The sequence below is a fragment of the Sturnus vulgaris genome, chromosome 4 (assembly GCF_052056855.1).
Source record: "Sturnus vulgaris isolate bStuVul1 chromosome 4, bStuVul1.hap1, whole genome shotgun sequence".
NCBI lineage: Eukaryota > Metazoa > Chordata > Aves > Passeriformes > Sturnidae > Sturnus > Sturnus vulgaris.
Window position 1 is genome coordinate 31,910,636 of NC_142246.1, and position 270,102 is coordinate 32,180,737.

General features: G+C 40.9%; 4 protein-coding genes across 14 annotated transcripts; 2 read left to right on the top strand and 2 right to left on the bottom strand.

Annotated features, from left to right (window-relative positions):
• Positions 1 to 13,022: 13,022 nt before the first annotated feature.
• On the top strand, positions 13,023 to 45,279 carry ENPP6 (ectonucleotide pyrophosphatase/phosphodiesterase 6). Its single transcript, XM_014880488.2, has 8 exons — positions 13,023 to 13,536; positions 23,582 to 23,761; positions 29,771 to 29,882; positions 33,973 to 34,114; positions 34,997 to 35,176; positions 37,459 to 37,596; positions 41,607 to 41,730; positions 42,528 to 45,279. The coding sequence occupies exons 1-8, from the start codon at positions 13,281 to 13,283 to the stop codon at positions 42,749 to 42,751; spliced, it is 1,356 nt and encodes a 451-aa protein (XP_014735974.2). The 5' UTR covers positions 13,023 to 13,280; the 3' UTR covers positions 42,752 to 45,279.
• An 11,652-nt stretch (positions 45,280 to 56,931) lies between these two features.
• On the bottom strand, positions 56,932 to 199,657 carry STOX2 (storkhead box 2). 9 transcript variants are annotated; one of them, XM_088163525.1, is made up of 5 exons: positions 127,962 to 128,160; positions 102,083 to 102,172; positions 76,279 to 76,431; positions 67,122 to 69,387; positions 56,932 to 62,628 (listed from the first exon to the last, which is right to left on the bottom strand). In XM_088163525.1, exons 1-5 carry the CDS (start codon positions 128,125 to 128,127, stop codon positions 62,433 to 62,435), a joined length of 2,871 nt encoding a protein of 956 aa, XP_088019651.1. In that variant the 5' UTR covers positions 128,128 to 128,160; the 3' UTR covers positions 56,932 to 62,432. The 9 variants fall into 9 exon arrangements, with proteins under 9 accessions (XP_088019651.1, XP_014735955.1, XP_014735956.1 ...); XM_014880469.2 differs by lacking the exons at positions 102,083 to 102,172; positions 127,962 to 128,160 and adding an exon at positions 199,285 to 199,657; XM_014880470.2 differs by lacking the exon at positions 102,083 to 102,172 and having other exon boundaries at positions 127,962 to 128,159.
• A 16,405-nt stretch (positions 199,658 to 216,062) lies between these two features.
• Positions 216,063 to 240,080, bottom strand: TRAPPC11 (trafficking protein particle complex subunit 11). 2 transcript variants are annotated; one of them, XM_014880486.2, is made up of 29 exons: positions 239,662 to 240,080; positions 238,531 to 238,700; positions 238,040 to 238,110; positions 237,157 to 237,271; positions 234,004 to 234,103; positions 233,200 to 233,273; positions 232,879 to 232,975; positions 231,951 to 232,084; positions 231,484 to 231,631; positions 230,940 to 231,033; positions 230,510 to 230,589; positions 230,334 to 230,412; positions 230,199 to 230,253; positions 228,975 to 229,120; positions 227,867 to 227,928; positions 227,632 to 227,764; positions 226,922 to 227,052; positions 226,255 to 226,410; positions 225,568 to 225,755; positions 225,214 to 225,362; positions 223,529 to 223,650; positions 222,733 to 222,852; positions 222,315 to 222,380; positions 222,059 to 222,215; positions 220,384 to 220,492; positions 220,045 to 220,136; positions 219,033 to 219,166; positions 218,489 to 218,656; positions 216,063 to 217,024 (listed from the first exon to the last, which is right to left on the bottom strand). In XM_014880486.2, exons 1-29 carry the CDS (start codon positions 239,866 to 239,868, stop codon positions 216,980 to 216,982), a joined length of 3,402 nt encoding a protein of 1,133 aa, XP_014735972.1. In that variant the 5' UTR covers positions 239,869 to 240,080; the 3' UTR covers positions 216,063 to 216,979. The 2 variants fall into 2 exon arrangements, 1 of the variants encoding a protein (XP_014735972.1); XR_015803113.1 differs by lacking the exons at positions 216,063 to 217,024; positions 218,489 to 218,656; positions 219,033 to 219,166 and having other exon boundaries at positions 220,120 to 220,136; positions 220,384 to 220,481.
• Positions 240,081 to 240,242: 162 nt separating this feature from the next.
• On the top strand, positions 240,243 to 247,392 carry RWDD4 (RWD domain containing 4). 2 transcript variants are annotated; one of them, XM_014880487.2, is made up of 8 exons: positions 240,243 to 240,398; positions 240,644 to 240,724; positions 243,079 to 243,188; positions 243,303 to 243,447; positions 244,214 to 244,328; positions 245,583 to 245,632; positions 245,799 to 245,801; positions 246,933 to 247,392. In XM_014880487.2, exons 1-8 carry the CDS (start codon positions 240,375 to 240,377, stop codon positions 246,963 to 246,965), a joined length of 561 nt encoding a protein of 186 aa, XP_014735973.1. In that variant the 5' UTR covers positions 240,243 to 240,374; the 3' UTR covers positions 246,966 to 247,392. The 2 variants fall into 2 exon arrangements, with proteins under 2 accessions (XP_014735973.1, XP_088019659.1); XM_088163533.1 differs by lacking the exon at positions 246,933 to 247,392 and having other exon boundaries at positions 245,799 to 246,905.
• Positions 247,393 to 270,102: the final 22,710 nt, after the last annotated feature.

Below are 270,102 nucleotides of genomic sequence, written 5' to 3' on the forward strand. Positions count from 1 at the left end.
CCCTGGCAGCATCCTCCGGGGCAGCCTGAGCCTGCGGGAGGCGGGGAGCAGGGAAGGTGCAGCCAATGGTCCCCAGGAGATGCCAGCCCCTTCCTCACACCTGGGACAAGGGCAGGAACCTCGGGTGAAAGTTTTCACCCCTTAAAATGTATAAACGCATGTTTATTTTAAAAGGGACTCTGAGCAAAGACACGAGAGCCCACCCTTCTTCTCCCTTTGCCATTGCAATGCCCCAGCTCCCCCCCTGCAGGGCTGGAGGTCTCTGGAGCAGCCCAAGGCTCTCCCAGGATCTCCTCCATGGATCTGCAGGACGCGGCTCGGAGCAGCAGCACTCGCGTGTTTGGGCTGACATCTAGTGTCGGCATAGACAGCGCCTTTCCTCCCTGATCTGAAAAGAAGAATGAAGAGGACATTTCTTTGATTAGCACTTTTAATCTGGTCAGAAACCTGACCCATAATCCCGCGAGTATCTTCGCTCCATTAAAGACCGAAGAAAATAATCACAGAACACTCAAAAGTGGAAATAAGTTTTGTTAAGGAAACTTCTCTGCCCTAGATTTCCTGCAGCAGAGTGTCGGGTTTCTGACTCCAGCAGGGGGGATATATTCGATAATGGAGTGGTACAGAAATAGGAACAGCTCAGCCTGGGGGGCTACAGGGAGGGACCACAAACAAAGGAATCCCTGGGCTTTTATACCCTTATAGTCCATGTACCTGCTCCAATGGTTATTTTTGGGTCTGGGGTCTTCCAGTTGCTCACTGGCTGGACAGTTATCACCCTGTGTCACCTTTCTCCCGTGTTTTTCTATTTTTCACTTAAATCTGTTCTGACCTTTCCATATGGTACAGTCAGAAAAAAAATTGTAACAGGCAATTTATCTGAAGCTGCAGAAACAGGTTTATAAATATGTGAAGGAAGAGGAAAATGTGTTTGTGCTCTACTTTCCCCACAAAACTAGGAGGGATTCTTGTGCAAGAGGGGTCCCTAGGTTGGTCAAAGTCCGTAGTGTTTATGCAGGAATTGGCTTTGCTAAAAGGATCAGATGGAGTCAGGGAGCAGATCTTATCATCCTGACAGAGCAGGCATCCTGCCATTGAAGTTTCCCCAGGAAGTTTCCTGTTGCTGTTTAACCTTTAAATATGTGGTCTTTCTTGTCAGATTTCCCATCAGATATCCCATTTCAGACAGCTAGGGAATTCATACTTAAATTCAGATTGTGAAGGGAATCTTGTGGAACCATAAACTGTTTGCTCTGTACATACACTTGAACTTCAGAATGTACATGGAGATTCTTTATATTAGACTCTGGCCCATTTAAGGACAAAATAGTCCTTCATATTGTTTTAGTTATAGTATATTTTACTTCATGAAGCATTCAAATATATGCATATATGTGTTTATTCAAATATATACATATTTGTGTTTATGGCCACTGTTTATGTTTGATAGACATGGTCTCTTTATCCTCATGGCCACATTGCTGCCATCACGCTGCATGCACTGCCTCCCCAACATAAAACCAAAAGAGCAGAGAGTTGGTCTTGGCATGCAGAAACAGCCACTGAAAACAAATCTCTGTAGAGGAACAAGCCTATTACCAACCCCTGCAGTTACTGAAAGCATCCTTTAGTGACAGGTTTCCTCCTGGCATAGCCACGATGCTCAGGGGTTTGGATGGTGGATCCTCTAGGGAGAACATGGTCTGACATAGCACAAGCAATATATATCAAGCATAGCAGCAAGGGTTTGGGCTTTCATAACCCTCTTCTATGATACCAAGGCCATCATAGAACTTGAAGAATTAGTTTTCTTCCAGAGGCCTTATTCCTGAGCCAGCTGCTGCTGGAGGTACCCACTTGGGCAAGCACTGCCTCTGCCATGGCAAACCGCAGCAGAAGGGGCTGCTTTTTGACCACACCTCAATTATTAAATCTGATATGTTGACTCAAAAGAAGAAGACAAAATCTACTTCTCGTTTACAATGTATTCTTTTAGAATGAGTCCTGTAGAGCATTAGTGGTTTCATATTTCATAAAACCATGTAATGCTTTTGTTTTGAAGAAAAGCTACTAGCAGCTGCACAAAGGCCACATAAAAAACAACTTTGGATGAGTAATCATGAGTTTCTGCCTATGGGCTATCCAGAATGAAACTTGGTTCAGAGACTGATGCTTCTCTTCCTCAGAAGAGTTTTTCCAAGCTCCTCTGATCAGTATCCCACAGATGAAGTTGCTCAGTTCAGTGTTTTGTCTGCTTGGAAGTGCTGACTTACCTCCAGGGCACTTTTGAGTCTCGCCTTTTGGCTGATGGCAGCAATGCTGTGCCACCCACAGACAGTTTTCTAAGGCAAATGCCTCACACTGGGGTATAAGCAGCATTTACCTTTCAGGTCTTTGACTTCAGATGTGGTCCAAGTGTCATCAGTAGAAAAACATTTAATGGCTCATTCAATGTATCTTTAATTACTATTCATCCAGGGTCTTGCTGGCAGATGCTCATGTCACACATTTTAAAATAACATGCTTGTAATTCATATTTAGAAAGTATTGGTCCAATCTACTGCTTGTAGGTGATTCCTGTGGCTTATTCCACCGTGGTGGCAGTGCTATGCTGATGAGGACTGAATGAGCAGGGAGTGGTACCCCACAGCACTCCCAGGGGATGTGCCTGACCCCTGTGCAATACAAGTTCACAAAGGAGAACAGAAACTGGAAATTACTTTCCCAGCCTACCAGAGCTATGAAGGATGCTGGAGATGCTGGGCACAAAAAAGTGCCTGGCGATGGCACAGTGACTGGCAAGGGGCACCGTGAGCTGCCAGCATTCACAGAGAGGGAATCACATCAGAGAGACTCAAGCTGGTGTCAGCCACAGTGACACTGACTCTTTCTCCCAGGGAAGGGAGTGGATAACTCCAGTACTGTGCACAGAGCCTGGAGAGCATGTTGGCACAGGCTGTGCTTCCACAGCAAAAGACCATCTCCTGGATTTGTGCCTCACATCCAGGTGTGGGGACCTCAATACTTCTCCAGTCCAGCCAGGGTGGACACAGTTTGAGATGCTTCCTTGAACCATGTTGTAAATCCCTGCCTGCAGTACTGGAAATATTCCTGTTTTTCCTGAGACTCTGCTGCCTCTGAGCTGGTGCAACTGTTTTCAGCTTGTGGAAGAAACTGCAGCTGTGGGAGAGTATAACAAAATAAGCCAAACTCCAAACAAGGAGAGCAAACTAGCTCTTAACCTTGTTTCTTGGAAAAAAAAAATATCCATTTCAAATGTTTCTTGCACCTGCTAAATGAATTAGCATTTAGTGTTGTATCCTGAGCAAGCAGTCCTGGAGAAAGAAAAATACCTTCTTTGTTGTGATCTGGTGTGCTTGTGACAGCCATTCAGGAGATGATTTACAACTCAGTGCTGGAAGCTGGACAGCCACACTCAGTGCTCACATGGTTGCTCTCCATCGTTTCCAAACTTCCTTGAAAGAGCTTAGCACTTTGCCTCCTATTTTCTTTGTATAAAAACCATCAGAATGAGGTTTTGCACGTGTTGGCCATGCCAAGGAAAATAAGTCCTTATTGGGAGTTGGAGGCAGAGGGCCATTTGCCCTGGAGGTTATTACAGGGTGTCCAGTTCCAGCAGCTGACAGCACTGCAGGAAATCTCAGACGTTTTTTGCTGCCATGCTGTGGATTAACACATCAGCATAATGTCAGGAGGAAAAACACAGAAAATATGAGCCACGTGCTATTAAAACAGACTGAGCAAAGAGCTTGGTTGGCGTCAGGCTTCCCCAGGGGACTGGTGCTGGAGGAGCCGCCCCTGCTTTCCACTCCGGGCCACCAGCTGCCTCTGCCCTGCCTCTGTGGCCTTAGCCATGCTTTTCCACTCCTCTGCATGGGAGTGGCCAGGGACATACCTAACAGGATGCAGTCCAGAACCCAGTGCCACAGTCCTGGTCAGTCCTGACCTGTTGCAAACAAGAAGCCATTTTTTCAAATAGGTTTTCATGCAAAAAAAAAAACATGGGGAGGGGGAGGCCAGGCTACTTCTGACACAGTATATCAAAGGAAATAGTTGTGGTGGCCTCCAGCACTTACAGGAACAGCACAGGGTTTCTTGGAAACAAGGTGAAAATAAACTTTGGGAACATGAACTACTTTGCCATGCCTTTCTGGGGTGCCTACTTGAAATGGCAGTGAGAGCACGTCATTTTGTCAAGATGCAAGTGCTATTTTTGTGTACTATTTGTTTTGGTGATAAAAGAGGAAGGATGACAAAGAAAAGTTTTCACTGGTTATCCTGAGCAGGGAAAAGGGCACATTTTCACCTTCTTCTCTGTTGGTGGTCAGCGTGGTGCCTTCCAGCCCAACCCACTCCTCCCTGCCCTGTGTCAGCCTCAGGTATAGCTACATGGAACAGTATGGGGAAATAAGAGCCTGAAGTGATTTGGCTTCATGACAGCTTTCCTTGCCCCCTGAACAGGTGATAGATCAGGCAGCTGATCTTGGAGGCCTACCAGAAGAAAAGCTCCTCTCAGAAAGAATACAAAGCACTGTGACTTCTGGGATCCCCCGGGATGATATTTGCCCAAGAAGGAGTAAGACTTCCTACTGTTTATTTCTCTTCATTTCAAGTGATCAGAGCTTTGTTTAGCTTCTTCTCCAAGAAAATCATAAAACTACCCACAGCCTTAACTTCTCTGAGTCCTTTCAGCTGAAGGGAGCACTCAAGAGCAGCCCAGTGCAGTGTCAGCCCCTCAGGCAAAAGGGACGACAGCGTGCACGTACAGATGCACTTCACACATGCTCCCCCTTTGCTTGTTTGCCAGTGTCCAGATGGGCTTATCTGGGCTAGAGGAAAAGAGGATGTGTGAAACAGCAGCACATGCAGGATCCTCTTGGCTGGAGGCAGGGAGGTCTCTTTGCAGGCAGGAGATGGCTCTTGGAGTCCAGAGTCATTTACAAAAAAAAGGAGAAAAGGAGAGTGGGGGCTCTTCTTCTCCAGGCAGCATGAACTGTTGCTTTCTAGAAAAGGTGAGATTGATTGAAAATATATTGACTTCAGGATATCCATATGAAGAGAAAAGCATTTTTACATAGCACTAAATAGGACCCTCCACACTGGGGACATATTTCAGGGGAAAGAAAGATATGATTTCACTCAAGTCTATGATAAAGGTCTTGACAGAAAGAAGAAGAATGTCAAATGACAGATTGTCTTCACTACTGGAATTGGAAGATGTGATTATAAATCTCAGAATGTGGAGAAGAGCAGTCATACAAAGTCACAAAGTCAAGGTAACAGAAATAGGATGAAGATGTGGCATAGTGAATTCAGAACAGACAAAACATCTTATCTGCAGCATCCAGATCCCACTGAAATCCTGTTGAAGTCTGCTTTGACTTCCAGTAAGAGATAATGAGGACAGAAATCAAGGGAATTTGTCTCAGACAGAGACTGCTGAGTACTCAGATGGAAAAATCTGATCGGGTACCCCAGGACTGAGGGCTGTTCTAGCTCCTGTCCTCAGATGAAAGATTCCTGCCATCACTGAGACCAGCTCCAGCCATAAGTAATATGTTAGGATTTCCCAACCTGAACACACAGCTAGTGAGAGAAAGTAATGCTGATCCTGATGTCAAGATATGACCGTGCCTTCCTGCAGGGAAGGACGTCATCCATGCTTAGACAGGGATGGGACTTTCCCTGTAAGAAAATCTGATGCAGATAAGGCTTTGCTTGAGAAGTTGTAGCTTGTTGATGGAGAAACACCCAAACCGTGGAAAGAGATATCATGTGAATATTTCTTTACCCAGAAGAGTGGTTGGGTTGTAAAACAGCTGTCTCTTCTCTGTGGGAGCGAATTCCCCAGAGGTGACTCAGCATCAGAGAGATGAGAACCAGACACTCGTTGTTTCTGAACAATGGGCAAAATTGAGACTTTAATCTGTGTCCTCCAGGTGAGGATTTCAACAGCATAGCCTTACTAATGAATAAGATACAGTACTGAAAAGCCAGGACTGATGAGATCAAAAATATGAAAGCCAACATGAACAATTTGCAGTGGCACACCAAAAAAATAAGGGCAACTGTAGGCAGCAAACTCTGCAGCACAGGGCATGCTTGCTGCAGGAGGCCTGTCAGAAGCTAGTCTTTGGCACCTAATTATAAATATTCTCAGGTTAGCTTAAATATAATAAATATAGACTGCCAGAATAAAGGCCTGTTTCTTTGTAAGATCATGGTGCAAGGCCAACTCCCTCAGTTCTCAAGCACTAATGTCAAAAGTTAAAGCTGAACTCCCTATAACCTCTGAGCTATAAAGGATGCCAAATGCCAAATATTTTTGAGTCTTAAAATGAAGTTTTATGCTAGATCTGGATAGTTTACTTTGTAGGTATACTAAGTTCAAGCCAATGTTTTGAGTCTCTTTGTGCTCCATGCAGAAATCTAGCAGAAAGATCAAACATAGAATATTTTTTTATTCTTGGAAAGTAGGCACTGGAGCACTGATTTGCCAGATATTTTAACCTCTCAAATTACCCCTCATTTAATGGGAAAATCTGAAACCCAAATACTTCGCTTAAATAGGTCTACATTTGACTAGCACTAGATGGCTGTAAGGTTGTGCAAGATTGTTAGACTTTAATCTCATACTTTCATCTTTTAAGGCTGATGCTTAAGCAAAATCATAAACTGGCAGGAGCTGCTGTGCAAGGCTCTGGTGGACGTGCAAAATACCCTGTTGTTTTCTTGGAGGAGCTACTGGCATATGAATGGATGTGTTAAGTTCAAGTCCTGAGGAACATGCTAGTGTCACAGCACAGCAAGAGTAGTAACACCTACTTTATTTGGCTGATTATAGCTTTGTATTTTTATACTAAATAAACTAAGTAATCTTGATCAACCGACTTAGCTTGCCAAGTTTTCATCCCCACTCACACTACTACATGTTGACCCCAGTTTCTAGAAAAGCAGTAAAATCCTTCACCCTGGTCCCCCACCATACAAGAAATGATCACACAGCATAGATGAAGTAGAATATACAGTAGAATATACAGTGTCCAGGTGCTTAGGACTGGCTATCTGGTTTTGCTATCTAGCAAATTTAATTTCCCTGATTTCAACAGAGAAATGCATTGCACAAGGTTTCCTCAATGAGATAAAAACTTCTGTGTTACAGAACACTGATGTTCAGACAAGCAGTTTTGGGCTAATTAAGTTGTAATGTTGCAGAGATTTCAGTTTAAAATATTGAAATAGTGGTGGTAGAGATGGGTTGATATCCAAGCAAAACTCAAATTCTTTGGAAGGGTTGAAGATAAGTTTCAGTCCAAGACATTGACACCCTCCTCTTGATCTGGACAGTCCTGTGCTCAGGCTGACTCATCATGGGATGAGGGAGGAGGTGGCCTTGTATCACAAGCAGCCATCAGCTGGTGCAGGCTTCCCAATGTTTCTTGACCTGATCTCCTCGGTGACAGAGGTTCCCTGTGTAGTGAGTTTAAGCCCACTGGTGAACTGTTTATTTTTCTTAATTGCCTTCCCGACCACTAGGAAGTAATTCATAACCCTCCGTGGCTCTGCAAGGTTCAGGTTAAAACTGTTATTCCAACCCACACCAGCTATATGAAACATGCTTTTCCTTAGGGGTCTCTTTCAGAAGCTTACTTGAAGTGATATTTGCATCCTCTCCTTCCCACCCCAGGCGTGCAGATGTGCAGCCTCTCCTGCTGGGCAGCAGCTGGCTGATATAGGGGGCTGACATCAGGCAGTGCTGACTGTGCCGAGTCCCGTTGGAGACACATCCCCTCTGCTGCTGGCCCCCAATCCTTCTCTTCTCTTCTCTTCTCTTCTCTTCTCTTCTCTTCTCTTCTCTTCTCTTCTCTTCTCTTCTCTTCTCTTCTCTTCTCTTCTCTTCTCTTCTCTTCTCTTCTCTTCTCTTCTCTTCTCTTCTCTTCTCTTCTCTTCTCTTCTCTCCATTGCAGCAGTTCAGATATCTGTGTAAAGTGGGTGAGAGTGAGCTGTAATTACTGTCCAAGAGGAACCATTAAGAGAAGGTGCTCTTGGAGGTCTGGGTAGTGATCATATTACACTGGGTTAAGAGAGATACTAAGCAAAATACTTGAAAGGTTCTCCCACTGATTAAATACTCTTGTTCACCTTCTGTAAGAGCATGAAATTCTAGGATGGCTGGATTGTGCTCTGTTTGTGTTTACCAGCTCTGGGTGCACTTTCTTCCTGTGCATTTGTCCCACCTATGCTTTTAACAGTCAGGGTCTCCAGTGAAAAAGCCTTGCACACCCGAATAATGCTATGGTGTGAAGAGCCACCCTCTTTGTTTGCTCTAGTTACATTTAATGAAATCACAGCCTGTTCCCCAAGGAGACCATTGTCAGGGAGCATTCATAGAGCTGTGCTGACAATGATGCACCAAGCCCATGCATCTCCTTGCAAGAAAACTGGGAGCCATTGAGGGTTCTCCACTAGTTCATTAAGTTTCTTCATCTCCAAGAGGTATTCTTCAACTAGAAAAGTAATTGATATGACTTGTGACTGTTGCAGTGAAGGATAGAGTAAGAGATTTGGAGAGGTGCTCTCTAAATGTCACAATTGCCTGAATTGAGACACTTCAAAGAACATGAAACAGCCCCTGGCTGTCAATCAGGGTGGTCACTCTCCCACTTTGATGTACTTATTAATCAGCATGTGAATGTTTTCAGTAAGGCACTCATAGCAGAGAGGTAGGTGAGGGGAAAAGCTTTGCCTCAAGAAGCAGTGAAAGATCACTGCTTTTCTCCAGGAAAGCTGGAGTTTCTAGTTTTGAAATGCTCTGTAGCTAAGTGTGTGACTTTATCATATCCATCTGTACATGGCTGACAGCAGGAGCAACCCCCTTCTTCTGCCTTGAATTCCTCTTGACTGAACTACTGCACACCACAAGATCGCAGAAATAACTGACTTGACATAAAGTATCATTCAGGAAGATCTGAAGGAGCAGCAGATGCCCTGCCTAGTGCACACCTCCATGCAGAAGCATTTGTGAGAATGCACACAGCAGGAGCAAAGAAACTGATGCTAAACTCCTGCAGCCAATGACTTCTACCAAGGTAAGACTGGTCAGCTCAGAGGGCTGATACACATATTGCCAGAGGTCTTCTGTGGAAGTCAGCAGAGGGGCTAGCACCACCTGTGACTTTCTAATCTTGATTTTGGTGGGGAGAAGAGGCAGAAGAACCTTAGACCCACAGAATTAAAACTTCAGACTTGCACAAACTCTCTTCCTCTTCTTCAAAGAAATGCAAGCAGCTCAAGGCTTTTATATCTGGATGTCACCTGCCTTCTTCTCTAATGACAGAACAGAAACAGCCAAACTAGTCAGGCTGTATTGGCCAAAGTGTCCTACTACTACTGTGTGTGAAGAAGAATAGGAACTAAAAAGGAATTAAAAGCTGTCAATGAGTCATGTTATGATTTCTTATCTTTCTTTCAGAAGACAAAGAAGGACAAGTTTTCCTCTTAGATTTTCTAGTTCACTGGGAAAAGAGAAAGCATGTTTTATTTTAGCAGCTGTTGTTCTTGCATGTGCTCCTGTACCTGAGAACAGAGATAGAGTTGCACTGCCAGGAAGGCTGGTACATCTGACAAGGCAGGTTGAACTATTTGTGTGAGCCCAGTGAATTTTCTTTCATTTCTATTGTCATGTTTGTGATTTCTGTAGGACTGGGGAAAAAAGAAGGCTGTATTAAAGAACACTGGAGGCAGTTTTTGCAAAAAGAATTTCTTGAACAATCTAAGTGGTTGAGGATCTTTTCTCAAACAATTTTGGATCCATGGAATGTCTCCTCATGTTCAATTTGAGTTGAGGGATTTTCTTTCCTTTATGCATGCTTCTTCCTAAACCCTATCTAACAGCTAACTAGTGAGGACTGTTGTCCCTAGACACCAACTCAGGCTCTGTTAGCTTTTGTAAGAGCATTTGTATCAAAATATTGTTGTGCTGGAGTCTCCACGGCCATCTGGGGCTTTGTGCAGACAGGGTGCTTACAAATGAATGTGAACCAAAGCAAATCAACATTGCTTGGCATGAATGAAATGTATTGCTAGGATCTGTCTCTGCCAAGCTAGACTGTTTGGCTCCAGTCCCACTCTTCAGGGGGATTGTCTGTCAAAACACAAGTTGGTATTATACAGCATTGTTGTTACATGGCGTGCTAGTCCTTTAACCTCTCTCAGACCTTACTTTTATTGGTTGAGTGGAAACCTGTAAATCTCCCATTCTTAAGGCAGACTTTGAGTTCTGGTACCTTGTACCAATTGTCACACATGCCACTCTGGCAGCTCAGATAGAGCTTTCTCTTAAGGGGCTGTGAAATAAAAGATTGCAACCCTTTTGAAAGGAATTATTATTTCTTAATGCCTTAAAATGTTAAGAAGACATATATTTGTATCATCTCATAATGGAAGCTTGGCTTCTTGGTCTAACTACCTCAAAAACCTGGTCATCCTTTCAAGATGAGAGTCCATCTCAGACATTTTACTGTCTCTCCATTATTATCCCATTCCTTCATAGGCAGCAGCTGCTGCTCCTGCTGAGGCCTGCTGGTAGGCCCAGAGGCCACACATTAGAGGACAAGCCAAGACATCAATGTGAATGACCTCATGGGTCTGCCAAGAAATGCATAATAACATTTCCCTCCCCATTTCTGGACATGTTTCTGAGTTCATTCAGCCTAAGTATGGACATAAAAAATTACCACAGTGGCTTAGCCAAGACATGACACTACAGGAGGCTCCAAGCCCATAACATAGTATTTGCTATAGTGAAAATCCACAGTAAGCATTAGTAGAAGTGTTGTCTCTGAATACAAGTTCTGCAGGGCTACCTCCCATCCTGCAAGTCCAGCCAGGGGCAGCAGGAGGATGTACACATTCCTTTCGGGTGTGGCAGATCCACGGCTGAGACCCTGTGGGGTCTGGAGATGGCTGAGAAGAGTGGTGACACTCCATAGGTGTGACACGCAGCACGTGCCATCCCTCAGGCCGGCAGCTGTCCCCAGCACTGCCCAGGCTGTCACGTCGCCCAGCAGCCTGGTGTGCAGCTGCAGCCTCGTCCCTGCGGGCAAGGCAGTGGCAGCCTTGCACAGGCTGGGACGCTGTCACAGCACCGACCAAGTGCCTGGGTCACGCAGGCTTTCCTTCGCGTGGCAGGATTTGTGTGTTTTTCCTTCAAAGTTCAGGCTAGAGCTTGACAGCACTGCCTGGCTCTGTCTGCTCAGGGGACCAGGACCTTTAATCATCCCGGGGGACCACAGTCCAGATTTCCCTCTCATGGGCAGGAAGTTTTATGGATGGCCTCAGGGCTCAGCTGTCTCTGACACGAGGTGAGGCACAGCTGTGTGACCCTGGGTTGGTTTTTGCTGAGAAAACTGCTGCTGCACTGTGAGAAAATAAATTAACTACATCCAAGCAAGATAAGAAAAATCAAAACATAGAATTAAAGTCAAGATGATGATAGCTAGCAATGCAAGGCTTTGAAAGTAAATGTTATGTGAAGAGGGATAAAGCCCTGAATGACTAGTTCCTATGTTGCTTTAAAGATCCCTGAGCTGGAGCATAGAAATTCTCTAAGTCTTTAGCTAAGATTTAACTGATATGAGGGTATGTCCCAAGTGCTGGACTCCAAGACGGGAATGGAAAAAGGGGTACATGGGAAAAAAAGGTGGGAAAAAAGTGGTTGGGCACATGACAGAGAGGGAGGTGTCCATGAAGAGTGCATTTAGTCCACTGCTAGGGAGGAAGCGTGAGGAATTTTGCTGAGAAGGTGAAGCACAGGCAGCTGAAGGGCTTGAGCAGTTGAGCTTGTCTGCAGGTTCCTACTCCATCCTCTTCCACCTTCTTGGAATGACCACCTCCTACAGAAAGTCCCAGCACCCCTTCCCTGCCAGGCATCTTTTTTATTGAGCTGGAAGCCCTGTGGGAGGAGGGCATGGACAGCACGTCTCCAGCCCTGTCCTGGGAGCAGTGACCTGCAGGCAGCAGCTCTGGCTCGTGGGCACCAGCACCCAGTACAACATTGTGCAAAAGGCAAGCCAGGACACGAGGGGGGTTTGCAAGGATGTAAATAAGTGTTTGGGGAAAGGGGGGCTGAAAACTGTCTCACCGAGCTTGCATCAGCCCAGTATTTGGTAAGAGGTAATTGGATGTGCTGGATGTGCAATGGGGAGCTTTGTAAGGAGCAAGGAGAAGTTGACGCCCACAGTGGGGTTGTGGCCAGCTATTGCAACCTTCCCCAGGTGGAAACATCTGCAAAGGGCATTTCCCACAGTTAGACAATGTTATGAATGCTATGAAATTCTTTTATGGTGTACAGCAGGTGCTAGCATTGTATTAGAGGTATAGTTCCGTGAAGGAGAAGAACCTGGTGATGACTCATGACTAAAATGTGAACATTTTTTCTTTTTCAATACGAAATTAGGCACCATCCAGTACCGAATATCTAAATATTATCAACAGCCAGAAAATAAATGTATCAATTATTATCTAACTGAAGGTAGATTTTTCTGCTGGTGCATGAGGAGTTGGACTAGTTTTAGGGCAGCACTGAGGGAACAGAGAGGACAGGGACCTTTGCAGGGACTCGCATCCATGTAGAGAGCGGTGAGTTTGCTTAGCTGGAGCTCTGCGGTACCGCCACGCCATCGAAATGCTGGACCTCAGCTCACACATACTGCACTTCCCAACTGGGGAGATGCTTCGTCCTAATCTAACTCCGAGTCCTATCAGAAGCCACTGCCGGAAAGATGCGAAGAAAGCCCGCGTTCGCGCTGCTGGAGATGCGAGGCTGTGTTTCAAAGGCTGCAGCCCCTCTCTGCGAGACCCCTGCGAGCCGCAGCCCCGGCTCGGAGCTGGGCTGAGCTGGGCTGGGCTGGCCGGGAGCGGGCTCAGCTCTGCCCGGAGCGCGCTGGGGCTGCGGCTCCTCCTCGCCGTGGCCAGCGGGCACCGTGCCCGCACCGCCTCGGGAGTGGTTGCGGAGTGTCCTGAGACGCTCCAGCTACTTTTATGCTGCGTGCTCCCCATCGCAATTTTTCCTGCAGCTGGGAAGTACCAAGCTCTTCCCTCAGCCCGAGGTTAATCATCTGCTTGCAATTAACCTGTGACCTCCCACGCCCGCGGCGGGGGGCAGCGCTGTAGCTTTAACGCGGGCGCTGGAAGCGGGAGGGGGACAGCAGTGCCAGCTCCGGCCCCGGAGCGCCGCAGATCCCTCGCTGCCGCCTGCCATGGGGAGCCGCAGCCTCCTCGCTGCCCTCTTGGCCACTACCCTCGCCGCCCTCCTGCCGCTTCCCGCCGCCTCCTCGGCCCACCGCAAGCTCCTGGTGTTCCTGCTCGACGGCTTTCGCTTCGACTACATCGATGACAGCGAGCTGGAGGGTCTGCCGGGCTTTCGGCACATTGTGAACATGGGGGTGAAGGTGGATTACATGACCCCAGACTTCCCCAGCCTCTCCTACCCGAATTACTACACACTGATGACGGGTGAGTACTTGTATTTCTGCGCTGTGATGCTCCTCAGAGCTGCCAGCTCCCCGTGCCGAGGTGGAAGGCAGCTCCCTGTGACTTTTTCTTCCAAAGAAGATATAAAAATAACCCAAGTCGTGCTTTTAGCTGGGAGTTTAAAAGCATTGTGGTATCACAGCCCAGAATTGCTTCTCTGAAATGTGTTCCAAACTTGAAAATGCCACCTGGAAATAATTTTTGAAGTTCCCTTTTGCTCATCCAAGGTGTAGCTGGGTCTCTACCTGCTGCCACCTCAGCATCACGGCCAGCTGGGGCTCCCTTGTGAGCACCAATGGGGGCTACTGCATGTATATAGAACAACTGGAAATGCATGGAAGATGAATACAGAGACTGCTCAGGGGCTTTAATAAAAATGCATATGAACTGCGTGTGGCTACATTAAGAACTCATTTTCAGTCAGCAGGTCTGTTTTGGCAAGTTCAGCATTACATTTCTTTTTGAACTGTTTGTATGTTTTCTTAACTTTGCTCTAAGTCCTCATATCTGTAATAATTCAAAATAGCCAAATCAAAAAACAGTCAGAATTTTTGCTTTTACTCCCCTGCAGCTTTTCAGAATGTCCAGAGGAGGCTTTCAGAAAATTGGGGGGACAGTCATAGTTTTCATGATGCTGATTTGCTTTAATCTTCTGTGGAGAAACATGATTACAGTGATATTAGGAAGGTGCAGAGAGTAGAGATGGGCCAATTCCTTCAGAAACAGACACCAAGGAAGCGAAAATTAAGTAAAAAACCCCCAATAAAATAGATTTTTTTTCCTGGAGTTTCTACTTGGATTTTTCTCTGGAGTTATTGAATAAACAAGAGTTTCTACCTAATGAGGAGGAACAAAAAAAATCTATCCTAAGATATGTGGCACCTTCCGCTATTCTTGGAACAATGCAGTGCCCAGTGATTCATATACTGCTTGCTGGGAAAGCAAATAGATGCCATTGTAAGACAAAAATCTGACCTCAGTTGTGCCCAGCTTGTTTTGAAACTGCTTAACCCTTTCTTCCCTCTCTCTCAAGAAAAGCACTTTCCTCTTGCTCATCGCCGATCAGAGAACAGTATAAAATCATCACAGTTTTGGTTTTGATTCTTTTTCATTATTTGGTGCAAATATATGAATGCAGAATAAATGTCATGACTGAAAATAGAGGTGTTCCACTCCAGGCCATGTTCTTTAGGTGTACATAGGCAAACTGACCTAACACTTCATAGGTGTAAAAATTCTTTGGATGGAGCTGTTAAAGAGAAGAAGAAGAAAAGTGAGTGACATTTCACTCCTAAATACATTTAGTCATCACTCCTATTAAGTGTATACGTAAAGTGAAGTCTATGATCAGCCTTTTGAATTTTGAAAACCTCCTACTTTTTACTCACAAAAAAGGAGTTTTAAGAGATTAAATACCACTACTGGACTTCATGTTTTCAGTAGAGCCCTGCACCTCAGCCTGAAGCAATAAGGTAATCTGTGAGACCAAACTCAACTCTTCTTGCAAGTCTCCCAGACGTTATGATAAGGATATCAATGCAAATACAACTTAATTGCAAATAGCAATTCACCTTCCTAACACATGAGTCACACTAGAATTAAGTGGGTCAGGAACCAATTGAGGACTAAGTTTAGGTGATGAACATTGCCCAGCAGAAGAGCCAAGACTGCCCTTGAGCCCTTGGGGTGTTAGTGAACCCCATGACTGTATCTTGGCATGACAGCAAGGTAAATCCCTTAGCTGCACTGTTCATACTCTTTGGGGCCATGGTGCCATTTCCACTGAAAGCAGGTTTTATGGGGTGGTGGGGTTAGGAGTGCAGACCATGTGGCAGATGTAGTGCTAAGCTGTGTTCAGTCTGCATCGATTAAATTTGCAAAGCTAGGACAGGTTTTTGCAGAAAATTCAGCATGGCAGGGTGACATAAGCATCCTGCCATAGTGACCTGCTTAGGGAATGGCAAGCTGCTGTCTCCCTGGTGCTGCTGTATGGGCATGGGGAAACTTTCATCACATCTCACCATCCCCTCTGCTGTAGGCAGACACAACTGTAACTGGTTTTATTCCTATTGGTGACTGGGATATCTGGGAGTTAAATGCTGCCAGTTTCTTCTGGGAAATCAGGAAAAAGTCATTCTTCATGCTTTGTCCTATGTTGCTGTTTCATGAGCTGCTAAGAAAGTTGCATTTTAACTTCCAAAATATTATCTTCATTGTATGTTGGCATCTTTCAGCTAAATCAGTTGAAGAAATTGCACATTCTCACCCCTGGCTTGTTCTTTATATCCTACTTTGGTTTTTGTTTGTTCTTTCGTTTTGATAAATATTCCTGTCTATTCTTTCTCTGCTCATTCACAAGGCCTTACGGTTCCATATCCACTCAGGAGCATTCACAGCTGCCAAGTCTTGGACAACATGTGCATGAAAGTGTTGTGGTTATATTACTTGCCTCTATTCATTCTTGTGATCAAAGCCTTGCCCTTCTGCTATTTATCTCATATCCATGCAACCATCATGACTCCAGAGCAGCAGAGTTATTACTAAATGGGAGAAGTTCTCCATTGTTTCTGTGGCTTTGGAGGAGGCCAGTGGACTCTGACCCTCAGATACTATCACCATTGGGACAGGTCAGTCTCCTCAAACATGAACTCACTTCCTCCTCCTGCCCAGACCTGCAGGCAGAGGCTATGGAGATCAGCAGCATCAGCCCCAGTGCTTATCAGTGTAGATGCCAAAGTGCAGCCTTCAGCCCTGCCAGAGCACAGATCTCTGCACGGGCAGCTCACGAGCAATGGCAGACAGCACAGCTGCCCACCTATCTGTAGGATCTTCTAGTCATAATATTTTACTTTACCAATACTTTCAAGAGGGCAGCCCAACTGAATTTAATATTCATGGGAAATGGCAAATGTATGGAGACTTTCAAAGCTATAACCAAATAGATGCAACCATAACTGTTGACCAAGAGCAACATATCTAATTAACATATGCTAATGAGAAGCACACCCCTTTTCTGCAGAGACAGGGTGCTGGGTGAAGCGCCAACACAGCAGGACAAATAGGGTCCAGCCTGGTGAACAAAAAGGATACATTTTGGAAGAGAAGCGTGGGAGGGAGGTGACTTGCCTGTGGTCATGCAGTCCTGCAGGGCTATGGCAGAGCTCTTTATGTGTCCCCCTCCTGCTTATATCTGCTGCTGCTGTTAACCTGTGAGAAGATCATCCCCAAGTCACACAGCCTCAGTCTTCCTGCAAGGCACTGCATGGCATCAGGACCTGCTACTTGCCTGAAGAAGCATCAAACAAAAGCCAAATCTGGGCTGGTGCAAAGGGGTCTCACTGACAAGGAGCTGGAGAAGCTGTTCTGTTACAAAAACCTGGTGCTGTGCATGGTAGCTCAAGGATGTGCTAGCTTAAAATCCAACTCTTTGAAAACAAATCTCTAGCAACTTCCTTTTTTCTATGTTTCTTAGTATTGGCTTCTACTGTGGGAGAAAGATTCGGTTTTAGGCGGTTGGGTTGTTTTCTGAGACTGAATGCTACCTGGTGTCCTGGCTCTCCATGGTGCAGTTACAATATTGCAATTGTTGCCCTGAAAAACATGAAACGGAGAATTAGGTAAAAGGAGATGTTGCAGCTGCGACAAAGCTTTTGCAGGACTCTTTGTGGGTTTGACAAGGGAGGGAAGAAGGAATGCAAATATGTCTATTCAAATAGGCTGCCTTAATTATACCCTGTGCTGTTTGTTTTGGAAAGGAAGGAATTAAGACCACAAGCCACCTCAGGTTGTTATCCTGTGGGGAGTTTTAAATTTTTTCCCTTTCCCTGCTGTGGCCTGGCTCTGCAGGGAGCTCTCATGCCAAGTTCAGTGGAAAGTCTGAGGTCTCCCTTGTAACCAGTGCGAGCAGGAGTTACTGCTGCAGAGAACTCTATGCCAGAGCTGTCGAGAAAAGCTGCTCATGCTCTGGTTGGGTCTCCTTTACCCAACAGCCTGCAGGTGTTGGAGGGGTGATGAAGGACTCCCTGCAGCCCAGCTCTCCTGAAGTCTCCCCCAGCTGTGAGCATTCAGGGGCACCTCACATTTCCAGCTAGCATAAACATAAAGTATCTCATCTGAGATAGAAATCCCGAAAGCATTTCTTTTCCAAGATCATAACTAGAAATAAAGTCTTTCTGGCAGGTCTTCCATGTGGATGTGCCAGCTGCCTGGTCAGCTGTGGATTCCCACATCCAAGAGTCATATTTCACTTGGCCTCCATGGGAAGCAAAGGGAGCCCTTGACTGCAGAGATGGGTGGGGAACTGCTTGGAGAGGAGCCAGCAAGGAGCTTCCATGTGCCTCTTTGGGTAGGACCTGATCTTAAGTAAGTAACAGAGGGGCTGTGAGGTCCCCTGAAGCTTGAGGGGTGGAGGAGAAGGTAGACCAGAGGACATTTCAATCTCTTGCACCCAGAGTGAGGGCTGTGGCCTTTACAGGGGTGTCCCAGGCTCGCTGTAATAAAGTGATGATGCACTTGGGGCTTGTCTAAAATACAGGTGATGTGTGGTGTTTTCTCAGCCACTGCAGCTCATCTCTACATATGCCATCACCTCCTCCTCTGCATAGCAGTAGGGAACATGGCAGACATGCCATAGGGAACAGGGGTGACATGACAGAGCTCCCACGCATGGGTGACATCAAGGTCCACTCTGCCAGACTGAAGATTTCACCCATCTTCCGTGTTTCAACAATCTTCCCTTCACTCCTCACCCTTGATGTTAATACTTAACTGCTGAGGGACTTTGGTGGATGATGCTCAAGTCTAACAAAGTCTACATCTGTTCTCTCCTGTGCACAGCAAATCAACATACACTACATACCACTTATTTCATGTTTTCTGGGAGAAAATACCCTTTGGGCTCCCAACCCTAGAATCCTCTGGAGTCTGGCTGATGTGCACACATACTAGAGTATTTACTATATATTATGAGAGGTTTCCTGATTAAAAGCACAGCAGCTCCAGGCTTCTTCTACTCAGTACCTGAAGGAAGCCCAGCCTGGTAATGGTTCTAGTGGATGCCTCTTTTCTGCTGCACAGTTAATGGCATCCTGACTCCAGCCTGGTCCAGAAAAAGATGCTGACAATATCTGTTCAGCAGTTAAGCAAGTTCTTAACTATGTAAGTCATACCTACATGTTTTCTGAGGCATAAAAATTGGAAGGATAGGAGTACAACAGGGAAGTTTATTACATAGACATGAACTAAAACTATCTCTACTTCACTGTCCAAGCATAGAAAAAACCTGTAAGGATACAAAGTGCACAAAGAGTTACAAGAGAAAATTATTTTTTCTTTTTGGTCCTCTCAAACAGTTACAGATGCCAGCAGCAGCAGAGATTTAAAAGGTTCTGTTTTTGACATACAGCTCTGAAATCAAGTCTCTTCCTATTCTTGGATTCATTAGCTTTCCATTTCTAAAACTCTGTGTTGGGAAGCAAAAGAACATGAATAAGTCTGTGGTAATACTGTTAACTGGCAAGGAAAGAATACTATCCCAGCAAGAACAGGCTGGGAAACATAGTGGGAACCAGGAAGATTTTCATTTTCACATTCTTCCTCTTGCTTTGTTTACTTACCACCTGTAGAAAGGCTGTATCAAGATTTTTCTCTTTCACACACAAAATATTGCAAAAATCTGTGTTTGCTTTCTACTATTTAAAATATTGGAAACACTTCTAAAATGTAGAACAGAAAGTTTTTTCTAACACAAGTTCACAATGCTACAAATTGAAATACAGAGTTTTTTCCTTCTTACTAGCTACAATCTCACAGCTCACAACTAGTGTACCTACAAAGAGCTGTTAGCTAAGTAGACACTCACATATTAAGGTATTTCTTAGCCCAGAACTGAAGTCACTGCCAGAAGCACATACTCTGTCTAATAGTGCAGGCAGCAGCTTTGCCCATTGTTCTGTCCAGTGCTTGGAGCTTTAGTGCCCTTGAGCCACACCCAGCTCTGGAGGTTCAGGGGTCCCAGAGTGGACCCTGAGCTCACCACAATTCAGGAGAACAATCAACAGCTCAGAGTCCTGGCTCTCCAGGGACACAAGACCTGACTTCCCACACAAGAAAGCATCTGCAAAACCTCAGCTGGATGATTTATTGGCAATTTTTGTGCACCCCAGCCCTGGCCCCATGATGAAAGCATTGAATTAAGATTTTCGAGCTCTTACTAAATTAATCCCCTTTAGGGAAAAAAATTATGCTGTGTATAGCAGAGATTTTTTTCTGCGCTTTTTGATGTGATCCTACTTGAATTGCAAAGTCTTGCCTGATGCAGGTTAAGGTGTTCATGCTTTGGGTTTGTCTGATATTAGAGGTCATAAAAATTTGGAAAGACTTTGCCGGCAGACCCCTTTGGAACATGAATTGTCCATGCATATCATGCAAGTACAGTTTTTACTTGGGAGTCTGCAGATGGCAGGGCCACTTTGCCCAGGCCAGCATTTCCCCCAGACTTCTCATGAGCTCTGGCCTTCTCCAGGCTACTTAGGGTTTAGCACGTGGATTTTGTTTTTACCCTGTGGTCTTTCTCATCAAAGCAGAGCAGGTGAGACCCATCAGGGGAACAGTAGAGCAGAGCATATATCAAAGCTCTGTTCTGGGGACAGCAACCACTATATAATACTCCAGAACAGGAATAGAGTGCTGGTGACTTTTAATTCCTGCTTTCTTCATCCCTATGGGAGGCAGCATGAGCAGAGCATTTCCCAAGGCAAGTCATCCAGCTGTTTGCATGGAGGAACTTAACCCTTTCCCAGACTGGATAGCCCTGTGGCAACCTGTGCTTGCATCTGTCCCCCTGGCTCTTGTCAGTTTCCAGAGAGTGGGTACATCATGGTGGGACTTGAGAGGAAAGGTCTCACCACAGTGGCAAGGCATATATATATATATAACATTGCATAGTACATTTAGCTAAATGTGTGTACTGATGTTCACCATCAGATTCCAGTCCCTTTGCTGCATTGGCTAACACACACACACTGTGGGTTCTCTGGATAAACCTGATTTGCTCAGTGCAGAGATGGCAAATGCCCCAGGAGTGCTCTGGTTTCCAGATCTCACAGCAGCCAGTGCAGGGTGCACAGCACGAGCATTGCTGTGCTGCTGCTGCTGCTGCTGTGGGTGGCCAAGTGGCTGTGTGTTTTGCTGGTTTTTTAAATTTCGTCTTTGTTTCATAGAGATTCATTTGAATGCTGACGAAAGTGCCTGGAGACATGGAAATGTGCTTTAGACAAATGCTGTATGAAGTGTAGTGTCCAAGTAAGCTGTAGCATGCAGACTTGCAAATGCTCTTGCTGGCTCTCCTCCAGAAGGATACAGCAATTATCATATTCTTGGGAACTATACCCTCTTTGTTTTCCTCCGTTGCTTGAGGAAGGAGTAATTTTTACTACAATTACAGTGAGTTTAAACAGTGACATCTGTATGCTGAAACTGCTCTCTGCCCTGTTTGTATTTTTGAAATTCTTAAGATAACGTTTGATTAGAGAGAAAAGCTGCAGTAATGGAAGAAATAATAAATGAGGAATGTTATGGTAGCTCTCTAACACCATGTTGCTATTTTGATAATGATCAAAAGAAGCACAACAAAAGTAATTTTTTTAGGCTGGAGAAAACAAGTGAAAATGGGATATAAAAAAAAAGGGTTGGACAGGTGACCCAAAAGAACCTTGAGAAATGCCCTTAATTTTGTTTACAAGTATCCTGGGAGGGAAGGGGCAGGGGCAGAAATGCCAGTTAGTCCAGGGCTTTTCAATCTAGTGAGCAAGGCTAAGAATAGCCATGGTTGAAGATTAACAAAGGTCAAAAATAAAATTAGAGATCAGCCATATTTTTGAGCAGTGTTTACTGATGACAAATCAATAGGAGCAACTCAAATTGGGAGGATCAACCCAAGGAAGAGATTAATTGGTTGAGTATTGATGTCTTTCAAGGAGGTCTAGGGTCTTTCTGAGGCACAGGCCTCAAGTAAGCAGACATGAATGGCATTAAATGGTCATGTCTTTTGATTTGTTGCTCACCTGATTTTCTTTTCTGATCCTGTGAACCAGGGATGTCTGCAAAGAAAACTGATGCCTTGTAGTCTTCTACGCCTCTTTTTCAATAGCTAAAAAAGGATTTGGAGTCCACAGAAAATTGAACTAATCTAATGTGGAGAACAGAACACAGTACTCTGTGTTAGCTCAAACAGTTAATTAAATTTCCCAACAATACTATAAAGAACAATCTCTTCCTTAAAATGTGGACAGATAGCAGACTTTAAGTCCTATAGAATCAGTACCAGCGAGAGCTCATTGATTCTGTATGAAGACTGTACAGTACATCATACAGATACCTAATACGTAGGTTTCACAGTGATAGAGCTTCAGCACTGACCTGGAGGTTTCCCAGGCTGGCACAAATTGCCTGCTGCAGTTTATCAGGTTGATAGATGTTTAGGAATACATGGACTTTAAGAAGCTGAGGTTGTCCTGTAAATTGTAGGGCTGAGGTTTTTGATGCTCTGTAGAGACATCCTTTTATCTCTTTTGAGACTTACAGAAAAGAGAGCACTTGGCATCCTGAAGAGAACAGATTACTGCCCATCCAATCCACCAATTCTTCTATATTAACTCTATTTGGATTAGTATAATAAGTGGTGACTGCCACAAACTGAGGCCACTTTTTTCCTCTGGGAAGGAGGAAATGTTCTGCATAAATGAAATACTTTTTAGTAGGGAAGGAGAGTTCAAAATCCACTTCAAGATCACATGCACCCAAAGTATACAGTCCTCTGATTTAAATTATGTTTTTCAGAACAATACCAAGGTTATTTCAGCTTTGATCACCATGATCAGGCTCAAAATAATCAAAGCCTGTTATCTGGATCCCTGTAATAACATGACTCACCAGCTAATGAGGACTGTGTCTATCACATGCTTCAGTCGTTGCTTTTTAAGATATGTAAATAATGAACTTCCTGTACAATTTATTTTCAACATTTCTTTTCCTATTTCTGTTAATTCATCTTCAGAATAATTATTAAAATATCGCATCTTCTCTTCTGACAATTACAAGAAGATATCTCCCAGTTATTATTTACAAGTTTCTTGTAATATGAAGTTGCCCGAGTTGCTCTCAGATATATTAAGAGGCCTGAACATGTCTGATGAAATTATTGCTGTGCCCACAACCAAGAACAAAGCATGATCATTACAAGAAAAAAAAAAAAAGAAAAGCAAACAGTAATGGAAAATAAAAGTAACATATAAATATGTTTGCCTAGTTTTTGCCTGTTTGCAGAAAAACAACGTGTCCTATGGATAAAGATGAAGAAATGCAAGTTTCTCAGTCTTTGTTCTATGTTTCCAATTGTGCTCTTATCACCTGTTCACAGCTTTCTTCCCACAGCCCTCTGGTTGTGAGTGCTGATACCTTAGAATGGCCTCAGACTTGGCAGGTATTGGCTGTGTGGAAAGAGCCAGGTGTCAGCCAAATATGTGGCGCTTGTGGTCTGCTGCTGACACAGTTTGTGTGTGGGGCTGGGTTTGAAATGTAGAGCAGGACACGGTTTGTTTCTTCTGGCCTCAGCTGTCTACAGTTTGGCTGCCTGAAGCTGAGAAAAGGCTGTGATCTACCAATAATTGGGAGCACATGCACCTCCAGATACCTGAGATGCCCGTCCTAAGGTGGGATGAATTGCATTCTAGATGTGATGCATCTTATCCATCGATTGTGAAGGGACCACAGAGGGTTGACAAGCTTCAGCAACTAACTTTTGGGTGTCTGAACTGGGGGATTTAGTAAGCAAACAGGAGCACCTCAATGAAAGGTAAGAGTCAGGGAGATTTTATGAATGGTTGCAAGGTAAGAGATCCTGGAATTTAAGACAGGGCTTTTCAGCTGATTTTCTGGATGATCCAGTAGTAGCAGTGGTGGTGCTGCCAGCATCCTTCTACTGAAGAACACCTATCTGATTGTGCTGCTTTTTTCTTCACTCTCAAAGGTCGCCACTGTGAGGTCCATCAGATGACTGGAAACTACATGTGGGACCAGAAGGCAAATGTATCTTTTGATATTGGTGTGAATAAAGAAAGCCTGCTGCCTCTCTGGTGGAATGGATCAGAGCCTTTGTGGGTCACAATGATGAAAGCTAAAAAGAACGTTTCCATGTACTACTGGCCAGGTTAGTATATGAAAAATTGCTACAATGCACCTTGACATCAGAGCACTCCACATACTGTGGAATGGCTCCCTAATACAGTTCTGAAATACAGACAGAAATTTTATGTGCTTTACTAACCAGACATAGAAATGAATTAGCTTTTCTTCGGTCATGATAACTTGCATATGCTTAGAAAGGAAAAGACTGAAGTGTCACTAGAGGCAGCTTTCCACTAAATGCTAGCTTCTGGAGGGTGCTGGCTTGAAGAGCATCCCCTCCTCCATCAACTGCTTGTTCCTCTTGCCCACATGTAACTTTGCTATGCTGAGTGGTTGCTCCATGGTCCAATAAAACTTCACAGTCCAGTAAAAATTAAACAGTAACCACCCTACCCCAATGCTTCTTTGGTTTTAATCTGGAAATCAGTAGCAGAGAGCTGAAGTTGATCTGCTCTGTGAGGACATTAAAATCCAGCTGAAAGCAAAGCATCCTTGTCCTCTGGTCCTCCTTCATTGTTAATTCATCTGTGGTCCCAGTTGCTCTGAGTCTGAGCCATTCATTTGGAGGGACTTGGCCTTTCTGTTCCTCATTTGTTAGATATTGGACCACTGGAATGACTAGGGATGTGTAATAATGAGTCTTTTTTAACAAACAGAAGTATTGTATCCCCTTAGGCTATATGTTTAGGGACTCACATTGAAATAGATGTTCCAGCTGAGCAACCAGACCAAATTCTTTATGAAGCACTGATTCTCAACTTTTTTACCTTCTAACTGCTACTTACCCTAAGCAGTCAGCAGATATCCTCAGTGTGCAAGCACAAGAGGACCAGAGAGCTGTTAGAAGAGCTGCACTGAATACAGCCAGTGCCAGCAGGGCAGTGGCAGCTGACTCACACCATGGGCTCCTGGCCAGCTTGTCTCTGCATCCCCATAGACATGTGCCTGGCCACAGTCTTTCCATGCCATGTGGCTAATGGTGTCCTGGCAAAAAGCCCACAATTCTAAGGAATGGGAAGAAAGAGCGAACCAAGATGGAAAACATTGAAAAGCCATCCAGAGTGTTTCTACAGCACTGAAGAGCGAAAAGATCTGAGGGTGACAATATTGTCATATGGACTCAGAGGCAATCAAGGAGTTTACATCAGCCCTGAAAAAAATGCTGCTTCCTACTGAAGATGTCTCAAGTGATCTAATAGCAAGGCAAATAGTAGGAAATAGAAATTATACAAGAATGTAGGAATTCTTCTAAAAATTTACAAAAATATCTCTTTCTGTAGATTATTCATTTTTAACTCCTATTGTAATTGCTCTCAATAGGTATAATTATGTACTGAATAGATGTAACAGCCTACAGAGAGCTGCTGAAAAAAAAAAAACAGTATCACTTTCTATTAAATGCCTTTGGACTTCACCTAGCTCCTTCACGTTCCCCTTCGAGCAGTGCTTCCCAGGGAGAAAATATATGAGGTGTATATATATGTATCCCTGTATATAAATGTGTATCCTTCACTCTGCCTGCTATTTCTAGCTGAGAATTGCAAGGAACAAAAGAGACCCCCTTTTCCCAGTGCTTACACTCCCAAGTGTATGCACTGAACTCTCTTATGACACAGAGGAGGAATTTTTGCATGGATCTGGCATTTTAGCTGTGGACTGTGACATGTACTACTATCTGTCCTTAATTATTTATCTGTGATGGCTGACCTTTGGCAAAGCCAAAGCTTCAGCAAAAGCTGAAGTACACGTTTATTTTAAGGGTACTCATGATCTCAAAGGACACATTGGCCATACAGGGTCAGACACAGGAAGCAGAGTGAAATGTGGAACTACTGAACAAAAATACAAGGCTATTGGACTGCAGTAGGATTCCAAGTATAACTGGAGTGAACAGAAGTCACTTCAAATGCAACAGCCTTTGTTACATTTTCCCTATAAGATTTTTTAAACTATTTTCTTGTTCCATAGTAACGACAAAATCCTTTCTAAAAATTCTAGATCTATCATTTTAAAGCTTAAATTCTTAACAAGCCATTTGAATGGGGAGCGATAGCAAACAAAATGAAAATAAAACCCCAAGAATTAATAACCAAGGTGAGTAGAGGTCCCACAGACATTTGCATTGAATATTATCTGCTATTAGTGATTAGCTTTCCAGCATAAAGATACATAGCTGCTTAGTAATGAATCTTGCAATTATGGTAAATGTTCAAACAGGAAAAGTTTGGGAAACTCTTAAAAGGAACTGCAATATATAGCCAAATTCATAAACTTTGTTCTGGAAGATGCTGTTTTCTCTTTAGCCAGCAGTAAGGACAAACAAGATCAATGAACCATAGCAGGAATGCATTGGAAATGCCACAGTGCTGATACTCAGGATTAACTTCTACCAGTGCCATTTCCTCCTCAGAGCCAGTTCTAAGCTTTGCAAAGTCTGAACCCAAAATCTGCTGCTTCATTTCTTCCCTATGTTCCTCTCTCATGTAGTTGCTTCCTAAAGAAATAAAATCCAGATCCCAGCACACAGAAATACAGAACACGATGCAAACAACAACCATGCAGCTTTCTCTGTGAGCCTAATATAAACACAGCAAAGACAACTCATGGGCAGAATGTATCTGGGATCTCTTGATTCTAGAAGCAGAGGAGCCAAACTATGGCCATGCTGAGGGTCCCAAACACCACTTCTGCCAAAACATAAGGCTTTGGCTTGTAGGGGCACTTTTCTCTTTTCTCCATGCTGTGTGTGGGGTGAAAGGTGCAGCCTCACACTGGGGTTGCCTGTGCAAAGCACTGCTGCTCCAGCAGGTGAAGAATGCCCAGAGGAGTGCAAGAGCATCCTGGCACTGTCAAAGCTTTGGAGTGGTCCTCACCCTCAGCCCAGTAAGTGGCATCATCCCAGATGCTCAAGCTCCTCCATTTTCCACCAGCCGATGCAACTACTTCAGCTGAAGTGCAATGCAACTTCTCCAAACACTGAAATGAGAGACAGAGGGGAGAAGAAAAAAGACTCTAAACTCAACTTTTGACATTTAAACACAATATTTACCAGACCATACAGCTAGTCTGGAAAGTTTTCAAAATTTTTTGTTATGACATGAAGTGTCCAACTGTTATATAAATGTTTAGAAATATAATATAAAGCTGGCAAAGATTCAGGTCTCCATGTCACATAGATAAAGAGGGGCCTATATATCACTCTGAAAGAAGTCCTTATTCCTGCTCCAGTAGTTCAGGTTTTTAAACAAAGGTTTAGCATCATACAAAACTATGCAAAAGTATCTAGCATTACATCCTAGTAAATACAGCTTAACTATTTGTAGTTTAACCAAGAAAAGCTTAGCTTTCCCTTTGGCTGGCTCCAAATCTGTTTAATTTTTCTTTCCCATAATATCTAAAAGAGAAAATTTACCATCTGTCCTGTCTTCTACCAAAATGAGATTTAAAGGGTCTTCACGGCCAATATTTTGGACTTGTAACAAGCCTTAACATTAAAAACCCTAATTTAAGTTCTATTAATCATAGGGGCTAAAAAAAAAAAAAGGAAGTTCTTGGTGTCTAAGTCTAAGCATGAATTTCCAATGGTACTGTCAATGAACTGCACACTTGAAGACCACTATTTCATGGCCAAAATTATTTCTAATTGTTGCTACCCTGTAGTCTTTTACGTCATGCTCATCACTTGACAACCTAGAAATAGCAAAGATATCTCAGCAGCTAAAATATCCCAGATCCCCAAGAGGTTAATGCTCCCAGTTAAAATTATCTAATGAGTAATTCCGAGGAATGTTATTTGAGAAAATTACAATCTGATGTCAGTATCTGAAGCAAAAGAGGCAAAATGATCGTATTAGTCACTGGCTATGAGCAGTCATCCACCTGAAGTAAAACACAAGGCAATTCTAACGACTTTCCAAATGCATTCTTAACTTCTTGCCTGATTTTGGAGACAATCTCGAGTCAGACTCAAGTATGAAAGGAGAAATTGGCTCCAAAGTTCCAATTCAGTCCTGAAATACTAGCAAAGCCCACAGAAGACTACTGCATCACCTCCAGCATCTAAGGTAGCTGAAAGGCCTTGTTTTGCTGCTGGTAGCACCCAGGATATCCTACAAAATACTGGAGCTCTGTGCCCTCAGGGAAGGGGACTTCCTGGATATGATTTTGGGCCATTCATGGAATACATTTTTCTGATGACTTTGTTAAGTATCAGCTTGGATCCCTCTCTGTTGCACAGTGTAATTTCTTGGGGATGCTGTGAGCAAATGTATAGGAGTTTTATTGTGGGATGATCTAGACAGTCAGTTCTTGTCAAGTAATCTGCTGGCTGTTTATCCAAGCTGCAGACAACTGTCATGGTGGATCATGGAGGATCACGGTGGAGAGATGAACACTAAAGTATCTTCATGCAGAAAGTGGAAGATTAAATCCTATGTTTGGGACAATAGGGGAAGAATGAAAAGTAGGCACCATCCCACAATTTTAATAGAAATAAATTTAGATATAGGTTCAAGAGTCAGCAAATGTGGTTTTTTTACAGGAAAGTAAATAATTTGACTACATTTGATGTTTATTATTGCAAATAATTAATTAATCATAATAGATGGGGTCCCTTGAAACATACAAAGCATGTGGAGACCTGGGAGCTGCTACCACAGGCAAAGAAACTGAATCTGTCTTGTGTGCTATGGCCCTTTAACTTTTGGAAAGGATAATTTCCATCTGACTTGTCTGGCTTTCTGCAAATAAGTGAAGATTTAAAAAAATTCCTAAGCTTAAACATTTAAGTTTTACTAATTTTTCATGGTACTCCTGAACCATCACATCAGAAGACTCCTAGCCAGCTTGGCCTGCAAGTGGTGTACTTTTCCCTGTATCCCAGTATTGTACCTCAGTGATGTGAGCTCATGGGAGCTAAGATGCAAGACTGAGAAATTCTCTTTATTGAGTGTCCCAGTAAAGAAACCACTGTCAATCACCTCTGATAGTAGCTCTGCTTGCTCTAGGGCCCTCTCTGTACTTACACTTCCTTCTCACTCCCCAAGCAACAAGGCAATTTATGACAGTCCTTAATGCCTATCACTTACCTCTCAAAGGAGAACCAGAGGGACCCAGATATAGAGAGATTCAGGCTTTGGCTTAGAGTTGCCTTTTTGACCAGATTGTGTTGCTATATACAGAGGCCATTTTGCAAAAGGTGGGAGTTTTTTGGTTTTGATTCCTCCTTGTGCCCCAGGAATACATCAGAAAATGCCTAACTATGATGGGAGGACTCTGGGGTTCTGGAATGATAATTTGCCTTAATCCAGTGTTTCTGGAAGCATGCTTCTTTTAAATATTAATATTATTCAGCAGCATAGTAACTGGAGAGCAAAAGGGCAAAGAAACCTCACAAAAACATGTTTTTCTATGTTCAGGGCCATGTTCTCCTGTAGGATTTGTTGCCATAAATTTTTAGGCCACAAAACAGACTTTATTTTGCAAGGAAGGCTGCAAGTTACCAAGAGTTAATTGGTTTACAGTGTTTTAATAAGACCTCCTGGGAAACAGATATAATAGTGGAGAGTCAGTATCACATAATAAAATACGGTTTATAGAGGATATTGCAACGTAAGATACAGTGTGTCTAACTGGAAAGTATTTGCTGAACTTTCAGAGAACAATATCTAAATCCATTATGTTGGAAGCCTGGAAATGAGGCTATATGGCCACAGAAGTTAAAATATAAACAAGCTGATGATTTAGGTGGAAATGATCTGCCACGAGGGAATCAAGCATTTTGTGTGGGAAGGTCACACAGAGACCTTCCTTTTAGAGAGGGAAATAAAAGGATCCAATGTACAGTTTGCTACAAGCACTTGTCAAACCAACCTCTCTTCCCCTTTTCCCTTGCCAACCACATGGTTTCCTGCAGGGAAGGCATAAGGTAAGTAATGTCACAGGATATTTACAGACCTGAACTTGGACACCAGGGTATGGGGTCTGTGGTCAAGGTGAAATAACAGAGCTTACCACATTTTTTTGCTCATAGGTTGTGAGGTCGAAATCCTTGGAGTCAGACCGAGTTACTGCCGCGAGTATTTCAGCGTCCCAACAGACAAAAACTTCGCAGACGCCATCAGTGATGCCCTTGAGTCTCTGTGGTAGGTCACTAGATTTTTGCAGTGTGGGGTTTCCTCTGTCTAGGACAAGTGTTTGGATTTACTATAAGAGATTTTCAGGATGGACTTCCAAGTAGGAAGATGGGGGCCACCACTGCTTTACAGCACCATCATAGAAACAACACCGTAACAGAAATAGGCCCTTACATTAAGAGTGGAGGGAAAGATGTGCTCCTCTGTTTCTGTGTAGGTTGCAACAAGGAGAAGACATCCTGACTTAGTACTTCTAATTTGCTGTTTCAGACAGCTTCAGGATGAGCATGTGCATGTCTGTCCACTGATCTGCAAGAAAAGGCTTTGAAATACTTGTACTTAGAAAGGCAAGTTGGAAATTCTGAAATTCAGCTCCAGTCACTTGTTTATGAGACTGATGCGTTGGTTTTTTCTTCATTTTAGAACATCTCAAGCAATATATTTTTGGAAAGCGCATTCATTTTGTGCAAATATGAGTATAGATTAGAGTAGAATAGAAGAGTTCAGTTGTAAGGGACCTACAACAACCATATAGTCCAACTGATGGGAATATATCTCTCAGACAACTCCTAGGAAAAATGTATCCTCCAGACCCAGCTTTCAAGTTTCACCATCTCTCATCCAAACATTTACAAGAGGAAATTCCACAAAGGTGTAAAATCAGGGAAGATTGCACCACCACATGCAGAACCAATGCCTAACTTTGGCTATAACTAAGCTCCTCCTTTTAAAACCTTGTTGGTTCCATAATTTATCCTAGGAAGCCCTTCTACTTTAGTGCTTGAAACTGCCATAGCAATTTGAATCTGAAAAGTTTTGTATTCAGAGTGTTGATTGTTCTTGAAGTAAAGGCTCCAAAATGATGAGAGAGCTGTTGGAGATGTTGCTCTCAGTTGCACACTGGGTGCTGTTTGCAGCACGGGCTTAGACAGAAGGTGTCTGAGACCATGTGAGAGGTTTTATCCTGAAATTATTTAGCTTAGAAAGTTACCTGCACGTGACATGAGGAAGCCATATGTGCCATAGGAGATTTTCTGGAGCTTTTGCAGAGCTTTTAATTCAGTGAATAAAAAAGGGAATGGAAGACGTAATGCAGACATCAGCTCTGACTTCTCGTGGAATCCCAGAATATACTGTAGAAAGCTTTTCTTCTGGTATCATTTTGGGATGGGTCAAGATATACTTGAAGCTTCTTGCCTAGTTTATATGAAGCACAGTGTATAAGGCTTCTCTGTGCTGCTTTTCAGCTCTGTAATTGTGAACATGGTTAAAAATGAGGCACAAAATATTAAAAGTACCAGCCCTTCAAGCTGTTAATTTGGGTAGCTGGAGAGCTTCACTAGCTAATTCAGTCCAAAACTGCCTGTTACTGTCTGCAGTGGAAAAAGAAAGAGACACAACACTGTTGGTGGAACAACTTGCAAAAGGTGAAAGCTAATGATTTCAAGAAAAGTGCAAATTCCTGACACCAAGATGTTTGCCATAAATAACAGCTACAGTCTTCTGAAGTGCCCAAATCCTACAGATCACTCCAGCACTGCAGGAGGTCCTATTGCTGATGTCTTTTTACACACCATCCCTGGTGAATTCCTTCCTGAGTTTTTTTCTTAAGCTAAGTGCCCTGTCTCCAACAAGGCAGGAAAGAGGAAAAAGGAATGATCTTAGATAAAATTAATAATCAGGTTTGGGTGTAAATACTGCAGGGACTTAAAGTAAGAAGGGAGGTATAGAATGAACAGATTAAAAATCTGGTAGGTTTTCCTTATTCTTTCTTTCAACCATCCTCTTTGTTTATTTCTTTAAGATTTAGAAGAGGAAGTTCCATGCTGCTGAGCCAGCCCATAAGAAGTAAAGCCTCTGAAATGCTCTTATTGTAAGCATATTCATTTAGCAGGAGTCTTGGGCTTGTCATCTATATCTTTAGCAAGTGCTTTTGACTTTTGAAGCTGTTTAAAGACTGGCAAATGCAGTGTGTTTCCTTTCCACACCCCAGGTAATTGGAAAAGCCAATTAGGCTGAGACTGTCCTTAGCTATATGTGTGAAAACAGCCTGTGGCAAGGGCAGTCTGTTGTCTGCTGCAGTGCTTTGCTCAGTAGCCCTAATGGCAGGTATTAGTAGTTAAAGAACTCCACTTGGGCTCCCACCATTAGCAAACCTTGCAGGGACTCCAGGGTAGGGAAGTACCTAATTCATCAGGGAGCCACTGAGCTTTTCTGGCAACCAAAGGAAATCATCCTTCAGCAATATTCTCCAGTCTCTTCAAACAGGTGCTTCAAGACCACCATTTGGACCAAGAATATTCAAAACAAAGTCAAGCATCTGTTTTTGGCAAGTGAAACTAAAACCTCCCTTGCATCTTTTCAACAACTATAACTTAAGGGCTGTTGTAATCTACCTACCTTCCTAGAGAGGTGTCATGAAGTCTGCATCATACTTGTAAAGTGTGCTGGTAGAATATAAAATATTTTTTGGTATTGCCATCAATGCAGTCCAACTTTCTTCAGCAATCTTTTCTAAGTCATTTCTTTGGAAAGTTACTGGTGATGGAAGAAGACAGGACTAACAGTTAGAAGGACAAAATACTCCCATGCAAGCCATGATAAGGGTTTTCTTAGAAAACCCCTTTTTTTTCCATAGAAAAACAGGAAAAAATGGAAACAAAGTCAAACTCCAGACATGCTGTATCAAATCCTGCAAACTCCTAAGCATGCTGCATTACTGGAGCTTGTCCCATTGAAGTAATTAAATATTCTTCTTTGCAGCACTAAGCCCTCACTGAGAAATCTCACCACAGCCTAAATAAGATCACTTGTTTTATGCAATAAATCTTTCTTATCTTCTATCTTGACCAAAATGATAATTTACTTACAGGTGAGAAGACAAAAATTAGTTTAAGTAGCTCATAATACAGGCACTGAAGCAGAACTACTTCAGTAGGTTCAATGACTGTGTATGCAATAGAGAAATTACAGGGTTAAATTTTAGAGAATAATTTATGCCTAATACAGATGGAAAGTAATGCTTAAAATGAAACTGGGGAGAGGGGAGGCCACTTCATTTAAATTATTTTAAAATCTTGAAGAGTGAGGAACAACACTCTTCTGCAGGACCAGCAGTGAAAAAATTCCCACCACAGCAGACATCTTCAGCTTCTCACAGGACTGGTCCTCTGAGGCCTTCTACAATCTGAGAAATGCAAATGACAGACCCTAATTCATTCATTCAGTCACTCTCCTCTGATTTTCCCTCTTCTGTTCCACTCATTACACCAGACTATGCAGGTGTCTTGGACTAACAAGTGTTTTTGTAGGGATCTTCATATAGATGAGAGCATGTAATATGGATGGCATGCTCTGCCATATATTATGTACAGCACAAAAAGACTCGAACCTCATGAGTGTAGGTCTGTGATTTTATCCACACAACTTCTCTCAGGGAGATTTACAGTGAACAGTAAAGTGGTCATGAAAATTAAATGAAGCACTAATGTGTGCACTATCTCCACTAATTAGGCTGAGAGCAATCAATACAGGAAAGTGTGATCAGCTGAACTTGTACAATCCGGAGATTACCTTAGTTTCCTTTGCTCATGTTCCTGAATAAAAAACCCTTCTAAAATCTCATCCCAGTTCATACTGGTATTTGGTAAGGCAGAGCACATCCTAAATTAACCTCTGTTGTTTGGAAGACCTCACACAGAAGAAAGCCAGAAATGCCAAACATTAATTAAAGCACATTTGACTGTTAATTCCCATAATCCTTTTAATAGGGGCATTCAGCACAGAAAGCAGAATTTCTTTGTTATTAAAGGGAAAGCTGTCTTCCTAATTCAAAGAGGTTAGTAGAGGACTGCCAGGCCAGCCTGTGCTTGCACATGGCAGTTTCCACCTGCTGTCTCTGATGGGAGTCTCAGGCAAACTCCGGAGACCCTGGATGTGAATAACGAGCCCACTAGTGCAATAGATGGTAGGACAGCACAGGCTGGAAGCAGAAAATGGAGTTTTGTGGCTCTACATGCTGGTGAAGACAATGTGCCAGCAGCCAGGAGGTCTCCATGTGTGTCAGCTTTTCAGTCCTTGCCCTCTCTCCCACGCCCAGCAACAACAGTGCCGAGATGGCCGCGGTGTACTACGAGCGCATTGATGTGGAAGGCCACCACTACGGCCCTTCGTCCCAGCAGCGCAAGAACGCTTTGAAGGAAGTGGACAAAGCCTTGACCAACATGATCTCACTCATCAAGGTGAGTGGCATCCACAAACCCAGCTCCCAGGTACCTTTGTTAAAGGCTTTAAAACTGGTCTTCGTGGCACTGCTGAGAGCCTATTTAACACCTGTAACTGAATGCAGTGGCTGTAAATTTTTATTTCCTGAGAAACAGGCTACTGAGTTCGTGGGGAAGTCAATGCACCATTACCCTGATTATTATTTTTATTGATGGCATTATAACCCTCCTGGTGGATTTATACCAGTAGCCCCAGGAAGCCACAAACCAAAATACATGTTGCTCTGTTTATGACTTGTGTTGCCAGCTAAACTTTATTGTAGGTGAAGGAATCAAAACTGTGTGTTTCCTAAGGTTTGTGGAATCGGACTATTAACTTTTATACCAGATTTTATGATGTATTTAGAACTCTGGACTTTAAACTTGCTTTTAAAAAAGCATTATCAAAATGATTTTTCAGTGAGAAAATCTTTTGGGTAAATGGCAATTCTATGAATATTTCTGACAGTGATAAATGCATGTTGGAGTTTTTATGTGTTTCAGTGAAGAGAAGAATATGTATCTTCAATGTCACTAAATATTAAAAGCTCTAATGCTAAGTGCTCATGTTTGGAAGGGAAAAAGAGATACAAGTGGTATCATGGCAAAATCCCTGTGTGGACTTGTTTTGGAAAAACTCTGGTGCTAACCTCTCAGACTCTTCCAGAGCAGCAAGTAAAAGTGGATGTCCACCATTATGGATGGTGGCAAAGCACATTGCAGGACATTCATGGATGTGATCCTTCTGGTTAATTTCCACAGAATCAGTAGAGGTCAAAAGGTGATTTAAATTTTCCAACAGGTACAGACAGTGCAAAGCTCTTACATGGCCCTAAAAGTTGTCATGCACTTTCTTCACAGAGGAAAGGCCTTCAGAATGATATCAATGTCATTCTCTTTTCTGATCATGGGATGACAGACATCTCTTGGGCAGATAAACTGATTGAGCTGAAAAACTATATCAATATGAGTGATACCATACAAATGAAGGACCGAGGTCCTGTTGTGAGCCTCTGGCCAGCTCCAGAGAAGCATGCAGAGGTGAGTACAGCCTAGTTGTACCTCTCAGTATTGTGTTTTCTCAGTTTTTATGCCAATTGTGTGTTCTGCTTTCTCTTAACATCCAAATACTGCTCTCAGAGATGTGTGCAAACATCAGCTCTTATCAGGAGTCAGACTTGGATTCTGTGACACCCTTGTAATGCTGGTTTCCGAAGGAAAGTCACATCAGGCAAATTAAAAAGCATGAACTTTCACTGTTATATGGCAAGGGCATGTGCTTTGAAACTCTACCCCTATTGGCTTCTGATAAATAGCTAAAAAATTTTATCTCAAAATGCACTTTAAGGATTTTACATGTATTAGTCAATTTATTGACACTCTAGCAAGGATTTTCAAATTATCTGGATCAGGTTCAGGCATTCATATTCCAATAAACTCCCACTGAGGAACCAACTCCATTAGACCAGAATTGCAAAAAATATTTTGTTTACAATATTTTCCTTGGAGGAATTTTTGATGAAACATGTTGAATGGAGTCAACCATAAAAGCTCAATGCTAGAACTTCAGGGTTTTGAGGGATAAATCAAAACAACAGAGAAAATATTTGAAAATCACTTCAAAAGAATCAAAATAGTTTCTCTAAGATACTAGTACATTATAGTCTAACCAAAAACCAATGCATGAGACGTCATTACTGCTGTCCTCAGAATACAGATGAGTGGAGGTACAAAATGGGCAAGCCATTCCCCAGGCAAATAGATTTGGTTTCTACATTATATTTTATTCAGTTACAGTACATTGTAGCCTGTGCAATTTTTTTAAAGAGAATATTTGTTGATCTTTGCACCCAAAAACGGTCTCTTCAGGAATTGTGTGTCCGTGATATTGTGAACATTTCAAATTAGTGCCAGAACTGAAAGTTGTCTTAGAGGCATGCATGAGCAATTCACTTGCAAGTGCATCACAGGGGATCACAGCATTGATATGCTTAACCCAGAGCTCCCTGGTTTTGTAGGCCAGACCTTCAAACAAGGGCAAGTTGCAACTTTACATAATCATGGGGTTTCATGCAACAAAGCTCTTCAGCACAGGCTTCTCTCTCATTAAATAGCCTAATATTCCTAAGGAGAATAAAGTACAATGCTTTATACTATGGTTTTGTTTCCTTCCTTCATTTTTTTTTTTAGAATTTCTTACTGGAAGGCTGCTTTTTACGCAAAATAAAGTTGACTTTCAGTTTCCCAATAGCTAGATTCTCTGTTTGTAATGAATTTTAAAGATCTGTGTTTGTGAGTTGGAGTGTATTTTAACAGAGTGGTTATCATCTTTAAGAATTACCCCATTTCAAAGCACCAGAAGTATTGCTGACCGCTCTCTAGGCCCAGTCATGGTGGGAGGAATTGTGCCATCACACCCTGTCCTTATGGTCACTGCACATATCTGGCACACATATACACACAAGAGTGACTTAGCTGAAAGGCTAGTGAAGAGCCTTTCATTCTTTGAAGAACTGAGCTATTTATTTATTATTTAAGATTATTTAAATTTAACTTGTTAAAGGACAATATAGAGTCTGGGGACCCTAATAGCTGCCTTCTCTTTGGCATATGAACATCTTTTTCAGGCATTTAAAATCTATTTTTTGAATAATTTGGGGTGTAATGACGTTTGTGTGACTATATTCCAGACAGTATAATTAATATTAATAAACCACTTGCATGGCATTGTGCAGATTCAAAGCTGCATGCTTTGGCTAATTAATCTCACATCAGATAACTAACAAAGCAGATAACTGAGCACTATCAATCCCTTGATAGTGATTGACTGGGTAAGTGCAAGAAACACCGGTAAGGTGGCATTCATTCTCCACCCAAGAGCACAAGGAGGGAATGAGTGGCAGACACTAAAGATTATATCGCTTTTCCACATCTGTACACAGTCCACATGGTACCTTTGAATATCTCACCACTTCACTCACTGCCTCTTGTGAAGGTGAAGGAACATTTCTCCTGGTCTGCTTCTGTAGGCTGGTACACACACATGTATAAATTTGTGAATGTGTGTATTATAAATACACATAATACATTAATTCATGCATTCCTATGTGTTTATGATCCGAGTTTTCGGAATCTCCTAAACCACACAAGGAGGTTTTATCCAGCAATGATCTTTGGACAGGCAAAGTCCTGGTATGAATGTGCTGATGATTAGCCATTACAGGGGATTAACCATTTTGCAAATTCAGGTGTTCCCATGTACCCATGAGTGTATTTATGATCTTTACAGCCATATGGTGTCCTAAAATTCATTTGTTTTGCAGATATATGAAAAATTGAAAGCTGTGGAACACATGGATGTTTATAACATACAGGATATTCCAAACAGGTTTTTCTACAAAAAAGGAAAATTTGTGTCTCCACTGACTCTCGTGGCTGAAGAAGGATGGTTCATTGTAGAGGTAAAGTATAGATAAAATACTTTATTAAATATAAATACTTAGACAGGAATGTGAAAAGGTGCAGTATATTGCTGATCATTGAGCTAGTGTCAATGGGCTGACTAAAAACTAATGTAAAATTCTGCTGTGTGCTTAAAATGACTTAAAGGTATTGCAGCTATCCTAAAGGAAGACAGTTAAAGAGTCAAGATGCCTCTTTCTTCTCTGTTGTCATAAAGCAATAGTTGTATTTCACCTTCCAATTTTGTTGCCTTCCTCTTCTTTCCCCTGCCATCTACCTTCATTTCAGGCACAAAAAGAGTGTTTCCATTTCAAGTCTTTATTATCCCTCCATTCAGCAGTATTTTGTGGCAACTTTTCCTTCTGCCTGGCTTTCATCCCACCAGATTGTCCTGAAAATGCCCCATTTCTCCCAAGCTCACCAGTCTCAAAAAAAGTTAGACTGGAGATTTGCTCCTCAGAGATGCCCAGTGCACACACTGAAAACTAGGGACTTGTTAAGCAGAGAACCCAGACATGAAGAGATCTTTCATACTAACTTATTTTCTTACTATAAATTGTTGTTACTTTATGCTTGTGTCATTACCAGGCACCTCCACATTACAGATACTAATTGTAGCTCAGCTCAGCACAGCTCAGAGGGCGAGACAACTGTGTATCTTCTGAAGTGAACTGAGCAGTGGCATTAAGAGATTTGCCCAAGGCCATACATGAAGTCAGTAAATTGGCAACAGATCCAAGGAGTCCTGGGTTTCTTTCATGTCCCAGCATAGTCAGTGCACGTTGTTGCCTTGCAGGTTATTGTAACTCAGCTGAGCATCTTCTTTCATTAGCCTTCAGAGCTAATGCTCACCAAGCTTTGCTCAGGACTGTCCACACTACCACATTTCTCACTAGCCAACCTGTATTTAGCATAATAGTTTCTACCAGTGAATAAAAATGCACCTCTAAAAAAACCTGATGGCTTTGGAATACAGCTGGGTGACTACCACATTTCTGATTAAAAAAAAAAAGTATAAAAAGCCAGAGTTAAGATTTTGACAGGTAAAGTAGGAATCTGAAACATTTTTTCCAAAATTATTTTTTAAAATTACAACTAAACTCTTTCATACAAAAGTTCAAAACAGAACATTTTTACATTTTCTGTAGAAAATAAAAAAAGACTTTTTAATCATTGAAACTCTGACAGACCTTAATAACAGTGCAGCAAACACTGCTACTATGATAATTATTTCTGTCTCTCTGCCCATTCCTTCCCATTGTTTCTGATTTTCAAGAATGTCCTCTCATTAATGCTGTCAGATTTTCTTTCTCTTCAGTACACTTTCATTATCTGTGAATAGGATATGAAAATGAAAGTTTCCTGTCATATTTTTAAAGAAATTATTGAGCCTTCTATTATACTTCTTGCCCAAACCACTGATGAGAGAATGTGCAGCTCTTCCCTGTCATGCTCCCAGGGTTTTTAACTCTCTGTTGGCTAGTGGATAGCTAAGAGCTGTTTGAAAAAGGGGATTTTGTTGGTGGTGGTGGTTTTTGAAAGAGACAAAGGGAGTGTATCTGGAAAGTTATTTTCCTCATCACAGAGCATAGGAACAAAAGCCCATCTGCATTTTGGTTACAACAGGGTGAGGAGGGATTTCATGCTGTATCAAAGCTGATCTGCTTATATCACCTTGTTCCCTTCACACGAATGAGTGGTCCCCATACTTTGGGCCTAAGATCCCCCACCTGCTCTCCTGTGTGCAACAGTGGTGTTAGCCCTCAGGGCTGCATGCTCACTTTGTACCCATCCCAGTGTACTTTCCTAACATTTAGAGATCAATTGCAGCACATTTTCTAAACACGCACACACAGAGAAAAGTCCACTGTCCACAGTCTCAGATACGCCTGTTTCATCTTTGACAAGGATTGCTAGCCCAGGCTTAGTCTGAATCTGACAAAATTATGTCTCGGACAAGTTGTCCATCCCATTTGGATTGTCAGGCAGGCACATTAGTGTGCTGCCAGTGTCCTGGCCCCAAAGAAGCCCCAGGAGTTTGTGGGGTTTGCTGTAAGGCAGAGCCTGATGCTCCAGAAAGGCAGTGGAGATGGTTGCACAGACCTGTCCCTCAAGCTACCTGCTGTTAGTGACTCCATTTCATGAGCTCTCACTTCATCTGCAGTTATGAAAGTTAGCAGTGTGTTTTCTGATTCAACTTGCACCAAAAATTAGGGAAATGACTGTGCCTTTGATGGCACATTCTGTTGCGAGTAGGTGTCTCCTCATGTCTGGGTGGGTTATGAAAAGCACACTACCTCCTCCTGCATCTGATATTTCTGGGGAAGCAACTTGTCCAGAACATCGGCTAGGTCATGATGCTGCCAAAGAACCACTGCAAATTTAATGTGACTTCACTTGTCTGAAGCTGATGCTGGCAAATGCTGTGCAGGTTGCCTGATGGCAAGCAGCACACTTAATCCCCAGGAATCACAGGAAGCTAGAGCATAAAGAGGTGCTATGGTAGGAAGAGGAGAAGGAGTCTGTTTTCTCCTTGGCTTGCTCTGAGCAGGAAAATAGATGGGGATAGGAAAAGTAATTTGATAGCTAAAATAGTTTCATTTAATCTGGAACAGATTACCCAGAGAAGCTGTGGAGTCACTCTCACTGGAGATGTTCAAGAGCTGTCTGGATGCAATCCTGTGCAATGTGATCTAGGACAACCCTGCTTGAGCAGGAAGGTTGGACCAGATGATCTACTGTGATCTCTTCCAACCTGATCCATTCTGTAGTATTCTGGAATTATCTAACACATCTGCTGAGTATTACGTATGAAGAAATAGGGTGTTCCCCTGGAAAATAGTTGGAAGAGCTACACCCCCCAGTCATCACTACTGCTGTCCTCAGTGCACAGTCAATTTTCTTTCTTAAGGAAGAAGACAAAAATTAGACAAAATAAATGTTTATAAAAGGAAAGGGTTCCTCAGTTAATCTGCTTCACCATCTGCAGGAGTTGCAGTACCAGTCACTCAAAGTGGGAATGTGGGAAACCCTTTTGGGGCATCTTCTGTCCTTCTGTGTCTGAGTGTGAAGGCCAGACCTGGATGCTCTAGAAGACTGTGCAGCTCCTTCTCTGTAATTATCAGAGGAATTAATGTCATGGGTCTGATGTCAGTTGATGTTCTTTGTTTAAGTGAAATTCCTGCTTTGAGGTAATGTGGAGTGCCACATCTGTCTGCTGCTATCTCTAAGGAGCGTGGGACAGGAGAAACTCATGGACAGGTTGGTCCAGCATTTTGATCAGCCCCTAGAGTCTGCTGCTCTAACAGATATGGCACTGTTGTAGGTAAGAGCTGTTAATACAAAGCAGGAGCAAGCAAGGAAGGAACTTAAAAGTACATCTTAAGTGCAATATGGGCTAGGAAAAACAAGATTTATAATGGCATATTAATAAAGCATAGATCCACTGAGCAAGGAAATAAAACAGTCTAGGCCACCAAGAGTGGGACTGTCTCAGGTCAGAGCCAGTGTTCCCTGGAACAAACCTCATTGCTTTAATACAAACACAAGTAGGGAGAAGAAATAATAATTAGAAAATATCTAGTAGGGGTGATATTTTTGTTGTTAGGCTTAGTAGTAAAATGGAGCAAAAAATTACTTATTTTTCTAAGGTGTCAATGGCATGTGGGGCAGAAAAACACCCCAGCAAATCCACGGAAGTGCATGGCACTGGGTGGGAGAGCAGTGCTTACAGCACCTTGCTTACACGTGTCACATAGGACTGTGGTACTTTGTGCTTGTGGCAGAAATCTACAATGGTTGTCCTCCCCTCCCAGCTGGGAGGTGGCTACTCCCTGAAACAGCAAAGCCAGGGGTCACCCCTGCTGGGGATGAGCTCTGGTGCAGGTCACAGCACAGTGTGGGGGCCCGATGGGGTGGTACAGCACATGGAGACACAACATGGCACCCCACAGTCCCCTAGCACAGCCCAGCAGGCACGCACTAACCACACTCTGCTGTTTTCATTCAGAGCAGGGACAAGCTGCCCTACTGGGAAAATGGGACGGGGAGGAAAGAGGCCTGGCAGAATGGCTGGCATGGCTATGACAATGAGCTCATGGACATGAGAGGCTTCTTCCTCGCATATGGACCAGGTACAGTGCCACCATCCCCGGTGTTCCATTTTCCCTGCAGCCCCATGGTCCTCACTCCTGCATCCCTGCAGCCCCCGCCACATCAGGACCCCGATGCAGCACTCTGCGACACCCAAAAATTACAAATAGATGGCAGGATTTCCTCACTATGGAGGATTTGTTGCACTACATCTATTTTATAGCTGAAGAAGCAGGGCAGAGAGATGTGAAGGAACTTGGTTAGCCTCTCTCTGTTGTCCCAGTGCACTTACTATCTCTTCACCCTGTTTTCCTAAATTTTGGCCTAAACTTTCAATTCTATTTGAAACACATGAATCCTGCTTTTGTTTTCAGGGGATTCAGATTCGCTACAGCAGGGCACTTTCTTTGAGAAGGTTGCAGCATACCTACCCACCTGTCTGATGCAGACACAAAACTCCTGGTTTCCACTTCATCAGGCCCTTTAAAAGAGCACCAGGCTGCAACTGCAGAGAGGAGTGAAAGCAGATCAATTGTACTGTGCAATACAATTATGTCAGGCTATTATGTCTATCAAGCACATACAGTAAAGTAGCTCCTGTACTTAAAAATTCAGGGCTTTTTAAAGTTTTTAGAATAAAATTGGTCTAGAAATAAAAATAATTAGTAAAATTGTTTAAAATGTTTCTGCTGAGCTATGTTGTAAATTGTATAGCATGCCACATCCCAGCTTGGGGGGTAAGTCCCAAGAAAGGCAAAGGAGCCCTTGCCCCAGCACCCCACATTCCAGGGACTGAGCCCCAAGATGCATGATGCCAACTCCTCTCTTTTGCCTGCAGATTTCCGATCCAACTACCGAGCACCTCCCATCAGATCCGTGGATGTTTACAACATCATGTGCAGCCTGGCAGGAGTACAGCCACTGCCCAACAATGGCTCCTGGTCCAGGGTGGAGTGCATGCTCCGAAACACAGCCCCCTTGGCACTGCTCCCCCCGTGCAGCAGCTGTGTCCTGGCACTAGCTCTGCTCTCCCTGTTCACCAGGCAGATCTCCGTACTGTGATCCCTGAACAATGTCAGGCAGTGTCACCAGCAACTCCATCCTTCTCTGTTCATTTTTTTTAAAGTTCTTCATTTGAATAATAGCTTCATTAATAGAGTGCTGTCCCCCACTCCTCCATTGTGCTCCACCAGGCATGAATCTGACCCATCCTGCATTTACAATGGTTTTAATATGAAGCCAGGTTTTGTGCTGCTCCAAACCCATCCAGGGACAATGGTGTCACTCACCTAGATTTACAGCACTGGCATTAAGAGCAGAATCCTGGCTGGCTAGCCACAAAAGTTTTCTGGTGGGTGCACACGGGGATCTCTGAGCAACAAACCCATCTCACCCCAGCATCTTTCACTGAGAAGCTCGCCCTCATGGTTCTCCATACTGAGAAGTTCAGGAGTGGAGACCAACCTCTTTGCATTTAGCTGGGTTCTTCCTGGTTTGCTCCTTCAGCTCCAGCTCCACCAGCAGCAGAGCCCCATCTTCTTCTTACAGGGTCAACCAAGCCCTGTCAATACAGACACAGTTTTCAAAGAACCAAGAGCTTTGCTGAAGGACCATAACACCGAGAGAGGTGGGTCAGCAGGAGAGCAGTGAGAGTATCCTACTTCTCTCAGTCTTTCCTTCTTTATTTTCACCAACATGTGTACTGGCTGCCCTGCCCATTTTGGGCCAGGCTTTCCTCACGGACCTCAGTAGAGGGGAGGGCTGGGAAAGAGTAAAGTGACAGAAAGCCTCCACTTCAAAGCCAGTGGGAAAACAGACATCTGGAATAGACACCTGGACACACAAGGGTCAGGAGGATATAGGATGAGGAAGTCTGGCATTTAATAGCCTCTCTGCTTTTCCTGGTGAAGATAATATCATCTGATCACGTTATGATGTTTTGTATCCAACTGCATTTCTGAAGGTTTTTCAACACTTACTGCTCTTCTACCAGCTTCTGCTACCTCTGCGTCGTGATCAGCACATTTCCCTTTATTCTGAAGCAGGGAGAGAGGTCTACACTGATAGATCTCCCACCCTCCCAGCCAGTCCTGGTGATTATTTCCACCATGGGCTACCAAGCACAAGCAAAGTTGTAACAGCAAAGTTAAATTAAACAGCAGGAGAGGATAGGGCTGTTGCCAGAGGTGCCTTCGGGAGTGCACAGCTCTTTATCTGATATACCTCTGAACAAGGAGCTTTCAGCAACAAACTGCCTTTGGAAGGATTGAGGTTCCTCCCCACATAAAACAAATCTCCAGGACTTACTACTCTCCTGGATCCAGAGACAAGCACGATCTGGATATGTGTGGTACAGTGCATTTAAGGGTGAGTGATTACACTGTGGGGGGAAAAAAACAAACACCAAATTAAACTTGACAAAAGACTTCTGTAATAGCTGTAAAGATTTATGTAATGTGTTTTTAAAGCTCAAGTGAACCATCAAATCAATTGGGAGAAAAATGGAAAAAATCAGGCTTTGTTATTAGACTGTTGAGTATAAAAGGCAATTTAGTGCTTTCGAAGCATTTGCAGTAGCTGTAAAACAAGCACCTATTGTTCAGAGTTCCCTGTTGCTCTTTAATGGACCAGGCTCAATGAAATCAGTGGAGCACATTTTTAAATAAAAAAAAAGAAAAAGAAAAAAGAAAAAAATCAGCATACAAGATAACCAAATTACCAAATTTTGTCTGCAAATTATCACGATAGACACCATCAGTGCCTGCTAACCCCTCCACAACATGCCATTTTAAGTCTTACCAGCAAGCAGAAGCCAAGGTCTTTTTACAGAAGACATGTTTCTAAAGGTAGAAGGGTATATCCGGCTCCTCAGTCATACAAACAGAAATTGAAATTAACAAATTGGGTCCCTTGAGTTGTTTCACGGATAGGCCATGACACATGAAATCAACACTGATCCTTGTGAGTACTTTGTGTAACTAATTTTTGTCAGTGTTCATGTGCAAATACTGAAGGGTAAATCCAATTGCAGTATGATTTGTTTGACCTTAATGCAAGCATTGTGTGTATGGTAAAAGATACTTGGTCTGTAAAAGGAAAATTTGATGGCAGACCCTCAAGAAGCGCACTAGCTTCAGGAGAACTACAGCTCATTATTTTTTGAAAAGTGCATCTTTCTTCCTCAGAAATGTCATACCTCTGAATCAGTTCACGTTCTCATTCAAAAATCAAGTGTCTTAACTCTCGTCTATTTTTCTGTATACTATGCAATGGAGGTGGGTGTATTTTAAAACCTGTTTCTGAATGATGTTTTTATACAATGACTGCTTGTGAATGACTGAATAATTCTAAAAATGGTGTTAGAAAAAGCACTTCTTTGTAAATATTGTAAGATTTTTGAAGAAAAAAACAGCCCAAAACATTCCCTTCAACACTTTGCCTTTCTTGTCTAATTGCTGCATCAAAGTGTGATAAACAGTGTTTGAAGCTTGTGCTGATTAATTATCAGAAAAACGAATGATAACATTGTTTAGAAATGGCAAAGTTGTCAGCATGTAAATGAAGGACATTAAATGAATCACACGAGATGATGTAGCTTGTATGTGCAGTCCTTTTTTCCAGATGTATTTTATTGTTTAACCTTTTGAACATCCATTCAGGAACATGTCATTCCCACTAGGCAATGGACATGACAAAACATTTTGCACTTCTAAGAAGAAAAGTGAGCCCTGGATGCTCTCTCCAGACCTACTTCTCTAAGCCCACTGTGTCACCATCACATCAGCTGCTTGCACAGAAATTAACAGCATTGTCACTGGTATGAGGGTGCACTAGGCTCAGGCTCTCCAGAGTCCCCCTTTCCCAGTGGGAGATGGTGTAAATGTCAACAAGACCTCGAAAACCAATGCTACAGGCCTCGAGGACAAGGGGGCCCTACTCCACTCTAAGCTCCACAAACCAACAATGTCCATGGAAGAGACTAATTTAATATAAATAAGTCTACAAACCTACTGAGTAGAATTAATCTCCTTTTTCTTATATTAACTGAGCACAGAGCAGGAGGTGGATGATGGAGGAGGACCAGTGCAGGTATGCCAGGGAATCCTTTAATTCACAGCAAGATTCCCTCTGAACCATTAGCACTGCCAAGGTCTGCCAGAGATGCTCCCCTCATATTCCATGAACATGGATCCTCTGAAAAGGAAGGTGCTGAGGCACTGCCTGCACAAGAATAAGTCTCAGTCAGCTCCCCATACCAGTGCCAAAAATGGCAATTTTGCAGCAAAATAAGCTGATCCCTTTTTACCAACGACCTTAGTTGGCTATAAAAATGGCATGGCTGGCTAAGGCTCAGCAGATGAGCCTTCCAGCATCCCTCCAGATGCAACCTGCATTGCCTGCACAGACTGCAGCCTCGTGGAGACATTTTCTCATTGGCCCAGACACCGGCCTGCATCCTTCACGAGTACAGAGCCTTCACAAATAAGGAGTGAATGAGAAGGTTTTGCGGTGCCGGTCATCTTCCTTGTCTCCTAACTAATACATCACAGTATATCACAAAACCAGAGAGTATTCTGAGTTGGAAGGAACCCACAAGGACCATCAAGTCCAACTCCTGGCCCTGGACAGGACCATCCCCAAGAGTCACACCGTGTGCCCATGAGTATGGTCCAAAGACTCCTCGAACTCTTGTCAGGCTTGGTGCTGTGGTGTCTGTCAGATGTTAACCCATACACCTCAGGGGGAGGTGCAGACCACACGAACTCTGGCCACTGGGAAGTGAAAGGCATTGGAAAAGCTCCATGTAACATTTCCTCACCTTCTTTTCCCTGTAGGACTGTAGTAAAGGGCAGGTCACAGCAAATCCAACAGGAATTTTTTAAGAAAACAGGGCCTAATGAAGAGGAAGGTTTGAAACCCTGCATTTTAGCATAAGAAGTCTTTAACAGCTGTTTTAAAACACAACTTCCACATACACAGAAAAACATTTTTTTGTGTTAAGTTTCGAAACACAGCTAAGTTAACGTAAGGTTAAAAAATAAGAACATTTCAGAATTACAGCTGGCTGGACACAGTAATTCTCAAGCTTCATAGAGATGGATTGCATGGATTATAAGGACTGTATGGATTATTCTGATATTTCAAATACATGGAAATTGCTATGGACTTAAAAACTAGTGTGACGTTATGCCAAATCTGTATCAATTACACCAGTCCTGCTCTGCCAGGCCAGTTTCATCAGGAAATCACCCTGAGCTGCCAGGCAGCCTGTCCCTAATGCCGCGTGCAGCCACATCACCGCACCGAGGCTGCTGCATGTCTGCTGCCCTCCGCTGGGCCCGCTCCAGGAGCTCCACGTCTCTCTGCTGCTGAGCAGCCCAGAAGGTGACCCAGCTTCCCCCTCACGCTGCCGGTCTCCCCGTTCTCCGCTCTCCGCGCCCGGGCCCGCCCGGCGGAGGCGCCCAGGCCGCGGCCCCTCAGGAGCGCGGAGCCCGGCCCGGCTGCGCCCCCTGCCGGCCTGCCCGCACACTGCGCGTTTGGGACAACACAAGCGATCCTGGCCCTCAGCGAGGGGAAGGATTGGGACTGCTCCTTCCTTCCGTGTCACTCACCGCGATTTGGCCTCTTTCTCCCTTTTAACTCTCTCGGTACCCTCTGCGCTTGGGCCGAGTCCTCCTCGCCTCAAACCTGCTGCCTCCATGTAGCACCCTGAGCAAACTTCCCACCTGCTCCTGTTTCCACAGGAGGATGAGTGGGCAGAGCAAGACCTTCGTGTGTACGCGGCCCTAAATGATCCATGAGAGGAACCAGCTGGATGTACTCCCCACTCTCAGGCTGCATCTCAAGCTGCCTCTGTTGTCATTATCGCCTGATCCCACTGATGGGAAACAAAATAGATAAAAGCAGGAAGGGGAGGAGAGCGGGGGGAGTGACACACCTGCTGCCCTGCTACTCGTGTCCCCTTGCAGCTTGGCTCGAGATTGAACGCAGAACCTTTGGGTCAGAGCTCCCAGCAGCGTCACACGGGAACTCTGAGCTTTTGTCAGCGCAGGGAAACTCCGACCACAACAGTCACAAGTAAGAAATGGTGAGGAGGGATACGGAGAGTGGGCTGAGGTGGGGGAAATTCAGTGCCCGCTTCCCACACCAGCACAGATCAGGGCTTAGCTGAGCTCCAGGGAGCTGATTTTGATCCTCCCTTGGTCGCAGCAAATGAAGGATTTTAGTATCAGGATTGTATCAGTCTTCAGGAGCAAGGGGCACCAGTGCATGCATAGAAGATGTTCCTCTGTCCCTCACCAAGGGGTTGCAGGCAGCCAGCCCCAAAATATCAGCATTCTCTGCTGGGAACACATGACCAACCAATTTTCTGTGGCTGCCAGAGTGGGCATTGACAGCTCTTGAGCAGCCTTCTGTTTTTCCCAAGACATTAATAATACACTAAAACATTACTCATCACTTAGATACATTGTTTGGTGAATATTAATTAAGCCTCAAAATTGGCTGGAGACACTGTCATTGCTTCCTTGCCAGATAGAAAAAGAGAGGCTGAGGTGGCATCAGCTGTTGCAAAGGCTTTGGAACACAGGTCAGGCTTGGAGGAATCATCCACAACCCCTACTGAAGGCTCACTCAGCCTGCTGCTCTCACTGGGCTGCATCCATGCAAAGGCTCCTGGCCACATAAATTTATATAACTGGGCTATGTGTCCATTAGAGGCAGTTTTAACCTTTCTTCAGTGATTCCACATGCTGTTCATCCTACATCACTAAAACAGCCAGTGCACCAGCATTCCCTGTACCCCTATTCAGGTTAGTGTTACCCCTGCAAGGACATGGCCATACCAAGTGACTCAGCAGGAGTGTGCTTCTGGTTTCTGAGAGGTGCCTCACACCCTCTACATGATCCCTGGGCAGAAGGAGGCTCTGACAAATTAAAAATTAATTTTTTGGAAGGGTTTATTTGCCTCCCAATGTATCCATCCATCCATCCATCCATCCATCTGTAAATTGCCCTCTCCCTTGATAGCTTTTCCATGTACTCGATACTGGTGGTGCTTTAGGGTGCAAGACTTTGCTCCCTTGTGTGCCAGAGTAGGCAGCAGTGTGGTTTTCATCTTACAGCTCATCCATTGTCCATGAGAATGCGAGGGCTGAGAGAGGGGTAACCTTGCTGACCACATCCCAGCTGAGTACATTCTGTAAGAGAGAGGGAAAGCAGCCCTTGCCAATCCATGAAGGAATCTTCCAAGCACAGCTATAACAAGGAAATAATTGTGGGTATACAGACTAAGATTAAAAAAAAAGTTGAATATTTTTTAAGGGGGAATTAAAGCAGTTTATGAGCTGGATTATACAAACTGCTTGCTTACACTGCTGCAGGGGCTGTGTGAAGCATCCTGAAACATCCCCTCCTGCCTTAATCTCAAGTGGTTCCTTGCAAGAACACTTCTGACAAAGCAAAGTAACTGGTCTTCCCCCTCTAAGCAGAATAGACTTGTGAGGGCGCCGAGTTTTCTTTGTGTTTCATACAACTTCTTCTGTCAAGAACAAATGGGATGAACAAACCCAGGTCCTACAGACAAGAAGATATTTAATATCCATAATGTGGAGAGCTTTCCAGCAGAAGACAGACTCTGTTTTATGCAGAAATAGTTGAGTGCAGCCTGTAAAGGCCTAGCAATTAATCACACACTTGAAGAAATACAACAAGCTCATAGAGACTGAATTTTAAATGTTTGCTGCTCCAGTTTGGACAGTGACAAATTAAGGCCCCCACAAAAGCAGGTGTGGCTCTTGAAGAAGCCCTCTGAGGGCAATTAAAAATGGGAAACCAGCTGGTAACAGTGCAGATGCGACAGCTAGGGCAGCTCAGGAAATTAATACAAAGGAGGAGGATGGAGGAATAAATGGTGCAGGAGCTGAGGCAATAGAAATAGGACCTGCTCTCCATAGGGGGTTGCTCCATGGCAGGTGAAGTCTCATCATGTGGGGCAAAATGGTGACAGCCACATATGCCCATTGCCCTGGAGACCTGCCACAGACAGGCTTCAAATGAATCCCTCACTGAAGGACCCCAAAAAACAGAGGAGCTGTTGGTTTTTGTGTCACACAGTTTCCCCTGGTGCCCAGGGGATGGCTGCATTCAAGGATATCTGAAGCAGATGGCCTGGGCATGTCTGAAATTGTCTGTGGTACCCTGTGATGGAAAAGGAAAAGGATGAGATCAAGGGTGGATCTTCCCAAATCAGCTTCAATGAGCTCCAATCCAAAAGGTAATATCCAGCCATATTTCACATACAGTGCTTCATTGTTCCTGGTCAGTTCATTGTCTCCAGTGTTCACTGTTCTGAATCAGTCAAGAAAATGGTAGTTTGTCCCATTGAAAATAAAGAAAATAGTTCAGATACATGACAGATTATAAGGAATTTGTAATTTTCCATTTAGGAAGTGTGAGCAAAATTATAAATAGTGTCATGCAAACAAACTATGTATCAGTACAAGCCAGATGTCCTCATCCCATTTGGAAAAGGATGTCCCCAAGACTGTCATCACAGTTTCTCAGTGCTGTTCCTCACATCTACTCCTACCCTGTCTTTCTCCATACATCCAGTGTGTGTGAGGCATCACTGGGACAGAATTTACCTTCTACCAAAGTACAGGCTGGGGGGCTCTTCCCATCAGTCTGTTCTTCTATAGTAATTTGTTGATAAAAATCTCTTTCCTGTTGTGAATTATATGGACAATTTCTCAGAACAAGCTGTCAGCACAGACCTCTATAGATTACTTTTTTTGTTGTTTTTTTCCCTCTTGTCCATAGGAAAGGTGTACTCCTGTTAACATTAAGCTTTGGCATCCTTCCAGGAAGTTGAGTGAAACAGCGTTTCATTTGAGACTGCTGATAAAAGGGCAGAGTGGACAGGGTCTTTACCAGTTTCAGCCTCTAAAGAAAAAAATCTCTCTAGTGAAGAGCTGCTCATCCACTTGCTTGACTCGGTGAAGCTGAGTATTCTCTTCTCTCTTGAAAAAAAAAAATCTTATTTTGCTAGCCCTATTTCCAGCATAGTGTTGAAGCACAGGAAATTTTCTGCGTAAAAGGAGCTCTCTTTCTGTGTTCCCCTTTAACACTTGCTGCTTGTCACCAGTGTGGGTCATGACAGTCCCAACAGTGCCATCCAAGCCAGAATCCTAAATAATAAGGCAGATGGGCAGCTTCACTGTGAGAAAGTACCTTCCACAGTACCTCTGTACCTGGGCACAGGTATTCATTGCAGCACACAGACCCCCTCTGGCCTAACAGCTTTCATATGATAAACGCATCCTAAGACTGAATAAATTATTTTATAACAAGCTCAGCATCCAGGGTCTCAGTCAGGGACAAGGGCCCCAACTGGCCAGGAACAAACCTGGCCTCAAAAAGCAGACATTTTTGCCAAAAATCCTGCAAGGGTGTGAGAAATTTTGGATGCAACCAGAGAGAGCCACGAATACAGCTTGAGGCTGTACTTGAGCACACAAACAGCAGCCACAGGGTGGAGATGATCTCTGCCAGCACTTTTCCTCTGTTTGAAGGGATGGTAATGGACTAATTTAGAACTGGCAATAGGTAAACAGAAGATACAAGATGAATCTTATAGAATGATCTGAATCCGTTCTGCATCACCCTTCCAGTTCCCCTGACAATCACAGCTAGAAATAGACAAGCCTTCAAGTGATGTTTCAAAGTTTTCACGTACCAGCATGGCAAACACAGCCAACAGCAAAACTTCCCTGCCTCCAAGAAGGGGCAAGAGGAGAAGAAATTACTTGGTGCTCATCCATCTTCCTCCTATAATATGTTGTGTCTGGCAGCTGCAGCCACATGCAAACATCTGGGATGCATCACAGACCTTCTGCTGGAGAGAGGAGATGGTTTTTTGGACACAAAATAAATTTGGAGGTGCTTTGCAGGCTTTGCAAGGGAATGAGCAGCAAGCTATTGCATGTATGATGAAAATGGGGGTAAAAAAAGGAGAAGATTTTATTCTAAGACAAATGTGGGTGCCTTGAGGGTGACCAAAACTTCCAGAAGCAGAAACTTCCTGCACACAACAGGAGGGGGAGGCTGAGACAAGCAATTATGACTTGTGTTTTAGGGGACTGCTTGAGCAGATGAGAATACCTCACAAGGTTTGCAAGATGTGCCTAGTTCCTACCAAGTGGTGAAGGGTGGCAAGTTGTTCTTCAGACCAGGAGTTGACCAGGAGTAAGGAGGACCGTTGCACTTGGGCAGCAGAGAGGAGGAGTCTGCATGGCAGGACTGCCAGATGGCCCCTACCAGGACCTCTCTCCATCCCTTCCCACAGGGCTTTTTCCAGAACCCCACTCTGCCTACAAACAGGGCACCCCCAGGAGAGCCAACCCCTGGCTTCACTGTCTCCTGGCCCCTGCTGGGCATGGCTCAGGGTCACCACATGCCTATAGTACAACCACAGACATGTCAGAACATTCCAGTATGAATTGCCATTTACTTTAATTCTGTATAAACCATGAAGGCAGGCACACGTAATTCCCCACCTCAGCTGACTTTTGGGAGTTCAGGATCCTCCAGCCTTCCAATAACGCAAAGATTTTTTCTTCTGTCTTGAACTGATATTCCTTCTCCAGCTGCTTGTCCTAACTATGACTCCCCTGCTACTAAAGTACATTCTCACATTCCTCTGTCCTTGAGTTTTCTTCTTTATTTTCGTGAACTCTCTCAGGATTTTAGGCCTTGATATTCCAATTCCCTCATTTCCCTTATGGAGAATGGTATCCATTCTCCTTCTCTTCCCCTTGAGTTGCAGAGATCCCAATTTAGATGAAATATCCATGGCACAAGGCAGCAGTCATGCACATAGTAATGTCCATATTGTCTCGAGATTATATTAATCTTTTTCTTTAAAAAAAACCCAACAAAAAACAACTCACTTGCTCTTCTTTGTCTTGAGACTGAACCTGGTGGTCTCAGCTGATTGGACCTGACAACCTGCATCTAATCCAGCATCAAAAAGCAGCTTCCTCTTCTGTAACATCCCAAGCAACTAATTTTTAGAAAGACAAGCAGTTCTGAAATCTGCAACAGTCTAAATATTTTAAGGCAATAGTCTTTCATTAGTTTCTGGATCAAGAAAGGTCCACCCATCTCCAGGCCAATGTTTTAAATGCAATGAAAGAGCTTTTCAAAACTGTTTTTCATTCTGTAAAGCTTCAGTTTTCTGGAATTTCTTTTTTACTTCTGTCTGCAAAAATAAGTGGGTTTCTCCTGTACAAACTGTGATTTGGTGAAATTTGTCTGCTACCTAACAGCAAAGTACGAGAGATAATTGTCTCTCCATATTGGGTTATAGATAGCAATGAAGCCATAAAGGCAAAGGGGACTACCTTAAAGGAGGAACAATAAATATACTGCCTGCCTTAGGTCTGAGGACTCCTGAGTTTCTTCATCATGAATTAATAAATCTCCAGGGTCTCTGGCAACTACTTACGAATAAAGCACTGTGGTTAGAAGATAGAATGACTTCCTTTGTAAGTAAGAAGAAAGTGGGGAGGAGAAGATGGGACACTAGTGTCATCTAGACTAGATGGGACACAGCCCATGATGCCAGGGAGCTTCCAGCCTGCCAGGCACAGGAGCCATGGGACAGCAGGACAATAGAGCTGAGGAGCTTTTTAGGTTTCCTTTTCTACTTTGTGGGCTAAATATGCCCTCCTCCTCCGTGGGGTGAGGCAAGTGGAGAGGGCTTCAGCTGGGGTCTCTGTGGACTTGGCACCTTTGTTCCTCAAGCTGGTCACCAGGGTGGCCTTGTGCACCTGCATGGTTCCTGCCCCTCTCCTCCTCATGGTGCCTGCCCTGATGCTTCTGCCACAGATTTCATCTGACCTCTGCCTCAACCCAGAGTTCCCTGGGAATTTTCAGCACTCCTTTAGAAGAAAAGGAAAAGCCATATTGCTTTGTCTAGGTTAAAAAGGAAGAGGGAAAAAAATAGGTGGTTACCGTTTTACTGAGCTGTGCCAGGGTCATGCTTTAGGTGAGTTTTACAGCTGGACTGCAGTCATCACCAGCTTGTGTCACAAAGAAGCACATTAAACTGCAGCAGCTGGATGCCCAACAGGACTTCTCTGAAAGGTTCACTTTGGGCCCGAGCCAGAGGCTTGCACTAAACTGGACAGAGAAGAGCCTCTCCCTCAGCACAGCCTCCCCAAGATGGGGCTGAATGGCAGCAAGGGGGTGGAGCTGCACAGCTCTTCAGGGAGGAATGGGGATTTGGTTCAAGGCAAGGAACAGCAGTGCAGAGGAAGGAGGGAGACCTCATTGTGAAGCCAGGGACATCCACCATCTGCCATAACCAGAAAGTCAAATGTCCCTCTCTGTTGTCCTTGTCCCTGCCATTGCCCATAATCCTAAGGCACACCTAGCCCAAAGGTTTGCACTTCTGAGTCCTTAAGTTTGCAGTCTTGATGGCTGCTCCTGGCAGTCACTGTCTAATGGTACATGTGCAGCGTGTGCATGGTGGAGACATAAAAACAGCAGGCTCAAGGTACATGGGTCATGAGTGGGGCTTGCATTCAAACCCCTCCAGTGCACAAGCTGCCCTGTAAAGTTCATTACTTAGGTCCTCATTTTCCAAGAACCCAGGTAATAGGACCCAAAAAGGCTGCAGTGCCATGGCTCTGCTCCTCATGTGCATCCTCTGGTACAGAAGTTTAATCAGCAAGTGGTGCAGCCCATCTGTGCTGAGATTGCAACAGGAACCACAGCACAGTGTGTGTGGGTACCCAGGACAGCCCTTGCTGGAGCACAGCCCTGCTGGCAGCTGAAGTGCCAGTGCTGGTGTACCTTTTGACTTCTGCATGAGGAAAGCCTTTATCCACAGGAGAGGCCCCTGGCTCTTGCTTGTCCTCTCCCTACTTGTACCCTACTGAGCACACTGGAAGCTGCTACTTTGCAGCTTCCTGTCAGAGTGACCCTCTTTGGCACTTAAAAGGCACATGGCCTGATTTTACCAGCAACAAGCAAAAGGACAAGAGGAAAGAGATTGAGAGAATCAAAATGAAAGGCTTCACGTTTCCCTAAGCAAGGAAGCAAGGCAAGTATATAACTGTTCCAGAGTATGCACAATCATGTTAGTACATTTATTTACTGTCTTTGCTTACTTTCACATAGCTGGCAGAACAGGGTTAGGTTTTATGTGCTTATTAGGATGAGAGAGAAGAAAAAAGATGTTAAATAAAAGTACTTGGGATTTCCCATTCCTTGTCCCCATTCATCACTTCTGTGACAGCTAGGCTAAAAATACTTTGCTAAATATGAGGACCTACGGGCATAGAAGGAAGTTGCTTATAAATGCAAGCTCAGCCATCTCCACACAAAACCACAGGCAGTTATCAAAGCCCCAGCATCACTGACTGCTCAAAACCCTTCTCTCTTCAAGTACCAGCTACAGTGAACAGGAATGTCAGAGCCATGGGCTCCTTCCCTGTAGTCCAGGAAAGGCCAGTAAGTAGAGGCCATTTTCTTCATATCCATTCTGCAAAGCACAGCTGAATAAACTGCTTTTTTAAACATTTACCTGAGGCCTTGCTTGATGCCCTGAGGAAGACAGATGTGACCTAGTGTTGCAGTACAGTTTAGGGTTTTGTGTCTTCTCTTTGAGCCCTCAAATCACAGAGATGCTGGACAGAATGGCACAGAGTCTTTAAAAGAAGCAGGAGCAGCAGCCAAAAGGAGGAAGAGAACAGAAAGGGAATGGGCCAGAAGAACTCGTGTCAAGTAACATGTAGGGAAAAAAAACCCTACCTGAAAGAGAATAAATGTCAAAAAGAAGCAGAAGATGAGGGGATTCACTAGAAGAAGGATATTATAGAAAGTAAGTTGTGAGGAAAACAACAGACTAAAGAAACAGTTGAGAGGCTGATGGAGTAAAAATCTGGAGAGATCCTTCAAAAAAGTTATATTACAGATGTAAGATATCCATAGATTCAGAGGGATGTAAATCTACTCAGTGCTCTCAGCAGAAAGGCATGGCCTATCAGCAAGAGAGAACTTCTTTAGCCAAGCAGTGGCTGAATATTTCAGCCACATTTTCAGTATGTTACAGGCCATGTTTGACCAAAAGGAAATCACTTCATCAAGATCTTCAGTTTATCTGTCAGCAGAGTAAGTATAAAGAGAATTCAAGCCAGGCTTGCTAACAAGTTTTAAAGTGCAAGGTGTGGTAACTTTGGACAACAGTGATTTCTTTCTAGGTAATTAATGATTAGCCTAATTTAGCACCTAAAATACAAGCACACCATAAGGAGAGAAACAAAGTGCTCTGTGAGGGGAAAATAGTTTTTGAAAACTTCTCCAGTAATACTGAAAAGGCCTTGAAAGTCTGAGTCTACCAAAAGCCAAAATTGATTTTGCCTGTGCAAAGCAGTAGGTCAGTACTGGCATAAAGCCCTAATCAAATCTCGTCTGGTTTTGGGATTTTTCACCTCTGTGATTCAAAATGCGTTATTTCATGAAGATGGATTACAGTGGAAGCAGATGGATGAAGGGGAATGAGCTAAGACTAGGAACAGCATGGTAGCAGTATGTGCCACTAGCAGGTGAGAAGCCAAGGTGCTTAAGGCAGGACCTACTTCCAAGAGTTGCTGCTTTGTTTTTTATCTTATAAATGTTATAAATTCTCATAGCTGACCTTGGCAAACAGTAGCTCTCATCACACAGCTCTGGCAAATCTCCTGGACCCTAAATTTCCGCCAAACCTTCTTCCAGGTAGTGGCAGTTTTCTTGAAGAATGTGAAAAATATTCCTTGGGTGTGCACCAGGTCCTCCTTTAGCTCATGAGGATGGAGAGGAGAGGAGAAGAGGGACCTGACACCCGTTGCCCTTGGCATCAGGAGATCCTAATGGACTTCTCATTTCCTGGAGCTTGGGTGCATCTCAGCTGGGCTCTCACATTCAGTGGAGATCACACTGCCCCTGCAGTTGTCAACTTCATATCCAGTCTAAGCCAGGAAAAAAAGCTGTATTTTTCTCCCTTGCATTCTTAATGGCCCAAAGAGCTTTTATAAAACATAGAGGAACACAGCAAGTTGTTACAGTATTTGTTTATCTGAGATTTCTGGTTTGATGTGCAAGGTTTCCTAAGTGAGGGAGAGAAACAGCATGTTAAATGGAAATATAAGTATACTCTCTAAAAACCACCGATGAGTGCAAAGAATCCACTTAGAACATATAACCAAATGTTATTTAATATCTTAAAAAGTAACACAATCCAAAATGGATATTTCACACAACACTACATAAACAACATGAACACAATATTACCATATGGAGGGACTTTCAAATATAGACTTACAAAAATCCCTGTCCTTTTTTTTCCTTTAAATTATTATACTAAGCATGACAAGTAATCATCATTTACAATATGGTACACTGACACAATAAAAACCATGTTACAAATGTGCTGTTATAAATCAGTAACGTTAGGGAAGACATTTCATGAACTGCAATTATTTCATATGAAATACTATACAATATAAACAGAACATCCATCTTGGATGACCTTTACAGCAACCAGAGACCAAGTAATTTTTAAATTTTTTTTCAGTGCAAACACATTTATACAAGGCAGTCTTGGCTGCAAAACTCCCTTCTAACATACAGTAAGTCCCACTTGCATTTATTAACTCATTTAAACCTAATGCAACAGCCACATTCAGTCACTCACAGAAAATTACCTGCAGAATTATGATCCCTTTAAACTTAAAATCTCCTCCACACATAAAAGTAACATCTGTGCCAATTACTCCAAGGGCCCTTTCATACATCTGGGTGGGTATCCTTTGGGTGGCTCTAACCGATACACAACGCGAGGGCAGTGCACCACGTGGGACATCACCGTTCCGAGGCGGGGCACGCCGGCGGCTGGCGCGGATGCCGCTGGGTGGCCGCGCATTTCAGCAGGGATGCAGCCCAGGCTGCGCTCCCAGAGCCAGCTGCGTGGCCTTCTGCTCCTTCTCTGCGTTCAGTGTCTCGGGGCGGGGGGAGGAACACGGAAACCCTCAGCTCAGAACTGAGCTTCAATGGAGTTAACGACCCATTCCCATCTCTCTCAGATCCTCAGAGATCAGGGGAGTTATGCCAGATTTACACTCGCATAACTGAAACCAACGTTTAGAGCGCCACTATAAAAGAAGTGTGATAGTCCTGTTTTCTTCTAGCACCAGCTTGGCTTTTGGTGGGTCCACTGCATGTGTCTCATGCAGTAATGATGCACTTTACTTATGCTGGGGGGAACATTTTAGATATATAGCCTTCTTTTTTTAAAGAATTTTGTAAAAAATAGAACTTTTCTCTCTAATACTGTACAGTTTTCTTCAGAAGAGCAAAGAGAATTATAAACTGTGGGTATGACACCAGATTAGGAGTGCTATTTGTTTTCTCAGCACAACAATTTGAACAATTGTGCTGGGAAAAGCACTACAAAATGTATTTGAAAAACAAATTTTTAATTAACATGACTGTTTCTAAAACCACTGCTGCCAGTACTTGTAGGACTGCATATTTGGTTTTGGAACTGATAATCCAAGAGTGTCTGCAGGGTCGTAAAGTAATTTCTTATTTAAACAAACTAAATCCGCCAAAAGAATAATTTCAGAATATAAACATTAAACACTTTGGTTAACTGTTAAACTTACTGAAGTAACTTTAAAAAAGCAACTAGTTAATAAGTTAGTCTACAGACTCTTAGCTTTTGCTTTTTCCAATGGGCCCAGACAAAAAGTAGGGTCAGTGAACTTTGCCTACCTCACAGGCAAGTGCTTTGAGACCCTTAGGCAAAAAGATGTGATTTAAGTGCAAAGTATTATCTGTGTTCATGATGGCCTCTGAATACCGGTTTGCTTGTTCTCTTTCCTGGAAATGACTACTGCTGGCAAGCACTTAGGCCACAGTTTTCATTAAAATATTTGTTTTCCAATACATTTTCATTTTTTAAAGTTGAGTGAATGTTGTTTCGCATATAACAGTCATTTTACAGTGGTGCTGGGAGTCAAATGGTTAAATGGTTTCTTCTAAATTTTAACAGAAATACTTAAAATGGCAAAATTAGCTCAACTGATGATTGTATATTAATTTGCATCAGGATAATGGTACTAGGTTTGCTGAAAGGTGTTCATAAATCGGGATTTGTATATAATGTGATCTGCTAAGGTTCAACTGCCACTTTCTTCCTTTGGTTTTTGGAAAAATCTTTCTTCCCTCTTGAAAGGTGGCTTGTTGCAGCTGGCTACTTTTCAAAAGCCAGCTTAATTTTTCTTGGATACTTGCCCATGTTCTTTGAACAATGGCACATACCTCGAGTAGGGACCTTAATACTGCTCCCAGCAATGTCAATTAAAGGCTGTTGGTAATTTCTATAGGAGCAAATGTTTTACGTGCACACAATCTAGAGACCAGAATGCGTATCATTAAAGTAAGAGCTGCTTTAACACCTTTGCCAGTTCAGAGAAACCATGACGTACTAATGTTGACAAAGATGGAGGCAGAATAGGGCCCCAAGTATCTGAAGGCTGCCAAGAAAATACCCAGAGTGTCTTCTGTTAAACCCCAAACTGTCAATCATATTTCACAGACTGTAGATGTTTCTAATTTGCTAAATTACAAATACATTTTCAAGTTCTACCAGGCAGAAATTTTAGCAGTAACTGGGGAGAGGATGGAAGGTTTCAGCCTCCCTTTCACTTTTATCCCAATTATGCAGCCTTGTCAAAGTCTTTAAGTGACTCATCTGAAAGCCATCTTTTTAACATTGTAGAAGGAAATTGTGGCAATGGAAACATGATGACTTCATATGCAAGCTTTGACACACAAGAGAATGCCATGACCTAATGCTTCAAAGTTTCTAACCTTGCTTTGTACAATACACTTTTCATGTTGCTGCATTTCATCAAATTCATGGAGGTAGTTATATGTGTAAAAAAAATTACCATAAAAGTAACATGTTGTATTATAATAATACATATTAAGTGTGCAAAATGCCGACAGATTTGTGTTGACCCTTTACAGTTGAACACAACACAGATTCAACCTAATCTAACTCTGTAAACCTTTAAATTGATACATTAGAAGAATGATAGATAAGCAACCACATAATACAAGGCTATGATTTCATCAAAGGATTAGGGTGACATAAAGCACTCAAGCTCCACTCTCGTGGTTTTGTTACCAGAACCTCAAGATGGAATTTTCTTATTTTCCATTGTTGATTTTAAAAGGAAAAAAAAAAATCAAGATTAGAACGTTTCTATTTGAAACTTCTGTTTACATTCCATATTCCAAGAGTCACATTAATATTGGTACAATGCCATGTCAACATTAATATGACATTTATGTTGTCTGCTGGTCTCTGGGAACTTTAGGAAATTACATACTATACAGTTTACAGGTATGTACTATCACATTTTGTTGGAATTATGTCTTCTGTACAACCAGCTGCCTGCACAAATTCTGATTAGCTTATGACAAACAATTATTTCCCCAAAGGTGAAATCTGTTTCTGCTCTTCACATTTTAATACTGCCATTAGTACTTCAGATCATTGCTGTAATTTTTTTATCACTTCGATTTTTAAAAATTTTTATTTACTGAATTGACACACACTACTGATGTCAGAGCTCATCTCAGAAACAAAATCACAGTCAGCCACTGCATAGTATATGACAATTCCCCACAAAAACTCTGACTCAAGAGTTTGCATGGAGTAAGCACAGCTGGAGTTACATACTGAATAATAAGATGCGTCATGCAAAGCATTATATGGTAATTAGAGCACGTCTTGGAAGGTATGATAAGGCAGAAGGCTAAAGGCCAAGTGACTTTGATAACCAACCAAAAGCACAATAATTTCCTTTATGTGCACTGAAAGGTCTTATTGCTCCAATGAAATGGAATTTGTACACTGAAATCAATGAAAACAGACCTGTGCATTAACTGGGTATTCTTGACAGAACTGGAAGCTGATTGTGTCCAGAGTTAGAAAGCTGTTTTTTATAAGTAAATTAACTATATCCGATGGTGTAACATAAGGCTGAATCATCAGTAAAGACTTCTGATGACAATAGAGAACATAAGTGAAGCTCAAATGACTTTGTATACAGAGTAATAAATGTCACCAGAACCTGATGAAAATACTGTGTTTTAATATGTACAGCTGGGTTTCATACCGGTGTACTACAAGAGCTAGACAGGGTAAATGTCCCTTTTCTATGAAACAATTTGGGCTGTTGCACAGTTTAGTATCTTTGTTACTCTTCCACCAATTTGTCTGTTCTGATAAAAAAGTCAGTTTGTTGCATTACCAGGTTGCATGAGTAACAGAGCAGAATGGGACCCTATACCTAAAATTACTCTTGGAGTTTAACTATCTGTAGAATTTACTCTGCAGTAATTAGCATAGTATTAATTACATTGGAGTAACAGTTCAGGGAGAGCAATTAGGCTGTACCGTGCCTGTAGGACTCAGATTTCTACTGCAAACAAAGTGGACATACAGAATTTCTAGAAACCAGACATGTCCATAAAATGCTAAATTGCAAATAACATCCACTGAATAAAAAGGCCAGAAGTTTATAATTCTCTAAATTTTGTTCTCTGATAATCATTACACTGTATGCTATTTTTAATAGCCTAATTTAGGCACTCTATTTAATAAGCTACATAAAATAGATTTATGTCCTTCCACTAGAAAGAAATCAATTCTTTAGGCCATACTTGTCATTTATATCATAAAGGATATTTTTGTTCCAAGAAATTAGTTATCCTGATTCGTATATTAATGGCAAGTTGCAATACCAGAAGTGACACAAGAATTAGATCATCTTTTTAAAATAAGTGAATTATACTGAAGACATTTAATATCTTTTGTGTCACTCCACACTGTGGCTCCATGACAGTTACATCTTTCCCTTCCCTCCCCACTCCCCCCTCTATGCAAAGGTCCACCTCCTCACTGGTGACTATGGAAGGTCAAGTAGCAAGTCTCATTAAGTAAACATCTCTCATATTTTTGAAACAAAAGGAGGAGCCACCTCCATTCCCACCCTCCATACCTAGGAAAAAAGCAAATCAAAACAAACCCCAAACCTCCTTTTACTTGTTTAACCAGGTATTTGTAAAATTGTGTCACAAAAATGCACAGTGAAAATGACTGATTAGTATTAATAATTCACATATAGAGCTGAGGTCATGATTTGTCATGTTTGGCATTGTTTTTCCTCATGGTGATCCTGGCTGGTTACTTTCAGCAGTGGCTCAGTTTTTGAAGATAAAAATTGTGAACTCTGCAGCAGAGTTTAGCCTCTGACCAGGGGCATCACACATCTGTGGCATTTTTTATAATGAAGTTGGCAACTGCATGGACATTGAAAATGCAGATTACACTTACAGTGTCTAGACTTTCATATATGTGCTCAGTTACAATTAAGTGAAGCAAAAAGTGTACATATTATCCCTACTGCTATTCTGTTGCTACAGAGCCGCAAATGTGAAAAGCAATACCTTGAAATAAAGACTTCTTTGTTGCCCCTAGTCTACATAGCAGCACAGTTTAAATGAACACTAAAACTGTGGTTGAGATGCTTGTTTTATTTTTCCCCAAAGATGTAAACATCAGTCCCAGTGTCGTAAACTTTGCTGTATAGGATGAGACAGACGATCTGAGGCAGGCTGACTATCAGACACTAGTGACAGAAGCTTGCAGGCAGTTACCAGGTTTCTGCAGTTTCTCAGCTTCACTCGTGGGTGGGTCTGCAGTGGCTCGGAAGTTGAATGTTGGGCCTGCACCACCATGAGCAGGGCTCAGAGCAGGGTTCTGACGTCTGTTGCTTTCAACAATACTTGAAGTGTTGGATGCCAGGCTCTCACGAGTACTGGAATGGAAAAGAAATATATATATACACTCATATATGTCTATCGACCAGACAGGAAAGGAGAACAGAGTGTTTTATAATAGGTTTCCTGTGTTTGTATGTAATGTCACATCAATGAATCATCTCATTTTGACAGTACACATATGTTCCTCCAAAACGTGTCCCAGAGGTGCTCAGCAGTCATCATAACACAGGTATAGCACTAAGCACAGCTGAAACTGTCACACAAACTGTAAGCTGAACCAGTATCAAGCATCTGGATTTTTCACTTAAGGAAATAGCTTCCATCTTGCACTTGGAATGTGCTAGTTTTCCTTCCTGACTGGTGCAGTTTTGCACAAAGTAGCTTCATCATATCAGCTCTGTGACTAGGCAGAGCTAGGACAGCAATCATATAACACAGCATTCTTTGTTGCCTCCTCTTCTACCTATGTTTTTGTACACAAAATATTAAATAAAAGTTTTACCTTACATTAAACCCACGATGTTTCTAAACACAACACTTTGATTTTGCTTTGCAGCTGCAAAGATTGCAACTCACCAAGACAATGGGAAATCTTAACTGCCTGGTCTGTGATCTTGCCTTGGACAACAACTAGTGCTGCTATTTCAGAAAACAGACAGCATTCCTTTAGTTCTAACATATCATTTAACCACAAGAGTGCAGGACACTTAGCACTTTTTTAAAGATTAAGCTATTTAATGATACATCTAATTATGAATGCTGAGAAGCTTTTATTATAGTCTACAGCTATAGCTGTATAGCTCAGCCATGACATGCTACGGCTACTTTTACCAGTACTACTGTTTTTGTTGTCTTTACACTATTAAATAATTTTTGATCTCTAAATAATGTGTGCCTGTTCAGGAACAGATCTGCTTTCAAACATCCATGTGGCCCCCTAGTCATGTATCCTTCACCTGTACCCCTACTTCTTTGCAAAATGGCATCACCACTTGCTATGGAGATGTTTACAGAATACATTTAGAGGACTGAATGTAGTTATTAAATAAGCACTAGAAACAAGGATACTAATGACCAAAGTTTCACAGTCAGTTTAAAGTCAACCTAAATTTACCTGCTACCGAAAGGGGTAGGTCTTGCCTGCCTTGTGTGGACCTGACCCTGCCACATGTTTCTGCTGCTTCCCTGACTAAGCCTTGCAGGCAGCCAGCCAGATCAGGGACTGCTCTCAGTTAAATACTAGGCCTAAAAAAAAAAAAAATTTAGTATCAAGGGAAGAGGGGGAATGCACAGCTTTAGATGTGGCAGGGGAGAAATGTGTCAGTGCATGGCATAGAGGAAGGGAAAACTACTTTTCCTAATCATAGGGCAGATTTAAATAATCTTAAGCAGACGGAGTGTGGAAAATCAATGAGGCTTTTCGGAAAACTCTCATAGATCTTTTAACCTGGTCAAAATGGATGGTACTGATATTCTTCTGCCAATGACTGTTTTATTGTCCATAGTTCCAAAGAGCTAAAATGGGTGACACACATAGTAAATGATTCCTGTGAGCTGCAATGATGTATGGTGCACTTCTCTTGATCATTTTTTTATTCCTCTCCCTCTGCTTTTTAATGAAAATACACGCAAATCTTAGTTTTCAGAGATGATTTAGTATTGTATCATTCTTTATGGGACCACCAATTCCAGATCCTCAGACATGCTCAACTCTGATGTTACAAATTGACCATTACAACATATATACACAAAAACTGCACTGAAAATTTTGCATGCAGAGTAATGCCAAAATTAGCTTGCTTTAGGTAACAAAGGAGCAATAGTATTATATAAGCTCTAAAGATAAAGGAATAAAATTAATCTTGACAACTAACATTTACTATATATAACCTGCATAAAAGCAATGCACAAAATATTGTGAGGCTTTTTTTCCCCCAAAAGGATAATATATAAAATTAATATGTTTACACATTTTGCACACAAATACTTTGGAAGTCAAATGACCATTGCAAATCTCTTTAACAGCAGCCATTTCTTTCTAAATTTTTTTTACTGTCCTTTTTTCAATTTATCAGACTTTAAAAATATTTTTTTTCTTTTATAGCGTGAAATTGGTAATTTTGATTCCCCAAACAATGTTGCATACTTCAGTTTGAATGAGGATACCACCAACCTCAGGAAGCAGAGTTACATCATCAGTGGAGGCTAGAAGAATGTACGTAAGGAACATCACTATATGCACAATCTGCTCTTATATTCTTCCCATGGCATCTGCTAAAGGACACTGTCATACTTAGCTGAATCTTACCAGATGGATGCTGGATGGCTATTTTGCATTTCCTGGGAAAGGACTGTGGAGTACATTTTTTATTATAAGGTAGGATAATAATAACAACACAGTACTTTTACCCAAAGGGCTGAATTCACCCTCAGCTCAATTTATTTTTGGAGACTCATACCAAGAAGTGACCCAAACTCATCAAAATCATAAAATTTAATAATTTTGATGCAAAGCTCATGAAAAAGCTTTGAAATATCCAGACTATATGCCAGTCCGACAAAACAAAATACCCTACAGAATGTTTTGGTTTGTTTTTTTTTAAGCTTACTTTATGTGGCCTTGCCAAAAAATGGTGTTTGTTAATAAGTAAACAGTAAAATTAAAAAAAAAAAAAAAAGGATGTGTGGAACACTAACGTAATTGAAAGTTGCTCATCTGTTTCTCTTTTGATTTAAACAAAGTGGTATAGCAGCACTAAATCCAGTATGCTCACCATATCCTGTTCTCTTGCTAGCTAAGTTTAACATAAACAGAAATTTTAGCTTTTGTGTAAATACTTAGGGAAGAAAATGTCTACCATTGCATTAATTAGAAACACAAGTTTGATATTCAGCTAGCATACAAAACAGTAGTCCAAGAACTGATTTTTAATCCAGTTGATATCCTATCCAGGAGGTGACTCTCACACTCTGCAGAGTGAGACAGGCAAACACCTCAACATACTCCCCCACCAAAACTGACTGCAACTACAGCACTTCAACTACTGGAAGAGATCATATTTGAAAAAGTGCAAACAGTTTCATACAACAGTTCTATGTGAGAAAGATGTCAGGCATCTGCAGAACAATGAATAACATAAATTCAAAGCCTTCTCAAGCTTATTTTTTAGAGTGGATTCAGTGTTAGTGGTATAATTTACTCAAATTATGTTTCAGATTTTTTACTCAGAAAAAATATACATTCACTAGAAGCCTGCTCTAGTTTGATACATCACTGCAAGCTGCTGCAGCCTCACTAATTCCTGTCTTGTCATTAACAATAAGTGGGAGTAACCATCAAATCCAAAGGAATTTCTTCCAGAGTGACAGGACTTCAACTGAAAATGAAATTTAGTCCTGTGTAGAAACAGGAAATCCTTCACATGCCTTTCTGAGAGACTTTGCTATTGATGTAAAAAAATATATACTTCTGAGGAAAAAGAACACCATTTACAGGGGGAAATAAAAAAGCTACAAAAAAACAAACAAAAATCCTCCATTTTTTCACATAATACAAAATCAGTCTTGGACGTTTTATTTTAAACACAGGCAATAAATAATTCAAGCTTGAGTAAGCCACTCTAAGAGAACTACTACTGTAAATTATTTCTGTGTTCTTAGAGTCATGGTTCTGAACTCTGATGAGTTGCTATGCAGGTCAAACAAAACTCGTCATGCTCCATTCCATCAAGGACCTAGGACTGCCAAAGGTCAGACAGACAAGAAAGAAGGCTGGCATAAAGGATTCTTAACCTGGAAATGAACTTATGAAATCTCCAGGGCAGGGAATGCACCAACAACTCTCTACTCCCTACATTTGTAAGACTGCTAGCACACTGAGACTTCCATGATGCCTGGAATCCCTGGAATAGTAATTACTAACCAGCACCACTACACACAAACATCTGGACTCTTTTCCCAAGTATCTTAGACAAGGCACCTCTCCCTCAGCAGTAAGTCACATCTGAAGTTCAAATATACTGAGCACTTTTAACTTGTACAGGGAGTGGCTCTTCCAGTCTCACCAGTTTGAAATGATGACTAGATACACTGCCAAAATTTTTGAAGAAAACAAACAAGGAAGCCCAAACACAAAACAATCTAATTTGTTTTTCTTTTTGTCTGAGCCAAACATTATGCCACCTGGTCATGCCTAGCCTTTCCATTAATCTTGTTGATGGTATCTTAGAGGGAAAGGGAAGAGTAAAAGCAAACACAAGTTTAATACAGAAAAAAAGGATACAGGGAGGTTTTCAGCAAACAGAAAATAATACAGGGTCAATGCCACAAATGGTCATTGGCTTCTTACTGTATGATGGGAAACGCATGCATCTGAATAGAGGATTCGAGAGCTGTAGAAAAAACACTGTCTGAAAACGTGTGAAATTTTTTAATACAGCCCTACATTCTGTCACCAATATCACACACCCATAAAACCATAAATGGAATTTCCTAGTCTGTAAAGCTGCAATGAATGTGACAGTCCTACCGTGGAGAGTTGAACCCGCTGTCCACAGTAATGCTGCTGCTGTCCATGCTGTCCAGACGGGCTGAATGGGTGGCTCTCTGATTGTTGCTATTTTCTGTTTCCTTCGGGGTGAGAAGAGTAAGATTCTTCTCAAACTTTCGCTGTAGATCCCTTTCCTTTTCTCTCTCTAGGAGCCATTGCATCGTACCAACATCATCCCTGTTCTTTTCTTCCTCGGCATTTTTGTTGTTTCCTTCCTCCGAGTCATCATCATCAGATACGTTGTAGTAGTCAAAGGAGGCCTCCTGGTTGCTGGTTGTCTCTTGCTGTCTCTGAGAAACGGGCATGACTTGTGTGACTGAGGTTACCATCGCTTGTTCAAGTTTCTCACATCTGACGGGCAATGTGTCAGAGGGGGTCTTTTGATGGGGCTTTAGCAGAGGTGTGTTAGACTTATGATAACTATTCACAGAAAGAGTGTTGTGCAGAGGCTTAAAGAGCGTATCCTTGCTAAATATTTCTTTCCTTTTGTCAAGGCTGCTTGATTCAGTGCTATGGTGTTGAACCAGCCGCCCATTAGCAATCACCTCTGGAGTTTGGCCAGCAGTCACTGAACCACTGCTTGGGCCCTTTGGGGACTCCTCCTTGTGCACCCCAGGCTCTCTAGCAGTATGTTGAGACTGTCTTTCTGTGGGAGTAATTTTTTTTAGCCCATCTGTCCCTGTTAGCGTATCATGATCCTCTTTATTCTTTCCCAGTGGTGATGGAGCGGTAAGCACAGTCTCACTGGATGTGTTGCACTGAAAATAGTCATCAACTGCAGATTTTGTTGTGCAGGAGTTGAGCTCACTATATGATGGCAAATTTTCTGTAGGCTTGCCTTGTTCCAATAGGCTACAAGAACTGGGGGTTTCTACACTGCCCCCGGCTATTTCAGGGATGCAAGTCTCTTTGTAGCTTGCAGATGAAATCAGAGCCCTTTGATGACTGAGTGACTGAGATGGCCTTAAGGTACTATCATCAATGTAGGTTTGGCTAGTAGTTTGGTCATCTGGACTACAGCCTTCTCCTATATCTTCAGGTGTGCCTAAAGTTGCTGAGCCCAGAGGTCCCTTGGAGTTATCCATGGATCTAGACCTTTCTTTAGCCTTACTGGACCGCTCATTCCTTGATCTTCTATCCTGTGTATGGCTGTGGCTCCGATGGACCTTGGAGTGGGAGCTTCCCCTGGAAGGTTCAGGGAAAGGCATTTCAGTTCTCCTTTTGGCCAGTTCACCAGACACATCCCACTCTGGTGTCATGGGAAAGTGAGATTCAATCATGTTAGGATTGCTGTGCATTATGTAATTGTCTCCCTTGTGTTCTATTATAAAACAGCCTTCCCGTGGGGATCGAGTCAAGGGATCATAGAACTCATACTCCCTTTCAGCAGGTATATCCAAATGAGAGCCATCGGATGGGTCTCCTTTGGACACCCGGGTCTTGCTGTGTGACCTCGATTTCCCATGAGACTTTCTGTGATTCCTGCTCTTTTTACTTCGTCCACTGTGGTGAGCTGAAGACCCTGCTTTGCTTCGTTGAGCTTTTTCTTCTTCAAGTTTCTTCATTAGTGCAGTGTGTCTCATGACATTTTCCACAGTCAAGTCTGGGTTAATGCGCCTAATAATCTCCATTTCTACCTCTCTAGGTATAGTGGTAGGGGTGTCCTCGTCCCTTAGCGGCCACTCCTCTGGAGGAAACTGGGCAGAGAAATTTGCCAGCTGTTTGGTCTTATCCTTCTTAAAACTTAATCGGAATAATTTGAGTCCAAATTTCTTAGACTGCTTTTCTACATCCTTAGGCTTTGTGAGTGTCTCTGATTTATATGAAAAATTGACAGTACTTTTACTTTTCTCAGTAGGTGGGACCTGACATAATGAAGGAGGACAGTATGAGTCTTTACAGTCTTTTGCTGATTTCCTCTGTAGGGTAGATGCATGCATGCTGTGCATGTCTTCTCTGCAACAATGGCAGGAGTCGCAGTGGTTTTTGGGTAGTGTTCGGTCCCTGACACATCCCGAGGTGGAGGGAGTTATAGTTCCTTGTTGTGGAGAGGTACATTGAGACCTGTCAGGTATCCTCTCATCCAAATGGTACCATTTACTGTTAGTTCTTATGAGAGATGGTGTTATAAAGTAAGTCTGTGGGGTTACAATGAAATAACCATCCGGAGTTGGGTATATTTTCCTCTCCCGTACAAGCATATTCAAAGTATGACGAAGGATTTCTGGACTGGGTGTTGGAACTCCTAGAAGTAACAGTAAACATATATCAGGAAGTGCATAAAACTGTGTAGGACCTGGTTTCCCCCTCCCCAGCAAAAAGCTAGTTTTTCCACTGTGCAAGCTGAAATATGCTGAACAAACAACTCCAGTAAAGTGTTTTGTTAGGCATTCTTTTCTCTGTTTATTTCTCAACTTATCTCCTACGCTTCAGACATATCAATTACTAATTAAATAGTAGGTCATTAATAAGGTGCTAAATAAATCTAATCTTCTAATCACTTCCAACGTGCAGGTGACCTTAAGCTATGAGATGGAATCACTAAAAATCAGAGTGTCAATGGAAATAATTCTACTTTTATTTTTCTTCCAACAAAGTATTTATATCCAATGTCACCAGAACTATTCTTATAATGCCCTGTCACATATAGCAGTCGTTATTTGTTGCTCTGAACGCCTAAGCTGCTTTTCTCACAGAACATTACACAGAGAAAAAAAGCATTTCTTCAAACTGTCCCTTTATCACAGACCTGATTTAACTGACTTGCTCTCCCATTAAAATATGTTTCAACTATATCAGCTACTCCAAAACAGAGACATCCTGAATGATACAGTTCATCTTACCCAGAAAGTCTTTTCCATTAGGCTCGAAGTTACAGATTTTGCTTCTCAGATTTCCTTGTCTTCCAGGTGAGATGTGAGGGACACTATCTAAGTGCACATATTGCATACCAAGAGAGAGGGACACATATGACTACCCTGCATCAATGGCAAATGGTAGACTTGGTATTGTGAGCCAGATCCTTCCCATTACCAGTGCACCTGCTGGATTCAGTGGTGCTTGACCAACCCTCAATACTTTATTAGATAAAACACTAAGTTGTATGTTGTGTATAGGAGTAAGTTCCATCTAGAGCTAAAGAAAAAGGTACTTCAGTTCACAAACTAGTTTTAAAGTCTGTTTATGCTGAATAAAAAACTAAAATGCTTCCATATTATCAGTGGAAAAAAGCTATCTTGGATCAATATATTTTGTTTAACTAATATGTGTTCTGAGTACTAGTCTGGTCTACATTTTTAAAACTAGAGACATTTTTTTCCAAAGGTTTGAATGGTATATTTTAAACAGAAAAAGTTAATATTATTTATTCTGTGTCTTAGCTTTAAACAAAAGTAATTTAGGAAGAAAAAGAATCAGAGAGCAATTTAGGTTGGAAGAGAACTTGTGAATTCATCTGGTCAGCACCTCTACTCAAATCCCGGCCAATTTAGATGAGGTTGGTCAGGACCTTGTCAAGTCAAACTCTGTCTTGAAGAATAGAATTTCAATGCATGCAAAAACATTTCAGTGAAGCATATGCTTTTTACAAAAATACTTCATGGAGACATCTCAGCCAGGGTACCTGCCACAAACACAGTATCTCCAGAAGCACACAGTGTGTGGTCACCAACTCTTCTCCAATATATTAAAGGTTGGAGCCTGCAAGCTCACTGATCCTCTTGTGACACAAAACCCATTAAAAGCAACAAGAAAAAGAGACTTTGTACTAATTCCTTAACTCATGCTCTTTCTTGCAATTGGGTTGGAGACAACATATTCTTATATCTAACTTGGAGTGTTATTTGAACTCAGTGACATGACCATACTGCTCATATATGTATTTAAAATCTTAAAATGGAAACAGCAAAGGGTTAGGAACAACATTGGTATGAGCAAGAGCACGTACAACACAGAAGGCACCAGGGAGAAGCACAAAGGGACATGTGCTGGTTTTGACTAGGGTAGAGTTAATACAGTTCATGCACAGTCCATAGAGCTGAAATATTGGGGCCACCTTGGACGCAGGAAGTGAGAGGCCAGGATAGGATATAATTTGAGAGCATAAATGAGAATGAAAATTAGAAAAAAAATACAGAGAATCAGGAGCTTTCATTTTCTCCCCTTTTCATGCAGGTATCCACAGTTTCTGTAATAAACTGAGTGAGAGTAACAAAGACCCCCAGAACCCCTAGATGAGTTAACAGGCCAGAAACAGCAACAGGCAGGAAAAGCTGAAATCCAGAGAGATGGGGGGAAAAAAGGACTATTTGCACCTAGCCCAGAATTCCGAATTTCTCTGGACTGAAGTAAACAATATGTGAGCTTCTTCTGGATTATGAGGCAAAGCAGGCTGTCCTCTGTATGAGCTTTTGATAGCATACAGGAACATGAAGAGTGATTTTAGTCCCTGTAACAACCAGTGGTCATCTGACTCTTCTTTCCTGCAGTGCAGCTGCAGTGTCTGCTTGGGCAATGCCACCTCTTTGACATGACTTGCATCATGGCAAGATGTGGATGATCACAAAATTTAAGCTCCTTTGTTTCTCCACCCCGTGCTGAATATGCACTGCAGGGTTCAGCTACGGTCTAACTCCAGTGCACCTGCTCTGCAGCAGCCAACCTTTCTCCCTTCCTCTACATTAACAACCTGCCTGATCACTGCACTTTTCAGAAGCTTGCAAGTAATGACTTCATCACATACTTACCTTTGTGACCACCTGGTTCTTCATCCTTATTTTACTAAAAAGATTTTTCTTAACATACTCTTTCAAAAACATCACAACACAAATAAAAGAGATGAAAGTATTTCTCCTGGGAGCTTAGAGAAAAGTTAGGGAAAGAGATTGAAATGGATGTACTGATGTTTTACAGCAATTTAGGAAAAATGCACTGCAAATACATGGTAAAAATAATAAGACATATTTTTCACCTAGTAAACCATAAGGGCTACAAATGTGCTGGGTGAGCCTCCAAACACTGGATGCACAGTAGTTACATTAATCGAGTAACTCCTGTGAATGGAGAATGTGCAGATAAACACCAAGGGGAAAAAATCAGCACGCCTGGCAGTCAATGATGCTGCAAAGTTAATCGTGTCAGCCTTCTCTCTGGAGTTGAAGCCTATCACTTTTATCACTCCCAGCATACAGTCCATGCTGTGGTTCACTAAGCCAGCAGTAATGACAGCAGGTGCAGATCTTGGAAGCTCCCAGCATTGTCAGCTAAGGGTAGCCGTGAGTTTTATTCCAAGATCTTTTAGGTACTTACAAAAGCAGAAATAGACCCAAACTCAGCTTAGGCTTTCCTGCATGGCAGACAGGAGCAATGACATTTAACAAGGAACAATGGGATCCAGAGTGAATACAGATTTCTTGGCTTTCTCAAGACTTTCCTCTTTAAAGCAGTCTGCCCATATAACATCTATATAACAAAACCTACCCCTCTGCATTCAAAGGTCTCCTTATGGTCTCCCTTCCTCTATTAAATAGGAACAAGGGGAAAAAAACCAGTGGCTTACAGATTCTAGCCCATAAAATATTGCATGACAGCAGTGGTGTTATTTAAGATTATGTAGTGGTTTAATAATTCAAAAGCAGAAACTGTCTGGACATTGAATCATCAGACATGTACATTTTCTGTATCTCAAGAGAGTCTACTATGCCATCCACTGAGCTTCCAGACAGAAGATTATTGCTGCTCACAAAGAACACTGACCTAGAGTGAACTCACTTAATGTAAGACACTTCTTTTAAGTGCTACACATATAATTCATATATTTAAAGAGTGAAGTTATAAAGGTGATTGTCAGAGGAATTTGCCAGCTTTCAGAAAACTGCTTGCTTCAAAAGCAACCTAGGCTAATACACAAGTATTTTCTACACTGAAATTTTAAATGTCTTACAATTATTCAAACGTGTGCATGGACAAAATTGAGGAGAAAAAAAGAGACAAATATCCTTATTAAAGGCAGCACAGACTAAGGCTTGATGTTGTCTTCGTCCAGGTTCATACAGATAAGAGTGTCTGGTTGCCAAACACAGAACAGGGGTTACATTCTTAGCTCCTTATACTGGATTTCAAAGATTTACATTTAATGTATGGGATTTAAACCATGGTCAATAAATTACAAAGTAGGGCTGTACAAACATCTCATTGTTTAATTCTAAGTTAGAATAATGGAAGCACGTGCAGGAGCAGCCCTCTTGCTTTTCTAAAAACCTGACAAATAACAAAAACTACAAATAAAATGTGCATTATCAATACAATTTTTTTGAATAAAATAAATTCATGAAAAATACATCTGAAGTAGTACTTAAATGGTGTTAAATCTGCTAAAATGATTTTCTCCTGAGCTGATGCTAAGGCTTAACAAGGGATAAAAGAAATACTCTGATTGGCTCATGAAATACTAGTTAAAGATGTGGAGTGGTTGCTATGTGATGTTATAAATAATTAGCATACCTTATTTCAGATAGAGCCATGGCCCAGATTTATGCCTGCACAATGGCTCAGCAAACTAGAGGGCTAGACAGCAACTGTAAGACCCTGCACTGAGGAAAAAGGTTTATTATTTTAGGCACTTTTGAGAATAGCATCTGGGGTCTTAGGAAATTTATCTTCACCATGAAACGCAGTGAAGGATCTATTCATTAAAGCACAAACAACACAAGCAGACAAGTGCTGCTACAGGAAGAGGTATGGAGAGGTAATGTGATAGCAACAGACACATCTACAGTGGTAATGCCCCTCTCTCCCTCAGAGCATCAGCACCTAGTTAGGAAAAATAAACTATCAGTATATGACGACATCAGATATTTTACAATAGCCACAAAGAATACAAGGGCTCAAAAAGCTACAGCTGATTTATTAGAGGAGTTTGGGCAGAAAAGTGAAAAGTGTCAGCACAAGAAGTTCTGTTTATTGGAAAGGAGAAAATTTTTGGATAATTCTCATACACTGGGAGAATATGTTTGCTTGCTACATTAAATATAGTGGCTCGTGGCTCGGAGAGAAAGGCATTGCTCTAGAGAAGGGGAAAATTGTCAACAAAAGGTGGATTTTTTTTCTTCAAATAACTTTCTCTACATTTTGGGAAGTGAAGCTCTCCTTTTTTTTTTTTAAACCTCAGACTTGAGAAATTCACATGTTAATGGCTAGCGGAAAAAAAAAAGGCAGCAAGAGACTATGTGCTAACTTGCCTCAGGCTTTGTCTGAGCAACGTCTACAAAACAATCCAGCTAGCTGAATTATTTTTTATGTTTGGTTCTGTCTAACAAGAATAGCATAACACACCAAGTGAACTGATAATCATGCTCCCAGGAAACTCAAGGGATGTCACCAATAAATTATCATTTCCACTATGCAACAGTGTTCATATAAAACTATTGATAGAATAATTGAAAAAATCCTTGTAATCTATGAAATTCTTCTAGTACATAGCATATATGGAAAAGATAACTTGGGAAAAAATCAGGAAAATTAATTAAAGGAATTACAATTGTGAACTTTTCTTTCTTTGCATTCTCTTACAATTTTTACCACTATTTTCAAAATAAGCCTGATAAACAAAGCTACAAATAGGGAGAGAAAGCCAGTATTTATAAAACATGCTTGAGTAATTTTTTCGAAGTGCAATTATTAAATGTCAGACAGAATTGTTTATTTTGAACACAGCTTTCAATTGAGAATTATATCTTAAATTCTCAGAACTCAGTATCAGTTATAGCAAAAAATGTAAATTTCAAGGCTTTAAGTAACTCTTGTTCTAAAAGGTAACCAAAAAAATTCCAGACATCAAATCATGGCTATGATTAGGCTGCCTAGATGAGACAGATGCATCAGTAGCTTTCCTACTGAGGCATTTTTAATTAGCTACTTTTTGCAGCTATAAAATAGTTTCTCAACTATTTTAGAGAGCTGTAAACTCAGACATAGAGTCGGTAAACATCTTGCCCAGGATCATACAAAGCACAACTGCAAAAGTCCTGCTCTTTTGAGCTGTAAACCTCTGCCCAGTGCCTCAATGTAAAATGTCTCTACAAGATGCATTTTGCATGATTCACCCACTCCAGATACAGATGGGCAGCAGAGAAGCAGCATGTTCAAGAGTACATTCTTGTTATAGGATTCCCTTTTTGTGATGCTACTGTATTTTTAATCCGAGACAATTTCCATTTACCATTTGATAAATATCAAATGCTGACAAGAATACCTTTTGAACAGATCACCAGCAAGTGTATCTATGGCTCTCCAAAACTTTTAGTTTAGTCATGGAGAGAGATGGCTGGTATTTTTTTTTGTTTTTCAAGCAAGCGCAGTACAGAAGCAAAAGCTAGAACTATATCCAAGAAGGATCTGAGAACTCCTGGAAAGCAGGCTGACACAGTCCTTTCACTTCAAATACAACTTCCCCCTGAAGCAGGCACATCATTGTTACTGGACCCTACTACTTGCATCAGGTCACACATTGAGAGCCTGTTCTAGGTGAAGGAAACCATGCAGTTATGTGGGAAACCTGGTCTTTAGGAGGGAGGTCTCTACAGAGACCTCCATGAGGTTACCTCTTTGGAGACTGGACAATGACACTTGAACTGGTTGGATGATGTCAACAGAACTCTTACGAGTTAGCTGCAACCAGCTTGAAAGCCAAAAGGAGAAATGAGCTTGCTCTGGCTGTGACACATAATGCTTTGTTCTCCATAGCTACTTAAGAAGCCCTCTACTCTTTCGGCTATGATGATTAAAAAGGTTATTTTATGAGAGAAATCACAAACAAACTTATTCTGATACCGTCTGAAAAAAGAAACAAGCCAATATTTTGTTGTTAAGTATCTCAAGTAATTTTTATTACTTACATAAAGTCAGGAATTTGCCCTGAAAAACGCATTTCACATGAATGGTCTTATCAAAGAGAACTCAATTCGCTATATGTTTAAGAATAAAGAGAAAGTTCCAAGATTAGAACCCTGTCTCCTTTTACTTTTTGGTTAGAATGTCAGGATTAGTCAATATTCCCATCTAGAAAGTACTGAGGATTCTTTAACTGCCCTTTCACAGACGTGCTCATCTGACCAATGATTTATTAATGATTGGTTACCTGGGAAGCAGGTGGTTAGGTGCTCCATTAGTGCTTCTTGTGTGACTTGTTTTCGGGCAGAGTTCATTGCTGAGATGGCCAGGCAAAGGATTTCCCCAAGTGGAATAAACTGTGACTGAGTGATGGGAGACATGCTGATGGGTGATACATCACCTGTAAAAAGGTAAAAGATGTGCAATGAAGCATTTTGTTTAAAAATCTGCTCACAGGACAAAGAAGTAGAGATACAGCTGGTGAAAATTCAGAGATCTCTAGCTTTTGTACTGAGCTGGGGATAAAAGTCTTACAACTAAGAACCATTCATCAGCCTATTTCAAAACTAAAGACACAGAGAACTTTGCAAAATGGTAGATATACACTATGCAGACACAGTTTCTCAAAGGGTACAATAGACAATCTCAGAAAAATGCCAATAAATTAGCACTCATTGGTGGAAAACCTCCTGTTTAACAACATACTAGGTAACTGCACAAACAAAATAGTTGCATATATTTCCCTGGACATAAAAGGGGAAATTTCACTCCCCTTTCAAAGTATAGATCACCCACTGTCTTCATTTGATATAGTATTTTTTATTAATAGTAGCAAAGATTTTTAAAAATGTTGCTAAGTTAATGAATAATATTTTAACTCAGCTGATAAAGCACAGAACACTCTTTAGAGGCCCAAAAGCATCAAAACACCTTAAGACTGATACCCTGAATAAACCTCACCTGGATCTACACATCAAATGTCTTTGTATAAACCATGTGTTTTTTCAGAAGAGAAGTTTTAATGGTTTCAGGATGGCCTGAAAATTAAATTTGTTGTAACTTTCCTCATGTTGTCTTACAAACTATTCATTAACCTATAGTTAAAATCATTAAAAAGATCTTAAAGTTATGGGAGAAATTACAATTTGATAATACTAGCATGACTACACTTATACAAGCACATTTTAACATACTCTATCCAAGTACATAAAATTTCAATTCTGCTGTGTTACTCTTCTTGAAGTAGTAACAGCTCCCCAGTGATCTCAAAGAGAGGAAAGCAACAGGCTACAATATTTTCCTTGCCAGTGGAAAAGGAGTAATAAAAGACTAACAGACAGAACAAGGGGTGCTTAAGTAAGAATCTTATTCTGGCCGCAGGTCAGTCAATAGCCAGGGATTAAATTCTACCTCAATGGCTTTGAAATGTCAGGAAAATCACCCTATTTCTGCTGTCACAGAGCAACGCCTTGTGACCAAATCATGAATAAAATTAGTAGAAATTAATTAAAATTCAAGTTTTCATTCTCAATTCAGAAGATCTACTATTTGCCCCATTAATTCCATATTCCTATTATGTCTACTAAACAAGAGCAGCAGCTTCTAAAACTGATTATCAAAATGCATTTACTCTGGCATTATACTCAGCATTTTGGAGGGAAAAATTGGTGAGAGTAGTAAACTGCATAGCTGTATCAGCGAGACTTACGAGCAATATTTTTCAATCACAAGCTCTTCTATCTGCTCTACAACAGTGATACACATGACCCAAGATACAAGAATGATTTAAAACTAGACATTTGTGCTATGCTATCTCCTAATTGCTTTTGCTTAATCAGACCTGAGCAGCTCAATGCTGCATTCCCTTCCCAGCACAGTAGCATTCCTCCAGCTTCAACACAATGAAGCCCAAGATCCTCCTCATTCTTATTCCATCACAGAATTATGACCTTAAAATACAACACTCTCTGCACATTTTTTACTCAAATACACCTAAAAGTTCCTGCCACATGCATTACAGACAACGGCAAAGATGATACACAGCTTACAGGGAAACATGAGAGATATGCTTCCATATGACTTGGGAGCAACACCATTTGTTCCCTCATCATTTAAGTATGGATAAAGAACGTCACAGTTCTTATATTACTATTTACCAAAAATTATATCTGCTGTCAGTTTAAACTTGTTCAGAGACAAGTCTTTGTAATCAGCCAGACACATAAGTTTATGAACTTTGATCACCAGTCACCATACACTTTGTATAGGGGATCAGTTTCTTTAATGATTAATTTCATGTCTAAGAAGCATCAGAATTAAGGTAAGAATTATGCAGATTTAGCTAAGAAATTACTCTCCTGAACACAAAGATTGTGTCATGGGTATCCTTGTGAGAACTACTAAATTGAGTTCAGTGCAATGTCAGACAGATTGGCATATATTTGACCACAGCTGAGGTTTAATCTTATCAAGTTCATTGGACACTGAAATGGGCTCTCTGGTGTCCTGGTTTTGCCTGGGATAGAGTAGCTCTAAGGGCGTCCAGGCAAAGGGCAGCAACTCTTTAATTGTTTTATGTGTATCATCAAAGACCTGGCAATTTCTTAAAACTAAGCAGTCTGGCAGGAGTATATCTGTGCCTGTTCCCAGCCATGCACTCCCACTGCCACCTACACAGGAGCCAGGACAGGAAAGTGGGAGGAAGACCTCTTTCTTTCCCCTGCATGGGAATGATCCATTCACAGCTAACCAGAACAATACTTAGGATGTAAAGAATGGGCCTGAATACAGTAACCAGCTTCCTGAAGTGGGAAAGGGACTCAAGGAGTTTTATATCTGAAGCTTTGCTCCACAGCCTTGTAGCTGCCCCCAGAAGGATGCCTGGACGAGAACTCAGAAACCAATTGCTCTGCTCATGCCCAGGAGCAGCTCATCCCTCTCCCCTGACTGCCAAGAGCCTGCAGAGATCCACCTCTGAGATGTGTCCCAGTGGGGACTTGTTAACTTAAAACTGGCTAAGTACAAGTTAAGAAATAATAAGATTTGTCTGATTTTAGTAACTTTGCACAATTCTTCCTTTTAAAGTAGGCCTTCAGCATCGAACTGCTTTCTAGGCTAGTGAGCAGGAAACGTTCAGTCTGTGCTGAATTCGACCCCCTGGCAGCAGGACTCTTGTCACCAAGAACAAGCCAGGAATTTCCACCAAAATATTAACTATACCTCACATAACTCCTCAATACGAAACATTCAGTATTGGTTCCTTAATGTTAACACAATTTCTAGCACAGCACATTATAGTTAGTATACCAAGGTAACACACATCCTGCTTGCAAATATTTGGGAGTTTGACAACCATTTAATTAACTACAAAGATTACTATAATTGCCCATAAAATCATCATTTAAATGGCTTTTAAATGAAATAGAAAAGTTTAACAAATACTAGTTTATGTGAGGGCCGTTCTGGTTTGTAAGGGAATATCATGAGTTAAGCTTCATTCTTTTCTACCAAGTGCTCTTCAATCTTCTTCATGACAAGAAAACTTGTTTCACCTCTGTTGTGATAGAATGATCTCCATAGCTTGTTTTTCATAACTGTCTGCTGAGACAGTTACTAGCTCGTGTTTAGAAAGGCTAGTACATATTTTGAGCAGACCTAGGGATAGAAAGGCAAACGCCCCTCAGTCAGGGAAGTTCTAATTTGCCAGATTTTGTCTTGACGGTCCAGTGGCTCTGGGAAATCACATTCTGTGGTTATAGTTAAGTCAACAAACTTCTTTGATGCATAGTAACAGCAAATATCTTGCATCTATGATATAATATAATATATTAACATCAATTACACACATAAATACTGTTAGGCTGTTGAACAGAAGGTTTACTACAACTTCTTTAGGAAAGATCTGCTCAAAAAAAAAGCAAATATGCTTTTCCTAATTTTTTTGAAGACCACATCACTTACATAAAACATCTAGCATATGGCTCCTGTTAGCTCTGACTGATGCTTGTCTCAAGCAGCTTTCTTTTGAAATCAAATTACTAGCCTCAACTTTCATATGTTTGTGTTCCCAATTAAATGAAAACTGAAGCTCACAGAGCAGTTTTCACCAGCTGACTGCATGTTTTGGTTAAATACGAGATATATACGTATATATATAGCTTCAGCTCTGTTTCTGCAATGTCTTTCCAAACCTTTCTCTAAATAATAATAAAAAAAAGCTTTCTAGACTTCTTGTATTAAGTGACATTCAATTTTAAAGAATGTCTAAGCACATAAGAAACAGTGAACGGGAATTGTACTCATTTATGCCTTGGGGATTTGTAACACTAGCCTGGGGGAAAAAATTATTTTTATTACTTAGAACAAAAGATTATGTAGCACATAAAATAAACACTTAGCTCTTACATAGCAATTTTCTTCAGTGGTTTTCAAACACTCTGAAAAACTGGGAACCATACTATCTTTAACATACAGATGAGAAATTGATGGTCTAACATAGCTGGGAATAAAAATTCCCATATCCTGAATGAACCCATACCAGCCAGAACTTTCTTGTGACAGTGTATCTAGTGTGTCTGTTCTCTGCAAGTCTGGGTAACACCATTTTGAGAGAAAATGAGGCAGACTACATTCTGTACCATGTATCAGCAATTAAAACATCAACTACATACCAATGACAGAATTTTTATTAGTGATTCTACTGCTGGGAAGAAGTGACCTGGAAGTCAAACTCCTTATCTCATGAACTTTGCATAAAGATTACTCGAAAAATCACCTCTTGACTTACAAATGGAACCAATTCAGTACAACCATTGTGAATGAAGAAATTACAGTGCAAAATCATACTATATTAGAATTTATACACCCTATTTCTCTGAAATAGGGGGAGACCCTCTGATTTACATTCTGCATCCTGAAAGTACAGGAAGTCAAAGCCCAGTTTCACTTCTTCAGACTCTCAACACCTTTTTAATATTTTGTTTCTTATGGCTCAAGACAACCTTTCAACATAATTTTTAGCTTGGTTTCCACAGAAAATGAGGCTTGCACAATTTGTGTATTTGCATGTGTCAGGGAGCTTGAGCCTCACTAGACAAGAGCAGTGATTCTAAAACAAGTGTTTGCTACACATTACATCTATACAGAGCTTCAGGCATAGCAAATGGCCACTAGATAGGACAGAATCCAGTCAAAAACACCTGTCAAGGGGAATCTGACTTCACTACTTTTGCTGCTTGCAGAATCACATTATTGATCAGAAAACACTGAGCTAGAGCACAGTAACTTCATGGCATCTCATGGTTATAGTGGTAGTGGCAACAGAAATCCCCTACAAAAATTTTCTTGCCAACAGCCTGTTCTGATCAACACTTGCCTATGATTTCACCCTGGGAAGAACTACAGAAAGGTCATTTTCAAACAAAACTACTTTTAGTGGGCAAAGGAGGGCCTAGAATATTATTGTTTTTTCCCAACAATACTGAAAGCAAAAAGTCTCTTCTAGAAAAAGTACACGTTCAGATTTACTTAATGAAGGGATAGATGCTGAAGAAGTTACATGTCTGGCCTGGGTTGCACAATTATCCCCTTTTGCCTCAAACCCCAACTTGACTGAATTATGCTAATTAAAGAATACTTACATAGATGTAGCAAACCTATTCTGATGTAAATTCACAACAAGGATATATAATTGCCATTTTAATTTAGACGTTCCCATTTGATTGAACAAAAGGAGGGAAAAGGAAGAATATGCAGATTTCTTTGGTATTAACCAGACAGCTATGAAATACCTTGAATCTGCATCAGCATGTTAACACAGAAAACATCACATTTCACTGGCAAAACCAGAAACAAAGAAAATGAGAAGAAATGTTGTTTGTGCTGTTTCCATTTGTAGCCTAAATCCTCATTTTAGGCTACACTTCCTGTAGTATTTTATGAAAAAAGCTGCAGGTTGTGTTTACTGGACAGCTACACATATTAAAGGACTGATAACAACAATAAAAAATACATTAAAGATTTTTCAATTTGTTCCTGTTTAAGAGAAGCTTAACCAAAGGCTCAACAAATGCAGTAACACATTCATTCATTAACCAGCAAGTTCTTTCTGTTTCTCTGAAATGCACACCCCCCAAAATAAATAATGAACACTTCCAAGAATGTGACCACTTCAAATCTACACAGCCTGAAGAAAACACGTCAGACTTAGTATAACCAATATAACAAACCTAAACAGAGTCCTAGTTCCTTACTAGTTATTAACTTCAACTGTGTAAATTGATCTTTTTAATCATTCAGACCCAGCTAAAATCATGATGTCCAGGTTCACCAAGTGGCACTAACTTTCAGAAACAGGTGCTAAATTACCCAGTCAGCAGATTTGTCTTACATGCATTCATCCTTTGTATTTCCTGTGATTTAGTTTTCCTTTTCTTTGTTCATGTCCTGTGGCCAGCTGCCTCCTGATCCAAAATGATATCCCAGCACATGTTACAACTATGATCATGAAAAGTTTCTGCTGGAGCATGGAACTTTCCCAGAGGATTCAGTTGAAGAGATTTCTGTAGCGTTGCTTATCCTGGGAAGGAGGTGGAGGGGACTGTAGTTTTTTTTAATATATTGTGTGCTTTAGAATGTGTTTCTCCAAACAATATTTTTCAAATGCATTTTTAAATAAATGTCCATGTCTATATGCCTGGCACACAATATGTTAAAAAAGGGGGACTTACCTGAACCCCTATGGTCTGGTTCCATGCTCCAGTACAGTATCCAGAGAAGCTGTGATGTAACAACAATGTGCATATTGGGGCTTTATATCACTGTGGAAGCTGGCTGATTGCAGCATAGGTCAGTGCCACAGGACCTGAAAGAAGGAAAACAAAGCATGCTTTTAGGCATTAATATGCTGAACACCCACCTCTTAAAGCAGGAAATAGGGGCATACTGAAGAAAAAAATGCAGTTATCTATGCAGGTCCACTGAAAGGAACACCATTTCATGCAATTCTCACATAAGCATGAGAAATAAATGGTTAAGAAATTACAGAGGAGGTGGAGAAGAATCTAAAAGGGACTACAAATATAACTCCCACACAGTGTTTTGAAAACATCTCTTTCTCTTTGCCCTGTTTCCATGGAATGGCTGAAATCACGTTCTGATACCACCCCCTGTTCCGAAGGCACTCACAGTCTTTGCAAAGCACCTCTCCACTGCAGTGCCTCAGGATTCTGCAGTGTCACTCCTCTTCTCCCTGGCTCTCTGCAAAGTGAAGTCATAGGAATGGATCAGCCAACCTGACTTCTCACTACCCTGCCCAGAATCCTTTGTGAACTGAAATGAGTCATCGCTCTGAAAAAATCCACAGCGCAATGTTCCAGGTTTCTCCCCGTGTCTGCACTGGCTTCTTTGTCTTTGAAATGAAGTGCCTATGCTTCTGGAACAGTGCCCAGCTGCATTGTACAGGATAACAAGCCAGCCTTCTCATTAAGTGGACAAGAAAGCTATTTACATGCATTAGCAAAGGCAAGTTAAAGCTTTAACCCTCTAGACAAGATAAAAAAAAAACCAATCACCCCTAACACATCTTCTTGATGTAATGCACAACTCCCCCTATACACAGAAACATAAATGCACAGACATATGTGGGCATACAGATATTTACACAGAGCGGTATTTTCTTTAACTATTCATTATTTATCATGACACTTATCAGTTTTAGATCTATTAATTAATAAGAAAGATTTACTGTCTTTTGTCAGTCCTGAAGAATACTGCAGATCTAAATGTAACAAGCAGCTCTACTGTACACTAGATCAAAGTTGTGCTGCTGCAAACTGTTAATCAAAAAATTAGAAGCAGTGGACAAGTTCTTGTAAGCTTATTTTTCATTATCCCATTCATCATTTGGGCTTAAAACAAAGTGAGCTCTGAAACCATGCCAGACAGAAAATGTCAAACTGCTCCAAGTGCCGAGGGCCAGCAGAACTGCTTTAGCTTCTGCTACCACTGACAAAGAAGGTAATGCTCAGAACGAGGTCACTGTGTCAGGATCTCACTCCCAGTGCTAGGGTTTCCTTTGCTTGGTGAGGATATGCTCAGGTAAAGTATCAGGAACACACAGAAGAAATAGGAATAGTGTGTTAGATGAGAGACAGATGCTGCTGTTTCAGAGGAACATTTTTAGTTTTTCTGAGATTTTCTTTTAAAAAAAGGAAACATTTAAAATTGCCTTTACTGAAAAAGAACTATTGCTAGTCATGACCTAATTATCAAAATCAGACCAATATGCCAAAATGGATGTGCAAAAAGAAAAAGGAAGTTTTGCCACAAAGTGCTTCTTTAAAAGTTTCTATATTCCAAGCATTCTGAAAGTTTGAAGCATAGAAGGCACATAATCCATAAAAGTTGGAAACATCACACTTGAGGACTCACCTGTGCTATGCTGGAACAGGCAGTTCTCCTACATGTTTCACCAAATGAACACACCAGGTGCTTAGGACGGAATGAAATACAAAAGTCACCAGCCCAACAACAACCCTGGCAGTGAAAGAGTCCAACCAAGTCTAAAACAGGCCTGCGTGCTTCAAGAGGACAAGTAAATAGCTGGGTTATACAATTAACAAACATCACTTTTGGTTACAGGTCTGTGGTGGTTGTTATGCAGCAAAGCCATACAGCAGATTAATTTACAAGTGTAAGGTTAATGGGATGCTGTGCCACACCAGTAGTTACACAGTAGCCATAATTTCAGCACTAAAAGCTGAGGGCTTGCTATACACACAGTCAACAATTTTTGTGTTCCCTGAAAGGCCTCCTTCCAGGAAATCTTCCTTCAGCTTTACAAAATTTTTGCCTTCCCTGGAGCTGCAGCATCAACCACAACACTTCTAATGAATCCAACTTGGCCTTTACAAAGTTTTGAGTCCCCTATGATGGTCCTTAGGAAACTCTGGTTGTCTGCTAAGTACACACCCACTTCACAGCAACAAAACCCACCCCATGAAGAAAAATTTAAAACTGAATTAGAACAAGCACTTACTGAAAGTAAAAACAACGCTCCAATCTTCTTCCCCTTTGCACCAGACAACCTCCATGCAAAACTAAATGGGCTCATGCATGCAGCACTGTTTTCACAGACACACACAAGTAAGAACTTGCAGTAGTCTTGCAACTAACACCAAAGTTAAAACAATGGCAGAAAAAAGCTAAAGGTAACACTGCAGCCTGAAAATCTTTTCTCTCTAACAAATTTCTCTTGCACTTGAACCCATATTATATGCTCAGGACCAAGTCAACTATTCTGAAGAGACCAATATAAGTGCAAGCTCTTTCAGTGAGACAATTCCTCTTGCATGTGTGATGCCTACGGCTACCTGGAATGCACCAAGCTTGGACATGTGTCAAGGGTGCACAGACACCTTGTGTGCATGCACCTAGGCATGCCTTTATTCAAATTCATCAGTTTACAGCACCATTACACAGTCCTTTAATCAGTATTAACAACAACAAGAAGTACCTGATACCTCAAGCACAGCAGAGAGCAAAAGCGAGAGACCATCAGTGGAGAAAATATAAATGAAGAATGAGTATGTTTAGAAGAGCTGAAGTTGATGAACAAACCAGTGCTGCCATCACCAGAAATGTTACAGCAGTGTGGCCTCACAGGAGGAAGGCCTGGCCAAAATTCTGCATGCACTGCCAGGCAGGGCAGATACTCTCTTCCTCCATCCCACATCTCCCCCCACAACATGACAGAGGTTGGAACTAAAGCAAAAGCTGCCTTATTGACAGTGTACAGTACAAACACACCACATACTTCTCTCTGTATAACTCCATGCATGCACGTGCATCCAAACAGACCATTACAAAATACAGTACAGCTTAACATCAATCTCCATCACACACTGAGGAAGCAGATAATTATAAAATCACAGATTCTTTCTTTGCACACACTCCTTTGTCAAACTTTACATTAGCTTGTATATATCCCTCAGTCCTCTCAGGTCAGGGCCCATCATTCCCTTCCTGCCACAGCTCTTTTCCAATCACTAGAAGGAAACTCAAGAGAGCGAAAGGAATATGCTAAAATGGGGACACACACACACACGGTAATATATGACTGAAAACAAAGAAGCTTAAAAAAGAACATGGCCAAAAGAAGCCAAGAAGGTTATCAAGAGTGCAATTCCATCTCGCCTGTATCAGTTACCCAAATTTCAGAGGCTAAGATCAGCCATCAGTGCTCAGCAATTGTAGCTGCAGAGGTCGTAGTTGTCTATCAAGGATCATAGAATATTCTGAGTTGGAAGGGACCCACAAGGATCAAGTCCAACACTAGTAAGTAGCTCATAAAGAGACCAAACCTACAACTTTTGTGTTACCAGAACCATGTTCCAACCAACTAAGCTAATTTCAGTATTGGTCATCATGATCACCTCTACAAGAACCAACTTCACAAAGCAGGAAACACCCAGGCATTACACCAGGAACACAGCCCACAAACCCTGTGACCTCAGAAGAAACCAGATTAAAGAATATCTGAAAGATACCAGCTTACACTTCCATTTCTTTAGAAAATCTCTTAATACTAGAAATTTTGACATATTAGTGCTCCACTAACAACTTAGTTGCAGTATGCTAATAAGTTCTACTTGACTTACCTGAACAAATCTCCTGGTTCTTTAAGAAATCACAAGAGGAAACATGATCAGGGTATTAAATTCATTAAAATCCCAACAAGTAATGTCCATCTGTTTTTGTGCTAATGTTGTCTGGGAGCTATATACCCTTTCCCTTTATTTTTTTAAACTCCTGCTGCTTACACCCCAATTTATTAGCAGAGAACCCCCTCCTTCAGATGTCATTCCACAGGCTTTTAAAAAATCACACTCTTCCGGTGTACTTTTGCATGTCTGCCCTTCCTGTCCCTTTAATCCTGTTAGAGGACTCCTCTACATTTACCCTGACTTATGTAACTTTCCTTTAAAAGCAACAACCAGAATTCTGCACCATATTCTAGAGTTCCAGCTAACCTCCCACCTGCATCGGGTACCAGGAAATTAGAATTTCCTTACTTTTAGTGGAAATACCCTGCCTTATACCCTGCTTTTTTCTCCACAGCTGTATTTTATTGGTGGCTTGCTGTCACTCTACAACTGAGCAAGCAGTTTCAGTTATCCTTTTCATGCTGACAGCAATTGAGTTTGATGCAAACTCCTAGATTTGACTCCAAAGACCTTTAACAGATCACTCTGTAGATATGATTAAGGATCTTTGATCATCCAATTCTTCTCAGCTGTTATTATCTGTTTTTAAGCATCTCTGCTTAGCACATTCTAAAAAAGAATCTCAAAACCTAAGATGAAAAACAAACAATGCTTTAAATGTTACCTAATGCAGGACAGAATCATTACCCAGTGTGACACTTGCTAATACAACCACCCAGGAAACAGCGTTTGAATGAAAACATCAAGTCTTAACAGGAGAACCAAGGCAACCAAGGCAACTCCCTCCCTCAAAAAGCCCACTAGGTATAACAATTGTGTCTTTTTAGAATTCAACTACTAAATGAGGCTTCTTTAAATTATAGCTCCCTGGAAAGTATGTGATATTTTAAACCACACAGAAGAATTCTCTAATATATTTTGTTGCTAGGACCACAGAATGAGAAGGGATGGGGGTTTGGGGCTTTTTCATAGAAATCTGCTACTATCAAATAAATTTGACTAATGTTAATGCTATATTTTAATCAACCACACCATCACCCCACCCCCTCAAAAACAAAGCCTGCCTATTCTCTGGCAGCAAACAGCAAATGCAAGGAAAGACAGAAGCATTTAAAAAATCTGACACTAGAGGAGGTTTGGCAAGAGAGAGTAAGCAAATGAGAAACAAAAGGAACAAAACCCAACAAAGATAAACCTAGATGTTTTCTTGTAGGGTGGAAATTTTAGGCATACAGATTATAATATTCCTTTCCAACTCTTTTCCACTGATGAAAGCACAAAACGTGGCTGTTGAAGGTCTTAACCACATGTTCTTCACTATCCTCTTCAGTTTAGCCAAAACACATTTGCAGTGTAGCTGGAGCTGCTGCAGCAAACATTCAGCAAGAATCTAGTCAGCAGAAAAAATTCTTGAAAAATAAAGTGACAATTAGCAACACAATCCAAAGACATAGTGCACTCTCTCTCATTTATATTGACTGCTGTAACCATTAAAAGATTTTCAGCCCAAAGACAGTACTGCAGTGGTTACAGCTTTTCAAACCAATAGTGATGACTGGCAGATAACATCAGGTTAAAATAAGAACCTGCAACACTGAACATAAGTCCCAAGGTACTGCAGCAGCCTTTAACAGCCCAGTTTTTCCTGGCTAGGAGAGAACTGATGAAAAGGCCAGGCATGGAATCAATTAAATTAGTGCAAAAGTGCTTTTAAAAAGAAAAGGTTAGATGCTCCAAAGACTTAGCAGTTGAGAGTTTACTGGGTCATTTTTTTCCCTGTGGTCGAAAGCAGGGTTTTCAATATGGCTGGAGTACCTTTAAGAAGATGTACTTTAAAGTGAAATTGAAATATTTTACACCTCAATACATGAAGAAGCTATACTAGTATATTCTGCCCCTACAATCTACCTGCATGAGGTAGATGCAATGACCCCTGCTTCCTACAGAGGTTCAAAATTCTTTCAAATTATGTCCTTTGGTCTCACTTGCGTGGAGATTAGCTGTGGAGATGGGAATAAAGGAAATGCCATGGCACAACAGCAACTCACCAAATCTGCTGCCTCCCTCATGCTCATCAATCATCTTAGAGGAAGCATTGGAAATCCAACTGCACACATTATCACTAGTGTACCACTATACTGCACCTTAAAGGAAAATGCCCTTGTTCCAGACAGAAACAGTTCTTTTGAGATCCCCAGGGACTGGCATATTTGACTTTTTATCCCAATGAGTATGACTATCAGCAAAGGCAGCAACCAAAGCCTACCTCCCCAAATAAATGACAGTGCCTGGAACCAGGGGTTCCCACAATTAAACAACTCACTGGATGAAATATTTCCTCCTGTCCATTTCACAGATTTTTTTAGTCTTGAATTTTACTGAGCACGTATTTACAGGAAGCAGTAAACTAAAACCTACAACAGATGTTTTACTACTGTTAAAACAGTAACAGCTCTCTACCTGCTTCTCCATCATTTTTAAATGAAATTTCAGGAATCTGAAAATTGCCCTGTACACAAGCCATAAAACCAAACACAGTATCCAAAAGGATAAAAGTACCAATTTCACAGAGCAACCTCTCTTGCATGACTTCTTACGTACCTCCTCATTTATAGTCGTAAGTTTAGACTTTTAATTACCACTCCTGACTCATCTAACGCATTCACCATTGACTCCAGGAATATGCAGTGATCATGCTCCTAAAAAAGCACAAAACTTAACAAATTTAAGCACTATTTTTTCAGAGCTCACTGCACTGCTTTATACTACAGTGCTGATGTCACTATTCTGCAGAATTGCTCAGCTGTTTCACTCAGCTGTCGCTAGTCCCTTCTGAAATCCTCCTCAGCAGTCTTAATGAACCTGAACAACTGCGATCTGACAGGCAGGGTTACCACTTCATTATCCATTCCATCCTTCAGATTTTTAATACAGCTATTAAAGCCCGAACATTTGGTATTGATCCCTACTGCACAAAGCACCATTAACCATTTACAGGGCTCAGAAGTGGCCATCCTTCTTTTTTCTCCTCTGTGTACTAAACTGAGCTTGACAAGACTTTTCTTTTGGACTTTCACCAAGCATTTATAAAGCACTAGAGCGTGGAGTTCTTGTGCTCCCTGAGTGTCGCTATGACCCAGTTTTCTGAAAGATGAGAGCACATAAAAATAGTTGTCTCTTTGCCCTCTTATTCAGTATAAGAGACCTAAACTAGGATATCAAGGCTAGATTCCTGAGATGATCTCAGAAGCTCATGATGATCTCACCTTTAACTGAACTAAACCAAAAGGCTAGCTAAAGAAGAATCAAGATAATTTCTTTAACAGAAACACGTAACAAAAGACACAGTGAGAAAAAAAAATCACGTTTCAAAAAATGTTGAGGTCAAAGCATAGGGGATATATAAACCCAAGCTCTGACTTAGTACATTTTATGCCATAGCAAGATAGTTATTTTCTAACACACTTTAAAACAACAAAATAAATCATTCCTTATATCTTGTCACCATGTTGTAATTCCTTACTCTTAGCCATAAGAAAAAAGGCCTTATAGAACCATCATACTCTTTCAACAAGCAACCTCCACAGGCAGTACTTTAATTCACCCAGATCTTACGGGCTTGAGGGCACCTCTGACTTACACAGGTAAAAAACGTCTCAGTCAGAACCAGAGCTTGAGAAGGCTGTCTGCTCCAAAAGCATTTCTGATTATCAGTAAACACGGCATTGCACATGGTGAAGGGGATGGTACATGCCCCTCTCTCACCTGGGCACCCCCTTTGTGAGGCTGGAACTGCTGCACAGACCAGCCCTCAGAAACACCTACAGGGGATGCAAGTAATTCTGAATGCACTTTTTGAAACCCCTACTTCCTATCTGACAAGCTACAAGTCTTAAAGAGTTGATATAGAGGCTACCTAAAGAAAAAACTAGGCTATAAAGATTGAATTAGCAGCACAAGAAGACAGGAGAGAAAAACAAGAAACAATAAGAAAGTAAGAAAGAAACAATACAGAAAAAGTTAAAAGGAAATGTGAGGGAAAAGCCGATTTTTGTTTGATTCTTAAAGCAGGCAATGCAGCATGTGAGATGTTACTTCTGAAAGAAGACTTCTTAAAAGAATCTAAATGCTTAGCAGGGCTAAATGGAAGCAGAAATAATAACCACATGGTAAGAAATAAAATTAGTACCTCCAGCTTTAGGAAGTCTGGGGAAAAAATAAGGATCTACAGAGCTGCTGGAATAAGCAAATTGGGAATGGCTGAGTGTATTAGTGAAGAAATAAGTGAACAAAGGACAGTTGTTTTGTGACAGCTGATCTGCATGTGCTCTGCATCCACTTGGTGCTTGCCTTTGTTTTGTTTTCTGGGCTGACCTTCAACCCCTGCCACACAAAGGATTTAGTGAAAGCCTCCAGTCAAAGTCTCAATTAAAAGCCCAAAAGAACAAATGTACCTTGCCTGAGCCCAGGTACCAATGACCCAACAAAGGCAACATCCCCAGCAGAGCACCAGGCTCCTGCCAAGGGTACCTGCATATTAATGCACTGCCTTGGAAGGAGCTCTCCTCCCCTCCCAGTGTCTCGTGCAGCAGAACAGCTAAAAAGGAACATTTAGCTTCATATCCAAAAGGCTATTTCTAAGCTTTTATGATGAAAGATCAGAGCTAGGGGAAGGATGGGAGTTTACATGACAGTAAAGTTGAGAGTAAATTAGTATTGTGCATGCTAGTAAGACACATATACAACATCACTAAGGGAGCATGTTAATGGTTTGGGCAGTTTGAATGGAAACATGTGAAAGCAGTTAAGCATGTCATCACCAATACTGTCTTTAGAAGTGTTCTGCTGCTTTATGAGCAGCTCTTCGAAACACACATGCACATGTAGCTTCATACAAAGATAGTGTAATCCACAAGAACTTGAAAATGTGAGGCTACCCAAAGGGTGTCCTGCACGGTCTGCAAAGCCTATGCATAATTCATGTGAATTTTTGCTTTAAACTGTGGTATTTCATTTCAGGTACTGCATTTAACTGAGTTATTCAACATAGATTTGTTATGCAGTATTCAGTTTGACACATGCTCAGAACATAATTTGGAGAACATCCATGTAACAGGGATAAGATAGAAACTGACCTCAGGGCATTAGTCTAAAAGACTAATTTACTTGGTGTAACTATACCTATGTAAATAGCCATTTATTCTGCAGTAAGAGTGTTTTGTTTAACCTGATTTAGCTTATACAACTTCCAGAAGTTTTATCAATGGGTTTGGTAGTACATGTATAATCCTGCTAAATTCATCTGCATGACCTTTTGTATCATGCATAAAAAGGTGAAAGTTAAAAATGGAATAATCAATAGTAAAAATATAATACTAATTTTGTTACAGGCAAGCATGTCTTCCTGTTGTTCAATCATATGATCCCTAATGCATTCAAAAACTAAATGTTTAAACAAAGGATTTAATTTTCTACTAGTATTTTTTTTTCTGGGTTCATATAGCTTCAGTCTTCAAGAGTATATAACCATTGACATTTAGAGTTGCAAGTACTATTTCTGTAAAATCTTCCTGTTATGGAAAAAGGCACAGATAGTAAAGGAGCCAAATGTGGCTTCTATTGCCATATGTTGTTTCTAATAGTCACAGCTTGAGTTTCAAAACTGATGTAGATTTTAATTTCCCTTTATCTCCATTGAGTGCTGTTGTACTATCAGTACTTCTTAAAATCAAGACTTAATAAGAAGCCTAATTTTAGGCACTCATTGCTGGAACATGGCACAAAAAGCTCATACTCAAATGTAAAAAGAATCCAGGCATGTAAATTATCTGGAAATACCTGAAAGTCTTGGACACATATCCTTCATACTTCAGTTTACAAACAAGAGCCTAAAAGTCTACTTTAGGGCAGAGAGGTTTGAATGTGATTTACATGTCTGTTGCCTTGCTCCTGACAAACATTTTTTTGATGGAAGTTTTGATGTAATTAGTGTTTCCAAGAAAAGTTTGGGGGTTGCAAAATTATATTTTTAAGAGGTAAACAGAGTAAGAAGTTCTTACTGTTAGAGAATATAATTCTGGTATTCTTCATGATATCTTTGGAGACTGAGGATACAAAAGTATCCTCAGTGTAGCTTCCCAGTGACAGTTTTCTTCCTGATAACGTAACTTCTTTCAAGGGCAGAAATTACCCTGTAAACATAATCACCACGTATTTTCCCCTTACACGCAGCCTCTGATTGTCTCATTCATCACCGAGGTAGACAGACATTATGCAATTCTGTTTGACAGATACTGCTCCTCAGGAAGCACTTGCAGAATACCAAAAGGATATAAACTGCCCCCCAGGCCTCCAGAGTGGGTCATCTTCACCTATGGCTTCCACCAACAGTGAAGTCACAGCGTTGGCTTTCTGATATCACAGCATTCTCTGTAGCAACAGCCTATGAGGTCACAAATAAAGGATTACCACTTTGTTGCAGGATTAAGGGAACTAAGAAGCTGGTCTGTCAGGAGATGGGTTTTACTCCAAATAATGGGCATTAGGAGAATGCTGAAAACAAATGGGTTGTAAATTGTCTTTGTCTGGCATGCACCCTTTTTTCAATAATACTGCAAAATAAAGTATTACTTTCATTAACAGCTCCTAAGTAATGGAATGAACTGCAGGCTACCTCCTGAGCTATTACATGGGAGATGAATTCTGAAAGAACTTTCATATCTTTGGACTCCTCAGTAATTTGATTTTGCAAGTGTAGACATCAGTCAGACCACCCTGCTCAAGGGTCTGCTGGTTAGTTTATTCACAAGTGTTCAAAGCTAGCAACAAATTTCAAAAATTACTAGAAAAAATACAAAAGGAAGTCTGGAAATATCTGCCGGTGGAAAGAGGGATGAAAGGAAGGATGGTATCAGGTGATAACAGACTAACTACATTATTCACAGAAATCCTATGACCCATGCATGCTTGCACACACAGACTTTTCCCATAGTTTTGAAGTAATTAGTCACTTTTCTAGATGCTTGAAAACTCAGACTGCTCGATGTCTGGAAACTGGCTACTATATGCATATAGTCTTATCTCACATGTGCAGCAAGTCCAACACCTCAGGTGTACTATGTATGCATAATCCATCCCTGAGAGACTGTCCCAGATTGTAAGATTAAGATCTAAAAATCCTAAAACAGCCTTGGCTTGTCATTTTCAGTCTGACCTGTGATGCAACCAGTACAAGCAATTGTACAGTATGAGAGTACCTTGCAATTTCAGGAAGATTTTTTTACTAAGGCCCTACTTCCAGCATTATGAGTGTAGGCACTAATACCAATTTCCATTCTAGAACTGGAAGAAAACATTGGACAGATTTGCAGTAGCTGATCAAGGCTTCATCTGGACTCTGATCCACTAGTCTGGAAAATTCGTATTTCTATTTTGCAGCAGGACAACTATTAAAAACGTCAAGAAGGAACAACGCAGACGGACCGACAAGATGCTTTACAGTGTTTTAAATACGCTTTGAAATTTTGCAACCTATTTAAAAACGTTGTTTCTTTTGCCCTCCAGCACTAGCAATAAAGAACCTCAAAGGAAGCGCTTGGATAGACTAGACTTACTCGCTTTGCCACCGAGCTCTGCAGCTCTTTAGGGCTGTCAGGAGCGGCCGAGCTGAGCAGTGCCGTGAGACACGAACCCCCCGCCTCCGCGCAGCCGAGACGCTGCAGAGCCGCCCAGCCTGGGCCAGCACGGCCATTCGCGAGCGGCCCGCTGCAGCCCGCGCTAACGCCGAGCGCCCCAGGGCACGGCACCAGCCGCGCCTCCCGGGGGAAGCGCTGCCCTGCCGCTGCAACCCGCCCGCCTCCCGCGGCTCCGCGCTGCTGACGAAGCTTTTATCGAGCAGCAAGGCGGGCAACGGAGCCAAACGGGGAAGGAGCGCCCGTCCCATCCCGTCGCATCCCGGCCCATCCCGGCCCGGCGGTCCCCGGGGTCGCGGTACCTACCGAGCGGCACCTCTGCCCGCCGCCATGGCAACGCGGGGCCCGCTCACTGCTCCTCCCATGCCGAACCTTTCACGGAAAGCTGACAACGCTTCAGGGAGCCCGAAACAGGGAGAAAAAAACAACATGCGCCTAATCGGAAGATGGGACGTTACTTCCAACCTTTGCACGACATTTCAACCAAAACCCAGCGCAGTGTTCTCCTCCAGCAAAGGCCACCCACGTCCCAGCCATTTTGGATGCATGAGCAGCTTCCACAGGACATGCACCCCTGCGAGCTGCTGCCGCCGCCTCAGGAACGCCCAAAATCTCAGAGAGGGAGAGCTCAGAAACAAAAATAAAAGAAGGGGGTTTTTGTTGATTGGTTTCTTTGGCCTAGAGGTCGTGGGGCTTTGTGGTTTTGTTTGAGGTGGTTGATTTTACGTGATGGTAAAGCAGATTTCCATCCCATTCATCTACAAGCACTCTGGACCCACAAGAAACCCTGGGGCTGGTACTCCAGAGAAGCAGTACAGGCACACAAAACCCTTTGCCTCCCTGTGGGCAGTGGTGTGATGGGATATGCGCTGCTGATGCCAGAAATAAATCTGAACAGATGCTGCAACTAAATCCACCTCCTGCTTCAAAAGTACTTCAAATACCCACCAAGTATTTTATGCAACTTTTCAATTCAACATGGCTCCTTGATTGATCCAAAGTTTTTGTTGTTTTTATTTTTAGAGTTTAAGGGGGTCAAAGGACCAACAGCAAAATACTCCTCTCTGGTTGCTGTTGAATAGAATCTGAACTTGTACAAAAACTTCAGCTGATTAACCATCTATATTTAGAAGGAAATTATTGCCTAAAAGGGCAACCATAATGGAAACGTTTTTGCACAAGAAGTGTAGAAAGACCTACTGCCTCTATTTCAAATGGATGCAGAAGATTCTATGACCAAAATATGGTTTGTCAAAACAGTGATCAGCACACACTCTGAAAACCACAGCTCTAGAGCAAATCAGAAAGCTAAATTAAACCACAATCTTCATCTCCCTTGGTTTCATCAAAAGCAACCAGGAGAATTAGTTTATGAAGGCAAATCACAGGTTAACAATAGGTGCCTGCTGTGGATCCTGAGGATGAATTTGAACTTTCCTCTGAACCTGAGCTGAGGGCTTTCTTCACAAGTGTAAATGTGTATCATGGTTTTTTGGGCTGGTGTATCTCCTGGTCCTTAGGCGTCAGCAACATGCACAGCCTAACCACACCTAGCTGATGGATATTTAGAAGGAAGCTAAAGCAGTATTACTGTCACAGTAATTCGGTTTTGGGGACTCAGCTGGGCAAACACTGGTAAGACACAGGAGGTGTTTGCAGCGTGCTATGGTCAAGAATCAGCACCATGACCTCATCCTCCTCCAGCGCTCAGGCACAGAGGCAGCTGAGATCAGACTAGCAGCCAATTAAGCACTCATTCAGCCTGAATTTCAATATTCCTCTCTTTATAACCTCACTCATTGTTTTAATTACTTAAGGAAGATGTGCAAATGCTTTAATTTCAAACTTTGACATACAAACCATTACTGGAGCTAAGGCGAACTAAATAGAAACTTTCCACTTGAATACTGGATTAAAAAGATCAAGAAGATAATTCAGCAGAGTAATATCAATTTTGAAAGGCAACTGCCAACCTCTCCAAGCAAGACTGGGACTACTTGATGGCAGCACAAGTGCTAGGATCTCCCTCGCCCTGCAACTACACACTGGACATGCACACACAATATCCACAAGACCACTGGCACTGTCTTTTCATAATAAATGAAGAGCTGAGTGGGAAAAAAAAAACAAACCAACCAACCAACCAACCAAAAAACTCCTCTATAAATCAAATTTCCCCATGCCAGGCAGTATAAAAAAGCAAGAGCAGGTGATTCCTATGATCATGCAACCTCTGGCATACAGGAAATCCCAGGCCAAGACTTAGCATAGAAGCTACAAGTAAAGACAGTGCAAAGTTTTTTTAAAAAGACATATGACCATATTGTGTCTATACATCAATTTCCCATAGTATTGCTTTGGCTCCTCTGTTTGCCAATCATCCCCAGTACCTTTACATGCTGGCAATTGTATTTCCTTCATTAACGCCAGTGAAATGCATTGCTTTCTCTACAAGCCCAATATGAGGAAATGGTTCTTTAGTGGATGACAACAGCTCTGTGTGGCATTTTACAAGATCTGGAAGACTGGCACTGCCTGAAGGACTTTACAGCCGAGCTCAGACAGAGCCAACATGTTTCAAATACAATCGTTATCTGTAAGGCCATGGAAGCAATAAGATCACTTCCTCCTTGCAATCTTCAGCTTAACATACTCATCAATTACCGCTATTTTTGAAGTTGCTTTGGAAAAATAAAAGAAAAGGATCATATTGATTTTATCAGTTTTGGTGTTTGACTTTGGGGCCAACCACCTACCTTCAGTTATTAAACATTTATGATTCCCTTTTCCCTCAAGTACAGGAGGAAGAATTTGGCAATCAACCAGGAAGGACAAGCTGACTGACAACAGCTTACAGCTAAACTAGCAACTGCTCAACCAAATTGCACCGTCCATAGAAGATGTGCCATAACTATTAGCTTGAGGATGATAAGCCTATAATCAATAGCCATGATTTATATTGGCATATGTTCTTCGCATTTCAAGAAAATACAAAATAAACTGATGCTCACATATTTCTGCAGTATCTGAAAGCAAAGTATGCCTTAGCTTTCTCCACATAGTTTCTGTTAACTGAAACCCTGGAATTATCTAATTACTATCTTCATATATAGGATTTGCTCAGATACTAAAATTCTGAAGCTATAAGCTTACAGATGTTTTTGCTCTTTTCTCCTTCACTGCTAAATAGGAAAGATTATGGCAAAGATTAACTAGACTAGGCGCTCATTTTGTTCCAACTTCTTACCTCTCTCAGATGCTAGTTTAAAAATGTCAACCTGAACTGAACCAATGATCATCAAATATTAGTTATAGAAAGAACTAAATTTGAGACTCTGCGCTTAGCAGTAAGAAATCCAGGAGTTTCTCAAACAGCACTAGCACACTCTACACTACTAGCTCCTGCACGCTGGTTTAGTTCCTAAACAGCACCAGGAAAACAGCTTTGATTCAAAAGTAAGGAATGGTCAAGATTTTGGAATGCTACTCAAGACATCTGTGCTGCATTCAGTGCTGTGACTGGAACTAACAGAAATATATCTGGATCAGATTCACGCTGCCCATATGGGAAAAGCTCACTGACCATTCACACAGGTTTTGTGGTCTGTGTTGAACACTGTGGTTCAGCAGTTACTCAGCTCATGTTAACACAACTGACCAGGTCAGAGAGAGCTCTGGCCTGCCTATACAGCCCCTAGTTACATGCCATAGCCTAGATATATGTTTGGCCCACTTAGATTTCATTTAGTTTGAAATTTAAGTACCTAGAAAACCTTACTGAATAGTTTTTGAAAAACAGTATCCCCCATGCCAGAAATCTTTCATCTATAAGAGAGCAATAGGGTTAAATAGGAAATAAAAGACCAAACATACCTATCCTTGAAACACTCAAGTCAGATGTATGATGAAAACTATGTACTCATCTGTGCTAAAACCTGACAAGAAAATACTGTTGGATTTCATACTTCAGATGGCCTGAGGAATCCATCACCACGCTGGTGGTATTCCGTGGTATTTCTCCTTTGTTCACAGGAAAATGAAAGTCCTTGTGCAGACAAGTCATCATTGTCAAAGCATTCATCAGATGCCTAACTGCAAAACAGAACTACCCAACCTACCCAAGGCTATCCATTGCTTCTTCATCCACGTCAGGACAGCCCACATACATGCTTGATCTACTCTCATGAGATAGTTTAGGGAGCGAACCTAGCAGAAGACTACTCCTGAAAACAAACAAACAAACAAAAATTATGCCAAACTTGAATGCGTGCCCTGTTAAGACTGAGGAGATCCTGTCTCAGGGAGAACTAGGAGGCAGTCTGCCACAGGCAGTGGCGAAGCAGGACCTCCTGCTCTGGGAGACAGCAGTTATAGGTAAGAACTGCTCAGTTATCACAAATCTGCATGGTAATATGGCCACTCATCACTAAAATGACTGACAGAGTCACCATCCTGACATCAGGTCCATGTGACAGCTGGAATTTTCAAAGGGCATTAAAAAGGCTTACTAAATTCCATTCATTTTCATGGCATCTGGGTTCAGGTCTATCAGCACCGGTTTCAACTACAAAGGGCAAGTTTTGCAAAAGCAAGCCTGATTTGTCATATCTGACAGACCAACAAAACTTGAACAAAGTAAGGACACGCAGCTGGAATAAACAAGGATACAAGTAGCAAGCACACATGCCAAGAATATGTTTAAAAATAATGCTGTTCTTACAGAGACAGCATGTACTCATTTTCATCAGTAGTTCCAAAGATCTGGTAAAAAACATCACTTGCCATAACTGAGCTTCTCAAGAAATATGGTCTATTAAAATCAGATACTGACCATTCTAGTGGAAAATAACATGCAGAAAACAAGAAGAATCCTACATTTCTCCATCCATTGCTGGAATATCTCCCCAAAACACAGATGACATAGTCACAATGAATGGCAGACATCCTACTGTGTAGAATACAATTCCACTGATATTAAAATGTATCAGAAAACCATACTTTTTTATGTATTCATTTTAGAAAGAGGGAGAAATATTTTGACAAATGTCAGAACTTCCTGTTACGGCATTCCTGCAAGAAGTGTTTCTTTCCTTTCAAATTAGTTTGTTCTAAAAGACTGCATTAGGTAGAGCAGTATTTAAAACATTTAAACAGTCAAATTTGAAACAAACCAGTCTGATCCTGCTGGAATTAAGTGTTCTATGTGATCTAAAAATACTGAGTTTCAGATTTTCTTCCACATGAAATCTATCTACTTTGGAGCTCTGTTTCAAATCAGGAAACAATTTCCTTAGAATCCCAAAACCTCCACAAAATAGAGCCTCTGTCTACTAGTCAACTGTATGCAAGCCTCAAATTTTATAAAACAAGTTTCAACATATGTCCTTACAAGAATATCCAGTATCATGTATTTCCTTGTGTGAAACTTGAGAATATTAATACATCAGTTTAAAATTAAAACTTTCATTTAGTCTGAGCAGGATTTAAGCATTTTTGCCTTGTTCTGCATCTCAAGCTGTGTTTTATTAATTTATCTTGTGAACACAAGTCTTGACTGACTTGCATGTGTTTATAAATATGTATGTGCAACTCAGAGTAGGAAAGCAGAACAGCATTACATCAGCCTCAACACCTGCACCATGTTGACTGAAGCAGAGAAGACTGTCTATTGTTTCTCTTTCTTACTAATGTCTGCCTTCCCAGCCTTACAAACGCCTTACTGCTCTGCCAGTAACATAAATCATGCTGACTCTCTCTGACTTGCAATTTCCACTGTGACTGGAGAGGCAGGTCTTGAAAGAAAAAAAAAACCAAACAAAACCTCAACAAAAACCAGTGAAAATATCTAACAAATATTCTTATGATTTTTATAATGACATTTGCCCCATGTGCCCATTTGTGTGGAAAATGTTTAAATTGCTCCATTTTAAAAAGTCTACAGTCCTAAGGGAGCTTTTAGAATTATATACAAAACATTTTCATGCAGATGGAGGGCATTAAGTACTTCATGCATGCAGGAAGAAAAAAAAGCTTGAAGAAATGTTTCAAGAAGAAAACAGGAATATTTTAAGTCTGAGACAGAGATCTTGTTCATCACACTCACAGAGAAAACTGAAAAGGAACCAAAAGGAAACAGCTGATATACTATACAACAGATTCTCTCCAAAAACTTAGTCAGCATCTAATGTGACTGTCTCAACAATTCTTCTTCTAAGCTAAAATGTAAACCTTAAAAAATACCTAATTTTGCAACACAGAAGTTCAGCTTACTCTTTAAGCTAAGCTATGCATTTAGGGAGAACAAATGGTAAGGATCCAAATCAGACAGCACTGGGGGAGACACTCACCATACGTCACACAGAAAACAGCAGTTTCAGCAAACAGGAAATCCAGATTGGAACTGAGACCAAGACTGCTAGCCATGACAGCAGTGAGTAATGGCACAGTCTTCTAAGAGAAACAGTGGGGACATAATCTGGTTTAAAATTTGATCACTTTTGGAAGGGTTCAATGGTCACCTGCAGCAGTTGCAAGAGGTACAACTCAAAGACCCCAAATGTATCTACCTTCAGAATCAGGCCCCTACCAGAAGGCAGCTGTGGGAAGGATGTTAGCTAGAAAATCATCTGAATACCTGGAAGACAGGCTACAAAGGAACAAGCATTAAGACAAACCCCTGCAGGGCAGCAGGACTGCTTTGAAAATGTTTATTTTTCATTTCAATCTTGATTCTGAAGTGATAACATCATGCCACAAGCAAAGGAACCAGAATGGCAATGTTGTCTAGAGCATGATTTCATCCTCCCCACCTTGCAAGTTGCTTATCAGCTCAGGAGGACACTGTCAAGCTTAGCAGCAGAGGCTTGCTGCTGGAAGAATGTGGAGCTAGCAGGGTTTTTCAGGTCGGGCTGGTACAATGCTGCAGATTAAGCAACTTCAGTGAATAAGGTGGGAGTCTTGGGAGAAAACAATTTGTTTTTGGGAATAAGATTCAGAGCACCTAACCAAGCATTAAGATAGGAAGGGACCACCAGCTCTCAGTTTGTTCCTACTTTGATGTTCAAGGGATGCGAAAAGGTAACCTTTCTGGAAGTGAACAAATCATACTAAGCAAAGTATTCTGTATCACCCATTTCTAAAGTATACAAAAATACTGTGGAAAAACGAGTTTTGGTTGCTGCATGGCAAAAGCTCCCAAGTTGTTTTAAAGATCTGCTGTAGTTTTGTCTTAAAGATCATCAATGCTCAAAGCCCATGAAAAGCTGTCATTTTCTCACTGCTCACTCATGAACATACCAAATAGCAATAATAAAAAAGCATTGTGAAAAGAGAATCCAGCTGGTGGACAGGTTCTTGAAACCTGGACACAACATTCAGGCATTTTTCTGTAATTTCTGTGATCTTATGCCTGAGCTCTGTTGTCAAGAGTAGATTATCTGCAAGTCTTTCTACTGCCTCTTATTGGAGCACAGATCCTTAATAGCATCATTTAATATTCATTATCTATTACCAAGATGTAAAAGAGACAAGTCTTGTGACATAAGTCCTGCCTCTCACAAAGTGAAGCACCTAACACCAGCTGTTTTAAATGTCAATTTAATGATAAATAGTGTCTCACAAAACAAGGTAGACGTACCACTGGAAATGTCCCCATGCCTCTCTTGTATTGGATGCATCATTCTTGTAACCTTGCAACAGTCAGGGCTATTCATTAACCAGCTATTAGCTGAAAAAAATAAAATGTCCATTAAAAAGTAGCACCAACTTTCTGAAAGTGTAATAAACTGAGACACAGGTAAACTTTCAGAAGCAGAAAACTATTTTAGCTAGAAACTTCACCCTGAACCTCTGCTTTTCTAAGTGGATTTTGTACTTTTGTAGAAAGCTGCCAAAATAATCCACGCAAATTCTGAGCATGTGAAAAGGGGAAAAAAAGAGGAAAAATAAAAGAAAATTATGATCTTTCAGGAATACCCCAAATGCTGCCATGCAACCTCTTCAGAAAGAATTCCTTATATTGGGAGTTAATTTTGTGTCACCTTCTGCTATAAACCCAAAGGATGCACACAACAATATATGGGTGAAAGTGATTTAAAATGTGTTTCTAATAGTGCTGGAATGAGGACCTGGTTCTGGAATTATTCACACAAACTATTTCCATTTGTTAAAACCATTATCCCTATTCTCTGACTAACCCTCTTGCACCCCTCTAAAAAAAAGGGGGAAAAAAAACAAATACCCCCCCCAAAAAAACAAAAAAAAACCAAAAAAAAAACCAAACAGAGAACAATTTAAATGTTTTGATGTGACAAATGCCAGACTCCAAAGCTCATAAATGTGCTCAAACAACGCATTTGAAACTCTCATCCCAGCACCTTGCATCTTCAAATAATCTCCTGAGCTCATTCAAAATGCAAGCACTTTGAATGTACAAACATGGAAAGAAGCTTCCAGCTCTTGTAAAGAAGATAATGAATCACGAAGTTAACTTTTTACTTTACTGCTTCTGTGATTTTACTTTCAGCCTCACCCTGTCCTGATCCTGGCATGTTCTGCTCCAGAACACACAGAGAGATCAGAAAAGCTGTGCTTAAGATTCAGAAAGAAGATAAAAAGTATAAGTGATTAGAAGTGTGTTCTATCCTGCCAGAAAGGATGGGGGCAGGGCTGATAGTGATGGGGGAGAGCAAAAGAGCACACAAGAGTACACACATGATATAATAAGAAAGAGGAAATGCTCTTCCAGAATGAGATGGAAAATGAAGGAAGCAGGGGTGGATGCGGAGTAGGAAGAGATCTAAACAGTTATGAAGCAAAAATAGAGACTGTTTTTAAACTCAAGAGAGAAAAATCATCTACAGCTTTACGGAAATGAATGCAACTTTCAAAAATTTAAGCTAAAAGGCAAATAAACAGAAGATTTAAAGTAAAAAGTGAGAGAGAGACCTATCCTGAGTAGGTTTCCAGTAGATGCTGACATCATGCATTATGAAGCCCTGGATATTAAAGGGGAAGGTGTCTGGAAAATTATTTTCCTTCAAAGCAAACCAAGTCTATGACCAGGGCAGACCTACAAGCAAACAAGCACCCTTGGCTACCAGACCAAAGAGACAGAACTAACAACCTCTTCACCTGGCTATGGGAATGAAGGGATGGCCATTTGTGGATGGCACATGTAAACCACTGCTAAATAGACTGAGCATCCTGAGCACATTTTCCAAGCATTTGTTTGGATACAGGCCTCGGCTGCTGGCCTGGAAGATGGCAGGACTGGAAGCAGGGTGGAAACTATAGCCTCCAAAGGCTGCTCAGCACTTCCAATCACAGGATAACCTGGTGGTGCAGAGAAGAAGAATTTCTACCCAGCTTACGGCAGAAGTCAGAATTTCTCCCAGGCAGCAGAATCTTCACTTCATTCCCAGTATCCAAAACTGATTCTCAAAAACTTTTTTGGGGGTTGGAGGTTTGGTTGTTTTCAAGTTTTTGTTTGTACATTTGGAGGGGATGGGTGAGCTTTGGGGACTGTAGGATTGTTTTGAGGGCTTTTTGGTTTTTATTTTTCTTTCTTGGTCACTTTCCACTTTCAGGGTGTAATTAAGGTTCAAAGTCAAGAAAGAAAGGGAACCAGCTCTGTGTCAGCAATCAGCTCAATATCCTGTTAATATCGACCCATAATCTCTCCCAGCCTAGGCATGTAATCAACCTGAGAGATAAATTAATTTTCCAGTGGTTGCCTTCATGGGTTACCAATCTCTATTGCTTGTTATACATTTAGTTACACAGGTGTAATGTCTCCTGAGAATACACAACCAGGTATTATTTCACCTCCATGAATTCCATTCTCTTCATAATAGAGCTTGTATACCTCCACAAAAGGAACATAAGCTTAGTTAGAAATGAGAAGTCCTATTTCCCCATGCACTAGGACATGCTTTACTTTACATATTTAAAGAAAAATACAACTGAGTACAAGCAGCTAGAATTAACCTCAAGAGGTTTGGTTTTTTTTTTCCTTCCAGTGTTTTTACTTGTTAACAAATCAAGCTAGTTTCACAGTCTCTAGGTGTCAGTTCTCAGGAAAAATAAAAAGATCAGCAAGTTATAGTCACAGCTTTTAACAAGTTCTCAAAGTTCCATAATACCTCATAAAACAAGTATCACTTACATCCCCAGCACCCAGCACAGTGATACATATTGAACATGTGCCACAACAGTGAATGCACACCATTTCCCTCACAGCACTGTTCAGTCAAGTTGAACTGACATGTGAGAATATGGTACCCCACATTTCCATTTTTTCCCTTTTCCCATCCTTAGTGATGACAGGTATCAGGTCTGTAACCCAGCTTTGTCTTGAACAACCCTCAGGCAAACATTACGGAGTCTGGCCTTGCAGACGTCATGAGGGGGACTCCACCTGCCACTGTGGTAGGACCCTTCTGGCCATTCTGGTAGCCACAGTGATTGGCAGCAGATAGGCAACGCCCATTGCTCTCCTAATGTCTTGGGAAAACAGGGTTTAACATCCAATCACTAGAAAGAGGTGACCTAAATGCTAAACAACATCCTACATCCTCACTGCTGACAGGACTATTCACTCCACAGTGGACAGGCTCTATCTCACCATCAGTTTTCTCTCTTTATATGCACACACTCCCTAACACACACACACACACATCAGACAGTGGTTGAATGATCGAAGGTTAAGAATCACTCCTACCTCTTTTTCCCTTGTTGATATTTTTAAAACAAAAATCAAATCAATTTATGCATCATTTATAGAAATTGTTTTTACCTCAGCTGTTCCACACAGGGATTGGGAAGGTAATGGCTCTGCTGCAAAAAGAGGGAATAAAAGCTCTCAGGCTCCCAAAGGATGATTTATTCCACACTCCCCAAATTCAAAAGTGAGGTTTCTCTTGCACACAATAGTTAATAATCTGGATTCTTCTTTGCTGCACTATTATTTCACTGACAGAATTTACTGGCAATATAAAATGTAGGAGAATAATTTATTCTGCATATATTTTGCACCTCCATCTCTTTTGCATCTTATTTCTCTTTCAGTACATAGAGTTTAAGGCTTCACAGTATTTACAATCCTTTATTTTATGTGCCCAATACAACAAGTACCCAACCGCAATAAAAAATAAATAAATACAGTAAGAATAGAAGGGCAGTTTCTCCTCAGCTACACATCAGGCACCTGAATTTAGGTCGTCTCTGTGCTTGTAGAGTCAAGACTTGAATTATTGGTCATGGACAGGTCACTGACAATACAAAAGAAGAGCAGCATTGTGTTGGGATAGTGAGGAAGAGCCAAGTCCAAGACTTACCCAGCAGAGGTCAGGCTAAACCAAAACTTCAGTGTCATTACGGGTCTTAAGAAATACTCTCTTAGGTCCTTCCCACTGTTTACCCTCAGAATCAAACAACAAGTATTTTTACAATGTGATAGATACCTAAAAATTACTCCGAAAACCAATTTAAAACAGCAAAGATTTAAGTTTGTTGGACAAAATACTCCTGAAAAAGATTAAGACAAAAGCATCTGACACCAAATATTTGAAGAACTCAATATTATTGTTGGGCAAAAATGTATTAATTAAATTAAATAAGAATGAAAATCCACTGTAGCAACATAAACAAAATATTTTGCAGGCTCTCCAGGAGTATTTCAAGTGAATTTTGTGTCAATACACACAGCATAGTAAATGCTCCTAAGAACATACATTGATATAAGTATTCATAATGAGAAGGGGAATCATGAAGGGTCTCAAGAATTTGGGAGTCATCTGTCCACAAAATCAAAACAAAAGCATCATGCATGTGATTTAGCACTTAGCACAAAAAGCAGAAGACAGAAAACACTTAAAACAAGACTCATGGAGACAGAATAAAGTAAGCCTGCATAATGTGCTCATATGCATGACAAAGAATCTACATAGGCCCCCACAGCTTTCAATTAAAAATGTGAAAATACTACAAAAACCTAACAAAGGAGATGCAGTGTTCGGTATCCCAGTAAGCTGCATTGAAACTAACTAAACAGTAGAGAATGTAGAAAAAATGCACAGAAAAGTTAAGAAGTGCAGCATCAAACATGTCTATGTATTTGTGATTCGTACACATACATGCAAACATGCATTAATTGTTAAATAAACTTTTCTTCTACAGTCAACATAAGTGTTGGGGAGGGAGGTTCAAAACATGAGAGTAAGATTTTAGCACAGGTAAGATGTTCAGTAATATTTCTATGACAGTTAATATTAGAACATTGCAGACAATGTTAATTACACCCTGAATATTGTCTGAATCAAGGGGTTTGACACATCATCCAACACTAACTATGGCAAGCAGCAACACTGCATTTTACAGGGGAAGACATCAGAGCTGTTATGAAATCATCACCTTAAGGAAGCAAAGCGCCCCAAGTTTGACCTAACCCATTGGTAGCCAGTGAGTTGTTAATGCTTAAAATGCCCAAGTTTACAATCCAAGGCAATTTTAGTCTTTCTTCTTGTAGCAGACACCTGCACTCTAGGTTATGCTCTAGTTTCCTTTTGTTGCTGCTTACCAGAGAATGTCAAGACTGTTGGAGGCAACTTTGGATCATTTCTGGGCCTCTCCCCTTGCCCTGCTCTGTGGTCTCAGAAAGGTTTGATTACAATGTCTCTCTGAAGCCACAGCATGCAGAAGTCTTATCCCAGAATAAGCCTTCTTTTTTTTCCTAATAGTCACCCAACTCAGAGATTGTGCACTGTCCTCTAAAGTCATCCCTAAAACTGCTTTATGGTCTCTGCACTGAGGACAGTTTATTTTCAAGCAGATTACAGGCTTTGAGATGCAGCTCTATTCCTTTTGTTCCACACATTAAGGGGACACATGCAGTCCAAATGTTTTTAATGACTGTATTTACAGCAGAACTAGAATTGGCTTGCAACCTACCTGTATTGATATTTACACTTTGCTGAAAGGCTGCTTTCAAGTCTTGGCTGCACAGAAAGTTTAAAAGAAAATGTCCCACCTCAAGGGAAATACAGAGTTCCCAAATCACTGCTATATTATTATAGGACACAGTTTTATCCACATAACACATGCACAAACCTTTCAGCTCTGATTAAGAAAGAAAATATTGTCACATAAAAGGTACTGCAGGAATGCCAGAAGTGGTTCTTTTCTAAACAGAATCCACATTAAACACGACTTCCTTAGCATGCAACTTCTGCAAGGATTGAAAAGACTACACCTGATATCCTAGAGAAGTCACTTGCAGAGTGTTACATTAATTAGTTCAACAGTTTCAACTGAGGATGAAATGAAATACAAATGACTAGTAAATACTACCATTACTCTTTACCATTACCTCTTCTGCAAAGCCAGAATCAATTACAGTGATTGCAAAAGCTGGAACAGCCTCCCTCATGACCTGAAAACAACTAGAACTTGGGATGAAGTCAAAAGGGAGACACAATTCGTGTAATGAAAACAAGACAGACAACACTAGTGCTCCTCCAGACATGGCCCATTCATCTGTGCATCCTGCAGACAATTTTTCTTCTATCTGCCATGCCAGCCATCCTTGTTCCATTTCGCAGCTAGTGATTAATTACACTTCAGTGCAGCAATTCATCCAAGTCAGAACTTTGAAACAGAAAGACACTGTGGGAATCTTATGCTTTGCTTTTTAAGTGCTTTCCTCTACTGGCAAAATTATATGTAATAAAGCCACATGGTATCAAAAGATAGTATTTCTGACTGCCTTGTGGTACAGAGAAAAAATCCCAAACTGTTATGCATCTTTATACTAAGTACTTAGCTGTCACTTACCACGTCCATGTTCAATGAAAGTTTCCTTCGATGGAAGGGAAACATCCCCTTTAGGTTTTTAAATCCAGACCTATAACATACATGATACAAGCAACACTGTTCTGCAGTGATGTGTGCTGATATCCCAGCTTAGTCTTTGCTGCACTTTGCCAACCATGGAAATGTCTAATTGCATTCTGCTTTTCCAGACCAGAAATCCTTGTGCTGCAGCTCTCACCACTTTGTTGTGTTCCTCCATGCTCATTTTGACAGCTCTTGTTAAAGACTAGCCAAAATGTAAATCTGGTTTAGACAGGGAAATCACCTCACTCATACAAAGGCGATCTTCAAGCCTGCCTCAGTAAATTAAACTTACAGTTATAAGAAAATAATGAGAAGCATTCCCATGGGCTCATTTGAAATGTGGTGCTAGCTATGAGATGCAGCCCTGAATAATTCCAGCACAAGTCTACCTTGGGAGACAAAATACACAGGATTTGAGAACAGGGAGGTGTTTTCCCCTTCTGCTTTATTTATTCTGGCCAATGTCACTGCATACTTTCTTGGGTTATTCCATCAACAAGTCACAAAACTGCATGAAAAATGTGAACAAAGACACAGAAGTGTTATGCAATCAATAAAATCATTATTTTTTACAACTAAAGCAATAAATGGCTAGATTTAAAATACTCTTCTAGGTAAGATCATTAATGACAAAATGAGTAGTCCTTGAATTAGGAGTGCAATTTATTTTAGCGTGGGCTTCAAGCTTTTGCTTGAAGCCAGTGTGATTTGCATGCAGTACTCCCCAAGTAAATTAATAGAATTTGCTTTGATTTAAAAAGCATTGTTTGAGCACAAAGATTCAACTTCTCATGAGAGGAACAGTGTGGTCTCACACCGAAGAGGGTGGACTACAATTACCTGGAATCCCTTCCGATCTGAATTCTTCCTATGATCCTGACAGGCAAGGTGTACAGTCAGATGCCAGTCTGTACAGGCTATTGGGATGACTGGAGGCAGGCTATGGAAGAGCCTGTCTATCGAATGTAATATAAGTTCTCATGCCAAACTTCTTATGCATGTCATGCAACACTCAACAGCAATCAGAATCGGTCTCAAATTTGCCAGTTCAGACATACCTGTATCCTATGACTCATGTTATCACCTTGGATGTGTTAGTAACAGCTGTTCAAGTAACAAAAGTGTAAAATGTGGCCTTAATGCCATTAATTTATGTATATTTTGAATAGAATACTTATAATGAAAAATCGAAAGTCACGTCTAAGTAATGTTGTTGTATCTTTCCTAATGCATTGTTAGATTTTGTTAGTGATGCTACAGAGTTTGTGCATGTTTGGGATTCTCTCCTTTGTTTTGCTGGCAGGACCAGGGAGGTCCCAGGGCTGAGACTGGTGGAGAGGCAGTGTTCCCAAGGACTGTACAATAGAGCAGTGTTTCCTAAAGTAGGTTATGCGAAGGACGAGCAGAAAGGCATCATAGGGAGGGGTGACTGTGGAAAATATGGATGATGTCATCCTCAGCATGAGCAGATCTTTGAAAATACATGCAAGTGATTTATTTTCCTGGTAGAAGATAAGGAGCTATGCTTCCAGAAGTTGGGAAAGAGCAGACCTATCCCAGTGTTTCCTTGTTTCACTGAATCCTTTCAACCAACTAGTTCTGGAAACATGGACAACTTGGTTATAAATGGCCACGTGCTCAGCCTTTGTCTTAAGCCTATGCCCAGATGACCCATTTTGCACATTTCAACCAAGAATAAAGTGACCTCATTTTCAAAAGTGCTGAGCACCAGCTGTTCCCATTGTGTTCACAAACTGCACTATAGGTTCCTGTTTTCAAATTCTTGCCCTCAAAAGAATTTTGAGGCAGCAGAGTGGTTATATGTTCTTCCACTTGCCATATGCCTATTTATTTTAGTTCAAATATAAAAGTCTGGGTCAACTACTTTAAAATCCTGAATGCACTAAAGAGGACCAAGTACTCTTGTCACTAGAACGTAAGTGCAACATAAGTGAGCCACGTGATCTAAAAAAATATTTTTGCACAGAAGAATGACTAGATTAAAGGTCAAAGTATTTTGACTTTCATTCCTAGTTTCTTTTTTATTTTCTTTAAAGAATGGCCTAAAAATGCGGGAACAACAGCATCCCAGATGCTACACTTGAGTTTAGATTTCTGGAATTAAGTTTCTTTGTTACATGCTATATAAAGTTAGATTAAAAAAATTCAAGATAATTTTGCTATAGCTTTTGGCTAATGACTTTTCCCTAACTAACACATATTTTGCAGTTTTAAACTATTACTTAAGAAGTTTTAAACTGTTACTTGAACATAACACTGTCATCTTCAGACAAAATATCACATTGCTTGTGCAAACAATAAATACGACTACCTTATCTCTCCCCCAAACCATAAAGCTTCAAATCAGCAAAATCAACAAATCAACTTACCCACAAATCACACAATGAGTCATGCTGATGATTGGTGCACAATATTTATTTCTGATTTTTAAATCAAGCTGGTTTTTAATAAAAAGATAGAAAACCTCAAAATATATTGATCTTGCTATGACTTCTTGTTGATCTCTACTGAGAAGACACTGATTTGGATTGCATTGCATCCCAGTAAAACATCCTGACTATGTGTGAGGAAAGCACCACTGCTTTTGGGCACAAGTAAATGAATCCATATAAAGACAATACATAAATGTACACCACCCAGTAATGAAAAGTATCATAAATTTTCTCTCTCCAAATACAGTATTTTAATATTCACAGTAACTTGAAGAGAAATTGATTGTACTCACATATCCAGTAGATCTTGATACCCTGCTTATGTTGATTAGTCAGAGTTGTGTTTTGATTCCCCTGTAAAAGTAAACTTGGTCTTGCTTTGTACTTCTAGCTCTGTGTTTTACAACAGCAGAAAGCAAAGTTGTGGGAAGGGAGCTTTCCTGAAAGCAGGGTAATCCGGTGGGGGCAAGCACCCAGAAGAGGGAAGGGTAAGATAAAGGCAGGAGAGTTCAGGGTAAAGACCAGGAGTAAAAATGCTTTGCTTTTGCACAGATGGACTCTCATCTCTGAGAACCAGAAGTAAAGCAGACATATTAGTAGCTCAAAATCAGTGATTTGATATGGTTTTCTGAAATTCTCCTCATATTTGCTGACATTTTACAGGTCAAATTATCTACAAATGCCACAGGAAACTATCTGAAAGTTTCTGGTAAAGTGCGTAAGAAGAGGTAACATTTTTTATTTTGAAAACAATTCAGAATCAAGACACAGTTCACCAAAAGTCCTGAGATGTATGAAGGTGTTTGAGAGGCCACCACAAGAAAACAGTAAAAGAAACAAATAAAAATGGTCTCTTTCTCTTGGTGACACAGTCTTTGAAATACAACTTGTTTCCTTGGTGTGAAGAAGATTTGTCAGTGATCTTTTGAGAAAAAATGGCAATAAATCTTGCCAAAAACAGCTTATAAATCCCTTCACACATCAGTACTTTAGGCTTCACTTGTTCTGTACTGCTGATGCTCTGAGAATCACCAGAAAGCATATTGCACCCTTGACCTCCAACGCCAGACCACAGTATTTCCAACTTTTGCAATAGTGGCAAGGAACAGAGATTTGCTAATGTCAAAAGAAGAACTGGCTAGTCTTGTTTGATGAACTACCCTAAGGAAAGGTATCAATTCAATATTAATTTGATTCTTAATGTTATTCTTCCAAGTAAACTATAGCTGCAAACATAATGAGGTCATCTTCTATAATCATGAATGCATGGCAAGCAACATAAGAGTCCAACTTTTATGATTCACACACTAAAAGGAAAAACTATGTGGCAAACATGAATTTCTTATCTACAAAAACAGGTTATGTCTTTTCCTTTTCGAATAACAAAACCAATATAACAACCCCCCCCATACCAAGAAATATCTGAGAATAACTATGATTTCTAGATCACTTTAAGCAAGCCATATATATACTCTTTATATACTCTCACTGCTTCTCTGAACTGGTTTCAGGGAGCTTTTACAATTTTTCAACACAGCAGTAACCATGATACATTCAACAAATTAGTCTGCACTACACCCATCCTTTTACAAATGCTTGGTGAGACAGGATTGGTGGCAGGCCACCAGCTCCTTATGCAAGGGGTCTCAGAGTCCCCCCACCCTACCCCTATGTCATCCAAACCCTTTTAGCTGTGAAAGAGATGACAAGAGGGTGGGCAGAGGATTTACACTCATATAAGTATTTCTATATGAAAGACTTCAAAAAATGGCAAAGTTGACTTGCAAGTACTAAAGAGAAGGTTTAAATGCAACTGTGAACATCAGTTCTTGTAATTAAACTCATTAGACTTTGGCCTTTTCCTTCTGACTACATTTGTGTTTTCAAAGATAAAAAGTAGTCAGGCCAAGAAAAATAACCCAAATGCTCACACATAAAGCAGCTGCTTAGCATATGTCATTACCACGCTGACTTCAAAAATACTGAGCAACTTAAACCTGCAAGCCACTTGGCTTTAGCTAGAGATAAATGCCTGAGATAAGAAAAGTATAATTGTTCAATGTAATACTGCAGCATGTTTTATATAAACATTTGCTAACACTGCACTTCATATATTTCATTTCAGTGTTGTGAAGTGCTGCTGAATGTTCCAACTTTATTTATGGCCTGCTCCTGTAATATTTACACATCTAGTGTTCCCCTTGATGCTGAATTAAATATACTATCCTAGCTTCAAAGTCGAAAGGAGTACTTATGCTTTACAACAGAGGTCATAGCCTACAGGTTTCCCAGCTTATTCCTCTCCACTGCTGAAAGAGGAAAGGGGAAAATTGGAAAATAATGTGTTAATTTGTGAAGAGAACATGAAATTTGGATTAAAGATGGCTTTTGAATTTAGTAAGATGTTTTGGGTTTTACTATAATTTTTCTATAACCTAACCATTAAGTAAATTAAAACGTCTGAAATTAGGGTCTCCACACAGAAGACATGTTTGTAGACTTCTTGGCTGGTTTGGTTTCATAATGGAATGTGTGGTGTGACACTGGTGTCTCTCCTAGCACTGCATTGTCAGTTCTTCCACATCATAGCTCCTGGACAGCCTCATGCACACTTGACAGAGAGGGGAGCAGCCTCAAAGGTCTTATGTTCCCACAAGTCTTGGTGACCCACCACAAGGGGTACTGAGGAAAGAACTGAAGCCAAAGCCCAGACATACAAAGAAACACCAAACTACCTAGAAGGGAGAGATGAGAGAAAGGGATGGAAAGCACAGTTCACAAAGACTTCCTGGTTTTTTTTCACTTTAATAGCTGGTTGTAACTAGCAGGGAAAAGTCCTGCAGTCTCCACTCAAAGAAATCTCCCCTTGAATACTTCCGTTTTCAGTCTGCTTTTCTGCTGTAAAATCAAGGGGAGGGATGGCCATACTGCAGTGACGGCAAGGCGCGGGTCAGAATCATGGGAAGGAAAGGTAAACTTCGTGATGTCACACCAGCACATATTTCAGCAAGGCATGACATCTCACCACAAAACCTGGCATCTTGCCCTGATTTTAGGACAGTCTACAAGTAATACTCAGCAGTAACCACTTCTGGCTCCAGGTCTTCCCCTTTTGTAACTTACATGCTTTTGACATAAGTGCCTCAAGGTCTTCCCCTCCACCAGAGCACCAAGAGCTGTAGATCCTCCTTTTCACCATTGTGCAAGCAGGGGATCCCCAGCCTACGTGCACATGGAAGACCACACTGAGGGCACCACTGCCACAGTGTTAACAGTACTCACCTCAATGATAGCTACTGCAAACACAGGGATGGTGTTACTCCATGTCAGCATGACCATCTTCCTTTAAATCAGACAATTAGGAATAAACCACACTGCTAATAAATGCAGGACTAAAGCCCACCGATTTTCATACTTGGTCTTCCCTGAGCATCATCAAGTGAAGTCCAATTTTGTTGCCTGGCTCTGTCTTACAGAAACCATTCTACTGTTGCCAGCAATGGACTCAACAGCATCGGTTTTGCACTCACACTACACAAACTAGCAATAACTCAGATATAAATCAATAGAATTGTACTGGTATACAAAGAAGAATTTGAGCCAATGGTCTACTAGGTGATTTTTAATGATCTTACAATTAGAGAAATCAAATTAAACATTTAACATTTGACCTTTGCTGCTGCTTCTAAATTAGCTTATAGAGATTAAAAGCACATACTTTTTTCAAGAATTCACGAAAAAACGGCTCCAAATCCTGGAAAAGACATTTGTTGTCTTTTTGTTTTCCTTGTGCACTAGAGTTTAAAATGCTATTTTAAAAATGTGGAATAGTAGCTTCAGACTCTAAAATCATGGACTTTGGAGGTGCTCTGATTAAGCACCCACAGACAAATTGGATCATGGACTGTAATGGACAAAAGTCAATGTCCTGCGAGAATCCTGATGCTACAACGGTCTTTAAGAACACTTCTACAAATAAAACAAGAAGTGACAAATTCAAAGACTGCTGAGGGGAAATTCTTCAATTTCTTTTTAAACGGAAGTCTACTATGAAAATTTCATCACTTTTTATCATATTTACTGTTTTATATCCTATATTTTCTACCATTTGCATTGTTTTTTTCAATGTTTATATTTTACTCTTGCTAGGAAACACATCTCCAACATAAATTACAATTACAGCAAGCACATCTAAATAAACACCTGCAGATGGACACAAAGCATAAACAAAATATATTCACATTGGTATAAAACCCAGCCTCCTCAAGTAAAACATATTAAATGGATGCGCTCTGATGTTACGTTAACAAGTACTATATGGAAACCTTCAGAAGAAGGATGGAGATTAAAAAGAGCAGTCTTTAAAAGAACATATATATAAATATATAAGTATAAAGTAAAATTATATATAACATGTATGAATATATTATAGCAGTCAGCATTTGCAGCAAAGTAATATTGTACATACAGAGCAAAAACATGATTCCTGTGAGCATCACTGAATGTGCATAGAGGATCTCTTGGGAGGGCTGGACCATGTACAGTGCATACACACACAATCTCTGGAAGACACAGACAATCTCTGGAAGAATCATCACACACACTTGTCTCCATCCACTTCTACATAACACACCTGAAATGCATTTATTTCAGAAAGCATATTTCTGTTATGCTGGTCTATGAATTGACAGGGCTTGGGGACATAATTTTGGAGGATACTTAGGCAGCTCTGCAGAGAGACAATGGTGACTGTATCCAGCTCTACACTCCACCAGTGTTTTCAAAGGCAACCCAGTGAACACATGGATAGGGTTAGTTCATATGAAAATCCAGGTATGTGGATTTTGAAATCCACACAGTCCAATTATTCAGCCTTCAGAGATGTTGAAAATTTGCCTTCCTGCAAAAAAACAACACTTTTACAGAGACACCCAATGTGTCACAAGCTCAAGAAGCCATGCTGGAAAGTTATGGCCTTTATCTATTAGCTGAACCAAGATTAATCTTGTGAGCCAACCAATGACTTCCAAAATAATGAAAAGGGCTACCTTGGAGACATGAAACATTAGGACCCACTTTTGCATCCTTTTCTCAGGTCAACGCTGTCTTGAAACAGCAGCCCTGCTTTACCAATAAGCAGAAGACTTAGAAACAATGAATGCCTTGGCACCAGATCCTGCTTGCAATTTGAATCAGGAGTTGACATTTTTGGAATATCAAGAGTTGATATTACAAGAAATTCCTGATTAATGCAAGCCTTTCATCTAGGCATGTGTCACATTCAAGATGAGACATTTCATGAGCCCAGAATTCAGAGGGAAAGGAAGGAACTAAGAGAAGAAAACTAAGGGAAAGAAGTAAATGGAATTACAGAAATAATTAAAAAATGTTTCTTTCATGACTTCAGAAGAGACTGTGATGACATGAATCCTATTAATATCCTGGTTACAGGAATCTGCAATGTGTGTGTTGTTTGGAGAGATGGAATTAATGTTGCCTCTTGACCTAACAGCTGATCTGCTGGTTTTCTACTACCAAAAATACCAAGAACCTCAAAATTGCCTTCACATGTGCATATATTCCTCATTATTAGGAAAAACAGCAAAAGAGGACAGGATGAAACCTAATGTTAGTTTAGTATTGACAATGTGGGGCTGCCACAGGGCAGGTCCCCTCATGCAAGGTGAGCAGTTATCACTCCCCTAACACTGCCTGGTATCACAGAGTGTACCTGCAAGCAAAACATGATGAGGACTGCTGAACAAACTGTATTGCCTGAACCAACTGGCAAAGGATGGGAAGCATACCAGGGGAGAGCACCACACACACACTTGCTTTCTCCTTCCACTTCCTTAGATACCTGTTTGTGGTTATAGCTGGACACAGCAGAGTGGGCAAGCCAGATCTGGGTCTTAATTGGCACAGACACTCTTAGATTCTTACTTGTTGCTGGAAAATCATGACCCAAAACTGCTATTGAATGGCAACATATACCAGAACAGGTTTTAGATTTTTTTTTCCTCCTTGCTGGTCCCCCATAGCAAAATAGCCCTCCCAAAGTCATGCACAGCAATCACATATATGCATCCATCCATTCAGGAGTACATAAGAGGTCAAATGCTCTGAACTTAAAAGTTGGGTTTGAAGCTAATTTGCTATTAGAGATAAAATGACACTTCCCATGGGTAGCTGTGCTGTCAGACAATTTTGACACACCTAGTACTGACAAAGCTTGGTTTGACATCAACCCACTAGTAAAATTCAGTATCAACACTTTTTTGCATACTTTCTCACCACTCGATCCACATCATCCTATTCGGTTGCAACATCAATTAGTGAATAAATTATGATGACACAGGCATGTTGAGCTTTTTACCTCAACTCTTTTAACTTACCTTTTCATGATTTAACTCTAAATGCAATCTACAGTGAAACACTTCACTGTACTTAAGTACACTGCTGTGGGTGTGAAAAAGGGATCACTGTTAGGATAAAAAAGAATAACAAAGAAAAGCCAAGTGTACTGTACTGTAGAGCCTGTTGGTCTGTTTGGAACAATCAGCACTGTGATAAAAACCAAATGAGATTATAATCTGGTAGGTAGAAAAAATGTTGTATCAATTTTGAAATAAGCTGAGAGACATGTGCAAATGAAGGAGCAATAGTCCTGATTTAAATACAGCCAGTTTAATGGCTTAAATTGAAACCTAAGGGTGAGCTGGTAAAAGTGAAGCATACTTCTTGTGACCAGAACACAACAACAGCCTTCTCCGGTAGAACAGCAACTCTGCCCATGACTCTTCATTTTGTGTTCTGCCATCATACCCACCCTTGTTTCAGGTAAACCTGCCCCAGTTTCTCTAGCTGTCCAACCTGTGGCCCTGATTCAAAGGCAGAACTCAATTAAAATTGAGCATTACTCAGCAGTCACAGCAACATCCTCCTCAGCCTTTCCAGTTCTCCTGTGTAGGCAAAGATTTTGTGCAAGAGCGATGGGTACATGCATTGTTCACGGAAGGAGCATTGCTATGTGTGTTGAGGTTTCCTATCTAAACAGTCAATCAAAACTTTGGGCATTTTTCCCACTAAAGGACAGAGTCAGACCCTCGGGGCCTTAAGGTACATTCTCATGTACAACCATTAGCACACACACACAGAGCACAGGCTTGCTATGTATCCAATTAAATAAACTTACATAAATCATATTTCACCGTGCTGCACAACAGGCAATATGGCTGACGGCATCTGGTGAAAAGTTATTGTGTGTGGCTCTAATATAAACAATACCTCACATAGCTACTCCAGCCTCTTGTGAAAAGAGGTAGTTAAGAATGTGATTTTTAAAGTAAGGTTTCTAAAACATGCTTGAATTTTACACCTATGGTTACTGAAGAGTATTTCTGCAATTAAAATAATTACACAGACTGAACCTAAGATTGACTCAGAGGAAAATGTCTCATGATTTTAGCATAAAACAAAAACTGCAAAATGTTTATGTTAGAGATGGCTATATATTTTTCCAAGAAAGCTGGAAAAAGTTGATCAGAAACTGAGATTTCATTAAAGCTGGAAGGAAAAAAATGCAGAAAACCATTTTGTGCTTCTCTGTTCCATGAAAACATTTCAGTCAGATCCATTCCTTTGCAGACATCCCATGAAAACAGAATTTTAAGATTTCACCCCATGAAAATAAAATTTTAAGATTTCACTCTTGAAACTCAATGCTTATGGAACATTCGTATCTAAAGAGAAAGAAAAGTAACTACATCCATCCATTATGAAAGCAGAGACTAAAGATCTATTTGTAACACATTACAAACCCCTAAATATTCCCTGAAGATTGACTTCCTTTAATCATAATTTTTGACTGGACTTGTGCAAGGGGAGGAGGTCAGTGCATGGACAAACAGCCAGCCAATCTGCTCCCACCCAAAATCCCATCTCCTCATCCATGAAACTGCCCTGAAACCAGAGGCTGAGAGATCGCTTGGGCCTTGGGTGAACTTTCCATGGCCACTGGTATTTGTCCTCTATCTCTCAAAAGAGATGTACTGCAGACATGCCAAATTTACAAGTGGAGATTGCAGCTGTTCCAAACTTCATGTTAAAGCCAATAAACTTCTCCTCTGAAGTTTCTAGCCACTCTACTCACCCACCCAGAAATGCAGTAATTACACCTAAAAGCACACAAATCTGAAGAAAACCTTGTAAAAAATATTTCCGTTTCACTCTGTTTAAAAAGATATTTCGTTTAAGTCTTACATATTGTGGCCACAGTATGGTCCAAGAATGCAAACTCTCACAAGAGCAGAATTTAGAATGTCCTATGAAAATGAAGAATGGTACTTCACTCTAAAATGCTGTGAAAATTTAAGAGGCAAAGTTAAATACCGCAATGAAATTTAGTACATCATCTTTACTGGCTTATAGGATAAACAGTCCAAATTTATAGCATTTACAACATTATCACATATGGTCAGAAGTTCATCCACAAACTAGGTCACAGGTCATCAACAGGAAATTCATAGGAAATTATGGAGGAAATTAAAAGAACACAAATGGGCAAGTAAACTAATTTACACAATCTAGGTTCTCCCAGCACAGCTTCCTGTGTTATGATGAACTCAGCTTTCATACTGAACTTTGCCTTTTCCAGTCTGCATTAAGTAAGTATTTCTGAACTGTCTATTATACTCTCCAAGCCTCAAAATGTGGAGGTCAGATTCACTAAAAAGAGCCATTCAGGTTTTCTTCTTTAAACAATATAGCTGGGAAAGGAAATAGTAACAGAAAAGGTGTTTTGAGATCATTAAATGCAGATATATCACTATTGGCATCTCAACAATGGGTGTTCAAGATCCTTCATTGACACAAATACCACAGTGAGGACAGATACCACCCAAACACAAGAAAACATTCTCATATTCCTTCAGTTCCAGCATCCCAGCCAAACTGCACCTGCATTCTTGATCACGTGTGAGAAGATGACAAGTAGTATCTGGGAGCCTTTATACACTTTTCAAAACAAAATCCGTGGTCAGTAAGGCACAGGAAGAGAGAGAGCTACGGTTCATCTAGGTTATCTGGACAACTTTTGAAAAGAAAAACTGCCAGGCAGAAACAGTTACTGCTTAATTGTTTAGAGCTGAAAGCTGAATGCACTGTACTATCTATACCTTTAATGTATCTCACGAAACAAAAGTTAGGAGCAACTTTGCAAGACAGATACAAAATGAAAGACTGGCAAGATGCCTCAGCTGTCTCTCTTCTTGCTCCTTTAGTTAAAAAAAAAGACCTAGTATAAATGTGATCAACTTTTACTTCATTCTTTTTCACAATACCTAAATGCCCACTTAAGTCCACAAAATAAAAGCAGTTCAAGTTCATTATTATTCTGGTGCTTTCACACCCTATCAAATTCAATAAAAACAGTAAGATCTATCTTTTCAATATCACAACTTGAAATTTATAGTGAATTGTGCATTTGTAGCTATCGTCTGCAGATAGCATTTCCCACTGAAGCAACAAGAAACATTCATATACTTTAAAAATTATAGGAATCACATAATCTACAATTTGATGAAAAACAGAACTATTTTTGAGTTGTGAGGAGTTAGTTGACAAGGTAGAAGTGATAACAGTACCGAATAACACTCATTCCACATCATTTACTGCTGGTATAATAAACAAGCTCTCTTTTTTGGCTTGCAGGCAGTGAGATGGAAAATTCTAAGAACACAGTGTTGATCTGAACATAGGATTTCACTTGCAGAATGAGGACTGCTACATTCACACTGAACACACCTATTATTGCATGTCTGTTCTTACCCACAAATACCAAATCAAAACCTGGGTTGAGAAAGGATCCTATTTTGTGATGGGCAATATTACTGTACAAAACAAAGGAGAAGATTCTCTTACTGAACCGATTACAACAGAAGTGCAGAGAACTGCAGAAAGTTAAAAGTACCCAGGAAAACAAAGTCAATGACTGATACAAGTGGGAATACCTCCCTCACCTACTAACTTTCAAACCCAGTGATTTTAATCTCTCTTGGAGGGAAGGAAATGGGAAAGTTGCTATCCGCTTTATAATTAATTCAAGCCTGTTGAAAATCAAGTTTTCTCATTTTGGTTACCTTTTGCAGCCTGTTTAAAAGCTGCCAATACAGATCAGGATTCTGTCTAAACTAGACTGCTCTACCCACTCCATCATGCTGCACACCCAAATATACTTGCTGTAAAGCCAGGTCTTCCTTTTTCCCCACCCCCTCCACAGGCAATTTGAGGAAGATAATTCCAGCACCTATATGTCATCCAAGAGTGAGATACAAAACAGCATCAGCAGAGCAGCCAACTCAATAAAATATGCTGAAAAAAGGAAGCCAGTAGCTATAAACAACTTTCATACCCTTTCATAGCTACAGGCAGTCACTTGGGAGCAACAAATTCTGGTTTGGGGGATTTTTGCAACTTCAATATTCAAGTATTTTCCCTAGGACTACTCTGGCTGCTACTGGCCTTGATACCAAAAATTCTGCAAGAACAAACACAGAAGCACAATTTCCTGAGACTTTTACAAAAGCTTTTAATCCTTGTTTCTGCTTTCTGTCCTATTCAATTCACCAAGAAAAAAAGATCTATAAATGAAAGTATCCACGTTAAATTCAGACACTCAGATCTCAGTTTTAATGGTCACTAACCCTTTTCCCTCTTCTGATAAAAATTAGACCCAATGGTTAGACATAATTGCATGAAGTATTAATTAGTTACTTCTTACAAGGGGCAATCTATATTTCTAAGCTAAGATTTATATCTACACCACCAAACCCATCACATATCCAGTTTTGGTGATTCAGTGGTAGTTTTGTCATTCAAACTAATGGAAAGAATAATGTTTTTCAAGGAAAAAAAAACAAGTATCATTAATATTGTGTTACTTAGCAATTCTTACACAAGCTCTAACTTAGCAGACAAATTTTGGTCATGACTCTTATACTGTGTCTGGCGGCTTCCAACTAAGTAAAAGCATGCTCAGGGGGATCCAAGAATAACTACCTGAAAATTTTTTCAGCACTGCTTTACTTGAGTCATGGCCCAGAATTTGGGTGTTGATTCTGTTTTAATGCTGTTCAGAGATATACTACAACCTGCTGTGGGATATAAAGCAGAGTCATGCTAAAGAACCTTTCCCAAAAACAGAAAAGAAACCCCCAATTCTGGGAGGATTTCTACAACATGCTTAGCAAAATAGAATCTTTCAGGTCTTCTGATTGTACTTATATGTCTTTAAACTGTGCAAAGAATGTTACAAAGATGGTAGTTTACTCTGGGATGACCTCTCCAGCATACAAATGAAGGCCTATTGTTGCTCACAACTGAGCAGGTCATCGAGCTAACTCAAGGTGATCTGCAGAATCCTCACATTTCAGCCCACTCCAACAAATAGTGCATTTTGCAAAGATGTGGCTGCTATTCAATTCCAAGATGGCAAGATATTCAACACCCTTTGGGTTTATCAAGTGCTGCCAACAGGGTATAACTTCTACACCTGTGAAAGACTGGGAGCTATTGGTGATGAATCAGTACTGTGTTTGTTCTGAACCCTTGTCTACTCTTGAAAGAGGAGCTTCCTGTATCTTCAATAGACTATCATGATACCTAGTGTGCATATAGAAAAAATACTTCAATCACAGGACTACCAGGAAACACAACTAGAAATTTATTCAGATGCAGATTGATATTCCAATACAAATGTCAATGACAGCCTTTGGTGACTTGATCCTGGAGCACCTCAGTGTCCCTCAACCTGGCCAAAGGTCCAAGCAAACCAGCAGAGAGAACATGGAGACTTTGAATGCAAGCAGGAATAAGGGGCCAGGAAGGAAAAATATCCTGGAACTTAGCCCTGCAGAGATGAGTGCTTTGAAACGAGATAGAAACACAAACAGGTCTAGCTAAGATAGGCACACATACAGTCTTCTCTTTTTTTGTTATATTCATTCTTCTTTGATTTTACTTCTAAGAAAAGACACTCTGGATCCCCACACTCATAGGTCATAACAGCCAGGGAGAACAACAAATACTCAACTGCAGTTTGGTCAGGTGAACGCACAAGCAGTGCTCAGGACACTGCCTACAGCTCAGTCTAAAAGTGAACTCATGGGTATGCAGAATACGTCTTGGTATCTGGGGGGTAAGGACCAGGCATACATGTGACATAACACACAGGCACAGGCACAGCCCTGTGAGTTAATACCGCACATACAACCACAGGAATTAAAAACAGAGCTCAAAAGAAGGAGAGAAAAGCTTGTCTTTTGTATTCTTTTAGGCAAGAAACCGGGGAGAAAACAAAATTAAGTAGAAACTGTGCAAAAATTACTGGTCCTTGAACTTGAATTAAGTTTGTGGTCTGAAGACACAGCACACTTAGATCCTTCCCCCATATCAGGATGCAGTGAAAGTTCCTAATTCTCTGTCAAGGTTAAGTTGATGCCACAGAGACCAAAAGGGACTGGAAAGACACAGCGAGCCCAGTAGTAACCTCCCAAGCAATAAAGCAGGCACAGCCCCTGAACTAACTGAACAGAGTGACCCTCTCAGGGTTCACCAGTTCACCATAGACTGAAGCAAAGGAGACAGAGTGGGATCTAGGGGGTAAAGCTGGTCCTACTATCCACTGACACCCACACACTCTTCAGTTTTTATTGTCCCAGTAATGGGTCTGGCCTAAAACAACACAAAACTACTCAGAATTCAGGGAGGCAAAGAGATCACATTACTGTTAGGAAGATATATGGGAAGGTTTTTTTAATACCACAATTTTTAAAAAAAGAAGGTGATGCAATACTGATTATTCCATTAAATATTAACTACAATACAGCTGCTGTCAAGCTACAACATATTCCTTTAGATACGTGAATTAAGGGACAGGAGAACTGAATGAGTTTCGCGTGTATCTCGCACTTCTAAATTAGGTTAAACTGAGTTCTTAAGTTCATGTGCAATAATCTCCAAATACTAATCTTTAGACTTAGAGGTTCAAACTTAAAAAAAAAAAATTAGGACCCTCAAATTTGCTTAGATTACTCCCAAGATCCTTCTTACTGTTCAAGGAGCTTGAATAGTTTGTCCTAGACAAAACTTTGTTTCTTTCATGAAACATTCCTGAAAGAGAGAATGAGGTTACCTTTTCCTCCTACAAATTTTAATTTGCATACAGATACCATCGATTGGATAGCAGGGTTACATACTTCTCTCCTTTCCCTTCTGCTTAACTTGGTAATCAAACTCAAGTAACAGCAGGCAACACTGAGACTGAATTCTACTCTTCAACTTTGAAGGACTGAAAACTGCAAGGAAAATGTAAGGCAAATACCAGTAAAGTAACTGCATACTTTTCAGAAGGTAAACTCCAAATGACCATGCTCTAGAATTAGTTTTTACCATTGCAGAAAGCTCTTCAGGCATTCCTTCATTCTGTGTGTGTTAGGTTGTTACTCTACATCACATCCCTCTCAAATGTTACCTCCAATACCAAAAGTGTCAGTTAAAGTAACAGAAGAAGGCTGCAGGAAAAGTTACTTCTTTCAAGAGCCTTGCTCAGTTCCTGTAATATTTAATGGCTGGGTCAATCACAGGGTGCAGCTCCTCTCTCTGCTAAAACAAAATCCAGGATTTGCTTTTGTATTTAGAAAGAAAAAAAAGGGGAAAAAAGCAAGAAACTTCCAATATTTGAAAAGCTATATATATTATTTCATTTAACTGTCTGGAGACGTCCTAAGTTGCATTAAGTTTTATCCTGCTTGGCAGTTGCATAAGATTTCTTTCTTTTTCCTTGAATTAAGCAACAATATATCAAAACTTCAAGTATATTTCCCCCTTTTCAGTAACAGGTATTGCATACGAATTCTATTAGATTCAAACTTTCAGTGTCTCTTCTCACACAAGGTCAAATCTTTACGTTGTTGTAATTTTCTTTTTCAGTGTTTTTTTCTCCAAGAGAGTCCTCCACTGGGAAATTAATATTCTGCATGAACAATGAACTCCTTGCATGGCCTTTGAACCTAGTGGTTGCTAGGAGGCCTAAAGAAACCCTGGAGTATAGCCTATTTAATAGCACGTATCAAGAGATTATTCAGAAGCAAAAATGTGTGATTTTCTAAATTGTCTGCTTTTTTCCCTCCTTACTTCCATCTCCATTCATCTGTCAAACAATCTTTAGATTTTATATGAATTGCATCTGCATCAATTTTCTATAATTATGGGCAGTTTGTTCCCTGAGTATTGAAAATGTGACTGGCCAGCCACCAATGCTGCTTCAAATCAAGCAAATATCAAACTGCTCCTTACTCAGTTTTACTGAAAAGGCTGTTCAAAATCAGATGTGCTTCACCACTGTAGCATGAGGTTTGCACTTCCATTATAAACATGGTTCTGCTTAGAGACTGTATTTTCCTCATACAAAACACCATGGCATTGACTGCAGCACCATTACTCAGTATTTCTCTGTGCTGAAAGAAATATATATAGCTTCTCCGTGCTCAATTCAGGCATACTTGAATATTAGCATTTCAAGTTTTTTAGCATCTTACTGAAGGTTGTTTGATGATATGCATTTCCATATTTCCCCAAGCATAGTAATTGAGGCAAAACCTCAAGGTTTCTTTCCCACCCTCCACCCCCATTCCAAACAATGAGGCATTTAATTAAAAGATAACCACAACAATGCTAATGGTGATGAGGTTAAATGGTTGGATAAACAGAATGCAGTCCTCTGAAAAGCCCATGTGTTTCGGGACACTTTCTCCCCTACAACATTCTGGGTGACAAAGAAAGTATTTGTATTCCTGATCCCCACAATTTTTTATGCCAGTGGACTTCCTACAAATTCCCTGCAAGGGAGTGAGTTTCCTTCAAATAGTGAGAAGTGTTTAGACACAGTAGCTATTCCTCCCAAAACTAATATTTGGAAAGGCAGTGGACAAGAATTCTTTAAATATAAATGAATGTGGCAACTATTTATTATCAGAGAACAATTACATTTCCAGATAAAAGCTTAATAAGTTGTTAGGGTGAAAAAAAAAACAACAAAAAAAACCCCCAACAAAACCAAGAAATATTTGCTGATTTTAATTGTCTAGGTGTTCTCCCTCCAACAACTTTAGCAAATTAGTAAAACTTAACATGACATTTGCCCTTCATCTTCAGTCGCTGCAATTGAAATCAATGCCCTCTGTATTCATACACAAGTATTCTTGGTCTGGAGATTACTTTAAAACATCTATAGCAGATTAAAATTCTGTGCCTCCTCCTACCCCTCAAGGACACAGGTATCTGCCAACAAATGCAGAGTGACACATCTGATTCTGCAGATTGCTGGAGCTCAACTGTCTGGTTGGATTGTACCAATATTGCCAATATAAAGCTTTCACGGAGCCAGACCACTTTGCTGAAGAATTAAAAACAAGCAAGAACCACACCACTTGGCACGTGAGCTCCTGCTCTTTTAAATATGGGCTTTAACACTGAAAGAAAGGCCTAAAAAGTACTGACTTCAACAGAACTGACACAGGGTATCTTACAATGGAAATATCAGGAGATTCATCCAGAAGAACAAAAATCTTTGCAGTATTATCAGATTCAGCTTTCCAGACACTTTCAGGTCCTGCAGCACCAAAGGAACAAATCAACCACTCCACCACCACAACCATTCTCCTCTTCTTCAGCTAGTTCTAGCATAAATTTTCCTTGTTGTTGCCACTCACTATGTGACTTCCCAAGAACCAGAGCACCAATTACCAAAATGGCACAATATTCTAACACAGACAGATTTTTCTATAAAGTGCATATTATTTCTCTTGTACTTGGGCATTAAAGAAAAAAACAGTCACGAGACATTTTTAAAACATGAGAAACCAATCCTGACTAAAGAGATATGTTTATTAAGGCCAGAGACAGGAAAGTGAGCATATAACCGAAAACCACAATCTTTGGCTCAGCCTTTGCAGCAGAAATGGGGCGGGAGGGGACAGCAATACAGGGTTGGAGACGTTTTCAGTGATGCATTATAAATACCTTAGTTTTCTCCTTTAAAGGAATCTGCCTCTCAATCTACATTGTGCCTCAGAGGGAGAAAGGTGCCTTTGTGATAAATTGGAATTTGTCATCATAATAATGAAACGTTATGTCCTATCATCACAATAAACAGGCAGCAGAACAACAAAGGAGGCTTCCAGGATTTTCTGCCCCCGGCCCCCTCCCCATCAGCATTTTCCCAAGTCTTCTTCGGGTGTTTATGAAATGCCTTAATTCCAAGCCATTAGGATGCATTTCTGGATGGAGCAGATTCTACTAACAGTACTGAGGCTTTCCAAAATCTTACCAGCACTCCATCGGAGGCCAAGCCTCTCCCTGATGCCTGCCTTCCCCTGTTCTGTTTTTTTGTTTTGTTTGTGCTTTCTCTTTCCCATGCACAAACATGTTGGTGCAGTGTCCATTATTTCCCTACGACCTTCCTTGAAAGCCACTGACAAATGAATACTCATGCACGTGTGTGTTCCACCACATACATAGGTCTGGTCTCCTTCTACACCTCAAAAAACAAATGCAAATGTGTTTACAGTCATTTTCACCAACACATGCCTTGCCATTGCAGAAACATGCAGCTGAAAGCCAGAGAGTCTGTAACAAGGCGACTGCATTTGCAACCACAAGTAACCCTTTTCCTTTCCAAAATGGAAAAACACGAAAGCCTGATGAGTTAACTAGAGTTAACTGCATTTAAAGAGGGCTGTGTGGGGGAACAGTAAATATCCAGCACATGCTTTTACGCACAAAAGGCGCAAAGGGCTCCATGCTCTGCACATCCAGTCATTTTTGTCTGCTCTTCCACCACAGAGATGCAACCGTTTCTCTCATACATTTTATTTCATTCGACTAATAGATTTTAAACACCATATTGCGAGGACCCTGCTGTGAATCTTGCAGAGGTACAAAATGGTGGATGTATGCTATTTTTTTTTTTTTTTGCATTATTCATAACAGCTCAGCCTCCCGATCGCAGGCTCCCCTCTGTACCCACCAACACAGCCTTCCCGGCCAGACACACATCCCAAAGCAGCCTCGCAATAAAGCTCTCTCGCATACACAAATTATGTTACAAACCTGATGTCATGTAGCCCCGTGATGCCTGGGAAATAAAAGCTGGGGGGAAGTGCTTGTGCAGTCGGTAGTCCTTCTCGCTGCGGGACCTCATGCGGTCTGAGGCCCGGTCGGAGAAGTCGGAGCTAGGCCAGGCCCGCCGCAAGGTCGTACTCCGCGTCTTCTTCATCCTGAGGATGCCCGAGCCTACTCCTCCCGCCGCAGCATGGGTCAGGGGTGCGCGCTGTCGGGCATCAGCCTAGCGCGGGCACCGCCGGGGCGCAACCTGCGCGCATCTCGCCGCTCCCTCTTCTAGGGCGCCAGCCGCAGGTCCCTTCCTTTTTTTTTTTTTTCCCCCTCGAATGATCCAATTTTACACACGTCCCACAATGCATTACACTTCATTTGCAATCGGTCCGGCTTATAGCTCCCAGATTTGCGTGGAGGAAAGGCACGTTATGTGGCTTCTCAGGCAAAAAAAGGAATGGGGGGAAGGGGGGGCTGAAGGGGGGCTGGGGACGAGAGATGTGCAGCGTGGGAGCTCGGGGGTCCCGAACAATGGCCCAATTCAGCCCGGCCGTGCTTAGCCAACTGTGAGCCCCGACACAAAAGGCCCAAACAAACGAGGAAAATCCCGCGGCCGCCGGCTGCGACCCCGACCGCGGCGCGCCCGGCGCTGGGGAGGAGGCGGCAGCTCCCGGCGCGGCGGGAGGAGCGGCGGGAGGAGATGGAGGAGGGAGAAGAGAGGAGGGAGGGCCCACAGACGCCTCTCTCGGCCGCGGGACGAGCGGATGCAGCCGCGACCCCCCACCCACCCGCAGCCGCCTCCTTCCTCCTCAGGCCTGCGGCGCCAGGGCAGCCGGCAGCGGCCCGCGGCCCCCGGCAGCGCCGCGCCTCGCCATGGTCGGTGCCGACTCCCGCCCGCCTGTCCCCGGGGCTGGATCGCCGCCGGTTCCGCGCTAGGGGCGGCCGGCGCGGGGGGCGAGGCCACCGGAGAGGCCGCCGGCCGCTCCGCCCGCCCTCCGCCCCGCCGTGCCAAGAGCAGCCGCTGCCGGAGCGCCGGGCGCCGCGCCGCTGCCCGGGCTCATGCTACTCCCGCCGGAGCCCTGCTAGTCTCGCCGGGCTCCGCGCTCCCCCGCGCGGCACCGGCTCGCAGGCGCCCGCGTACAAAGCCCCGTGCACGGCAGGGACCCAGCCCCCTCCCGCTCCGCCTCCTTTCCGTCCGTCCGTCCGTCCTTCCTTCCTTCCTGGCGGTGGCACGGACGGCGGAGCGCCAGGGCCGGGCACGCAGCGCTGGCCATCCCGCACCGCCGGGCTGCGGGCAGAGGGCAGGGCGGCCTTGCGGGCCAGGCCCTCGCCATCGGCCCCTTCGGGCCAGCTGCGGGGCGAATGGACACGAGCGAGGGAAGGGCGCCGGGACAGATCTGTATCCCCGCAGCACCCCTGCACCGAGCCTGCGGGGTTCACCCACGCACCCTCCGCCGCCTTTCACCATGGGCGCCTGAAGAACCGGCTCTCCCCAGGAGGGCCTAGTCAGTCACACCGCCACATTGAAAGCCCACCACACTCCACAAGGGTATCCAGGACACCTGGGCTGCCCCCCTCACTGGCGGGAAGGGGGTTGCCCACCCTCTCACACATCTACGCCCAGGGCACTCTCTCGAGTGGGGCCTGGCCACCTGGGCATTTTATGAACTCCAGTTAACCAGAACTGCGCAAAGGGATTCGGTTCCTCCTCTGCAAGACAGCTCTGAGCACGCCTGGTGTCAGGTGCTGCCACCGTTACCAATGGGGACAACTGCAATGCAGGGATGTGAAAATGTAGCTTTTGCAGCTTTGTTAAATTACTTACATATTTACATTTTTATAATTAATCCTTCTTACAGTGGTTTGTATCACGTTTCTAAGAGCATTGAAAAACAGAGGATTGTAATTTTGTAACTGGAAATTTTCAATAGTGATGAAGTAATAAAAGGATGACCATCAGTGAACAAGCTTAACATCAAAGCCAGTGGACCACGAGATGTTATCCCTTAGCTGCCTTGTTGTATGGCCATAGGTTAGTCACTTCAGTAGCCATCTCAGCCCGTCTGGCTGTGCTACTGCAGACAGCATACACACCACAGAATTATTCAGGGGGTCATATACGGGAGTCTCTTTCACATGAATAGAATATACATTAGTGAAACTCAGCAAGAAAGTTGAAAGCTAAATGCTATAGGGTTCTTTCTTATTCAGCCTCATCGTTTTCCAACTGTGAAAAGCTATCAGAAAAGACATGCTTCTACTGATGCTTTGTATACTGGTAAGAACAGGAAAAAGTTAAGATGAGAAAAAAGATGGCCTAGAGCTCCACTAATAAAAACAAGATTTTCCATCATGAAACTTACTCATCTAGCAATTTACTCATCAACCTACGCAAAGCTTATAATAGAGCATGTTTTCACCCTCAGACCAGAAAAACCATAAGAACATTTAGAATCATTCAATTTTTCTCCTTGAAGGCTGAGGTTGAGGTAAATTGGTTAGCACCACCTAGCTAAATCAAACCTAAAAAATGTACCTATTTTACCAGATGTAGAAGAAAATTAAATTCTATCTAGGAGCATAAATTCACATTGCACTACCTGAACACTGAATGAATGATGGCTTTGCCTTTCCCGCGGTCAAGAAGTGGTTGAATACAGCTGGCCAGCTAACTTCAACTTATTCCTGAACTAAACTCAACTTTTCTCCTAGTCTAGACACAGCCCTAGATATCAATCTGTTCCATTAAAAGAAGACATGAGATAAGAGACAAATAGGACTCAGCAATGAGAAGGAAAAATGAGGTCAAGTAGAAAGAGAACAAAGCAGGACACATATACAAAAGACAACAAACAAAGCCACCATGATCTTTACACTGGCTTTCTGTATAATTATCCCCAACTAAAATATTGTAACAAGTATCAAATAAAAAAAGATGGGATGGCTCTGCTACTGTCAGATAAAGCACACATCCCAGTTCTTTTCAAGCAATTTGCTGTGAACTAATGAACTGGTGACAACGCACAGAAGTCTTTCAAGTGGCTTTAATTGACTTAATTTGTACACTTCCATGAATTGTCACAAGAGTAATACAGTACATACAATTAACACATGGTATCTTCTACATATTAGTTGTAGGAATTAGATTAGTTCGTAGTTTTGGGTACAGATAATGACATATTTTCATTGTGTGGTAATTTTAAATGAATAATAATTTGCTCCTACAACTATGTAAGGAGGAGGGAATGAGAGAAATAAGCAACTGTAATGGCTTTACCATCCAGCAAGGTAATTTTTCCCTTCCCAAATGTGGGAAGATCTGTTTAAAAACAATTTTGGAGGCCTTCTCTCAGTATTGAGGCATTGTTCCTGTGGTCAGCTAAATCTCCTTTTATTAAGTCTTCTCACAGTTATCTTGTCTGGTTTCAGCTTAAGGTCTTCTGACATGGTATCTGAAAGAGTACTCCTCTTTGAAGAGAGGAATTCAGAGCAAGTTTCCTCCTGCTCTTGAATTGTTTGAAGTCAAGTGTTGTTACTGGGATGAATCAAATATATAATTAAAGACTAAGTTTAAGCTTTGGCTGTTTTCTTTGGAATAAGAGCTAGAACTGTGAGTGTAATTGATTTTTTTGCTTCAGTGGCCAAACTGAAATAAAACTATTTTCTTCATGGGATCTGAAAGCTAAAATTTGAGAGCTAAAAAAAACAAACAAAAAAAAAAAGAAAAAACAAATCCACAACCTTTCATTCTGAGACATTTAAGGGGTTTTTGTTTTGTTTTGTTTTTTGTTTTTAATAAAGGAAAATAAATTTCTGGATTCATACAGCTATGTCAGAGCAGAGTAAGGACAATATTCTCTGCTATGGAAATAATCTAATATAGCTTGCTATAAATAAGGAAAAATTCTTCTTCCAGGCATCAATTGTACCAATGAGAATCTGAACACTTTCTAGCAATCAGAAAAATAGAGATGGTGTCAAAGCTTTTTGCCTGTGCTTCTTTTTTTTTTATTCATCCCTAATTGTTTGGAGGGACTTTGGTTTGGGTTTTGATTTTTTTGTTTGGTTTCTTGGAGCGAGATTTCTTGTTCAATAAGGGAAAGATAAAACTCAGAAGCTTTTTATTGAGAATCACATAAAGCATTCATTTTTATTAAAAGGTATTAAAAGTCCAACAGGAACCATCTCTATCTTGGATTACTAGAGGGAGAGGTGATGCTTGGACAAATAGACCATAGAGATCTTGGGGAAAAGGTCTGAACTAAACAAAAATTAGGCGTCCTGCCTCCCTTATAATCTAACAATTCCTTATCAGGAATTGTCAATATAACAGTAGCCATTTCAGAGGTATAGATTAAACATCATGAATTTCAAAAAAGAAGCTTAGGTGCATATCAGACATTACAAAGGATTCTTATACGGTAAATCCCAACCCTCCTTCAGTCCAAGTTCATAAGCAACCTGAAGTCTTTTGGAGAAAATTCAAAATCTTTGCTTCTGAAAATCTGTTTTATCTTTGAAAAACTGAGAAAAGAAATATTACTAAGAATATCTATTTCATATTATCTTAATAAACGCTTATTAGTTGCTAACCAGGTCTGTAGATGGAAAACATATAAAAGAAAAGGACATCATTGGCCCAGAAGACTGTAGGATATCAGCGGGAAATACACTGCTAAAACTTTGGGATCTCAGCTCCCATTTCATAGGTTTATTTTTCCTTATCTGAAGAATAATTATGTAGCAGAGTACAGTGTGGTGAGCTGTATATATATTTTTCTGCATGTGTACGTGCATGCGTGCTTGTGCATACACGGTAATTGCTCTCATGTAATGTGGTATTTCAAGTTTCAGCTGGGACTACTTTTTTTTTCCTCCCTATGACAAACAAGTTTCCATAGGGACAGCAGCAGGCTTCAGAAAGAAGGTGGGCTGGTGTTACTGCCTTAGCTACTTCCTTGGCTTGGGGACTGACTGCATGAGGTTTTTCAAATTAAATAAGCACACAAACTAAATACTAAAATAAAAAAGGCAAAATAATAGGAAATGAAAAGAGGAAGACAATCCCGCTCTTCACTAAGACAAGCTACACCTATAAAATCATTTTCTCTCAAACTATGCACTCAATGCCTGTGTTCTCCCTTACCCTGTCACTACCTTGCCTGCTGCACACAGCCTGAACTGGCTGCCTCACAGAGGAAATTAGAAGGGCTTCACTTTATTACTGTCAGCTGAGCTGGTGCCTGACAAGCACCCAACACCACAGGGGGAACAAACACTCACAAGATGCCAAGTGCCACACAGAGTTTTGTGACATCACATTCTGCAGGTCTATGATAGGAGTCCTTTCCCCGTGCCCAGCTTCAGAAACAAACACTACAAACAACACTGGTCATACTGGGACACACGGGAGACTTTGCACTAAGGAAGGCCACAGTCACAGGCAACCAGGTAAAACGGGGAGCAGAGGGTCATTCTGTTAGCTATGGAAACAAACCCATCACATTCTGAAACATTTTAAAAGGGGGGATAGGACGCTGTGAGATTCTGGGTAAGGTTTGCAGGGTCTTTTAAAGTAGGAGAGGGAGAGCAGAAAAGAATAAACAAAAAATAAAGTGGAGGAAAAAGCCTGTAGTACAAGCAGTTGTAAAGCAGAGGAGGAGGAAGAAAAATGGAGTGTGAGAAGAGGTGGGAAAAACGTAATTATGAACTTGTGAAAAACCCCAAGCTCATGTATAACATCACAGGCCTTGGTAATCTATGGGTTTATTAGATTTACAGCTGTGCATAATAGAGTTCCTGAGAAAACACATTGCCAGCATTTCTAACATTATAAATCCATGAAGGAGAAAGCTGCCCACTTCATAAACTCACCATTTTCATGTATGGATATTTGTATCTCTGTATTAACAAAGGTGCAGAACTCAGACTCTAAAATACATGCTTTTAAGCAATCCTTTATGGGTTAAGGAGGTCTGGCAATACACTGTAATGGTCTTTGTCTGCAGGAGGCACTACTTTTCTCTTTCAGATATTTGCAATCAGATGTACTAGCAAGAACAAACCAGAAAACTCACTCACACCCTTTCACATCAGTCCTTAGACTTCTGACACTAACACTATTAATTTGTCACCTCTCACTAGTACTTGTTGTTACTCAAATATTCAAGAGAAGCCAGTACTTGTAATCCATGCTCGTGGTCCAGGTCACAAAACGAGGCAGCCTTTCTTGATGGATTTATTGGCAAGGGAAAAGTTGGGCTTGCCCAGACAACTCTCTTCTTGAAGAGAGCATTTGAGAAACTCCACCAAAAAAGGAAAGAAAAAAATCCCAAGGGCAAAAGGTATAAGTGAAAAAAATTCCAAATACAAAAAAAGAAAAATGTTTCAAAGCCTATCACAAGCAAGTCTTCAGTCTTGCTATCAGGTTGTGTTATAGCATGGTAGTAGTGCTGGCTTACTTACAGCACCTCTTAAACTAGTTTCAGATCATATTTCTCCCAGTGTTATGCTTTGGGAATGTGTGATGACAGGAATGCAGCGCTGCTGCTGCACATGTGCTGTAGTTCACCGATTCATTTTTCTGTGTGCTGCCTTATGTGCTGTGGTATTTATTTTAACTTGCATGACTTGTAAGAAAAACCTGTCTGTTTAATGAGAAGAAAGGCTCCCCTGTTTTGGTTTTTTTTTTTCATGCCAGACCTGATTGCATTTGTGCATCCTCTGCACAGAAGACAACTGAGGCAGATGGTTTTTCAATCTGGATACCCAAGTCTACCTAAAAGCCAGTGTACAAGCAGGAACACTTGTAGGATACAGCTTTTGTTTTGATGCATGCTTTTCCTCTCCTATTATCACTGACTCAAAGCGAGTTAGTTAAAATGGGGGGAAGCTGGACTTGTAACTCCTCAGTGTACAAAACCAAAACCAATGAGAGGGAGACAAGCCGTGAATCCTGCACAAATTTCCTCTCACATACAGAAGAATTCTAAACCTTAGAGATGTGGACTTACAGCAATTCAAATCACAAGTCAATTCATTTACCAGCTGTTCTTCCAAAGGATATAGTAGCAAAAGATATGTCAAAAATGTTGGCCTCAACTTTCTTGTTTTCCACTGGTGTCACATATCATTAGTACCCTGGTATTTAAGTAAAACACTGATATATGGGGGTCAGCTGTACTCTAAGTCAGAATAACAGCCTAACCTTCTGCTTTGGGAGTTGAAACAATGGAGAGCAAGAAGTGAACAGCCAGTGTAGATTCCCCCAGCAGTAAAAGCCATCACATATTGTCTTCCAAGAGACTAATTCCCACATCTCTGTGTCTGTCTATTCCCATTCCTCCACAGAGCCTATGTTGCAATGATGTCACCATGGACGTGCAGGCTTTGGGCTCTTGTGAAACTTCTGGGTGCTACATCAACACAAACAAGGAAATTCTCTGTGTCAGGTACTTTTTAAAGAAAAAAATCCTTTAAGAAGAGATGGTCCTTGGCAGTAAGAAGTGGGCAGTGGTTTGCATTTTGCATGGCTTGCATTGTCCTGCAAAGAGGACTCTGAACATATTGGATGGGCAGTCCTAAAAGCAGCATACCAAGGGAACTAAATCCCAGCAGCTGCTATAACACTGCAGAACATTTGCTGTAAGTGCCCTCTCAAAATTCTTGCTTATACAGCTGTGCAATATAGTGAGTATATTTTATAGTTGCATATATATAGCATTTACAAGAGGCAGAGATCTTTAAAACCTTAGAAAAATTGGGAGGTCTGAAAATAGGCTACTCCACCCTTTGTAAACAACCTCTTGTCATTCAGTTACTTCCATATGTGCATGAAGCTCTGCCTAAATTAAACAGGCTTTTGAAATAGTGGTTTAGTACTGAAAATGGATGGTTTCTACCTATAAGTTTGAAAAAAATGTAATCAAGAGATAAACTTTAAAGCGAAAAAGCACCAATTTCTCACCTCACAGAAAAGTAATTAAATCACTTCTTGGATATTTTATTATAGTCTCAGATTCAGAGGCTGTCTCAATGGCACATACATTTGGGCATGAAAAAACTCTAGAGAGGAATCATAAGAAAAGACAGAAATTAGATGACTATACACATGACTGACTCAAAGGCTACTGCAAAATCAAAGCAAAATCATCCGTCTGCTTGTTCTCTGGACCAGACTGAAGCATTGGAGAGTCATTTTGCTCCTGTCAAGGTGGTACTCTTTAGTCATTGGTTTTCAGTGGGACCCTGCAGCTTGTCCCTTCTCTTCTAATTCTACAGTAGCACCCATCAGAAGGAAAATTCCACGCCTGGGACACCTACCCTGACTACTTCTGGTTACCACAGCTTGTTGCCATCCTCCACTTGGCTTTTGAAGCTGTGATATTACCCACCTGTGTGCAACCAGAGACAATTTCCCATTTCCCTGTTCAGATGAAGGTTTATGCAGGCACTACTTGCAGTTGCCTCTCTGTGGAATCTGTTCCTAGTGCTTCTGAATGCAGAGATTTTTGTATTCTAGTAGACCAACAAGAAAAAGACATTTTACAGCACTGGATCTCCAACTTCTCCTCCTACCTTGTAAGAAAGTTAAATTCTTCCTCAGGGGTCCAGTGCAACATTTGTATTACTAAGTGACACCCTACACAACAGTAGCAATCTGCTAAAGCAAATGTATCAACCACGGGGAGCTCTGCTACTTTCTTTTTTTGTATATCCTTCTATATTACTGCGCGGCTGTCAGTTGCTTTGTTATTAATTAATTTGGTTTTAAACACAAAGAGAGGCTTAAATCCAGGAGAGCACTGTTACTTCCCAGACTTCTGCAGGTCAGTGCAAGATCTTGACTCCTCTGTGGAGCTAAGCAGATGGGAGCAGCATCCAAAGCCTCACCTTAGCAACATGTTTCTAACACAACACTGAACACCGGATACAAGAACAATCTCTGGTGTGAATTTTTCAACCTGTAACTTTCTGACCAGAGTCAAGGATAAGAGCAAGTGAAACATGTAGAAGTTATGAAGAAAAAAATTCCTTTATGACAAAGGAATACCATTTTGATAATCAAAATTAAAAAGTGAACTCAGAAAAAGTAAATTGATATCAAATTAGAAAATTTAAGAAGAAAATTACTTTCTAATTCTGAAAAGTGTACTCCTCACTTCTATCACAATCTACCACAAAACCGTACTTACATCCTTTAAAGCACATGAATGGCAGTAGCACAGGATAAAATTTCTTTCAAAATGCTTTATGTATTACAATGAACATTTGTAAGGCACAGAAGACCACTGATATTTCAAATTTCCAGAAACCTAAAAATATCTTTCTCAAAAGAAACAAATATCTTAAGTGAGATCGCATACATGAAAGTAATATTTCCTAGCAATAGAATTCTATTTGAAAGAATGATGTACAAAATTAAGAGCTAGAAACTCTTTAGTCTTCATTAAAACTGATCACTATAGAGCTGAACTCAATACCTACACAACCCAACTGTGGTAAATCTTATTAGTTATGGCGATCATCTCAGAAATATTAGCAAGGAGTCACCATGTTCCCATACACAACAATTTCAAAGGCATTATACCCCCAGCTATTCCAGGAATCAACAAATACTCAGGACAAATGCTTCATAGATTGTTGCATAAAGTAAAAGAAACTCCAAATGAAAGGTGCTCAGTGGCTTGCCTTTGATCTTTGTCTTAATGGGGGAGATGTTTAGTAACCTTTCCATCTCTCAGACAGTGTAAAGTAGATCAGGCAATCTGCCTTCACAACTGGCAGGGTTCAGATTTGTCAGAGCACGATGCTAGTGTCAAATTGTTTTTGTCTTCCTTCCTCCCTCTCTAAAGATGGATCTTACTATTATCCCAGCTGATGGAACCAAGACAAAATAAACACAGACATCAGGACTGAAACAATGACAGACTATCTGAAAAGGCATTTAAGTGCCCACGGTTGTCCAAGGAGTAAAAAGTTATAAAAACAAGTACTTCTTTTTATTGCCCATATCCCCATGTCATTGCTGAGGTACTTAAAAAAACCACAAACCCTATGGATTTCTACCCACCGCATAGTAATTACTAAAATAACAAAGAATTGGAAAAAAGTGTTTCCAAAGCCTGATGCTATTACTGAACTGCCAGTGAAAAAACTCTCAGTAACACCCCTTAAGTCTATCCTCCTGCACTCCCTAATCTGAACACAAAAGGTTGGGTTTAAACACCCACCCCCCACCCTGAGATTAAAACTGCCTGCAGTTTTCAGCTTCAGGCCAGCACTGACAATACTTTAAATCCTTGGCTACTGGCTTCATGAAGACACAGCCTACAGAGAGTCCCCCAAAGTTCTTTGAAATGTTAAATACAAAGCAGGAGGAGGTCATAAAGGAAATATTCTTTACAAAAGGAATGGATATCATACAGGCTTTTCAAATACATTTCTCAGTTGCTTTGCTTCCAGCCACCATTTTATCAATCCTGCATTGTCTGAAGCTTTTGAAATGAAATTCAGGAATTAAATAAAGCACACAAATTAGTGTTATGAACAGCTGCCAATATATGAATTTATTACCTTTTAGCTCTCATAAATCTCTCCTCTGTATATATTATATCCTACTTCTTCTCTGGAAAAACTAATTATTTACCTAATAAATGGTCCTATAGCAATTACCAAAAGCCCAGCTATGTAGAAGTAACATGCAGGTTTTATTGCATCATCTTCTGTAGCATCTGCCCAATTACTGCAATAGAAGCCAGTGTGGTTCCCTGCTGCCCTGGAAATCCAGCTATCTTTCTGCCAAGAGCCTTCTAGCATGCACAAAAGGAACAGGGATTGAGAAACCTGTTTTATCCCCTCTTATCCCATAAACTAACAAGCCTTTTTTCTACTGCAGCTCTTCTCAACAAAACCAGGTAATTATGCAGGATGGGATTTTCAAGGAAGGTAAAAGGAAAAAAAGCAGTCAGTTTAACATACCAGCTTTGCCAAGTACTGTCACCTCAAACTCTGAGAGACTTGCTTGCAGCGTGGGGGAGCAGGCAAACATAATGATGCCCTTCCACTGACACAGGGCCCAGCTGTAAGCATGAGCTTTTGGCTCAAAACTGTTGGTACGTGGTTACATTCTCCTGTCCACTTCCATTCTCCTGGAGAGAAACAGGATGATGGGAGCCTTATTTCTGTCCCCTGTCTCACCCTGAACACTCAGTCTCTCCTTTCTCATTTGGGTATCATAAACTCATTCATAAAATGAAAAAATGAGTTTTACATTCATTTTTGCATTCATTTTGAAGAACTTGTGTTTGGCTTGCTTGTCTCATAAGGTCTTCTGAGCTCTATCCATACTAGCTTCTGACAAGATATTCCACCAGACATCCATAAAAGCATCCCCACCCAAATTTACAAATTGTGTACTTGAGGAGAAAAGTAACTGGTTGTCATAGTGATGTTCACAGTCTGAGGAGCCTTTGGACTTCAGTGTCACGACAGGTACTAGGAGTTTAAAACCTCCAACTAGACGAAGTGGTTAATGGAAACAAGTACTCCAGCCAGCAGCAAATACATGCTTAAATCACTCGTGATCCTGAAGAACTAGGCTGCTGCACTTTGAAATTATTTAATATATTATTTATGTTTAATGTTGGTTTATTTGCAAATTAGTGTAGCCCAGCTCATAGAAACTGCCACTGCAGTGACTTACATGCATGTCTGACAAGCTGCTGTCCTCCGCTTCTAGACATCAGTATAATATTGGGGTACCTTCACAGAAGGGGAAGTCTGTTCACAGAAATGTTCCAGCCACAAAAAAAAAAAGACTGAAAGGTTACAGCAAGCTCAGGAACACCGCATGCTTTTGGCAAGATGAGATAGAGGAGGATAAAAGGCAAAGGAGGGTGAGCAGAATTATTGTTCCTCAATGATTAAACAAGCACAGAAACTATGATTACAGATCACAGATATCTTTCATAACATGCCAAACTAGCACACAGAGAAACACGCCTCAGTAATTCAGTCATACAGGCAGTATTGGCTCTCCACAGTTTGAAAAAAGATGAGGGTCTTCTGAAACAGAGACTCTGCCCTGACTCCCTGCTTTAGGCCAGTGAAGTGGCACAAAGCCTTTGAAGTATCTGGAGAACAGGCACTGCTGGATATAGCCCTGGCAGCCAAAAATGTTCCTTGCATTCAATCCCCACTCTTCATGGCAGAAATCAACTGAAGATACATAGTGATCTCTGTCTGTTGGACTCCTTACCCCTATAAAACAAGAACAAACTACAGGCAGTTGTAACCCGAACCTAGGCTTCAGCAAAGCATACAGCTAAAAAAGCATCCCTAAAGAAACCCTAGTAGGAAGGTAATTTATTGTTGAAGGAGATCAGGTCCATAGAACTTCCTAGGAATGAGAAACAATGATTCAACAGACACAGTTCAGTCTTGCCTTGCCTCACATTGCATGTAGTATCAACTGCCATCAGTCTGCCTGGTTTACCCAAGACAAAAACAGTATTTTAGTATGAAATTAAACTCCTGGTTCTCTATGTGCTCAACTAAAGTAACCAATCACATATTACTTGCAAAAGAATGTTGATAACTCAATAGTAATTGGGTTTTTTTAAAATCACATCTTTCTGATAAGACTTGTCCATTTTAATGAGACCTATACCACTAATATAAAAGATTGAACTGTATGAAATTGTATTCTTGTTTCTGTGTTACCAGTCAAAGAAATTTCCAACATTTTATTTTTCTCTATTTAAAGAAAAAAATCCCTAAACCAAACAAGAACAGTGATCTCTGAGCATGTGACTACAATAACACAGATTTCTCTTTTAATGAACTGTGGTGTTGAGCAGGCCATTTCAAAAGTGGCAAGATCTTGGTTCAGAGGATGTCTGAACATATTCCTGTTTATCTTTACCACTTCAGAAAACTGCATTCTCCCTGATTGCTACACCTTGAAAATCAGTGCAAAGCTTGGTGATTTCAGAACTAATAGATTTCAATCCAAGAAAATACAGCTAGAAACAAATTTCACTATATCCAACTTCTGATAACAGTATTCCACCACCTCAGAACAATTAGGTAAGAAATTGAAACCTTATAACTCATATAATAATGTAGAAGAGATTTAAGCATACCAACTATAAGTAAATTCAGTGGTCAAAACCAAAACCAAATTCAGAAAACATTCTATCTCTGCCTTCTGAAGAAAGAATATGATCCCAAGCACCTTTAATAGCAAGAAGTGTCCAATCCTTTCTCAAAGCAGAGGCATAGCTTTAGAGTCAGTTATAGAGATGCATACAGCAATACGAATGTAAGTTACAACAAGAACTACAAGCAGCAACACCTCCCAAGTAGTGGAGACTTGTTATCAGGTACTTAATACTCCTATTATTTATGTCTACACAAGTTTCAAGATATTACTAAGGTAGGATTTCACATTTACTGAAAAGGGGGTTACTCATTCTGGATGAAAATTAAGTAACTCCAGCAACAAAATAGTTATTCAGACAAACTGGATAATTGGATAACTAGATAACTAATATATTTGTGTATAAGTTCATGTTTTGCTGGGCATTTCTGAAGTAATTTTTTCTCTGAATATCATAATTTTCACAGTCAGAAACGAAACTCAGACACTCAACATTCCCAAGGATGTCTGCAACAAAAGAATTATGTGAAGATGGCAAGCTGAAGCTCCTTCATTTGGATACATTTTTGTATCCAAAGAGCAAGCAACAAAAACAGAGTCACAGAGAGAAACAGATGGCCAGTGAGTTATCACTCCTGATCTGATGACTTATGTGGGCTCAACTTGTTTATTTACTCACATATCTGCAAAAAGTAACTTTTCTTATGTTAGCAGAGGCAATATTGTGTATTATGTATATATTATATACACAGTACATACTTCTACCTATGCACAACACAAGGGCACCAGGTATTCATGGGCTTTCCCACAACCATAAAGATCACACTTGACCCTTCCCAGGGCCAGGGAGCTAAATGACTGGTGTCTAACACCACAGCTCAAGAAAGGGTTAAAAGAGGATCAGTGTTACAGCTGCCCTGCTCACTGGCTTGGAGACAGAAGTGCTCAGGTCCTCAGGGGCAGGGAAGTGAGTCTGTAATTACTGGCTATACCCTTTACACCATCCAGTCTGTAATTAGTGGCTATATCCTTTACACTATTCAAGAACTGCTACCTCTCTCTGTTCACTACTCCCTGTTGATGCAAGCCCCATGCTAACCTTGCATGATGCACGACAAAAATACTGTCATATGGTTCTGAAGCAATAGGCACCATTTGTGTCAGTGAGTCCTGTCAAATGAACCATGCTTGAAAATACAGATTCTTCTTAGATCATCTCACCCCCTCTTTAGGACTGATCTCATTATCTTCAGTTTAATTGTTCTCATTATCTTCTGGGCATAGAAAAACGCAGCCTTTCTAAGGACATTAAATCCAATTATGTAAAAACACAGGGTGGGGAAAAGATAAAATAAAATATTTTAGCTAACAAATTGCTGAAAATCAGGAAAGATCAGTGTTCGACAATTTAACCCCCCTGAAAATCACCAGAAAGTATTTTCTAGCTGCAATTACAGTAATGCTACTGCCTTCAGCTATGGTTAACCACCAGCCTTACAATTGTAAAGGCAACTAATAACCACCTCCTGGCCTGCAAAGAGCAAGAACGGGACAAAGAGCTTCGGCATTATTTTCCCACTAGCAAAGTTCCACTGTGTTCTTGTGGTGCAACTAAAGTAAAGAATTCAAAGTAGTCAGTGTCATTTTATATACTGGAAGAGTCCTGAAAGTAGAGAAAGACATTTTTCAATAGATTCTTCAAATTGCCAGGATGTAAATGTGATGTGGAATGTGTTAGGCACACTCACGGAGCAGTACGTGCTGATAAGATTGATGTAGGACGATTGCATTGATCAGCTGGTTAAGGATCAGGTCCCTTTCATAGGTATATTACCACAAGGATAGACAGGGGAATGTCTTTGAATAAATACTGAACTCCAAACAACTCCTGCAACAACACCCCTGCAGTCCTGAGGACTTGAGTGGGACCACAGATAGAGCAGATCCCACAGTAGCAGTCCAGAGTCTGAAACCCAAAAAAGGAATCAGATACAGTGAAAGAAAGCTGAACTCCAAGCAGGATGTTCCCTTCTGACCCACCAACATCTGGTGCAAGACAGCCTGGTGCTGTATCTGGTGCAGCATCTGAGCCTTTGTGACAGTGCAGAGAATTCTACTCCCATCGTTCCACCCACTCCGTGGTGTAGGAAGTGCTGCACAGACAGACTCATGAACACCATCTGCTTAAACTGTGGCATTTGACTCCCTTCCTCCAGCATGTAATATTCTGAGATGGTCTAAGCACACTAATATAATCCTACATTTTACATGTCTATATGTCGTGAATCAAAAAACAAAGTCAAAATATACTTTTCATCTCCCACAACATTGCTTTTCGTTTTCTAAATGGATTTGCTTGCAGTGTTTCTTAAAAAGAAAAAAACGCATAAAACTCTGAGGCAACATGAAACTCTTATTTTGATACAACTTAATAGGCATAAACACATATAATACCTACATGTGCACAGTAATGTAAAGTCTACAGAGGAAACATTTTTTTTACCATGGTACCTTTATTCATTCTGCTACAAAGAAAGAACACTAAATTTCATACATTAATGCAAACACTTCCATCCAGATTAGGAAAAAAACCTTTTTCCTAAATATGTGAAATCACTACCATCATTTTGCTATTCACATCTGCATCTTAAAATGAAAAGAAAAAAAAATTTCCAAGTACTTGGGTTGTCATGTCACTGGGGTTTATTAATCACACACAGCTGTATGGTCTATTAATTACAGAAAAGATATATATTACTTGCAGCATTTCTGTAGCTTGGAATGCAAGTAACTGAAATAGCCCCTAATGCTCTTGGAGATATGACAGCTAGTTAGACAGAGGCACACAATATGGTACATTCTCTTTTTAAAAGCTGTTCATGATTTGCAGTGTCTTTCATAGTGAAAAGGATAGTATTTTAGAACTTATTTTTCACAGAAGTCCAAAGTCCCACAATTGCAAAAGTGACCACTTGGCTCTCACTAGGCTTCAGAATCCCAGGGAAAAAAACGAGGAGAAAATCGGTTCCCAGCAGGCTCCAACAGAGAGTCCTAAAGGGAGACACCCTGGCACACCTCTTGCTCTCTAGAGTGTCCCAGGAAACTCACCCAGCACCACTCTGGGACCAGAGCTATAAAAAGTCTTCACATCTTCCAGTGCAAGCCCTACACTTCAACAAGGGATTAAAAACGTGCTCCTCATGCAAATATTGTATGTGGGCTATATATCAGCTTTCCCTAAACCAACAAGCACAGATAGAAGGTAGCTTTTGACATACACAGATACAAATGATCCCCATTTTTCATTTATATTTAATGCTAAAGTACCTGTACAATGTCTTTAAAAAAATAATTGAAAGGATACAAATTTTTGCTCAACTTCATGTAAAACTGTTTTGTTTGACATGGGAAAGAATGGCACAGGAAAAAAAGGAAAATATGTTTAACACAGCAGTGATTTAATGCAGGAAGAAGAATAAAGACTGCTCACAGAGCTCATACTACACAAAAACTTTCACCTGTCAGAAGACTCCACCAGCCCCATGCTCAAGCTGCCATCAGTTTACATCTGAAAACTGGTTCTGCCCCACCTCAGCCCCCTTTCTAGTGGGCATGCTTTGCATGTCTCTTGACCAACCCAGCAGGCCCACCACAGGCACTTTCTGCTCAGGGCTACAAAGGAGAAAGCAGAATATATGAGATACTGATGCTGATCTGAAATTGTATATGCAAATAAGCAAAAGGGCCAACTCCAAGCAAAAGGATTGTTTCTCATTCTCATAAGACACAGAAGCTGCAAAACTAAGAAAAATACAAAACTGTTACATGAAACTCAAAAGGATGACACAGTTTGAGTATTTGCATGTGGACAGGACTGGCTTGTTTGGGATGATTAAAGCAATGCAGATCAAACCTCGAGTATGTACTTCTGAGTGCCCTCCAAGCCCAGGCAGGCCAGCCAGCCACGGAAAAACCCAGCCAAAGGAAAAGATGTTCCTCCAGAGGCTGGCAAAAACATGGCACCCACCATCCATCAGCCCCTAGTGCCTGCTTGCTCCAAGCATCCACAGCATCATGGTACCCCCCAGCATTTCCACACCTGCTCTGCACGGGCACTTGCTGGCAGGTGAGTGCTGCTGGGGCAGGGGAGCAGCCCACTGCCAGGCTGGTTCCCTGAACTGCTGTGCAAACCCCTGCGTGGGCAGCAGCTGTGGTACACTGGACCCCCTCAGTAACACCCGCCCGTGCAGGGCTGGGGAGATCACACGGAGACAGTGAAAGGCTCCCTTCAAAGGTGTCGGCCGGGCCTTTGGCACTGGCACTGCTCTGCTGGACAGAGATGCAGCGAGTGTGGGACGTGCAGCTGTAACTCCCTACCAGCACTGCCTGCCTTTCTGCTAGAAGACGAGACTGGACTTACTACTGTGGCCACAGGATTTGTGCAATGAATGCACATTAATTTAGCCCAGAATTCTATGTTTTGGTCATATGAATAGCAGATGGAATTTGTAACCAGCTCAAATACCATAATTGTCAGGACAAGACAGTAAAGAAAGCAGCTACTCACCTTACTAATGTAACATTCTGCACACTGGAGATATATTAGTGAACCAACTGAATATGAGAGATAAGGGATTAAACATAAATAGCACAATTGTTTGGTTGAAACCATTTTAGGAAGTTATTCAACAACAAAAAAAGTACAAGAAGGTGGCATTTGGAGAAAGGCATTCTTAAGAGAGGCTTGAAAGCCATCTGAAATAAATACAGCAGAACTCTTCCAGAGGCAGGGGTTAATAAATACGATTTATAGTCTGATAGCTAAGCAATGAATGTAGTCTGTCATGCACCTGAAATTTCTTTACATTTGTGATTCACTTGCCCAAGAACTGCTTTCAACAGACGGATTTTTTAAAAAAATTCTAAGTCCATTAAAATAGAGGAAACTCCCCAGCAATCCCCAGTACAATCTAGTCCAATATTTAGTCTACTAAAGAGGCCAGCAGTATACAGCCAGGAAAGAATAAGGTGATACCTAGAGTTTCTCATAAGAGTCTCTTTCTCCCTCCATTTTCAGATTGAAGGATTTGCTGTGCCTACTCTGATTCTTCTACTGAATAGTCTCTGTGAGGCCTCTCTGCCAAAGGCTTGCCCAGTCTTTCCATCAGCCTATGTAAACTTGCACTCACAGCATCATCTGAAGTCCTGCAAGTCCTGCCTCTGGCATGAAGAATCACCTCCTTTTCCTTTTACATCCATCTCCCTCTAGTTTTATTTCCCCTCAAATTATTTTAACTGAAGAAGCAGTTCACCTCCTCATCTCTTACCAACAAGAATGTTTTCATCCCTGACATGCTGTATGTAAACGAAATTAACTATTGCCTTCTTTTAATTTATTTTCTAACCAGCCAAATTGAATGTACTCAAAAGACAGTAGTGATACAAACTACTTTTTAGTGTAGGGCTATGAAACTTGTAGTGAACCATCACACACACTTTTGATATCATACAACTTCCAGAAAAGTTTAGATTATTTTGATATTGAGAGAAGCACTGATGTCATTGTGCAAAATATCATTGCTGTTGAAATCATCAAAATACTTCTGTCTCCAGTTTTGTGGTGGTTGGCAAATTCTTCAGACTTTAGCCCTGATTTTCTAGTTCACCTACGTTATCACCGTAGAAGGAGAAATCTGTCTAGGTATTCCTCAGTTTCACCATGATTGTTCCAGGAAACTTATGAGGAATCATAAGGACAGTGGTGACTTCAACTCAGAAAGGAAGTTAACATAACATCTGATTTTATTTTTTTTTACGTAAACCTGCTGACAGACTGCCCTTAAATGGGCTGCCTCTCTAAATTTTATAAAGACAAAATGTATGGAAAAGGTGACAAAGACACAAAAAAAAGTGGTAGTTAGTAATTGAGGGATGCGGGGAGTACTCTCAAGGCAGCAGTCTGGGTAATGAAGGAAAAAAATGCAGAATTTTCCTGTACTTTAAAAGCGAAGCACCACTTAGTGCCCTCTGCTGTATACAGAGGTAATATGCAAAACATCACTGAACAATGACATCATCTGATATTAAACAACATGATATGCTGCATCTATGACAAGTATTTATTTCCTTAATTGCCCTTGTTTTCTAAAAATACTAATAAATTATACAAATATCTTCAGCACCAGCTTAGAGCAGGTGTTTTTTATGTTCTGTCTTCCCATGTAGTATCCTGTGTTCTGCTGCAAGCAAGCTGTCACCTCGTCTCCCACATCTTACATAGTGGGAAATTCATGCTGACTGAGTCGAGATGCGGGGTGAGGGGAGTGTACAGCACCCTCAGCATGAGATTTAATCATGAGACATTCATGACAGCCAAACAGCTCAGTGGGACGTGGTATACACACCACCCCTGCCACTCCTACTAAACTCAAGGGAATGGGAAGTGCCCATCTTTCCCTACTCTCAGCTAAAACAAACAAAACAAAGACAAACAAACATAGGGGAAGGTCAAGCCTCCAATACAATTTTCAACTTCCAAATAAATGTGCATTAAGAGTCTATAAAAGGTCCTTCATGCACAACATGAAAGAGGTAAATGCAGATCAGAGTGACTGCCACCCTGAAGAGGATTAACTGATTGTCAGACAGAACTGAGGAGGTCTCTAAATGTGGAAAACAAATATTTAATCTGATTCTGAAATCTTAACTCCTGCCTTTAAGATTAACAGAATTTTTTTTTGCAGCAGACTACAGTTTCTGATCCATTTCATTAACTAAGAATATTTTCCAGAAGCAAAGTTTGTGCATTTTAAATAGTTTATTATCATTCTACTCAAAATCAAATTCAACAAAGTTGATCATGATTAAAACCCGTTCAAGGAAGTTAGGTCATAAATAAAAGTCATTTGCATGCATTCACATCGCATTAAACAGGCAAGTCACACATGTGCACAGACATGAAAACATAAGATGTGAAAACATAAGGTATCTAATTTTGCATGAGACATGAAGCATTCACGGTCTCTACACTGTACTTGAACCCAAATTGGCTTGAAGATGTGATGGCAGTAAAGTTGTTCTAAAAAACCTTTTTCCAAACTGATAATCCCTGTTCTAGCCTGGTTAAGGGAGATTTCATAGAAGGAGGAAGAATTAATTCATACGTCCTTTTTTCTATCTTACACAGACTGAGTGCAGGCAGACAGTTAGTATCACTGCTGTGCTTGGCTCTGCCCGAGGAATCTATGTAACTGGACAGGTTTCAGGCTTCTCCTTCATTTTTCCTTTGAATAAACTGACAAGAAAAGGGAAGTACAGCCAGCTGGTTTCCTTTGTCCAGCTTCCTTTCCCCTGGAGGAAAGCAAGGGAGCCGTCCTTTCCATTTCTCTCATTCATACGCTAAGCCGGCATTGTGCCAGAGAGTCCAGTCCTAAGCTTTTGGTATGTTTTTTCCTAGAAATCCAGGGGCTCCAGTAGGGTCTGTGAAGCAAGAAGAGCATGGTAGGCACTACAGTGGAAGAAAGGAAAGATCATTGCCATTATTGCTTTACTCCTGCCTCCTACATGCCCCTTGATGATCCAAAGTGAGACAAGATGCTTGGGGCTCTGCCCCATGGTCACAAGCCACCACAAGCACTCCACCCAGCTGATCCTGCAGCCCTGCTGAATGCATGGCATTCTCTGCTGGGTGATAGGAGTAGTGATGGTGAAGCCAAACTTCTATTTAAATCAGGGCTGAGAAGCATCACACATCAGGCAACCCTCAAGAATTTGGCAAGTCTGCTTTAGATCTGTGTTGGCTGGTTGAATTCAGCCTGTTCCTGTTGAAAACAAGCTAATCTGCATTTCATTGCTAAGTAAGGCTTTACCTGGGAGCGGTCAGCACAATGAAACCAACCCAGTAGCATACAAACCGACACTCCTGCTTTTTTCTCAATAGTCAACTCATAATGAAGCTACCAGGCATCAGCTGAACATTATCTCTACACTATTAACCCCAGGGCTTTTACTTGAGATGCCAAATAATTCAAATAACTTTGCATTTGTCATGAGCAAAGACTACACACGCAGTTGCAGCACCTCACATGACTCTATTTGAGCCTTTAATCTAGACAGGACCTTGATCCAAGGGCAACTCAAATCAGTTTTCAAGTAGAACAAAGCGTGGGCTTCTGCTTGCTACCTGAGAAGGTAATATAATGCACCACTTGTACACATGAATGCCTGCATCTTTCCTGTAGTCAAGGAAACATTTTTATTATGCTTTCAGTTTCAAAAAGTCCAAAGGACATTGCTCCTCTAAAGCCTCTTGATAATTCTTTATATTATCTAGAGCAGAAATACTTCTTTTTCACACTGAACAGTAGAGAATCACAAAGACATTGGCACAATGCCTCCTGAGCCCAAGGGAACCCCCCCACCAAAACCATCCTCTGCAGCAGGGTTTAATGAGTACTTCACAACCATTATTTTTGCACATAATAACCACAGTCACGAAGCAAGTCTCCCCTACAGCAAAAATAAAGTATTTAATAAGGATTCTTGCATAATTTCAGGTAAAACATGTTAGTTTCCAGTTCTCCCTGTACCTTCTTATGAAAATGTCCAGTTGGTGAGAAGATGTATGAACCCCTGAGGTGATGCAATAATGCCACAAGTGCACTGACTTGTGGACAAGGACACCCTTCCTAGTACAACAGCCCAGATTCAAGCGTCCCTCACTTGAATCCTCAGGTATCTTCCCTCATATAACTGTGTAGCTAGTATGAAGCAGAAGCCCTGGGGAAAAGCATGATATGTAGTCATGTATTTTGTCTTTGTATTTGTCATGCTCTCAGCTATAAAATGCAAAAGAAACATATCCTTCCCTAAAGGGCTCTGGTGATCACAGAGAGAGAAAAATGTCACATACATTCCGGTACAGAGATAGCAAAGTCCACGTATATACCCCAAAAGAGGTTTTGTCCATCATAACTCACAGACAGGAGAGCATCAAAACTTTAGGTTGTACCAGAAATTAAACACCTGTCATTTCTTAAGCTGAAGGCAATTGTCCTCAGAGATTTTAACTTTAGGTTTCAGCACATAAATTTCCAAGGTATCTTAAGAAAAATAGAAGGACTGTTAATTACATGGGCATCCTACACTACACGCATACAACCCTAAATATCTGCTTTCTTACAATGTGGAATGCCATTATCCCAGAACATACTGCCCTGATGGGCCTCATGCTGTTTCTACCATTTTTGCCCCCAAGAATGCTTTGTGCCAAGTTTACAGATATTAAAATTTATTCTTTCTTCTTTCTTGATCTTAACCCTAAGACACTAATTTTCTGCACAATATAGTCAGTAATATATATACAAAATATCTATTGGCACCAGCAACCACTACATGATACAAAACTTAAAATTAATTTTTTAAAAAATTCAGATTAGACCGATTATATTGGATGTTGCCCATGGAACTTGATCCTGAACTTCAGCACATGTTCTCATCTTGAGCAACATGAGATGATAGGGAAAGGCTGTGGTTACTTTGTGAGGAAGCAGGAACAAGAGAGAGCTGCATCTCCAGCACTAAAAGCCTGGAGGGTGCTCCTGGGCAGCTCCCAACTGGAACTGACTGCTTTATCAAGTGGTGCCCTTGAGCAAGATACCTCAAGGTACACACTGGGTACTGGGAAGTTCTCCTTGGTCTTGCAATTTCTTAGGCAATGCCAGAACCTTTCTGGCTGCTGCTATTTTAAAGGTTCTGTGGTCAGACAAAGCGCATATTTTCTGACACAACTGAAGTTTCTCAAGGAATGTAGGCCATGGTAAGAAAATTTTCATTTTCTAGCTCCCTCTTAGTAAAAGCAGAACTTCCCAAGTCAAAGAAAAGATACTTCCTTAAGCCAAAGGCAAGTTAAATGCTGCTGCAAACAAAACCAGTTTTAGAGTTCCTCTCTCTCACCTTCTGCTTCCCCTAAAAAAAGGAAAAGCCCCAAATGCTCATAATGCAGTGCATCTGGTGGCCTAAATATGGGTGTTACCAGATTCTCCACTGACATAAAGAGGTCAGAATTCGAGAATCTGAGAAAATGACTTAAGCATCCACAAGAAAACCTGACCTGGAAAAATTAACCTGAGAACAACACCAGAACAATGTCCCAGAAAGCTCATTTCCAAGAGAAGTTTCTACTGGGAAAAGTTTAGTATTTCAGGACTGCTGAGAGTAACTTCTCACATTTACACCTGACACAATTAATTCATTTGGACATGCAATACTCTCAGAAGCCATGTGAAAAAAACCTGCCTTTTGCTACATCATTCCCTAAGCTCCTTATAAAAATGCTAGGTGTAACATGCCACCACACACTTTAGATATCTGCCTACAGTATAAAGGAGAATTTTGTTATACGGTTGCAAAACCATCAAGCTCCTTTGAGAAACGTCCTTGTCTTCCACGATGTTTCTCACACTGAAACCTAATTTCCAAGGACCACTCCTGATCACCTTTACAAGTTTTGATACACTTAAAAATGTTTTCTTCAACTATAGTCAGCAGTTTTAATGGTTTTTTTTTCCTCAAATGTGAGAAGTAAAATAAAATACTGTGTTCTGTCCTTAAATAAAATTGCCTACACAGCTACTTTTGATCCATGAGTGCTTGTTCTCCCTCCCAATTTTCTCTGCCAACCACCTCCCACAAGACACACTCAGATTATTTGATTGGGTTTTTTTATTAGCTATCTGCTGAGCAGCTAAACACATGAAAACATTACAAATCAAAGACAGAGAGGCAGATAAATGGGCTTTCACTAACCTTTCGCCAGCGTGGGGAAGCTGAAATGACCTGTGAAGGCCGAACCAAAGGGAAGTAAAGCAGGCAGCAGGTTTGCTCCAGTCAGCTGGTGAGCAAGTGAGCAAGCAGAGAGAGCTGGTGGCTTGGGAGAGAAGGAGGAGCACACCAGGGCAGATGAGTCATTAGCTACTAAATTAGAGAATAAGCAGCTTGGAATTGCAAATAACTGTATGCAGTCTGGGAAGTGAAGAGGAAGAGACGCTTCCTGTCAAACTGCCCTGAACTGACAAACAGCTGCATTTTTCACTCAGAAGGGGGTCTGCCCCTGCCTCCTCTACCAGCCTTCCCCGTGTACTAGCAGGAGGCTTCTTCCCAGCAGCTGCAGACCTCGATTTTCCTTGGGAACACCGGCTTGGTTAGCAGGAAAGCGCGAAGAGCTGGCATGTGGTAAACACACCTGGGAAGGAGCGCTGGAGAGCTGCAATCGCTCCTGGGCGTCCCTCATTCCTGCAAATCTTCTGTTGTGGGAGGCGCTCTCTGCACCAGTTACAAGTCTTTTTATGGTCAAGATAGTTGCAATGTTGCCAAAATGCTGAGATGGCTGAAGCTGCTTTGATGGCTTAAGAAGGTCTGCAAAAGCCTGAAGCAAGGGAGACGTGATTAGTCTCCACAATAAAATTTTCAAATACTCTGATGAGGAAAAGTCAAGGAATAAAAAGCAAACCACAACCTCTGACCTACACCTTTGCTACCGAATTTTCTGTTAGAACATACCTCTGCTGACTGTAAAACCTAAAACTTATAATTATGAAGCAGAACACATTTTTATTATGGTTGGACGATTATGGGTGAAGTAACTTTTAAAAACAAAATTACTAGAGATCTTTCACAATCAGAATCTCGGATGTCATTTTAAAAGCAAGAGGATTCAGATTCAAACCTAGCAGTTTCAAACCTGATCAAGACTGTGCTGAAGCCAAAACACCATAAATCTTAATTTTCCAGACAATACTTATATAGGATAAAAGACTGGAGGTTTTTCAGTGGGGTCAACAAACTCCTCATTGTACTCAAAAAATTTCTGGTCTAATGTAACAAAAAAACTGTGAGAATAATCAGATATTATTTATATATTATTATATTTTAATTTATTTATTTATATTTAACTTATTTATTATTTATTTCTTTATTATTTATTATTTTATTTATAGGTGCTATATATTTATTTTTTACAAAATCTTGCAGGATGTGCTCACAAGGTTTCAATGTCACTGCTGCAGATGAATCACAGTCCAACCTTCAGCCCACATGAAAACAACTCCTCACACCCCCTCGGAATAAAATTATTAGCCTTAAAGCACCCAATCCTATTCTGACTGCTTTTTTGTTCACATTTCCACTCACAAAATTCTTAATCCCTCTTTTTGAGTAAGCTGTTTCTGCTTTGTCTTCTGTAATCACCAGTTACCTCACAAGGTATGACAAGGGAACAGGTCATAGCATCACTGTGCCTCACTGCCCTCTCCTGCAGCACCCTCTGCCCTGTGTTGTATGAGTCCGTGCTTAGTGGTTAGCATTAAGCTTTCATGTCAGTGCCTAACCTATACTTCTGAGTCTTTGGTGCCTTGTCCAGGTTTAGAAAATAATTATGCCTTTAGTGTTTCTGCCTTAGTTTATGCTAAGACTTATTTTCTCCTGCTAGCGAAAATGCAAATATATATTGAAGTAACATGCCTCTTTTCCATTGTGATTTCTGGTTTTGCAATCTTCTACCAATTAGTTCCACATATTTCTGTTGCTTGGATTACATGTAGCTGACATTTCTCTTTAGACACCTACAACTCTATAGCACAAGAACACCAAATTTATTTCTATACCCCTTTTAGACCACTTTTTGATGACAGAAATGTTACAAGCAGTCTGGCACACCTTCAGTCTGCAGCATATCTATTCTGTCAATATTAAGGGAGACTTTGCTTTCAAGTCCAGTCAAACCAACATATTTAAATGGGGAAAGGGAAGGAGAAAAAAAGGAATACTTCTATAACATAATTGCATACTTATAAATAGTATGCTTTCCATGTGTGTCAGATATCAAATAGCTTAATGACAACTGATAACTGGCTGATTTCTGCAATCTGCCATCAGCTGCTATTTTCAAGAGAACATGAGCTATTCCTAATACCATAGTTCAACTCCACTTAGTTGTGTAGGAAGCTAACATTTTTCAACCAGATGGCAGGTATATACTATTTTAACCAAAATCCTGTTTTAAGAACAGTGGTTGATATAATGACAGAGCTTGACAAGCCAAGAGAAATTTTTTTAAAAAGTAGATAACTACATAATACCATTTAATATTGGCCTTTAAAAATATAACATACTTATGAACAGCAACAGATGGGCCAGGCAATCAGTCTGCATGACCTCATTTGCTGGGAAAAACAAGGTGTTTTGTTTAGTTTTTTTAAATTAAACTTCAGCTTTTGTTTTCAAAATATACTTTGAAGAACTAGGATGTGATTTTCCTCATGTGTGTAACAAGCCAAAAAGCCTCTTCTCCCTGAGTCAAGCAGAGATGAGCTGTTTGGCTGCATTATAGTGTGATTAATCCATGCAACTGCTTTAACACACAACAGAGGGGAAAAGCCACCTCTAGAACAGAGGGTTTGATATGATACAAATAACTTGTTGTTAAATATCTCTATCATTAGAGCAATGTCTACTAATTAGGAAATAAATCATTTACACTGGCATTCCTACAGTAGGAGAAGACACTATCCTGTTCTTTTTCGCTGATGTCTCTTAAATAGCAACAGAAACAGTAGCTGTGAAATCCACTTTACATCTTGCAGAAGCAAAGTAATTCTGCATTTTTCAGAAGCGCCATAGCCTGAACACTTTTTTTTCCGCACCCCAGTAACCAAACATCAGTGCCTTTTGGGATCTGACCCATTGCAGTCTCATTTTGCTGCCCTTAACATAGGACATGCTTTCCCCCTCTGTACTTACATTATGTCTGGAATCTTCTCTCCAAGCACAAACGGAGAATCAAGGAGTGAAGTAGAGTCTGAGTGACTGAGCAGCGCACTGAAACACCCCAGGTGATCACTGTGGCTTCTCCTCTCTGCTGTGTTCAGAGACTTCACTTGTATTCAAAGCTCATTTCAGTGGGGGAGATTCAATGTCCTTCCAGTCAAACACACTGAGCCTTTAGATACTTTAAAGCCCTACCAAAGCATTTAGCAGTAGATGACTCTATATTTACTCTTGTCTTTTTTTGGATATATGCCTATGCAAGAAGGAAGCAAACTCTCTTTATATTTCACACCCATTTGCACTACATTTTTTTCAGGGTGCTGCTGAAAGAAAAAAAAAATCCCAAGCTAGCTCAGCTCCAAATGGCCAACTACACAACCATTTATTTTCCTCTTATTATCCTGACTGAGCTATTTTCCCACACGTTCCTGATGTGGTGAATGACTTGTCTGAGCAAGCAAGATAATGCTTTAGGCAGCAGATTTGAAAATGCAAATGAGCAGAGAGTCCTGTAGGCACCTCCTGGGTTGCGTCCTGCCAGTGAGGCTTGGTCTTCTATCCCCAGCTGAAGCTGTAGGAGGAGCCCATCTCTCTGAAGGCTTACACTGGGGGTCTCAGGCCCTGAGTGAGATGCTACAATGCCCTCATGTCCCAGCCCTGTGTCTGAACACAAATAGTGAGAATTACTTCTGCCAGCAGTGGACACTGAAGTTTGGTCCTGCTATTAATTGCAGTGACAGCTACCAGCTTGCCAATATTTCAGACTATTTCAGCCAGGACAGATGTATCACTGATTGAGGAGAAAGGAGGACAGCCCAGGAGCACCACCATTCCTACTGCATCACTTAGATGTGGCTGTTGCAAAAAGGTCAAGGAAAACCAGGGATAGAAGGGGTTGGACAGGTTTTCACACCCTGGATCAGTGGGATGGCTTTGCTTGCCCCATACCTACCTCCAAAAAAGGACATAGCAAGTCTTCATTCCTTGCACCCACTTCTTCATGGCAGGGAGCACCATGTAAGAGAAGTGTCTTAGGCTTGTGGGGTCATTACTTATACTGCCTCCTAAACAAAGAGTCTCAAGAATATAATCTAGAGAAAGAACAGTGCCAGATATTTACCTCTGACCACTCTAAGTGCCACGTGGTAACAAGCATCAAAAATCAAGAGTTGCCTGGAACAGGTTGCCCAGCAAGGATGTGCTATCCACATCTCTGAAGACTTTCCAGTCTGACCTGACTGGATCAAGCCTTGAACAACCTTGTGTGATCTCACAGCTGGCACTGCTCTGAGCAGAAGCTTCTGAAATACTGTTTGACTGCAATCAAATGTGCTGCTGACCACTGACTCTCTAGCCAGCAAATCCTCACAAGCTCAGCACCCTCACAAGGATTCTGGAGCAAATTAACTGCAAAAGCACAGCAAGGTACCGTCCTCCAGCCAGGAAGGTCTCCAGACCAGGGTTCTCCTACTGACTAATAGCTCACACTGAAGAGCTTCTAACACGTGCAAGGTTGAGAGTCAAAAAGTGCAGAAATAAACAGTGTCTCAGTTATGAAGAAGGATCTTCTAGATCCTTCTGTATGCTTTTACTTCTACCACTTTGTCGGTAAGCTTTTACTTTAGAGTTAACTTTTTTTTTCGATAGAAAAATCTATATGGAACTAGCAAGAATAAAGATATCATTTCTTTTAATATTTAGAATAACTGACAATTTGTTGTCACATTAAAACCTTTACTGGAATTGGGAGTGAATTTTACACATGGCAACAATGAAACAATGCTGAGAAGGAACACCCTGACACCTCTTTTCACAGGCTCTTCACTTGAAATTGCAATTACAGTGATCTAAGTAGGAACACAATTCTGACATTTAAAAAAAGCTGTAATAAAGCAAAACACAGTTTTCAGTTTGCAGGGAGATCTTGAATCACATGTGTGCCTGATCCACAGAGCACACCCCAGCTGCTGGCAGAATGGGTCTGTCAGCTGCACGTCACCATCCTCCCCCCATTACTGCCTCAGACAGTGCTCAAGAGCATGGCTGAGACACCCAGGGTCACATCCCCACTATTCAGCAGTGCAGAGTGACATGACAACTTCTCCCGGGCAGGAGCATGAAAAGGGACAATGGCAAGGCAGGAGCAAAACCTATTCCTGCTGTAAAGACATCCCAAGAGCTTCAGCATCTCACAATGCCAATCAGTCCGGCTCCCTTCCATCTGACTCATGCCCACGTAGGAACACAGCTGGCACATGGCTGCGCAGGAAGGGAAGCCACGTTTCTCCTCTGAGGGAGAGCTTGACTCACGCTAAAAGGTATTCCAGCCTGGATCTCAAGAGCAGTATCCACTTGTCCTCTCTAACACCAAGGTTTTTTGGCTCATTCCCTGTGCTCAGCTCAAGAGCCCCAGCAGTTTGGGCTCACCACACCTGAGCAGCAGTGGCCCGACAAGGGGCAGAAGGGTTTATGGACAGAGTAATGTACTTCAGATATTCAGAGTGCCCAGATCTCATTTAAATTTTCACAGCAGGAAAGGAAAAGGGAAAAGAGAAAAAGAAAAAACTAATTTTAAAAGATACAATAGATGTGTTCACAGAAACCTGAAACACAGACAGACAGTAGCCCTGTTATCATTGCTGCAGCTGGTATTAAGACAGCACATTTTCACGCTGCAGTCACATTTCCAGTTTCTTCTCAGACCTACCTGGAGGGACTGAATAATTTGCATCTCTCTTTTTCTCATATTATTTGCACATTCCACATATTATTTGCATTTATCGTGAAAGGGTGAAGAATAATAATACTTACTGCAAGAAATAAATACATTTAAAAAACAAATCAGTCAGTGCTGCCAGTCAGACAGATGCAAAAGTTGACAAAATACAGCCTTTCATTATTTTTTCATTCCAACCAATGCACAAAATACATGAAATATAAAAGAGTGCCTCACATAGATTTTTTTCCAGCTGAATGGAGCTTTGACAGTCAAGAACACTGCATTTTTCACATAATAAAATGTGATTTTCCATCAATTTTACCAGTAATGAAAATGTAACATACAGCACAATCACTTGAAAGCTAAGAAGTTGAAGCCAAGGGTGAAGTTAGAAGTTGCAAAACTGGGAGCCTCGAGGGAAGAGAAGTGGTGGGTAGACAAGAACTGGTTCTCTGCCATTTACTGAGTTTTCTACAAATGTCCCCCCTCCTCCCCCAAAAGGGCTCCCCCTCCTCCTGTTCCTGGTGCTCAATGGAGGGGCAGCCAGACCAAAACCATCCATCTGGTTCCCATCACAGGAAGCACTGCCTTGGCTAGCTCCTGCCAAAACCTGTCATTAGCAATCAGCATGAGAGAGAACATGAGAAAACACAGCACAGCTAAGATAACAAACTTAATACTTCTAATACACTAATCATAACAACAGTACTCAATTTTGATCTTTACAGAAATACCACAGGAGTCAGATGGGTCATCCTGGTAGCCTCATTTTATCAGGGAAATTAATGTAACAGGCAACACAAATGTTATTTTCTTATGCCACAGTAGATCCATCAGCACCTATTAGAAGCATCTGCAGAAGTGAAATATGGCAAAGAAGGATAATTCGATTAAGCAAGTGCAAAACCTTGCTGCCTATTAATACACGTTGTCTCCTTTTAGCTACAGCATAATAGACACAGCATTTAAATCCTGATGCTGCCACTGTAATCTAAGACCAAGTATTTTACGACAGCTTGGAGAGGTGACCACCAAACTGCTCATGTTCTCTTGCCACAGGAGTTCAGCACAACCCTTCCCAACTCCCTTAGCCTTGCCAACCATGCAGAGCAATGCCAGCACTTCCAGTTTCCACAAACAGCTTGTCTTGCCTATCATTTTTAAAAATATTTTATCACTCTTTCTTTTCAGATGGCCAGTGGCAAAAAAAAAGCCAAACCAACATCCAAGCAGTCTATAGCGGTACCTCCTACAGCTGCTGCCTTGGGAATGAAGATCTACAGGCATATTAGGATCTTGTACCACTGGGTACTACACACAGATGAAAGCAGAATTGCCAGCTGGATTTTGCAGGCACAACTTTCCCCCCACCTCAGCAACATAATCACACACTCCCCTAATTACTGAGTAAGAGTGGGTAAGTATCAATTACCTATCCAAAGTAATGAAATCTGACTAGGGTCAAAAATGACCTGATGATAGGGAACAGAGAGAGGCAGCAAGCTCTAATCCTTTGCTGTTCTCCTAACCTGACTCAAACCTTAAACCAGATCCCTCAGGAGTTTGTTCTCCTCCCCACAGGCTATGCAAACTCCTTGTGTAGACTGCTTCTCCAGGTCTCTGAGAGCCACATTTTTCCCATCACTTTGACAAGAACTGCCCCTGCTCCACTGGCACAATCCTGCCATCCTGGAAGAGCACTGGAACAGATGAACACTTCGGGATCTCCAGGAGAGCATCCTGAGATCAGCTTTGCATCACAATGCCTCCCTCAATCTCCTTGCACCCGAGTAAGAACAACAGCACAATTAAGCAACAACCAAATACAACAACCAAAACTGATGCGTTTCTACATAAACACCTCCCCTTCCTACAGTTCCCTGTACTGGAAGAAGGGGACCAAGATGGGAAATAAAGAAGAAACCTCCTTAAGGAAGAATTACCACGTCTCTGCTTAAGGATGACATGGCTCAAACTCCCTCAGGACTGTCCCAGGCACATCACTGTCACCTGGCTTGCCTCTACCTCCCTGCTTTTGTTAGGCTGTTCCCACGCACATCTAAGAATATTCTTGTGAGTGAATATGAATAACAGCTCTTTCTTCCTCCTTTCAGGAAACCATTTCCCCATTTGTTTCTCTCCTTTCCCTGCTTGGTATTTAGCTGTAAACGTTAATGACCCATTTAAGAAGAGGAAAGCACCTTCTAGGAATGACTTGCCCCAGGCTATTCCACGGGCTGCTCAGTAGTAAATCCCATAATTTATACCCTCTTTGTCAAAGAGCAATATTCCCATGACCAAAGAAAAGCAGAGATAGAGACAGAGATGGAAAGGGAGAGGAGAGTGTCATGTTCTCTCTTGCACACTTTCTACGTTTGTTATTCTAGTGTTTTAAAAAGTAAAGATCATTGGGGTATCAAGGCTGAGCCCCAGGCAAAGTCTGCTCTGACTTGCTGCCATGTAACCAATGAGAAACTTTTCAAAATGTCTTCTTTCTTCCCCTTTGCACATTTATGTCTTAGCCTGCTACACTGAAGCTAAGACAAGCCTCCAGAGGGTCAGACAGGCATCAGTGCCACATCCCAGGATGGAACCATACCTGAGGGCAAGGAGGCAGCTCTGCTGCAGAAACCTGGCAGTCCTTACCCCTGACCTGGCTGCCTCCATCATGCCTCTTGCTCTTCATTCCTGCTGTCTTGGCTTGACACTGCATGCTCACCTGCGGTTTGGTAAAAGGCTGCATATTTGCTGGACTCCTTCAGGTTGCTTGCTGGATCCTGGTGACCACTCCCCCTCCCAGGAACAAGATGCACAACCATGGGATGCAAGCAGAAACAAGCCATAGAGCAAACTGCACACCCAAGAGAGCTGCAAAGCAGGATGAAATGGAGAACGAGGACAATCAGGTCTGTAAAAAGCAGCTTCGAAGGAAGGGATTTGGTGGAAACAGAAGTTGACCCCTAAAAAAGAACAAAGAAGGGTGTGGAAGGGCAACCCATCTGCTGTAGACTGAGCAGCTGGGATTGTGAAAGAAATAACCAGGTTATGGATGATGGACTGATGAATGAGCAGTTCAATTTCTCTCCTAGACCTCCCATCATAAGAAGATGGGAAATGGTTTGTTAATATCTTCATAAGGTAGAGCTAGCAGAAATACATCTTTCATTTATACCTTAAAAGTCATGGATCATGAAGGGTTTTCCTCCCTTTCACCATTCCTCTCATCTCTGAAGCATTTCCCCAGTCTTTTTGCACTGTAAATCTACACTTGAAAATAGCAGAAGATACTGTGTATAGGTAGCCAGCCTCTTGTTTAGACACAGTCAAACCTAAACGATATAAAGAGGAAAAAAAGCAGAGGGGAAGAGACAGGCAGATGGGGTGAGCTGTGTAGACAGACGTTGCAGCCCGAGTGTTATTGAAACATGCTGAAGCACCATTTGCACAACTTTTAACTCCCTAGCTTTTACAAGCTTAAAAATGTAAATACAAAATCTGACTGCAAGGCAAAAAGTTGGGAGTTCAAGTTTCAGCTCAGAACTTCATTCCCAGCGCTGTTGTACTTAAGATTATAAAAATAATACATCTACACTGAAAAGGCCGATTTGGCATGCCTCTAAACTAAAAATAAATAAATAAAAACTGATATCATTTGGAGATAGAGAAAAGGAAAAACAGTGTAAAACATGCTTTTCATCAGTTAATCACATATCACTTGTTTTAAAGTGACTATATATATATATCATTTTCACAGACGTGTTTGCCAAAAATTCAATAAAGCTTCTGAATGTGAAGGAGTAGCTCATTACTGTTTGGTTACCCTACATTTGCAAAACAGCTTTGGACATATTTTAAATGCATAATGCTTGCTATTACATAGACTATGTACACTACACTTAGCAGAATAGTGCCCAAAAAACTGTAAAAATATAACCAGGAGTATTCATGTTAGAAAAAAACATCCTTCCTTTCACTTGCAATTACTGCCAAATGGAGCAGGCTGCAAGGACAGGGCAAGCACCCAGCAACACCTTGCTTGAGAACCAAGCATGCAGGCTCTGCTCTCTGCACCCTTCCCAGAGACCATATGAGATCCCTGAGTTTCAAATTACGTCAGGGCAGCTGAGCTGTGATGAACTACCCCCATTAATGCTGAACTTCTTTGTTTTGATGAGGTAAATGAATAATTATGTTTGTGCCCTAAGTGGACTATAAATCACCAAGGCATTTAGCCACTTACCTTAGTACTGTCAAACATACTTTGCAATGGCCAAACACAATCCACATGACAAATATATGCAGCTGAAGTCTTCAGACCACCAGTAATTTCTGCCTTAAAACCCTCATAACTAAGAAGAGAGACAGGACAACAAGAAAATAGGGAATAAGTAAGTACCAGTGACCTGAAGTGGCACAGATTTCCCAGAGAATACGACAAGCGGAGGCAGAATAAAATAATCCAGAGCTGAAAAGGCAGAGGTAATACTTTCAACTTCGCATTTCTGCGATCTCACATTGTGTGTCAGCAGAAAGACGAGTGCTTGCAGAAATTGGTGCAAAACATGGGATCTGTGGAGGCTGAGCCACAGATAAGATTTGGAAAGGAATCTGCCTTGGTCCACTGCTGGGGCAGACGTGCACCCATTGGCACTGTTTCAGCTCAGCTCACCTCCTGTGGGGTTTATATGGGGATCCACTAAGAGGATTGGTGCCAAAGATCCCACAAAAACAGACGGCCACAATGCATTGCCTCCCTTTTCACAGAATCATAGACTGCTTTGGGTTGGAAGGGATCTCTAAAGGCTCCAAATCCCTGCCATGTGCAGCGACATCTTCAACTGGATCATGTTGCTCAGAGTACCATCCAGCCTGACCTTGAATGTTCTCAGAAATGTGGCATCTACTTCCTCTCTGGCCAAGCTGTCCCAGTGACTCACCAGCCTTGTAAAAATTTCCTTGTATCCAGTCTAAAACCTTATTTTAGTTCAAAACCATGACTACTTGTGCTATCAATAAATTCTCTGCTAAAAAGTCTGTCCCCATCTTTCTTAGGTTAGATATTAGAAAAAATTTTTCACCAATAGGGCATTGGGAAGTGGTCACAGCACCAAACCTGACAGCGTTCAAGAAACCTTTGAACAATATTCTCCAGCACCTGGTGTGACTCTTGGGGATGGTCCTGTGCAGGGCCAGGAGATGGACTGAATAAGTTCTGTAATTCTTATAAGCCCCTTTTAGGTACTGGAAGGCTGCTCAGAGGTTTCCCCAGAGCCTTCGGTTCTCCGTCCTGAACAATCCCAACTCTCTCGGCCTGTCACCAGAGAAGTGCTCTAGCTCTCCAATCATTTTTATGGCCTTCTTCTGGACCCGCTCTAAAATGTCCACAACTTTACAGCGCTGCAGCACTCCGGGTGGGGGTCTCACGGGAACAGAGGGGAAGGGCAGAACCACGTCCCCTCCTCCCTTCCGCTGAGACGATCTCAATCTCTAAAGAGGCCGGATCCACCTACAGAGCCCTCCCCCGGCCCCGCCCGCCGAGGCCTCAGCGGGGCCCGGGCCCGGCGCCATCGCCGCGCCTGGAGGGGCCTCTAGCGGCTCCCGGCGGGCATTCCCGAGGTACGCGCCCGTCCACACGCACCCAGCGGCTACCCTGCCACCCGCACACCCCCTGGGCTTCGCTTTCCAGAGCTGGCTGCCGCAGCTGGCGAAAACGCAGCAGCAAAACCTGTCGGTGCTGGCGAGGATGCCGAGCCACCCACGCTGCTGCCCTCAGCCCCGTGCCCGCCGACACCAGCTTTGGGGCTTGCCAAGGGTTTGCATCCCCAGCTATGGATGGCGCAGCCCCTGACCTCTGGAAGAGGCAACCCAACAACTGGAGGGACAGCATGCTTGGGGTGAGCAAGCTCCAGAAAGCCCTGAAAACTTTAATCTTATTTGTCTTCCAGTTTCCTGCAATGAAACTTGGATTTGCAGCGTGATCTGGGTCAACTCATGCAGTATGTCATCATTCACCCATTAATTTGGAAAAGGGGGACAACAGCGAGGCTGAAGGCTTGGATGACTTCAGGGCTGCATTTGCTGCATCACAGAAAAACACCCCACTCACCCTGCAAGTGTTCCTCCATGGGAATGCAATTAGGCATGAAGCAGTCAATTGCTCATGGAAATATTTGCTGTGACAGAATTTCCCACTAACAACAAGTTCAGCACAGTCACGTTAGAGTCATGTTTTTAACCCTGTTTAGAAGTAGAATACCAAAGGGAATGCAAGCCCAGGCCTCACTGCGTTCCACTCACTTCCAAGCCATGTATACACAGATAATGTCATTAAGTAAGACTGTTCAGGTGGGAAGGGACCTTGGGAAGTCGGCAGCTTCCAGCTGAAAGTAGGGCCAACCCTGACGTCATGTAATGTTGCACAGGGCTTGGTTTACCTGGGGCTTGAAAACTTCTGAGAACAAAGCTCCTAGAGTCTCTTTAGGCAAGTGACCAACGCACAATTTTCCTCATAGATATATTCTTAATATTTTCTCAGAAAATCCCACTCCAGTTTGCAATCCTTGTCCCTTGGAGCTGGCTACATCCCATAGACAGGGGCAGGCTGCAGTAAATCTTCCTCCAAAGCCATCACCTCAGGGTGGGACAAACCCCCCGTCCCTCGGTCTCTTCTTTCAGAGCACATGCTCCAGGCCCCTGGCCATCAGAAACCCAGCCATTTGACTGTTTCACACAATGTGCCACTCATATTTTATAGAAAGTAACAAAAATACTTAAAATACATGTGTGAAGCCACAGGTACAAATTTCAATAGTTTTCCAACAAAAAGGCAACAAACTTACAAGCTATGCATTTATTTAAAGGAAAGGTAGACGGCAGAGGCCATTTTGTTTAAAAAAAGAAAAGCAACCCTCCTTCAGGCAGCAGAGGGAACCTACTTACCATTTTTCACTTGGCTCTCTGTGAAATACACATGAACACATTTAACTCCTTGAAAACTTAATGCCGTCAAGAGAAGTCATGCTCCAAAACGCTAGCATGCTTTATACCAAAAAAGTCTTCTGATTCACGTACCAACAGGAGTATAATGATTATTTGTTGCAGGTAAATTATTTGCAGGAAGGCCCTATTAGAAAATAACACACTGCAGTCCCAGAGACTGTGCTCAGCGCCCAGCACTTGGGGAACACTGCAAGAATGATTAAGACCTTTGTATATATTGATGGGCACAACAATAATTAATTATTATGAGCTCTGAATACAACTTCCAGGTGAAGGAAACACAGGAGGCATATCTGGTCAGTCTCACAGCAGCCCTCCTCTTCTGCTACCACCACAAGCCACATCCTTGGGCAGAGCTGCTAGGAAGTGCCAGTCAGAGCAAGTAATGAGCCCAAGCCCAGCTCTTGTGCATGTTCAGGGGCCCTGGAAAGTCACTGCTGCATTAGTACGAAACCCAGCCTCCATGAAAAATTACATTTGTATACACATTTGAGTTGACACTGTCAAGAGCTGCCACCCAAATGCTGGCACAAATGCAGCACCCCAGCTCAGGGACACCAAATAAAACAGATTCAGCTACCTTTTTGAAATCCGGGAAGCTGACACCAAAACCACGCAGCCAGACTGGTTAGCTATTCCACTCCTCTGCATCAGAATCAGTACTTCCAGCCTCCTCCCCAAATGAGCTGGAAAGATGAGCTGTCACCATGACAGAGCTGCATGGGGATATGATGAAATCACCAACAAGGCTCCGACTGACCTCAGGTAAACTCTAGAACACACCATGACAGGCTCCAGAGAAACTCGGCAAAGACAAAAGCAAATATGACTACTCTCTTGTATGAGAATAAAAAGCTATTTCTTGTTCTTTTCCCACACATTTCTGGGGACATCACTTGGAAGCTTCTCTCCAACTAACAGCTAATCACTTTTTTTCCCCCATTGGTTATATTTCAAAGCTAAAATCATCATACTTATTTAGACCAAGAAGGTACCAGAACAGTCACTGAACAGCGCAGACTCTTTGAGAACTACAGTTGATCTGGAAGACACGTCCTTATTGTTTCAGCTGCAATCAGTCATTATTTTTCAAACTAACCAACACAAGAAAAAAAAAAAAAAATCTCCATTACTACTCAGCATGCCAAAGCATACTTGAACTGCTTCAACATGCTATGCTGGAATTAAAACAAAGAGTTATTTCAGGTTTGTTTTAATTCATTACTAGTGTGTCGACTGTTTTAGGATCCTTTGCCAAGAGCAGCTACCCTTTGCTGAGAGCTAATGAAGTTAAGATCAAAAGCACTGTGTCCTGGACCAGACCAATGTCAGGGATCAGGTGGAACTGCAGGGCTTAGCTGTGCAGTACATGGTGCCTGACAGAGATGTGATGTTTAAAGCATGGACCAGAAGTGAATTAAAATTTAGGGTGGTTGCTTACTGCTTATAAGATCTACTTCTCCAGGTTAGCTACTTCCTGCTTGGCTACCCAGGAGGGCGTATAGAGATCAATAACTGCATCTATCGGCAGCAGGTAACTTCTAAACTGCTGTTAACCACTACCTCTCTGTCTCTGTTTGAGACGCTTGTAGGAGAAGTCAGCTAAGCATCAAGTATGGTTACAAATAAGGAGTGCATGATATGGATATGAATGTTGTGTCCTGGGTTTGCAAGGGTGAGCTGCAGTACTGGGGAGCAGCAGGGAGCCCTCCTCCCTCTGCTTCCAGAGATCTCTAGAGCCCAACATCTCACAGGCTGGACAGCAGATGCAGTTTGCTGATCCCCTGTCACCCCTGCAGCTCTGCACTTCTTGGAGTGCTTTGGGAAGAGGCTGTGAGGCACTAATGCCCTGCCAGCCTTGGAGGGAACAGCCAGGAGGTAATGAATTCAGTGTCAAGACAGCAGCAGGACTGGAGTGAGCAAAGATGAAAATCACCCTGTGTGCAAGAGGCTACCAAAATGCTTTGAGAATGACCCAGGGCACCATGACAGGGAGACAATCAGAACACAAACACAACAGATCAATGGAGAGACTCTCACCTGCGTAAGTGTGTTCACAGCACAAGAGGTGTCACAGCACCCAGCCAGAGCTGGGACCTGGCTACAAAGGGCTGGCAACCATGGTGCTAATTCATAATGCATCCGTAAACACCTTTATTTCTCTGGAGCTACATCAAGGTCTGGAAGCAGAAAAAACAGTTACTCCAAACCAAAACTTGGCACAGTGCCTCCACTTGTGATTATTTCAGAGCCAACACATTCCCAGAACAGTTAATAGCTCTGTGCTCTGCTCAGAAAGAAGTACTCCACAGAAACAAAAGTGGAATAAAGAGAGAGGCAGCAGTGCCACCAAAACACCAAAGTTATAAGCGGGTTTGGAAATGTTCAGGCATCAATGACAGGCAGCTTCTGCAAGCACCCCCAAAGCACAGACTTGGGAGGGTATCATAGGCACAGTTCAAAAGGCAGCAATTTCTTTCTGCTCATCAGCTATAAGGCATCAGATGGAGACTTCCCCCAGTCTGGGAAACAACCCTTTCAAACAAAAGGCAGGCACATTTGGCATAGTCTGAGAAGCAAGCAACAAGAGCCAAAAGACATTTGGGATCATGATCTATAGGAAAAAACTCAGATGTTTAAGAGGTTACAGAGGCAGCAAATACATCCTGAGAATATAGAGACCTGAGGCCAGATAACTGTTTGAGAAGGATGGTCAGCAATTGTTCTACTGCACAAAAAAAACAAAACTTCACTACATCTAATAATTATATATATTATATATCTAATAATTTTTGAGAGTATCATGAAAATATTTTCTGACAACATGGAGAGTAAAGGCCTAACACAGGATTTGCTGATGGGTTGTGAAATCACACTTATCAGAGGTTTAGGAGATAAACACCTAGCCTTCTCAGGGGCAAGGACATGGATTAGAAGACATCTTTAAGTTGCTTCTGGCCCTGAATTTCTAAGAGCATTCCAGTTCCACTGGTGTGCTCTTTCTTGTCAGTAGGCTTTGATTATTAACTTTAAAAAAAAATTAAAATCTTGTCCTTCAGTGACTTCTGTGATGCCAATTCTCATTTTCTTCCTTCTTATTTTATTTAGTCAACAGATCGTACACATCTGTATCAAATTACAGGGAACAAAAACTTCTTGTGTTCATACATATAATGGACATGATGGACACAGAAAGCACCAGCCCTGCCAGCTTTAAAACAAAATACCTTGATCTACTCTACGGTAGCATACCCTTGAGTCTTGCACAACACCTCCAGACACTAGCTTATCAAAACTAAATAGAGAATTTTGCTGAGCAGCAGAAAGTCAGAGGTGATGGGCAGCAGGGGATAATTGAAAGATTTAAAACTAGTATGTAATAGTCATATCTGTTTCCTGTTTCCAGAGGTAAAGGAATTTCCTGTTCCCAGAACTGGCTATTTAAAGAAAATCCTGACAACAGAGGGTTTGGGGGTTGGGTCTTTTTCCTAATAATGCCAATGAAAATAAATTAATAGGGCCAGTGTTCCTGAGCTCATTCTTTGGAGAGGAGTGGCCTCTATTTTGCAAGCCACACAGATCACCACACTGCCAGGTGCCTCGGTGGCTTGGCATCCCATGATGGAGGATGAAGAGGAGGTTGTGGCACTGGAAGGCCCAGCAAGCACCCACAGCCTCTGCAAGAGGCCTTTGCCATCAGCCTCTTCTTTCAGTTCATGCCATAAATACTGTAGTCAATCCAGACTGACTAGTAGGAACACAGGAACAGCAAAGGGCCCTACAGCCAGCTAAAAATCTCAGCTGCTGCAATTATTTGATTAAATACCCGAAGACTTCTCCAAACATGAAGCTGGATTCTTTTTGTTCCAGCTGTTTTTGCAGTCAGTCAAGGAAGGGAAAATAAAATTAAGAAAAAAAAAATCTTAGATTGTTCACTTGTGGAGCAGTTCTGTCATGCTGTCATTTTAGTGGTTTTCATTTCTGCTCCAGGGCAGTTCAAACAGCTAAAAAAATGAGGTGGAAAAATGTGTACTGAAAGGTGCAGCACGGCTGGAAACTGCAGGAGAGCTCTGACCTCCTCACTATAAAAATGGTTTGACATTGGAAGTGCACCTGTGTTGTACACTTTGAAAATATGAAGGTTTCATAGATTGTAAATAGCTAAAATTGCTTTTGATTTTTAAAATTTATTTATTTAAGTTATATTTGCAGGTTTTCAGCACTTAAGAAGCAAAATTCTGTCCAGGTTTGGTCTTGAAGAAAAAAAAGCTGTGCGGCATTTATAGTGTATTGCACCAGGATTTCATAGTGATTTGTGAAGGAAAACCAAACTGATCGATTTGCAGAGGGGTTAGCTGGGCCCAGGACTTTCACACAGGACATCCTGAAGGTAGAGGGAAGCTGGTGGCACTTGGGGACAGAGCCAGACAGTGTGACATCCACCACTCTGCTTAGCTCACACATGCACAGGCTTGCAGCTAGGGACCCTTCCACGGTAGTAGAGGTAAAAAATATACAACGAGGTATTTCTAGGGATGGAAGTAAAGCAGCCTGTGACCAGTGTTCTGCTTCTTGCTCTCCAGGGACCCACTTTAGTCTTCCATACATAAAATGGCAGAGGGCTCAAAGTTGCACACTCCTAGTTTTCATTTAAATCAATGAACAGAAACACTAGGGCTCTGAAATTGTCCCGATCTACAAGTAGAGAGAAGAACCTGAGAAGTTCCACCAGTCTTCATAGCACAGGAGTTTCCTGATGCTTCTCTTATTCCTGACTCCACAAGAACACATGGTATTGCCTGTCTGCCAGTTAGGCAAAGCACGTTTAGCAGGCACAAGTTTCAGGGAGAGAAAGGGAGTGGGACAGGACTGCCACTAACTACCCTTCAACTCCTGTGATTAAGGGAACTGGAAAGATTTGTTATGGGGAAATACGAGGGATGCCCAAATCCAAACAAAGGAGCAGATGGCAAAGACAAATGGGTAGAGGAGAGGGGGATAAGGCTTTCAGTAGCTACCACTTCACATGATGCTGGCCTACACACAGCGCTGGTTTTGCAATGCTTGTTCTGGATGGAGGCAATTTTTTAAAAAAAAGTTGCTTCAGATATTTGCAACATTGAAATTAAGCATTATTTTGTTATTGTTATTATCTCAGCTGAAATATTTGGGACATTTGAGTCAATGCATAGACAAGTGTCAAAAGGATTGAAAAAACAGATTTCCTGCCATTTTTTACATTGAAACAGATGCTCAATGGAAACTGGCCTTCTCACCCCAGCTGCCAAAACCCAAATTGCCTATTTCAAAAGCCTGGTCCATTTTTCCTGGACAATTTTTCCACCTGTTTCCTGGTAGGTAATGACACCCAAGAGCAGAGAAACAGCAGTGTTTAAGGGTCATGGTCATATCACTACTTACAGTGGATCTGTGCAAAGTCTGTGCTTCAGATCCATTCCCATGGCAGATGCTTTTACCCCATCACACTCCCAGTTTGGATTTCTGGAGACCCAAAAAAACCCCATTCTCACTGCAAGCAATCTGCCAGGGAAGGATTTCCTGCTGCTGCCACCAAGGAAGGTTTACAAGGAAATCAGAAAAATGACACTTCGGCAACATCAGTTTGCTGAACCTGCTCAGAGGTGGTCCCTGTGATGGTCTATAGAAAGGCAGCCCCAAACACAGAAACCCCTGGGTTAACATGACACTCTCTTTCTAGCATCCTAAACAGCTCAATGCTTTTTCCTGCTCTGGAATTTCAGAGTAGGCCAGGCACAACCGAGCTAAGGACAGACAGGAAGGTTTACAAAAGACTTTCACAGTGGCATTTGATTTTCTTCCCACAGGTTAGAAGACCTACTTGCAGCCAGCAGCTATCATAGAGCTTGCCCAAGTTGTCATGATGGGAGCATGCAGAAGCTGCAAACATTGTTGCATGCATTTCACAGAGACTACAGTATTTGCCATGATGCCATAGGACTCTCAGTGAGCAACCACAGCAGCATTCCCAGGATCTCAGAACTTGAAAAGGCATAGAGTTTGGGGTGTGTTCACTCAGCTCCAAACCATAAAAAATACTAAAAGGCAAATTCTTACCTCCTCACTCACTCTCCCTGCAGATGAATACCAAAATGGCCACACCAGGCCCCCAACAGCATTACCAAGACCCATGTGAGACATTTCTTACCTGAGAAGGACCAATACTGCCTCCTGAGTGACTGACCCCCAGAAAGAGAGCAGACATTGAAACAAGCCTGCAGAATCATGACCAAAAGTCAGGGTTAATACAGCACAAGTAGCAGTAAGTTATTCAGTAATGTGAAGCATCAAACCTCCAAGACATGCAGTCATTCAGAAAGTCTGAAAAAAGGCAAAATTAGATCAGATTTCAAAAGCAGCAAAGCAAGTGCAAGCTTGACAGCAAGCATTCTGCAGTTCCCGACCTTTGGAAAATATTGGAAAAGGTATTAAGCAGGGGGAAAAAACCTGAAAATTAGTACATGCCTAGACTGCCTCTATCCTAGTGTTTTACAACTTCCCCAACATACCTCTCCCATGAGGTGGAGGTGGCTGGCAGGGATAAGAAAGAAGAGCTCCTGAGGTCAGCATTAATAACCTAAGTGACATGACTAATGAGAATAGAAATCAGTAAGCCTTGCTTACATGCTTACCTTCATCACTGCTAACACCAGTGGGAAGCATTTGCCAAGAATGAATCTAGACCACAGCAAGGCATGGAGCTGCCACCAGACTCGCTTCACTGGGAGAAACGTATGCAGAGGAACCAGAAATTATGTTTTCTTTTCAATGTCAAAATCATAGACCAGAGCAAGTTTCTCCAGTTCCTGGCATGTAAACTGTCTCCCACATAACACAAATGAGGACATCAGGTATTACACTGAGGGCTTGCTGAATGGTGCAGGGTTTTCCTCCCCCATCATGTACGACTAGTGGCCTGGATCCTACATATTACTGGCTTTTTTCACTGTGATTTAATGTTACAGTGACTTCAGTCAGAATTAATAAGACAGCTTGCACACCAAGAAAATATTTAGGCAGTATTTAAAAACAAGTTCTGGGTTTCAGGTTTAGGCTTAACTGTGAAAAACAAAATCACACTATGTAGGCTAGGTGCTTGAAAAAGTTAGTGCAAGATGTTCTAACACCATTCCTGCAAAACCTTTGTGATCATCATGAACTACTTGGTGCACAAATAATTCTCAAGACCTAGGCACCTGCAGACCACATGCAGAACCTAGATCTAAGTTATTCAGGCCATTCAGGTAAAAAAGCAATTGCTTATGGCATAAAACCAAATACAGGGTCACTTCCATCTTGTTTACAGCTAAACAATTTCATTATATGTAGTAAAATTTTCAATTGCTGTTGAGGTACCATTTACATTTAATAACTTTCATTTCACATAAAAGCTGTGGCAGTCAATGGAAGAGACAACAGCTCTATGGAGCAAAAGGAGGGAAGGTGGTGGCTTACACACACAGAAAAGATATCATTAGCATCATCTCCACAAAACAGGAGAAACAGCAATGAAACTGGAAAAGGAAAAAAAGCAGAAGGGGAAGAGCAAATAATATGTCAGGTAGGTCACACTGCACAGGAAAATGGCTAGGCTGAAACTAGCTCACAGACAGCTGGAATGCTCTAACAGTCAGACTTCTCAGATTGCATTAAAAAAAATATATTTCAGCTGCTTAAAAGAGAAATCCACGCTCTCCATTCTATGTGGAGGTCATAACTTTGTTACTGGAAGATACTGCTATTGGCAGAAACTGAATAAGAGCTATGAAATCAAATATTTATTTGCTTGTAAATTCAGGGGCACTAAGAACCACTTACACTTAAATATTCATTTTACCTTTGTGCTTATGTTTGTATCTGTGCAAAAATTTTGGACCACTGTTATCTCTCCAAAATTTTCATGGAGTAACATGTGACTCTGCAGTCAAGTTGTTCCTTAAAACATTATAAAAATCACATGACTTTAAAGATCACCTCCAACACCCCTTAAAGTGATTGCCTGTCACTTTCAGGTGGAGCAGCTTTAGAGTCAGGAGACTGAGGAACAACTGATGACAGCAAGTCTTGCATTTTGAAACTGTCCCCTCCTACATGTGGTTTCTACAGTGAGACCAGGACACACTGGATACTCTTTAAATCCAAGGCATAAGTAAGCTTGGTAGAATTAGTGTAATGCTATGGTACAATACAATTCGTAGTATAATTACTGCATATTACACTTTTTTCTAAATTATGTTTATTTTCAAGCTTTAAACATATTCCTTTTAAACTGGAAGACTCAAAATAGGTATCGATATTGTATATATATTAGCTATTACAAGTCTATCTATATATATATACACCTGTTCTCAGAAGGTCAGGACACCTCTAGACAGCACACACATTGCTATCAGCACTCTGGGGCTGGTTTAGCCTGCCTCCAAATTTTAAAGTCTACTCCAAAGCAGATTCCTCCTGGGATAAGTTTAATCCTGTAAAAAGTAGCAACAACATGCTATTCACACTCACAGAGTGTGCCTTAGGACCCCAGATTTGACGAGTCATTCACCAGCAATTTTCTAGGGAAAGAGAAATTGGTGTTCCCACACTCTGTGACCTTGCCTCCCATACCACCCAGGGAAACAGAGACACCAATATGCCTTGACCCAGACCCACACAGCAACTGCTCAGGGCTGACAGATGTGGATTTCACCACATACCTATGACAACAGTTTACATGGATTAGCTGGTTTGACGCACTTCTCTTTTGAAATATGAATATATCTTGAAATTACCTAGGAAGTGGCACTGCCTGTGTATCCAGGCTCCCTCGTCAGAAGAGGAAAAAGGTTGCTTTATTCAGGTTTGAAGCATGGTTTTCCCCTGCAAGTTTTCATTCCCTTCTCCCCCTTACCTTTTGAAGTGGCCAGCTGACTAATGCCAGTTGTGTTTGCCATGCTGCAGGTCACAGCCCAACTGGGCAGGCTGGCAGCAGATATGGGAGGTCCAGGTTTCCCAAACATGGGTGTTCCTACTGCACAGTCAGACAAACTGAGTACCAATAGTAGGCTAGATAATTAAATAGCAAGCTTGTATTTGGTGCTTTTCATCTGTACACTCCAAACACATTAAAAGAGAAGCAGTGTATTATTACTATTATTGCTGTTTGCTGTATGGGGAAACTGAGGCATGCAGAGAGGAATTTGCCTATTAGGTTCACCTAGTGGGTTGAAACAAAGCTTGGGAGGGGACCTGTTAGCACAAGTTTGAACCTAAATAGCAAAGAAAATGAAGTTATTATCTGCATTCCATCAACTGCTGTACCATATGGTTAGACGTGGGCATGAGTCCAAGTAAAGCACCCAAATGACTCCTTTAGCTCTAATGCAACAAACAAAACCCAAAACTTATATCCACGTATTAATCAGTGTAATCCCTTAAGCTTTGCCTCCGTTTCTGCTGACACTATGTTATGAGGATCTATGATGAAAATTTAATGAAGGATAAACCCAGCAGATGAGCACTGTCTCTAACACTACACATACCTGATCCCATCTTCCCAAAGCTCTCAGCTTCCAAGAGGGCTTTTTTTCCTTTGACTACAGGCTCTTTCCATTCCTGGTAAGATGGTACTTCACAGTATCCTTTAACAAAGCACTTGCTAACAGCACCTTGGTTCCTGATTACATCTCCAGCACGTGTCATGAAGATACTGCACACACTAATTACTCTTTATCTGAATCAGAGATTCTGAGATTTAATAATTCAGAGTCTGAGACACAAGAATGAGCAAGTCTTGTTATTAAATATTGTACAGTTTACCAAATAGAAGAAAAAGGAAATGAAAACCAGATATAAATGGCCTTTGTTTCCTCTGAAAACTGCTTTGTTCTGCTGCCCCACTGCTTGAAGTAAATTAACTCATGTACACCAAGAAATGAGGAAAATAAACCAAGGGATGAAGGGCAGGAGAGGGAAGCCTTTACATGGGTGCCCTGTGCTGATGGGCTGGATATACAGAGATTTGTTGTATGTTTAAAATTACATTCTCTTGGGCTTCTGCTCTTAAATCTTGACTCAAGCGATCCTGGATTGCAAGTTCTACCCCTGAAGACCTGCCAGAGGGCCTCCAAGGAGAAGCAGGGAAAAGACAAAAGGACATACCATGATTGCTCCACTGACTCTGAAATCAGGCAAGCATGCCCAAACCAGAGTGAATGTAGCAACACTACTTCATGCCTCACATCCAGGGGCTTCCTCTCTGTATCTTAAGGGTTTGGGCATTTTACCCAAGAAGCAAGTGGTGACAATGTTCACTGTGCATCCAGGAGTAGAAAAAGCAGGTACGTTGACAAAAGTCTGTTTCTCCATGAAAGCTTACTTTTTATGTCCTCCATAAATTTGCAGACACTCCGCAAGTAATTTCTGAAGTGGTTGGGGTTTTTCTTTTCATTTCTTACAATGGTCAGCATACGAATTTAACCTCACTGATAGGCAATGTCACACTAGGGATAAGTTCACCAGAGCTGTTAAAATATATTTCAGTATCAAGTTAGGATGATGCTTATTTCGTAGGCTAGACTAAAATGTGGAAGCATTCTTATGTAGAAAGGTGCCCACCTGCCTTAGAGCAGGAGGGCAAGACAAGAAGGACTAAGGGGAACAACGAAATCAGAGCAGTTGTGTCAAGGCTGGGCCTTGACCGGAGGCTGGACATGCTACAGAAATGGCATCTCCACACAAAGGTGTGAAGGTATCCAGGAGAGGCAACCACTGGGGGTATTTCAATGTAGCAAAAGTAAGGCCCAGTCAACCCAGAAGGACACCACAGACACACACAAGCGAGCCCTTCCTCACCAGCTTGATGGGCGAGGGTAACGCAGGGAACAATACCTGGCAGACAGGAGGAAAATGAGGTAGAGCCTGGAGCAGCTGGAAGAGTTGTGCCAAGGGGCAGCGACAGCAAGTAGCCAGTGCAGGTGAGCCGATGGCTGCACAGGCTGAGGGCCTGGGAGAGACAGGGATGTGGTACATGTACACGTGTGTGCGTGCGTGCCTGCGTCAGGTGAGCCGGCGGGAAACACGTCCCAGTGATGATGGCAAGAGGTAATTATAGCCTGCAAAGGTTGGAGCTTGTAAAAATTGAATTAGATTTCCTCGAAAGTGTGTAGCTGCAGATTTTGCACGTAGTCTGGACGCAAGGGATGAGCAAGGGACTGAACAATTACTCACTGTGTGTCCAAATGGGATAGGGCAGGCAAAAATTGTGAAGGGATTGAGAAAAGGTGTTTGGGACAGAGGGTAAGGAAATGGCTCATACCACCAGTAAGCTCCTGAGAGGAGCATCAAGGAAAATACAATGAAAGGCTAAGTGGGAAGCAATGAACAAGGGAGAGCAGGTGAGCAATATGGAAAGAGTCGCCAAGACCATGCAGCAGGCTGGCGTACAGCAGGCAAGGGACTGGACGGGCAAGAGCAAACAGAAATCTGCAGGACAGCCCAGAAAAAGGACAGGGAGAACTGAATCAAGGGCCAGCAGGACATCTGGAGAGGTCAGTGAGGATCAGGGGATAAGGAAGGAGGAGAGTTGAAAGCAAAGCAGTCAAACACAGATGGCAAAAGGTCACAGTGGCCTGGCCAAGAAAGAGTGTTGAGACAGAAAAGATCTGAAGATAAATCAAAGTTCAAGGAAAAAAGTTTCCTCATGCCCAGCAGAAAGACTGTAGGGAAGACAAAGGAAAAACCCCAAAGCTTTTATTTATCGTTGATATCAGAACTCCAAACAGACATAACCCAAGTCAGGCACAAGTCAGGAGTTTATACAGGTGTTTCACCTTCTGCCTGAGCCTGAAATACTTCAGACCAAACACACATATTTTACAAGGTACGATTAAACTCTACTCTCCTTCCCACCCCTCTGCAGAGGAAAACCAAAGCCTGCCAAGCTCCCTTTTACTTCATAATTTCCTTTCTTACTGCACCATGAAACTAAACCAGCACAGTAACAAGATTCAGAGAGATCTGTGTTTATTTCCCCTTGCTGTGTAGGGCACAGTCCAGCCAGAACAACGACAACAATTATTTCCTACAATTATTACCACATTTCACACCCTTTCCTCTGAGTTATGAGGAGCGGCACCCCTTCCTCAACAACACCTACAGTGAGCTTCCTTCCTCAGCAGAGACCTGCTGATGGGTTTTTCACTCTGTCCCCTCCCCCTCCATATAGAAATAGGGTTTCATTTTCTACCAGAAACAATTCAGTCCTCAATTTCATCAGGAGAAAAGAATTCACTTGGCACTTGTTAAAATAATTTTTAAAACAATTCAAAAATCTCATTTACACAATTATTGCCCCATTCAGAAGCAAAATTTGGTTCTTTAAACCGTCACTAATTTCTGGCACAAGGCCCTGTCTAGCCCATTACAAGTAACACAAGGCTGTCTGTTTTTCTGCACAGCAAAGGGGACTGTTCTGCATGTTCTCTGCAAGGACTGCTTTGGTTTATCTTCCTCATCACTACTGGATACTACAACACCATTCCCTTGATGACATTACCAGTTACTTTTAAAGGGGTGGTCATTTTACCCCTACAAATAAACTTCCATCACTCCAAGTGCACTAATTTAGACAGAAGGGATTTCCCAATCTCTTGGGGAAATTCTGAATTGGGTTAGTTGCAGATCCTCCAGGAATGTACAAACAGTGATCCAGAGAGCACCAGCCATTTTCAAGAGATCTCCATCAACATCCCTGTCAAATTCACTCCAAGGGAACGCCAAAACAGTAGAAGGACATGCAACACAGTCTTCAACTTTATTTTCATTTTGTAGATGAAGAAGATTGAAACAAAAACACAGTTTGTTTTCTCGAGGCCTAAAGAGTCAGTCATAACTCACAGGGAAAAATACGGTCTTTGTGAGATCCTGAAACAAAATACTTTAAATCAAATAGACACACTCTGCAGATCACATTTAAATTCCATGCACCTTGTCATCTCTCTGTGTGGGAAAACAAATAATTTTATAGGAGGAAAATGCTTTATCTCAGTTTGACCGAAAGACCCTGTGCATTAATGGGGGTGATTTGACGAGAGTTATGCAGAAGTTTACACCAAGGGGCAAGAAACCTCTTCAAATAACAGTGCAAAATAAATGTCTTGGAACCAAAAATGTCATTTTTCAGTATAAACGTAGTCTGATAGCTAGAGGACACTTACAGGCACTGCCCATCCACAGGCCCAAACACATCCTGCCTTGGATCCAGCTTCAGCTTCCTGACCCACCTCCTCTTCCTCCTTTCCTGGTAACACTCTTATAACTGAGATAAAATAGCTAAACGGCCACTAGCAGGCTAATAAGCACAACACACCTACATGTCTAATTTCAGAAGATTACATCAAGCATTCCTTGTCAGGCTGAAACTGCTCACAGGACTGTGGGATCAGCATTTAAACAAAATATATGTATTTTGCAGGAGAGAAAAAGCAGGAGTAAGGTCCTGTATCACCTTTAAAAAAGGTCATGGGAGAAAAATACAGCTATTTCTTAGCTTTCTTTTCCTGTCAGATAGGTCTAAAACACAGCCCAGCTTGACAGCAGCACTTAACCACCTTGCATTCTTCACTGGGATAATTACACCCGTAATAGCTGACCCTCTGTTCTGCGCTGCGTCAAATGGGTTTACCTTTTGTAACATAAACCCAAGAAATAGCTTAGAGCAAAATGAGTTAGGCTTTACCAGTCATCCAGCAAGACACACATACCTTTGCTTCCACAAGGCAACTAATAAGCTGGACAAAGCCATTACAGAATCACAGAATCAATTATGTTGGAAAAAACCTCCAAGATCAAAGTCCGACTTATGAGAGAAGCAAGAAGGAGGGTGAAGCCAGTACGTTTATGTAGTTTAATGCAAAGGAAGATGCAGGCTGGAGTGCTGCTCTGTAATAAAGTTTACCCACAGCAAAGATAAAGGCCTGCTTTTACAACATTCTGCCACTATTTTAGAAGCAAAGAACAACTACCATAATGCCAGCAGAACACCACAGGAATAAATCCTCCAAAATACACAGCAAAGCAACCTTACACAATGGCAAGGAAACTCTATGGATTCCACACTCATACATCTTACCTCATCTGAGCTTTTTAATGGGGAAGAATAGTTTGGAAGAAGAGAAGAATGGGAATCCAAAATGCAGTGATAAAACTCATGTCCTCAAGAAGACACTCCTGCCTAGTCTGTTCACATTTTGATCAATAAATTCTCTATATCCAATATCACATTATGCTTACAGATTACTTCTAAATCTTCTAGGCAGACAATCTTTTTGACATCCTGCTTACACAGATGCCAAAGCCTCCAAACTCCAGCCACAATCAGGACATACTGCCACCACCATATACACACATACAAGATCCACAGGATGACTTACACTGGATTTCTTCTCCAAATGAACCTATAACTCAGATGTTCTCTTCACTTTTACTATTTCTGTCCCATTTCTTTCTTTCCATTCTCTCTTCCCTCTGTTCTCTATAACACTAACACCAGACATCACCCATACAGTGATGATGTCTCTCTGCCACCAATCTGGTTGGCTGGGTCAACCAGATCACGCAAAGGACTAAGCTCTGATATTAGAATTTGCTTCTGAAAGTTCTAGTTTTCTTAAGCTTGAAGACCAGATTTCCTTGCATGTCGCAGCATAAATCCTCTTTAATATGCAATCTTACTTCGTGTTTGCAGGTATCAGTGTAATAAATATTCTGTCAACAACCTGTTTGGTGCACTGCCCAGGAGACTGAAGTGTAAGGGAGTGGCTATCCCAAAGCACTCATGGGATTTAAAGATTTATCCTAGGATTTAGCATTTCACAAGGTGCTTTGCCACTGTAAGACTTGGTCTGGCTGAGCCACACTGGCAGGTACAAGTAAAGATTTTTAGAAAAATATTCAATAATGCTGAAGCCACCATAACAAGGCAAAACAACTGCAAAGCAGTAAATATTCCAACGTTTCTTCTTTCTCCTCAGTCCGCCACACCAACATCTGCAAGCCTTATTACTAAAGCTGTCATCAGTCTGTCTTGCACACAAGCACAGCAACTAAGAGTGCAGTCCCTAACATGCTCATCTTCCCCTCTCACCATCCCAACAAATTGCCAACACCCAACAGGGGCTGGACCTTGCTCCCCAGTCTATGGAAGTGAGCTCTACCTCTGTCTCCACTATATCTGGCATTTTTGGATATGCATGGCTCAGCTGTTTGTTTTCTCTAGGGCTGACAAAGCAATTTTTGGGGACACACCATTATAGGCTGTGTCTGCTCTAGGTAAGTCCCAGGAGCACACTGACAAGCTCTTGCTTCAGCTCAGCACATCTTGTTCAATCAGTTCTTGAGCAGATTTGGGTAGAGGAAGATTTCCAAGTAACTGCTTCTCAAACCATCACATGAGTTGGTGTAGAAAGGCCTCTCTCAAGGGAGCATCTTGCTGCTTGGAAATACATTACTTATAGAGGACTCAGCTATTTCTGTCCTTTCTACTACCTGTTGCATACAGCACTATACAACAAGCCAAAATTGGGAAGTGATTCTTACTGGCTGATGCAATCTTAAGTAGTGACACCAATAGAAAAAAAGCCCACTATGACTGTTTCATGCTATGTCATTTGCTATGCTGAATTGTCCAGCAGGAAAAATTTAAAAACAACAACAACAAAAACCAAAACCAAACAAAAGACACCTCAAACGAACAAACAAAAAAAAAATCCTAAGCAACCATCAGAAATGAGCAAAAATCCTAAATGAGACTTTGTATTCCACAGGAGTTCAGCAAGTATATTTTTAATTATCAAATAATTTCACATCACACAGTTAGCAATAAAGTATTTTCTTCTTTTATTAGAGGTGTTAATGAACTGTTATTCTTGTCTTGCTTATGATATTCAACAGATGTGACAAAAGAATTCTCTACACTTCCCTAGATTTGCATGTTATTCCAAATATTTGTACTTCATGGTCATGCTATGGAAAATATTCACATGAGTAAACATGACAGTCATTATAAGTATCCCTATGAAGAGGCATTTCATTTCCTCTTCTGGCATTTGAAGAGATCAGGACCCAAAAACCACTAATGTGCTGAACTCAGTTTGTTCCAAGCTCAGCATTTTTAAATAAAACAGCCCATTTTGAAATCAATACTGTAGCAAACATCTCCTTTTGTAAGGAGCCCCTGACACCAAGAACCCCTGGCTTCATGTAGGTCCTTACAACTCTATAATGAGCTCCTGGGAGGTCCCCAGGTTTTTCTTTCAGCAATGGGGGCAAATTCCTTAAACTCACTTTTCTGGTCCTTGAAGCAAATTATCAGATGAAGAAAATGATGCGTCTGTAAAAGTAGAAGTAAGATCGTATAATAGGCGGCATACCAGTGCACTGACCCCCTTCAACCCACCATGGGAATTCAAACCAGCATTTCCAGGCTGGGAGCCTCTGCTCAATGCACCCGTGCTTTGGTTTTCCTCAAGGAGGGCCCCCCTGTCTCCTGTGCCCACTGCCCACCTCTCAGCCAAGCCAAACTCGCACGGCTCCGAAATCACAGGCCAGGTACTTACCCTGGCCCTGGTGGGTAGTCAGTAGCCACTGGCCCAACACAGAGCAGAAAAAGGAGCATCTCCACACACAGCTCCCGTGAACTCTGCTGGGAGCCACCTGTGGCTACAAAAGTCAGCTCCAAATCTGTCACAGGGGGAGCCAGGAATGGTCTGGCAGCACACAAAGAAGTTCTTGTGCATGCCAAATTTTTCTCCTGTAAATGTATCCATTTACTTTTGAAGAGAAAAGTTTCAGGTTTAGTGGGGGAAAGGCTGTTCTCTTGTTCAGGTTTTTTAATGAGAAATTTCCATGTAAGATATGGAGGATACAAAAAGTCTAAGACATTACTTATTCATTGTTTTATTATGTTTTCTGAAAATACAGTTCTTTTGTTTGTTTCAGACCTACCTCCTAATAATTTAATTTGATGTTCTCAGATCCTCACATCAGAAAAAAAAAAAATCAAACAGAAAAACATAATTGCTCAACTCATTTTCTCCCAGGAGTCATAATTCAGTCAGCATCCACAATATAGCTGCTACATGCAAAAGTGATTCTTCAAACCTCAAGAATACCGATTTTTAAAAAGCCAGAAAGCTAGAAAAGATGCAAGGACAGGTATCCTACCATCTTCCATTTTATTACCTATTTCTTAAACCATCAGTTTATTGGGAAAAAACTCCTACGCATATATATAAGTTCAAACCAAAAGTTTGTTTCAGTGGCAAAACACTGTAAGTTTCAAAAATCAAAGAGGAAGCTTAAGTTCCTGTCTTTGTTCTATTCATTTCTATTCTATTTATCTTTTTTGTTATCAACTTGAGTATATTCTCAAGTATTTTCCTATTCTTTAGACAGAAAACCCAAGTACTTTGCTGCCTAAAAAAGGCTGAGCAAAAACCTTTGGTCCAGTTGGCTGGTCAGCCAGAAAAAATACTAGAACTCCTGCAATAGAAAAGCTGTGACCTTCAAAGAAAAAAAAAATAAACCTAACTGTAGTTACGAAGATAATTCACACCCTTGCCTTTAAATATACCTAACAAACACATTCTGAAAAGGAAAAAAGCCATTTTAATTGCATTTGTTGTGCATCTGCATTCTCAGCATTGTCCAGTCATCAGCATGAACTCCTGGTCATGAGTGCCAGGAGTGTGGGTGCCCAGGCCACCACCACAAACATTAACAGACAACCTGACATCCAACACAAACATGGGATGGGGAAGGAAGTTATTTAAATGAGTGACAAGTAGAAAGAAAGGACTGCATCAACAATAATCCTTTTAACATAACATCTGTATCTTCCCCTCCTTGTTTACAATGCACAGTAATAGATTTTGCAAATTTCCGACGAAACAGAATGATGCTTTTACTTTGAAGAAGTCAGGAGCTTACAGTGTGAGATACTTACCCAGACACTGCTAGCTAGTCAGGAAAAAAAGAAAAAAGTGCCATCTAATAAAGTCAAAACACAGAATCCTATCTAATAAAGTCAGGCATGTCCTTACCAATGTATTAGTCAGATAGGCAACTCTAGATTTTGCATTTAGAAATGTAGGAAACCTTGTGTATATTAGCCTGGGCTTGCAAATGCCACTATATCACATTTCTAGCAACGCTTTGGGCAGTGTATTTTGTATGAGTTACACCATCAGAAAAGGTTTATAATCTTGCTCAGTTGGCAGTAAAATTTGCTTGCACATATAAACTTCTCAATTGTTTAAATGTAACTAGGACATATGAGCAGAGAATTGCCTAATTTTATTCCATCGTTCCTTCTACAATTCACTGAAAACAGCCACTTAGAGCATCACAAAGAAAGCTACAGTTTGTGCAAAAGATAATAGAAAAGTGAGGAAATGGGTATTAGAAGAATCAGACAAAGTACAAAGTCTATGTTTTATACATTCTTTTTCTCCTGTGTTCCTCTTAGCTTGAAGCATCTCTATTTCTCATTTCACTGAAAATACCTTCTAACACCTATCAGAAGGAAATTCCCACTGATGGAAACAAAAGTTGGATCTTTCCAAAAGTGGGATGGGAAGGTCTATAGTTCCCAAGTCTGCTTCCTTCAATAACCCACCAGGATTTAAGTAACACCTTCTAAAAGCACAAGCATCATCCATCTACTTTGCTTCTTCCTTTAGACTCTTTCCAGATCTGCTGTGGTATGGATGCCCAAATCCACTGACCAGGCACACTGAACACAGCCAATCTTACCAAGAGCAGGTTAATAGATCTGTTGTATTAGAAATTGTAGCAGATGAGCCAAAACACTCATAAAACTTTATGTCTTCTGTGGGTTTACTGATGTTACCATGCAAAAATATGTATCTAGGGTCTTCTTTTTTTTTTTCTAAGTTGTTTATTCAGACAGTGAATTCTCTGCAAGTCAATGAACCACGTATTTTCACAGCACAAAACGTATCTGTCAGACTTCAGAAACATTGAAAAAAGTATGAATGGTCAATGTCTCCTCCTCCCCTCTATTCTGAGACCAACTTCAAGGCCTGCAGCCTTCGTTAAGTGGTTTCTGCCACAGCTGAGGTAAGAATAAAGAAAGGAGATAAGAAGGAAATGTTGTCTAAGAGTAGTTTGATAGTCTAAACTCTGATGAAAAACATTATTTAATGAGCTGAGTAAAAAGACTGTGGTTGGACAAGGAGCAGGTCAACTGCAGACAGAAAAGTCACAAACTAAGTGGGAAAATGAGGTTATGAGAGGAAGAAAAAACACTTGATTATTTGTTTTCCTTAACTTCCAGTCACCAAGTCATTGCAACCTAACTTCTCAGCATTTAAAATGAAAGAAAGGGCAGGGTTACTGGACATTTCAAAGGATCTATTAAGATTATCTAAATTAGCTATTGCTGAGACTTTAAAAAAAAAAAGTTTAAAACATGGATTACGTGGTTAAAAAATGTATTTCCCAAGACAAGCATGGTAAGAAAAGCTCCTATAAAAAGCTGCTGGCAACTATAGGTCTGTCAATCACCTTAAGGATCTGTCAAAACACAGAAATCTATCTGAGGCAGGCTGGGGAAGGAGTTACACTTCTTTTTTTCAGACAAACACATTTCAGCTAAATGCAACACCTGCCTAATCCCATTCAGAGCTTTGCATTCAAAAAGGTATCCTCCATTTGCCTGAAGAAAGCCAGTGTCCAAACAGCGTGGGTGGAAGAGACAGCCAGATGGCACTGGGTGCTCCCGGGTCCCCATTACACACAGCAAGTGGAGGCAGAAGGACCAGGGGAACCTGTTAGGCAGGACCCAAAGTTCCAAAAGGACCTGTCCACAGCAAAGCATGTGGGAATTGGGGAAATCATCCACAAGATCCACCAGAGCTGCTGTTAGCTGCTGCTGTCTTCAGCAGGGCATTACAAGCCAGGTGATGGGAACAATTTACCCAATGCCATGGCTGTAAGCAGGAGGTCAGACCAGAGACCCATGGAGGTCTCTTCCTACAAAAATTACCTTAGGAATCCACACATATTTGTTTGAAGACTATAATGCAGAGAAGATCAGGTAGCAGGTCCATAGCAATTTATCCTGAACTCTCTTTTCCTCTTTCCTCACTCCAGGTTAGGTTTCTGCCTTTGAGATGGCGCATTGTGCGCCCCCGTGTCAGGGAAAAGCTGTGTGACCTCCTTGGTGCTGACCCACACCAGCTCAAATCACTGTCCAGTGCAGGTACAGAGGGAAGTTCAGATCCTGCCAAGTATAAGGAGGGCTATAATACTGCAGTTAAATCTGGAAATGGACGTGTGCCTTCCTCAATGAAATGTAAACAGAAAGAAAAAAGGCAAGTTAGGGACAGCACTGCCACGGATGGACTCAAGCACTTCCTACATCTACCCCAGTACACCCCAGCAGATGAGTTGGTGTCTCAACCCCATTTTTCCCACATTGTTTGGCATCATGCCATAACCATTTCATGTTTTTAAGGATCAAAAACATGCGCTTTACAAAACACACGGTCTGACTTCAAAACATAGTATCACCATATCTATTCCAAGAGCCAACTTTTGAAGGCTCAGCCCCAGCTAGCACCAAATGCAGTCAGTGAAATTTCTGGAGCTATCAGGAGAGACAAAGTGTCTCTGAAGAAGGTGGATTTTGTACAAGCAGGTAGAGCAGAGCTAACAGAAGAACGATGATGCTGCAAGCACTGAGGCAGGTAGGCTGAGAAGGGACAGGCTGTTCGGGGCACTTTATCAGACTGGTGTGATCCCGGCACAAAGCCATTGCTGGAGAAGATGACAAGAGCTTACATGCTGGTAGGAGCTTTTAAGCAGAGAGATAGCATTGAGAAAAGGTCAGTCATGGATAAAGGTAAAAGCCACACTTGCTAAGTTCACAGAAAAAGAAATTCAAAAGGCAGGAAGCAAAAAGCCCTGAGGAATTCACTGCAATAGCTCAGTTTGTAAAGGAGAGTTACCGTATCCCAGCACTGCAGTCTGGATAAGCCCGAGCTGGCTTTAATCTAGGAACTCAAGTCTCTTGAGTTCAGCAGCTCATCAAAGGCTCCCTAAGCAGCAAGGGGAGTTAGACACTGCTGAAAACCATAATTATTGCTGGAGTTGAAGAATGCAAACCACAAAACCACACCTGTGCTGGCTACTTCAAAACTAACTCAGATATATTTATGTTCAGCTGAAACACATGCAGGAAAAATCAAGGAGCCCAAGGCTGAAAGAAACCTTAGTCATCTTGCAGAAGCACTGAGACCTGTGGTTTCAGGAAGGGAAAAGAAAGATATCCCACAAGATGCCACTTCTCTTTCCACCTCTGCTTTTGCAGGACAAGAGTAGGTCACTTCCACAGATGCACTTCCGGGCATTGCCACAGAGAGAAGAGACCCTACTGACAAACTTTAAAACGACTGCACTGACAAGCATGCTTCAGTAGAAAATGCAGGGATGCCTTGAGGGACAAATTTCTTCTTTTCTTACTACATTTAGGAAAGAACAAGCCTGTGAGAAGGCAGACAAAGTGCCAAGTCTACATTTCATATATTCTTTTTCTCCTGTGTTCCTCTAGCTTCAAGCATCTCTATTCCTCATTTCACTGAAAATACCTTTTAACTCCTGCTATCAGTAGGAAACATATATATAGTACATATATATACATATACAGTACTAAAAGCTACAGGTAACATCACACAAGTATCACTATCTTGCAGTTTATTGAAAGAAACACCATATAAACCATGAGAAGCTCCAGTTCCCCTCTTTGCAATCACAGGTAGTTTTTACATGTCAGATATCAAAAGTACAAGACCACAGACTGGGACAGGGTCTCCTCTTACACCTATTGACCTATTGGGCCCTGCTCTCATTTTCATAGTTAACAACTGGAGCCAATAAAGCAAGGATAACCATTTATGAACTATTACACATTTATGGCTCCAGATTCAAGCCAAACACATATCTAAGTATCTGTGATTGCAAACTCACCACAGTTTTGCTAAAGCCTTCAAGACTTATGCATGCAACTCATTCATGGAGCAGGCTGAGGACTGCCACAAAAAGTAATTATTATTGCCCAAGTGGTGAGAAAACAGGTAAAGCAAATCCAGGCAGGTTTTCAGCAAGAATTCTTTGCCTGGCTGCCTATTTACAGATTACCTCTCATTCATGAGTAACCTCATATATGTGTATTATTATGTAAGATTTTGCACTGTGAGAGCACCTAAGGACTTTAGCCCCAGCTCAGCACTGTGCCCAGCACATCAATGTGACAGAGTCACCAAGTTCTCTGCCCCAAAAGACTTGTCCTTTCAAACACAAGGCAAGGAACAATGCTTGGACCAAGCTTCCCAGCCTGCAGTCAAACTTCCTGTCATCCCTGCTGCTCCAAAAGTTACCACCACAGACGTCCTTGAAGAAAAGATGAGGAAAAGGTGCAGAGCAAACACTGAGGCTCAGGGTAGCTATCATAGATGATAAATTGTGAATTATTTGAATGGAAAGTCTGGTAAGTATGCAGCGTACTGGTAGGGAAGCACAAGCTTCAGCTTTGTAGGTATCTGCAAATTCAGGTGTAAAATGCTGGGATTGGTGAGGTCAGGAGTTTTCAGCTTGGGGTCTGCAGGTACCCAAGTGATATGTACTCTTTCCCAAATGGTCCACAAAAAGATAAAAGAGAAAAGCACCACTTATACCTGCTGTATTTTCACTGGAAATTCAGCAATCTGCAAACTAAAGAAAGGTGAGGATCATCACACTAGTGGATTGTTACTCACCAGGACAGGAGGCAGCATAAATGACCCAAGTGGGTATGCAAGCCAACAAGCAAAAGTGCTCCCAGCACAAAAAGAAAGGAAAAAATGAAATAACACATCCCAGTTGTTAAATATCGTCCTAAGTAAAGTTTTGACAAAATTATTTCCTTTTTACCCCAGTCACTCATCACAAAATTCAACACTGAAGACTGTAGTTCACTTTTCTTCCCTCTCACCAGATGATTGGTGTCTAGTGGTTCCCAACAGACAGGATATGTTTCAGCCTTTCTCTCAACACAAACATTGAAGAGACTGGAAAGACATCACTGGGATTAATTAAAGTAACCACTGAAACCTGAAGCCCAATGATTATCTGAGCAGAAAAATTGAAAATGCTCATGTGCTGGCATACAGATGAATCTGCTTTCCCCCTTTAAGAACAAATATGTCATTGAATGAGACTAGTTATTGACAGAGAAAAGCAGAACAATGATAGATGTAGTGATTCTGACACTAAAACATTTTACAGCTGTACTGCACTTGAAAGGCAGCCAAGAAGCAAGTCCCTACTGATCTTCCAACAGCTACTTGGCATCAGCTTCACTGATGAGCTCTATCTGTACAACTCTAGCAAAGACAAACTAACAACAGAAAAATACCTTGGAAACAAAACCAAAGACCTTGAATTAATAAGAAATCTATAAGCTAAAGGCTACAAGCCACTGCCATAAATAAAAAATGACAAGATGATAGCAACTAATTCCTACCAAAGGAAAGAAATCAGAATGATTGTAGGTCAAGTTGCCTACTTTTTATGACTTTATCTCTATTAACAGAGTATTAATTAAGACTTCTTCTTCATACTTTTATTGAATTATTAATTAGTACTTCCTCCTCATATTTTCCTGAAGTCACCTACAAAAGCTAGGTAAGCTCTTCTGTTATTTATTTCTCAGAGTACTGTATCTATCAAAATAAAAATGTAAAGAGTACCAGTCTTGAATTCCCAAGCTTAATTCTCAAAGGGCTCCTGGTTTAGACATGGATGACCCACTCTGGAATTAATCAGGAAGAGATTCCTCTGGCAAATCTCTTAACAATAGTCAGGCAAATGCAAGAATATATTATGTGCTTGTATTCAAAAATGTGAGTCCTCCCTCCAGACTCAACTTACTATAACCACGTGTGGGTATCTGTACCTTGTTGAATCAAGACCAGTCAAAGTAACAGAAAACCTCTGTTCATACAGCACTTAAAACACTATATACACCCTCACACATGTCTATATGAAGCAAGCTCAGCTGAAAATTGCCCTAAGCTTCCAGCAGGGAATACTTAAGCATAGAAAATTTCTTCAAGAAACACTGCAAAGTTTCATGGCCCTATGAGCCCTGCATTCTTCCTTCCCTATGTTGCAGACACGTCCCAATCCCCCAAAAGATGGAGATATCATGTAGCTAGACCTCCTAAGAAAATGCATTAAGTACAATTAAAGTCTCCACTTTTCATAAAAAAAGAGCAGACTTGACACATATCAATCTTGCCTCCTGACCACATGAAGCACTATGTCCAAGATTACCTGTTCATTTTACTAAAAGGCTGGCTGGCTTCCCTTCTCTTCTGGTCTCCCACACTCTCCAGACTTTCAAATCCATAAAAGAGGACTCCCTCCAAGGCTGACATCTGGTTTGAAGATAATTGTTTGAAAAACAATCTTTTCTAGAACACCTAAGATTGCAGATTTGGAGTTATTTTTCATCTCCCTGTTTTTTATCTACTGTTTAGCCCTTTGTGACTTCTCTTCTCTGCAGCTTCTCACAAAACCGTAATTTTTCCTTCAAGCTGCCTAGGATTTATTTTTCAATCAGTAACACAGTAAGATATTTCTTTTTATCCAATAGAATCCTTGTGATAAACCAGCAATGATGACAGCAAAGTTTAGTGTCCTCAAAGCTTTTTCCGTCCCCATTTCAGGGATGGTGGGTGAATGTACCCCCTTTACTATGACTAAACCAGGGAGAAAATTCCTTCCCTCTTTTATTTACTTTAAATAACCTCTTCTGCTAATAATGACTATTATGTTAAATACTGTATTTGCTTTAAAATACATCTTAAAATCCTGGTTTTCAACTGGTTAAACCACCTTGTGAGCATATGACTAATTAGGACATCTCTATAGCCCAGGTGAGTTGCTAACTTCCCACAGCCAGACAAGGTGTTATCAGGCACCTGTAAACATTTGTTCAGGTTCATTCAGCTGTCCATAATTTTCTCCTCCTTTGAGCCATATAAACACTGAGTAAGGGACAGTCCACCAGGACCCCCTTTCTCTACCCTCCTTCCTGGTACGGTGGAGGTTTCACTTTCTGCTTTGTGCTCTCAAGATTGCCCACATCAGCCTGGACCACCCCACTGGACAGGGACTACTTGCAAAGCCTTACCAGGAGTAGCAGACACACCAAGTGGATGGAAATCTTCACATGGGTGCTGACCTACTCCTGACTTCACAGCCAGAGCATCTCAACAGCACCTTCAGATTTAGCAATGAGTACAGGTTTCCCTGAGCAGAGATGGTGGAGACAAAGGAGGCCCTTCAGGGAAACCCAAAGAAAACTTTTGGCTTTCTCTTAATGCCAGATATTGTTATTTCATCTGTCAGTGAAAAGGGAACTTGTTTGGGCACTAGCCCTGCAATATACACAAGCAGGAGAGCAAACATTTAATGCTGGTCTGCCAGAGTGGGAGCCAAGGACATGGTCCAGTTCCATGCTGGAGAGTGGCAGGAAGGCTCAAGGGCAGGCTGAGGACTATTGGCATCCAAAAACCACATCATGAATCCTTTGAGTAAAACACCTCCCCTAAAAGTAAAGCAATTTTAAAAACAGAAACAAAAAAACAACTGTCCCAAAAAACCCAACCCTCGCCCCCAAAACTACAAAAAAGCCCCACCAAACATACAGAAGTTCACTGCAACATCACATGGAGCTTACATGACTTCAGTCACTTCTTTAGAATTCAAACACAATAAATTAACAGGCAATAATAAACCCTATTTACGTCAAGTTGATATCTCTGTAAAGGGACATAAATAATAAACTGTATGCACTGCTATTGGCACAGTAGCAGGACTCTGTAACCTCATGCACCCAAGGATACTGTTAACACAAGGTAAGTAGACATGATATATTTATTAGGCCATTAAGCCTTTCTCCCAATGACCTGGAGAAAGGCTGCTGCATCCAGAAATCTATTTCTTCCATATTCTTTGCACACAGAAAGATATTCATGGATATTACGGCCAAAGTTGGAAATGCAACTATAATCTGAAAAAGTGAATATGAATTTTTCTTCTTTAACTGAAGGTTTTGCTAGACTTGCAATAGGGCTTTTTTAAAGAACAAAAATGTTTCAATTTTTAAAAAAGAAACAATCATTTTATAGCCCCTCAATAATATCTAAGACTCTGCTACACTGACAGCACCCAGCTTCTTCTACCGATAATAATACATTGCAAATTTTACAGCTCCAGTAGAAATACAGCCCTTGCAGTTTCACTCATTCCCAGGAGTCTCTGAATACCCTGTGAGAGAAGACATTGCAGCACATGCAACTGCAAGGCAGCAAATGAGTAGGAGTTACTGATGAGGATGGACACAGCAATGCAACTGCCCTGCTACCAACACAGGAACTGAGACACTTGCTCAGCCACAAACCAGCCCCAGCACACACCTTTATTGCTCTTCTGCTGGCACCAGAAGAAGGAATCAACCTGCCTCATGGCCAGCCCAGTCCTACAGGCCACTGTGGTTTAGGCCATGTAATTGTGAAAGCCATTGGGTCATCCAAGAGCCATTCTGCTTTCTCAGTGAGATTCCTCATACTGAGGCCAGAAATGGGTCCTTCAGCATTCTCATCCTCCTCTAAAGACAAGCATGAGCCAGCATATATACTCTCTGAAACACTAACAGTTACCAAAAATTGCTTTAAAGTTTCTGGAATACACCCAAACCAAGCTCTTCAGGTAGAAGCATTTTCCACAGTCACAGTATACAGATTCTGTAAAGAATCAGATTTGGAGTTGTTTCCCAGAGCTTAAGTGAATTGGTTTGCACTTCTAAAAGAGAAGTGTTTGACACACCTGCATGTCTTTATTAATTATCGGATGGTGGAATTCAAGGTTAAGCTAAAAGGCTGCTGTGTTTTACTCCAACTTCTGCTATTTTGCTACCCCATCCTGTCCTCATGTGCAAGAACAAAGTTTCATACTACATGGATTATATCCAGCTCCAGAAAATACACTACAGAAGTCACTAATCTGTGCATTAATTTAGTGCACAGAATAGTAACTTGCTTTCATAAGAAAACCAAATACAGCTTAAGTGCTGATGGTAATATTATACCATTCTTTTTCTGTTACAAGAAAAAAAAATGCAACTAAAAGACCCCCTGTTCAGATTCCCTGTGTAGTTATTGACCTTTGAATGCATGCTCAATTGCTACTCAATTGGCTCAGAACAGGACCCCAATTTAAAAAGGAGGCGTGAAGACCTGCTCAAATATCAACATGAAAACACTTTGTTTCATCAAAATATGTGTTTGTACATTCTTTACATTCAGATACTTCTCATCACAGGTCTCAGGTAAAATCTCAGGTCATAAATAGAGGGATCAAGTATAGTGGACAGAAGAAAGCATGTTTGCATATAATATTCTTAAAAATCTTTCCAGATCAGGCCCACCCAGGGAGCAGTTTCAATACTGGAAACCAGAGACTGCAATAACATTCCCAGCAGTCAACATCATTAGAAAATAATCAAAACATTTATGTTTTTGTATTGAAAACAAAGAAGAAAAAGTTTGGAGACAGCCTGAATTTTCAGAACCCTGTTAAATTTCTGTTATTGCAGAAAACCATTAAGAAGTTCCTTCCATCCTCACATTTCACAGCCTCAGTTTCTGCAGAGGAAACCACCATCTGGTTGCAGCTTTTATTTTCCCTGAACACTTCAAGCTTTCCTTGACTACTAAAAGAAAAGAGAAGCCTGCCTGTCATGTTTGCCGTAGCCAAGGGAAGGAGTGATGTTGCTTGGGAGGCAGTCTTTGATGCCAGGAGTTCTGGAGGACGCCCAATCCACCTGGGTTGTACCTTTTCTGCTACACTCTTCAAAAGAGTGGCTAAAATGCAGACAAGAATGTGGTAATGCTTTGGCAAATCCTGTTGGGGGACAAACTATGATTCTCCTGGCCTGCAGAAAGGAGGAGAAGAGTTACCATCCAAAATCATGGCCTGAGGAAACAGCACCAGAATTGCTGGGAGAGAGTGCCAACTTTGTTATCATTGCCTTTACAAAAGAGCTGAAACAAAAACCTGCAGTCAAGCCCAGGGACAGCAGTGTTTTCAGACACAGCTGACCCTTCCTAGAGCCCTTCTCTGTGCACTAAATGCACATTTCTCTCGGGGGCTGGAGCACCTCTCTTGTAGGGACAGATTGAGAAGACTCTGGAGAGGCTTTCTAGTATCTTTCAGTATCTAAAGGAGGCCTGCAAGAGAGCTGAAAAAGAGACTTTTCACAAGGGCATGTAGTGATAGGACAAGGGAGGTGGCCTTAAACTGAAAGAGAGTAGGTTTAGCATAGATACTAGGACAAAACTCTTTCCCGTGAGGGTGGTGAGGTGCTGGAACAGGTTAGCAAAAGAAGCTATGGGTGTCCCATCCCTGGAACCCAGGCTGAATGGAGCTCTGAGCAATCTGGTCTAGTGGAAGGTTCCCTGGCCATGGCACAGGGTTTGGCATGAGATTATTTTTAAGGTCCCTTCCAACCCAAGCCATTCTATGAATCAGAACTCATATAAAGTAAAATTTTAAACTGTGGCAACACGCATAGAAGGTCTGTACTTTGTCAACTAAAACCACTACAGTTTGACAAGTATTTAACAACATGCCTCTTACTAGCAAATTACAGAGATGGACAAAGGGAAAACAGAACTGAGTTTTCATGCCACAGAATGGTAAAAAGGAGCAGGCAAGATGGAGGTGCCTGTGACTAGCAGCTCCATGTTATCCATTGCATGGCCCCTGGACACCTCATTCACCTCAGTCTTCTTCAATCCAAAAATGACTATGTAAAAAGAAAGAGTGGAACAGATGGAAGGGTGGTTTAGTGACTGGTGGCACATGATGCTGGCAGCCCGGGAGCCCCCTTCAGTGCTGAGAATAACACCTGACAAGGGCTTCATTTAGTGCACACCCACTGTGCTGCTCCCCAGCAAAGACAAGGGCCCTTTGAAGAAGGGAAAGAGGAGCATTTCATTAAAGACCAGACTCTCATGCACAAACAAAGAGATGGAGAGAGTGAGAGATCTCTTGCTTTGTCAAAGCCCCATGGCCAAGGGCTGCTCTAGGCCACCACGGTTCCCTGACAGCATTGCTTTTCACACAGAGCATGCACTTAACGTGCAAGGCTGGATGACTTATCTGCCACCGGAAAAGATGCTTTCCTATACAATGGTGCTCTTTGTGGGGAGGAAGGAGGTGGGGAGACAGTACTAGCTGCCTATTAACCTTATAAATCCTTCCCTTGAGTTGCACAATGAATACCACAGATCTGTGTATTTGACTTGGTTTGTTCAAGAGAAGCTGCTTTCAGAGAAAAAATGAAATTAAACAGGCCATATCTTTCCTTCCCTTGTGTTTTTTTTTTCACTTTCACAATACATTTTTGATGACTAGCACTAGCCTTGCAGGCCATCCACAGTTTTCTTTAAAGAGCAGAAAGCAATTCTGACTCTAAGAATTCGTTCCCACAACACAAGCACAAACCACATACTGAGAAATCAGGCACTTTATATGCAGTCCATAGTCATTTAGCTCTTGTCTCTGTCTCCCCAGCCTCTGAAAGCTGCTTTTACAAATTACATTAAAGGCCCAACCCAACACTTGTGAGCAGAGAAGTTCTTTACTCAGAGTTGGGAGTAAATTCATAACCACTTTATCCTGGCCATAAGCTTAAGTTTACTCCTTTTTTATTCAGGCTGCAATAGCCACCTCACAGATACAAAAAGTGCTTAGTGAGTCTCTAACTGGCTCTAGGTTGGAGTGGTAGAGAAGGAGAAAAAAAAAGTGTAGTTTAAATCCACTGAATTTTCCATGGTAATACCACAAGGCATACAAAAGGTGTAGTTGAGTGTGTGGTAAAGTCATCAGAGGTTTTATTACTATGAAACCTAATGCTCCCTCTCTGAAAAGAAATTTTCATTACATAAAGGAGATAATTGGGAGGAAAAAAAGGAATTAATTATTTATAAATGTCTATAGATGAATAACATTTAATGTCCAACAGTCTACACTTCACCGTAATCATCCACTAATGATGGCAAAACTTACTGTGAAAATTACGGAACTTAAACTTGGTGGGGTGTTAATTTAATTTTTTTGGTGGCATGAGAGGATATGGCAGGGAGAGAAAAGAAAGGGAGCACTTAGCTCCAACTACCAGCGTGGCAAAAAAAAGTTTCCCCCCTACGCTTGGCCAAGCAGGAACAATGCACAACACCCCAGCCCTGCTGGCTTTGCTGAATTATAACTCTTGCTAGTTAGTTTAATTATTGCACATACATTTCTTTAAAACTCCATCTGAACATCAGCTTCTAATTGGGGAAATTGCTGTAGGCATGGCCAAAGGGTTATTATAAAGTTTGGTCACTTCTTTTCAAGCAATCTTTACAAAAGGGCATGGCCCTTCCACGAAGCGTATGAAAACCTCTCAAAGATGCCCATTGTCCATGACACAGAAATCAAGAGCAAGAGATACAGAAAGAAGTCTCATCTGGGAACACAAAAGGCAATGAAGACATGAAAATGAGGTGGAACATGCTGCTACACTGACAGCACCTAGCACAGAAGAGCTGAAAGGTTAAATAAAACCAAAACAGCTTGCAGGATGACAAATATTAGTGAGTGCAAATGGAAGGTGTGTCAGAAAACGAAATCTTATTAAAATACGAACGCTTATTAAAGACTTAAGTTGCAAAAGTCTTGCAAAGTTACAAGAGAGCTTCCGAAGACATTCAATTTCATCACTGGACTTATAGATTTGCATAAGACTTCCCTGACCCCCTAAATCAACATATTAAGCAAGCACTGGTTTGGGGATTCTGTTTATTCAAAGACTACTTTATGTTTCCCAAAGTTTCCCATCTGCCAACTTAAAAACCTCGATACACCCAACAATTTCCTAATATCTGAGTAACTTTGATCACTGCAAAACTGGTCACCAAGCAAGCTTTTATAGTGTAACCATTTAGTTTAAAAAAACTGCCAGCGGAGTAAGTTTAAAAGTCACACATGAATCACTTCGTCCCCCAGTACCCTCCAGCCCTAAGATGTCAGCACTATAAGCAAACTTCTCATGTGCTTCATATTCCTGCTGTATTTAATTCTAATGTCTAATTTTATAATTAAAATCTTCAGACACTGGAATCTCATGTGAATTTTAATCCATTCACTTTGTAGCTCAAGTACACCTGCGCTGAGCACAATAGGACTGTCCAGTCCCTGTTAACTACAGATCATACTTTTATGAACTTTTCATTATCAAGCCAGGGTGACTTAAAGGTGAGAAGACTATTCAGCAGTGAGTCTCTCCTAGTTTACATTTTACAATTCCAGCAGCAGAAAACATGCTATGCACACTAGAGGTTTAGTATTCCATCCTCCTCACCAGCTACTTTTTCCTCCAGTTATTATCTCCACAGCCACCACAACCCACCAGAGCCAAGGCTCTGTACCACAATGATAAAGAAACACCAGCAACATCAGCAGAGGTTTGAAAGTCAGGCTGCAGTTGTGATTTCTGGGTCACGTTAGCACTTAATACAGGAGAAGGGAAGTGTCATCCAAGGCTCACTGCTGCCTGTGCATGGCGATTGTGCAGCTGGGGAGACCCTTCTGTCCCTTGTCCCATGCCACACAGCAGAAGGAGGTTGGGATGCTCCCCCCACACCACCCTGGGGCACCCAGCTGGTCATCGAGCTACTCCATCCCAGCTCGATTCCAGGGGCAGGTGAGGCAGAAATCTGCCCCCACCTGTCTGCAAAGAGACAGCCAGCTGAGAAATGAGACAAGAACCAACCCAACAACCTATCATAGCATTGTCCAGTTATTCCAATGACCCCGAGGTGCAGAGAAAGGCCCCTGGTCAGTGCCTCCACGTACAGGCACGGCAACCCCTATTCCCACCACAGCATGGGGACTACCAGCTGTACCAGAGCAAGAGAAAACAACAATGTCACCTTCATCAAAAACACTGTGGCATTTTTTCCCCTTAACCCTACCAGTTATTTATTAACATGAGTAAAATATTGCTATTCTACAACTCCCAGCAGGCAGGTTTTCCTAGCAGCCTGAGATACCAACCACATTTTTTAAAGCTGAAAAGCACTAGGACTTTTTGTCTATGTATGTTATCTGCTTTCTTTCATTAAAGCAGCAAACAAAAGTGTGAAAGAGTTCTTCAATAAGTCACAGCCATTCACACATTAGGTACCTAATTATGTTGAAAATACAATTACATGCATTTAAGCAGATGTTCATGCCCACAGGCCAAGCCCAATATTTTGACAATTCTTTAACTTTACAGTAATGCAAGTTGAATCTACTTAGATACAAGACCTGAATTATCATTCTGGGAGTGGAAAAAAAAACAGTGGAAAAAAGTAAAGGTGAATCAATCAGTTCCTCCCATCATATTTAGCACGACTAAGACACTACACAGCAGGCAAGACTCCAACAGGTCCCTGCTCTTCTTTCATAGCCTTTAATCAAATGCTGAGAGGCATTTGCTATTTTTAAAGCCAAATGAAAAACTCTGGCTCCAGTCTTTTGTAAATTTGCAGCGAAGATAACCCCCCAAAGGAATGCACATTATTTGCACACCAGTAAGCTTACTTATTAACATGAACTTCTAGCAAAAGTTTTGTTTCCATATTTTAAGATAGGCCACAAAGACCTATTTACATTCCGTGGGTGGCCTTACTAAAGTCAAGGTCAGAATGCACCTTTCCACAGCCCTCCTGGAGCACAGGCTGAGGAATGTCACCCAATGAGCAAGGTCCAGGAACACCCCAAAAATCAAACACTGACCCTGATACTCCATCAGGTGACAGGGCTAATTCAAAAGCTCTTCATACTCCATCTAACTGCAGCCAAAAAGCCCAGATGAGCTAGGCTGAGCAGCCAGCACTAACCACTGCCCAACTTCTTCCCATCTCCAAATAGTGGTGGACCACACAAAACTTTTCTATCACCAGAACAGGATTAACCACTGCTCGGCAACACTGTCTTGTCATCTGAGGTTCAAAGGAAAATTTGCTATTTTGAGGAAAAAAAGGTCCATCAGTTCATTGTTAACAGGGCAACTTGTCTTGACCTTCCCTCTCAGCACAGAAAAACGTGGTAATATTCAAGTCTGATGGGGAAATAGTGAGTGGCAGACAAGTGTCTGACAACTTTGCGAGACTGCTAATAACTAGAAACGATAAGAGTCTGCATTGCTTGTTCAAAAGGATAAAAGCAGCTAAAAACATTCAAAAGCCAGATTAAAAACAGGAAACTGGGAAACATCGAATATTCATGTTCTATTCTTTTCAGAAACCTTACTCAGCTGATTTTTAAAAAAATAAATGCATGGAAGCATCCTGTTTTAAGGATCTGAAACTCCCAGCACAGAGAGAGCCTTTCTAGCTTTGTGACATGTTCATGGTGCCTGCTGCATAGGACACAGATGATACAAATTGCACACGAGGAAAAGACAGTTTGCCTCATCACCACTGCTGCAGCCATAGCAAGTAATTAAGCCAGCAATAAAGCAAATTCTCACAATTTTCCTTCTCTCTACAAGAGAAACTGCATGTTTCAAGCTGTGATGAATGTTGAGGTGCCTTAAATCCTAAGAAAAACTTCTCCTCTGTTGTTCTTCACAGCTCTCCAGTATACCCACCAAATAGCCACAGCTTTATATCTTTAGGGTTTGGGGGTGGTGGTAGAGGGGTTGGGTTGGTTTCTTGGCCATGTTGTTTGTTTTTTTCCATGTCAAAAAATGTGCTGAAACAGTTTTGCTCTCCATGTTAGGATTTTTTCATTTCCTAGAGAAAATTCAGGATGAGGTGTGCTTTGCCCTAGGCCACTGCACACTGATGGGATTCCCTTAGGGAATCACACTGGAACTTGAAACTTCAGCCCACCACAGCACAACAGACTTGCCATTTACAGCCCCAAAAGCCACCTGCAAAAACCCGCATGTTACTCATCTCTTACTGCTTACTACTCGCCAGTCACAGCAACGCTGGGATATAAGTTTGATCTAGCACGCAGAGCCGAATATAAAGTAAAATACTGTTTTAGCACGCCTGGAAATACTAAACAGAACTTTTAACTCCCGAGCCAAGCAGCCCCGGCAGCACGCTGCGGGCGGAGCCGGCCCATGTGAGGCCAGCGGGCATTTCATCCTGCAGGGAGTATATTCCAACTCTCCAGTTTATGTTTTCACCCCCGCCCGCTGAGGGGAATGCACCTCTCCAACCAACCGTACAGCCGCGGCCGGCAGCTCTCCCGGAGAGCGCCACTTAGCCACATCCCCGTAATGCCACCGCTCCCGTCCCGGCTCACCCCTTCCGCGCACACCCACTTTTGGGAGCTAAAGCCCCGCTCCCAGAGCCCGCCGGGCACCTGTGGCGGGTGCCCCGGGGCAGTTCCGCGGGTCCCGGCCCGGCGGCACCTACCCAGGCACTTGATGTGGAAGCCGCTGGGGGGCTTGAGGGAGCGGCGCGCCCAGCCCTGCCGCAGCACCTCCAGGTGCTCCTCCTTGCCCTGCACCAGCAGCACCTGCTCGTCGATCCAGCCCAGGAAGAAGGTCTCGGCCACCGCCGCCGTGGCCCGCCGGTCCCAGAAGTGCTGCATGTTCTCCCGCTTGAAGTCCGCGAAGATCTCGTAGCCGATGCGGTGGCGGCCCAGCTCCGCCGCCGGCCCCGCACAGGCACCGGCCCCGGCACCGCCGGCACCGTCGGCCCCCGGCCGCCCCCCGGCCGCGGCGTCCAGGACGATGGCCAGGGAGTGCGGGGCGATCTGCAGGCACCTCTCCGCCCTACGCGGCATGGCCGCTCACCGCCCGCTGCCGGGCACGGGCACGGGCACAGGCACGGACATGGGCACGGACCGGGACACGGACATACCTCCCGGTAACCGCGCTGCCTCCCGCGGCCGGCTGTCCGCGCTCCGCCCCCGCCGCGGCCCGGCCCGGCCCGGCCCGCTCCGCCCCCGGCACACCCCCGGCGCGGTCCGGTGCCGCGGGCGAGGCGGGGATAGGATCCCGCCGCTGCTGGCGGCCGCTGTCTCCCGCCCGGGAAGTTCGCACGCCCTGCAAGCCACCGCTCCCCGCCTTGCGCTTCCCTGTCCCAGCACGGGAGCACCTTCCCTAGAAAGGAAACGAGCCCGGTCACTGTCCCGGTCGGTTGTTTAGGCTTCCCGGCACCATCTCCCCTCCTCACCTTCGCGAGACCCTCACCCTTCTCTTCCACGAGTGAAGCATTCCCCAACCATATCCAGATTATCACAGCAAGTCTTATAATTCCTGATTGTTTTGTTTCTTCCACTGGCTACACATCTGTAAGTAACAGACACAGTGAGCAGCATTGACCCTGCCATGTCCAAACGCCTCTCTCTTCACTCGGCTCTAATCCTGAGTCACTTTGTGTCTTAGTGGTACAAAATGTGGAGCAAGTGTAAGGTTCATTCCTAACTTCTGTAGCTTTTTTCCAGCAATTTAATACTTTGCCTCCTCTGTGTTCTGGATCACCAGCTGCTCGTGAGGGAGAGCTCAGCAAAACTGAGCAAGGTGCAAGCAGAACTGGAGGGGTCCTTGCTGGCAATGCAAGGCTGGCAGCTGGGTCGTGCATCAAGGTCGTAGGTGGCTGCTGAGCTGCAGGTGCTGGCAGCAAAGTGCTGGTCAGGCTTGTGAGAAGGCAGACTTAGGAACTTCACTCCTTTCTTCTCTAGGAACCCTCAACCCCGCAGCAAAACTCTATCTCAATTCTGTAAACAGGGCTTGAGTTTCTGACTGGTCTGTAGCTGTTGGACACCTTGGTGGTGTGTGAACTGTGGATGGCCTCAGCAGCAATTCCCACCTTGCCCCAGGGAGCAGGGCACCGTAGCACTTGGACCATGGGCAGTGAAGTATGAGATTGCAGCAGAAAGACGAATTACACAAAGAAGAAAACTACTGTAGAGAAGTGGAGGCAAGAGCGGAGGCAGAAGAGAGGTGAGTGAGAGGAGGGAACAGGCAGCAGCCACTCTGCCAGGCAGCAGTATGAGAGCTGCTACAGCCACAACACTCCATGCTGTACACAAACGACAATATTTTACCTGTTCCTTCTGAGTTCACTCACATCAACATCCCTTGACATGTTTGGCACCCCTAAACTATCACCCATTTGGTTCTAATCTCATTCAAATTCTGTGTCGCTTTCCAGCTGGCTCAATCCAATTCCTTCTCTGGGTTTCGTTCAGTGCTGTCACTGCATTGTGGAAGGTCAAATTTACCAGTATCCCAAAGAGTTTTACAAGGAAACAAGTTGCATGAAACCCACGTTTCCAAAGGGGAAATCAGAGGTTAAATAAATTTTCCAGAAACATTGAATCATTTTGAACCAGGAGCAGAGAGTATTAATACTCAGTTTGAAAGTCTCTATCCCTTCCCAAGTCTCCAGCACAGCAAGATCTCAAGAAGCTCTCACTGCAGCCAGGAATAGTTTTAATGTTTAATAGTTTTAATGCTGGAAATCAGGATTTCAAGGGAGCTCTTTTATTAAGCTTTGCAAGAGGACCCCCCTGCCACCCTCATTGTCCTCCAAAATGCTTCCCAAAGTTCAACTAAGCCACTGGTTGTCTGCTGAAAAACCTAGTCTTATTGTGTTGAAACTACTGTCACGATCTTGTCATATTCATGTTATTCTTGCTTTGTGCCTTCCTTCTCTGCATTATATCAGCCTTTTATCTTGCCCATCATACTTGCATTTCAGTTCTCTGGGCAGGGCTCACCTTTGTGTTGCTTTTATCTAGAGCACATCACATTGACATCTCAACTGCTAAGCAGAGTCACCAGGTAACTTCAGGGCTTGGATGAGTTTTCATTTTTATTCCTAACTGCAGAACAAAGGAGCTAAAGTAAGCCCTTTAACTGTTTTTAGGCTTTTGCATCAGATACATCCTGAACACCTAGATGTGGAGCCCCACACTTTGCCTACAGCCCCCAAATCCCAAGGGCTAGCCAAATCTGTGATCCTTCTGCTGCCTCTGACATAGATGCATGTTCAGAGTGTCATGCCCGTCAGCCTTTGGTACAGCATCAGTGTAGCTCTCTCCATTAGCTGAGCTTCTTTTCCCTTCAGTACTGATTTCTGAAGCAATCGGTGTGGCGAAAAGTGCCACACAGTCACTTTCCTCCTCCTTGCAGTAACGTTTGTGGGCTGCCAACCTCTTCCCTACCCCTGGCTCACTCTCCTGTAAAGGCTAGTCTCTAGCCTGCTAGTCCTCTCCCATCCTGCTTTCAACACCTTTTCCCTCTCACCACTTCAGGCCTCTGTGCTCACAGGCTGGACCTCCCCCCTCCCTCCCTCCCTCCTTCCCACCCTTCCTCTCCGTTTCAGCATGCTGCCCCTCTCCACAGCTCACACACATGTAGTGTCACACACAGGTGTGATGACAAGGCAATGAAAGAGGGCATGCAATAATTTGTCCAACACTTGTCAGAAGCAGCTGTGGCACAAACCAAAATACACTATGTACTAGGGGTTAGGTGCTGTCCCCACAGTGCCAGGATTGCCTAAACAAGATCTTGAGGGCTGGTAAAGAAATGCCCAGGACCGGGGATAGGCTGTGGACAAAAAATATGCAACTGAGTAAACTGTTCATGATTCATTGCTTCCATTTTCCCCCATCTCCTTATTGAGTCAAACATTTTTATCCTCAGAATTTGGGGTGTTTGGTTTATTTTTGTTTATTTACATTTTTTGCTTGTGGGTTTGGTGTTGAGTAGCATCTCTTTCCTTTTCATTCACTCACTTCAAGGGACTTGTTCCAGAAAAACAACATCTATAGCCAGACTAAAGCCCACCTTGTATTTCCCAGTAGAAATATAAGTGAGAAGACAGCCTACAACCTTCTAATGGCCAAATTATGAAAGCGAGTGAAGTGGAACTCCTAAGTGCCTCTGAAGTGTTTGGACAGGCAGAAGTTTACGTTGCTAGCAGGACAAAACCCCTGAAGATTTAGACACATTTCTTTGAAATGCGTCAGTGGTGCAGGAGGTCTGCAGTAAATGGTGTTGTTCATTCTGGGTGGGAGCAGAAAGCCAAACAAACCTGACAGAGCTGTGTTCTCTGGCTGTCTGTACCGACCCATAGCTCAGGAGTGGCATCTCTGTCTGCTGCAAACATTGCCTCATTAGAAACCTGCTGGGGAGAGGGTATTCTCTCAGAATTAATCCAAGGCCACAGAATGGAAAAGCAAGGCTGAGGTGGAATACATAGTGATTTTGTGTCCCTGAATTGTACATAATAAGGCATGTTACAGAATTTCACAGCCTATGCAGGATGTCAGCAAGTGATCTGCTTCAGATGCAGTACTCAGGCAGTACATCAACAAGTGCCTTCCAGGAGAGGTTTTGAAAGACTATTTCCGATCAGAAAATTGTTTTATAATCTCTCTGGTCATTTTATACAAGTAGAAATAGTACCTTCCCTCCCACTGTCCATCCAGTGTTGCCTCCTGTCAAGACAGTCCAGGACACTTCCCAGCCCAGTTGTCTCACTCCCGGGAAGAAGCTTCTCTAATCATTATGTGGGTCTTCAGGTGGTTGAAGTATGTTTGGCACAAAACCGCCAGCTACAGGATGGGCTCTCAAGATATTTCTGACAGGATATTTTTTTTAACATACCTGCATGTATTCCCATGTCGAGGGCTGACTGAAGCTTGAGAGTCATGCTGGTGGTGCAGTCACACAGCTCAGTGCAACTGCTGTTGTCAGAAATGGCACTGACTGCAGCCCTAATGAGACCAGAGCTTGCAGACCTCAATAATAAATTCTGAGAAGAGCTATGCCCTCCTCCTGCACCATTCAAGGCTTACATGAGCCCAGCTAGACTTCCCTGGACATGGAGTCAATGTAAGCTGGGTCTGGTTTGCTGCTGCAGGTGTGGAGGAGAAGGGCCAGCAGCAGGTGTGTTGGGAACACACAGGCTGGATGCTGCATTTCTTGTCATACTGTGAGAAAAACCAGGAGCAATCTTAGAAGAGTGAATGCTCTAAAACAGCACGTCATGAACAGTAGTGGGGACTTGCACCTAAGGAAAGCAAAATGGTGGAAGGGGCATACTAGTAGTTGCTCCTTAAAACTCTTCCCAGAAATGTGGCATTCTTTGTAGGTAAATATAGCTCTACATTCACCTAGTTTGCATCCCATGATGACATTTATTTGCCACCAAGAATTCCTAAAACGCTACCTTGTTTAACTTCACCCTTTTGTTTTGGTAACCGGTTTTTGGAATACAGGAATAATAATACTTCTCACATTTGTGAAGTCCCTTGAGGCCTGCTATTAAAAATCAGGAATGGCTGTTTCGCTGTCTCTGCTCTGCTAGGAGCCAAGTACTTCTGTGCTCAGTCCTGTCCTGCCATCCTCCATCAAGAAGCCCTGCTCAGAAATCCTTGCTCAGACAGTGTTCCCAATGAAGTCAATGGGAGTTTCCTGTGTGAAGAGTGATGAGCTGGGTCCAAACTAAACACCCAACTAATAAACAGAGCAGGAAATAGCTGACTACATCATTTTTAAGCTCTGTGCATTTACCTGACTCAGACACGCTGGCATCAAGAGGGATCCTGCGGGCAGGATGCGACCCAAGGGAGGAGAGGGGATCCCAGGTTAGAAGCAGGCGTGTCTATCTTCCTCTTCAGGAAGATTCAGGAAAATCTTTGGCAACAGTGTTAAACCTTTGCAGCTAGGTGAGTGCTGCTTGGATAGGTGAGCTGGTAGGTAGACTATTATCTATTGTCTGCTTAACAATAGCCTACACACACTGGGGAAGTTAAAACTGACTAGGAGGAAAATCACCTCCAGCAGACACTGAAAACAAGTTCCCACTTTACTCACAGAACATGTGTAATGCAGGGTACCGGTTTCTCACATTGAAACTCAGGTGCCTATGTTTAGACATGTAAATAACATAGCACTAAAACACTTGGACAGGAAAGTCCTTTAATTTTATTTATATATGAATTTGCAAAGAGGGGACCAAGACTTGCAGATGTTTTGGAAGCAAAAAAAAAAAAAGGTGTACAGCTGACAACAGCAGTGTGGGTTAAAGGGGCCAGAATAGATTTTCTGCATGGGAAATTCTTGACTGTAAAATAAAAAGACAAGAGTAAGGTATGTTTATAGCCCGGCTTTCTGAATTTTTTTTTTTCTACAGATGTTTTTTATCCGCCTTCCAACCTATATTTTTCTCTTACCTGCTATGGTATTGATGATTGCTTTTGGCCAGATTACAGTCAGACACTAAGGTGGGGGTCTTAGATGATGTATTTCACTAAGACAGGATTTATTTCAAACACTGCAATTGAAGCCATAGAAGAATCAATACGTGGAAGAAACATACGATTTTAATTATGGAAATGGCACACCAGTTTGCCTTCAAAAATATCTGCTTGTCACGTTACCTTGCAAGAACTACTGAAAATACATTGAGGCAGCTCAGGCACTGACATGCAAAAAGAGCTAGGGTTTGTTTTTATGATTCCCCTACCAGTAATGGAAAGAACTTGTGAATGAAATGGCTATTAATTTTCATGAGTGCTTTGGAAGAAAGAGCAATAAAATCTATTTCACCACCATTTTTCATATTTCCTTTTACAGCCTGTGGCCGTTGATCCCTAGCAGATCTCATACCGCCAAATTAAGTACACCAAAGTCAGACCAAGTAGATCAGAAGTTCTTCCCCAGACTTGGCATTTTAATCTCAAATTTCTCTGCTTTGAATAGAATGCTTTCCTCCTACAGTCCCTTCTCATGTAGTACAAGGCAAGTCCTGTAGGTGCTGGGGGTAGTGCAAAACTGCACTCAGGAGAACAAAATTCCAGTGAGATACATATACTCCTAAGAGTATGCAAATGTAAATGGCATACATAAGCAAAGTGAGATAAAGGGAAATCCTTGTTCATGTAACACAGCCAAGAGCTCCAACCCATACTGGTTCAGTTTTCCTGTAGAGACCCCATTAGTCTGTGGGCCAAAATGAGGGAATGATGACCTGTGACTCCACACTTTCATTTGGGAAGTACATTTGGTGCCTAAGCAAGAAAGCAAGGTAGGCAGAGCTGACCACTTCTAAATGAACAATTAAATGAACTCTTCTACCTTCCAGAAAAATTTAATCAGGGACTGCTATTACAATGATCACCTGGGGTAAAAAAAAAAAAAAAAATTAAACAGGATTCTGTGCCAGAAGGCACTCTGCAGGCAGGCTGAGAGGCACACAGAGTGAGAGAACCAGAGCTGGGCATAGCTTTGTAAGCAGCCTTAGGAAAAGGTAGGAATACGTCTCTAGCTCAAACTGCTGCTATAAAGAACTGCATGGGTGGGAACTGTACAGTCCATTGCTGCAGGCAGAGGTGAGGGACTTTCACTGGTGCCCACTGGCATGGGGGAGCTGGCATGAGGTACTTGAAGGGCAAGTTGGTTGGTGCATGTTGGCTTCTCTGAGAATCCCTTAGTGGCACAAATTTGGGGAGGCTTTCCCTGATCACGGGGTGGGAAAGCTCTACGGTCATTTGTCTTGGCAATTTTCGGATGGCAGCTTTTCCTTTCTGACTAGGCAAAGGGAAAGCGACGGGTGTTGCTGGTAGGCAGACACCCATACTGATACACAGCACAGGGATACAATATAATATATCAAGATACGAGGAGGCTCCACCTGTGCCAGGGCATTCTTGCTCTTCCTGCCGAGAAGCACAGGCTGAATGATGGGCTTGGTCTCTGTACCTAGCCTGTGACATTTTTCCACTTTCTCTCCACTGACCCACCAACCATGACCAAGTTCAGAAAATGTGACTCAGGCTTACAGCCTCTCTCTTGGGCCCCATAAACCAAGGGCTTCTGTTTCCCACCCACAGAGCTTTGCAGGAACAGGATTTCTGCAATCAAGCATAGGAAAATGCCTGTGGGAAGCAGAACTAACCCCTACCACAGTCTCTGCAGGTAGGGAAAGGCTGGACGCAGCAAATAATGTTGGATAATATGCCCACCTTGGGTTTTGATTCTCTGCTCTTCTTGCTGCTTCTCCAGCCACTACCAACCTACCAGCATGCTTTTAACTCATCTAAGCCTTTTCTTGATCAGGATACCAATTTTTGGTGTTTCCTCACTTGATACAGATGCCTCTGGGAAAAGACAAAGTATCCCTGAGAAATAAATCACCATAATCTTTTGTTTTTATCTTTTCCTCTTTATCCCTCACAGAAATTTCTTATTCAGTTTTCTCAATTCAACAACCTTCTTTCTTTTCACTTCAGGCCTTAAGGTGCTTGCTCTTGATGAACTAGCAATGCTTGGTTTACAAATGAGAGTAACAGGCATCTTACAGCTGCCTACAATAAACTACTATTACTTTTAAAAACAGACCAATACCTGTTGTACTGTGCTGTGAAACATTCCCTTTTGCTCTTTTAACTGGTGAGGAGTGGCAGGATAGCCCAGCAAATACTTGTGTGCACAGAGAGGGTGGTAACAGATCCCTTCTCCAACAGGACCTGCCGCAGCTCTTCCAGCACTAGTTTTGTACCTGTTGGGTGAGTGCCAAGAACTGGCACACATTCAGATTAATGTGTTGGCCAGCCATCAGCTAGCTTCTTCACTCCATCATTTTCATTTCACTCAGAGCAAAGAGACAAATATGAAGGCTGATGAGCTAGATGCTCACCTTCAGGTCCCCTTCGGCAACAAGGAATTGGTGAAAGGGGTGGTGGGGTGGATGTAAGAGAATTTATTTCTGGTTTAATAGCCTTTCATTAATAGCTAAGCCTTTTGCATAAACAGCAATTTGGCTCCCATCTCCTGCTCCCTTGTATTAGACCTTCCATAATAACTGTAATTACAGTTGCAAGCTCTGCTTTTATTTTATGGGAGCCGAGGTAAACTTGCCCAATGTCCCAAGTGTTGATTCTCAAGTACAGCCATGTCTGAGGCAGTGTCTCCATGCAGCGGGATCTAATGCGTGAGTCACAGCAAAGACCTGCCAGCTCCTTCACTAGCCCTGCCTGCTCTCAGGACTGATCTCTCTTGCAGGTAATTTTAAGCAGCCACCGTGCTACTCTCTTGCCTCTTCTCTTTGCCTTGGCTTGTCAGGATTAGATAGTTTAACCAACGACCCCAGTTGTCATCAATCTCAATATTGAGTGCACCAAGATAATGCTTCTCTGCAAAGACAGGCATTTATGAACTATTTGTGAAACCATTTTAGCTAAAGAAGACAGACAGCTCTATTTTGTGCCTAATATTGTCTGACAGGTGTGGACACACCCTGGGATGACTTTCTTGTCATCCCAACTAGAAGGTCAAGAGTCTACATTTGACAGAGAATTGCCTTTAGCACTCCAACAAAAAATGAAAACACAGCAGCATCCAGAAAAAAAAACCAGCAAACCCTTTTGTAAACCAGATGTGCGGGATTTAACATTTCCCAGAGCTTAATTCCTTTTAAATTTTGTAGCTCCTCTTTGAAGATTATCCATGGATCCAACACCAGGCTAAACCAGAAAGTTTAGCTTTTGTTCTTCTATTAGCCATTATCAGCTTACTGTTTCAAACATCTCAGGCATGGTGGGCAGTGCCTTTCCTCTCCCCTCCCTCCATTTTCATGCTTTCCCTAGGGACCTCTATGCAATACCACCATGCATTTTCCTGCCATCCCCAGAATGCAACTGAGATCCACTGTGGAAGAAGAGAGCAGGATCTGACCTCAATCACTGCAGCAGTGCTGTGGTCCTGAGGAGAGATCCCAGTCCCACCAGGATAAGAAGGTTGAGCTCAGAAAGAAAAGTTCACCAAAAGCTTGAGAGCTCAATAGTGCAACTACAAGGCATAGCAAATAAATTCTCCTTGGTTATTTCTTCAGCAATGTACATTGCAGCAACTAAATCTGAGCCCACTCTATTGGCAAATGTCAGACCCAGGAGAAAATGCAGTTTCCTGCTAAGATAATAAAGATGATGCCTATAAATGGATTTTATCTTGGGTTTGAAATGAAGTTCCCTGTTTGTATAAAAATGGTACATCACTGCTTCATATTTGTGCAGAAGAGAGTTACATATTAGTAGCCAAGAATCAGACCATTTCTTTGCAAGGAAGAGGTAGAAATGAGTAGTTTTTACCATGGGTTTTATGAGAAGAGCTTTGCCAAGGAATGTATTAAATTTAGAAAAATACTCCTTAAGCTTTTCCTTCTCTTTGCCATAAGAAATGCTGGAAGTTACAGACCCCAACAGCCACCTTTTGTACTAACTGCTTCCACACACTGAAAGGGCATATTCAGAGATGCTGCAGCAAGCAGCTGTGGTCAACCCATACTTGACTTTTTGACCCTTTTTGAGGCCAACTTACTGCTGCTTTCAAAGGCTGGATGGTTTCCAGGAGGATCACATCAACCCAGGCATTGGAAGGGGGGAAGGAGAGAAGAAATCTTAGGGTTTTCTTACTTCCTTTTTAGCTCACACTAACTCATTGTACAAAACACTTGAGGCAGTGTACCTGGAAATACCCCTGTGGAGTACAGAGCTGCTCCAAGCGGCTGGTGGCTGTGGCAATCCTGCTTCAGCAGGTGCCACTGGATGGTGCTGTACAGAGGGGAGCAGGAACAGCTGAGTTTGCTGCCAATCTGAGCTTCAGCAGCTTTTGTTTCCAAACTTGATCTTTTTGACACGCAGAGCAATGTGCATGAAGTCTGTGGCCATCTGTGGGGCTCAGGCAGACAGCACTGTGTCTTACCCCTCATCCTTAGCTGTGGGCAGCCTTGGGGGAAACCTGAAAGCACAAAAGGATACAGCTGACAGCAGAAAATCAACAGGAGCACCCGGCAGGCACTGAAAACCAAGGATGGAAGAAGTTCTTTTGAGAATATCCTGGCACTCACTGCTCCACCAGTGCTAGTTTAGGTAGTCCCAGGAGTTTGGCTTCCATTCATTAACTACTTCTTCTCCATTGCCAATAGATAAGAAGGGAAGGAGGGAGGTGACATCCAGGCAAGGGTAAAGAAGGGATGGCTGGATCAGCCCTCTTCTTGAGGATCACAGCCCAAAGCAAGTCTTCTTCAGGCTCCAAAGCAGGCAAGAATACTTCAGTTAGGGGATCATCACTACTCTTAGTCTACAGTTCTCAGGACTCCTTGCCTAGTCCTCTTTCTATGGCCTGTAGGATTTTTCTTTCATGCTGTTTAACCATTACAGATCCCAGGATTCAGTTTTTCCCTGTATTAATCTTTCAAGCAAACCAAGTCTTCCTTTCAGCCTGTGTGGATGGGGTAGGTGAAACTCCAAGAGATCCTGATCGTGGTTTTCAGGAGACAGTCATTGGTTTTACAGCCTAAGAAGGCAGGTTACTTCCAATAAAGTAATGCAGCAGAGTTCAAACAGCCTGAATTTGAGGATCTCACATAGATAAAGTAATAAAATATCAAATTCATTTACCTAGAAATAGGACAGCAATCACAAGCCAAAGTTCACCACAATGATTTGCATTACAGTAACAAACATAAAGCTTAATCATAGCTGTATATCTCTATTTCCCTTCAGAAAATACTATGCCCTCTGGTCATCATGGATAGGTCATAATTGATCATGCATATAACTAAAGCTGGTTTTCCTCTAGAAATCCTAGGTAAATCCCATGTGCTCTGCTAAGCAGTGCATGCTTTATCTCATGGAGTAACCATGGCACAAAGAAAATCATGCCAGTTCCCCCCCAGGTGCAAATGGGCACAGCTCCTTTCCAGGCAGTGGAGCAATATCAGATTGCTTCTGAATAAAGCATGAGCTCTTAGGGAAAAAATAACTAACCCAGGACTTAGGAAAACATTACTGTTAAAATTAGCTGGTGTACACAGTAGTACATAGCTGAGGGGATAAGAGCATTCCTCTCTCACTACCTAAAAACTCCTTCACTGAATTCATTATTCATTTTTATCAGCATCCCTTTTGCTCCTGGGCTATAAGAGTACTTGAACTAAAAGTTTCTTAAGTCCAAATCCACTCTAAGTGATGAGTATCTTTGAGGTTATAAATTAATGCAAGCAATTGTTATGTTAGCCACATGAAAGTCTTCAGTGGAAGAGTAGTGACCCCAAGAGAGAGCGAGATTTTACCAAAGATAACTTTTGTCTAACCTCTCTGCAACCTCCTAGACAGGTAAATATCTTATAAACATCTTATCTTATAAGATGATCTTGTAATAAGATAAAGAAGAATTGGTATTTTTCCTGTTAGAAAGAGGCTGGTGCTTGGAAACCGGACTAAAATAATTTTATTTTGCTTTATAACTTCCTAATACTGATGCACAGAGAAACCATTGTAGGGAAAACCAAACAGTACTCTTTGAGTACATTTCTATTTTCCTCCCATCTGTAATTATCATGTATATTTTGATATTTATTATTACAAGTGTTTGCACAGTCACATGTAGACTATTTTGAGAAAGCAATCCATTACTGAGCACATATGTCCCAGTACCAAGCTTCCAGGAGATGCTAGGAATCCTATCAAGGTGGGATTCCTTGATGCCAGTTACAAAGCAGAGGATGTATATATCTATATACCTGTAGGTGTACATATGTGCCTATGCCAGGCTTACAGCTGGTGACTCTGGAGGGATGAAGTACTGGCTGCTGCAAAGCACCTCCATGGTTTTGTTTACACTTTAGGGCTGGAGCAGGCACTTGGAATATCCCTGGCTGAGGGTGCAAGACAGCCACCCCTACCTCTACTGCTCATGAAAACAGGTGCCAAGAAGATTTTTATTATGGCATCATGAAGTCAAATGCTGAAGAAAAATCAGGCTAATTTAATCCCAAGCTCTAGGCTATTGGAATTCTTCTCTGTGGGACAGGGAACTGAAATATAAGGGGTTTTATCCTCATTTGGGTATTCATTGGTGTTTTACTGAAATTTATTTATTTCACTGGCATACATAGGTATGAGTACATATACATGTATGCATATATAAAATCTGCATAATCAGAACCAACTAGATTCAACATATTCCAGCTAATTACTTGTTAAAACAGTTTGGGAAATAAGTAGTTTAAATACTGGTTAGCAAAAAAAAAAAAATTACAAGTTCAAGATTTACCCATACCTACTTTAAAGTATTTAAAACCCCACAGTAATTGCTGGAGTACAGATAAGACAGAAAAGTTAAACTTTTGTATGCAAAATTATTTACATGGGGAAAGTATGTGCATATTCTAAAGTAAAAATACTATCAGAGAAGGAACAGGTAGACTTTTAGAAAGATTAACTGAAACTTCAGCCTTAAGGTCAGCTTTGAACATCTCAATGGAATCAGATACTTCTTAGCAACTTATAAAAGCAGGCAAAAAAGTGCCACCTACAAGTTATAATTTACTTTCCAGGGATACATTTCTGACTCTCAGATCTACCTATCCCACTAGCAAATTGAGATGAGAGTAACCAACATGAATATAGTTAACATAGTTTTGCTTTGATACAACACATCCTACGAGAATGACCATACAAACGTGATTGCCTTTGCACAGTAACCTGTTCCTCTGCAAATTATACAGAGGTCTGCCATGGAAAATTTGACATAATTTTCTTGAAAATAACTAGAATAAAACATTTACATTTTGTTCATGTGAGGGAATTAATATTGTCTTGAATAAATCTTTGGGATATTTTAAACTTTTATTCAAATACATAAAACGCGTGGGTTCACTTCTCCAACACTTGCCATTTCTTTGGCAGAAAAACACTGAGACATGCAGAGTTCTGGTTGCCTAAAATCTTATTCATTCCTATTATTATTTGCAATATTTATTCCTTACCTACCCCAAATTAAAACTGAGCTTCACAAAGGCTGCTGTTTACATACCTCATCCTGCTGCACTGCACAGTCACAGCATCCATCACCCTCTGTGGGGTAAACAAAGACAAGTCTCAGAGCTGTATGAAGACTGGAAACTTCCCTGAGCCCTGCACCATGCCTAGGTATTTCTACAGCAAAAGGGTGAATATTCATGTTCCCACATGGGACAATGCCAAGCAGTATTCACTCCTAGTCCGAGGCTGAGGGGACTATCTCATGGAAGGCTTTAATCACGGAAATACACGGGCACTATCTCACAGGAGGTTCCAACACAATCTGCTGTAGAAGAAAGTAAGGATTTTCCCAGGAGTACTTTTGCCCTGAACAAGCAGAAAGCTAAAGCATGACTGGCATTCAAGGTGCCAAGGACATTCTAGCCTCAGAGTTCTGGGGCCCTGGTAAGGTAGAGACCAGTTAGTTCCCTGACTAAGTGCAGAAATCAGAGTTAATTCCAGAGGAAATTTGCTGAACTTTCTGAGAAAAATGTGTCAAGAAATACAGTAACATACAGACATCAAACAGAAGGCCCCAGTGCCCTCTGGAAGCCAGCATCTATTTGCATAGGTAAGCAAGGAAGCAGGAAGGTCTCTGCCTGAATGTGAAGGGAACCTTCAAATAATTTTCTTGAAAACCAGTAAGCTCACTCCTGTTGAGCCCTCTCTGGCAGCAAGGGGAAAGGCAGTGAGTTACATTCTGCATGGACGACACTCTTGCCAGTAGAAAAGATTGCTGACACCCAAAAGTAGAGAACAGTTGGGGTAAGTTTTGAGCACCTTGCGTTAAGTCAGGATGAGTCTGTATCCATGTTGTCTGAAGTCAGCTCTGTGGATTTTTACAAGCAGACAGATGTAACCCAGCTACATGCTAGCCCTCAAATTTAGTATGATTAAACGGGTTCTAGGTGGTATTTAATACTTCTACAAGGTTTCTTCATCTCTAGGGTTTACTCCAGCAGAAACCTCAAAGCAGATGAAACTACTCTTCCCCTTATCTAGTTCTATCAGACTACAGTGCCTAGAACAATCCCTGCAGAGAGCTCTAAAGAAACTACTCCCTGAAATTATTTTACACATTATACACTTATTCTCTGCACTTTCTTTAAGCACAATGATTAATTGGGATATACACAACTTTTTATTGACAACACAATTCACTTTACAGCTATTCAACAACCACATTCCTGGTGAGGTAAGAAGAGTTATAATCATGAACTATTTACAACCCAGTGCGGCAGGGCAATGGGACAAAGCTACTTGGTGATCAGGAGCTGTCTCAGTAGCCCATTAAGCCAAATGTCTGTCAGGGCACATCTGATATACTAAAAGCTGAGAGATGCAAAGCACTCTGCATGAGCATCCTGAATCTGAGAGCTAAACACAGCCACAAGTCCTGCCCAGTTCCCTATCTTCCACTTCAGTTAACCAGGTAGCATGCCTAATCCTTGGAATGCAGCAGAAACTCCTCCTCTCAGCCCTAGAAACCTCTTGTCAAAACCATCCCTGAAGGAGGACTGAGAAGGTACTTTGGTGTAAGATACCCATGTTGCTCTCTTTTAGCCTAACTTCTTCCCTGAAAAGACATGAAGGAACAGGAGGTCATGGTTTTTAAAAAATGAAGCAGAGAAAGTTTAAGGCAAGAGATGCTTTTGAGATTTTTTTTTCTTCTTACTACTTTAGACACAGTAACCTCTAGCCTGAAGGAGGGTCCTAGCAAAAGTATTCTTACTCCCAAGGGGCTTCCAATCTCACAGGTGAAGACAGAGAAAGCATGAAGAGAAATAACTTGCACATTAGGACATGCAAAAAGGAAGCTGGTAAAACCTCAAACTCCTCTATAAATCAACAATCTGAGACTACTTCATGCAAGACTCTAAAAATTAATCTAAGATTAAAATCTTCCTTTTAAACCTTCACTTTTCTTTAACTTCCTATAACTAGAGTTTCATGGTTGGAAGCAATGAAGAAGGAACAGAGTACTTTCTCCACTCCAGACTTTGCAGACTCTCTACAGACTTTGCTGTAGGCCAGATCAGAGATGATGGGAAATGTTCTTCCCCTCCCAAGCAGTGACATGGGTCAAGCTCTCCCCCTGTTATGCACCAAGTAGAATAAAAGGGGAGGAAACAACAGTACTAGGGCTAGGTCTTCAGCTCAGTAGCAGTTTCAACATGTTCATCTCAACCTTTTTCTCTGAAAGCTATTTTTAAACTAGTCTATAAGTAGCTTCTCTTTTCTATACTTAATTAGATCCAATTAAAATAGACTATATTTATGTAGTATACATTGAAGTGTGAATGGTGCTCATCAAAATACAGTAAATAAAAAAAAATTGTACTTATATTCACATATATTTTAGTGTATCTCCTTAAGACTTCCAAAGGGATTCGTGTTATGAATCACAAACATTCCCCTCAGCATTAGAATCTTATGAGTCAGAAACAGTCATCATTAATCACTTCTCGAGCATTTTTAACAAGGTGGTTCCTGCTTGCTGCATGTTTTCATTCACATCAGTCATTTACATAGCATAAAAGGTGTGCCTAGCACTTTAGAGACAATTAGCACAAAAATATTTGCTTTGTAGTGTTTACAGCTATAGTAAGATACAAAACAAGAAAAGATCCCCTTTGTGAATGAAAGAACAGGAATTGCAACTATGGCAAAGTAGCAAGCTTTTTCCATGGTGTGGGATATGCCCGCATTTCTGTATCTCCATATTATTCTTACTACTCATAATTTTAAATAGGAATGTATTTACACAATTCCCTTAAGACTTCAACATTGTAACCATGAAAATATTTTATGCCATCTCCTTTCTCAAAGGGATAAAAACCACTGTTAAGACTGTTTTGGGGGTGGGGGAAGGCACCCAATTCTCCACCAAACACTTACACTACTTGCATCAACATGTCTTTTAAGAAGCAGTAATAAGAGGTGCCAGCATTGCTGCAACCTGAGTGGCTACTTAAGAGAAAAAAATATCTGGAAAAGAAATACATTTTCCACTCTTAGGGAAAAAAAAAAAAAAAAGAGAAAAGGGTAAGATAGCTATTCCATGACTGCCACTTAGTTCAGTACATTTAAGCAAAGAACAAGGAAGATTAAATTGTTCTTCCCAGCACAGTTTGTCAGTTTTCTTCTTATCCCCACCTATACATCGGAAAAACCCTCATAATACAACTAGCTGTGCACTCCATGGAAAAACAGTATATCCTCACACATTTTTTCAGGACTTTACTCATGCTTTCCTTCAAGTTTCACAGCTGTTATTTTGGACTTTAGTGCCATAGATGGATGCATCAATCCACAAGTGAGATCGGAGTTACAAAAAAAATGAAAGCAATGCAGTAAGGGCCAGTTTCAGAAGTACTCTGTCACAAGCAGTTTATTAGAACTTCACTTTGACAATAAATAAGGTATTTCCCAAGCAATCAAAATGTAATTATTTAGAAAGTTAAACAAGGCAAATTTTCACAATGTAGTTTTTTATATATACATATTTTACTGTACTTTACACACCAGTTCATCCAGAGCTGTACAACAGTAGGATGTCTATTTTTAAAGTTCACACAGCAGGAGACTATCAAGACATGTCTTTAATCTGGAAACTGTATGTGTAAAAGTAATCCCAAACCACATCAGCTCCAGGTTCGATAGTCCAACTGGTATGACTGAATCTCTGTTCTTTAGACTAGCTGCTGAATTCAAAATTGGATGTATGGCTTACCCAGAAGAAATAGTGCCTTTTTAAAGTTGTGGTTTTAAAGGACTTGTAAGCCACTCAATTGCAACAGTACTATGTAACCATTTGTAATCTACAGTGCTACTGCACAACCTGCTGTTTTCAACACAATGGCACAGGACAAACTTCTGTAAAAAATGATCATTTTCAATGTTGTAAATCTCTAATAGTAAATACAAACTTTGCACTTAAACTGTTAACTGTGAAAACATCTTTCAGGTTTGGTCAAATGAATTAGCATTTCTTCACTTAAATATTCAAGACATTTAATATGCCTCAATAATACTTTGAGTTTGACATTCAAAATTAATTCAAAAGAATGCTCCCATTAAATAAAGATTTCCCCACATGTTTATTCCTTAAAGAACGTCTATGAAACACTAGGTTTTTTTAAACGTTAGTTCTGCTAAGAGTTGTAATTTCAAAATAAAATTAAATTCTTATGGTTTGATCAAAGCCATGTTTCCAAAGTGAGCTTTACATATTCTGTGCAAGATCCCATTTCCTTTAGTGCAGAGGTCCAGGTCTCAAAATTACGCAGCTGCAATCGAGTTGTCATCTGCTTGACGACCCTGAGGCTTTAAGAAAATAAAGACAGAGAATTAAAAAAAAAAAACAAACCAAAACAAAACAAGCCACCAAACAAACTCCCCTCAAAAAACCCAAACCCAACCAAAAAACCCACACCCAGACAGAAAAGACAGACTACTAGGAAACCAACTCTGCAATGCACTCTGCTGTCAATGTAGCTCTGGTACCCAAGTGTAGCATTAAGCTTATCCTACTTCTAAAGGTGTCCAATAGCGGCACAAACATAGAGGACATCCAACTGGAATTTCAGTTTGCCCCTTGAGAACTTGGTAGAGGCCTCAGCTCCTCAACTGCCTTGTTAAATGTCTTCTCTACACACATCTGCACAGCTTAGCACAACACCTGGCTGATCAGAGCTGAGCATCACTGCAGTACAGAAAGCTGATAATTATCACAGTGTGTAAAACAGAAATTAGACTGACAGAAATTTTAAGCAGCATCACTGGAGATAGAAGAGAGCAAGGAAGAAGTTTTAAAGAAGAAAAGGCATCCTTACAATAAGGTTTTCCGAGGTTCTGACAATTCCAAAACAAAAGCAAACAACTCTGAAGCTTGAGAGTCCACAGGAGTTTTATGAACACCATGCTTTTGAGAAAACATGCCTCTTCTATTTACTTAGGAGAAGACTCTGACAACCAATCTTGAAGAGCCAGTGACTGCCAGCATACCCAAAAAGTTCTGCCTATCTCTTTTGGTTAAAACAAAATTGAAATAACGCCAGGCCCATTTCCTAGAAACACGATTACGGATGTCTGAACAAGTCCATCTCAAATCATATAAACAAGTCTTTGGGCTCCTTGCTTGTTAAGAATCTGAATAAAAAGTGAACAAAATATTCTGGAGACAGCAGCAGTGGAATGAGAAAGCACAGTTTAGGGCAAATGGATTTAAATTATTCTTAAGAATTCAAAAGATCTGTTTTTCATGACATGATTGAACGATCTTCAGAGTTACACTAATAATGAAAAAAAAATCTAGACTGAGTCACTGACAATGTGTTTTTAGAAGTTATTTAGGGAGGTGTGGGATGCTACAGTGTCTCTGAACCTAGTCATATGGGTTGCTCACACTTTTTTCAGAAGTGTTATGAATTACGGTATTAAAAGTATTTGATTATTTAGCTCCCTCTACTACACTCAAAATAGAGGCTATTTTAAAACTTATTTTACAGAGTGAGACATGGAACAGAACAGGAACATGACAAGCACATTCAGTTCATTCATCTAGTGGTAACCAAATACATACTGCATTGAAACAGATTTCCTAAAGATTTTGGCTGACCACACCAATGCACAACACAAGATTTTTCAAAGCAAGTAACCCTGTTACAAGCTGGACATTTTAGTCTGCTTAGAGAGACACAGCTTTGAACACAGTTGGGGTGGTTGTCTGCAGAATCTGAGCAGCCCCAAGGGGAGCCTTTAAACACAAATCAATCCTCACAGCCTTACCTTTACAAAAATGTGTGTCGGTATGAAACGTCTGAGCAACTGATTGGTGAAGTTTGGGAATCGCATCAGGTTAACATGAAGAGAAGGTAACTGCTGATACCCAGCCATCAGAGGATAGAAGTTATATAACATTTCCTGCTGCGAGCCAGGAAGGATTCTTAGTCGGATCTTAAAAAAGGAAGAAAAGAAAGCCACAACTGTAGGTAAGTTCTGTGTCCAAAAGCTCTGTTTACTTTCTATTTATGCACTGGTTACTTTCTGAAGCTGGAAAGAATAAAACTAATTTCGAATTCTAGTTAAACTATTGCTTCTATACCAAAACACCATGTTACCCATAAAAAACATGACAAACAGCTCCTAGACAGGATTCCATCTAGCCCTTTTTAAAATGGAGTCTGCATTCATATATTCTTCCAGAGAGAATTTACCATACTTTAAACATCTAAAAAAATGAGTTTGTCCTCTCTGTACATCAGTGTAAGTCTAATCAATGTATTCTTCACCAGATAAACCAGCAGGATCAGTGGACGTGACAATTCTGTACCTGTTTAAGGCCAGAGAACATGAAGGCATCACTGGGTTCCACAGACACCTCCACATCCTGGACTAAATTGGTCTTGTTTTGCAGGTGATACCTGACAGGTAAAGACTCTCGGACTCGACCAAATGATGGCAGATCTTTGGAAAGAAAGTAAGTAATTTCAAATACAAAACACACCTTCAAATTCCATTAAAAAAAAAAAAGTCTATTGCAAAAAGCAGTGAAAAGTTAAGATAAAAAGATACAAGAACTAGGCATCTAAAGCACTTCTGACAAGTTTTTTAAGAAACAGATTAAACAACAGAACACCACTACAGTTTTTCAGTACCATGTTTCAACATCTAGTTATAAATCTCCCAGTTGCTAATACTGCCCAAGAATACTAACTAGGAAATAACTTCCATTGCTGCTGACTATTTTCAGCTTACCAAAATCTAATCAAATATTGTCAGGAAGCTCCTTTGAAGTGTAACAGGATAGGAGGATAATGGAAGAATCTCAGTACAAATGAAATCAAGCTGAGGAAAGCATTGAAATTGTGTGTGTTTGGTGGGCATTTCAATCCCCCTCTGTTCTTGTGCAGGTGAAGTGCTAGAAGAGAAACATTTCACCTGCTAACAAGCATGTCCAGATTTCCAGTCTGTTTCTTCCTGGGATGCACCCATAATGTGGGTGGATGGAACAACTGTTGCCATAGGCATCTAGAGAAACCTACTGGGAAGGCAACATCAGCAGAGGTAACTCCAGTCTCTGTGCTGCCACATAACATAGGTCGACTATTATGTCAGCTCCACTGACAGCTTTTAGGAGAACACATTTGTGTAACTACCTACCTCCTCTTCCCTTCAAGTGGGAAAGAAGAGCAAGCCTTGAGGCAGTTCTTTCTCTAGCTCCATAATATTCAGCATCACTTTTCTGTATTTTGCTACAGTAAATTGAAGCTCTGAGTGCTGTAAAAATCTTGGCAGTCTTAAAAATTCTAATTGGGACATGCACGTTGCCAAATTAATATTACCTGCATTAACATGGAGGGGAATGCTCTCTACAATCACATGTGGTAGAGTGATGACTGTGTTAACAACAGGTACACTTTCCACAGGAGAACTTCTGCAGAAAAAAGTCAAATGCAGACCATGTTGAATACTACACTACATAAAATATCAAGTAAGTATACAAACTAAGTAGTAATTAGTAGTAAAAAGTCTAGACAGTGCTTGTTACTGGAAAATGCAAAACTTTTTTGTTTGTTTTTTGCATTCCTCCCCACTCTCAACCCCAAATCCAAAAATTCACTATTGTTCCTAAAAATAAATCAGCTTATTTCCTCTCCTCATCAAGGCCAAGAGATGCTTACCTCTTCCAGGAGATTACATAACATCCAGTTGCCACTCCACTAGCATTAGTAACTGGAGGACATCGAAGGCAAAAGCACTCACTGGCACTCTCACCTGTCTGTAAAACAACTATCAGCAAGATTTTGTTTAACATCAAAGCATAATAACAGCCTAAGCCACCAAGTCTAGAAATGCAATGTGACACAAACACAAGCATTCAGCCAGAAAGGCCTTTGAAGTGCTTTGCAAAGTATACCTACAAAACATATAAATCCAATAGATTGGGAAGTAATCCAATACATGAAAAGGTGGCATACACAAATGCATGTCACTTTACTTTCTGAACAGCATTACAATATCTTTAATGTACATACAGAATGAGTCATTGCAAATTTAGACTTCATAAATACACACAAAAAGCAAAATAATGCCAATTCAAATGCTACACTTCTACAGCAGATTCTAAGACATCAGCATAAGATGCCTCTGATGCTTGAAAATTAAAATGAACATGGACACATCCTCTCTCCCTCTCCAACGGACGAGAACTGGGGAAGAGAAGGAATATAAGAAAAATCTACTGGCCTTTCAATGAAAATGAGTTATCATTTTTCTTCTTTTGTTTTTTCTCAACTCAAATAAACTTAAAAATAGTGCCTTTTCATGTAGACAGTGATTTAAAAAAAGTACTAAGAAAATAGGTTTCAGTCTTTCAAAATTTATCATTAATATTTTAAAAAACCCCATCAACCAAAAGCTGGACAACTGGACGGTTGATATCTTCAGGGTTCATATGTCCTGGCACTTAACTGTTTAGGAGCATCAACCAGAAGCCACGAAGCACAAGATGCCAGAGCTGAAGATGAAATATCATAGTTTGAAGACTAAAGGACTTGGAAAATAACTGCTTTTTGCCAGGCAACCCTTGAATCAACAGAGCAAGTAGAGCCTTGCAAGTCCTTGATTACATGAGGGGCATCTGCACCACAGTTAGGCAGCCACCCAGAATACCTCACTGGATCCAAAGTTTTGATAGAACACGTAATTCACATCTCTGATGTCACAAATATAAGGACAATGTTTTGTTGGAAGATTTTGGATCAGCTCTACTTTTAAGTACTCCACTTATGTAACTTTAACACTAACACCTTGAAGTTTTAATGGCTGAAATGTTCAAGATAACTTTTAAAAATGTAAGTAGTAAGTTACTAAACTGTGGTAATATTAAAAAAAAGATTGTCACTACTGGTTGTTCTTTATAGCCTAACCTTTCTAGCTGCAAATTTTTCAGTTTTGTGACTGCAAACATGGATATGGATCACTGGCCTTTGGATACTGCCTCTATCATGTGATAAAGTGTTCGCATTCCAGAATGGCTTAGAAACACTGGAAATATTGAGTATCTTTCCATATGGCCATCTAAGAAGTTGCACTTCAGGTGCTTTGTGTCCTGTCTATTATATTTAGAATTTTGTTAACCATCCATCACCCAAGTCTATTTAGTTGACCTAGTGAAACAGAACTACATTTTAAAGCATCCTGCTGTCCAAGTTGGGCAAGCAACTAGAGTACTAAGCAGCTTTCTTCTACTTACAGTTCAATAAGCAAAAACTTTTTAAAGTGTCCTCCCTTATTACTACCAATTTATGCAAAGAGTATGCTCCTGATAGAGAACATACTCTTAAGAAAACTTACCATTCTCCACATAAGATTCCAGTTGATCTACTGGGGTCATGGAAGCTGACAGCTGTAGCTGGCTTGTTACAATAGTGAGAGGCCAAGGAGACGCACTCAGGATGTCCGTCATCAGTAAAAATGGTATATCTGCAAACACTCTGTCCAAGTGCTCCAGCTGCCAAGACACACACAAGCTCTGACTATTTCTAACTAAACAGGCTGTGACTCCAAAGTGCTGTGATTCCAATATATGAACAACTTTTCAAAGACATACCTTTGTGGAGACAAATTTGACAGCAACATCAAACGGAAACACTGTGTCTATGGTCACAGTTTCATCCTTTAGAGGCAAGGAAAGGGATGGGAAGAAGAGAGGTAAAAAAAGTTATATTCAGCTTAAGGCCTGGCTATTGATGTCATAGATTATTAATGTAAAGTTACTTTTAATCATTATTTTAACCAAGTACTCCCCGGAGAAGAATGTATCTTTAAAGATATTTACAAATAAATACAGAAAACTTTTATTCTGCTAATAATTATGGAACTGCTTATGCTAAAATGGGCTACCACGCTGATTTAGCATTTATTCTATCTCCTGGAAAGGGTTCTAAGATTCTCACAATTACAGCTTTTAGAATATTTCTTGTAATTCACAAATTTATCTGTATAAAATGCAAATCTTTAAAACCTACCCGGTGACACCTGCAGAGGATTTCTTTTCCCTCAACAACAGTGTTGATTAAGTAAGAAATGTAAAACAGAAACATTCTTGTACCAACTGTTCCACAACGGATGTATATTGGTTTTTCTAGCTGCAAAATAAAGGAGAGTCTATGAGCTATATGTAAACTACATTAATTAGGCCTAGAGCTGTCCGACAGTTATTAATCATCTGACTTGGTCTAACAGGGCAACAGTAGAATGGGCATTATTTTGACCATAATGTATCTCCTGTAATGCACAATCTAGATCATGCAGTGAATGATTCTAACCAGAGCAGCACAACTCCAGCTGCTTCACTGGATTTGTTTGTTCCAGATGCTTGTCTGTTACTTAACAATACAAAAAAAGAAACATAACCTTGTAACATATGATATAACCAACTCCTAACTTACTAGTCACAGCTCCAGTTTAGTGCATATTTGATCCTCTATCATCTTGAATCACACTTGCTGACTATTATCCACTGTCCATTAAGCAGTGCATTTCATCAGCAGTTTAAATCAGCCTCCTTATTTCATATCTCCCAGCTGTATCATCAAACCCAGAACATACCTTATTATTCTCCAATTTAGTCCAAAAGGTGATCTCATTAAAAGAATACTAAACAACTAAACTACATGTAAACAGTAGGCAAAATATGCCATAAGTATTTAACTTATTGGTTCAGATATCAGAAAGTAAACTGAAGTCCATCTAAGAGAGTCTTTTATTAGTTGGTCCCTATTTTCTTGAGTGGGATATAGAAGTAAGATTTTAAGCCTTGACCTTTTCCCCTGGTTGCAAGTCTCCCACAGGGATATCAGGAAGCAGTGCAGGAAAAGAGTCATCACATGCATCTGTTCCATGAAGAGTCACCTGAGTTTTCTGAGTCAGGTTGGCATCTTGCCCTAGGATTAAACACAGTGTTCATATCCACGCAGGCTTGCATCACTAAAGCAAAAAAACAATAACTAAAAGTGAAAAACAAAACAAAACAAAACAAAAAAAACCTCGAAAAACAATGCATGAGGAGTTAACACAGTCCATTTTTTTGAGTGAATCTTTCAAAAGTACTAGCAGAAGATTTGACAGCATCTCAAAATTTTCCAAGTTGAAGCGTTTGCACCCTTGCAAGTTTATTGTTTCATTTCTTCGAGCCAAGAAAAAAAAAATCTCAAAAATCAGAAATCATATCTAGATGTTCCCTACCATCTATGTAACACAACAGGATTATGTGATCCAAGTTTTTCTTAACACTATATAATGAAGTAGAAAGGAAGTTTCACTGTTCTACGATTCTTTTGTTTTCAAGAACATGGTTTAATGATTTCACATATTTTAAAAACTTTTCTTTCAAGTCAGTGTTAAAAATACATAAAAAGAAATGTATAGATGTTAAATGACACCATTCTTCGGTCAGAGCTTAACTAGAATAATGGCATTACTGCAATTACATGGGATAATTTTCAAAGCAAACAAGCCACATCTTGCCAAAGAGCTACAAGTGTGGAAAATACATCACCTTCCCTATAAATGAAATGTCAGATTTCAATTGTTCTTTTAATGCAATCAGCAAACCCACACTGACCTTGCATATTCCATGTTAAAGAAATTAGATCAAGCAAGGAAAAAAAATTAAGAAAAACAAAGACCACGTATTAAACACTGCTTCAGGAGCCAAGCCCAAATATCCAATTAAACAAGTTTCAAGAACACTCCACTGACTTTAATGAATCGTATAACTCTATAGAAAATAAGGTTCTATTTCAGAATACACAGAACATATGTCGTCTTATATGCTAGTGGCTTAAAAATATTTTTGCCTTTCAGGATAATTGGTACAAAGAGGCATACTGAGTATAACATTTGTGCTTCACACACTGAAAACTGTCAACAGTATCCACATACCGAAAACTAGGACTTAGACATACAATATTTTCATTTTTTCCTTTGCTTTCTAAGAAATACTGCTTCAGTGCTCCATTGTTCCCCAAATTCCAAGTGGTTTAAAAACCAAATCACATTGTCTAGGGCAGGGAAAACAAAAAAACCAGGGCGGGTGTGAGAGAAAACCCACAAAGTATATACTTAGAAAACATTTAACTAGCATTGTCTAGTGCTCTAAGCTCAGCAAGAAAAAGATCACTGCTGGGAGAAAAGAAAAATTCAGTTACAAGCATACTGAATAAAAAGTTTGAAAGGAATACAAAACCTTTCACGTTTTCTTTCAAACTTGTAAATATTTATATTCTGAAAATATCCATGTAAGCACCACAGATAAGCAGTGGTTAAAATAATCATAATTGAATGAGTCTGTTCGCTGTTGTTCTTACCACTGGCATTTCATCATTCCCAACTTTCACTCTGGTTTGGCTTTTAACTACTGCGAGAAAACATTTTACTATATTTCTCTGCATAGCATCCACAAAAATTATGATACTGCTGGATTGAAAGAAAATAATCCCAAATACCTGGCTTTAAACCTGCTGTAAGCTTGACATCTTTGGCCACTGTCTCCTCATGTGACTGGACTGTCACAATCAGACAATACATTTCATTAGTCAGGGCAGGAGGCTCATGACGGAGTTGAACAGAAATGTTCGGCACTCTAGAAATAATCCTTTAAGAGAAAAGACTCAGTTATTGTATCTTTCTTAAATAACTTGCTTCTAAGCCTTGTTTAAAGGAGGCTAAAGAACCCTGCAGTTTTAAGAAAGTTCCCACAACTGGTGGCCTATTAAACTAAGAGATGTGAGACTCCTGAAAAACAACATGATGGGGACAACTCAATAAAAAGAGACCAGTGTGGAACCCCAGTTACTCACATGGTGCTTGCCTGAATAGTCAAAGTGTCCCAGTGCACTTCATTGTCTGCAAGCTTCGGTCTTCGCTTGAAGGACCGTGCTGCCTGCAGTGCTTCTTGAGATGAGGAAGCATCTCCCCCTCCTCCTCGCCAGTTCAGAATCACACAGCGGCCAGATTCACTTCCCAGGATCAAATCCACAGAAGTGATCTGACAGACACAAATTTAAACACCTATTGGTGAGTCTTCTGACCACCTATTGTAGGAATATAGTTTCCCAACATACACAGACAAAATAAACACATGTACCATCAAAAAGCTTCTCACAGCTTGGAGACTGAGGACCTTACCACCCCAAGACTTCATTTAATGAAGCAGCAGTGGAAAAAGTATCCATGTTCAGGTGCAAGCAGTGCTGCAATTTCCTACCCTCCCATACTACTATACCACAGCTCACTTTTTAAATATTGCACATATTTTTTTAAAAAAAAGTTTTAAAACGTCTTGAAACAATTCTTCAATTTTTGTGGTTTTCTTTGTGTTTTGTCATTGTCAATAATTTCACTCACTTTTGATACTCAGTTTCAAGAATTCAGACATTCAGAACTGCAAGTGACTTTTTAACTGGTGCCAGATTATGGGCACATTGTAGTCTGAGTTCATTGTACTTAACAGTAAAGAAGGGTGGGTACAAAACAAATGGACAAACCTCAATCTTCTTCCCTACATCTTCAGTTTTTGCAACAAATTTGAAAGAGAACTTTCTTGTTTTGCCAGGCACTAAGCACATTGTTCCTTGTGATGACTGCTCTAGAATATCACTTTTCTGATAGGCTTCTTCTATAACACAGTATTGGTTGTAATCCTACAATGGAGGAGTGGGTAAAAAAAGTTGATGCATTCAGACAGAAGACATCTTTAGAGAGTAATGGCAATATAGCAAATATTAAGGCTCTGTGTTACTGGATTAAACTGTATGGGTTTATCCCACTTTACACAATATCAAAGTTAGACTAGCAAGTAATTACATTGTAATTCTCTGACACAAGATATCCATTATATTACTATAACTTCAGGAATCAGAAGAAATAAGACATTAAAAAGATCCTTCTGAAACTTTAGCAAGCTTCATAAAAAAATCCAGATATGACAGATTAACTAATCAAACTGCATTTCAGAGTCTTATTCCAGTATCAATATACTTGTCAAAAGCAATAGATAATGCATTAAAAACCCAAAAATATTTCAGCTTAAGTAAAAACATAATTTTTGGAAAAAACTTTTGATTTTTTTTAATGTTTTAAACCAATAAAATGTTATTCCATTCTTATTATCAGTTTCTATCACTAGGTCAGAGATAGTTAGAACACAGGTACCTGATTACTGAAACTGATGCAGAGCTTAGAAAACCTGATAGGATGAGGACAATCAGCTCTCAAATATACGTCAAACTGCACAGGAACATCAACATGAAAACTAGGAGCGAGAAATTTTGCTTTGCACTGTACTGGAATTAAAAAAGAAAAGAAAAAGTAAAAGAAAAAAGAAACAAGAAATAGGTATTAAACAAACTATAACATTAAATTCCAGAATCACACTCCTGAAATGATTGTGGCAAGAATTGTTCTGTGTATACTCTTACAACTCTGTTTTACAAGTGGACATTTTTGGCTACTAACACTGTCACAGAAAGCCACTTTTCAGCACTTGGCCAAAACCTTTGCACAGGAGAGGAGATACAGATGTCCAGCAGAAAATAGACAGTCCTTACACTTGGATGTCACTCATGTCCCTTTTCAATGGCAAGTATTACCCTGCACACATTCTGCCCTCTTTCCTCAGAATCCTACTTCAAAGCACACCAGAATGTCAGAAGTCATTCACAAAGCAGGGAAGTCTTTAGTAATCCATATCAGGAATAAGGAATCACTGACTTCTTTCATTATTTCTTATTTAGACACAGAACAGAGCAAGGCTAGAACACTGTTTTTAGTTTTTATACACCCTTCATATTTTCATCCGAATTAGTTATTTTCAAGGTATAACTACATCCAAATTTATCATTTAAATTTGGTTTTTTACTTACCAAATGGTATAAAATCTTGGACTTCTATTGTAAAAATATTACTGCCTGCCAAGGAAACACGGTCAGCCCACAATTTCTGTGATGCTTTCACAGCAGCAGTATCACAATCAGGTTCAGGATCAGGACTTTCATTCTGTATGCAGGCAAAGGATTACAAAGAACAAGAAAAGAAAGTTACTAGACAGTGATCACTCTTAGGATTATTTAAAAGGGTAATAACAGTTCTACTACTTACCATCAGAACTTTTATGAGATTTTTTTCTATTCGAGATTTCTGATCTTCTTTAAGAGTAGATGCTAATAAAGAGAACAAAAATATTATAAGACAGAAGCAAGGGTCTCTACTTTTTTTTTAACTTAATAGTTAATCTTTCCCACAGATTGCATCTTTCAAATAACACATTCCAGAGGAAAAAAAAGTTCTAACATCCATCTACCAGTAACGAAGGAATTCCCATTTAAAATGTTTCCTCTTACTTTCACTGAAAACAAGTAAAATATTTTTTTATTAGACAAGCATTTTGTAATTTATTGGAGCAAAGCCTCAGAAAAATAATGCTTATACCTCCTTGTTGTTTATATTTAAAAATAGAAGAAAGCATAGACAGGGCTGGAACATGCAAAGAGGCCAGCTCATATAATACTAGAAAAAAAAAAAACCAGCTACAGAAGGTGACAGGATAAAACAAGGACTACTTAAAATAAGCATTCTTTTCTTGAAGAAAGGTGGCTTTGCATTGTTTTCTCTTCTTCAATACAAAACAGAGTAGCCAAGCTAGCTCTAAGAAGATGCAACCCATTTTTACCACACCTGCCCTAATTGTGGTATTAGCAATTTAGGGCCCAAAAGGATTATTTCTACCATGACAAGGAGCAGGCATTACATGGACCAGAGTGCTTGCATTGTTACTGTGGAGCCACTCTATGCCACATTATTTCCCTAAAACATCCTGCATACATATTTCATCAGCAGAGTTCCATAAAGAGTCTGGGAGAAGCATATTTGGGATATTCATGTCCAGAAAAATCGTGTTAGTTTGTTACTAGGAAAAATGTTTTTCTCTTTTAGCTATACTACAGTTTTTTCCCATCCCAAAGCTCAGGAAGTTCCTGTTACATTTTGAACAGTCTCAAATGAAGCTCTGTGTCTCAGATATCCTGACACAGTCTATTTGAATACAATGACTTTTATAACTGAAGAGAAAGACAACTCCCTATGTAGCATATAGGGTAGTAAAAATCCAGCACAAGTGCAGTTATTTTGTAGTCAAATAATCTGAAGTACTGTAAGCACTGTGTCTGACAATGATTTGTCATATTTCAAAATATTCACGGAAGAATACCTCTGCCCAGTAGTTCTAAAGAGTATGTTATATAATTTTTCAGCTGGGCCATCAGATATGAACATTTGAGTGCTGTTGTCAATATGGAAGTGAGGAGGGTCCACCATCCTTCGCTGCGATATTCACACATAACATAGTCCAAGAGCCTGCAACACAGCAAAGTTGAGAGGAAAAAAGTTATGCTCACCGATATTTTTTGAAGCTTGCATTTATTTGGTATCATTAATACAAAATTAATCTTCACTAATACAAAATGCTAGATTAAAGTCTCCTGTTTATACAAGGCCATGATTTATCGAAAACAGCATGAGACTATGATAAAGAAACATTTATTCTCTGAATTTTGTATTTCAAGCTAGAAAAATTTTCACAAGAGAACAACAAGAAAACTCATCTATCTTCACATAAAGAACTAGCAAAGCAGCAACTGAACGGAAGTGCCTTAGTACAATATTGCATTAAAAATATGCCTTACTATTGAATATGCAGCAAGTATTTAGAAAAACAAATTAAACCCCCACAATAAAGTCCCCTTCCAAACTGAAGAAATTTAATGTTCCTTAAGCCAAGATGCTTCTTTTCTCTCCTACTTCCTATCCCCTTCCTATCTCTCCTCAAGGGTTTCAAAGGTCCACAACATATGCATCAATCTTTATCAGGCAAAACCACACATCTTAATATGTTCCTAATACTGACCACTGTCTGCTGCTACTAGCAAAGCAGAGAAATGATTTTTTTAAACTCTTCTCAACTATTTAAGACAAGAATTTCTGCCTACTTCAGAGAAATCTACCTAACATTAAAAAAAAAAAAAATCTTGTTCATAGAACAATCAGGCTTGACACAAATTGATCTGCTTATCCTAGCCTATCCTCTCTTCCATGTAAAGCCCAGTCAGCTACTAACAAGTGAATACATCTCTTCTACTTCAAACAAGAGAGACAGACAGACAGCACTCAGTGAGCCAGAAATAGATCATATTTGCCCAATACGGCAAATTCCCACAAGAGGTCAGAGCAGGAAGTTTTTACACTCTAATAACTGACTCATCTGGTTTACTTTCTTTAATGCAAGCAGGGTTTGCAGACTCAACAGATTGTGCATCAATCACAGCCAGAAAAAAGGAGCATCTCATATAGGCTTCCAACATTATTCCATAGCAGTAAGACATGGGGTCTTAGTGAGAAGATAGCATGGAAAGAAGCAATCATGAATGATACTCACTTCAAAGCTTTGGCATAATCTTTAGCATAGTAATATTCTTCTCCCATTTGAACCACTGGAAAAAAAAAATCCACATCACTACTGAAAGCCTTTTCAAATTAAATTTTAAAAATGCATCTGATTATCTATACTCACTCAAATGACTTTTCATTCTTGGACATTTGTATTTCTTGAACTGTGCGACAGCATTACTCAGCAAAGTGATTATTAGCTCCTAGCAGATAAAACCATTACTGATATTATTATATATGAAAATATTAGGGTCATATTAAAAAAAAAAGATTTTTTTTTTTTTAAAGAATAAAACTTACCGAGTGAAGAACATTTCTCTCTTTTAACTGTAGGGATAAAATCCCCATCTTCTCCTTTTCAGGATCGGAAAGATCAAAGCCTGCATAAGACAATGAAACAATCCATGAAACTGGAATTCTGTCCAGACTCAAAGGGAACAATTTAGACCATGAGCAATATGCAATACAAGCTTCAGCTCAAACACAATCACACATTCTTTTACCTCACAGGCAGCTATATCTCCCTAGAAAGGAAGTTCTAGAACACAACTATCTTTCTCCTTGTTTTCAAGAATCTACCCCAAATCAGCAAAATACAGTAAAACCATCTAGTCCTTATACTGCATCTTTTAACACTTGAAGTGTGTGTGTTATGAGAAATTAGTCCTTTTCTAATCTGATCTCAAATAAGGCTTCAAGCTTATATTTCTGTAGCAGTAGAGAAACATACTCAATATTCCTTGCCGCCATGGTCTTTGCCCATAGAAGTCAAGCACTCCAGTTTGCGTTTCCAGGGGATCCGGATTGGGATATGTCACAGAGGGCTGTAAATTCAAATATAGTAATTAGAAGGGTTCCTATTCCATTTTCTGCCAGGCAAGGGTTAGAAAAATACTAAAACAATATCCCCCCATATCCTAGTATTAATGCTCTTGTTTCTCTGCTTCCTGTATGTCACCAGATACAGTGCACCTATAAATATACTGGAAAAACAAAGTGAGTTTTCAAATATCCAGAGATGTAAAAGTATATTTTAAAAAAAATTTAAAACATGTCAGAATTATTTCTAAATAAATAAATACTAATGCATTTGTTCTGGGGCAACCTTTTCCATACGTAAAGAATACATGTAACGTTAACAAGCATCACAAAGACACATATCCTTTCCTTGGATTTCATTTACACACATTACAGATTGTTCCACTTCCATTTAAGACTACATTAGCAAATTCATTATCTGGTTAATTACAGAGTATTTTCCCCTCCCAACTTACATCATGGTTACAAAGCATACTTGCTAGTTGTTTCCGTTCCTGTGCATAGTAGGCTGCCTGCTGGTAATAGAAACCTGGATTCTGAGTTTGAATTGCTGTCAATCCCAGCTTGATTGCTTCATCAAACAAGTCACCAAAAGCCTGAAACCTGTAAAAAAAAATTATGGCCAAGATTATTTACAGAACAGCAATATGAACTGAACGGTATCCTACAAATAAAAGTTCTGGTTACCCAAGACAGATGATATTTTTCTGAACTTTTGCATCTAAGTTATATGGCTGCATTTGTTCACACTCTGTTCATTCAAAGAGAAAATTAGTCAATGACTGGTGTAAAACAGAACAACAGTTTATGTTATGTTTTTGTGTATCTCTTTGATATAGAACTAAGATTTTGTACCCTGTCTAGACAAGTAAACCTTTTGAAATTCACTGTTTATCTAAAACCCTAGTAAGCAAAAACATACTGTTTAGACATCCAGGCAGCATGCTCAAAAGCCAGTTCTGCACTTCCTATTTTTTTCTTGCATAGGTCAATATGCTTCCTGAACTGTGCAATAGCATCCAGTGGAGTATTATGTTGAAAACAGAGGCGACAGATCTAGGAAAAGATAAAAAAACACTGTTAGGTTGCTAAGGATTAACACTAAACCCTGCCACTCCCCCAACTAATTTTACATATTTCTGAAGGGCAAAAATTGCATAAAAAACAAAGAAAAGCAGATGTAAACCATAATGTATTACACCTGAAACCATATGGTTCTCTATTTCATCTACTACTATTTATCATCCTGTTCTTGCCCAAGACATCAATGGAAGAATGCATAACTCACTGCCAAATATAACAGAGAACTTCAGAGCCTCTAGAAAGACTATTATTTTGAAGACTGCAGTCCATAAATGAAATTTAATGGAATACAACTCCAAGATTCTTGCAAGTGGTGGGATAGTTTTGCTTTACCTAAAAGTCCTCAAAATACCACAAAAGTATGGACTGATTCTTAGAGAGTTACTTTCTTCCCCCTAACAAGCAGTAACTGAACCATATTGGCCTAAGCTTTGCAAGAAGACAAAAATATTCTAGGAACAAGCAGCCCTGGTGTTCATCTTCTCTACACAGAGTGAGAGTTAGAGTCTAGTCTTTCAGAAGAGTGCATCTGAAATGAACTCAAATCCTTCAAGATAATCCCAAACCTCTGCTAAGGATCTTTCTTTTGTGTGGAATTCAGAAGTCTCTGCTAGTCTGAGCATAATTGATGTTCTAATGATAACTCTTTCTAATCCATCTCTGTAAAAGCAATATAAAACTGAACTTTACAACCTTTCCCCATTAAAGGTGCATCAACTTTTTTCTTTTAAGTAACATTTGTCAAAGACTAGAAGTACAGTTGTTACCTTGTAATTTATAAATCCTGCCATGGTCTTGATTTCCAACATGTTTGTTTCATGAGCCCTCAATTCATGCACAAGATTATATGCAGTTCTGTAATTCCTAAGCAGGAATATTTAGAGTTAAATCACACATGATAATGAAGTTCTAGAACAGGACTGCCAACAGTGAAAAACAGCCTTCCAATCAGAGCATTCTTTCCAGTGAAGAACTTGCCCCTTACATACATGCTTAAACAATTTTGCATTCAGGAAAACATTTGTCACAGTTTATGGCTTAGCAGAATTTGGGGTAGAGAGGGTGGGGGAAGATAACATGAGTCTTACTTGAGAGCATTCTGTGTATCCTGTTTCAGCTCACTGAAGAAGGCTATTTTGAATTGGTGTCTAACAAATAAAAGCTGCAAAACACAACCAATGTACATCATTCACAAACATCCAACCATACCTTTTTACCTACAGAGAGATACAGGTGGTAACTTCAGAGGTTTACATAATACAGCACTCGACTGGAAAAACTGACCATGCAACTGTTTCCTAATAGCTGTCTGCCATCATGACGCAGCAGTGATCTTTCAATAGATTTAATCTATTCAAAGCCTGTTACCCTGGCACAAGGGAGAGGCTTTGTAACACCCCGAAATCTCTATGCCAACACAGCTGACTGTGGTTTGGAGCTCACCACTCGGATTCCAGCTTCTAAGAGAGCAAAGCTGGCAATCCCAACAGAACATAATGTGTCTAAGTGGATTTGAAAAGCAAAAGTTAAAAACTGAAATCAAGTGCAACTCTGAGTACAAAATATCTAAGGGAAGCACATCCCACGACTTAAGACACTTAACTCAAATAGGTTAAACTATGTAGATAAGTAAGAAGTTTTTCTTTTTTTAACCTGAGAACTTAATTTTCCCTGCAGCTCTTCTAAGGAAGATGAGAAAGATAAATAAAAGGACAAACTCAATCAAAATAAAAGTTTAAAATGCAGAAAATAGAACCAGATTTACTTCCTATACTGAGAGGACATCTCAAATTGGAAGGGGGGAATAAAAACATTTAAGCAACAAACCCTTATTTTCATGTTTTAACATGCAATATAACATGCACAGTATTTAAAAAATAGGGTAACGTTACCTGATGAGTGGTTTTGTTCAAGAACTCCTTATGAGATTTAACTCTCCTTATTTCTGTATAATAGTAAGTCTGCGCGTGCTCATAGAAAGCATTTTCCAACCTGCAACAAAGTTGCTCATAAGTTTCACAAAGTTTCTCCCACATACAAAGAAATTTTGAAGTTCTTCAAAATAAGTTACTTTTAATCATGTTCATTTTAGTGCTGGCAAAGGGCCTTGTGGCATTACTAAACTCCTCTTCACATTATCACACAGGGTAGGAGTCTGCAGACAAAAACCTTACACAAAAGGGGTAGTAATAAATAGAACACAAGTTTGAGAGCTTTATATACTAACTTCTCATATAACAAACTCTAGCATTTAATTTAAAATAGTCTCAGGATAAGCTATTCTGATTTTGCAAGGTAATAGAAAGTTGAGAGATGCTCCATAGTCAAAACAAGAAAACCCTGCTGAAGCTCACAGAATACATCTGAACAGCATCCTATTTGCTGGACTCTGGGGGAAGGAGTGGGAAGGAAAAAATAGCAGTAAATAAAATTATGAGGGTACAGACTAGGTTTCATCATTCTGTCCAAACATCAACAGCTACGTCAGTTGCAGAGGTCACAGTGAAACTTGTCTGCAAGAGAAATAGCCCAAGGAACTCACAGGGGGAGAGGACAAAGAGGACAAGAACACCAAAAGCAATATGGGACTGAGGAGGCTCTAAGGAGCATATGTTGTATGATCAAGCTGTAAGGAGTAAAATCAACTAGAACAAGATCAGAATCCAGGAGAGGAATACATGCAATAGCACTGACACATGCAGGAAATAAAGGCTGAAGTACCAGTTATGTTATTATAATCTCAATTTAGCACCAAAAAAAAAAAGCTAAAAGTAATGGTTACTTTATTTTGATCAATTCCAGTGGCAGTTTGGGAACAGCATGGATACAATAACAACATTAATTTATGTTGAGAATTATACTCTTTATATATAAATATGAGGGTGAAAAAGAGCCTCGGACTGTGACCCCCTACTCTCCCTGAGAGCATATGGAAAAATTAAAACTAATTATAGTAAAACATAATTTGCTTTAGTTTGAGCCCTTCTTTTTAGAGATACATATAAGTGTCTACCATTCCGCAATCCACTTTTGAAAGGCCTTCCTAATTTATTTGAAGTTGTAGTCCATGTAAATATCAAAACAGAAAGCACAAGTTTATAAAATGACAAAGACATAATATTTGCAACCAGATAGATGTCACTTAAGTGTTGGAGCGTAAAAACAGGCCTGAGTTCCTCAGAGAGAGAACAGAATACAGGAGTTAAATTAAAAACCTTTAGAGAAATTCAAGTATATTACACTTCTACTTCATGTCTGTGTTGCATAAGCTTTAGTTTTAAGTAAGTAGAAATATTATTAAGTTGCATAGATATGAAGTAGAAGTAAAAATCTTAGTTTTAAGTAAGCAAAAATATTTTAAGTGTCTAAAAGGGCACAAAAGCCTTAAGACTCTAGTGTAAAAAACAAGCTCCAATGAGAACTCAAAAACATAGTTCTAGACATAATAAAAGTATAATAAGAATATTGCTTACATTCTTCAGATAGAACAGATAGGCTACATGCGCAAGCCAGGTGTAAACTTCTGTATTATAGAACTAGAATTCTAATGGGTTTAGAAGAAATGCTTCAGATTCGTGTTGTTAGGTCACTGGGTTATTTGTAAATAAGAATTGTAAATAAGAACTGGGGAGACACACTCTCTCTCTCCCTTCCTCCTCACCACCATCATCATTGCCCAGAAGAAGACAGGAGCTGCGGCTGCAACTTTGGCCTCCTCGGGACCTTGCACCAGAAGCTGCTTCTACTTCTAATCAGGACTTTATGCCGAAAGCTTTTAGCACAGACTTTAACACTTGGGACTCTTTGTCTTTTGAGACTGATGTGCCTTTACAATAAGCAGCTTTACAGCAACTAACAACTGCTCTGCTCTTTTGAAGAACCTGAACCCATGACAATCTCAATAACTTGGTGTAAACAGAAATTGAGAACTACATGGCCAGGAAGGAGAAGGGGGAAAAACCAAAAGCCTGTTAAGAGTTAAACCTAAAAACATATTTGTATGGAAAATCATTTAGAACCAGCAGGGCTAACACCACTGCAGAATTAGAAAAACCGACTTTACCTCTACCTGGGGAACATCTCGGGATATCTAATAATATTTCTTTAAAAGCAACATCTCTGACTGTCATTACTCAACCCCACATGAAATTGCGTGGAATTCATCAGAATAACCTGAAGAATTCCAGCAAACAGGTGAGTGTGCCACATATTCATCTCAACCTATGACCTCTCAAATTCTCCGTTAGAATCACAGTGTTGTTTAGATTGGAAAAGACCTTTCAGATCATCAAATGCAACTGTCACCAAATCCACCACTAAGCCCATCTACTGTCCCTAAGCACACCATCTACGTGTCTTTTAAATACACCTTAAATGGCAACTCAACCTGTTCCCTAGGCAGCCAGTTCCAATGCTTGATAACCCCTCTGGTGAAGAATTTTTCCTAATACCCAATCTAAATCTCCCCTGATGCAACTTATGCCATTTCTTCTCATTCTATGGCTTGAGGGGGAAGCCCTGGGGAAGAAACCAAACTGTACTCCACTACAGCCTCCTTTCAGAGAGTTGTAGAGAGCAATAAGGTCTTCCCCAAGCCTCCCTTTCTCCAGACTAAAGACCCCCATCTCCCTCAGCTACTCCTCATAAGGCTCTTGCTCCAGACCCTTCAAGAGCTCTGTTGCCCTTCTCTGGACACACTTTAGCACCTCAACATCTTTCTTGCACCGAGGTGCCCAGAACTGGACACAGCACTGCATGGATTTCCATCCACTACCTCCACTGAGCCAGCAGAATGAAGACTCTTGCTAGCACACTAATAGTCCAACACTGGCATGCTGACCTCAGGTTCAATTTTAGTGAAACTCGTTTTATTCCTTTCTCACTTTAAGTCTAGTTTAAAGCCCCTTCAGTAAGCTCTGCTAACTCTTGTGTGCAGGTCCTTCTTCCCCTTCGAGACAAGTGTACACCATCTGCTGCCAGCAGGTGCTGTGTAAGCCAATGCACGGTGAGCAAACAGAGCAAGACAGGGGTTCACAGTCACTTACCTAATAATATAGCCAACAAGATGATCAGTGTGTGGAAGTACAAAGAGAGATTTTCCAGAAAGGTCACAAGCATTACACAGAGCTGCGGCCCTCTCTGATGCAATAACATCTTCCCCTAGCAAAGTCAAGGAAAGCACAAGTAAATGGTATGTGGTGCTGCAATGTCAAACTAGTTCTAAAAGCTTAAAGGTCAGGTTATGAACCTTAGGTAGACCAAAAGGTCTAAACAATATTGAAAAATCTAATAAAGATAAAACCAAGAGCACATTCTTTCTTACTTCTTTCAGAGTACTATGTGCCTCATCCAGCAGGACACATTGCAGAAACTTTCTAGCAGTTTTTGGCAAAAAATTACAAGTATGATGTAAGTTTTCATCTCTGACAGAATTAAATATCCTGTGTCTTGAGAAATACAATAGTACCCATGAAAGACAAACACATATAGCAGGTAGAGCAAAAAACAAAAAATGGTTTGCCAGACACCAGAAAGGAAGCTGTAGCTCTACAGAAATGTAAAGTTAAAGTGTATCACATTTCACAGTTCCACGTGGCTCCAAAATTTTATTGATTAAAATCAAGTTAAGACAAAAGACCTCTGCAGGTATCAAATACCCTTCCTCTAAGTTCTCAATGCTTTTACCAGCTTTCCTGATCTCAAGCAATGTTTAAAATACAACTTGCTTACAAGAAGGCAGGTCAGATGTATTACCATATAAACCATCTCTGACACAGTATCATGCTCTGTTTATCCTTCCTACAGTCACAGTGCACTTAATGCATGCAGATGACACCAGATGAAGAACCACAGATAATGTGACAAATCAAAGTCAGCTCAATCCACTAGGCCTTCTGAAAAATGAGATTGCATAGAGTTTTCAAGTACCTGGAGGCAATGGCGTTTTTTTCTGAATCAAAACGACAGCAACTTTGGTATTTCTTCCCTGCAAACTTTGCCTAAAATAAAGACAACATAGCACAGTGTCAAGGCTTCACTTCTTATTTCTGAATAACCAGAACAAAATAAGATTTCAGTCTAGATGGAAGCACTGGAAGAATACTACAAAGGTGAAAAAGCCAAACAGCACAATATGCTCTGTCACTCAGAAAATGCTGTCTTCCCTCTATTGGGACAGAACAATTGCATTGAGTTTAGAAGTAAAATTTCAGGGGCTGTTTTTACTTAAGTAACTTTTACAGATAAACCACTAAAAAAGTTCTTTACTGTGAGTTATATATTAAAAAGCAAAGTTCAAGTTCCCCTTAATTTATGCTTAAGAAAAAAAAAAATCATATATTCTACAAGGCAAACTGATTCTGAAATTTACACTTATATTGGTTTGCAGTACACTATGAACCAAGTGAAAAAAAATCTACCTGACAATTTCAACTCGAGTAGCACACTCCAACTGTTTTTCCTTCCACTGTGGCTCATCCCAGTCTAGTTCATAGAATACCACCACAAGTGCTGGAACCAAATTCAGGTGTTTGTTCATCCAACCAGTCTTCAGGATTCCTTTTGGAATATACCACTCATAGGATGTCCTCTGAAAATATTGAGGATATTGAAGCAGATTACAAAATCCATTTACAAACATTTCTAGCAGGAAAAAGGGCATAGCTGCTACATTCTTGTCACTTAATAAGTTTGCCATCTTTCCTTTTAACGTTGCTCCTCTCAAGTCTTTACTTCCTATTAAACCATATCCCTCAATAGCTCAGGCACCAGGGCCTGAAGTCTGAGATACTAAGCAGCAAGAAACAACAGATTCCAGGAAGACTAGAGAAGGGGGTCAAGTTCAGGAGCATGTCTCATACACTGCTATGAAATACTAGGCTCGGTTGAAAACAGTGCAAGGACACGCCAGTTTAGATTCCTTGTCTTTGCCAGCACCACGAATTATGTAGTCTTCTAACAGTTGAACTCATTGACATTGCTTCTTAAGCTGCCATTGCAAAGCAGAGATGTTCCTTCTACTGTGTTTCACTCAGTTAAACGTTTTGTAAAAAATAGCTTTATATGTTAGGCTAGGGTTTTCTTTCAGAATACATTAAGCATCTAGTTTCTCCAAAGTTAAATTTTGAGTTTTATTTAAGCTCAGATTTTACAAGGTACCTTAATGCTATGTAGAAGAGTAACAAATACTTTAAAAAGTAAACCATACAGGCTTTCTCTGCTTCTGGCTCATGACCTAAGGCACCCCTAGGTTTCCTATGCACTCACAGCGCTCCATCACAACGCCCTCGGCTTCCCCTTCGCCCTCACAATCTCCCTGACCTGAAGCTCCCACCCTTCCCCTCCTGCATCGGGGGAAGAGGCGGCCGAGGTCCGGCAGAGCGCGGTGCCAGCCGGCTGCACCCCAGGCAGACCGAAGCACAGCCCTTCCCGCAGGGAGCCACCAGGTCCCGCATCCCCGCTCCCGGGGCCGCCGGCGGCTCCTGCTGCTGGGGCAGCGGGCTGGGACACCGCCAGGACGGGGCGCGGCCGGGGCCGGCGCTGCTCGCTACCTTCGTCCGGCACTTGGGGTACTCGTGGTCGCCGGGCAGCACTTTGAAGGAGATGGGGACGCGGTCGGCTCTGCGGTTGGCGCAGAAGGCGTCCCACACGGCGCGGTGCACGGCGTTGTACACCACGTCCAGGCCGGTGAGCGTGACGAACGCCATGGGCCGGCAGCACAGCTCCACCGGGAAGTCCCAGTGAGTCGGAGGAGTCATCCTGCGCCCGGGACGGCGGCCTGCGAGGCAGCGGGAGGGCGGCCTAGGCCGGCCACAAGAGCGCCCCGCTGTCCCGGGCCCGTGCTCCCCGTAACGCCGCTCACTGCGGCGGGATGGAGCCGGGAAGGGCCAGCTGGGAGCGGCCGCAGGTCACGGGAGGCGGCACGGGCGGGCCGCCGCCTCAGGAAGCGAGCGCCGGGCAGCGTCAGAAGGGCAGCAGGAGGGACCAATCGGCGCCACCGCTCAAGCCCTCGGACCAGTCAGAAGCGCCAGCGCGGAGACGTCACTGCGAGGCGGCCAGTGAGCAGAAGGAGGAAGCGCGGGGGACGCGCAGCCGGCCAATGGCAGGGCAGGGGGCGGTGCCCACCGGTGCCCCGCGCTGCCCTCGGGGAAGGCGCGTCCGTGCGAGTCCGGCGGGGCCGCGCCAGCCAGGCCCGCCCAGCCCTGGCGGCAGCGGGGCCCGGCCTGGCCGGAGGGAGCGGGGCTGGGAGCGGGGAGGTCCGGTCATGGCAGCCAACGAGGACCAGGAGGTGAGTTCCGCGCCCCGCTGCCTGAGGGAGAGCGGAACTAGAGGTGGGAGGGCGGGATGGAGCCGTGAGGGGAGAGGGGGCGGCCGCTCGTGGCGGGGCGGGAGGGAAGCGGCGGCCGCTGGAGTGGGCGAGGGGCGGGAGGGGGAAACTGGGCGGTGGCAGGGCCAGGCAGGGAGTGGGGCAGGTGCGAGCGCGGTCGGTGCTGGGTCTGCAGTCGGTAATCCCTGCTCTGGCCCTGGCTGCAGATGGAGCTGGAAGCGCTGCGCTCCATCTACGAGGGAGACGTGTGCTTCAGGGAGCTCAGCCCGGTGTCCTTCCAGTACAGGGTAAGGCCAAGTTGCACAGTTACTTTGCTGCCTCGTAGTTTCCGTGCTAGGGGATTCTGAGCCAAAGAGTTGTCCGATGTGCAGTAAAAGATAGATCCACAGGGAGTTTTTTCAGGATGTTTGGTACAACGATACTCGTAGCACAGGGTGTCATGTGTATGGACCTGCTTCCAGCATGGATTTATTACAGAATCACAGAACGAGTGAGGCTGGAAGGAGCCTCAGTGAGTCATCAGGTCCAATCTTACTGCTCAAGCAGGGTCATCCCAGAGCACGTGGCACAGGATCTTGTCCAGTTGGTTCTTGAAAATCTACAGTGAGGGAGACTCCACAGCCTTTCTGGACAGTGCTCGGTCACTGCACAGTAAAGAAGTCCTTTCTTATACTCAAGTGGAACTTCCAGTCCCTCAGTTTCTGCTCATTGTCTCTTATCCCATTGCTTGGCACCACAAGCCAGTTATCCCAGAGCCAGGCATCCCACTTGCATATCTGTGCCCTGCATAGCCAGAACTGTCAAGCTCTCTGAAGGAGCCAGCCTGCTGTGTAATATTTATCCTAACAGGTCAAAAATGGAGAGATTTATAGAGATGTTTCTGTGTAAAATTTGGAACCTTTGTTAACTGCTCAGTTACAAGGTTCCAGTCTCTTGTCCAAATACTGTTGACCACGTCTTGTTTACCTGCTAAAGAGAAAATCCACAAAATGCTTTGGGCATGTGCAGTGACTCAGCCTGGTCAGAAGAGACATACAGGGAGTGCTGAGCTCAAGGTACACAATTAGATTCTGGCGTGAAATTCTCACCAGCTTTCTCACATTTAACACCTTGGAAGTTCTGGGCCTAGACTGAGGCAGATCTTTTGCTGGCCAGAAAACTTTACTGATGAAATCTTAGGCACCCATGGGACAGAAGGGAGACTTCTGAAAATGCCATATGCCTGTTTCAGGGAGAAACCATCTAAAATCACCTTTCTGTGACTTCTCAAATAACTTAAGAATAATGTCACTGATTGTAATGAGATACAGCTCGATTAATTAATAGCACCATGTAAGAGCAGCCTTTCTTCATAGTTTGGATCATTCTTAATAAATTTAATTTCTTTGAAAGGGGAAATATGACATGCCTACCAGCCTAGAGTGTGTCATTTTACATTTCACTAGCTTTGGTCGTTGCTAATTTTTATTAGGCAAAAATAATTGTCAAAAGTTAGGATAACTCAAATACAATAAAATTTACTGTCATACAAAGGCAATAATACATATTTCCCATGAAGAAAAATCTGTATTGTGAGAAGTCCTAATGAAAGTAAGTGCATGAGAAGATAGAAGGAATTTGTATGGTTTTGCAGGATTTGCTCTGCACACATACAGTGCTTTCCTCAGAGAACCCTGTGAACCTTGCACCCACTTCTGCTCTTGGTAGCAGTGGGAAATGAACTGTAAGTGCTGCCTTGAAAAACGTTGCAAATTCTTGATTTAAAGGTCTTATTTATTTCACCACAAAACAAATGGTTTTGAATGTCAGTCCAGTCTGCTGAAACAGATATTGTAAATAAGAAAGCAGCAATTTTTTTGTTTTACTTTTTTATTTTGAAGTACCATAGCTTTACCTTGATTAGGACTTCTCTTGTGGACTCACTTTTTTCACACATAATTAGATGAATGCTGATTTTTATAATGAAGCAAATGAGGGAGAATTTTGGGTGGTTTTAGAAACCTTACTGTGCTAGTTTTCCAAATCCTTGTGTGAAACAGTTATTTCTGATTGTATGTCTGTAGTATGCTGTAATTTATTGTCTTTTAAAATCTAAACTCATTCTACTGACTTCTTAATTATTTTACTACTCCTTCTTTTGTACAGGGAAATAAAATATCTGTAGATATGAGATGTAAATATTGACATTCTTACCCATTATTTTTGCTATCTTAGGTTACTAGTTTATTATCGTCCTTATTTAAACCCTGTCTTGTGGCTTGTTTTCATATTGCTCTGTGCTTAGATGCATGGGGGGAAAGCATCATATTTTCTGTTCTCATATGTAACAGTATAGTATTTGGCTTGAAGATACTACAAAGTACCTTTTAAAACAAAGGAATTTAAAAACCCCAACCATAAAAACGGATTTGACACTTTCTGTTACTTCTTCTAGAATGAAACTGCAGGGTAAATGTTAATATTGATGTCCAAAATTTAATGCTCTTTCTAGATAACAGCTTTATTCTCTAACTGATAACTATCAAAATAGTTGTCTCAAGGAGTCTTGATGGTCCAATAGACTTTTGTATTGGCTTTGTAATCCTCAGAAAGTGAGTGGAAACTGTTGGTTTATAAAATTTGATTTTTTTGTTCTCTTCAGATAGGTGAAAGTGGAGATCCCAAAGCCTTTCTAATAGAAGTCTCTTGGCCAGAAACATATCCACAAACAGCACCAGTCATATCAATGGATGCTTTCTTCAACAACACAATGTAAGTATTTGTGACAGGTTCATTCCCTGGCCTTGTGGGCCAGGTGGGGGCTCTTTTTTTGAAGAACTTTTTGTCATCTGTCTAGTTTACAGCTGAGTTTAATGATTTCTTTAGATCTTCAGCTATTAAGCAAAGTATATTGGAGAAGTTAATGGTAGAAGTTGAAGCAAATCTTGGAACTGCAATGACATACACACTTTTTGAATATGCCAAAGACAATAAGGAGGTGTTCATGGAAAATCAACCTGTTAACACTGTGGTAAGTAGATAAATTCTGATTTTGATTTCATGCTTTTAAAACTGAAAAAAAAATTTGATTATTATAACCTGAGTACTTCAGAGTTCTCTAAGTTGTAAATCAGTTCATTGGTTATACATGTTATTGACTGAAAGTGACACTCAAAGCCTGGTGCCACAATGCTCTGTGGTCATAATTGTTCTATTTGATACTTATTTTGATGTTACACCAAAATGTTTGCAGCCTGCTGTTGTGTCCCACAGGATAACATTAAAATGGAGAATTTGAGCAGAAACAAAACTCAAGGAAGTTGAAACAGATGTGTCTGCTGGGGATTGGAGGGGTGGCAGTTTACTACAGCCTTCCTGGAAAGACATAAGTGCACCTCCAGGGTCTTAAAGTAGTCAGGCTGGGTCAATTTATGACTTTTGGGCTGTGTAAGCACATTGTTTGCCATGATGGTGCAGCAGATCTCCTTTGAGGAGGAAGGAATGATTTCTATGTTTGAGAAGTCTGAATTAATTCAGACTAAATCACACTCCATGATTAAATTTTAAAAGTGAAAAAGGTGCCCTTTGCAACTAGAAGAGAATAATTCCAGTCCTTAACACATGTTTTTTAAAAGTACAGCCTTGATTAGATGTTGATTAAAAGCTGCAGGCTGCTGACAGCATTGCTTCATTCTGACAGTCAAGGTATTTCAGTATGTCAGGTTCAGTAATCACATCACACAGATATCCATGGAACTAATATGCAAAATATTTACAACCACTTTTATCCTTCTCAGACTTCTGTAAGCAATAGTATTTCAATTGGAACTCCTGATGTGCCACCAAGTAAGAAAAAAGAGAAAAAGGAGCAGTTATCCAAAACCCAGAAACGAAAACTAGCTGATAAAACAGGTTTGTTCGCTATAATAATCTTTGCTTTGATCAGTATGAAAATCCAAATTTTGTAGCAAGGACACCTTGCTAGAGAAAGAGTAACTAGTAATTTGTTAATAAGATTAGCTACTTTAAATCTGTAGTCTCAATTTTATTTGTTTTAGATTAATTATTCTTGCTTGAGATGTTATTTCTGGTCAACTTTCTATAGAGTCATGATTTAATGACATCATTGTTTTGTTTTATTTTTTGTTTTATTTTAGTTGGTGACAAAAATGAAATTTTCAAAAAACACTTGTGGAAGTAGAGGATTTGGGACCTCTAAAAATTTACTTTCAGCAAAAAATGCAGTTTGTTGATGGGCCTTCATAAATAATTCACATTATTAAAAACGTGATTTCTAAACAGAACTATTTCTTTTAGAACTCAAAGTGAAACATCTAATTTCGTTTGCAATCTAGAAATAGAAGTGCTTCTGGATATTTAAAGCTTTCAATGAAATAGAAGGACTTTGATTGAAAGTGTTGATTACTTCAGTTAATTTTGCTGATGACTCTTTGGTGTTCACCTTCAGTTTTCAATAATGATCTGGATATCCTATTGTAACCATAAATTGTACCCTGTGATAGTTAATGCTGCATATAATCTACCTAACCTAATGTGTAATTGGCAAGCTTAATGTTAACTGTATAAAGGAAAAGCTGCATAAAATTTAGTTCTTTGACAGAATTCATCATTGCTGGTCAGCCTAGCTCATATTGGAGCTACCTTCTAAACTAAATTTCAGGTGGACTGAGGTGTTTTTATTTAAATTTAATTACTTTGAATCACATAATCAGAGAATCCCCAAGGTTGGAAGAGATCTTCAAGTTCATCTATTCAGTCATGAACCCATCACCACCATAATCACCCCTAAACCTATCCCCAAGTGCCACATCCAGACACCTCTGGAACACATCCAGAGATGGTGACTCCCCCACCTCCCTAGGCCACTTATTCCAATACCTAACTACTCTTTTAGTGAAAAATATATTTTTTAAATCTAATCTGAACCTTCCCTGGCACAGCTTAAGGGCATTTCATTTCCTCCTTTCACTTTGAGGTTGGTTGAAGAACACACTGTGTTTAAGACATTAAAATCTGTTTCTGTCCTCATGGTTTTGGAGTGCAGAAGTTGAGGGGTTTGGATATTTAGAATTCTGTGGGTTGATTTTGAAGAAAGATGACTATTCCCCTCAGCTTGTGTGTTGAAATTAAAACCTTTTTCTGCAGATAACAAAGGGGAGCTTCCACGAGGATGGAACTGGGTTGATGTAATTAAGGTAAAGTGAGTATATTGTATACAGTATTGTGAAGATGCTGTGTATGTAAATTAAAAATTATTTGTACTTATATCTGGAGAAAACTGATCTGATAAATTCTTTTCTTGCTTTTCTTCCTGTGTTTGGATTTGACTGTGATGTCTGATTAATTTCTATATCTGTCCAGCATGTAAGTATTTTCAAGTTCTCTTTTTTTTACTGTTAGAAAGATTTTTATGAAAGAGTAAGAACTGCTGCTTATTTTTGGATTCTAATTTACAAATTTCTCAAGACCTTTAAAATGCTAGTTTTTCTGAATATTTTCTGAAGGACTTCACTCTTTGAACTTCATTGATTTCTTTTTGTATTTACTGAACAATTAAATTTTAATTTTATAATGAGAGGGCTTTGCTAACCAAATGCACTGCAAATATTCTGTCTTCATGACATGAAGATTTAAAACAAAGTTGGCAGTGCTGCAAGGTTCTGGAGGGCAGTGGATAAGTAAAAAATAAAAGGGAGCTGTCCCAAGTGGGAGCACCTTGCTGTCTCCTACAGGCCTCGTTCTCTGCTGCTACTCCTCCAGTGAATAATTCTTTTCTACTTGCTCCCTCAGTATTGATTTCTTCCACCCTCTTGTCTTTGCTGATTCAGTGAAAATCACTGCTTGACAATTTTGAAAGCAAACTATTTTATTTTACACAATTTAAGTAATTTTCACTGTAAACCCTAACACCAGTTCTAGTTGTTAAATAAGAGCAAGTAAATGTTAAAGGTTGTTTTGGGCAGAGTCCTGAGTTAAAAGTGACTATTTATAGTGAATGTCTTGGTTTTCGAATAGATTTCATAATAGTCATGCTACTTTTAATAACTATAAGCCTAGCTTTAAAAGGTGAGAAATACTAAGTTTATGTTAATGTCTATTTTTATATTGTCTAAATTTCTATATGGGAATTCTCTCAGAGGTGTGTGAAGATAAAGTTCCATTACTTCATCTTTTTTTCTTTTTGGAGACCTGGCGATTGAGCCTTCAAATTAAATAGAAACAGTGCCCTGAGGTTTTTCTGGGGATTGTTGTTGTTCCTTTTTTATTTAATTCAACTTCCATTATCAGGAATTAAGTTAGTAAGTCATTTAGTGTTTAAGCTTAAGAATTAATTTTTTGATGCTTTTCAATCTCTTGGTACAGTAGCACAATCAGTCTGTATTGTTAATTAAGTATATACATGTTCAGTGTGAGATGGCAATAATGTTCTTGTTTCCTAATAAATGGAATGGCAGTCTAAACTTTGAATACTTTCTTTTTGTGTCTCTTTTATAGTTAAGCAAAACTGGTTCTAAAGATGATGAATAAAGGACTTTGGTACAAGGAAACTCCACCTTTTAATACAGTGCAATTCTGGGTCACCATCTCTCTATTAATAATTTTCATATTTGTTGAAGTAAACATTTTATAAAGCTCAATTTCCTAACTTGTAAATCTAGTCACAAAAGTTTATCTAGAGACCATGTGGTCATCTTCAAAAAAATCAACCAACAAACTTGCCTTAAATGAAGGTTAGAATGTGACTAAGGATATAGAGAGCCAGTGTGGTGAAGTGAATAGTGCTGAAGTGTTTATTAATTTATATTTAGTCTGTAGTGAAATCCTGTTATAGTGAACCCAATGATACTGTAAACATTTCCTGATGTTCTTATTCCAATTGAAGAAAAAAGCACTATAACAGTGATTGGTCGCTTGACAGCTTAATTAGTCAAAATAAATTATTCCATGAAAATAAGACCTTTGTCATTTGTTTATCTAGTATGAACAAGGAGAACATACAAATTGTTGCATTGCAAAACAGGCTAGAGCTTGTGGTCTCGTTTTCACTAGTTACTGGCTGAAATAGTAAATACTAGTGAAAGCAAGGCCAAATATCCTAGTCTGCTCAAAAATTAGTGGTTATAGCAGGAGTGCAGCTTCTTTATTCTCCACGATGTCCCATCTGTTGGTCTTTCTCCAGTGTGCATCTTTACAGACAGTGGGATGTCTGAGGAGGGGCAAAAGTGCTTTCTTGCACGTGTCTCAGCAAGTGTTGGGATTATGTAGCTGCTTCACTGGAGAAATAGGCATTCTTTGGAGGGATTTGCTGACTAAGTGGTGGGACAGTGGAAGTCAGTAATCCATCAAACATATTGGGAGAACTTCGTGAGAGCTCTTTACTTTTTTTTTCCTAATCTGCTCTCTTGTATAAGAAAGAGAAGTCATCCTCACTGTATGAACTGTTATTAAATACAAGATGCCTTAATGTCCTTTATTATTTTTGTTTGTTTTGAGATGAATTTTAATAAATACCTATTTATCTGCTGTGGTATGTGTTTATTGTTTTAAATTCTGTATTGCCTACTGCACTTTTCACTTTGCAAATTTGAAATTGAAAGGACTCTTACAAAGAAAGCATTCTTAAAAAGTGCTGGAAGACTTCTGCCTTCCATCTTGTGGTATATGTTTACGTGATCTTCAGGGTGGCTGTGTTTGTTATTGATAGGAGGGTCAGTGACTTTACCAGGACCACAGGACAGTATCCATTGTGTTCAGTACACATACAGCAAGTCCAGTGTCACTTTGGAAGAGTATGCTCCACTGTGTACAGCATCCGTCATCTCAGAAAATCTGGTTTCTTTTTGAACTCTCATGTAGTAGAACATTGTAAAGTACAAAAGGGAGGACTTTTTCCAAATGATGCAGCCTTGCCTTTGACATAAACGGGAGACTCACGGCTGCAGTCTGAGCAGGAGCGCCTGGCGTGGAGTGCCAGCGCTGGGAGAAGCTGCTCTGGCAGTACGTGGTGAACCTGTAGCAAAGATGGGCATTTAGCTTTAGTCTCTGCCAGCACCAGCACAAGGCAGGACCCTATTCACAAGTTCTCCAAGGGGAATTGACATGACTTTGCTGGTATCCTTGGTACATAAATCAAGTTGCTATGACAATTTATCTGAATAGATTAGTATGAGAGGGTGGAGGAAGGACAAATAAGAACCAGATCTCTTGCTTTTTATAGTGCTACTGTGTGTAATTTGGTAACCTTGTGAAATGCATGATTTTTCATCTCCTAGTCTGCCTGCAAATCACGTGCTCTCATGAAGATATCTGAGAGTCTCCTCTGGTTCTGTTAGTAAATGTATTTACTTTGAAGTCTACTTTTGCAGGAAATATTTTGCATTGGAAACTTTTATACCAGTTTTTTGCTTCTGTGTAAATTGCGAATGGTAATTTGTGTTGCTTGAACCATTTTCTGATACAATGTGATGGCTGAAATGGGATCATTTAAAGAATCAGGGTACTTGACATTACAGAGAGGCCTGAGCAGTGATAAATGAGGAGAAGGAAAAATGTAATGATTCTTATCAAACAAAGCACAGCTGTAAATAAGAGATCATGACTCCCGAAGGAATTGTAAGCACTGCTGAAAAATCCACTGCCAATTCCTTTTTTTTTTTTTTTTTTTTTTTTTTTTTTTTTAGTAAAGACCTACTGGCAGTGGAAAATCAGTGATTACTCAGTAGGACGAGAATCTCTTGATTATAGGGCTACATCACCTATTTAAATTAATGAGTTTTGCAGTAGAGCTTTGTTTGGCCTGAGAAGACAAGTGTCAATACTAGTAACAGTAAAGGCAGCAAATGTCCAAAATGCTGTCAGTACCATGACTAAAGATGCCCCATTGCACTCTAATGTTCCAAATTCCAGGGAGTAATGCAGACTGCCTTTAAGTATGTTGAATAGAGAGGTGACAGCTGTGATTAGTCAGCAGTGTGTGCCTACCATATCTTGCTCACCCCTTTCATCAGCTTGACACAGATACTCTGAAATCGAGGCTGATAATTTCTGCAGTCCTGCTCTGACTGGTTTTATGTGAGGTGGATAGATGAAGGGTGCCCAACTGATGAACAATTACGTTTTGGTGAGTAAAAGACCAGTAGGAAAAAAACCAGCATTTCTCCATAGAGAACCTATGGTAAGAGTGCAAATCTATCCTCTTCTCATCTGAGGCAATACAAAGGATTTTGGGTTATACTGTGAAATCTGTGCCGTGAAAATCCTTTAATTGGTCTGAACCAGAAATAATTTCACTTTGGAAATTGTTTCCTTCAACAGTATGGCACCCTAAGCTCTTGCACTTAAGAGCAGAATGAAGTGTGGAGGAGATGTTCATTCAACAGAGAAAATACCAGAAGTATGAGAATTCTGGGTGGCTTGGAGGAGGAAGTGAAGGGAGGAAAACATCATTGTATGAAAAACTAGAAGAGCATAGGGGATAAATTTTCATTGCTGTAGGACAGTGCAACAAAACAAAAGCTAAATTCTGGCATGAGTTTGGGCTATGGTAAAGGACAAGAGCATTGTAGATTTTCTTTCTGTTGCTCTGGTTTCTTTCACCAACATGGATTTGGCTTCATCTCAGAATGGGTCTGTTTTGTAGTTGTGAGAATTTCTGTTTGCCTTGCTGTTATGTTTCCTGTTAGTCTCTTTCTGAGCCCATGAAAGCATCTTCTAAAAGCCTAGTGTATTCTCAGAAATAAGACAAAACATATTGACTAGGCACTGGAAAATAATTATCTGTTTGTCCTCTCTCTCCTTCATTCAGAGCAAAGTGAGGAGTGACTCCAAATGGCTAAATTACACGAGACATATGAAAATCTACATCGAGGCACTGGTGTCCTGTGTCAGACTGCAAAGGTTACATAGCTGTCCCTCTCTATTATGTGTGAGCATTCATGCCTGTGGTTCCTACAGATGTTGTGTTTAAAGTATTCATGTTAAAATTAGGGCAGAAATTTGAAAACTCCTATTGTGGTTGCTACTACAAGTTGTTTATGTTGTGAGATGGGATAAGGTCGTAGCGATGAGAGGGAAAGCCAGGCTGTACCTACAGAGCCTTACTGGAGAGGAGTGAGGTTGTGTGGGTGTCTCTGAGGGCAGTGTTTCTTCTGCAGTATCTGTATTACTGCTAAGGATCAGAAAGGCGAAATTAACCTGGTCTGAGTTTGGAAGATATCATTCAAGAAACGATATAGAGGAAGAAAGAAATCTTTTTCTCAAACAATCATCTGCTACAATGTCATTGAAAGACAATAAACACAGTCTTGCATGAATTTGCTCTTCAGAGCAGAATCTTACTTTAAATCAAGTATCTCTGTCAGTAGAGCATTTTAAGATTTCCTGCAGGTAAAACAAATGTGAAGAAAGCATCGTTATGTGAAGAGCTGCTGTCCCATTGAAGAGAATCATTTGCTCTCTACCTATAGTGAAAATGATGCTTCAATTGACCTTGAAGACACAGATTTTATAATAGTTCAAGGAAAAGGTAGCAGCCCATTGATAAAAAGTACACAGTTTCTGTAAATGGTTAACAAATTTTGCCCAGCATTATCAGTTTTATGTTTTTCTGTGAAGATCAGCACTAGGATATTACCAGGTTTTAGTTAACCGGAATATTGCATAATTATAATTTTCCTTTCCGCTTCTCATCCCATATGTCTTTAGATGATAAAAGTACAGGATGTCATATAGAAATTTATTTCCAAAATTAAAATAGTGCTAAAGGAAAGGAAATAATCCTACTCAGAAGTAAGGATGTGCCAAAATTAAAGCTGCTTATGTGGTGTTTATGTGAAAAAGAATTCATAGGAAGATTTTCTTTCTGTGACTGGGTGGTTTTTTGGGTTTGTTTGTGGGTTGTTTTTTTTCCCCAGTGGAGTCCAAGCAGATGGTTAGTGCTTTTCTTCCTAGTGTTCTTGTTTGTGGGAAAGCAATACAAAAACTTGAGTTTTAGTATTCTCCTAAGGCTGAAAAGAGAAAAAAAAATCACTTAGTGAAAGCAAATTAAGTAACAGAACTGTCCCTGGAACAAAGTCGACCTTTGAACAGGATGGCCAGGTATTGAGGCAAATTAATTTGCTTTAATAAAACTGACTGGATCTGAGTGGCTTAGCCTGTTTCAGAGTCTATCTTCATGTGGTGGATTTGTGGCTTATAAATGCTTATGGATAATTTTAGCTTGTCTATACAGCTACAGTCCATGTGATTTAACCATTGTTTTCAATAGATTTTTGTTACAGAAGTCAGTGCAGATTCTAATACATTGTTAATGAGCTCCACTTCTGTCCCTTTTCATTTGAGGGATGGAGAGGAGATACCATATTACTGCTCTGTATGAAAGAAATTCAATGTATACTGTCAACAAAGGCTACCCGGACTTAGTTTACAATCAGTCTGAAAGAGTTAAAATGGTGAAGTTCTACAGGATAATTGTAGTATCCTATCTTAAGATGGATCCAGTATTTCTGTTATTTATATATTTTTTGAACTTGCTTATTGTTATGTTTAAAATGCTCAAAGTGCAAGTGATACATTAGCTTATTAGCTGTTGTGTATATGTGTAAAGTAACTAATTGTCAGATGAGCAAGAACAGTTACCTTGCGTTTCCTGATTTCATGGAATGATGATGGTTCTCTAATACTTTCAAGGTGCATTCCTAAAGGTAATATCCCTCCTTTGTTTTCTTCCTAACATGGGCAAAAACGGGTACTCAGCATCACTGTGTGTTTCCTTCATGGCTTTTATACAGAAAGGTGTATTGGGTGAGGAAGAAAGAAAATATAAACTACTGGCTGGCCTCATGCCTGGAACGAGTTAAGATAATCTGAGTCATGTTGCATATAATATAATGTACAAGGTACAATGTGTCACTCCTCTCTTATTTTCTCCTGTTTTAAAGGTTTGCACTTGAGACCTCTACTACAATCTCTGACTGGTAAAAATTGGGCAGAATCTCTGTATGATCATAACAATAATCTTTGTTTCACAGACACAAGCTCAACTCTGTTATATGCCGTACTGATGAACACAGAGGAAGCAGGGCAGGTCACTGTCTTACAGGATCAGGAAATGAGAAAGATATTCTATGAGGAGACATGCTAAATATGAAAAGCATATATTCAACTTCTCTGAGTATCTATTTAAGGAGAAAATATGACAGTAGAAGTGAAGAATGAAAGAAGGAGGAAGGAACATCTTGAGTCTGGAGCCTTAAGAACATGGTTGGTTAGTCCTCTGAAAATTGTAGTTGATAAACATATATTGTTTCTCTGTATGTTAAAATATTCTTAGCATATTTTAAAATATGATAAAATATTTTTGAAGTGTTAATGGTAAACCCTTGAGGGAAGGAAAGAATGTCACCAGAAAAAAGTTATATACAGGAACAAATCTAGAAATTTTGATTTGAAGCTGTGGGATTTTTGTATATCAAGCAAATACAATTTCTGTTATGTGAAGAAGTGGAGACAACTCTAAAGCCTTGCTTCATCTTTTCTGCAAGACTCTGAGCAGTTCAGTATTTTGAGTGTTACAAGCCCAGAATTTTATCTGCTGGAAGTAAGGGGAGTGCACAAAATTTGGACTTAGATGTACATTTTGAAAATTTAAATCCAGCCCATCAGTATTTAAATTTCCAGTTGAATGTGTGTCTTGTGAGCAGAATGGTTAAAATGTGATTTGCCATGCTTGTGCATATAAAAACAGTCTTGGTGAGGTACATCACTACAGCAAATCACTTCAGGTATCAATGTACAAAGATTAAGGATAAGAATAGCTGTGTTATTTGAGAAATATTTATCTTCTGACTCGTTCAAATCTTCTGCTGTCAAACACAGCAAAATAATCAAAACTGCATTTTTATTTTTTTTTATTACAACAACCTGATCTCACTATGCTTATTTGTGCTAGAATCAGAGGCAGAAAGAAGTGCATTAATGGAAGAATGCTATCCTCAATTATACAATTACTGCAAAGAAAGGTTGTAACTCCAGCTGATGGACCTGAGGTGGGGGCTTCCAGGTTGTGTCAGAAATTATCACCATCGTGTTTCATTACATCTGGAAATTTTGAGGAAGTATCAGAGATGAGATATAAAAGATTTGTTGTAAAGTATTCCAGATACTTGTTTTTAAATTTTGAATTCTATGGAATTTATAACTTTTAGGATACGTTAAGTATATTATTGGTTTTGTTTTGTAAAGAAAGTGCATATTGTAAATCTAGAATGCAAAAGAGGAAGGGACAGCAATATGAAGTCTTGACTGATGCACACCATAAGAAAGCTGGTAGGTTTGTGCTGTATGTAAATTAGGTTTGAATTTGTGTCCTTGAGTATATAGGGTTTTTTCATTTTTTTCAGGTTTTATGGGGCAAAAGCCTGATAATCCCATCATCTCAGGAATATGATGAAAGAAAATCTTATCAATACTTAAAGGTATAGTTGGAGAAACTAACCTAACTGAAATAATGCAAAAGTAGACACTGTTGTGTTGCATCTCATGGGATATCAAAAGAGATAGTTCTGACCAAAAAAGCAGTGCAGACAGATGGTAATCAGGCAGGTGTTACTCAACACTTTTTAGGAAATCATCACTTTTTGGCAAATCATCAAAAGTATAAATGGAGTTAATTCTAACAGAGAATTGGGCTCAAACATTTCAGATGAGTGGGATCTGTTTAATGTGACATCTTCATCCTCCAACAGAACATAATAGAAGGAAGCTGAAAAAGAAGGAAATCAGATAGGACAAGCAGGACTTTTCTCTCACGAAGCTGTGTTAGCTGGGACTGATGGCTGCATTGTCCTCCAAGTGTTTTTCAGTGTCTCCCAGAATAGTCTTTTCCACGATTTTACTGGGCAGTGAAGGGAGAGTGACAGACCTGTAGCTTCCAGTGTCTTCCCTCTTGCCAGTCTTAAAAATCAGGACAATTTCACCTAGCTTCCAGTCCACTGGAATCTCAGTGGATTCCCAAAACCACTCAAAAAACAAGAGAGCTTTTGCGATGACATCAGCAATCTCCTTGAGGATTCTCAGATGAATCCCATCAGGATCCATAGATTTTTAGGGATTCAGATGAAGCAGAAGATCCTGCACAATTTCAGGGTCAACTGGGAGTTGAACATTCTTGAGATGAGCCCTGGTCTTCCATCTCATGGCACTGAAACCCCCTTGGTCCATCATCTGTGTTGAAGACAGAGGCAAAGAATGTGTTAAACACCTCTGCCTGGTCCCTGTCCCTATTTGTGAGGTGACCATCCTCAACCTGTAGCAGGCCAATGATATTTTTCACTGCCTATTGCCATTAACATATTTGACAAAAACCTTTTATTGTCCCCCACAGTTCTGGCCAACTTCATCTCCAATTGAACTTTGGCTGCACAAATTTTGTCCCTACAGTGGCAAGAAACATCTCTATATTTTTCCCATGTCACCTGACCTTGCTTTCACTGGGCATACACCTTCCCTTTTTCATCTTATTTCCAAGAGAAGGTCCCTATTCAGCCAAACTAGCTTTCTGCCTTTTCTTACTTCCAGCATATGGAAATTGTTGCTCCTGTGCTCATAGGAGGTGATATTTAAAAAGTGACCAATATTGATGGGCCCCAGCACCTGCAAAAACATTTTCCCAGGAGATTTCACTTCCTAGTTCCCTGAGTAACCTGAAGTCTGCTCTCCTCATGTCCATTTTGTTTCAAACTGCAGCCTATCAGATGAGTGCTGAATTCCTTCTCTTCAGCAGTTGTTTGGTAAAGGAATAAATATGCATTTCTTTCCACTCTATTAAGGATCGGATTAATTTATTCTTTTTAATCTGAAGGTGATTCACTTCTTTAATCATTGGAAATTTAATCACTAAGTGCTTACATGAAAAAAAATACTGAGTCTGAAGAGTTTCCTTCAACATTTTATCATGCAAATGAATCATATATTTAAATGAGCAACAGTGTTTTTCTCACTATAGCATGAAGTACAGCATTGGAAGATATTATCTGAAGGAAGATATTCCCTGAGCCTTTATTGGTGATCCTGGTTACACTGTCATCAAATAGTCATATGAGATTTTATTCCCATCTTAGAGATGGTGTAACTGTCCGGGTTGAGATACATACTTGCTAAAACAGAGATAATAAGTCTCAAACCCGTATCTGTCCATCTGCCAAACTGCAGCAGTTTGGTAGGCTAGAGCTGCACCTATCTGAAGTAATGGTGTTCTTTAATCAAGTTTTATGATTAGAGCAGCTTCTTAAGTTTCCAGTATGTTCAAGACAGCTTGTCTTTTAGTCATGTTCATAACACATTTTTCAGGGATATATTCAGCAGAGATCTGCACACAGGCAGTAAGCTAAGAGCAAATGGCTGAGCACTTTTCAGAAACTGCATAACATATTTCAAGAGTATGCTCTACTTGCTCTTAGAGAGGAAGCATCCGCTGAGCTTCTGGAGACAGGTGAGACTAGAAACCCAAAATTAGGAGAAGGGCATTCAGCCAGAATGATCAGCAATGCATTATTTCCTGAAAGTGGGGGACAGATTGGTTTTGATAATAAGTTAGAAGACATCATCAGTTTTGGCACTCCTCAGAATCTTGTGGTAGGACAAGCAATACTTTAGCGAGAGTGTTACCACTGTAATAAATATGTATAATAGACATTACTTCTCAATAACCCTAAATGCCTTTTCCTGTTCAATGGTGCTTTTTAATCCACTTAAACATATGTAACTCTCTTTACAGTCTGCAGGCAACTCTTTAGGCGCTACTAGAGGACCAGAAAGCCTGGAGTTTGGCCAAACAAAATAAAACACATGCTGTGAAATGCTATTTAACTGCAGAGAATAAAATTACTACTGCAGAGTACTCTTAATAACACAATAATAATTTAACAGCAAAGCCACAGATTTCATGAGCTTCTACAAACACATTTTTCTGGGCTTTCTATTAAGAACAAAGGAAAATCACATGTTTTCTCTGTGGTTCAAGAGCTAATGAAGTCAGTAGTTCTTTCTTAGCACAGAACTATGAGTATTGCAAGCAGGTTCATACAAATGTGCTCTGCCCCCAGTCTATGATATACGAGCAGGAGGATTCAGAAATTTCCAGATTAATTAGCCAGCAGAGACCATATGGAGGATTCAGTCCTACATGTCTACAGACATGTCTGTCTGTGCTGTATGTGACTTGCATGTAAGTCCCTCACCTTAGAGAAACCTTATGTTACTTAATATAAGTGCAAACATACGAAGCAGCATAAGGGAAGAGCAGCTAATTAAAATAATTCTGGGAGAGGTTTCTAGGGTATTTTACCCATTGCTTAGAATTCCAATTAAAATTACATATCTTGTGAAGAGCTTCTGATATTAGGTTCTTATTCGTACTTGAAAGTTGGATGGTTTCCTTTATTAAAATGAGAAAAATATTCCTAAGAAATGTCTTTTTTTAAGTTCTAGTTTCTTTCAGAATAAAAGTTGTGATGTAAAACACATGCCTGCAGCTTAGTTATCAAGGAATCATAAAATTTTAAGGGCCATCTAGTCTAACTCCCCTGCAATGACATCTTCAACAGAGCCCCATCCAGTCTTACCTTGAATGTTTCCGGGATCTGGACCTCCACCGCCTCTCTGGGCAATTTGTTCCTGTGTTTCACCACCCCCATCAGAAAAATCGTCTTTATATTCAGTCTGAATCTATGTTCTTAAGTTTAAAACCATTACCATTTGTACTAGGACAATAGGCCCTGCTAAAATATTTGTCCCCATCTCTATTAGAAGCCCTCTCTAAGTAGAGATAGGCCACAATCCAGTCTCCACAGAACTTTGTCTTCTCTAGGCTGAATGACCCCAACCTTTAGTCTTTCTTCATAGGAGATGTGCTCCAGCCCTGTGAGCATTTTTGTGGCCTTCCCCTAGACTTGCTCCAACATGTCCATGTCTTTCTTTTGCTGGGGACCTCAGAGCTGGATGCAGAATTCCAGGTGGGGTCTCATGAGAGCAGAGCAGAGGGGCGCAATCTCCTTCCTTGCCTTGCTGCCCACACTTCTTTTGATGCAGCCCAGGACACGTTTGGCTTTATAGGATGCCAACACACACTGCCAGGTCATGTCCAGCCTCTCATCCACTGAGTTGTCTTTAAATGTAATGTAATTCCATAAGCAATTTAATGAATAGGCTGTACAGTTGCTTAAGTTGATCCTCAGCCTGAACAGTATGGTCGTGGTCCATTGAAGAACATGAATTTATGTGACCATTCTTATCCCAAATGTTCCTCATACACAATTGCAGTTTTCTGATGGGCACATTTGGGGTTTTTTTCCAAAAAAACTGTCAGTATGTGATTCAGACCAACAAGCAAGCTTCTGAATGAAAGAAAAACCAACACAGTGATGTAAGAACTAAAGTTTGATTTATTGGTGCCACTTGTGAGAGCAGAAAAGACTCTTCTGTCAGATTGATGATGTTTGCAACATTTCCGTGCATTTTTATGAAGTAATCAAAATTTAAGTACTATTTTGTAGAGAAGAGATTACTGATTTTGTTTTAAGAATTATCACAAATTGGCATTATCATAACCGATGTATTTGGGATACTGCCATATAGTCTGTACATTGTTCTTGTGGAAGGACTTAGATTTGTGCCCAAGTATATAAATTATAAAATATGCTTTAAGTCTCAGTTATTTGAGCAGATAAATATGTGGGCATACATGTTTTGTAAGTAAGATAACACAGATTTAAAAGCATAGTTTGTTCTTTTTTCACTGAAACTAAATTCCTTTTAACAAATGAAGCATCTCTGGGGTGTGAAATTTGCCAAATAATTAATATTTTCTGATTCCTGCCAACAAAATGCTTTTTAGAAAGGCTGTGCTTTAATCCTAGCCAGCAACTAAATATGTCATGGATGCTTGATCACTCAACCCATTCCCCATGGTGAGGAAAAAACCCCCAAAACTCATGGGCTGAGACAAGAACAGTTGATGGATTGAAAAAGAATGAAATATACTGCTATTAATAGTAACAATAAAAATAATTGCCATTAAAAGGAGAGAGAGTAATAAACCCCAAGAAGGACAAGAGGTGCACAGTTCAGTTGCTCACCACTTGCTGACCAATACCCAGCCTGTCCCTGCCCAGCCATCAATGGCCCTTGGCCAACTTTCCCCGAGTTTATGTCCTGAGCATGACATTGCATGGTCTGGAATATCCCTTTGGCCAGTTCAGGTCAGCTGTCCTGGTCATTCTCCCTCACAACTTCTTGTGAACTTCCTCACTGGCAGAGCCTGGGACACTGAAAGGTCCTTGACTTGGGGTAAGCACTGCTTGGCAATATCAGTGTGTTATCAACATCATTGTCCTACTGAATCCAAAACACAGCACTGCACCAGGAAATAATTCCATGCCAGCTGAAACCAGGACAGTTCAAAAGTATCAGTCAAGAACTGTTATGTGAATGCTCTCGTAAAAACAAATTGTGTTCAACTGGTTCATTTTAATCAGTATTAGATGCTGAAAATCAGTTTCTGCCTGGACTGAAACCCCCATTCAAAGGGAGTTCTGTTCTGAGAGGAACTTTTAATCTTGTACTTCTCAGCACAAATGTGTGAAGTTGCAGCTTTAACTCTGACCTCTATTGTAATCATTGCTCATCCAGTGTATTTATGTGTATTTTAAGAAAAATGTAGCAACCTGCAGGTTCTTTCATTTTTTGGTGGTTGCCTTTAGCAGTAATTGCTGGTCTCTGGAGTGTGCATTACCCACCAGAGGGAGCTGAAGCCAAGAGCAGTCTGATTTTCATAGAATCATACAATCATTTAGGTTGGAAAAGACCTGTAAGAGTCCAACCATTAACCTAAGTCCATCATTAAGCCACGTCCCTAAGTGCCACAGCTACGTGTCTTGAATAACTCCAGGCATGGTGACTTAACCTCTTCCCTAGGCAGCCCATTCCAATTCTTGGCAACCCTTTTGGTGAATAATTTTTTCCTGAAATCCAATCTGCCATCTTCTGGAACAATTTTCAATACCCAGGAGGTTGCAGGTGAAAGTAATCTATTACACTTCACAGAGCCCTGGATTTGGGCATTTGTCCTCAAGTTAGCTTGGGAGCAGATGGTGACCAGGTAGGAAATAGGTTTGCCTCCCTATGCTGAGTTATTACCTCTTTTGGGAACCCTCACTTTAGTGTCAAAGCAGGCAAAGCAAAACCTTGTGATGTACATGTCATCATTCTTTGATTTTTATGTATGCTGTTCTTCTTGTAACATGAACAAAGACACCAGAATTGTACAAAATAGGAATAACTGAGAATAAACTAGTCATCCCTAAGAAAAATTAGGCCAGGTAGAAGCAAGTGTGAATAGGTTCTCTGAGTCTTTAAAAAGGAAATCTCTCAAAATTCTTAACCACAAACAGTATGCCAGTGCTGACATGGGCAGTGAAGCAGGAGCTCCCTGGGGTGTTTATTTTTGGTAAACAATTGGTCAAGGTGAAAGGGAATTTATTGTTCTAGTTCTAGTTTGTTAAATCATAAGATCAATATCTATTACATTTAAAAAAAATATCTTCCTTTGACTTATAGTATGGGAGGAGTGCTGGTCCTTGTGGACAAATGAGCTGATTTCTACAAATTTCCTTCGGCACTTGGAATAAGTTGTCCACAAAGAAATAAATAGAGGTTGAGACTTAGAGATTAACAGCTGAGAGGTGGTCAAGAACAGCTTCTCACACCATATCTGAGTTGAAGCTGACCACACAAACAAAAGCAGTCTTTAGAAAGAGGTGGAGTTGACTTCTTTATGCTACAAAAGGCAGGGAAGCTCACACAGCTAATTATAGCTGAGCCATTATATACAAAGCTGGTCCCTACTGCCTCTATGCTACTTGCTCAAGTCATTTGTAATTTTCAGTGCCATGATATCCTTTGACTTCTGCGAAATTATTAATCTACTGGTCATGAGAACTGTGACTGGCAGGAGACAGAAACTTCCCTAGGTAGTCGTTAAATTTGCTTTCTACACCACCAATTATGGCTTAACAGCCTCTTAGGCTTCCTATGGCTTTTTTTTTCCGTTTCAAAATCTTATCTTGCAAAAATGGTAACAGTCTCATCAAGTAACCTTAGTTTCAGCTCAGGTTTCTGTCCCTTGACAGTATTTTGTCATGTCCTTCAAAGGAAGGTACAAGACAGTTTATATCAAACTGCTGGATAATGGACTTTGCTTAATGGCTTCCTCAGGGGTTGCCTTATATACTGGAGCATGAGGTTTTAATACCTTTTTTTAAAAATGTCTCACTTATGAAGGGCTCATTATCACTTCTTTTTCAGCATTTCACAGAGGAGGACTTATTACTGTATTTATTTTGCTTATGGATTTAGTTAATAATAGGATAAGTTATCAGGACTTTTAATAGGTATTTCCCAACATTTCAATGGGAATGAATCTGTCAAATGTAGAAAATAAAAACAGAAAGGTAAAAATTTAAAAAATATTAGCAGGAGACTCATTAATTTCAAAAGCAAAACAAACCTTAAATTATGCAGTTTACAATTATGTCTCTCAGCAGTGGCTGTTGGATAAATCACACACACTTTATATGTCCACTTATGGATTTTCTTAATTAAACAAAGTAGAATGGGAGAAAATTCCACAACTCTTTTGGAAGACTAGATATGTTATATTATAATTTCTTTCGGAAGTTGACTAGCTATAAAATGACCCTTCACTTTGTTTTTTAGAGGTTTTATTACTACTTTTTATGCTCCTCATAATTATTTCTGACAGCTTTTTACTTCTCTCTCCGCACTTAATTCCTGCTGTCATTTCAATCTCCGTTTCAATTTTCTCTCTTGTTTGGACTTATTTTTCTCTTCTTCTTTGTGTGTGGGTTATACTTTCACCTTCTCTGTTTTCTTATTTGACTTCCTTTCCCCTTAGAATTTTATTGCCTCATACTTTATTCTGAGGTCAGGAAAGGGAAAGGAATACATGCCAGCTACAAACTCAAGAAATATACTTATCTCTATGTCTTTTTTTTTATTATTTCAAGGTTTTTATCTGATGGACTTATGCCAGTTGCTGCATGAAATATTAGTTTCTTCAGCAGATACTACTATACACAGGAATTGCTCCATACTTACATCAGGAAGTTCAGTGAAAGATTATATTCTATATGTTTAAAGACTAGTAGAAAGTATTTTTCATCATTGAGAATTTAGGATTAAAATGTTCCTCTTCATAACTCAACTGAATATCAGCCTTCCATCATTATCTTTTTGAAAAGATAGGTCTGTTAATAATTTCTTTATATTTACTCCATTGCAGTATAATTGATAAACTGTCATTATATATAGACCAAATCCAAATTTATAAGGGATTCCAAGAATAGATTTTGTAGGTTTGCGTTCTCTCGTCTCTTCAGCAACTTTCTATATCTTCCACTAATAAACTGCTACTCAAGTACTTCTTCCAAACATAATTTTAGGGACATTCTTTTCTGGTTTGATACACCAATCTGGTATGGAGTTTTATGTTTGTTGAGATTGTCAAACTGAATTTTCTGAGATCTAGATTTGTGCTAATGCAGTGCAGGAGTGTTCTCTCAGTTGGTGTCAGAGTCCCGGTGTCAGCTGAGAGTTCATTATAAATCTTTGCTGTGTAAATATTGTAGTAATGTAAAAAAAATGATGGGTTTCCTAAAGGTGACCACTTCTATAGCATATAATGCTAGGAAAGGATGGTCATAATTACTTATGCAGTATGTTTGACAGGACTTGAATGATGAGGTTTAGGACAAGTGTCTGCCACTCACATTAATTTGATTTTTCAAATGTCACTGGCAACACTATATCAAAGACAAATAATTTGCAAAGATAAGTCCAGGAGTTAATTGCTAGGAGTAAAGACAAAGTGTTAGAAAGAAAATGGATGAAAAAGGAAGGAAGCAATAGACCATACATACAAGAAATTGTAAAGGGAATCATCCAAAGTGCCTGCTGGTGTCCTTATTCAGTCCTGTTTTTTATCACTGGAACATCTGAAGTATATAAAACTAGATTTGCAGATGGTGATGAAACTGAGAGGACAGCAAATCATAATGAATGCTGCATCTAGATTCAGTGCAGGTAGAGACAGGAGATGGGGCAAAATATTTTGAAAATAGCAAAATCAAACAACATTAAAAATCCCAACTACCATACATGACAATATTTTATAACATTAAAACGTGCAGTTAACTAGAATATTTATCAATGTGATAGTTTTTATTCCTGAACTGTCACTGCCAGAGCAGTCCTGCCCTTCCCAGTCATGTCATAGTTGGTATGAAAAGTCCAAATCTGGCTGCATCAGAGCATGTGGGGGTTAATCTGTGCATTGCTCATCTAGTTGATTATGCCAGTATAGACCTGACATTGTCACATACCTCTTGCATGGGTTGAGCATACACATCTGGAAACAGTTCAGTCATCCTTGTATATGCACTTAACTCTTCAGGTTTCATTTGGTAGTATAATACATTAAGGTTACAGGTATGGTTTTTTCTGTTTTAATTAACTCTTCTTTTCTACAGAAATAGAAAAGAAGACAGAGTATTCAGTGCTAGCAAAAGAGACATGGTTGTTAAATTGATATTTTGGGATTCTGTGGCTGCTGTTCAGGGAGAAGCTGTAACTAATGACTACTTCCCTATGATCTTTAGTTAATAAATGTTTGGAAACTTTTTCTTGCTTCTTCAGAAAAGGAAGCTGTGCCCAATTTTAAAAAATATTTTGGTGGTGGCCCATGAGGTCTTCAAGGGCATCTTCTCTAAATTCTTCTGGAGTTTTTGAAAATCACAGTGGAAGCCTTTAATAACCTTAGGTTTCTAATTCTTCCTAAAAGTCTGGGCTTTTACCCACAATTTTTTCATCTACCTTTGTTTAGTCTGAAGGGAGGAGGTTTCAGCTCTTTTACACTTCCATTAAATCTTCCAGATTTTGGTACCTGCATCCTATCATGCCCAGCAGTTGCTCCAAGAGCAAATCCTGTATTACTCCATTACTTTGAGAAGGGTCAGCAGGGCTGCCTTCACTTAACCCTGGAATGTTTGACCCTAAAATATTCTTGATAGGGCATGTTTTCTTTTCAAATAGTCTTGGAGAGTTTAAAACAATTGCTGTTATAACGTGCCTCCCTCCTGCTATGAACAGCTCTGTTGTTCCTTGCAGAGCAGGAACTAGAACCTTTCAGTGTTAGCACCTTTGTCTACTCTCACACTCTTCAGGGTTGCTGCAATGACTTTATTTGCACCTGCTTCATTAATCGTCTGGGCTGTCATCTCATGGCATTAATCCATGTTGCAGACACTACTGAGATAATACTCCTTAATGTGAAGACCACAGGCATATGGCCCAGTTACTTGCAGTTCACCCTGTTAGTGGTAGGTTAGTGGTTTCATTTCTGTTGCCGTTTCTTAATAAAGGAGAATTGTTTCTTTGGGTTTGATTAATTTCTGAAAGGATCATGCAAGTTGAAATTTCAAATTATTGATATTGTTGTTTGATATTCTATTTCAATAATCTCTTCTACTTTACCATGGTACGTTGTTTAATTTCCTACTGTTTCACATGAACATCTGTAACAAAGTTGCAATGAAAACCAGTGTGCCATTTGGTTAATGAAATTAATACCAAGTGACTTGAATGCTCTGGAATAAATCATAATAAAGGAGATGGGCTTAAGTTGTGAATAAATGTATTCATACTTGTGAGAATACAAGAGATATGAACCAAATTTAATGTAGATTTTTGGTGGAATTTTAAGCTAATTTAAATTAAGTTCCAAATGTTACAAATGCTCCGTATCAATGAAATGAATTCTAATCCTAAAAGTCTCCACATTCTGGAAACCAAGATATGATTTTCAGTGCTGACTTCAAGTTTCTATCTCAATAGTTTACCAGTAAACTGAATACTGATATCAGAGATCTATAATTGAATATACATTTAAGATCTTCTTATAAATAATAAGAGATCAATAAATGTATTTGATGGCATTAAAATCATAAAACCATGGCATGTTTTAGAAAATGTCCTGTGCAGCTTGGCTCAGAAAAAGATACCTGGAAACATTCCTTCTGAATGCAGCTGTTGTGGTAAGACAATTGAAGAGAGAATGTTCTGCTGATTTCTACTTTCTCTATAAGCCAAATTACATCAGGCTTTACACACAGTGATCAGCACCCTGTATTTTACCTAGAAAGTGAAATGTTCACCACTGCAAACATTGGTGTACCTGGCTTTTGTGTACTTACCAAAAAGGTGGACAGCAAAATTCAGGTAGACTGTTAAAGCAAACTCCCAAGGTAGTCCCAGTAGAACAACCACAGACATGTTAAATGCAGAATATTCTATTCCTGTGCAAAAAATGTTGATTTTTTTTCAGTTTAACCTCAAGTATGTAGGTGTTTCTCTTGAACTTCTTTGTTTAGCTTTTTGTGAAGGAGAGACTACCTTCAAAAGGAATTTGATCAATAACCAGGCAAAAAACACAAATGGAATTTGAGAAATTGTCACTGTACCAAATTGTTCCAGGCAAGTTCAGAATACATAGGTATTTGGTGTTTAAGCATTGCCTTCCTTTCAGATGAGGATAGGTAGCTGACAAGACAACATGAAAAGCATGATGTTGCCTTTAAAAACATGATTGAAATCTTTAAAGGGTCGTTTTGCCAGAAAGGACACACAAAGGGTGCTACTTTCTGCAATTTGTGTCTGAATTGCCTTGCCTGTTCACACACTGCAAAGGGCTGGATTCAGAACTTACACAGATTAACACCATGCTGAACATTGCTGAAATCACCTCCTTTAAAAGCAAGTTGAATGTAAAGCATTAGCCAAAGGACTCATCTTTGCAACACTTTGTTGTGGAGACTTTTTTAGGCCCTCTCTCAGCCAAATTATAGCCAAAAAAAAAGGATTTTTTTTCATAATTAGGAAAGCTCGGAACTCCAAAAGTGAACTCCTGATTCCCACTGCTTTCAGTGAGGCCAGGATTTCAGCCCTGTGTTGCAACTGGATAAATATACATATGTGCTGGGGAATTGGAAATCACTGTCATAAATTGTTTAGAAGATTCATAAAACAAGACACTTCAAACTTTAAAACACAATGGTGACAACTCTGTAGGCAGAATAATTACTAGTCATAAATTATTAATGTTTTGGGTTTTTTTGTCTCAGAGATGTATGCAGGAATCTCATTGCTGGAGTGGTTATAGTGTTAAACACAGGGAAATCAGAATGCCATACTGTTAGAATGGAAAAGGTAGAACGCTTTGAAATTGTGCTGATGAGGATACAAAACTCTTTGTCTTTACAAACAAGGGTTTTGCCTCTCTTCCAGATTCTCTAACAGTCACTTTTAAGGTACTAAACACAAATTTACTCAGAAAATAAGTTTAGGGGATATGCATGCCTATGGATTTTTTTTCTTACATTTCTATTAAATTTAGCTAAACAATGCATGTCTTTAGATAATTAATTGCACAAAACAGGCAAGGCATTTTTAAAATATGTTTTTACTAGACTCTGTTAACTTATGACCTTTTGAAAAAGTGTGTGAAGAAACAATCAGGTCATTACTTCGTTCCTTCCAAGGTAAAGAGTACAGGATTCTTGAGGGAGGGCTACTGCTTGGCCTCTCTGAGAATAGGTAGGAGTTTTTCTCTGGCACCGACTGCAGCATCCACAAAGTTTTATATATAGAACAAACCATATGTTCACTCTCCATACATACTAACTGCTAAATACTTTTAATTAGAATGATTGTTCAGTCAACCATCTTAATTTGATTTTCTTGAGTCACAATAATTATTAGCATAAAGGGTTAAAAATCCATCAGGTACTCATGGAAGTCTCTAAACAAAGTTCAAATCTGAAAATAAGCAATTCTTTATGGTGTATTGTGAAACTGAGTAGAAACTTTGTCTGGTTAAGGTCAGCTTTACTTCTTAGTTTCAAAGCTACTCTGGGATCTGAAATGGGAGCTAAGGACTGTTTTCCAGAAATAGAGGGAAACAAAGGAAGTTGCTTTCTGGAGATAAAACCCTCTAACAGTAATAAAGACCTCACTGGAGCAGAAAGATGCAACTCATTCTTTCCTGTGCCTGTTGGACTGAGTTGGTTTTCCCTAGTGTTTGTGAGGTCTGTGAGAAATGTTTGGATAAGATCTTTTGGTGCTGTTCCCAGAACATGGTTCATGTGATATCAAAGAATCCTGATGTTTTGCCAGGGACCTTTTTGTCATTGGGATTTTAGAGGCTGGGTTTGCAAAGAGTTGGCAGAACTGCAATACAAAGTAAACTCCTGAGCAACCTATTCTGGCAGGCCATCTTCAGTCAAAAGCCACAGGAGAGCTGTACCAGCAGGCTCCACCCAAAAGGACAATGAGCAGAAGAGAGACAAGTGACAATTTTAACTTCTGTAACAGTGCAGAGTTGAAACTGAAACATCAGTTGTTCAGGCCATGGATTTACACTGAAATATGAATTACTGGAATAACTACATGAGGTCATTGTAACCTTTCTTAAAGCCAGACTGTCCTTGTCTTGAAGCAGGGAGATCAAAGGGATGAAGACCAGACTGATGTGCAATTATTATATTCCTTCAACTGCAAGAATTAGTGACTCAAACTGCCCGAGAAGTGGGAAGGAGGGGCTTTGACTGACCTCACTTAAATGCTATTTCAGTAGCATTACTGTCTCTTTAGACATCAGTCTAAACTGGTAGTTTCCAATCTTTTTTTCCATCTGTCATCCACAAGTTTTCTTCACTGACAAGGCAGTCCGGGATTAATGGGAGGTAAACATATGGACAATTTTCCTCACTAATTCCATTCACCTCTTGAAGTCTGGAGTTACAGACAGCATGTTTTGACTTAATCTCCCACTGCTGTGCACAGTACTTACTTTAGATGCAGTTTGCCACCACGTTCTTACAATACACAAAAGATTTGAAGGAAGCAGGTTTTCCAGAAGCCTTACATTTGTAGTGATGACCTATTAGGTAAATTTGCATCCTTTCTGATGAGTGAAGATGAAAATGTGTAAAACAGTATCCTAATGGATCAAATTTATACAGTTTCTCTCAGTTCACAAAATATTGTTCTGCTTACTGATTAATATGTTATGTAACTTAGAAATCTGAGAAGCTGTTTTGTCCAACTTTGTCTTCCATTTTTAATTATTATGCCACTTATTTCTGTATTGATTTCACTCCATAGTTTCCATTATGATCTGGTATCAGGAAGGTCTAAAATAGGTAAGTCATTACCATAATTAAGGCAACTTTTTAATTGTTTAATTTACACTGATGATGAAATTTCAAATCAGGAAATCTTGTTTTTCTTCCTAAAAATCAAGTTTAAATTGTAATAAGAATCTTATAATTCCTTTTTTTGTAAGCAGATTTTTTTCCACAACTTTGCAAATTTTATTAATTATCTTTGCTACTTATTGTTACCTGCATATATCACTGGTGGGCTGTGTTGGCTTTACCATGAGCATTTTCTCTGACCTGCTGTAGGTATTCTCAGCCATGTGTTCATTTGACATGATTCACTTTGATTTTTCTCAGCCATCACTGCATTTGGTCAACAGACAGATAAGTGCATATAAGTGCATATGTGTATGTGTACATATACAAAAAATGTATATGGCCATGTGAAAGGACTTACATCTAGAGGTTTAGTTGATGTTAAGGTTCATTGACCACCTCTAATGCCACTTAACTAATTGCATAAGTAAATATGCTAAGACTGAGAAAAGGGTACATATTTTTAATTAGATACAAATAAGATAGAAAAGTGCAGGCAAATCTATAGAAAAGTTTTGGAGTTTATGACTGGCTTGCCACATGATCTGCCTCTCCTTAGATCAGTGGGTTCATACCACATGAACCATGTCTCTGAGTTAAGTATGCAAGCTTTGTGCCAACTCTGTCTTCATGAAACCATCCCATCTGTCCTCTTTCTAACATTACTGTCTTGACTTACAATGGCCCCTATCTAGTGCTTTCCTGATACACTGAAGAAGAGAAAATCAGTTGCATAATACCATGAAACATAGAAACTGGAATGCAAAGTATTACTTTTTTCTAAGGATAAATGAACTTTTCATGTGGAAAAGTGACTGCTGTATTTATAAAAATAGTTTGGATGGTGAATATTTGCATGACACTACTCAGAAATTATTAGCATAATAAGGATTACATACTATCTTATCTGAATAAGTTGCTAAAAATTCACACTCTCATTTTGCCAGTTCCCTCCACCAAAAATTAACACCACAGAAAATACTGTGAAATGTTATTCCAGGGTTTCTTGAATAGGTTGAAACCAAAGCAAAGTATCCAGGATTGCTGCTTAAGATACCTGAGCATCAGATTTTCTATGACTGCAGAGAATATAATTACTTTGTTATTAATTTATTAATTAGGTGCAGCAAGTAGAAAGCAGAGCTGAAAATCCTTTTTAGAAGGTCATTTATTTCAATGGTACTGAAATTTATTATTATTTGGCCTATCTGTAATGGGATAGATCCTTCATGTATACAAGCATCCCTATTTTCAGTCCAGCAGGTAGGTATTACTTCTGTACAATAGCTAGAATCTTGTCCCTGGGTAGTTGTGTTCTGCAGCCGCTGCCTGAATTGCCAGGTATCACTAGAAGCTTCCTCTCCCTGACCCAAGTTTTGATGCCCCAGGGAAATTACACCATTCCTCACATCCTATGCCTCTAAATGTTCCTCAGTAGTGGATCTGAATTTCACCAGAAATGGAAGGGTCAGGCCCCATGGATTTTCTGCTGCTGGGGTAGCATAACCTTCACCAGTGAACAGTTCAGTCCACTTTTGTTGAGGGAATGCAATGAACATGGAACAAGTGTCCTCCCAGCTGGCCACTGGCAATGCTCAAAATGTGCCCCTAGGCAGGGAGAATCTGATGGCTCTACTCCCTTCCTGTCTTGCTGACTGAGAGTTAAGTACAACATTCTTCAAATGACTTTCAGAGAGAACTTCTAAAGGAAATGCTTAGAAGAAAGAAAAATTCCAAATTAAATTTATTCTGGAGCTTTACCAGGGCCTCCAAGGATTTGTCACTGTCTTCCCACAGCTCAAGAACTCCTGATCCAATCCATTTCCCTTGCTCAAGAGCAGGATCAGTTACAATTAAACCAACGTCAACATAATTGTCTAGCCTGCCTTGTAGCATCTTTGTCACTGGAGATCTTTACTTCCCAAAGCAATATATTCCAGTACTTCACTGTCACTATGGTTGGACAGCTCATTTTTTTGTTTTGTTTTCTCCCTAGAGTCTTATTTAAACTTCCAGTGCTCCTTCCAAGGGACATTAATTATTGTCCTTTTCACTTAGACAGATTGTCCTTTTGCTCTTGAAAGCAAACTTTCACATTACTGAGGATTCCTGACTTCAGTCCTCTCATTCTCAGCTCTGTTGTATCAGTAGAAGTCATTGTCTTCTGTATCTCTTCTCTATCTTGTGTGTTTGAACCACCTTTAAACGTGGTCTACGAAAATAAATAACATATAATTACTCAACATCTGAAAACAGAATTCCTATTTATTAACCCTACA

Excerpts from the sequence above, each read along its gene's own strand:
- ENPP6 (XM_014880488.2), top strand. The coding sequence starts at position 13,281 with ATGGGGAGCCGCAGCCTCCTCGCTGCCCTCTTGGCCACTACCCTCGCC. Across the intron at positions 29,883-33,972 it reads GATGCCCTTGAGTCTCTGTG|CAACAACAGTGCCGAGATGG; the intron begins GTAGGTCACTAG and ends TCCCACGCCCAG. Across the intron at positions 34,115-34,996 it reads ACATGATCTCACTCATCAAG|AGGAAAGGCCTTCAGAATGA; the intron begins GTGAGTGGCATC and ends CTTTCTTCACAG.
- TRAPPC11 (XM_014880486.2), bottom strand. The coding sequence starts at position 239,868 with ATGACTCCTCCGACTCACTGGGACTTCCCGGTGGAGCTGTGCTGCCGG. Across the intron at positions 230,413-230,509 it reads AGAGAAATGTTCTTCACTCG|GAGCTAATAATCACTTTGCT; the intron begins GTAAGTTTTATT and ends TTTATCTGCTAG. Across the intron at positions 230,254-230,333 it reads AAGAATGAAAAGTCATTTGA|TGGTTCAAATGGGAGAAGAA; the intron begins GTGAGTATAGAT and ends TTTTTTTTCCAG.
- RWDD4 (XM_088163533.1), top strand. The coding sequence starts at position 240,375 with ATGGCAGCCAACGAGGACCAGGAG. Across the intron at positions 240,725-243,078 it reads CGGTGTCCTTCCAGTACAGG|ATAGGTGAAAGTGGAGATCC; the intron begins GTAAGGCCAAGT and ends TGTTCTCTTCAG. Across the intron at positions 245,633-245,798 it reads ACTGGGTTGATGTAATTAAG|CATGTAAGTATTTTCAAGTT; the intron begins GTAAAGTGAGTA and ends ATATCTGTCCAG.
- STOX2 (XM_014880469.2), bottom strand. The coding sequence starts at position 199,657 with ATGCCGCGTAGGGCGGAGAGGTGCCTGCAGATCGCCCCGCACTCCCTG. Across the intron at positions 69,388-76,278 it reads CCTAACCACCTGCTTCCCAG|GAGTTCCAACACCCAGTCCA; the intron begins GTAACCAATCAT and ends TGTTACTTCTAG. Across the intron at positions 62,629-67,121 it reads AGCGGGTTCAACTCTCCACG|TACTCGTGAGAGCCTGGCAT; the intron begins GTAGGACTGTCA and ends TTTCCATTCCAG.